Source organism: Vicugna pacos, chromosome 11 (genome assembly GCF_048564905.1).
Source record: "Vicugna pacos chromosome 11, VicPac4, whole genome shotgun sequence".
NCBI lineage: Eukaryota > Metazoa > Chordata > Mammalia > Artiodactyla > Camelidae > Vicugna > Vicugna pacos.
In genome coordinates, this window is record NC_132997.1 from 25,581,509 (window position 1) to 25,869,866 (window position 288,358).

Genomic DNA, 288,358 nt, shown 5'->3' on the forward strand with positions numbered 1-288,358 from the left:
CCCATGGGAGGGACACTGCTACAGTCAGGACATGTCTTTTCATAAATGTGGACAAATTATCTGCCTAACAACCCATTGCATCATTTGCTAAGATGTTTGCACAGCACAGGCCAGCTCGGCTGTGCTTCACGTTGAAACCTCAAAGGCCTGAGTGGGTACAGACATGGAGGAAGATGAGGCCAGGTTACCGCTTTGGTGGCAAGAGTCCACTCAGCCAGGGGACTGGCCTCTGGGCCCAAAGCCAGTCTCACCTCAGTGCCTAAAGGATGGGTGTGTGGCTTGCTTGGACTGGCATCCTGTTTAAGGCAGGTTGAGTTAGTGGGTGGATCAGGGCAGCACATGCTGGAGAGGATGGTTCTCCATCTCAGGCAGGTAGTGCTTCTAGGAGCAAGTGAGACATCCTCCAAAAGCAGGACCTCAGCTGAATTAAGACGCCTGAGAGGGGAGGCTGGTGAGAGCTAGGGCCAGTTATCAAAAGTCTCAGCCTAACAGGTTGCAGGGTTCAGCGAGAATCCATGTGCATCAGAAACCAGGTACACGTGAGCCCTGGGCTCACCTGCTGGGTCCTGGAGACCAGGTCCCAGGCTCAGGGCCTAGACCCACTCAATTCTGATATCCTGGTCAGGTATGGTGAGGAGCGGGGAGGGCTGCCTGGGGCAGAGTTGGGCAGCGCTGAAGCAGAAGTCAGCATTAGAAATGTCAAGTCTAATGGAAGCAACCTAAATGTCCATCAACAGATGATTCTAGCATCTGTTGGTGTGTGTGTGTATAAATATATATATATATATATATACACACACATATACATATGCATATACATATATATACACACAGACATACATACATACACATATACATACAATGCGATACTACTCAGCCATAAAAAATAATAAAATAATGCTATTTGCAGCAACGTGGATGGAACTGGAGATGGTCATACTAAGTGAAGTCAGTCAGAAAGAGAAAGAAAAATACCATATGATATCACTCATATGTGGAATCTAAAAAAAAAGACACAAATGAACTTATTTACAAAACAGAAACAGACTCGCAGACATAGAAAGTAAACTTATGGCTGCCAGTGGAGAAAAGGGACATTGTAGGGATAGGGAGCTTGGGATTTGCAGAAATTAACTACTCTCTATAAAACAGATAAACAGCAAGTTTCTACTGTACAGCACAGGGAACTATATTCAATATCTTGTAGTAGCCTATAATGAAAAAGAATATGAAAAGGAATATATGTATGTATAAATATAATATTTATATATATAAAAAACTGAATCATTATGCTGTACGTCAGAATTCTTTTTTACTTTTTTTATTGAGTAATAGTCATTTTACAATGTTGTGTCAAATTCTAGTGTAGAGCACAATTTTTCAGTTATACATGAACATATACATGTTCATTGTCACATTTTTTTTTGCTATGAGCTACCACAAGATCTTGTACATATTTCCCTGTGCTATACAATACAATCTTGTTTATCTATTCTGCATTTTAAAATCCCAATCTGTCCCTTCCCACCCCCCCACCCCCTTGGCAATGGCAAGTTTGTATTCTATGTCTATGAGTTTGTTTCTGTTTTGTATTTATTTATTTATTTAGATTCCACATATGAGTGATCTCATATGGTATTTTTCTTTCTCTTTCTGGCTTACTTCACTTAGAGTGACATTCTCCAGGAACATCCATGTTGCTGCAAATGGTGTTATGTTGTCAGTTTTTGTGGCTGAATAGTATTCCATCATATAAATATATCACATCTTCTTTATTCAGTCATCTGTTGATGGACATTTAGCCTGTTTCCATGTCTTGGCTATCCTTCTGGATATATGCCAGGAGCAGGATTCCTGGGTCACATGGTAAGTCTATTCCTAGTCTTTTGAGGAATCTCCATACCATTTTCCACAGTGGCTTTCCTTCCTTCCCTCTCCCATTCTTAATGATTTAGATGTCTTCTTTTACAATTTTGTGTTTATTCTTCGTGTAATTCATGGCAGTTTTCTCCTTTCCAGTTATGAGTTTCTCGTTTTTGTAGCATCCTGCTTCTTTTCTATTTAGAGTAGACCTGTCAATATTTGTTTTAGCATGGGTTTAGTGTTGCTAAACTCTTTTAGTTTTTGCTTGTCTGTGAAGTTCTTTATCTCTTCTTCTATGCTAAAGGACAGCCTTGCTGGATAGAGTATCCTAGGCTGCACCTTGTTTTCATTCAGGATTTTGAATCTATCTTGCCACTCCCTTCTGGCCTGTAGTGTTCGTGTAGAGAAATCAGCTGAGAGCCTTATGGGAGTTCCCTTATAACTCATTCTTTGTTTTTCTCTTGCTACCTGTAGGATCATTTCATTATCCTTGACTCTGGCCATCTTGATTATGATATGTCTTGGTGTGGGTCTGTTTGGGTTCTTCCTGTTTGGGACCCTTTGAGCCTCCTGTACTTGGATATCTGATTCCTTTAGGTTTGGGAAGTTTTCAGTCATGATTTCTTCAAATACCTTTTCAGTCCCCTTAGTTCTTTCTTCCCCTTCTGGAACCCCTATTATGCATAGATTGGCATGCTTTATATGATCCCATAGGTCCCTTATATTGTTTTCATTGTTTTTTATTTGTTTTTCTCTCAGCTGTTCTGATTGGGTGCTTTCTGTTGTCCTGTATTCTAGGTCACTTATTCATTCCTCTGCATTATCTAGCCTGCTTTGCACAGCCTTTAGGTCAGATCTCACCTCAGCAAACGAGTTTACTTATTCTACTTGGTTCTTCTTTATAGCTTCTATTTCATTTTTGACATATTTTATATTTCTAAACACTATTTCTTTTAGTTCCTTCAATACTTTGATCACTTCTTTTTTGAAATCTTGATCTAGCAGGCCATCAATGCCTATTTCCTTGATCATGCTTTCAGGGGATTTCTCTTGATCTTTTAATTGGAAGTGGTTCCTCTGCTTCTTCAAATTGCTCATATCTCTCTGGCATTGTGGCTTAAGGAGTATCAGTTATCTAGTTGTCCTGGAGACGGTGTGCTCTTAATGATTTTGTCGAGAGATCTTTCTGTCTTCGTCCTGTTTTGGAAGCTCAGCTTGCTGTTTCCAGAGGCCCTCTGTTGGCACCCTCCCAGTCTATGCTGCTTCCAGTGGCCGTCGGCTAGCAGATCACGCCCCTCCCAGCACTGGGTCAGGTGCTGAGCTCTTACCCAGTGGGCGGGCGGGTCACTCCCCATCCTGATGCTTCAGTCAGATGCTGCGCTCAGGTACAGCAGGTGGGCAGATCGTGCGCCCTCCCAGCACTGTGGTCAGGTGCTGCGTTCCAGCCAGGAAGGCGAGTCGCCACCTGCCCTTTCCCGGCAGCGGTCGCTCCGCTGCTCTGTGCAGCTGCCTGCTCTACCTCGGGTTGGTGCTCCGAAGGCGGGCTCGGGGAAGACCGTGGAACAGCCCTGCCCCTGCTCCGTGCCACATCTCAGCTCCTTGTTTGTCTTGGTGGTGCAAGTTCTCTGAGGTGCCAGGGCAGAAAGATCCTACCTGCCTTGGGCTGTAAACGAGTCTCAGTCCTGCCCAGGAGGTTGTGGAGCCCCCGGGTGCGGATTCAGGGCTCGGCCGCACCCCCGCCCGGGCGCTGCGCATGGTGGGGAGGTGGCGGCTGTGGCCGCACCCCACCTCTCTTCTCGTGAGAAGCACCAGTAATGGTGACGCAGGTCTGAGGAGACAAAGGCTATGGCGCCCCTCCCCCCAGGGCACACCAGCTGTGTTACTTTGCTTTTTTCACAGTTTATGGGGGACCGAGGTTGTTCTGCTCTGTATCCCCTCCCAGCCACGGCACGCAGCCCCGCGGTCTCCCCGGGGCCGCCTCAGTGCAGTCGCCCCCGTCCTCCACCCGGCTCGGGCCGCCTGTCCCGGCCCTCAGCTGCCGGCCTGTGTCTCAGGCTGGGTGCCGCAGGGACCCTTTGTGTCTGTTTAACTCAGTTCTGTCGGTCAAGGGGTGCTCGGGGCAGATGTGAGCCTCGGAGATTCCCCCTCCGTCTCGCTGGCCTCTCCGTTGGAGGGGGGGACCCAGCAAACAAGCGCCAGTTCTCCCTCCCTCCCCCGTGGGATCAGTCCTGCACCGTTTTGCTTTTTCTTCTTTCTTTTTTCCTTTTCTCCTACAAGATTTTTGGCATCTTTGTCTTTTGAAGAGGGTGATGTTCTGTCGGAATTCGGCAGGTGCTCTGGTTGGCTGAGTAGGTCCGTAGATGTGAGTTTTGGTGTATTTGTGGGAGAGGGTGAGCTACGTGCGTCCTTCTACTCCACCATCTTGCTTCTCCTGCTGCACATCAGAAATTAACACAACATTGTAAACCAACTATACTTCAATTAAAAAATAAAATAAATAATAATAATAATAAAAAAAAGAATATCAAGTCTCTCTTCATAATGGCCCCCAACTCTTTACTTGGGAATGAGATGTGCTGCTGACAAGAAGGATATAGATTAAGAGGGAATTGGAGATAGGATTACAATGTGGACCAGAACGCCATCTGTAAATCTTCATGGAAGTTTCCTTCTTTTAGGCGGGCCTGATCTGTTGCAGTGTTTCCCCTTTTGATGTTATCTGGCTTTTAAGATCTTTTTTGTTTCCCTGAAGTTATCTTCAAGACATAACAGAGGTCAGGACCCTGAACAGGAGGGAGATGGGAACCAGTTCCTTAAGGTTTGGAGCGAGTGGGGAGTGGGAATGTCAGAGGAGTTACGTTCAGGGACACAGGCGAGGACCAGCCATAGGAGAAGGGCTCTAGAAGCTTTTTTTCTTTCTTTCTTTAGTATCATCACAATTTCAGACTGGTTATGACAAAAAAGAGAATTTGGGGTCATGATGAAGAGACCTATTTGTAGGAAAACGGTCCAGGGACAAAGAGAAAAGAACAGTTACTGTGATTTATGAATGTATAATGACCTCAATACTAATGGGCCATTACTTTTGCCTAACATTTCTTCAGATTATTATGCTAATTTGCTTCTCAAAAAATAAAAACTCAAATCGGGACGGTACAGCTCAGTGGTAGAGCGTGTGCTTAGCATGCACGAGGTCCTGGGTTCCATCCTCAGTCCCTCCATTAAAAAAAATTAAATTAAAGTCAATAAATAGATAAACCTAATTATCTCCCCCCAATAAATAAATATATAAATAAAAATAAAATCTAAAAAAGTTGTGGTTTTGGGATGGTCAGCCCAATATTTGATTTGAAGAACAAGGTTTTTAAGAATTTGTCCCCCATCTATCAATGTAATATTTTCTATCAATTTGTAGAGATATATGAAAAGAACAATATAAGATAAGGTAATTTCTAGTGGCTTTTCATCATCCTTTGGCTCTGTTACCAGGAAAGGGATGTTACTTTGTTATGCTAATAGAGATCCCAAATTTTAATGCCATTGCAAAAATTAAGGATTGGCAAGAACAGACTTTTTTTAATTGAAGTATAGTGAGTTTACAATGTTTCATCAATTTCTGGTGTACAGTGTAATGTTTCAGTCGTGCATGTACACATATATTCGTTTTCCTATTCTTTTTCATTATAGATTTACTACAAGATATTGAATATAGTTCCCTGTGCTCTACAGAAGAAACTTGTCGTTTACCTATTTTTTATATAATAGTTAGTATCTGCAAGTCTCGAGCTCCCAGTTTATCCCTTCCCACCCCTCTCCCCCTGGTAACTATACATTTGTTTTCTATGTCTGGGAGTCTGTTTCTGAAGAATAGACTTCTGATACCAGGTAATAATCATCTGGGGCATAAAACAGGGCAATGCTCCCCTGCATTTTCTTTTACTTCCTTTTTAATAATAGGAAATCACCCTCAGATGAAATGCACACATACCCTTCACCACAGAGAAATGGAAACCATATTCTCCTATATACTCGGGTTAGCCAAGAGCAATCTCAAAAGACATTAGATTCTGGAAGCTAATCTTGTCCTCAAGATGGCCTGGAACTAACTGTTCTTTCAAAAGATCATTATTCCAGAGAGGTTTTGAGATTTCTCTCTTTTTCTTTTTTTTTAAGTAGAGGGATTGAGGATTGAACCCAGGACCTCATGCATGCTAAGCATACACACTACCACTGAGCTATACCCTCCTCCCAAAAATGCTGTTAGTTTTAATCAGAGAACTTCCTGCTGCTGTTACTGGTTCGGTTACCTGGTAGCACGTTTTGCAGCTAATCCATGCTGATGGATTCACAAGGAAGCTATTCTGCACAGCAGACATTTCACAGAAGCATTTTAAAGATTTTCCCATAGCCCTGGAGGGGACCGATTAGTAAAACCCATTCTGAACATTTTCCAAAGCCATGTCATCTAAGCCCTTGCTGGGCACTGTAGCTCTGCAGAGACACAATCCAGCTCTTGTTCCTTGGCTGAAACAGACCCAAGACTGCTTCCTGAGGATGACTGTGGCCTTACCTTAAGAAAGAAAGGGGGAGATTATTTGTGGCAGAAAACCAGAAGCCTGGAATAGATACTATATACCAGGGTTGCTAAGAAGTTTAGAACACAATTAGAGTTTTGTGATTCGTTTCTTGGAAGAAAAGGTTAGTATCATCTACAAGGCATAACACCTAGAAAATTAGTCACGGGTGGTAATGGAATGGTGGTAGAGGAGATCACCCAGAGCCGGACAGGTTACATAATTTGTGGCATCCAAGGCAAAATGGAAAGGCAGGGGCCCTGGTTCAAAAATTAGGACCTTCAAGATGGCTACAGCAGAGCATCAGTCTTGAGGCAGGGTTCTTCGAAGCACCCGCCTTGGGTAACTGCAGAGGTCTAATGCCCACCAAATGCCTGCAGGAAGGAGACAGAATGAAAACAACCTTGATAATGGAATTCTAGGGAAAACCAACCTTTAAAGGGAAGGTAAAAGAGAAGCCAGCAGACCCTGAGACGGAGAATTCAGGGAGTTAGAAAAAAAAAAAAAAGCCAAGGACAAATAATATCTCAGAAGCCAAGAGATGTCGTATTTTTACACAAAAACCACATGAACCTTCTTACTTGACCTTGTATGACCAGCAGACGGGCGGAGAACACGCCTCCGATTTGCTGCAGGATATAGTCACCTGTCTCGTCTTCCAAAGGCCAAGCCAGATAAGGGCTCAAAGGTACTTTGGGCATTTTGTAGCCAAGAGGCCATCATTGATATGATGAGATCAGTTTCATTAATGAAAGGGCAGCAGGGGGTATAGCTCAGTGGTAGAGCGTGTGCTTAGCATGCACAAGGTCCCGGGTTCAATCCCCAGTACCTCCAATAAAAAAGGTTTTTTTTTTTTTTTAATAAAAGAGAAACAACCAGATGCCAGGTTGTACTGAGGATGGAGACAGAAGTGAGGTCGTGAAAAGAGCTTCAAAGACTGTCTGTCTGATGAGCGTGAGGAGGACGTTTGAAAAGAGGGCTGTTCCTGGAGGGGGATGTTGAGCTGGGAGAGAGGTGGGGGTGGTGTTTTGTCTTGCTTTAAAGATGGGAGAGACTTAAGCAAGTTTGCATGCAGAAGAAAAGGGGTTGGTAGCACAAAGTGAAAAGTTGGAGGAAGAACGGAGAAAGGAAAAGAAGAAAAGGCAGGGGAACTCCAGAGAATGGGGGAGAATACTCCTGCGGGTTTGCAGGGTGCAGGGTCCAGAGCTCTGAGGAAGCTATTTGCTTTGGAAACAAAGGGAGAAGGTGTCTTGAGGAAAAGAAAGTAAGAACAGGGGTGAACGTAGATGCATTTTGAGGAATATGCTTATGTTTGAGGGGAAGAGAGCGGGAGGTGGGAACGGACCGTGCTTTTATCCTTTCTTCATCTTCTGTGTGAAGCAGGAGACCAGGTCATTTGCTGAGGCTAAATACTGAAATTCTTGCCTCATCATAAAAAGCTGACTTTGATTTATATAGTTCCTTTCCTGCAGACGCTTCAAAGTCCCTTAGCAATCGCTACTCTCAAGCCACCTGTTCTGGTGTTTTGATAGACCTTTTCATGGCGGTATTAATTTCTTTTCCAACTAATTATTTCTTTATATCAAAGACAAACTTTGGAGACTTGAGATATTTCAACGAAGACTTAACCAATGTCAGAAATAGATTTTCATTTTACAGCATTTTATAGGGCAATCATTTCAGAGACCATAGAACTGGAATCAGAACATGATGTCTGGAAATAAAAGTCATTTGGGGCAAGCCCCTGGCAATGCTCATTTCTCTGAAAAAGAATATTCTGCTTGAAACATAGCTCTGGGTGGGGATTGTTCTGTTACATTTTCTCCCATAATACAGTGGTTTCAATTTCTTTCTTACGAATAAGTAAAAATCACAACCTGAGAGGGCTAGATACCCTGCCAGGATTTCATATTGAGTTATTATTATTTTTATTATTATTATCTGATTGACGTAGCAGCTTTCACAGGCTCAGAAATATCTGCAATACCAACATATTTAATATTCAGCGACTCAGCACTCCCAGTCCCTTACCTATGCTGTCGATAGACTTACCGCCTTCTCACTTATGTATAGTTTACCTATTGATTATGCTTATTATCTGTCCCTCCCCCTACACACACTAGATTATAAATTCTGTGAGAGCAGTGATTGAGGTCTGTGTCCTCAACCCCTAGAAGGATTTTTGGCTGTAATAGGTGCTCAGTGAATATTCGTTGACTGAATAGATAAAAACACATGTGGAATATTTTCAATTTCAGTGTATCATATTAACTTGCATATAGATGTGCAGGATGATTTTCCATTGTGATCTCATTTTTCTTTGCTGAAATCTGTGACAGCCAGCCTTTTACAAAACATTGTCTGGCCTAAGAGGTAGTTACCTCGACTAATTATTCACCTCCAAATCACCAACAGTAGAGAGGAGGTTCGGCTTGGAAAGGTGCTGTGACATTTGTTAAGTCCGTTTTTTTTTTTTCTCAAAATAACTTTAAAGGTAATTATTATTTCCATCTGATGGAGGTAGAAACAAGCCCTGAGAGTTTAAGTTGCCCAAAATCAGAAAGCTAAAAAGCAAAAAGCCTGATTTTTAAGCACAGACTCATTCCCCGACCAGAGCTCTTCCCAAAACTGTTTTGAGAATTCATCAATGACTCATGTTGTGTTGAGAAAGAAAGAAATAGGACAAATAAGATGTATTTCACCTTTAAAAAAGAAAAGGTGGGAGGAGAAACTTCTGCCTGCAGTTTTCATCAGTAATTCCAACACGGAAAACAAATCCATTTCCAATTTGGCAAAGCATCCAGATCTCTTAGAGAATTGATACCTTGGCTTGGATCTGAGAAGCCGTATAAATACAATTCAGAAATTATGAGCAATTGAGAAATAATTTCTAGATTCAAAAAAGTCTGAGGCAACCTTCCATTTTAACTAAGGATGACAAAGGTCACTCATTTTTGTTCAGGGCAAAGTTCCAAAATGTATGAGCCCTTTCATTCCACCTTCTTGTAATGGTTGGCACGGCCTCATCCCCCACAGACCCCGAGGTGGTGGAGGATATGAAGGAGTAGGTGCATCTTAAGTCTCTGTCCATTCTCTGACCTTTTTTCCTTTTCTTTTTCTTGTTTTCTTTTTGGCTTTTATTTATAAACCACCAAAACATCTGGCCAACTTAATATCCAGATGTTTTGGACTAATTTACTTTGCTACTTTTTTTTTTTTAAACTGACTGTATTGGCTGTTAGGGTAAATATAGAGCCTGAGTAAGAGTGCATGAAGGTTGCCAGCTGATGGGAAATGAAACTGACTGGTAATCAACAAGGAACATCTGCTCCTCATTTTTCTATTGCTTCCTGGCTCAATCAAAAATCATGCGCCTAATCTTTCAGGAAATTCCCAGAGAAGTGAAAAACTCATTTGACAACCTTCGCCTTATCAGTATCACAACCATGAAGGAGCAAGACAAGACGTGGCCAGAGGCAAACCCAGGACCCCGCTCTCAGAAATGCCCTCAGTAGGTGCCCACGTGGCACCCTGAAGATAAAATTAAGATAAGAATTCAGATCCCAAATCCTCAAAACCATTTGTCACACCTTCCCCACCATTCATGTTTCCTTTGCAGCGTATCCCAGCATGTTCACAGTAAACTTCTTTAACTATCTTGGTAAAACACCACCGGGGGAACCGTGGACAAATGCCTCTCCCTTCTCTCGGACTGTGAATTGAAGCACCAAGCCAGCCTTCAGGTGCCATGCTGAAATGAGAGTCTAGTCCCGTGTTCTCTGCTGATGTTAGCCCTTGACCCCGTAGCCTGGCCCATTCAGCCAGTATGGGAGCTGGACTGGTAGTCCAGAGATCTAGACTAAATCACACTTCACGCCCCTCCATACAATTTAAAAATGATAATTAGATTGACATATGCATGACCATTCCTGTGCCTTCAGGGTAATTGATTTCTGGCTAATGGGTCACAAGTCAAAACTCATTTCCTATACATACAATGTCATCACTGTAGTTCACTTCCTAGAATCTTGTTTAATGGCACAAATACGCCACACTGGACCACAGAAAGCCAAAACAAGAAAATAGGCATGTAAGATTTTATAGCTATTTATTAATATCGTAAAGCAAAGAACTTTTATTCTTCTGCTTACATTTTGTAGACTTTGTAAGCACAACATACAAGCAGAAAAGTGCAAAACTCATACATTTGTAGTTCGAATGAGCATAATTTAATACAACTGGCTCACTACCACCCATGTCAAGAGGTAGAATATGACCAGCCCCTCAGAAGGCCCTTCCCCTTGTGCACATGGTTTGTCATTTCACTTGTTCACTTCCCTTTCATTTCTCTCAATAATATTTTGTGGTTTCTGTGTAAATGCCTTGTATATCTATTTATTACTAAGTGTTTGGTGCTTTTTAATGCTAATGTAAGTGACACCATTTTATGCATTTCATTTTCTCCTTATTGTTGGGATAAGAAAAACAATTTCTTACATTGAATTTAAGATCTTTGATAAGTTCATTTATTAATTCCAATACTTTATCCATAGATCCTTTGGATTTTCTGCATAGCAAACTTGTCACCTGTGACTAACGACTTGTCTGTTTTTTCCTCCCCAAATTCTTATGTCTTTTCCCTTCCTTGTTTTATTTCTCAGGCTAGAACCTTCCGGAAAAGTTTAAATGGAAGTGGTGATAGTGGGCATCTTTGTCTCAGGGGGAAAACTTTCAACATTTTACCGTTAAGTCAGATGTTCGCTTAGGGACTTTCCTGCACACTGTCGTGGTTATACGGGTCTCATTAGAAGATGTGGAGATGGTCTCTCTATTCCTGGGGAGGATTTGTATGTAATAGGAATTACTTTTCCTGTTAATATCTGGAAGAATTCACTAGTGAAGTCATCTGGGTGAGCAGTTTTTTGTTTTTGTTTTTGTTTTTGTTTTTGTTTTTGTTTTTGTTTTTTGTGGAGGTTTTTAACTCTGAATTTCTTTTCTTTTCTTTTTGTATCAGTTTTGAGAGGTTGTATTTTTCTAAGAATGTGTTCAATTCGAATTGCCAAGCACGCTAGCATTAGGTTGTTCATTGTGTCCCATTATGACTATTTTAATATCTGTATTATCGGTAGTTGTGTCCTGATACGTGCTAGTTGTGCCTTCTTTATTTTTTTATCTGTCTTTGCCTGGGATTTATTAAATTTTGTTATCCCTTAAAAAAAAAAAACCCAACTTGGGCTTTCTGATTCTTTGTATTGTGTATTTATTTTCTTTTTAAATATTTTAAATATTTTCTTTTAAAATTCTACCCTTATCTTATGTCCTCCCTTAAACTTTCTTTGCATTTTTCTAACTTTCTGAGACAGATGACAAATTACTTGTTTCTGGTCTTTCGTCTTTAATAATATTAAACCATCGGTTTTCCTTGAAGTGTGGTTTTAGTTCAATCCTACAAGTTTTGTCATGTAGTAATTTTTAATCTTTTGGTTGAAAGTATTTTCTAACTTCCAGTGTGATTCCTTATTCTGTCAATGTGCTAGCTAGACATTACTGCTTAATTTTCATATATATATATATATATGAAGATTTTCTGGGTTTTTTAATGAAGATATAGTTAATTTACAATGTTATATTAGTTTCAAGTGTACAGCAAAGTGATTCATATATATATATGTGTGTGTGTATATATTCTTTTTCAGATTCTTCCACTAGAGGTTATTATAAGGCATTGAATATAGTTCCCCATGCTATACAATAGGTCCCCGTTATTTATCTATTTTATATATAGTAATGTAATATGTTAATCCCAAATTCCTAATTTATGCCCCACCCAACAGCTTTCGCCTTTGGTAACCATAATTTGTTTTCTATGCCTATGAGTCTGTGTCTGGTTTGTAAATAAGTTCATTTGTATCATTTTTTTTTAGATTCCACATATAAGTGATATCTTATGATACTTGTCTTTCTCTGTCTGACTTACTTCATTTAATATAATAATATCTAAGTCCATCCATGTTGCTGCAAATGGCATTATTTCATTCTTTTTTATAGCTGAGTAGTATTCCATTGTAATTATACCACATCTTCTTTATCCAATCATCTGTCAGTGGACATTTAGGTTACTTCCATGCCTTGGTTATTGTAAATACTGCTGCTATGAGCATTAGGGTGCATGTTTCTTTTTGAATTAGAGTTTCCTCCAGATATATGCCCAGGAGTGGGATTGCTGGATCATATAGTAACTCTAATTTTAGTGTTTTAAAGAGCCTCTGTACTGTTCTCCATAGTGGCTGCACCAATTTACATTCCCACCAACAGTGAGGGAGAGTTCCTTTTTCTCCACAGCCTCTCCAGCATTTGTGGACTTTTGAATGATGGCCATTCTGACTGGTGTGAGGTGATACCTCGTCGTAGTTTTGATTTGCATTTCTCTGCTAATTAGCATTATTGAGCATGTTTTCATGTGCCTATTGGCCATCTGGATGTCTTCTTTTTTTTTTTCAATCTGGATATCTTCTTTGGAGAAATGTCCATTTAGGTTTTCTGCCCATTTTTTGGTTGAGTTGTTTGTTGGGGTTTTTTTTTTTTTAATGTATATTAAGCATATAAGTTGTTTGTGTATTGGGAAATGAATCCCTTTTCAATTATATAGTTTGCAAATATTTTCTCCCACTCTGTAGGTTGTCTTTTCGTTTGATGTATGATTTCCTTTGCTATGCAAAAGTTTTTAAGTTTAATTAGGTCCCAGTGGTTTATTTTTGCTTTTATGTCCATTATTCTAGGAGCTGGTTGGAAAAAAATATATTGCTGTGATTTATGTCAAAGAGTGTTCTGCCCTTGTTTTCCTCTAGGAATTTTATAGTACCCAGTCTTAGATGTAGGTCTTTAACCCATTATAAGTTTATTCTTGTATATGGTGTTAGGGAATGTTCTAATTTCAGTGTTTTACAGGTAGCTGTCAAGTTTTCCCAGCACTGTTTATTGAAGAGACTGTCTTTTCTCCTTTATATTTTCTTTCCTACTTTGTCATAGATTAATTGACCATAAGTACATGGGTTTTTTTTCTGGGTTTTCTATTCTGTTCCATTAATCTATGTGTCTGTTTTTGTACCAGTACCATGCTATTTTTTTTAACATTTTTTATTGATTTATAATCCCATGCTGTTTTGATTACTGTAGCTTTATAATATAGTCTAATGTGAAGGAGCATGACTCTAGCTTCATTCTTGTTTCTCAAGATTTTTTTGGCTATTCAGGGTCTTTTGTATTTTCATACAAATTTTTAAAAAATCTTTACAGTTCTGTGATAAATGTCATTGTTAATTTGATAGGGATTGCATTGAATCTATAGATTGCTCTGTAATATGGTCATTTTAACAATATTGATTCTTCCAATCCAAGAACATGGATATCTTTCCATCTGTTTGTGTCACCTCAGTTTCCTTCATCAGCATCTTATAGTTTTAGGAGTACAAGTCTTTTCCCTCCTTATGTAGGTTTATTCCTAGGTATTTTCCTAGAAATGTTCTAATTTAGCAACATTCAATGGAGATTAGAGGACAAAATCTGTAGAGAAGATCATTGTAATTTGTTGAGATTGATTTCTGTCTCAACTTACAGTCAATTTTAGTAAATGCTCCATGTAAACTTGAAAAGGAAACACATTTTTCAGCTGTTGGGATCAGTGTTCTACATATGTTATGAGGTCAAGTCCGTTAATCACATCGTTCAGATTTTCTTTATCTTCATAGATTTTTGCATGTGTATTCTACCAGTTATGAGTGTGAAATGTTAAAATCTTTTAAAATCTTCCACTATGATTTCAAATTTTTTATTTCTGTTGATTTTTGCTCTATAGGTTGAGTCTTCTTGTTAGGTAGATATGAATGTAGAACTTTTGTAACTTCTATATATCCTCTTTCTCTTTAGTAATACTTCTTGCCTTAAAGCCTGTTATGTCTGATAATAAAATAGTAAAGTCCACCATTCTTTTGCTTGCTCATAGAGTATGTGTACTTATATCTTTCTCCAACCTTTTACTTTCTTTTTTTTTGGCTTCTTTTTTAAATTTTATTTTTTATTGAATTGTAATTGATTTACAGTGTTAGTTTCAGGTATACAGCAAAGCAACTCAGCTACACGTGTATGTACATGTATACATATATATGTTTTCAGATTCTTTTCCATTGTAGGTTATTACAAGATATTGAATATAGTACCTTGTAGGACCTTGTTGTTTATCTGTTTTACATGTAGTAGTGTGTATCTGTTAACCCCAAGCTTCTAATTTATCCCTCCCTCACACCCTTTTCCCCTTTGGTAACCATAGTGTGTTTTCTGTGTCTGTGGGTCTATTTATTCCATCGTTTTACTTTCAGTCTCTTGGGTCTTTATATTTAAGATGTGTCTCTTGTAAGCAGAATATAATTGCTTTTATCCAGCCTGAGTTTTTGTTTTTCAGTTGAAGCATATGGTCCATTTAAATTTAATGTAATTACTATTTGTCCCAACTTTTTTCTGTTTTCATTTTCTTCTTTCTTATCTACTTTTGGATAAAGTATTTTTATTATATCTATCCCCCATCATCTCATTGTTTTACTACTCTTGGGGTGACTACCTAGAGATTCAAACATCCCTTCTTGGCTCATTAAATTGAATATAAATCAGTACTTTTCCCAATTCCTGGACAATATGAAGGGCTTAGTATTCTTGAATGTCTTTTACCCCATCCCTATTATACACTATAGTTTTCAGATTCTCCATGTATTTTATTTATTCTTTATTTTAAAATTTCTCCATGTATTTTAAAGCATATGCTATTATTGTTGTTTTTATAGCCAATATTCATTTAAATTTACCCATTTATTTACTGTTTACATTCCTCTTCATTATTTCCTGAATCTCTGAGCTTTCCCATGAGATCATTTTCCTCATCCCAGAATCTCTTTCTTTAATACTTATTTTATTATGGACCTACTGATGAATGCCCTCAAATTTTTGTTTCTCTGAAAAGATATTATTAGCTTAATATTTGAAGACTTTTTCACTGGATATCCTCTTCCAGTACTTTGAAAATATAATCATTTCCTTGACCAGACAACAGATTGAATGAAGAAATATTGAATGAATAAATAAATGGGTAAAACAGCTAAGGGATGAGATTATATACGTGACAGGGAGTAATCCCATTTCGCTGGAGTGTAAGGAATTCAGAAGAGGAAAGTGAGGCCACAAAGTATGTGGAGATGTACACACATACACACACAGTACAAGAACGAGGTCACATGTTTAATGCACTCATCAACAAATGTTCATCAATTTATTAAACAAGTCATATTTGTAATTACTATACTAGATTCTGACAATATAAAATGCATAAAATGTTCCTTTAATTGTTCTAGGGGACTTTATAATCTAGTAGCGAAGTATATAGATAATCTTATGCTACTTCTTAAGGACCAACCACACTTTATTAACTTTTAAAAAAGTTATTATATATATTTCTCTAGACCCAATAGCAAATCTACAGACTAAAGCAGAATAAATTTGCACTTAATTATGGAAGGAAAAAGGGAAGTGATTCAGTATTTAGCTTGCATGAGACATTGTGATACTTGGGAAAAACAATAATACATTTTAAAAGCATGAAGGAAATGAAACAATGGAAAGAAATTAAACATGTTTTAGAAATGAAAAATATAATGTGTTTCTATTTAGTTTTAATTTTACTATGCTTTTATTTAGAACAATAGTTTTTACAAATATTTATCTTTGGATAAAGATAAGACTATGGGAAAAGCTAGAGTCTTTGTGCTAAAACGTATCTGTGTTCAATAGCTAACTCACATTTGCTCAGTTAAACTTTGGACAAAAATTTAGGGGATGCGTACTGGGTACGTTAATGTTGAAGGGACGAAGAATGAATATTCAAGGGAGAGGGTATACAGCTCAGTGGTAGAGTGCATGCCTGGCATACTTGAGTTCCTAGGTTCAATCCCCAGTCCTTCCATTAAAATAAATAAATAGGGGGAGGGTATCGCTCAGTGGTAGAGTTCATGCCTAGCGTACACAAGGTCTTGGGTTCAATCCCCAGTACCTCCTCTAAAATAAATAAGTACACCTAATTACCTCCCTCCCCAAAAAAGAAAATAAATAAATACACCTGAAATTACCTCCCCCCATTAAAAAATTTTTTAAAAAGGAAAAAAAAATTATAAATAAATAAAGAAACCTAATTGCCTCTCCCTACCCCCACCAAAAAGAAACTAAAGTGAAATTGAAACTGCTAAAAGGTACTTAATAAAAAGATCAAAGGAAAAAAAGAATGAATATGCAGGCCACATGGAAGAGAGCGAATGAGAGAAGCTCTCTTAGAGGGAATGAACTCAGAGCAGGCCTGTCTAGAACAGAGGCGAGGGGCGTGCCACGGGCCTGCTGGAAGATGACCACCTTCCACGTGAAGTGTTTCCACCCTGTTTCCTTCCCGTGGATGACTTGCCACAAAAGCAGGAATCAGGAATCAGCAGTCCCGAGCATGACACAAGACTGTCCCTCCATTCTCACTTATTTAATTCACAGGTCCTCATCCCGGTTCTGCGTGCATCTCCAGCCCTTGGACCCTGCACTTGAATTCTTCCAAACCAGCCCGGGCCCTGGCTGCTCTGTTTCCCATGCGTGGGCACTGCTTGGGCCCTGGTGTTGGTGTTCTCGCCCTCGGACTCATGTCTGGGGTTTGTTCCCGGGCTCCAGGCACTGAGGCGGCAGCTAAAGATACACTCCTGCTTTCCCTCCTACCCACATATGCCTCACGGGGAGATGGATGGGAAAGTGGGATATGTGCTTACAAAAGACTTTCCTTAACTCTACAGCTTAGTATATATTGGAAAATTAACACTATTTCATCTTATGTTAATTTTTCCCAGTCTATGAAATTAATATCCTTTTCCTGGGTTGTGCTCAAAAAAGCATATATGCTAGACTACTTATAATCCCACTGTCAAGGGTATGAAGACAACCCAATACAAAAGGTTCAGTAAGAAAAAAAGTTCAGTTCGGAGGGGTATAGCTCAGTGGTACAGCATGTGCTTAGCATGCACGAAGACCTGGGTTCAATCCCCAGCACCGTCATCAAATAAATACACAGATAAATAAATACGCCTAATTATCACTTCTCCTCCTCCCAAAAAATAGAAATAAAAAAAATTAAAGGCTTTAGTGGTGGAATTCTGTTTTCTTTATAAGTAAAAATTCATGTGAAGAAGACAGCGTTGTCTTTAAAATTAACCATCATTGGTTTTTTCCTACCCTATATTTAGGCTTTCGTGAGCTCCTTCAGAAATAAAGGACAAAGATCTACAAGCCCTACCTCATGTTGTTTTAACAGCCTGGATTCTTCTGGTTCCTCTTCTCCACGCTTTTATGACTCTCTCCAGGCCCATAAATTACATGGTAGCAATAGAGCGTTCCAGAAGAAAGGGACGAAATGAGATAATTGACATCTCCCCTCATCTTACAGATCGTGGGTTCAATTATTCCTTTCTTTAATGGGCCTTTCCCCCAGTCTCCCTTCCCCTATCATAAATCATATGCTGTATGCATTTCCAATTAGCTGCAGGGCTGTCAGCTTCTGGGAGCAGCTGGAGAGCCAATTCCTAGACTGCCAGTCACAGCAGACCTGATAACCCGCTCCATGTCCACCAACCTCATCCCAGATGCGCTTTCTGTCCCATGCATGTGTTGGGAAGATGCTCCCCACTCCCACCCTGGATAAATAGCCTGGCACCTTTGATACTGGTCCTGGATCATCTGGTCAAGCACCCGTGCAATGGCGCACAACAACGTGAAGGGCTGTTCACGACAAGGAGCTCTAATCAGTTGTGTTGGTATCGCAGCCCAACGATAACCATTTTTCAAGTGGCTTGCTAACGTCTACATAGACTGTTTCAAAGCCCTGGTTTCTCCCCTGGGTGTCTTACACCAAGAGGGAGGGGAATCCATTCTTCTGTTATTATTAACATAAAGTGACTTGGCTTGTGCCTGGGTCTAGGACGGTAAATATCTCTCACCTGAGGTCATTCATTTTTTAGGTGGTTCTGTCTATTATAATGAATTACAGCTGTTGGCTGAGCAGCAGTTTGGCAATTTAGAATACCTTTAAGCTCAATAGTAGCTACAGCACAGAAACCCCTCAGGATACCTGAGGGCAGGCTGAGTTAGGTAGACGATTCCTTTAAAATCCATGATGAATGAGCTCATAAGAATGTGATGGCGCAGGGGGCAGTGGTTTACAGCCTGAGACATCACTGGTGGCTAAACCACCTATGTCCACTGTCTGAGACCTCAGTCTAACATATGTCACCATTAAATACTGGAACTACCCAAAGCAGAGGTCTCAGAGTTACAAAATGGCAGTTAATACTTAAATATTATAAGATTTCAAGGGAGGAAGGGTATAGATAGCTCAGTGGTAGAATGCACGCTTAGCATGCACGAGGTCCTGGGTTCAATCCCCAATACCTCCATTAAAAAATTAATAAATAAATAAACCTAATTACCTCACCCCTCCAAAAAAGGTAGAAATTTTAAAAAATTTTAACTCTAAGATCTCACACAAAAGTCTGCACTGGTAGGTTGTTTCAGAAAATGAGGCGTTCTGGTGGCATTAAGAAACATAGCCTCCACCAAACGAAGGGAAGGAGACGTCACCTCCTTCAGACGGGTCTTGGCCCTCGGGACACGTGGCTGGCTTCCCTGGACACTGAGGCTGTGATTCCTCTAGCTCCCTTCCCAAAGTCCAGTTACTAAGTGTGAACTTGACTGCATAGGATCGGGGTTCCTGAATGTGTATGGGAATGGACAGACAGGCATTACATCCAGGACCAGGAGGACTTGAACTTTGTCTCAAGCTCTACCCATAGGATCTGGCCCATTGTGACTGGTTCCTCTCATGGAATTACAGAATTGTAGAGATCACTTCAATTTCCCCATCCTGTCACCACATGTAACAACCAGCTTTCCCTTATGTCTGATGTCACTCTCTTCTGTCATAAGGCTGGATTCTGTGACACTGCTTCCTTTTTCTCATTACTCATGCATCCTAGCTTTGCCATTTTGAATGTAAATGTAAGTTCATGAGATAAGGGACTGTATCAGACAGTTTCTTTGTAATTCCCATATTGCATAGTACATTTGAAATGTTCACTAGTTATTGAATGGGCTGACTTAAGACAAGTTACTTCACTATTCAATGTCTTGATGTCTTTGCTCACAAAAGAGAACACTCCCTTTCAGCCAACCTGAATGTCATTTAAATCCTCAAACCTATGAGGGACCCAGCGAGAGATTATTTTATAGAAATTGCTGCTTTACTGAGAGCTGCTTCATACCTACAATGCCTTGAATGAAAAATAAAACTCTGGTATAATTTCGGTAAGAATCTCTGGTCTGAATGCCGTCAAAGGTTCCGGTGGTTAGAATGAATCTTAAATATGGGGAGGGGGGTGATTTTTGTGTTCATTTTGAAAAAGAGTCAGTTATCCCAGAGGAAATAAATTGAAATCATATGGAAAAGTGCCTCTCTAGATATGTTGATGACTTTAGTATGAGCTGTAATAAGCTTTGTCAAGGGACAGTATAAATGAGTGGTGTAAAAGGTTTGCCAAAATTTGGTGAAGCAGGCTTTTGTGCGCCTCCCTTTCCAAGTCTCAGCTCCTTCTGGGTCTAGCTGGGATGATGACTATACACTTCAGGGTGTAGATTTAAATTCCTCTTCTGTGTTTCAAAGTGTGAGGTCAAAAACTTAGACCTGAGCGGGACATCTCATGTCCTTTACTAATAATTCTCTTCACAGAAGCTGTGCTGTTACCTCTGCTGTTATTACTGTCAAGTCGACTTGGAAGCCTGCAAAAAGCGTCAGTCACCACCGAGGACAGCTGACTCACTGAACCAGCAGCCAATGTGAAGTGCTCCCCCTGTGTTAAGTAAAGCTGTTTTTCTTCTTTTCATTCAGAGCACGTGGCTTTCACTGAGCTAATAAATCATCAGTTAACAAGTTGTAGTGGTTAGAGGTTGGGGACAAAAGGGAGGCAGGATACATTTCCCGTGTTCGCATCCTAAGGGACTGCAGTTTCAGCCCGTTGCTTGATGGTACCAGTTCTGAGGAGATGCCTATTTCTGCCTAAGTCTTTCACCTTTCTTTTCTGAAAGCAAAGGGTCAACTCAAAGCAAAAGATTCAAAGTCTTTAAGAGTCAGTGTAGAATCTGTTCTACTCAATACACAGTAACAATTTGACTTATATCCCAGAAAAACTCTTTTTGAAATTGCCTTGAAGAAGACAACAGTCCTGGTTAGCCACCAAGCACAAACTTGGTCAAGCTAATCAATAATCAGCCAGAGAGAACCAGGGGAAGCCACGGGTATCTTAGCTTCACGGAGCCGTTACATTCTGGGCTGTGTTCTATACTAAAATAGTTGGACTACATGAGCTAAGTGTCGTAGCTCTTACGTGACCCTACACATGATGAGAAGATCATATACAAAAGTGACATTTTCAGAATAGCAATACCAGCTTAAGATTGCCTAACAACTGTTTTGGTATTGGTTCTAGACTCAGTAGGGCATAACCCCCGGATGCTGGAATGAGACCACCTTTCATTAGTTTTGCAGATAACAGTAAGGCAGACGAGGTGGGGGGCAGAGGCCTTGGAATACAGGAGTTTAACGTGTGCTTGGTAAACGTGCAACATGAACTGAGGAAAGTACAGCAAGGACGGGGGAAAATGCATAAGTCGAAGACAGAACCATTGTATGCATTAGTGGCAGGAAAATATTGAGAGGTTACAATAGATAAAGGGCCGACATTCTGAAGGCTGAGAGAATCATAGGTGGGAATCAGAATGAGAACTGAATTCATACTTGCAGAATTCTGGGACCACGAGAAAATGAGCTAGAGAAATTGGAGGGAGCATGATACGTCCTTACAGGCGTGATCTTAAGAAACAGTTATCATTTTGGGATTCTGTCTCTAAAAGAAATGGTGAAAGTGTGACACTACAGGCTTCTAGAAAACAAAGGCTATTAACTATGTAGCAACTTTTTCATCTTAAATGAGAAGAAAGGAAGAGACTTAAGCTGCGATGTGAAGGATTTGCAGTGTTATCAAGCACTTTCCACTCTTCTTCAAATTTTGTTTAACTCAGTTCATGGAAACTGAGACGTGATTCTGCTGAGAGCTAGAGGAGTGGTAAGATGATTTTCCTCGGTCCTTTTTAGAGCAATATTTGCATATTATTTTCACAAACTTTGGGACCTTTAATCTTCAGGACATCTCCATTACAGAGTCATTATTAATTCCTGGGTACAACTGTGGATACAAAAGTCCCTGATTTGGCCTTGAACCCAAGCTTACTGACTGCAATTCTCATGCATTTTCAACTGTGTCATGTTGCCTACGGTTATGTGAAAATATATGTGTCTCTTTCTCTTTTTATAAGTCCTTGCAAAGAAGAAATAAACTGTGACGTATTTCAAGGAGGAGAACTTCCCCCATTGGTTTCTCCCCTTAAGGCAGGGATTTAGGTAGCACATGCAATTGGATAGGCCTGTGGTTTAGCAGAAGTGCTGGTGGAATGTGCGCTTTAGGGAATATCTTATTTAATTTCTGCTTGTTTGTTTGTTTGTTCTCTAGCACAATCTTTTCCTAGATCAATCATATTTTCTGTTCTTGGAGGATATTCTGGGATGAGATACACAGTGCCTATACCTTCCTGAGGGCTGTCTTCACCTTCTCAATTTGTACTGCATTTTTTAAAAAAATATTTTTCTTCCTGTCTGAAATGTAGTGATCCATGTTCTGGCTAAGCTGTGTGCTGTAGAGATTCTGTCAGGCCCAGCATGTCACCCAACTGAGCAAACATCACCATGTCCTCTTTGTTTACTTGGAATTAATCTGAAGATATTTGAAGAGCTTTTCAAATGATCTCCACCGGTAGTTTATGTAGCACTCAAAGTTTTCTATTGTCTATTCCGGGGGGGAAATCACTTAAAAAGGAGGCGTTCACTTCTGGCAGAAAGAGCAGTACAGCTTGAAAGGCAGTTTCATTACATTTATGGGAAGATTATATGCTGGTCATTTCCCCACCTGCAATGTGGTAGGGGAATTTATTTTCCACTCACAGCTTTCCTTCCTAATACATACTGCAAATATGCTAAATTAACAATAGGCTCCTCTCTTAAAATCCTGCCTCACATTATTCCTATTAATATGGAACCCCTCTGAATGTTTGTATTTTGCTGCTGGCCTGGCTGTCTACTCCCCCTCATTTGTGCCTGGAATGTAGCCACTGTGAATGACAATACAGCCGGCCTTCTTTATCCATATGTTCTGCATCCAGGGATTCAACCAACCATGAATGGAAAATGCCAGGAAAAAAAAAATTCAGGAAGTTCCAAAAAGCAAAACTTGGATTTGCCATATACTGCCAAGTATTTACATAGCATTTATACTGTAATGGGTATTATAAGTAATCTAGAGATAACTTAAAGTATACAGGACATGTGCAAATGCTATGGATTATAAGCAAATGCTATGCCATTTTATATGAGGGACTTGCATACCCTCGGATTTTGGCATTCTCAGGACGAGGGTGGGGCAGGTGTCCTGGAAGCACTCCCTCTAGGATGCTGAGGGACAACTGTGCTTCAGAACACTGACAGCCTCGAGGATGAGTACCCCCAGAAGTGTGCTCTGGCTCCAAGTGCACAGCAGCTTCTCTGCACTAAGCATTTTCTCCCAGGACCATTCTCTGTCCTGGATCTGGGCTTGGCCTCTAGTAAGTACAGAGTTGCCTAGGAACTTACAATTGGTGGTTGACTCATCCCAGTATGATCCCATGTGGTGGCTGAAAGTTTATGGGGGAATAAAAACCAACCAAGGATGAATATGCCTTTTTGGATGTTTTCCAATTTTGTGAATCTACAGTGCTCCATAGAATTTGTTAGGAAGAGAGAGTAGAAATATATGGAATTATCTTTCTCCCATCTTCCTCGGTTTGGGATGAGATAAGAGGCTGCCTTCCTACTTTACCTTTAGGATTTTGTTCCGCGATAACATGCCTGTCTCTTGAGTAATGCCATAGTTCATTTGGTTAGAGGAAGCTGCCTTAATACCGCTGTTAGATACTTAGGTGGTTTTGTGGGGAAGTGAACAAATTAAAGGTCTTTCCTGCCATGTGACTATAGAGATGGGTTTCTTTTCCTGCTTTATTTATTATTTACTAAACACCTCCTTGTGATCAACACTGTCCTCAATCTTGAGCATAATTGAGTGAGAAGGCTGTCCCTGGGCCTAACTCAGGGCAGCGATGTCACTGCGGAACTTTGGATTTTATTGAAATGTGTTTAAAGTTATAGAGGCTATGCCCGTGAAAAACATTTTATCAACCACTGTCATATTTCAAGATAATGTTGAGACACAAATCCAAGGCAGGTCATCTCTTTATATTCTTTGCAAAGGTACCAGATTTAATGAGAAACGTGCAAGCTTTTCTAAAGTCATCATAAAAAAGTGTCCAAGCAGAGAACTGCTAAATGACCGAGTTGGAGCTGAAGTGTATCTCACGCCATTGGACCAACCTTCGCATCAACTACATCCACTGGATTCATTCAGTGGGGATTTTTCCCCAACAAGCATAAGGAGAGAGTCCATCTTCCCCAAATGTTGGAGAAGGAATAGCATGGTGGTGGGCACTGCGTGTGAAGGTTGGAAAGGCTGGAGTCTCATTCCAAACATACAAACTGTGACCCAGCATGAATCAGTAGCTGGGTCCATCAGTGTGGAAAACTAGACAGAGAAATTCAAGAATGGGAAAATTTCCAGAACTGGCTCCATCATTCCCCAAGAGTTAATGGAAGAGTTTCATGGGGGAGAAGAGCCACATGTGACATTAGTGTGAGGTGCCCTGGAGTCTTTCCTGGCCAACCTGGCTTCTCCATGGCTGGGGCACTCCTGGGTGCAGCCCCTTACCTGTGGTCACCCTTTTACCTGCTCTTTGAGGTCAAGGAGGGAGCTTCTGATTGCATCGTTGCTGATGTGATGAAGTCATTCATCATATGGTAGCCTAAAGGTCACTTCCTTTCTGGGACAATGTGTGTAGACATTCCATGAAGGGCTGGAGTTAAAAAAACACAACATATGATCAGACCTCCAAGTCAGAGGTGACTTGTTTAACTTTATTTACACGTTGAATTGGTGATGCAAGGAGGAGGGAAGGAAGGGAGAGGAAGACAGTTGTACAGAGATGGTCTCATCAGTCATTGACGGTCTAAGTTCTGCTGATGCTGAGTTTCTTCTTTTCTGGTGATGGCTTTCCTGGTGACAGGGACATGTCCAGCTTGTCCACACTTCCCCGTGGAGATGAAGCCGCCTTCCTCTGGTGCTATTCACTGGTCCCTGTGAGCATCTCCTGCAGGTTCTCCCAGATGCCTTGGTTGCCATGGTTGCTCCTGAGCACACATGAGATGCTAAAAATAAATTCTCAGTGAACTTTCCAGCTGCCTGGAAAAAGTTTTCTGCTCTCTTTGTACTTACATCCAATTGGTTCACAGTTGATGTGCTCGGGAAACTGGATCTAATACAGAGGGCATGCCCAGAATCAGCAGATGGGCTGGGGGTGGAAAGAAACTTTATGGGTTAAAGACTGCCAGGGAAGCCAAGGCTCCTCGACTTTGCCTAACTGTGTGCCTCTGGGCAAGTCGTGTAATTTCTTAGGATCTCAGTTTCTTTAACTGGAAAAAGCAAAGAGCATCAAAGGAGCATTCTAATTTTAAGAGTGTGCCAACGCTTTCTGATTTTGAGCTTAAAACATTTCTGTGTACTAGACCTAACTCCTACATCAACTGGGTAAGCTTTGGCAGCCGATCTTTGTTGCCTCAAGTGATTATAAAATGGAATTTAAAAAGTATGCTTCTTGTGATTTGATGTTAGGATTCATATGACAAAAATTACACACAGACATTTAGATTCTGGTCTTTGCATCTGTGTTGTTGTTGATTTTCTTTTATTCATTAATTCCTTTCATTTTTTTTTTAAATTGAAGTAGAGTCAGTTTACAATGTTGTGCCAATTTCTGGTGCACAGCATCATGTTTCAGTCATCCATCCACATACATGTATTTGTTTTCAGATTCTTTTTCATTATAGGTTACTACAAGATATTGAATAGAGTTCCCTGTGCTGTACAGTGGAAACTTGTTGTTTTTCATTAACTCCTTTCTTCATTGGACAAACCATGACTGGGTTCTCACTGAGCTTCAGGTCTTTATACAGCTGGCACTGAGTTCAGTGCTAACAGGAAAGGACGAGCTGGAGAGAGAGAGGTATTAGATGAAAAGATCACAGAATTCGGAATGAGAGGAAATTGACAGAATAAGGACAAAATACAAACAGAAAACATTTCGATGTTTTCTGATTATAATAGATGTCTATGTTAACTCTTCACTGGAAAATCTCTGCCATTATTTGATTTTCTGCTGGTAATAGTTTTAACATCATGGCATTTGACTTTTGAGTTATAATAATTAAATTAGCCTGAGCTATCAGAAGAAAGGTTAAAAAAACCCATAAAACAAAACAAAGTATGATGAGACATATGTTCATGAATGAAACAGAAGTATTGCAGAGGCTATGTTATGTAGGTGATTAGTACCAATAATATTTTAATGCACACGGAACGGGAAGGATACAATGATTCAACTAAAATCAACTTTGTAGTCTTTAACAGTACCTCGTAGGGCAGCAGCTACTAGAATTCTCAAGTTACAGAAAAGAAACAGAGGCAGGAAAAGGATAACTAAGATTTTACCGTGATCTGATGCTGTTTTCAGAGAGGTTCATGCTGTCTTTCCAGTTTTACATGCTCTGTATCCTTCTGTGGAGGAGTCACAGACATCTTTATAGAGAGAGTGCAAGGGATGGTTTTCTGTCATTAGGTATATGAAAGGAATTTTAACTTAGTAAGCTGGCAGCCTTCATGTTCCAAAATTAACTCTTCTGGGCTTGGAGACCCTTCCTAAATTCTGAGGATCCAAGACAGGGTAAGAATCTTGACGTGAGGCAGTGTGAGAACACAGACCTAAGATAAGACAGAGCTTCAGGACTGCGTGGACTTGCAAGCGAATTTAGAAATAGAAAATTCCTTAGGAACTTTGAAAAATGTTCAAATGGGAAGTCACAATTTGAAACAGGGCAAAGCTGGAGTCTTCTGCTGGTTGCTGACAGAAGGCAGAGAAAGTGCAGAGAAGAATGAAGGTTGGTATCTCCAGTATCTCAGACCACAAATAAGTGTAAGTTTCCACTTTGCCTAGTTAAAAACCAGAGGGGAATATGCTGAATTCATTTTATAGGTGTGTCCACTTTAAGAAGTGGCCAGTGAATCTGTTTCAGTCATTGAACAGGTCTGGGCCAGCCAAGACCGGAACTCACAAGAGCCTGATGTACAGAGCCCTGCACACAGTAGGCAAAACTACAGTCATCTGGATATGTAGATACCTGCCCTCCAAATTACTCTGTAACTTCTGTCTTGGTATTAGGGCAAGTCCTAGAGGAAGTTCCAAAGATATCATCTAAATATGTGGATGTATGTAGATGTAGTAGTGGGGAAACTTAGAGCACTTGAATGCATGGTGATCATTTTTTAATGTATAAAAATATTGAATCACTATGTGATGCACCTGGAACTAACATAGTGTTGTAGGTCAACTCAGGACTTGTGCTAGTGCATAAAGTGGTAGGTGGCAACATCGCAGACTCCGGACGACAATTAATTAACCGGGTAATCACAGCAAGTGTCTTGTGAGTTAGGACCTGTCTATTTGGGAAATAGCTGATAGATGGAGAGCCTTGAATTCATTTGTTTCAACAAACATTCACCAAGTGCCAAATTTATACGAGGCATGATGATAAAGCTCATAAAGATGAAGCAGTTTATTCCATTGTAAATGATTTAAATAAATGAATAGACCTTCTAAGACATCACATATCTTTTGAACTAGATCTTGTTCAGAGGGCAGGACATGGTTGAAAGAGAGGAAGCAGCTTGTGAAAAGCACTGGCACCCTGCGCTGGAGGTGGGAAGACAGCCTGAGAGTGGGGAGGGTTGGGCGTGGAAGAGCAGAACTTAGCCCATCAAGAAGGGGAGACCTAGAAGAAGAAGGAGATATCATTAAGGATTTGTGAGCAGAGGAGGGGCAGGACCAGAGCTGTCCTCAAACTTGAGCTGGTAAAGTTTTATTTTTTTTTATTGAAGTTAAAAAAAAGTTTCTTTTGTATAGCGCAGGGAACTATGTTCAATATCTTGCAATAATCTTTAATGAAAAAAGAATATGAAAACGAACATATGTATGTATATATATATGTGACTGGGACATTGTGCTGTGCACCAGATATTGACACACTGTAACTGAGATGGTAAAGTTTTATATCAGGCTGAGTTGCTCCAGTTCCTTCAAGTTGGTAAATCTGGAGGGAAGAGGGGTTAAAACTGGTTCTGTGAACTCACAGACTGAAGTAAATGTCAGAGCTCACAGGACACTTCAACTGGTAAATGTGCATCTGATTTAGACTCCCCCCAATAATATGACAGAGAATTTTGAGAAAAGTCACACACAGACTTTCCGTTTTCTGTGTGAAAGATCATGCTATCCGTATGGGTAGCTGTGATAGAAACTCCTTTCTCATGCCCTGGGAAGTTAGGAAGATATGTCAGTGGTAAGGTTACTCTGTCTCTCTAAATCCGTGCTTTTGAGGTATTAAAGCTGAATTGACTATTGCATCCTTAAGACCTGGCCCAAGACCCTTTGGTGAGTAAATGAGGTGTTTATTTACAAAAGTGTAGACATTATTGCTAGGGAAGCCACTCAAAGAGCCCGTATTATCTTCCTAGGAAATTACAAAACTGTATCAAACCATGTAAAAGTCATCACTAATATCCCAGCTGAGGATAGGATGGATTAGAAAGAAGGAAAAAGAGTGGAGGTGAAAAAGGCAACGGATATGTTGCACTAGTTCTAAGGAAAGTTAGTAGGAGCCTAAACTAAGTTGGTGGCAGAGAGAGTGGAGGGGCAGAGATCTCTCATAAAGGTAGAGCAGAGACACTGGGTGAGGGAGAGAGAGCTCAAAAAAAAAAAAAAGCTGGGGAGACAGAAAAATATAAGGGAGACAGATGAGAAGGGGTTTAGCAGGCGGCAAGGTCAGTTAGATGTGCTGGTTTGGACCCAACTTCAGATCGTCCAAATGTGGAACCAGAATTCTGGGAGAGACTGGGCAGCAGAGAGAAACTGGGGAAATAGCTGCAAAGCAACATCTGAAGAACTGGAGGAAAACGCACATTAGTCACATGGAGAGGGGAGTTTACTGGTATTTGAAAATGTTAAATGTATGGCAACGAAATCTAAATTGTATTTTTTCTTGGTTGGTCAAACTGACTTGGCTTCTCATTTATTTTAGTTTTTGTTTCTGTAGTGTGTGTGCTGGGAGCTCTTTGGTGAGTAGAAAGGTTGAAATCTAGCACAAGGGCCACCTCACAAGAGAGAAAAATAATACCCCTTGGTCCCAGAAAGAGCCACGGTTACCATTCAGTAGTTCTCTGTCACCACAATCCCCCTGTGTCCTTTGTCCAGTTATGTCAGAAATATAAAAGGACGCTACACCGGTCAGTAGCCAGCTGGCTCCCAGAGCCATCACTGCCCTTGCCCTGCTCTGCTGTAGCCCATGGGATTACGTTTCCAAGACTCCTCTCAGCAGGGAGCCCTGTAGAAGAGTAGACCGTGAGAGAAAGGATCAGCTAGGACAGCTCCCCCTCCCTCCGTCTGCTTCCTCTGCTGTCTTTGGTGGTATCTGTGTCTCCCTGTGAGGTTGGCAGCTTCTGCCACGGCCCCCAGGACCCCAACCTCCTCACATTCACGCTCCTGTATAATCCCTTGTCCTTGAGTGTGAGCTGGGCACATTCTAGTGACTAGAACGTGGCAAGAATGACAGGACGTCACTTCCAAGACTAGGTGAGAAAAACACTGACTTCTGTCTTTTGATTTTTATTTTTTATTGAAGTGTAGTTGATTCACAATGTTAATTTCAGGTGTACAGCAAATCGATTCAGTTATACATATACATACATGTATTTTTTTCAGATCCCTTTTCATTATAGCTTATTGCAGAAAATTTAATATAGTTCTCTGTGCTATACAGTAGGGCCTTCTTGTTTATCTATTTTATATATAGTAGTGGATATATGTTAATCCCAAACTCCTAATTTATCCCTTCTCTGCACTTTCCCCTTTGGTAACCATAGTTTGTTTTCTGTGTCCGTGAGTCTATTTCTGGTTTGTAAATAAAATTTGTATTTTTTTTTAGATTTCATATATAAGTGATATTATATGATATTTGTCTTTCTCTTTCTGATTTACTTCACTTAGTGTGATCATCTCCAGGTCCAATCATGTTTCTGCAAATGGCATTATTTCATTCTTTTTTATGGCTGAGTAATATTCCAGTGTGCATGCATGCGGGTGTGTTTGTGTGTGTATGCAGGTGTGTATGTGTATATATCTCACATCTTCTTTATCCAGTCATCTGTCAATGGACATTTAGGCTGTTTCCATGTCTTGGCCATTGTAAATAGTGCTGCTATGAACATTGGGGTGCATATCTTTTCAAATTAGAGTTTTCTCAGCATGTATGCCCAGGAATGGGATTGCTGGATCATATGTTAAGTCTATTTTTAGTTTTTTATGGAACTTCTATACTGTCCTCCATAGTGGTTGCACCGATTTACATTCCCACCAACAGTGTAGAAAGTTTCCTTTTTCTCTTTAGCCTCTCTAGAATTTATTTTTTGTAGACTTTTTAATAATGTCCATTCTGACTGGTGTGAGGTGATACCTTATTGTTGTTTTGATTTGCATTTCTCTAATAAATAGTGATATTGAGCATCTTCTCATGTGACTGTTGGCCATCTGGATGTCTTCTTTGGAGAAATGTCTATTTAGGTTTTCTGCCCATTTTTTGATAGTTTGCTTTTTTTTTTTTTAATTAAGCTACAAGAGCTGTTTATATATTTTGGAAATTAGTCCCTTGTTGGTCATGTCATTCAAAAATATTTTCTCCCATTCTGTAGGTTGTCTTTTCATTTTGTTTATGGTTTCCTTAGCTGTGCACAAGCTTTACTGACTTTGGTCTTGGTCACACCTGTTTTCTCTGATGAAGTCAGCTGCTGTGTTGTGAGTTGTCCTATGTGGCAAGATACTGAGGGGGACCTCTGGTGAATGGTCCACAAGGAGCTGAATCCTGCCAACAATCACTTATGTGGGGTCTTCAGATGACGGTAGCCCTGACCACTAACTAGATTTTAGCCTTGAGGGAGCCACAGCCCCATGACACCCCTAGGGACAGACCAGGATTCTTTATCCTCAGAAACTGTGAGAAAATACATTTCATTTTCATCCGTAATGTTTGAGGTGATTTGTTACGCAGCCGTATGTAACTAATACACATGGCTCCAGCTTCCACCAGCAGCTTCTTCCTTTGTTATCTGCAGATCGGACAGGGCCTGGGCTCTGGTGGCTCTGCCTGTGGTCACTCCCGCCCCAGGGACAGAAGTGATGTCTGCTCTTGTTAATTGCTATGCTGCTCCTCTGTTTAGGTGTCCAGGTCTCTTATGTCCTGTATAACATCCCGCCTTGAATAGCTTTTGTTTTTTCAAGGTGAATTCTACCTGAAAAGGTCTTAGCTCACAAATTTGGTGAAATGCCCCTCTTTTGTGTCTGTGAGGCTCCTTCTCTTTCCATAAAAGTCAGAGGCTTGAAGGTGCTGGGCCGGGGTGTGTATTCCAGCAGGAGTAAGTCCTGTGCTGTCCAGCACTGGAAGCAGGGAGTTAGTAGCAGAAAAACAAGGGACCCTTTCATGTCTAATTTTGTATTTGTAATTCTGTAATCTTTTTCTTAAGAGCAGCACTCACATTTATTTCAGCTTCAATTCCCATAAACCTGGGTCTGCCCCTAATTTAAACACATTGCATACCAAACCCATTGAGGGTCTAAAAACAAATCAATTTAATCCAACTAAAAGCAGCACTTTAATTAGAAATAAAAAATTAGAATAAATATTTCTCTTTCATTGGCCATAAGCTTTTGGTCTTTTTTATTTTCCACTTATCTCCAAGGCTTTCAATTTCTATTTTCATTTAAGTTGGTCTTAAAAAGAAACACATAACAACATAAAGGTTGATGAGATTAATTTTTGTTGTAGGTAAACTCACGTAGTTAGTGATTTTCTCTAGATGACCAAACCTTTGCTCAGAGAAGCACGTCTATGAATCTTTTCTTACCTGTCATGTACCAGGTCTGATTTCTAGTTAATGACTCTTCCATCTAGGGAGAGGTTTATAACTAATGAAAGAAGAACGAGTGAGAGTCAGTACTACTCCTTGGAGACAAGTGGACCTCACCATAGAAGAAATTTCCATATGACAATCATTTATTAGTGCTGGACAAGGCTGGTTAGAAACTGTGACCATTTAAGAGTCCATTACTTTGAAAGAGAAGATTCCTGCCCAGGCAGAGGTCAGTGGGAGACAGACACAGATCAACGCTAATGAGAAAATAATGAAAAGACACACAACCACTACATTCAAATTCTTTAAGAAAAAACAGTATTTTCAAGTAGTTTTTAAAAACAACAATAACAGCAAAATAATGACAATAAATGTTCTTGTCTGTCTTGGATTGTTTCCTAGAGACACCAGAAAAACCTTAGTTATTTTCTTCTAGACGTTCAGATTCTGTGATCTAGGACTCTACCGCTCAGAAATGGTTTCCACTCCACTCAGTCAACCTCTAAAATGAAATAAAAACGGTCACATATTTGAGCTGTAACTGCCTTCAATCGCAGACAACAGCAAGTCTCAAGAAGCCAAACTCAACTCTTTGGAACATTTTTAGAAGAAAGGTCCTGCCTTCAATACTCTTTTTGCAGAACAAATGCAGAAGCACAACAGATTGTATCTAGCAAGTGATACTTTGTCAAGTAATCAGAAATACTTCCTTTCTGTAATTGAGCAGCAATCTCTTAGAGTAGTGTGGCTTCTGCTAACCTGGAAGAATTACATACAAGATAAAAGCCAGGAGGGATCCTAGAGGCTGTTAATTCCCACTCCATCATTGGCAGCCAAACAAACTGGGGTGTTTTGTGATGCAGTGAAGTCCCTGAGTCCCATGGCTAGTCTGTGGCAGAGCCAGGCAAGACCTCCCACCCCCTGGCTCCCAGTTCAGTAGGAAGTGACATTTCATTGCCTGCAAATATGGTGGCAAAGTTAACTTAGTGGTTGTATCTTCCCTTAGAGGCAAATCTGGGATTCTACGTGAGAGAATCTCAATTGTCAACGCTGAGTAGTAGGACCTGTCTTACCAGAATGATAGACGTTCTGTCATGAAGAGCAATAATCGTGGGAGTGAAAATGGTCACAAGTCAATCACTGGGTTGCAACAAAGATGAATAATATTGTCATGTTCTCTGTGGTGTCCAAACATTCCCAGGCTGGAAGCCAGATTTGCGGGCTCTTTCTTTGATGGGCTGTGTTGTCTTTTTAATTAGCCTTATCTATTTTCCTCCTTATAAACAGGATAAACTTCATTAACGGCAGTTACAAAAGTGATAGAGTCTCATGCTTTATGTCTTGTTTCATTTAGAAAGAGCCAAAAAGGCTGAGTTAGTCAAATTATGTGTTCTGAAAGAGGGTGGAAAAGCAGGTTAAAGTTCTGTAAGTCCACAACAGTAGAACCTGCCCACAACAGCAGAAAATGAAATCTATGTTCTCTCAGACTGAAATCGAATTTCCCTATAAAGTTCAATAACTCTGTTAGCACAAATGCTGCCTGAAAATTTCAAGAGCAAGAGGTTATGCTAAGGTTATTAGTATTTTACTAAAAACAAAATTAAAAAAAAAAACTCATTCAGATTGAAATCACTAAACAGATCCTAAGGTTTTTAAGAATTTAAGGAGGATTGCAAATTATGGCCATGCCACAAAGATGGGTTTAAACGGTATGCAGAGACTTATCCCTTTGAGCTTCCTCATGTCTGTCAATTAAATTTGATTTCTCTTGCTTACCTTCGCAGTCAGCATGTAAAAATGGGTGGGATGATAAAACAAAGAAAAAAGGTGTAACCTCAGCAAAACAACAATTCCAGATGAAAAGACCAGCTTAAAATCTTTCGTAGTAAATGCCAATTCAGGTTCAGGAGATTTCATCTTAAAAAGAAAAGATTTCTTTTTGCATTATCTCTAAACTGGAAAATATTTCACTGGATTTGGTTCAAAAATAACCTTGGTATATTACAACCTTGAGTGGGGGCCAGTGGCATAGTTAAAACACAGGGAAATATTGCCTTTGTCAGAGTTAGGGAGTGACTAGGAGGTGAATAGGCAAAAATCAGAGAAAAGTGACAGCGAAAAAGGAAGTGGGAAAGGCATCGTAATCCAAAACAGGTTTCTTCCCGCCCTGGTTCCTAGCTGGCATTCTTTGGGGCTGACTTTCACGTCCTATCTCTTCCTGACTGCCGGAGGAAATTTTCTAGAAACTATCATAATTGAAAAAAAATTATTAATCTACTTAATTTCTCCTCCACTAGTGACTGAGATCTATCGAATTTATCTTTGGACACACAGTACCTACCACAATGCTTCGCACGCAAAGAATGTTGGGTGGATGGACGGTTGGGTGGATGAAAGGAAAAAAAAAAAAAGAATGAATAGGCGTTTATCTTGGAGTCTTTTTATATCCTTGTCCTGAGCCCAGTACTCTTTTGGTATTTGACAGCCCCAAACTAGGCACGAACTAATCTCACCTACGAGAGGATCCATAGCATGGCCCGCCTGCCCCCAGGAGGGCGCCCAGTGCACAGTAAGAGCTCAGCACACACAGGCTTGCTCAGTGCCAATGCTAGAGATTCCCTCATCTCCGAATAGCAAGTAAGAAACCAAGCTCACTGATGCTACTTTACAGGAAAGAGGGAAAACAGACAGCTTGGAACAAAGGAGTTCAGTGCGTAAACTATATGTTTACAAGCGATACAGATGCACTTTCCTCTCTGATGTCTTCCCCTGGTGCCCAGTGACACCACCTCCAGCAGATCCGCTTTTTATCACCCTGAACTGGGAACAAAGTGGCAGAAAATTTGATTTTATTGCTCCCCGTGAATACCAGTCAATTTTCCAAGTGGGAATACAAAAGATGATAATTGTATGTTGTCTAATCTTGTCTGGATGGGTCCCCTCTAGTGGTTTCCTGCCGCTGGGAAACCACTGAAAGGATGAAAGGACAGAAGAAGAGCGAATGAAATGTAATGTGGTTTGTTCTCACATTAACATGTGCCTCTCTGTTGGAGGGTATCACTCTGTGTATATAGATGCATGGAGAGGCACAGACAGAGTTGTAATTTTTTTTCCTGTAGGGCAGGCTTTACTCAGGGAGTCAGCTAAGTAATAGTCGATGGAAGAAATGGTAATAAATGATCAGACTGCATATTTGGGGCACTGGACTAATTATCTAGGTCATGGGATGTTGTGTGATGCTTGTGCTGGTCCTGCAAGGCTTCAGTGTTCCCTTCCCGGAGGGGCTCCCAGAGCTGGTCCTTGGTGGGTAATGGCCATCAGAGACCGTCTTGAACAACACACTAACATAAAAAAAAAATCTTGCCTGACATTGCTGCTTTGTGCTTTATTTCATGCAAGTTGCCTTTCGGGAGGAAGCAATCACACTCTCTCATTGATGACTTGTGCTGTTGCATGGAGAAGAGATGTGGCTCACAGGTGACCCTGAAGCAAGGGCTTTTTGTTATTAGAATGGAGTTGGACAGATCACTTTATCCTACTTCCTCTCACGCATGTACCTTCCACACCCACTCTCCGCACCCGTCTCCTCTAATTTCCTCTGGGAAACAGCTGGGTGGATCGTGGAAGGGATGGATATAAAGGAAAAGCGACCATGTCTTCAACATAGGAGACCGTGAAGAAATTGGGGATCTGGCCCTACATACTCAAGAGACAAAAAGCCCATTTACAAACATACCTGATTTTATCACACTTTCCTCTATAGTGCTTTTCAGATATCACGGTGTTTTGTTCTTTTTTTTTTTTACATGTTGAAGGTTTGTGGCAATTCTGCATCAAACAAGTCTATGGGCACCATTTTCCCAAAAGCATTTACTTACTTCGTGTTTTTGTGATTATAACACTTTTTCAAACCTTTTCCTTATTACTCTGGTTGTTGTGCTGACCTGTGATCAGTGGTCTTCGATGTTATCACCACAACTCACTGAAGGCTCAGATGATGGTTAGCATTTTTTGGCGATAGTTATCTTTAATTAAGGTCTGTACCTTGCTTTTATAGGCATAATGCTATTGCACAATTCACAGACACAGTGTAGTGGAAATGTAGTTTTTGTATAATGTAACTAGGAAACAAAAAAATGTGTGTGACTTGCTTTATGGCAATACTTGCTTTATTGCCATGGTCTGGAACAGGATCCACAATATCTCTGAGGCATATCTGTACATTTTCCAGGTTTTACACCCTCAGGGGCAAAAACATATGAGTACTGCTTCTTTCTATATTATAGTCTCAGAATAATACCACACACTCCTAGCATTCTTCAAAGTCCCTTGAAGTGGCCAGGTTGCTCAGATTTATCTCCACCACTTATCAAATGTGGTTAGAGAGACAAGACGAGGTTGGACCTATTACAGTAATAACAGAAAGTTTGAGACAATATCTGTAAAACCAGTGACATGTACAATTTGCACGTGGCCAAGGATTCCCTAGACTGGCTTCAAGTATGGAAAGGGCCACGTTTACAGTAATTATTGGTCTTTTTTTGGTTCTCACTCCCATCTGCTATGCTAGAATACCACCTCTCTACAAAATCATCAGTGAACTGATGGATTTCTGGGCATCTTCAGGGCTGAGTCTCAAGTACACATGGCTGATTCAACTCTGCCTCCCGCTAGGTGCAGCGTGGCTTCTGGACCAGTGCAGCTGGCAAGGGCTGCAGCTTCCTTTTCCGGGTAAAGCCACCCAGAGGAATACCACCACCTCCCTGAGCCTGCCCGTCCTCCTCCTCCTTGCCCCCGTCCCTGCCACATCCCGCAGGGCACAGCGCCCGAGGCGCCTGTGCTGTTTGAAGGTCAGGGCTGAATCTAGGGACACCCTCACTGTGTTGGGTCACACGGTTAACAGAAGAAAACAGGTGCAGCTCGCTTGTGTCCTGCGCCCCCCTGGATTTCAGTGGGTCATTTTAAAGTACAGCCCTCCTTCTCCCTTGAATTCAGCCATGGAGACCGATTCCGGGATACACTGTTATGAGTGATGGACATCATTTGGTCCCAAGAATCCTGCCTCCCCTCCAACTCAGAGGTTGTCTAAGTGGCCCAATGTGTCCTTTTCCCTAGAATGAAGTGGTTCCCAGTGGGCATGTTGAAACCTCTGCAGAGGCAATAAATCCCCCCCTACCCCGGGGGCATCTTCCATTCAGCACAGGCACCAGCAGAGGCCCGTCTGGAGCCCAGGCTGGGATCTTTGGCAACAGCTATTAGGAATTTGGATGTAGATCAGGCTGTGAAAGAGCATTTCAGGGAGGCAGTCAAGGCTGCTAGGCATTTCCTGCCTTCACAGTTTCCAGCCTAGTGGTGAAGACAAAGGCCATACGCCCAAGAATGCAGCGGGAGGTGTGGGGTGGGCCAGCTCAAAAGGGCACCAGAGGACACCGTGGTGACCTGACCCAGTGCAGGGTCCAGGGGGGTCTTCCTGAAAGAGTACTTTCTGAGACCTGAAGCATGAATAGGAGTTAGGTAGATGAGGGCAGGGAGAGAGGGGAGCTGTGGGCAGAGAGAAAGGTCTGCTGGAGGCTCGGTGTGAAGAGTGAGGAGTGAATGGAAAGGTACCTGGAAGGGGGCAGGGCGGGAGGCTGGGGAGGCCAGGGGGCAGATTTGGGAGTTAAGGTTTTAGACTTGTGGGCAACAGGCCACCTCTGAAGGTTCTGAGGCAGGGGAGGGAAGCGGTCTGACTCGTGTGGATGAAAGACTGTGGGGGGCAGATGGGTCGGAGAAGAATGATACAGGAGATGGGAAGAGACGGCTGTTGTCTTGGCAAAATACGATGGAGCAGAAGGATGCGAGACGCAGATGGATGCAAGCGAGACTTAAGACGTAGAGTTGAAGCCCTGGTCCTTGATGGGATGGGTGTGTGAGGCAGCAGGAGTTTAGGAAAAGCCTGAGGTTCCTTTCTTTCTTCCTTTCTTCCTTCCTTCCTTCCTCCCTTCCTCCCTCCCTCTCTTTCTTTCTTTCTTTCTTTCTTTCTTTCTTTCTTTCTTTCTTTCTTTCTTTCTTTCTTTCTTTCTTTCTTTCTTTCTTTCTTTCTTTCTTTCTTTTTCTTTTAATTGAAGCACAGTCAGTTACAATGTGTCAATCTCTGGTGCAGAGCACAATGTCCCAGTAATGCATATACATATATATATTTGTTTTCATATTCTTTTTCATTAAAGATTATTACAAGATAGTGAATACAGTTCCCGGTGCTCTACAGAAGAAGCTTTTTAAAAAATCTATTTTTCGATATAGTGGCCAACATTTGCAAATCTCAAACTCCCAAATTTATCCCTTTCCACCCCCTTTCCCCGGTAACCATAGGATTGTTTACTATGTCTGTAAGTCTGTTTCTGTTTTGTAGATGAGTTCTAGTGTCTTTTTTTTTTTTAGATTCCACATGTGAATGATATCATATGGTGTTTTTCTTTCTCTTTCTGACTTACTTCACTTAGAATGATGATCTCTAGGTCCATCCACGTTGCTGCAAATGGCATTACTTTATTCTTTTTTATGGCAGAGTAGTATTTCATTGTGTAAATATGCCACAACTTCTTTATCCAGTCATCTGTCGATGGACATTTGGGCTGCTTCCATGTCTTGGCTGTTGTAAATAGTGCTACTATGAACGTTGGGGTGCACGTACCCTTTCACATTAGGGTTCCCTCGAGATATCTGCCCAGGAGTGGCATTGCTGGATCATATGGTGAGTCTACTTTTAGTCTTTTGAGGAATCTCCATATTGTTTTCCAGAGTGGCTGCACCGAACTACATTCCCACCAGCAGAGTAGGAGGTTTCTGCCATAAGAAACAAATGTGTGGTGATGGCATTTCTGAACTAGAGATCACAGGAAAAGAAGGCATCTGGGAGGCCATGTGATGGTCTCATTTTGGGATATATTGTGTGTTGGGGCATGCTGAGTGTGAGCTACCTTTGAGGTGTATGAGTAAATATTGCCTGGGAGCTGAGGTTTGGGGTGAACTGCAGAAGGATGGTCATTGTAGACCCTGGAAGGATGAGGTTTCCTAGGGAGAGGGAAGAGTAGGCAGTAATCCTGTGGCCCATTATATGGTGGAGGAGAGGGAGAAGGCGGCAGAAGAGAACACCACGAGCCTCAGAGGAAGTGAGGAGGGGCAAAGAGGTCAGAGAGATTCCAGGAGGAGGAGGCACATGGGGCAAAGGGAAGTGAGTGTTCCAAGAAGGAGAAAATATTGCCAGGAGGTCCAGGAAGCTCATGTCGGAACCAGATTGTGGAAGGTCTACATGTTCGTAAGGGGAGGGGAGTTTAGACATTATCCAGTAGGATTTTGAGCTGGAAATCTGTATACTAAAATTAGTGTGTATCTGGCAATTGGGAAGTTGAGGGGCAGAAAGCAAAGAACTCATTGAGGAGAGTTGTCTAGACTTGAGGCGAAAAGCACCTCAGAGGGGTGGTGACACTGGAAGGGCAGAGGAGGCTGGTGTGAGAGACCTTTGGGGGAAACCAGAGTACTTCCATGTTGGATCATGGAAGGCAGAGAAAGGTGTGGGACCCAAGGAGACCCTACGGTGTCTACTGTTAGCAGAGTGACACCACTGTGACACAGGTGTTAAGGGTAGCAAGAGGAGCCAGCCTTTGGGGAAAACTGATGGATTTGGCTTTAGGTGTGTTGAGATGTGTCTGATGGTCTTCCTTTATGGGACAGCAGGCACGTCCTTAAGGTCAGTCTTATTTACCAGGGTAACCTCAGTGCCTTGTACGAGACTGACGGTCCCTAGGAACCTGACCCCAAGTTGTCGAATGAATGAAGGGATGGTGAAGGGTCTGTCTGCCTTTTTATTTTTTCCCTAGGCTTTCAACTGTTTCTAACTTTTTTTGGGGGGGTTGTAGTTAGGTTTTAATTTATTAATTTTTAATGGAGGTGCTGGGGATTGAACCCAGGATCTTGTGCATGCTAGGCACACACTCTACCAATGAGCTATACCCTCCCCACAACTTTCTCTAACTTTTTAACCTGGGGGTAAGTTGTTCTATCAACAGGACAGAAGGATCTGGAGAGCAGTCAGCAGGTACTATGAAGTGTCTTCACACTGAGGCTGCTTCCAGTTTAATAACTAAAAATGTGGTTACAGGAGACTTAAAATGAGATTTGCCAAACTGTAGGCAGCTCTAAATCCATAACTAATGTTACAAAGAAATCATATTTAAAAGGTAAATATATATTTATGTGTGTGTGTGTGTGTGTGTGTGTGTGTGTGCGTTTTCTGTGTTAATTTTAGAATTATTACCAGCAGAGTAGGCGTGCTGCTTCTTGGCATTATTATTGATAGACGCCACCTAGTGGTGGAGAACAGCAGCTGTTTTTAGATGACTTCAACTTACATGTTATCATTCTGATCATTACTTTGTTATTTCTTAAAACTAAAACCAAAAACACTGCTTAAAGAATACTGTAAGTCCAACTACGAATAAAATTTAGAGGATTAAGATATAAACTTTAAATCTCCTATGGTAGAAAATTGAAAAAAAAAAAAAAAACCAGGACTTTGTCTCAGTGTAATCCATCCACCCGCTCCTTCATTCATTCATCAGGTATGTGTCAGGCCCCTACCGCGTGCGAGGTCCTGTGTGAGGGACTGGAAATAAAATCCCAGGGCCCACCCTGCATGGGAAGAGGAAATGGTAAACACTGGTGATCTGCTGTGTTTTCTGCCCTCACTTTGTGCGAGCCACAATGCTCAGCACTGCAGACCCCAAATCATAAGGAATCATCACGGCAACCTTCTGAGGTCTGATGGCTCCTGTTTTCCAGATAAGGAACATGGAACTTTGAGATATGACTTGTCTATACTCCTGTATCTAAGAAGTTTGCAAACCAGATTCAGATCCAGGGTTGTCTGACATCACAGTGTAAGAGCTCCTAAAGATCTGCTGTTGGGGCTACTGAGCCAAGGGCAAAGGCAGAAGAAGTTTTACAGGTAGTAAACTCTGTGCCTGTCATTAAGCTGTGGGTCTGGCTTAGAGAAGGTAGGGGGTAGACATAAGAACAAGTATGGCCAAGTCTGGATCATCATAAAAAAAATAAGCCATCTTTCTTGGAAGATTCTTGGAGGTACACTGGATTGGGAACCTTACAGGGAAGGACATTGATCACTGGTCTTTGATCACTCTGTCCAGTGGTGCCTTTCCAGCTGTCCATGGTGAGTGTGTGTAAAACATTACATTGCTCATCTCTTGCCTCTGCATTGTTCTCTGCATTATTTCCTGTGTAAAAATCCCAGCTCAGGTCTCTAGTCCTTCTTTAAGGATGGTCTTATTTCTATGTAATAATCTTTCTCTATATCCTGAAGGGCAGAACACGATAGGCCTCCAATTATACTTGCAGAATTGAGAGTTTTTAAAAAAAATTATTAGTTGGGTTTCTTCTTGGCTCCTATGGAGCTCATGTAGCATTTAGCACAATATTAAATAACTCTTACATTATGCTCCCTTCTCTCTTACTTGCCCGGCCAGTCTGATACCCTTGGCGAAACCTTCCCAGCTTGGCCCAAGCTTTGCCTGCAGACAGCTGACTCTCAGACTCTCCCTGGGGACACCAATCATTGGTGGTCCTCAAGCACCCGTTCCCAAGTTCTGTTCCTGCTCACGAAATTCGCAGGCTCTGGTGTACAGCCCTTTGGGTCCTCAGAGTCTAACACAAAGCTCTGAACTAGCAAGCAATCAACACACAGTTGTTGCAAATTATGAATATTCATATGGCAAAAGAAATCCTTGAAATGAGAGAATTGATTGTAGAAAAGGGAAAGAGGACATGAGAGTGGGAGCCTAATCCCTTTTGGCTTAGCCATTCGGGTTTATTACAGGCTGTGCATATCAGCTGGATCTTTCTGTACTGTGTCAAGGAAATAAAACTCCCGTTCTGTTCAGTTCAAAGGTAAATAGTTGCAAGTGCCAGCCAAGGTCAGCGAACAAGCTCAGAATCTTGGAACAGTGTAGACAGCTGGTATGTCTTTGAACTCTGTGCCTCCTTACACCTTTCAGAGAAAGATAGGTAAGATGGATGCTGGAATTATTTCAGAGGGAGTTCATGTGCTGATTCAGAATTTTAAAGAGCATGACTCCCTTGAGTCTGTTTCTTTAGGAACTCCTGGAGCATGGTGAAATTCATAGGAGGAAAAAAAGGCTTGAGAGCCAGAAAGTGATGCTTCGAGAACAAGGAAGTTTTGACCCGAGGGAAGGTGAAGGTGAGGAGATTCAAATGCAAGAGAGTTCACCCTAGGTTTCAGGCAAATACATTTTCACACTTCAGAGTTGATATCCTCCTTTAAAACTTCGGGGAAATATATAGCTTTAATAGAAAAAAAGATTTTTTTTTCCAGTGAGATAGTCTAAGGCTCAAATGATGAACTCTTAACAGGCACTGCAGTTCTACAATGTCTGCCCTAAGTTCTCCTTCCCGGAAAAGGCAAGGACCCAGAGGGCTGCTGGAAAGACCAGCGAGGAGGGACACACGCACTACATCTAATAGGATTTGCAGAAGATGTGAAGTAGGTCCCAGATCGTTCCTGAACTTGGTCTCCTGAAGACCTCACAGCTTGCCAGAAGGCAGATACCTTGTAGGTCTGGCCCTGAGCTGGAAAAACCACCTTCCAGCATGGGCCAGGCAAGGTGGAGGGCCTCAGTCATGCTTGCTGAGGCCCGGAACTTTCAAATGAGGGAAGGCCGCCTGTGACCTGTGGTTCTGGGAATGACAGAAACTCTCAAGGACTGTCATAAGCGCATGCCACCGTTTCCTCCGCACTGCCAATGACCAGCATTTAAAATCTGCTCCCAACTTCGGTAGTGGCCAGAGGGCTTCGGCTTTTCCAATTTTAGTTGCAAAACCCAAGAAGAGGGATGGTAAGGTGGAGAGAGAGGTCACTGTGGCCATCATCGTCCCTGAGAGGGTCTGGCCAGACTTCCTTATTAGGTTGTTATGGACATTAAGGGACACATCAGCGCTTCCTCCTCTACCCGACAGCAGCAGCAGTCACCTTGGTGACAACCCATGGACTCAAGTAGTCACTTGCCTTAGGAGTCCAAACGCTGAGGGAGACGTGATTCTTTTCCTCGCGGTCCTTATAGAATAGTGGGAAAGACAATGCAATGTGCAATTATGTGAAGTGTGAGAAGCACTTTGATGACTGCGTGCTTGGAAGGGAAGTCCGTTCTCCCTCAGCTTCCACAGGAAGTGTCCCTCCCCGGCCACTCCTGTGGGATTTTGTCATACCTGTAGTCCAGTATCTGTCACGGATGGGGGTGGGCACACGTGAGATGGTGAGGAACAGGGCCTATGTCCCATCCATTTTTAAATCCCCAGCACTGAGCACCTTCACAGGGTCACCATACATGTTTGTTGAGTGAATAGACGACCATCTTGGTAAATGCTGTTAATGAGGTGACCTTTGGGAAGCCCATCAAAACCAGGAGAACTTAGGAGCTTTGTCATGTCATAGTATTGCTCTCCGGCGTGTTTTACTGTATACCCATATTATTCCAAGAGATGTAAAAGACTGTCCAAGGTTTGCATGGATTAGATCACAGATAGCATGGGAGGGACCGCCTCTCACTTTTCACAGGGTTATGTTCTAGGGAGTGTTTGTTTGTGATAGGGAAATACGGGCAACATTATCTCTCCAGGAAGAATTCTGCCTCCAGGAAAGAAGGAACTGAAAACTGTGAATCCAGTCTCAGGAACCACAGCCGGAGCAGCTCTCCCACAGTAAAGCCAGCTCTCGAGATCCAACGGTGGGGCTGGAAGGTAAGTTAGAGTCTGCCTAAGCCAGTCTGTTCCTTCAGGAGGTTGTGACTCTCACTGAACCCTTTGGGCAGCGTCAACTCCAGTATAGCTCAATAAAGTCACGTGAGAGCATTTCATCTTTCAGCAACCAATTCAAGTGTCAGGCAATTAACATAAATAGTTTCAGGTAAAGCTTCCTCCTGGGTGATCAACATCTCTTAGGAAAGTTGAAAAGGTAGATATATAAAAAGGTCATTTTCTCCTCGTTAAGATAAAGATTCAAAAGCGTTTGTCCCTTGGGTGGCGGGCTGCCTGGAGGCGGAGTGGGCGGGCCCAGGGGCGCCTGGACTTCTGGCCTCGCCCAGCCTCCTTCGGGACTCCGAAAGGTTTGTTTTCCCCAGCGTTCCTGCACGCTGGCCCCTCCTGACCTCCTCAGCGTTGCTGTCTGCATCCTCCCATCCCAGCGCCTGGGGACAGGGGCACCGCCGGGGCGATCCAGGGCGCCCTCGGGGGCCAACATCCCTTAGGGCTCGCCTCTCGCGCCGTCTTGCAGTGAACACAGCGGGGCAGGGATCCTGCGGCCTCTTGGGGCAAGTCCCTGCGCAGCGCCGGGCGGCTTTGCCGTCCGCCGGCAACGACACTCAGGCTCTGGCCGCGCGGGGACCGAGCGCCGGCGGGCGTGTTTGTCCCCACTCCGGAGAGTGGAGGACGGGCGGGGACGCGGCTGCGCCAGGGGGCGGCGCGGAGCCAGACTCGGGGGTGTGTGTTGTATTTTTTTTTCCTCGCTGCCTCTTTGATCAGGTCTTTATTCAAAGTGAGCTGTCCAAAATGATTTGACCTTCATGGGATAAACACATCTAAGTTTATGCAGCTGGTTCCTTCTCTTCTATAGGGTTTTTTCCCCCCCTGCGGGCTTTCCAGTAGCTGGTTTCTAGGTAGCGGCAGCCTCCCCGCCCGCCCCCGCCCAACCCCGACCCCCGGCTACTTCTGCATTAAGATGCCAACAGCCTTCTCTCCTTTCTTCCCTATCACAGGGTTTTTGCCTGGAAACCCTCTTCCTCTGATCTGGCTTCTACCGTGGCTCCTCCCCTATCTACCAGGAGTTTGTGGAAGACTGGAGGTGCCCAGGCTCCTGGTTTTTGCACGTGGGTTTAGTGAGATTCAGCAGGATTCTAAGGTTCCCCCCCCGCCCCAGTGGATTCTTCTTCAGGACCCTGCGAAGACTCCTCTAGCTTGGTGCTCTGGATTTTTTTTAAGATGCTGCCAAGGTCTGTGTTGAGCATCTTGTGCATGGGAAGGTTGTAGTGCTACCGTTGAAGGAGGCAGTTTTCCTCCAAGAGCCATACAGAGCATCTTTACTTGCAGAAAGCAAATATAAAACACCCCCACCCCCGCCCGACTAGGAGCAAGTTTCAAAACGTTCAGTTTGCGCACATTGAGCAGAGTAATTCTTTTTAAAGGGAAAGGAGAATTAGGGGCCAAGGGGATGTTCCTTAAGGCCTGGATAAGGTCGTCCTCGTTCTAGAGGATGCAGGGCTCCCTGCTGTGCATACACCGAGGTTTCTCACTTCCCCGGTGCCCGTCTCATTCGCTCAGAGGCACAGACCATCTTGTTATTATTTAAGGCCTTAAGTTTCTTAAGAAGCAAAACAGCCCTTTGGTGGTCTTCCAGCCTTCAGCGTTATCGTCAACTACCAAAGGAAGTTCAGGACTTCCTCAACACAATGACCTTTAGAGAGGACCAGCACCGGTAAGGCCGAAGCAGCCCGGGCAGAGCAGATGGTACGTCGCTTCTGTGTTGTGTTCAGTCTGCGGGGCCAACGGCGCCAGGTTTGGTTGGCGCCACATGCGGCCGCCGCGACACATGTATTTCCCCAGTAAAGAATCACATTTCTCAAATTTTAGGAATTAAAAAAAAGATCATGTCTTGCTCAGTAAGAATTTTCGGCAACTGTCGCTGAGAACACAGTAAGACGCAGATTACGACATCACTGCAACAGATTCGGGGTTTTTAACTTATTGGTGCCAGAGGGGCGAAAACGAGTCCCGAGGAGGACGGCGACAGCTTTCCCGGGACTGCGGGCCCAGGTAGGCTGCACCTCCCTGGAGGTCGCCGGCGCCGCGCACCCCGCAGCCCCCTCTGCAGGGAGAGAGCCGAGCCCCTCCGGGACGCGCCGCTCCAGCGCGCCGCGGGGCCTGGGAACCGCGCACCGGCTGCGCCCGGAGCCCCGCGGGGCGGCGGGGCGGCGGGACGGACGGCGCCCGCGCCCAATTGCGGGGCGGGGCCGAGGGGGCCTGCAGGCGGCGGCCAATGGGAGGCGGCGGAGCGGGCGGGGGGCGGTGCCGCCGGGCGGGCGGGCGGCGGCGTCGGGAGCCGGCGCGGCAGTCCCGGAGCCCGGGAGGAGTCGGCGGAGCGGGAGGAGGACGCAGGAGGAGGACGCAGGAGGAGGAGGAGGAGCAGGAGCAGCGCCGCGCCCCCGCCCCGGCCGCCCGCCCGCGCGCAGGCCGACAGCTCCAGCCGCAGCCGGCGGGTCCCGGCCGCCTCCCGCCGGAGCCCGGCGCGGGCAGGGTCGGGGCCGATGGGCAGCCCCGGGCAGCAGCGGGCAGCGAGGCGGCGGCCCCGGTTTGCGCCGCCGCGGGCTCGCGGGCTGTAGCAGGTCCCGGCGGACTGCGTCTCCGAGGTGCGTGTCGGGGCGAGCGACGGGAGGCGAGGCGGGGTGCGCTCGGGAGCCCTCGGTCGTGTCCGAGGACGGCCTGGGCGAGGACCGCCCGGAGGTGAAGGGCGGCCCTTCGGGGGCGCCTGGGGAGCTGGCGGCGGGGCGGGGGCGCGGGGCGGGGGTCCGGCCGGCAGATGCGCCCGCGCTCCGGAGCCCAGGTTGGAAGAAGAGCCGCCGCCGCTCGGTCTCTCAAAGTTATCGATCGGCTGGAAGGTTATTCCCGTCCGGTTGACACGAGCACTAATGAGGACCTCTCTGGGCGCGCAGCAACTCCTCTGTGACTAACCGGAGAGAAGAGATAAAAGGTTGCCCGACGCGCTTCCCCGGCGCGCCGGGCGGGGTCACTTGCTGAACTTAATGCGGGGTTTATTCCCCGGGGAGGCGTGTGCCCCGAGCGCGAGCCCTGGCCGGCGCGCCGCCCCTCTTTGTAGGGTCCCGAGCAGCCGGCGAGCGCCCGTCCTCGGAGCCCGCCGGCTCCCCCGGCTCCCCCGGCGTCCTTGCCTGCATGGTCTTCTGCTCCCGGTCCTGCTCGTCCCCCCGCCCCCCACGATTATTGAAGCTAGTTTGGCCAGGTCCTGGGAGTATCCCCACGAGCACCTACAGATTAATTTTCCACCATGCCGCAAACCCAGAGAATCAATCTCGGCTCGTCATCAGCGAGCGAGGCCCGATGCTTCCCGGGAAGAGAAAACAAGTTGGCATGACCCCTCTGGGAGATATTTGTCATCATTAACCTGCTTCAGTTAAATTAATTCAGCCCAGGATGACTCCAGCGTGAGTCCTGGAAAAATCAAGTGCGTTGGTCACGGAACTGTGGTCACCGAAACCCGATTTTGGTAAAAAATACAGTCGTAGACATTTTAGATTTTGTTTAGATTTAGACCTGGTTTTTGATGAGAACGGACTCTGGCCCCCCTCCCCCACCAAACAAAGAATCTTGGTGATTCTCATAGGTTTGCTCAGTAAGTTCAAAATAGTCACTTAGATTTTTTCTTTTCTTTGCCTCTTTTGTCTGCAGTTTTCATTTCTAAATGTTAACACTAGATGGCTTTCTTATGACAGGCATTTAGTAAACTGCGCTCTTGGAAGTTGCCTGTCTGCAATCCAGGTTGTAATCTTTCCAGTTTCACAATTAGTAATGGGAGGGGGAAAAATCTCCCAAACTGTTGCTTCTTTAAAATATATTACCTTCCCTCTAACACCCGTATTTATGCAGATATCAAGAGGTAGCCTGTGATTTCTGGCATTCCTAAAGATGAATTTCAAGAGACAGCATGGTTTATTGTTTTTAGTCACAAATTTAAGGCTGTTCTTGTGTTTTGACTTGAGAAATTCAAAGTTCTACAGTGAGAGTTGTAATTCTCTTCTTATGACATTTCTACTTACGATGTTTTCTGCTTCATTTAGTACTTCACTGCTTGATTCAGAGAAGTATAAAAGAATATTATTCATAAACAAGTGTAGTCTTTCTGGATGGCCATTTCAGCAGCAGCAGCCCCAGTCTCAATGATGTGTTTTCAGTACTTTTTCTCTAAAGCAAGACCATAACAGCCTGTCCAAATCTTGCCTAGATAGGCAAATTTATTTATAACCTGGAGAAATATCTCGCAGTTCTTTATAGCTGTCATTTATTGTGTGTCTTGCCCAGCTTAAAATAAGGTATGTTAAATTTATTTGTTCTAAATTAGAGCGTATTCACAAATAGCTAAAGGTGTAGGGGGAACACACCTCTCTTGCAAACATCTGGGAGGTAGGAAATGAAACCAGAAACAGCTTTTATCAGTACCCTCATGCTACCTATAGATGGAGTGAAATGAACTTGGATAAGAAGCAGTGTAAGCATTTAGTATGGAAAATAAAGCAAGAGAGAAATTCCAGGTACTGGAGGTGGAGCTTCTGGCTTTAGAGCATGGACTGCAGATTTTCCCGAGGTGTTTTAAGTGTATATTTTTCATCAAATGCTTTAGATGTTTTTAAATATGAGCCTTTCTCAAAGAGCTTTAATTTCAAGGAATGCAATGGGGGAATTGTCAGCATCATGACTTGATTTTCGTGATGCTTTTTGTAGTTAAAGTGTAATAGGGTTTGCAAGTTTTATTTTGTTTGTCTGGAGTTTGGACTGGCGTTTAGAAGCTTTCCTTGATACCTGAGCTTGGTAAACACCTGTCCACCTTGGGGAATCTCTTTACCTGAGGCAAAGAGGGTATTGAGTTACTCATTTTAAAAATCTATCTATTCCTCTAAGTGAGGAGGTAATAGTGAGCTACCCTGAAAGGGCAATTGTTTGGTAATTGAAACTGGTTTAAAAGTATTTGGTCATTAAAACCAGTTTAAAGGGGTTGCATTTACTGCAAACTTTGCAAAGAATTCTGTTTTTCTGTTGATACAGCCCCCTACCCTCCCAGTCATAATTGGTAGATGTAAAGGTTTGGGTTTTTTTTTTCTTTTTTTTTTTTTTTTGAGATTGAGGAAGGCATTGAGTCTTTGAACTTGTGATGTACTTATGGTGATGGTTTAGGATTACAAATCCCTTCAAAGACATGCTGAGTTGGAAGAAAATGTAGAGTGTTATTGTTAACTGAAAAGCAAAGTTTTTTGGGTTTTTTTTTTCAGTTTTGACCTTTAATGAAATATGAAGTACGGTCCAAAAGAATATAGGGAACCGTGTTCTGGATTTTCTACGTCTATTACTGTACCTGGTTCCTTTGTTGGGATAGAAAGACCACTGGGTGGGAGGACAGGAACCTCGAGTTTTCTGCCTCTATTCCCTGTCACAGACGAGTTTGGAAAAGTTTTCTCATGATCCCTTTCAGCGCCAAAGTTTTAGGTTTCTTTAATGTTTAAAAATAAATGCATTAGAGTAAAGAAAATGACTGATTGGGGTAGTCTGTATTTTTTTCACAATGATGTGTTTTCTTTCTTTGGCCTAAGTTTGTAACTGAACATTCATGAGAGTTTTCGCTTCCTTGTTTTCCCTTGAAGTCAGTGATTCAGAAGTAGCTTTGCTGTTCCAGTCACATTTAGCTGTGACCCCTTTTAAAGGAAGGCTCACAGTGTGACAGGAGTTGAAATACTTCATTACTTCAGAGATGACTTATTTTGATCCTTTCTGAACTTGATGCGTAAACTTTGGTTCCAAAGAGTGGTCCAAGGGAGACAGATCTTACCCCCATTAGAGGTTCCGTTTCTTGGGAAGATTTCATATTTAGTGTAACCCAATTCATATATATATATATATATATATATATATATATATATATATATAATTTTTTTTACCCCTGTACAACATTGTATAGCCAACTTGGGTGATGGGAAAGAAGAAGGGATGCAGTAAGTTGAGTCTGGTTGTCATAGCGTCCCTGAACCACAAAGGTCCAGTGGTTATCCCTTCAGATTGTTCCTATACTGTTGGTTTTTATCCACCTGTAGAGTTAAAAATCAGAAACAAAATCGAAATTTTAGGGATGGTCACATTGGTTACTGTTTGAGGCTGTTACATAAGTATATTGAAAATTAACAACAGCAGTTACTACCTACTAGTAATGCCTTTCATCGAGTTACAGTAATACACCAAAAAAAAAAAAACAAAAAATAGGGAAACATACGCATGCTGTCAGACAGACTTAAGGAAAGTTCTTCCTATCTGGAGGGGGCATGTGTTAAAATTATCCCCACAGGCACGTATACCCACCTGTACACAGACCCTCTTTCCTTTTGCACGGACCAGCGAAAACATCACTAAGGACCAGGGTTTGGAAATCCTTGACTAGCTCAACTCATCCTTCCCTGATGCTTGGATCCCTTTATGGACTGTGCAGTGATCTCAGAAGGGGTGGAGAGTTCCACCTTTCTGATGTTTCTACCTACTCGAAGGAGCTTTTTAACTGTAGAACTGCGATTTAATCTAACCTATTTATTTGAATTCTGCTGCCTTGTTCGGCTGCAGAACTAGCCCTTCTGGAGAGATGTTTCAACTACTCACTGAACAATACCTGTCCAGGTGGGGCCCAGAGCCCTAGTCTTCCCAGCTCACCTTGACCTGTGTAGAGTAGAGGCCCTTCCCTCAAGGAGGGGGTGCCCTTCCTTTAACTTGCACGTCTTGCTGGCACTGATAGAGTCCAAGTTTGCTTTTCTTCTCAGACTCAGCAAGTTAGTTTCCTATTCAGTCGAACCCCTGGGTCCTGAACCGCATGCTGTCATTCCTTTCCTGCCCTGATGTCGCTGCCAGACCTACCATCTCTTGTACTTTGTTCTTTATTTTAGCTGCTTCTTCCCCTGGTGCTTTTGGGAGTTTGATGCTAGCACCTTTGCCTGCCCTCCGGAAGAAATGCTGCCTGCACACCAGATCAGACTTCTTTTTAAATGTCTCACCTACATTGCTGACAAAATTGTTAGACTACCTGAACCACCAGTGGAGTTTCGAGAAGCTTCCTTTGAGGTTTACAAGGAGTCACACTCTTGTTGGTTCCGGTGCAGTACAAAAATGCACTTAATTTCTTAGCCCCTGTCTGTCTGCCTTTTCCACACAGATGTCCTGAAAGAATGCATCAGATCTTTGCTGGTTCCACTGACCAAATCAGCCTAAGAACTGAATTCATTTTTAGCCTGTCCCTAGTAACTAGAAGCATGTTCAGCAGGGTTGGAGATTAAGAAATATGTGTTCAGTGAGTGACTGAGAAGCTAGGGCCACCCTGTGGCCTCTGGAGGCCTTAGGCACTAAAAAGATGGTGGAAAAGAAGAGAAGGTGGTTGGACTTTTTTTTTTTTTTTCCAGTCTTAAACTTACTTTGCAGTTTGGTGTTGTCTTAGTTTGAATTATTTTCAGATAGCGGGGAGGAGATCGATCATCTTTCCCCAATTTTCCAGTGTTTTAATTAGTGAGTACTCTTTTCTTCCTGTTTCACAAATAAGCATTCAGCCATCAGGGGGGTGCTGAGTGCCACCAGTTCGATTACTCATGTTTTTCACTTGCATAGTTGCGAAATCTGCCAGAAGCAGCTCCCAGTTAATTGAGCTGTTTAAAAAATCAGAGTAGTCCAAAGTAGGCTATTTATTTAGTTGTGTATTCAGTTACTGTGAAGTTAAAAAAAAAATCTAGGTAAAGAGCCAATGTTAAAACCTGTTACTGTGGAAAGTAAGAACTTGGGTGAGTGCAAAATTAGGTATGCTGAGACGCATTGTTGTGTAGACACTAAATAAATCTCTAACCGCAGTGCTTGGGGCCCCGGAGCTGATGTGGTCTGCGTAGTGATTGCTTTCACTGTCATCAAGGCATGTTTTGATAATCGTCGTGTCCCTGTTGAACAGGAGGAGTAGGTGTGGGATACAGGCCTGTTTGTATTGAAGTCTCTAGTAAGTAATTTTGGGAATTACACACATTTTTTTATTCCTCATGCAGGACAAATGCTGTTGTTCGGAGGGTTTAATGCCTTAATCCAGAGAACAATCGTTTCTTTGTCATAGAGCCTCTAAACTTTTTCCAACATGCATCCCATCTGCATAGAATCACCTGTGTTTAATGCCCACCTGTGCACATACACACGTGTGTCTGTCTGTGTTGGTGCACGTGTGTATATGTATGATTTAGCATATGCATATAACTTTACCACGCTAAGAGATGGACAATACAACATAACTAAATTTTAAGAAAGGTGATAGAAACATAAATAAAAGTTGAAGTATTTTCTTTGGCACCTCAAAGGCTTGCTTGTTACTTTTGCAAATGTGTGGCCCGGGTTAGGAGACGACCACTTCCCGCCCGACCCTCTCTGGTCCGAGTTCGTGGCTCTTTGGAAACAATTTCTGGGGGGCCTTGTAGGGTCTTGTGAGGGAAGCTTAAGACAGGCCCTACCCTTCAGGGGCCCTCTAGTTACTGAATCTGTCCTTTTTCCTGAGGACAGTTTGTGCTTTGGCCAGTTTTCTTCTAATTGCTTATGGGTTGCTTGGTTTGAGGTTCCATTTTTTGGGAGGGTACCATCCTCCTTGCCACGTTTCTTGTTGAACTCAGCTGTATAAGAAGCATCGTACTGTCAACACGCAGCATACCGCAGACCCATTATCAGGATAGAAGGATGTAACTAATCATTTGCTCATCTAGAAACTTCCAAAGAGTAAGACCAACTATGAATGTGCAGGTTAATAGTGCAGTTCACCCTGCGTGCTGTTGGCTGGAACTGCAGCACATGGTCATCTGGTGCGAGGGAGGCTAGGGTCCCAGCCTCTCTGGTGAGCTCGGGGGCGGCACAGGGATGATGGGAGGGGGTGGTGGGCCAGCCGCAGCATCCTCCCCACCCACCCTCCCCCAGATGCTGAGCGGTTTTAATCTACAGCACTTACCACTGCCTGCCATCATATTATCTGCTAATTTTTATGTTTATCTCCTATCTTGCCTCAATAGACTTTAAGCACTGTAGGCCCAAGGGCATTTCTGGTTTATTGCTGTGTTCCCTACACTTCTGTGGTTTTTTTTTTTGCCAGGTAACAGGTTTTCCGCAAACTGGTGTTTGATAAAGGAAGGCTTGAGAGCCCAGGGTTTAAACATGAGAGAACCGTGTCTCTTGGCTTTGGTTGAACTAAATGTTACCTTAACGTTCTGATTATTTCCATTGTAAATGATCTACCTAAACAGCCTTCTGTACCTCATTTTATAGCTTTTCAGGGTCACTTGAAATGACCCGTAATTGAACGCTGATATCAAACAGGTAACGATGGAGAAGTAGTTTCTGGGTCCCAGCGGAGTTCCATCTGGTCTGTCACACCCTGGATGGCCCCGTTCAGAGGGGTGTGGTTTGGGGAGGGTGGGCCCCCGGGGGTGGGAGGGTGTGCTCTACGCCTTTCCCAGGTTTCAGAGTCTGACCCCAGTTGACACCTGCACGGCCTTACTGGGCTCAGATGAAGCCGCAATTCCCTTACAAGCCTGCTCGGACTCCTTAATCAAGGTACCCAAAAAGAAATGATTTCTAGGTGATGCAGTGTCATCTGTGTGGCCTTTTCTTTTATCGCTCAGTCCATCAGTCAGGATCATTTCAAAACCATTTGTAAAAACCCATCAGAAGTTGGTGGCACGCCTTTAGTGAAGTTAGTGCTTTTAATTTGAGGATTGCAGAGTATGTTAGAATTTGACTTATGCCTTAAATACAGTAAGTGCTCCGAAAGCACAGTTTTAATTTTACAGGCAGAAGTCTCCTATCTGAACATCCTGCCATAGCACTGATTGCCCACAATACATAAACTGAGGGGAAAATCACTCTTTTGATAAAGTAATGTGTTAAGGTGTATACTCTTACGGGAGCTACGGGCAAAGCTGAGAGATGAACCTAAATACTAGTCATATCACCTTATTTACCAACAGTTTTGTTTATTTGAGAGACATTGTAAACCATTTGCCTGGAATAATGGATCTGTTTTCCTGTTCAAAAAGTTGTTTTTTTTTTTAAAGCAGAGGGAGGTTTAATGAATTAATTAATTATTTTCAGAGGAGGTGCTGGGGATTGAACCCAGGACCTCATGCATGCTAGGCAGGCGCTCTACCACTTGAGTTATACCCTCCCTCTAAGAAGTTTTAAATGCTGAGAGGAGAGAGGGAGGGAGGCTAATGTGTTTGACTGAGGGACAGACGAAAGGACTGGGGAGAGAGATTCCTCCAGGGAGACTTAAAAGCAGTTATTGTGTTTGAACTTTCATTTATGTCCTCGCACCTGCTGAACCAGAACCTTGCGAGGCTGGTGGGATTATCCCCTGGTACCGATGCAAAAGCTCAGAGCGAAAGCAAGAACATGTGATTTTCCGGATCTTAGTTCTTAGAATTTAAACCCGGCTCTTTGCTCCACCGTGGGGCCCTCGCATCCTTGTGAGGTCCCTTTGGTCTCAATAAATCATAAACGGGGTTTAGGAGAGGAGAGGCAGGGAGGGGGGCGGTAAGGGAGGTGGCTGCAGAGGAGAGAGCCCATTATCCCACCACCGTTCCCCCAGGCATGGGGTGGTGGCTTCGGGGTGGGCTCATGAGCTATGGTTCTAGTCTAAAAAAAAATGCCCTGTTCTATCAGCCAGTGCATCCTCTGTTCTTCCTGAAAAATATTGTACTTTGCGGTCAGGTGGCAGTTGTGTGGATGGAACCAGGTTCTCTCCTTGGCTGGGAGGTGAGAGGGCTCTGCTGTGATCCTGCAGAGGACATTTCTTGAGCTCCGAAGTCTTTGCCAGGATTAAAGGAAGCAGAAGAGGAACACGGTTTTTGTTTTGCATGGATCCTCTGCTGGATTTGCATAATCTTTGTTTAAGTCCATTGGATGTGAATCCCTAAATACATTTCAGGCATTTAAATATTTAAAAGGATTCACCCACCTGTACTTTCCTCACCCAAAGAATAAGTGCTGACAACAAAGAAAAGAACCCCCTTTGCAGATGCAGCCAGACGCCCTCACCTTGTCGCCGAATGATGAAACATTCATGGCAACACTAGAACCGAACAGTCCCTGAAATGCCTCGCTGGCTCGGTTCCAGAATACTGTGTCCTGCTCCAGCAAAGCAGGACAATTTGTCTAAGACTGGCAGCCAGCCAGTCAGAAGCGCTCTGACGCAATTGTGCAGTTACTGCTTCACTCGACTGCTAATTTTAGGGCAGTTAAATCGGGGTGATGTCTGGTGGCTGCTGTGTGTCTGGCTCTGTGAAGCTTTCTAAATCCATCCTCCTGGCCAGGCATCCTAACTAACTCACAGCCCTTTCCCAAACCGTAGAGGCAGGGAGGGGATGTCGGGAGATGCGGGGTGGTGAGGCGGGCCCTGGGAACCTTTCAGGAGGCACTCCTATCTTCTTCCTGTTCTCTTTGTCATTCCATCCACAGACACTCCTCCAGAGGTGCCTCCCTTGCTGGTGGGCTGGTAGGGGTGGAGGAGGGGAAGAGACCCGGCCTCCAGGGAGCAGCCCGGTGACAACTGTCACTTGGGTGCCTTGCTATCCACTGTGAGCTTTCGCGGGTTTAAAACTGAACTTTGACCTCCTCCTTTTCTGGAAAAGATGAAACGAAGAAGATGAACATTTCTCTTCTTTTTCTTTCGATTTTTGTATCTTGTAAGAATTGTATGTGTATCTTTGAAAGGTGAAGATTTTTTAACAGAAGAACTTAGAGCATCAGATGGGAGAGCAGAGTAGAATTTCTTTGCTGATGCTGAGGACGGAGGTGGGGGAGGGCTGGTGGGAGCAGTTTGGTGCCCACGTCTGAATTGCTTTGCTTCCAGGGCAGTGAGTATAAGCTGATTTTAAAAGAGGAATGTGGGGCCACTCAGTCTGGAGGTCTCTTTAAACTCTGTCCCGTTTTAAGATTTCAGGTTCGCAGGGGGTGCTCTGGGGTGTGAGACCCTGAAAGCAGGGACCCAGTCACTTTATTCCAGTCCTCTGGCCCAGGGAAGTGTCTGGCACTGTTAGCAAATTAACCAACTCAGCGTCTTAGGCCTCGGAGGGACCTTAGGTCCCCCATTCTCCTGTAAGCGTCCTGGCCCGGCTCATGGCCACACGTCACGTGTAGTAGAAGATGCGTGTGTAAAGGAGATGCCAGGAGAGATGGGCAGCGCAGCCTCTTCTAGGGGGAAGACCCCGTGGGTGGTGGAGAGCATGGTGGGGGTGCGTGATCGGGAGGACATCGGAGGAGCAGGGAGGCCCGGGGTTAGGCTTCAGAAAAGAGTCGGGGTTTGCATTTTTGTTGAAGGGCTCATCTGCAGGGCCCCTCCTGACTCTGTAGGTGCTGGGCTGCACCTGGAGGCCTGCGAGCCCTGTGCCTGCCTGGCCTCCAGACTGAAGAAAGAGCCTGGAGTCGGCGACAGTGACATCAATGGGTTAACGGATAGGAGATCTGGAGCCTAGGAGCGAGGTCCTGGAGCCACATCCAACCATGAGCAGCAGGACTTGGCAGCGCCTTCCCTGCTGGGGGAGGGGGGTAAGCAGTCACGTGGGACTTGACATCACATGAGCTCATCAATTACCAGGAGAGCCAGCGGAGGGACCCCCCTCACCTCCCCTCTGATGAACTATCACAGTGGAGACGTTCTGATCTAACGATTAGAGCAGTCACTAGCCGGGGCTGTTTCAAGCTTTGCGTTTTGGAACTTTTGGAATGGTTTTTAATACTTTTGATCTGCAGTTGGTTAATCTGCAGGTGTGGGATCTGAAGACACAGAGGGCCAACTATAACTTCTAGTTCAAACAGAAGAATGATTAAGGCTGAAATGTGCTGGCTTTTGGCTATGGAGGAGACTAACCAAATAAGTCGAAAGTACTAGGAGATTTTTCAGTCCCCTGGGCTGAGGGGAGAGTGGCTGGCAAAATAAAATCCTAGTTGACTTAAAATTCTAGACTTAACTAACTGCCCCCTTTGCTATGCCTACTGTTCTGGAGTTTTGAGTTGCTAAACCTCTTCAGTCATGAACAAAACTAATAAAAAAAGTTCTGAGCAGCAGTGCTGGTTTAAGGTGTACACACACAGATACACAGTGTGTTGTCAGCGTGTGATGTTTCCTCAGGGCCCTGTTGGGCCCTGAAAGAGACTTTGAGATGCAGTGTCCAGACCAGAGAGAGACTGACTTCCAGAGAGACTGACTTCCGTCTCGTGTGACAGCCTGAGGTCTGGGGACGCGGGCTCTGTCTGGGCCTGATGCTCAGGGACCCAAGGCCCTTCTGTCTTGTTTTTCCAGCACCTGGCCTTGGCCTCACCACGTGGCGGGAGCCCACAGGGCCTGAGTACACACAGGCTGGCCAAAAACGCAGGGCTCCCAGGAGGTGGGCATCTGAAGACCCCAGAGGGTCTGCATCACTTGTGCCCTCATCCTGCGGAGAACTTAATGACCTGGCCGCAGCTGACTTGGAGGATGCTGGCCCTCCACGCACATCTGTGCCCGTGCCCTGACCCTGGCCTTGCCTGCTCATAGATGGAGTCACACATGTGTCACATACTTCCTGCGTGCTCTGTCGGGCCAGGCGCGGTCCTAGGGCGGGACTCGGGTTTTGAGAGTGAGTAGGCAGAAAGAGGTGTTCCTCTTATGGCACCTGTACATCACCTAATAATATTGTTCTTGGTGGAATTTTCCTTTTTTTTTTTTTTTTCTGATTGGAGGCAGTACTGTCTTCTTAAAAGTGGAGCTTAGTTCTGGGTGGAGGAAGGGAGGGTGAAGTCTCATAATAATGAGATTGCTGCCAGATTCTGTAACTTCGAAAGCAGTGTCCCTGGAGACATGGATTAGGGGATGTAATAAAGGACCTGGCCCCCGGGTTTAAAATTCAGACTCATAATAGAAGGCTTAAGAGACATGTGATGAAATGGAACCACGGTAATCACTTGTTCGGGAGCCAGAGGGTTTCCGGGGAGCAGAGACCTCCCTGGAGACGGCAGGGTGCTCTGGCTTGTGCGTCCTTCAGACGGAAGTTCCGCTGGAGCTCGGGGGCCCTGTCTGCTCAGAGAGGAGCTGTGACAGGGTCACAGGCGAATCCTAAGGAAGCAGTAGTGCGTGTGACGCCCCCCAGGGTAATGAGCTAACTTTACCCTGCTTTCGCCCCAGATCACTTTGAATAGACTGTTTGCCAGCATCTTGGATGGTTCTTGACGTGATAGTCTTGACGTGATCAATGGGAGTGGCTGCCTGGGAGACCAAGTGAAGCCGTGGGAGTCTGTCCGGGCTCGAGGGGACAAGGTCGTGTCCCATGGGTGCCGGGGGGGGGCAGGGGAGTGGCCACCGTGCATGGGCTCTGCGATCTGTGTTCTCCAGTTATCCTGTGGGTTTCCAAGGACGCGTGGCGTGTTCCTGGTGGTACCAAACATAGCTGTTCCTTCCAGGGGGCCACTTTGTGATACCTGTAGTGCTCTGGGACCGTTTCTCTCCAGGTGTTTGAGAGAAAAGTCCCTGCTCACCTGCTCTGGGTTAGGGGACTGCATCCAGCTTTGGATTTATTTAAACATTGGTTTTCCTGGAGGTTGGAGGGGGTCCTGTTCTGGAGCGAAGATTTGCAAGAGAACAAAAACTAAGTCATCGGGTTCCCTGGGTCATTTTCCACTAACCAGTTCAAAGGGGTGGGGAGTGGGGGGCCAGAAAAACTCTTGGTTGAAATCAATGCCACGTAACATTTTTTTTTTAAGGATGGAGAGGCTGGTTGGGCTTTATTTCGGCAGGAGCATCATGGCATTTCCATCATCTGGAAGTTGTCTTCGTTTTGCTTGCTGCTGTCTGCTCAGGATATGGTACAGATGGGTTGTGCTGATTTTGCTAATTTTTGCCAATAATTTAAGCATGGGAGGATTCAGGGACCTCCCGAGCGATAAGAACACAGCTGCCGAGGATAACTTGGAGGGAAGAGGAGCATTTCTGGAGCCTTTCACTCGATTTGGGGGCAGTAGCTGCGGCTAAGCGGCTGCAGATGGTGTTTTCGGCTCACCCGGTGGCAGTTGGGGAGTGTTTTTTTTTTTGCATCTTTTTTGTTTGTAGTGAACAAAAGAGCCGTGTAGAACCCAATCAGCTTGGTCAAGTATATATCCATTCTGAGGACGGTGTCTCTCTCTTAATCTTAAACTTCTGTGTAAGGCAGGGAAGCTGGCTGGGTGATTTATTGGGGTCCCACTAAACCCCGCATTACATGCCTCTAAAATGTGCATGCTCTGACTTTCTGTTAATGGGTAAACATTTACAGTGGCCTTTGCCCTTAAAACTCACCATCCCGTCCACTGAGACCCTTTATCTTTCTCTGCTTTCGCTGTTACACGAGGTATTTGGCAGCCCCTGCAGGGAGCGCGGGCCTGCCTGTCTTTCACACATTATGTTGGTTTAATTTGTTGGGGGAATGGTTTGAAGGAAGCAGGGAATACTTCTGGAGAGGGGGCGGGTTCTCAGGGGTCATGTCTTCATGGGAGGAGGGGGAGGAGACGCCAGAAACTTTGCAGATACATAACCCTCACGGAAGTGGTTTTATACAGCACCTCCCGCTGAGTGGTCCCTGTTATTTTTGGCCTCCGAATAAAGTGCTGAGGACCCTGCCTCTAAGCCCGGGGCGGGGCACGATACTTACATTGTCGGTTCAAAACCTTCTTGGCTTTCTGTGGTTCAGATGATGGCTGTATTCTGGCGACTGACAAGGCACCCAGCTCCTGAAAGATTGTAGTCTGTGCTCCCTCAACTGAGACCCACTAATCTGACCCACACCAAGAATTTTTTTCACCATTGTATCTTTTTTCTTCTTGAATCAGGACTTCATTGGAGGTTTCCAAAAGCCTAATCCTGCTAGTCTTGTGTCTCTGGTGGCATCTCTGTTTTGTTCACAGTTTTTAATCCTTGTTGCGTTCTTCTGAATGTTAGAGATTCCAGACAATTTCCGGAATTGTTGGAAGACGGTTCTGTGTTTGACACCTTTGGAGAATGTGATTAACACCTGGAGATGTTCCCCCTGACTCAGCAGAAGCGGGTCATGGCCAGAGACCACCTACAACTTTGCTTTTTACTTCTGGTCTGGGACTCCGACAGCCTTGACCGTCAGGATACCTTTTTTTTTTTTTAAAGAAAATCTGGTATGAAGGGTCTTATAAAAATAGCAATACTTTCCATAATACCTTTTGGAATAGAGATAGCATGCAATTCATTGAAAAACTGCTGCTTACTGTACCGCTCAGTCTGAAGTTTCCATTGAAGGTCAGAGAGCCCTGACGGCCTTCTGTGTTTTGGGCCCATTGTTAGCACAAACAGATTTTTTTTTTTTATTTAAACTCATTTTAAAATATGAGTCAAAGTTACTGCCTGGACAAGGGTGTTCCCCCTCCCCGCCACCACCATTGTATTGCCTTTACTTACTTCACTTTATACATTCACTTTTTTCTGCTTTTATCAGACACCTGCCCTGGCCTTCTAATGAGTTCAGGCTCGGGGAGACCCGGTATTGAAGTGTCCTTACTTGCCGCTCCCCCCTTGACTGAGGGACACCGAGCGCTGAGCCAGTCCAGGGGCCTGGGGTGCCTTTCAGGTGCCAGGGTTGGTCCTTGTCCAGGTCGCGTGTGGAATTCTATTTGTTTGTAAGACTTGAAGGCAGATGCTAGAGGACATACAATTATTTGATTGTTTATCAAGATCTCTCGGTAGAATTTCTTATATATTTCATAAAAAACAAACTATAGAGATAAGCAAGGTGTTTCCGCCTCACTGTCTTCAGTAGTCAGAAGGGATGAGGGATTGACTTAACCCAGAAAATGACATTCCTGTAAAAGTAACTACAATGAACACAGGAAGAAAGAAAGGCATTTAAGGAATTGTGCAGCTTGTTCACGGAAACTGTACATACAGGCGATCAGAATGAAGAGTCCTGATGATACACGTCACTTTTTGTTGTGACTGTGACCAAAGAAAAGTAATGCTTAAAAGAGGAGCTTCCTGTGTTTAAATACTATTAGTTCATTTCGAACAAATAACAGGCATATGTGTTTAAAGCTTGCAGGCTGATAAGTGAGCTTGCTTGCTTCTTGCTTATTAGTTTATCTAATCATGCTCAGACGGATGACATGCTGTTTGCAGGGGGTAATGTGTACCTGAAGAGTTTCTGTGTTTTGTTTTTAATAACACTGGTTGTAGAGAGACCCTCCCATGGAGCACCTGCGCTGATGGAAATGAAAGAAGAAATTTTAAAGCACTTTCAGTAAGTTCAGTATATTCATTTTGAACTTTTATTCAGAAAGTAAGCAAATGATGTATGTCACAATTTATCTTTGATCTGTCCTTGGTGGCCGGGTCCAACAATTCATTCTGTAAAGTAAGAGGCCGTTTGTCTTTTGGTGAACAAAAGGGAGTCTGGATTTTGTGTACTTTTGTGCTACGGTTGTATGACATTTTACATAAAATACCACAACCCTGATACTCCTAGTGGACGTGATTAGCCGTGTGACTCACCGCACCAGTTTAGCGTCTTCCAAAGGGGTCTGCAGGTCTTTTGATGAGCTAGCTTTCAGAGAAGTGCGGTTAAAATCGTGGGATACAAACCATTAGAAAAGGGGTCACTTTTTTAAACAGCTGTCTCTTCTTTAAATTGGGGGACATGGCGTAGTGTTAGATAAGGTCTAACTTCATGCGGACTGGCCCGGAGCCAGGAGGCAGCTAGTAGGTCAGAAGTCTTTGGAAGAGGTGAAGATGAGGAAGGTCATAGGCCCTCTGGTCCAGGGGCCAGCCTGGCCCTGGGTGGGCGTTTCCTGGCCCGCGTGCCTCTCTGACTTGGACTGCTTCCGTGATGTGATGGTCTCCGGCCACTCTGGTGGGCTGGGTCAAGCTCTGTGCGATTTTAAGCGGAGGAGAAGGTGAATAACTGTATAGGGATTTGGGGTGGGGAATTTGCCCCAAGGAAACAATCACACTTGGTCCAAAAGATTTATATGTAAAGATCCGTATGCAGAGTTAGTTGTAATGTGAGAAACTGGAAAAATATTGGCAGTAAGACACTAAATTATGATTCTCCATATGATCAAGTAATTTAAATCAATTAAACATCTTGTTTTATAAGGCCACTTAATGACATGGGAGAATGTTCACAGCATATTAAATGAACACGTTTTCTTGCCAGGCAGTGTATATAACAGATCCCAGTTTCACAGGAAAATTAAATATGCATAGGCATCAACAGAATAGGATACATTAAAAAATTTACAGCAGTTATCACTTCTAGCAGTATTATGTCTGATTGTCATTTTCTTTTTGCCTTTGTTTTCAGCTTTTCTAAAATGAACATACTAATTTTGTGAAAGGAAAAAACATGACATTAAAATATTTGAATCATATGACTCGTGTACATATCGTTTAGAACTGTTGGTCTTTTTCAGTATAGTTTCTTGGCTCAGTGCATAAATTTGGATCTATTTTATTTTACCATAAAATCTTCCTTGATTTGTATTTTGGGGTTTTATTTAACAGAAGTTTTTAAGGCAAATAATTAGCAAACATTTATTAGGTACTTATGTAGACTAAAATTATTTTTGTACATGTTCTTTACCATAAAATCACTTATAATCTAAGTTTAGTATCATGTAGGTAGATTTCCTTTGAAAATTGTTTGCTGATTTTGTATGTTAGAATTTAAGCATTATATTTTTTTAGGGTTTTCACCACCTTCTTTAATCCAAACTTGTCACATAGGAAAAAATACATATATATGTATACTTTAAAGGCATTAAATTAATTTTAGAGGACTTACTATTAATGACATAATTTACTGGGAAGACACTGAATCACTTGCTTTTATGCACGTTATTTTATTTAATTCTCACAGCTGTCTTTCCTTGGTAGCAGGGACATCTTTCTCAGTTGGTAGTAAGAGTTGAGTTACACACTTTGGCATTTGCTTTAAAAGCACCATGAATACTCTTTACTTTAAAAAAAAATTATTTCATTTCCTATTTATTTATTTAATGGGGGTACTTGGAATTGAACCCAGGGCCTCGTGCATGCTAAGCATGTGCTCTGCCACTGAGCTAGATCCACCCCACTTCTTTGCTTATTTTTGAGAGCAGAGCTACATTGACTCAGATAACATCTGTGTCTTTTTAGCAGTGTAATTGCTGGCCCTTTGATACTGCGCTTTTTGACATTTATATTAAAAATAAAAATTAGCTAATTTATACGTTATAAGGTCTCAAAAAGTAGTTCATTCTGCTTTCACGCCTGTTAGTGCTTCTATTAAAACTCTGAAATGGCTTATTAAATTAAGTGCAGTGTCAAAGGCTAATTGTCTCCCTGTGAATTAGTCTACGTGACTTGTGATAGCATGATGTAAGAATTAGGTTTGAATAGCAATTCTGAAGTCAGCTTTTAGTATCTGTCAAATTGTAATGATTAGAAATGAAACATATTAATAGACCACGGAGTCCATTTTCGTGCTGTTACAAAAGATGCCTCTAAGATACCTTTCGTGTCAGCCCCCTTGGACTTACCTGACTTGTGAGCATCCCTCTTCTGAGGCACCGACGTGTGAGCTGCATGTGCTGTGTCCCACGCGGCCCGGCCCGATGGGTCAGGAAGCAGAGACGTGCCTCACTGTGTCTGGGGCAGCCAGTGTGCGTGTGTAATGTGTGCAGGAAGTGGGTGAGAGTGGACTGGTGGAGAATCAGAAATCCCGTATTTGTTTTTTCTCCTTATTTTTAATCGTAGTTTTCAAAATTAGATTTTGCAGATCAGTGTAATTTTAGAGGCATGGATGTGAGGTTTGGAGCTACCTTTATTCCGCCTGTCTCTTGAATACTTCCCATGGCTGGAGCACTGTGGTCACCCGGGGTTTGAATGCGAGCTGGTGATTCACATCTGACGTCCACGTCTCCAGATGGAGACACAATGCCTGTTGTTGGTGCTGGTGGTGAGATCACTGAGGACGCTCACGGAAGTGCCCTTGCCTGGCACCTGGGTGAGTGCCCGTGGCGCCTCGTCACTGTTCCCCGTTGGGGGCGATTGAGCGCCTAGTGTGTGCTGAGGGAATCGTGCGCCCACACCAGAGCACGGGAGAGGATGCGCTGGCAGGGAGACCAGTACCGATTACAGCTGAAGCATTAAGGAAATTAAGGTTCTTTTGGGGGGGGGTGTAGAAATTTTATTAAAGTAAATTTCTGTTCATTAGTAGCAGAAATTTCATTTTACAAGAGGATCTCTGACACACAGAGCCCTAACGAAGTCAAATGATGTTTTCTTTCTTTTTCTTTTTTTTTTAATAAATGTGTGTAGCACCATTTCTTTTTTAATTGAAGTATATAGTCTGTTCCATTGTGTCAATTTCTGGTGTACAGTATAATGTCCCAGTCATACATATAATATATACATATATATATATACACACATATTTGTTTTCATATTATTTTTCATTAATGGTTATTACAAGATATTGAATATAGTTCCCTATGCTCTACAGTAGGACCTTGTTGTTTATCTATTTTATACAGTGTAGTTAGTATCTACAACTCTCGAACTCCCAGTTTATCCTTTCCCACCCCCTTCACTACGGTAACCGTAAGTTTGTTTTCTACTTGACAGTATAGTTTGAACGAATTTTCTTTCACATTTCGATTTTCACTACCTGGCTGAGAAAGGCCCTTGTAAATAATGAAGTTTATTTGTTATCTGTGGTGTGTCTCTAACGTGGCTTGAACATTTTGGCATTTGGGGAAAAAAACTCCAGGTATATTTAAGAGAATTCGTATCATTAACCTATATTTCTTCTTCCTTTTTTTTTCCCCCTGCCTGAATCCAGAACTTCCCCAAATGGGCCACTTTTACCCCTAACAGAAATATGTTTAAGACACATACAGTCAGGAGTTACGAGTTCAAGGAGCTGTGATTAATCATTAAAGGAGGCTTCCCTGATAGCCATCAGTTTGCATTCCCCTTTTGTTTGGTGCCCCAGAGGTTTCTGAACTTTGGAACAATGCACCAGGGTAAGATTTCAGAGAGAGGGGAGCTGTTGGGAGACAGACATGTCCTGCTTTCAGGGAGAGTGTGTGTGAGAGGTGGGGTTCTAGACATTGACTCCTTAAATTACCCCTCACACTATTCCTTGAACTTTGCACTTGGGCTTCAGGGAGTCTCTGGGGGCTGCGTGCTGTGGTGGGGAGACTGCAGCTCTAGGACAGGGTGGTCTCCATCACCGGTCCCGGTGCCTGGCCGGGGCTGGGCGCCCTGGCCGTGCCCACGTGGCCGAAAGCATAACTGTCTCCTGTTCCAGCTGGCCACAGCGTCCCCTATGGTTCACCGCCTTCCTTCGAGGGGCAGCGGCGGGCCTGCAGCCGAAGCCTTCTGTCTCCCTGTGGATGTGTCTTAGGCTCCGCTGGCCACAGGAAGCAGGTTCCTCGTGCTCTGCCTTGGGGAGGAGTGGAAGGATTTTTGTCATGAAAAACCACCGTGTTTGTAGAGGCCTGCATGATTTTGTTAAGCATCACATAACCAGTTTTACAGGACAGTGATAGTGACGGTGACCGTGTTCCCTCGTGCTGGCTGCAGGGTGGCTCTGTGGCTTCCCTTCCTTCCTGGGAGGTCCACAGGCCTCCTGCTCTGCAACCAGGAGCTCAAGATTTAGCCTCTGCTCACTGCTTGGCTAACTCAGGTGGACCAGGCAGTGTCATCCAGCAGACACTGTTTGACATAGGTTGTCGGGAAGTGGGGCAGCATAGCTCAGGGGTAGAGCGCGAGCTTAGCATGCGTGACATCCTGGGTTCAATCCCAGTACCTTCATCAAAAAAAAAAAAACAACCCAAACAAAAATAAAAACAAAAATGTAGATTGTCATTTCTTTTAGGAAATTGTATAAACAGACACCCCGGGTGAAAAATAAAAGAAAAAAAGAAAAAGCTGGTTTCAGACAGCAATGGCTCGATTCTCAGGCATCCAGTCACCCAGTCCTCTCATCGCATCCCACTGACAGCTGCCACTTCCCCGGGGGTCAGGCATGCACCCAGATGAGGCCGTCTTGCCCTTACAAGCTTGAAGTCACCAGCCTAAGTTAGAAACACTTGATTGGAAATAAAAAGGTGTGTTGACTTTGGCCCTCACTTCTTAGGGAGGGGGATGTTAATTTTATATTTTTTGTTTTCAGAATGTGCTTTCTAATTCTGCTTAATACAGTACAGCACAGATAGGCCAAAAAAAAAAAGTTGGGGTTATTTTTCTGGGGGGTGGCAACGGTCACCCACACTTCTCCTTCATCTGAAAACTCAAAGTGACTGTCGTTTGTGTGGCTCCTTCCAGAGCTGAGCTCTACGTTGTCAAGCATCCCTGGCAAGCACTCGGCAAAGGCCAAACCAGTTCAGGTCAGGGGTGCCCCTCGGGAAGGCAGTGAACTCCAGCCCGGTTCATTGCCTATGGGTCTGGCAAGAGCCCCGGGGTATGCTATGCACGCAGAGCCCAAGTGTTTGCTCTCTCGTGGCTAGTATATTAGTCGCTACGTTTTTCGCCTGATACATCTGAGTATAACACAGCTTCAGGGAGGTGCTTCTTATCGTGGACGGGAGATGCCTCAGGAGAGACGGAAATAATGAATGGTTTGCGGAGCACCTTCAGGCGATGCACTTCTGCAGAGCCTGCTAAGACTGTGCTGTGGCCTCCCTCCAGCCTCGTAGTGTGTGGTGATAGTCATTTTAGTGGGAGGCTCGGGCTATGCACAAAGCCATTTTCCAGGGCGGGCACCGTGGATGGCGGTTTTCCCCAGAACTGGTCACACGTTTGGATCTGCTCGTGTACCGAAGGTGATGCAACTTCCTGCAACAGGTGAAAATTTGCCCTTGGCCAACACCGTTGCTGGCAGAGCTTCGCTGAAAAGCTGTCTGCATTCTGTTGTCCTAAATCCTCCTGCCAAGTGGCACAGTGAGTGGGAGATACAGGGTGTCAGGAAACAGCCATTGGACGAGGTCCACCGTGAGACTCTGAGCTGTTACTGGCTTCGGCAGAATGGGTAGCTTTGCAGCAGCTGCTGTGTTCCAGAGGACCAGCAGCAGCTCTGTGCTTTCTTTCAAAAAAACATGTGTAATCCAAACCCAGGACCCCCTGCCCCACTCTGCTGTGGTCTGGGTATCACCACCTGCGACCAGGAGCTGTTCACCCAGCGGGTGCCCATTATTTGCTAAGGGAAGGGATGTCACTGGACCTAATGGATTTTAGGGCATCAAGGAAGTTGCTCAGTCAGCAATTGTTGAATTAAATTTAAACGAACAGGTTAAAAAACCTGTTTTTTAGGCTTGAAGTATTTTATTTAGGCTGGAAGTATTTTATTTAGAGCTGGGATGTCACCATAACTCAGGGACCAGCTTCTCATCAGAGAATAGACTTGTTTCACGGACGGCGTCTCAGTACTGCTTTCGTCCCACGAGGCCAGGGACAGTTGCAGAGTTGAGATGCTTCTGAGGCCTCTTTATCTTGGTTCACCTCTGAGCTTGACTCACGAGGCTCTGCTCATGCCTTACGGATGAGCCAAAGGACGGTGGGCAGCTTTGAGTTGGGCACAGGCTGTCTCTTAAAGGAATGTTGACCAGACAGAGCAAGTCGGTCCCTGAGAGCCAGATGAGGAAAATGAAGAGCTCCTGGCCAGGCCCGGCTGAGGATGAGGGTGCGCGTATCAGCGAGACATGCCTGTTTCAGGAGCCGGCCGCAGCCCACAGGCAGGTGTGCCTGGCTTTAAGGAAACGGAGATGTAAAGGGGGGCTGGGAGGAGCCCTTGTCCGTCTGCCCAGTCCTTCCACCTTGGGCGTGAAAATATTCCAGAGTCAGCTAATGAAAGATCGAGTCCCGCCCAGGAAGAACTGGAAGGAAGCCCTTCTCACTGCCAGTGGGCTCCTTACAAACTCTGCTTCCCTCTGGTGATGGTTTTAATGTCAGAAATAAGAACAGTAAGCTTACGTTTCTCCAAATAGATAGACTGTGTATCACAGATGATTTGTTGAAATCAAATAGCCAAGCACCCTACCCTCCCTCTGTATGAACGTGGGGGACTTTAGGATATATTCATTGACCCCCCCCCCAAAGATTAAACAAGCTATGTTTTAGTTTATTTTTCCGGAACCAATTCTGAATGTTTCACGTGAGCATAAATAAGTTCAGCGACCAGTGAAGTATGTTAGGGTCCTTCTTGGTTTGTGATTTGGGGCCCAGTTGTTCTGATCTCTCACTTTGTGTCACTTTTAGCAGAATACGAAGCGGTGGCAGTGGAAGTTTGGAATTCATTTCACAGAAAACATGGGGTAGTTTTCCTGCAGCCAGTGAGTGTTGGAGGACTCTTGGGAGTGAGTGTTTTTGTGTTTGCTGCTGTCTCAAGAGGGAAGGCAGATGAGAGAGGGAGGACAGTGAACTCCAAATGTTACGCTGTATTTCGGGGTTTCGTGAATTGAGCATGAGCAGATTCGCCGAGACTCACCTGCTGACTTGTGGAAATCTGGTTGGTTTCAAGGAAGACCTTTCTCGTTTTTCTCCTTACCACCCTCAGCCTCATCCTCAACTTCAGACCTGCTGGTACCTTTTCCTTAGGAAGGTAGTGATGCAGGAAAACAGATGTGGGGCGTGAGAAGGGCTGTGTCCCAGGCTTCGGTGGAGCCCCTGGGATGTGCCCTGCTAAGTGTGGGTCCTTGGCTTCGTGCAGGAAAGAATTCAAGAGCGAGCCACGATTGAGTAGAGGTAGGTTTATTCAGAGAGATACATTGAAAGGCTAGAGAAAGGTCACGAGGTGTGGGGGTTGGTGCTCAGATTAAAAGTAGGTACACATTCTATAGACAGAATGTGGGCCGTCTCCGAAGAGGGAGAAAGGGGCGGCCGTGAGGCGCTGTGTTGCCAGTTTTTATGGGCTTGGTGGCTTCATATGCTCATAAGTGGAAGGACCAGTCTAACTATCCTGGGGAAGGGGCTGGGGTTCCCAGGAAGTTGGCCATTTCCTACTCTTTGAGCTTTTGTGGCTAGCAGTCCCGCCTGTGGGACACCTGTGGCGCCTGTGGGCGTGTTATTCATCATGTTAATATATTACAATGGACGTATAATGAAGCTCAAGGTCTACTAGAAGTCAAATCTCCCACCATCTTGAGCCTCAAGGCCCACTGGGGGTTGAATCTTCCACCATTTTGGTGTTGACTGCGGCATCATTCCTTGAATGGCTGTGCCTGCCCCCTTCCTGTCTCACTACATACACATACATATATTCCTTTTCATGTTCTTTTCTATTACAGTTACTACAAGATATTGAATATAGTTCCCTGTACTCTACAGTATGAACTTGTTTATCTATTTTACATATACCAGTCAGTATCTGCAAATTTCGAGCTCCCAATTTATCCCTTCCCACCCCCTTTCCCCCCTGGTGACCATAAGTTTGTTTTCTATGTCTTAAAGTAGCATTTGAATGAGTTTCCATTTATTCATAATGAAACTAAGATTTTTTTCCTTTGACATTTTTAAAAGAATAAAACTCAAATTTCAAATGTCTCTGAAAGTCAGGTGTTCCTTTTTTGTTTTTTAAAGAGAGCATTTGATTGGGGGAAAAAAAGATCATTGCTGCACAAACTGTAGCCCCCAGGATGGATATCCATGTGAGCCTAGCCTGCCCCGTCCATTGCAAAGTTAACTTGGTTTATGTGAAAGTCAGGATTCTGAAAGCCTGTTGTTGGGGGGTGGGGTGGGGCGCACAATAGATGTCTTTGCAGACCTCAAGCCAGGCTGGAGCTGGAGAGATTAGTTAGTGTGCTGGGGGAAAGGGTCCAGGCCCCCCGCCTCCTCTCCTTTGTCAGGAAGGTGACAGCTGAAAAGAGTCAGGACCCGCCCAGTGGCAGGGGTGACAGTTTAGCACGAAGAGTGGTGTGCTCCCAGCCTCTGACCTCTGCCTGTCCTTGGTCCTTGCTCTCTTCTCCAGAGGTGGGGCCGGGGCATGGGGGGAGGGCGGCGGTATCTTCAGTTCACTTAGGGATCCGACCTTGACATTTTTCTCTTATAGTTTAATTTTCTTAGCCAGTTGATTGAAGTAAGGTCCTTGCCCCAGGCTTTGTGCTCTCTGGGCTGGAGATTAAATGAGGTGGGGATGGAGGGTGTGAATAGAAGGGGATGGTGCCGGGAATGACCCTGAGACCCAGCTCGCCCCATCCTGAGCCAGTCAGCCAGTGATTTCCACCAGCAAGATGGGTTTATACTATAGTGAGAGGGCAGTTGAAAGAGGTGATGTACGTCTGTAAGTATCCAGGTCAGGCTTGGCTGTACGTGAGAATCTTGGGTGGGATGCCCAGGCCCCACCCCAGAGATACTGAGTTACTGGAATCAGGACTCTGACCCTAGACTGGCTGAGGCCTCAGACCTGATGTGGCCCCGAGGGGGGCTGCACCACATCAGGACCACCCGCAGGAGCTCTGAGCGTTGTCCCTCCTCCCTCCTGCCCCAATGTTCTGGGTTATCGCCACCCTTCATGATTTCGGGACTTGAAGTTTTAAATAGTTAAATGTTATAAGGTAATTTCGGGAGAGATGCTGGCTAGATCTAAGAAAGAGCTTATTACATTTAGGAAACTTGGGCCACAGAGGGGTGCCAGACCAGGAGAAACTCTGGTGAGAACATTGGAGCTGTTGATGGTCCTGAAACCTCGAAGGGAAAACAGTTGGCTGGTGTCCCTGGTTCTAAGGATACAGAGGACCAGCGTGGAGGGCCGGCGGAGGGGGACTTGAGCGTCTGTGGATCTTGGTGTCCTGGGAGTGCGGCAGGGTGGGGCTCCTGAAACCAGGCCTTAGAAAGAGGCTGGGGAAGGAGGACTTGGACTCCGCTGCCTTTACCACTGGTCTGAGGCGGTCCTCCTAGGAGGAGGAGGAGGGGGATAGAGCTCCAGACAGGACTGTCGGAATGTGTGACTCGGAGCACAGAGTTGGGTCATGGTCAGAACCCCTGTCCTGGTCCTCGGGGCGATGGCCAGTGTCTCTCCTGGTGCTTAATCCCGGACACCAACCCCTTGGACTCAGTTTTTTGTGTTTTCATTCTCTTCTCTGCACCAGGCGCTCATTTTTATTCACTCAACTTCCCTGCCCAACAGCCTCCTCCACAGGCCTTTGCCACTCTGCAGTTCCAACTAAAATTTCATTTTCTTTCTCCTTTGGTTCATGTTTTATATTCACTTTCTGTGTATTAAGTGGAGGTGGTCAGATGGGGCGATAGAAGTGGGGGGTTGAAAGGGGCTTTGAGAAGTAATGGGGCTGGGACCAGCACCGGAGTGGACAGAGGTTAGTTACAGGGTCAGAGGTCCAGCCCTGGGCAGGTGGTCGGGGAAGCAGCTGAGCGAGGCTGACAGCAGGGCCTGAGCTTGTCCGTGGGGGCTGGCACCCACCATCCAGACGTGCTGGGCCTGCCTGCCAGGCGGAGTCTCTGGCCTTGATGTGTCCACAGAGAATAACCCCCCTTTGCTCAGGTAGTCCGCACACGTGCTTGCTAAACATCACCTTCTCTAAAGAGCATCATCTCAGCTCTGTGAACATTGCTTATTTCACAGGAGGATTTTTTATTTTACTTTATTTTTTAAATAGGATATCTTTGTGTTGCTCTCTGTTTGGCTGAGAATTTCTAGCTTTTCATTTTATTTTGACAACTTGTTGGAAAATCCTTGCCACTCTGCTAACTTTCGAGATGCCTAGCAATGTTTTATAGGCAATTTGAAACGTGTCTCTCTAATCGGTTTCACGGGACCGTAATAAATCATTTTATGAAAAGCACCCTAGAGGCAGTAAATCTTTCCGAAGAGTTATTTCAGGATTCTGGAGTTGACAGAGCTGCCTTTTAAAAAGTGTAATGGAGCCTCTGGCTCAGGCCTCAAAAGGCTCACCCCTAGTTAACGTCCTGCTTACACTCGGGAATGTCTCGGAAACTGGGTTGATGTTTGAGCCACAGGCTGAATGCATGTAGTCTGGGGGGGGGCAGGCTGAGGCTGGCTTCTTTCCTGCAGCCCCCCGGCCCAGGCCACAGCACGACCTCGTGAACTTGACCCTTATGAGTGCTCCTGTTGAAGCAAATGAGCATCTTTTGACTCTCAGACAGGAGTGTGACCAGATAACTCAATGTACCATTTTAAAGACATCTTTGTTAGAGTCGAATATTTGATTTTATTCTTTTAGACAATTATCTCCTTGTTTTTCTTAAAAGTATTGTTTCTGTATTTGTTATAAGTGTGTGACAGGAAATGTGATAATTTATGCAGCCTCTGAGAAGATGTGTCTTCAGAGTCATTTCACAGCTGGTGTCTGAGTTTCCCAAGTAACTTAGATTTACTGTTCAGCCCCAGGCTTCGGTCACTGTTAAAACTGAGACTCTCCGGAGGTTGAGAATGACAAGGAACTGATTTTCTTCATTACTTGCAACTAATTTGACCTCCTTCTATTTTTCTAGTTGAACCACAGGGAAGTCTGAAGTAGAGGATTTGAGGAGAGAAAGACATTTCTGCTTCAGTTTCTTTTTTTTTTTAACATTTTTTATTGATTTATAATCATTTTACAATGTTGTGTCAAATTCCAGTGTTCAGCACAATTTTTCAGTCATTCATGGACATATACACACTCATTGTCACATTTTTTCCTCTGTGATTTATCATAACATTTTGTGTATATTTCCCTGTGCTATACAGTGTAATCTTGTTTATCTATTCTACAATTTTGAAATCCCAGTCTATCCCTTCCCACCCTCTACCCCCCTGGTAACCACAAGTCTGTTTCTGTTTTGTTTTGTTTTGCTTTTTTCTTTTTCTGTGAACGTAGGGAAAGGATAAACTGAGGTTTGAAATACTAGTGCTGATTTTTATTTTATGTAAGAAATTAGTCTTGCTGCTAGTTTCCTAAGGTTTTTCAGTGAATGGTTGGAAAGGTTCTGAAAAACCTGCGTCCTAAAAAACTTACCAGTTGACCGAGTGTTTGGTCAATAAGAAACTTTCCTTTCTCTGATGGTTCAGAACGTTTTCCTAGTCCCCTGATGCCTTCAGGCCAGGTGTATACGGACAGTGTGATAATCAGCATTTGCTTTATTTTCACTTATAAACCAGACATTATTTTAAGACCAGCAGTCTTGGTTTATAATAGAATATAACTTTTTTTTTTTTAAAGATGTGAGCATTTTAGGTGGCCATAATTGTTTTGGAAACAAGTGGCAGGTGGTCGCAGTCAGCTCTACCCAAGTAGATGTGTTTACCTCTGGAGATGGAGTGAAAGTAATTGTATCTGGCAGGGAGCAGAGACAAATTGTCCTCACTGCTAATTATTCAGCAACTTCCATCTATGCAGCCTCCCGTTTTAATCCAGACCGTAAGTGTCTGCAAATGTCTGTGCTAAATATTCTCTTGCTATCAGACAGCCTCTAAGAGCCTGTATGCGCGTGCGTGTGCGTCTGTGTGTCTGAGAATTGATCTTTTTCCTTCTCTTTCTCTGCTGGTTTATTTTCAGTCGTAAGTTAGTGGAAATAGATCATTCAGTCATCTTTTTTTTTTTTCCTGATTCTGGCAGCCCCTTTCCAGCCCTGATCCGTGGGAAAGGGCTCAGTTCCCTGAATCGGGTGGATGGTCTGACCAGAGGCACCCCTGGGAGTGGCCCTTCCTGGCAGGCAGTGCTTAGAGGCCTGGGCTGTTCTCATTTCAGCTGTATTTTTCTATTCTTTTATTTTTTTTACGGTCTTTTTTTTTTTTTAAACTGAAGTACAGTCAATTACAACGTGTCAATTTCTGGTATTTTCTTAAAGAGAGTCTTAGCATATTCTAGTGAATTAAATTCTCCTAAGAAGAGACTTGGGGTCCTCTGGGGTGAAGATAAGTTGGATTGCTTAACTTGACTGCTTGGGCAGCCTGGAGTTTTTGGCACCAAGGCTCTGCAGCACGGGCACCTCTCATTTGTATCAGATGCCACACCCTTTTATGTTTCTTAGACTCTGTCCTGTTGTGGCCTCACTGGGGAGACTAGAAAGCTGAGAGAAAGCCAGGTCGCTGGATAAACTGCACTCAAAGGGCTTAAAGACAAAAACAAGCCAAAAGGCAGAGGTGCTGGACAGTCAGGCAGTTCTGGGTGAACGGTTAAGCCTGTCTCTGCCTGGAGACACAGCTGGAGGCGGTCGCATCCCTGCACCCTGACGGGGTGGGGGGGCAGCTGGCTTGGGAGGACCTTCGCGGAGGGTCCCCATGCTCCCTGCCGTCCTGTCTAGTTCAGCTGGCCCAGCGCCGTCCCTCCCTGGCCCCCACCTGCCCCGCTGGTCCAGTGCACCCAGGGCCGAGCAGAAAGGCACAGGCAGACTCGGGGAGAGGACAGTGACGGGAGGCACAAGACCGGCCAGTCCACCTGCTGCAGGGCTGATTCCAGCCCCTTGCTGACTAATGTGGAAAGTTTCAATACTCTTTTTTTTTTTAACCCCCTCCCTGAAAGGTAAACGGTTGGATTATTTTCCAGTTTGGTCAGGGAAGTAGAAAATCACGTGCCAAGTATTTTTGTAAGAGGCAGAGTAACTCATTTTTGTTCTGCTCAGTCTTTCCATTCAGATACCCTTGGCTGTTCCTTCATCGTTCTCGTCTGGGCGATGCCTTCACGGAGGGTGCTTGGGGGTCGAGTGCACTGTCATTGTCCCCAGAAAACCCTCCCAGTGCTTGAAGTGAACCAGGTTCCGGTCTACCAGCTTTTCCTTTAAGTAGACCTTTGACTTGATCGAGGGTTAAGTACCTTTTGTTTGTTCTAAACTGAGTGGAGGAAACTCTTTACAAAGCACAGCCGTTCCTGTTGGTATTGCTGTGTTTGGAGTTGATGGAGCTCAGTTCCCTCTTTCAGGGGTTACTTCTCTCTCCAGTTGGTTCGTCTAGTGCCCGGTAATGACTTCGCTGCTTGATGTTGTGACGTTAGCCTGCCCTTCGTTGGAAGATCTCAGCCGCTTCCACTGCAAGACCAGTTCTTCTTTTTTCTGGCGGAGCAGGTTCCCGGGGAAGGCGGAGGTGAGCCTGACCTCCAGTGTGACCACTTCTCTGGCCTGGGCCCCAGGCTCCCGGGAGCACCAGCTCCTTTGCAGGAAGGAGGTAGGGCTGGGGTCTGAATTAGCATCTGACATCAAGTCCATTGTGTTTTTTTCTCTCTACCTTCCTCTTTCTAGTGAAGAATGTGCATGCACTCGGAATGTCTCTCTTCCTGCAGCAATTGTGCTCATGCTGATGTTTTCGTACAGTTACATTTCTTTCTTTTCCCCTTTTCTTTCTCCTTCTTCAGTTTTTAAACTTTGGTTTAAATGGTTTACTTTCTCCCACACTCAAGTTGTGCACACAAACTGAGCCATACTGACTCTCACTGCTAAAACTGGTGACAGCCACATTTTAGAGAAATCAAGAAGAGTCATCATGGGTGTTCTGAAGATACGTTCTTGAGGCTCCGAGTAGCCAGCCTGATAGAACTCTGGAGGTAGGGCGGGGTCCTGTTGCATTGTGTGGTCCCGTAAGGGGTCGGGGATCTGGTTTCTCGGTGGGGGAGGGGACTGAGAGATGATGTTCCAGGCCCGGAGGGGACTCGCATCACTGGACTGCAGGTGCCTCTGGGCAGACTGTCAGGGGAGCCTTGGCTTGTTCGGAGTTGAACTGCTGGTTTTGCTTGGGAGTCTTAATCCTAGAGTAGGTGATTTTTGAGCTGCTGTGTGGGAGTGTCCACTGAGCTGTGCAAATATTGCTTCAGGAATTAGAGGCTCTTTTTCCTTCTCTGAGACTCATGCTTGCCAGAGATAATGATTTTATTTTTATTTTATTTTACTTTAATTTATTTGTTTATTTACTAACTTGCTGTTCTTGTACCTCAAATATTCCACTTTTGTGAATGAGAGTGTATCCACGAACGTGCTTATCAGTCTTGGGCTGGGTTCAGTAAAACTGACTTATTTCTAAGATCACATAGTACAGGTGTTGAATTGTCAGAGAACCGAGGGAGGACCTAAGGGAAATGAAGCAGCGTCTAGAATCCAGTGGAAAATAGGTCTTTGCCCAGTTAAGTATCTGTTAGTTATGCCAAGGATATTTTTAAAATTCAGTGTCTATCTCATCCTTAGGTTTCCAATAATTTTGATTCCTCAACAGACAGTGAAGGATACAGGAAAATGAGACTGGGAAAAAGAAAAATAATTTCTGCAGAGATAAGCCCAACTGAATCTTACTATGGTAATTAATTGGCAGAAAATCAATAATTCAGCGAGAAGTCTCTCAGCCAATGGTGGCAGAAGACGATGCGGTGAATGTGAATTTGGGAGAATGTACAAGTGAGCTATTTAGGGGAACTTACACAGGGTGTTACTTAGTGTCACATCGGACTAGACATTTGGGAGATTTACAGGAGATTTATGGAGACCCAAATGTTTTAATACTTTAACCATTTATCTGCCCCAAAAGAGAAACCTCTAAACCAATAAATGTGTATTTGGCTAAATGAGTTAAAATGAAACTGCCTTTTTTTTTTTTGCATTGTCATCTGATGATTCAGAACTGTTAGTTCACCTGCTTTCTTTATTTCTTAAATTTGCTGCCTTGTGGTAATGGCCATCTAAAAGTTCCTTTTAAAATGTTTTAGTCTCAGAGTTTTTTCCACTCTTAAAAATGATTGAGGACTCCAAAGAGCTTTTGTTTATATGACTTATATCTAATGATATTTGTCATATTAGAAATAAAACCCAAAGGGAAGGTATATCTCAGTGGTAGAGCATGTGCTTAGCATGCATGAGGTCCTGGGTTCAATCCCCAGTTCCTCCATTAAAATATAAATAAATCTAATTACAACCCCCCAAACAAATAAAAACATTAAAAAAAAAAGAAAACCCAAGAGATTTAAAAATCATTATTAAATTAAAACCTACTACATATTAACGTAATACCATTTTTATGAAAAGGAACCATTTTCCAAAGCAAAAGAAACCTTATTGAGAGGCGTGATCTTTAGGTCTCTAATATCTGGCTTAATCGATGACAGCTGGGGTGTCATCGTGCGCCTGCGTCCATTCTGGTGTGATCTGTTGTTTCGGTGCCCATGTAGGAAGAAAACCCAGCCCCACACAGAGATGTGGGTGGGCAGGGGGAGTATTTCAATTTGTTTTTAGATAATGTGGACTCTTCTTTTGATACTAACAAGTGGTAGTTTCTCAAAGGTTGGTTGAGATGTAGATTCTGAAATCACATCGATGAACTTTTAAAACTGTTGCTTGTGTGGTTTTGAATATCGCGCATGGTCACTTGGACAGTCTTCCAAATGCTGACACATTTCATTTCACAGTATCAAAAAGATTGTATCACCAATTAGAAAAGTCTTTAAATAGAGGGAAGTTGTCCTCTTCACAGTGCATGTAGACATAACCAGTTTTCAAAAAATCTAATTTTTGTGTAACATCTCAAATCTTATTTTGTCAGTAACTTTCCTCAAAAACACACCCATTTTGTTTCTTTCATATAAAATGTCTTCCAGATAGCCAAGTCTGAATAACCACCATTTGTATATTGCGCTTTTAAGTAAAAGGTGACGTTTCAGGAAAAACGTGCTTTTCCTGGAAACACCGGCCACGTGCTGCGTGGGGCTTTTCTGGTGGGCTCCCCTTTCGTTGCACAGAGTGTTGAAACGTGGGCACTCAGGGACCCAGCTTTGATAAAATTATTTCACTTCTTCATCGGTCTTGAGCGAGACCGTCCTTCTTTTTACCTGTTGGTTCGTTTTAGCTGCGGGGATGCAATACGATTCCTAGCGTACTTTGGTGCCACTGCGTTGCTCTGTGCCAGGTGCCAGCAGTTTTCTATATTGTTACTTCTGTGCGATCGGTACAGTCAAACAGGTTGATAATGACTCAGGGTTATTATGAGAGCAGTTGGACCTCGCAGATCCAGGTGAAGAGCCTCAGGGAGGCCGGGGGTCCGTGGTTCACACTCTTGAGGACCACTGCTTTGAGACATGTGGGAAGGGTGCTCAATGAAGCAGGAGCCAGACCCACTTTGTACGAATCGAGTATCCCAGAGATGAGATGGATCGTGGCTGTCGCTGCGGGTGGCAGGGGGTGTTGGGGGAGGGGCAGGCGAGATGTGCGGGCGTCCTAGTCGCTGGAGAGTGGGACTTTGATGGGGGACATCAGCTCACAGGTCCTGAGTCTGTAAGTCAGTGCTTGGACATGACTCAAGAAATAGAGTCCTTTGAGTCAATAGTCTGAGAGTAATAGGTTTATAAATTCAGTGGGTTTTTTTTAAATCAAATTGATCAAAGTACATTTTTTTCCTTGTATTATTAAAGTAAGAAAAGTTGAGGACCGTGGCGGCACAGCCCCTCCCAGCCCAGGCTGTCCTGTGATACTGTCTTCCTGGCCTTTGTAGTCTGTTTCCTGTTCCATCGAGGTCCCTGTCCCCAGCTGTGCAGAAACACTCTGGAATAATAACTGCAACCTTGGTCGATTTTAGCTTAAAAAGCCAACCTGTGTTCTTCCTGATGGGAGGCGTCCCCTCTCTGTGTAAAGGACAGCGTCAGGCTGGCCATGAAGCTGATTCTGCTGCTCGTGACGAGGCGTCATTCACTCCGGTCTTCCAGTGTTTTTGCTTTGTGGCTGGGCGGTCAGGCAGGTTACCTTGTTTTCTGTGTAAGGTGTCAAAAGAGAAGTTTCCATGCCTAGAAGAATCCCTTGTCGTTTCTAACAGTGCTTTTCTTTGTTCTTCCTTAAAATAAATTTGCCTTATCCAGGTGCCCCCCCCACCCAAATTATCTTGCTGATAGTGTGGAGTAATTTATACCGATGTAGGTTAGCACTGCTACCTTCGGAGGAGATACGTGAACGACTTACACATACATGCGTAGTTCAGGTAGCCAGCTGGTCACTTGTGAGTCCGCATTTTGCTCCATTTTATTTTCCTCTTCAGTTTCCTGGTTTTGTGCGATGGCCTGGGGAGCTCTTCCTGTGAACTTGAAATACTCTCGGGTTGGAGTACGTGTTTTAGGGCCTGTTGAGAGGAGGCTGGGTTTCCTCCAGCTTCTCCTGCCATTAAGAAGCCCCAGTTGTACAAGCATTCCGGGGACGGTGTACCTGTCCAGCTGAAATGAAAATGTCTGATAAAATATTAACAACCACGTGACTGGCGTCTGCTCCTGAAGATGTGGATGAGAGAAACCTAGGCATTCTATCCCATGACTGTCCTTTGAATCGACTTCACTGTGATGAAGACAAGACCCACATGATGGAGAAAAAAAATCAAAGGACAGTGTGGGCACAGCTCTAGCGAAACCCCCGTCCCAGCCCCGTCACTGTTCTGAGCAAACGGACGAGGTTTGCGGCACAAACTGAGTCTTGTCTTGTGATTTTGTGTGGGATTTTTCTGGATCAGCCGATGAAGCCAAGCCAAGTAGATAATCATCTTCTCTTCGTGGTGGCCTTTTGTTTGGAAATACCATTCCAACCCTATTCCCTATGTATTTTTTTCTTTTCATTCCTACTATTATTTCTGCAGATGAGAAGTACGACCTTTTCTAGTCCCACTCCCCGTGGTTTTCTTACTTTGAGCCTGTGAAAGGTTGCACCCAGCTCAGCAGGCCCATGGGGAGTGTTTGGAAGTCGGTAGCTGTGTTATGACCAAACCCTCATCTTTGCTCTTCGCTGCTGGTGTAAGTCCTGTGGTGTGCACGTCGGGGCCAGTATCCTCTTCTCTCCTTCCTTGAGTTAAGAGTAAGGGAGCCTTGTTGTGGAGAATTTGAGTCATCCAGGACTGACTCTCTTCCTCCTGCGTTCTTGCGTTATTTCACGGTTGTGCGTGCTTACTTCTTTATGTGTAGAGTTGTTACAGAAATGGCAGGCCAGCCCAGAAACAAGCACCACTTGGAGGGCTGGAGTACTCAGGTTTATTACTGAAGCTCTGAGCGCCTCCGGGAAGTGTGAGTGAGGGTTTATAGGGTCGCTTACAAGCTTGGGGGTCCATCAACCAATAGGGTGGGTACAGCTAGGCAGTGTCATAAAAGCGGAAGCAAAGTCATTTCCAGTAACCCGAAACCGGTCTGGCAAGGGCGAAACTTAAAATTCATGAGTTAACTTAAAATTCATGAGTTAGCCCAGCCCAGTCTTGGCCCCAGCCCAACCTTTTCCTTCTCAGAGTCTCAGGTCTCAAGCTGTCGGCTCCTTTGGAGTGGGAGGACATTTTGGAGGTGAGAGGGATGGTAAGGATGGGAGCGGAGGAGATGGGGTATCAGAGAAAAAGATGGTTCCTCTCTGATCAGTTTCCATTTATGCAAAATTCTCAGCCTTTGGCCTGACTCTTCCTCCCCCACACCGCCCGCTTCACTTCGACCGGAACTGGACCTCTTCACCTCTGCTTGAATAAAAAGACCTATATTGTTCTGTGTTGATATGATGACCACTTCCATAGATAAGTTTGTAAAACACCTACTTTTATTGGAGACAGTAAGAGACTTAGCTAGACAGTAAGCTTTAGCCTCTGGAAAACTGTACCTTGCTGACAGTATTTATAAAGCTGTCAGCTAGAGGTCTGATAAACTGGGCTGAGAAAACTGATGGAAGTTATGTTTTCTTGAGTACAATGGGTAACCTGAATGGATGGGTAAGTGGTGTTCTCTTTCAGGACATTTCAAGTGGTTTCATTGTATTTTTTCTCCAAATCGTGTATTAGTTATGTGCATTTTGCATTTTCTGTGTTTCTGTATGTAAAATAAAGATCTGTGTCTCAGATGAGTAGATATATAATTGTTTAAAATGGGAACAACCTGAAGTAATGGGGCTTGAATGAAAGGCATCCTTACTACTTGGTGGATGTTTGACAGGTGTCAGCTGCAGTGTTGTCCTCCCCCCCCCGCCCCCCAAACACGACAACGCGGTTATTGTGTACCTTTGCACGCTCAGATTTATTTCTTCTGTTCTAGGTGTGGTTACGCCTGTAGCAGACAAATCTATACCAATTTATTTTCCCTTCCTCATTTGCCTTCTGCTTTGCCCACCTCATTGTGGAGTTCCACCTTGTGTTTTGCGTTAGTCATAATGTAAGTATGATTCAAGAAATTCTTCTGATGACGGGTTCTGTCCCTTTCAGTCCCAGAAAACAGAGACAGCACGACTTTACTTGGTGAAGTTATCATCTGGGGGCATTTTTTACCTTTTATGGACGCCAGTAGTCTTTTGTTTGAATTTAGACTTTCTCAGCTTCTTATGGTTGCTAATAGTGCCTGTTTTTAAAATAGAGAATCTACTTGAATTCACAAATTTGTTTCATTCTTCCCCTTTCTTCGTTGATTTGATGACCACTATTTCAGGGATATAACAGAGGGTCCACCAGTCTTGGATTTGCAGACACACACTACTGTATATAAAATAGATAAACAGCAAGGTCCTACTGTAGAGCACAGGGAACTATATTCAATGCCTTGTAGCAGCCTGTAGTGTAACAGCCTATAACAGCCTCTAGTGGAAAAGAATGTGAAAAAGAATATATACAGATATGTAATTGAATCACTGTGCCGTACATCAGAAACTAACACACTGTAAATCAACTATACTTCAATTTAAAAAAATGGCATCGTAACATCATTACTTGAGAACCGTGTTCCACCTGCGCAGGGGGTGTGGGGAACCACCAGACGGGGAGTGGGCTGCATTCGATCTTGGCTCCGCCAAGGTTGGATCAGGATTCAGTTCTTAAGATAATGAACGTGAACCACCACACTAAGGAACGACATCTTATTTGTAACATTTGCTCGTCTCCATGCAGATGATAATGCAAACTAGCAAATGATGATGGAGGAACATGTCTCAGCTGGGCGTGCCATGTTCAGTGTCCTGTTTTTTTTTTTTTTCCTTCCTGGGTAGGTATGTTCGTGGGGTTGCATATGAATTCATCTTGTACGTCTTTCTGCTGATAAAATTGTTCCCGGTCCCCACAGTATAGTTATATTATTATTTATTGTGTTTCACACCCTGGGTAGAGGAGAGGGGCGTTCAGCACACAGTGCCCTGACTTTTCACTCCTCCACCCTCTCCCTGAGCAATCTGAGAAGCCGCGCTTTGGGTGTGTGAGCCTGGGTGGCAGGAGAGGATCTGGAAGGATGGTTGGGGAGATTGTTGGTGGCCAGGTGGCCTGGTGCCCTTGGCCGAACGTTTGGACGTCACGGTGCCAGTGGAATAGTTAAAGCATTTTAGCTGTAGTTCAGCAGCGGTGTATTGTTTCCCAGGAATCATCCTTATTTATCTTATTTGTGGGAAAAACTGAAAGAGTCCAGAGTATTTATTTCCTCTGCCGCATCAAGACCATCCCAGTAGTCATGGTAATTTAGCTATTTACTCTTAAAAGTTCAGAGGAAAATTAATGTAATGAATTTATGTGGAAAGGATAAAAACTTTGAATTAATTGAGACACCATCGCCAGCAAATGTCAGCTGGCCCGCTTACGATTACTCATTTCACCAGTTCCTTATTGACTCCCTGTTACGCCTAAGGCTTCTGCTCATTAAAAACTCACAGTGGAATTATTTATACATAAATCACATATAGGCCTGACTGCAAAATGTTAGAGCAAAAACACCAGGTTCAAGTAACTGTCTTGGGGAGTAGACACCGTCTGTCTGGAAAGTTTTTCTTTAACACACTTTGTTTTTTTTTTTTTTTCACTCAGAGATGTCTGAGAAAGTTTGGTGAAGATGAAGGCCTTTGACTGAGGCTGTGAAGGCCACTGGGTATTCTGGAAGATGGGAACATCTTGATAAAAGGGACAGAGGCAGGACCTTAGGGCATATTTCTTTGAGAAAGGTCATTTATTGCACGCTTGGACTGTCAGGTCAAAGGTGCTTGGGCTGTCTGCGGAATTGTTTGAAGGCTATTTTGAGATTGAAGTTATGCGTGGTGCAGTTTTGAATAGGTGTAGCCATGTGGACTATCCATTACGAATAATGAAAACCCAACTTAAACCGTTTTATTCAGGAAGGGAAAGGTACTGCTCAGGTTAACAGAGATGTCTAGGAATAGTATGCTTCAGGTCTGGTTGGATCCAGGGGCTCAAACCTTGCCCTGGAGACACTTTATGTCTTATATTTTGACTCTCCTACTCTATTTGGCTGAGTTCCCATCAGCTCTTCCCATGGGATTGGCAGGTTGTTAGCCAGCGGTTCACACCCTCCAAGCTTAGCATCCTCAGTGGAAATCCAACTTCTGCCTCCCAAGATCCCTACACTACCCCAGAGGAGATGTCGAGGGCTCACTTTGGTTCTACACCCTGGGCTAGTCACTGAGGTGAGGGAGGGCTGTACCCTGAGTGACCCGGGGGCTGCAGGGTGTCCCTCCCAGAGCCAGAAGAGGGGGTGCTGGACAGACAGGGCTCAGGCTGCAGAAGAGGGCATGTGAGGGAAGATGGGGCTGTTAAGCCCAGGTTGGGAGCAGGGGTGGAGAGGAGGTTTGTGGGATGGACGTGAACTCTGTTTTCTGTATTTGAGTTAGAGGTGCAGTGGGTTGTTTTTTTGTGGCAGCTGGCTGGTTGGGCACAGAGGGATGGATAAGGCTGTCCTTGTCCCCAAATAAATGATTGATGGTAAAGACAGGCACAGGCTGGGTCAGCCCACCTAGGAGGTGTGGTCACAGCCTTGGATATTGGGCATTGACAGGTGCGCTGGTTTCTAAAATGCATTTCTAGGAGCAGATGGCAGAATGTGACGTTCCTCTCCAGAATCCTCTGTGATTCAGAACCCTCTGCAGGTATGACTGGCTCTTTGAATCCAGCGCTGGTTGCGTATTCATGTGTCTCGTGCTTTCAGAGTGGTTGAGCGCTGGGTTCAGTCTCCTGGGGACCTTCTGGTCCAGATGCCGGGCGGGAGGAGGCAGGACCGCTGTGCCCGTCACCAAAGTTCACCGGTGCGAGGCCAGAAATCAGCGCTTAGGGCTCTGCCTCTCAGAGACATCTCAGTCTTTTGAAAGGAATTTTTATTTTGAAGATGAAAAAAACAAGAACAAACATTGGCCTCTCTCTGGTGCCGGCTGGCCCTGAGTACTAGCAGGCCTGCCCTAACAGTTGATGGAGACATGGAGGTTTTAAGCCGGATAGAGTATTTTTATTCTTCTCCATGGAAAGAAGATGTTTGCCTTCACTTTCCAGAACCCTGTTTTACTGGAGAAACAGCCGAAGAACCCACTGGGCAGGACAAGGGACCAGACCTCCGCGGATCTGGGTTTCTGGAGGGCTTTCTGTGTTGAAGTGCGAGGCGCCTCTCAGAGCGGGGGACGCGGGACCATCGTCCCTCCCCTCTCTGTGACAGCCATGGCCCCAGCTCTAATGCTTGGGAAGAATGCTTTGCAGAAAAGCCCACGTTTTTGTTTTTTCCCACCCCCCGAAGTCTCCAAAAACAAGGCAAGAGACAATAGGCAGTTGCCTCATGTAAACCACCTGCTTGGTAGGAAATGAAGCAGAGCTCCGGAGTCCGCGGTGCCATTGGAGGATTTGTGGTTTCCCTTCCGGTCGGTAAACAAAAGCAGCCCGCTTAAAAGAGCGGGGCATTCATTGTTTACAGGATGTTTGCTGCGTCGGAGGAAGGAAAAGTGCCTTTGACAGAGTCCTGTGCTTTGTGTGGGGGCACTGCCGCGTAGCTTGGAGGGTCTCTGCTGGGGAGGAGAAGTGAGCCACGGCATGCTGAGGCCTGAAACAGACGGCTTGCTCAGTACGACTTTGAAAGACTTCTGTGTAAACTGAAGTTGAGAGCTTGATAGTATAGCAGCAATAAAAAAATGAAGAAAACAGAGAGCCTCTTTAGAGAAAAAAAATGATCCCTAAAACTTTGAAGAATAGTGATGCTTTGAATTTTCTTTCTTCCTTCCTTTCTTTCTTTCTTTCTTTCTTTCTTTCTTTCTTTCTTTCTTTCTTTCATTGGAGGTACTTGGGATTGAACTCAGGCCCTCGTGCATGCTAAGCACACACTCTACCACTGAACTCTACCCTCAGAATTTTCTTTTCTAAAATTGTACAAGTCCATACTTAGTTTGCGAGAAGCGTTTATTATGCGTGGGCTGGGTCGCAGCTCCTGCACAGGCTTCCCCAGGGTGCCTAGCTCTGTGCCTGGCTTCTCTGGTGCCTGTCTCTTTTATCAGCTCTGAGCACAGGAGGTGATAACCAGGAGGCTGTCGGTGAACGTTTGTTGGGGAGATGAATGCTTGGTTGGTTTTAATAAACTTAGTGAAGATTAAAACTATGACGTAAGGTACTCATTAATATATTCTTTCCTAGTTACTTAGTGTTAGGAAATCTTTTTGATAAATACTTTTATGGTTTTCTTTTATTGTGGTAAAATATCCATAACATCTGTTTTAACCATTTACAAGTGTGATGTTCACTGGTGTTAAGTACCTTCACATTGTGGTGCAGCCATCACCACCATCCTTCTCCAGAGCATCTTCCTCTTACCAGACAGAAACCTTGTTCTCACTAAACAGTATCCCATCCCCGCCTCCCCACCCTGTGGCAACCACCATCCTACTTTCTGTGTCTGTGAATCTGGCTCCTCTGTGTACCTCATGTAAGTGGAATCCAGCAGTATTTGTCCTTTTGTGACTGGCTTATTTTGCTAAGCATAATGTCTTCAAGATTTATCCGGGTTCCAGTGTGTGTCGCAATTCTTTTCTTTTTAAAGGCTGAATAATATTCTGTTGTTTTATTGAATGGACATACCACAATGTTGATGGGCACTTGGTTTGTTTTTACCTTTTAGCTGCTGCGAATAAGGCTGCTGTGAATGTGGGGGTACAAATGTCTGTTTGAGTCCCTGCTTTCAGTTCTTTTGGGTATACGTCCAGATGTGGGGATTGTTGGATCATATGATAATTCTAAGTAAAAAACATTAAACAGGTTTTTTTGGGGGGAGGGGGATTCGCCATACCATGCGGTAGATTTTTAAGCTCAGAGTCAGCTGTATTGGCTGCATATGTTTTATCAGTCAGAATTTCTTTCCCCTCCCTCACCCCTGCACATAATCTTAAATTCAGCTATAGCTGAAGGAGTCACACTAATACCGCTTCACCAACTGTTTCAAAGCTGCATAAAAATTGAGACAGATTGAAAAAAAGGTGGGCTTTCTAAAGCCAAGGCCAATTATAGCCTTCTTGATAGGCGACCCTGTAATTTATCAGGGGCGCCGTTAATGCTCTGCAGGGACAGCAGATGTAAACCGGTCAGTTGTGGGGGAGGGTGTCTTTTGTAGGCAGCTGGGGAGCCCTGTCAACAGCATTTCATCCAGCTGTGCCCTGCACAGTGTCGCATTTTAATCCACACAAGGTCAGGCCAAGGAGGAGAGGGGTGGTCCCAGCCGCTTCGCGCCAGTGAAGTTTGCAGAAATTCTCACGATTGCTCTTTTAAAAAGTGATGCAGTGAAAAATCATGGTCTTAGGAGCCAGGATGACTTGCTGATCTGCTTTGGGCAAGTAACCAGTCCTTGAGAGCACCAGGGGGACAGAAAGGCTGGGTTTTTGTTTGTTTTTGTTTGTTTGTTGTTGTTGTTGTTTAGGATGATTGTAAGTTTGGAGATGACATACACAAAGCATTTTGCAGGGCACCTGATATATGGTGCTGTGTACCTGATACCGACCACTGCTGTTGTTAAAAGCAGATGCGGTTAAACAGAAGTCACTACCACAATAGACACCTGATACAGCTCTTCTCACAATGTTGGTCTCAGGCCCCCAGACACTTAAAAATTGCTGAGGTTCTCAAGGAATTTTTTTTTTTTAAGGGAAGTACTGGGGACTGAACCCAGGACCCCGTGCATGCTAAGCACGCGCCCGACCACTGAGCTGTACCTCCCCGTGCCAAGGAATTTCTGATGATGCAGCTTATCTTTACGGATTCTTACCATATTAGAACTAAAATTAGGAAATTTAAAAGTATTGATTAATTCATTTAAAATGTCAGTAAACCCAGTACACCTTTCGATAAATGATGTTTCATGAAAATGGCTATTTTCTGAAACAAAAGAAATTAATGAGGAGAATGGCGTTTTACATTTTTGTGAATCTCTTGGATATCTGGAGTTAGCGGGTATGGGAAGATTCTCCTCTCTCTGCCCCAGGGTGGGCTCCTCGGCCTCTGGGAGACCCCACTGCTCTAACAGGAGGGTCAAGGATGATTGGTGTCCTGATGGAGACTGCTCTGACCTGGGGAGTCCTGGAAGGGTTGGGAACCCCGGGGGGTTCCTTGGAGCACACCCTGAGAACTGCTGAGCAGAAGTTTCTCTGTGAGTCAGAACTGGATCTGTTTTTCTTATAGGATCCTGCTCCCAGCCCTGCGAGCCTGCCACCCTCCCGCCACCACCCCCTGGAGCTGCAGAGCCACCCCGCCTGGCCCCTGCAGCAGGCTTCTATGTCCCATGAATAGGTCTTTTTATTTTTTAAGATTTTTTTTTAATTGAAGTATAGTCAGTTTGCAGTGTTGTGTCAATTTCTGGTGCATGGAGTCATTTTTCAGTCCTACATACACATATATATATGAAGCTGACTGTTTCTGTTCCCCTTGGCTTATGGATTGAGTGTTCTGGTCGGTCACTCCTCCACAGCAGACAGGTGAGCTTCAAGTTAGGAAGCCGGTTTGGACTTTGGAATTGCCTAGATTGGGGGCTTCAGAAGGAGTCATTAGCACGTTCCCATGAGCATCCCTTAATATGTCTAGAAGAATAGGATTTTAGAAATTGGATTGTGAGTCTCTGCGTGGAATGCCCCTTAGATAAAAGGGGCCGTTTGAGTTTCATGGTGGGCAAAGGGCTGCTTTCCTGGTGGCGGGGTGTGACATGGGGGGTCTGCACTGAGAGGATGTTGAGCAGACAGTGATGGAGAGAGAGGTGGGGGACCAGGACATCCCGCACGAGGTCCAGCTGGCTCTGCCTGGGGCTGAGGGGGGGTCCCCTCAATTCTTCCCTCAGACATAGAATAAAGTCAGAGCTGGCTCTCCCCTCCCTGTGTGTGCTCACAAATGTGTTTTCTGTAACAGCAGGAAATAAGGCGCTGTCAGAAGGGAGCACCCGGGCACATCTGGTCTCTGGTGCTGGATTATCCAAAGTGGATCAGCATTCTTCTCTCTCAGTCTCTGTCCACAGATACACACACACGTGCACACACGTTTTCTTCTGCACTGTTTAAGGTTGAGTTACACACATCACGGCTCTTTACCCTCCAAGTACTTGTGTGTATTTCCTAAATACAGAGATATTCACTTACTGAACTACTGTTCAGTGATCAGCTTGGGGTAACTTCTTGTTGATGCATCACTTAAACCTAGTCTGTTATCATTCCAGTGTTGTCATCTGACGTGAAGTGTCCTGTGTAGTGTTCCTGCCCCACACAGGTCCAGTCTAGGGTCAAGTCCTGCATTTAGTTGACATGTGTCTTTTTTTTAAGGTAATTTAATTTTTTTATTGATGTATAGTCAGATTGCAATGTTGTGTTAATTTATGGTGCACGGCACAGGGATTCAGTTACAGTCGTGTGTCTTGGGCATCTGTATTTCCACAGCCTTTGTTGTTGAAGTGTGTTGGTGCATTTTGAGGTCTCTGGCCTGAGAGCCTGCATTTAAAATTTTTTTAAGTGGCTAAGCACTCAAACAGTGGCAAAGTAGTATTGAAGGAGGAGGGAGTAGAAACCCATCACATGTTTTCTTATTCACAAATTGTAAATACATTATATGTGTATATATGCATATATTTATATATATATATGCAAGTATGTTGAATGGTGAGATTGTGAAACCACTGCTAGAAGAGAAGGACTCAAGGAAACAATAGTAGAAAGACTCTCAATCTGAAAGGACTGTTCCCTCTTAAAAGCGACTCAAAAGACTTGGCTGAAGTGCTAATGAGAGCACTGGGACCAGAGTAAATTCTGCCGTGGGAGTAACAAGAAAGGAAGGTCATTTACATTTCAGCACAGGCAGCGGGAAGTGTTAGCTAGATTTATTTTAAGGGAAGACCTGGCTTTGTACAGCTGGCCTTGTCCCTCCTGGCTCCTTGGTCCCTGCTCAGGCCGGTGATGCATTCATCCTGACACTAGCCTCCAGCCTGCGCCGGGGCACCTCGCCCCGCCTGGACACAGCTCTGCTCTTTTTCTGCTCTTCACTGTGCTTTTGGGCACCCTGGGGAGATGGTTGCCCGGAACGAACACCTTCTAGGTTTTCTCTAGTCATTAGTCAGGTGTGTACAGCAGCTGACCTTAGAGTATATGGTCTCCAGATTAATTTCTTTTCTGGTTAATTTTTGAGGAATGATAGTATGGGTTTATCATAGAATCTGCCGCCATATAAACATTTGTGATACATGCTCATCATATAATTTAACAATTTTTTCTGTTTTGTTATTCAGGATGTAATTTTAAGCATGTTTTGTCAACAATTACAAGTTTTAGTTTTAAAATTGGTAGAAATATTCAGTTCAGACAATACAGACTATTTAAAGTAGAGCAGGAATCTCCCCTATCATCTCACTCCTCCCAGGCAATCCCTATTTTCTTTGTTGTTTTTTTTTTTTCAGTTTTCAGTTTTATTAGGTAAAATTGTTATAATTTGACTGCACATATACATTATATTGCATGCAAATATATATATACACAATATATTTAACATATTTTTTTTTTACTTTGCATATATGTACAAGGCAGTCACTATTGACAGACTTTCTTTTAAATCTCCATGCAGACTTTTTAAGGAACTAAAACACAAAACAAAGAAGGGATTAGTCAGTAGGTACTATTTTTCCGGTTGTTTTTGTTAACTTAACAAACATATCAGAGACATCTTTTCATTGTCAGCATTTAGGTAGTTCCTGTTTGTTTTTAATGATGAATTGCTCTTCATTGTGTAAATGGTCTATAATTTATTTAGCTAATCTAGACTATAATTTATTTAACTAATCCCTGTTGAGGACATTTAGGGGCTTGTCGGTATTTGGATATTCCTAATGAAATGTTTGTATATAGACTTGACAACCTCTTCTCCAGGATACATTCCTGGGAATGGAATTTCTGGATGAAGGAGTCCATACACTTACTTAAAGTGTCGATGGCGTTGCCGCATTGCCCTCCAGATAGTTTGTGCCCGCTTTCGGTTCCATCAGTGACCTTCACCAGCAGTGGGGATCTCAGTGTTTCATTTGTTTCTGATTTTAATGAACAAACTATTTTCTTCTTTTAATATTTACGTTCCTTTTAAAAATGAATGCTGAAGTTGGCGAGTAACCATGTAAAAGGCCACTTGTGTTTCATTGGCCCACTTACCTTTTCAATATTACATGTGCTGATTTTTTTAAACTTCTTTATTCTGGATATTAGACCCTTGTCACATAAATCAAACAGGCATTCTGCCAGTTCTTAGTTTTATTCTTTTGTTTTTCTTTTCTTTTCTCTTTTCTTTTTTTCTTGTCCCTTTCTTTCTTTTCTTTCTTTTTTCTTTTCTTTCCTTCTTTCCTTCCCTCCTTCCTTCCTTCCTTCCTCTCTTCCTTTCTCTCTTTCTCCCTTTCTTTCTTTCTTCCTTCCCTTCCTTCCTTCCTTCCCTCCTCCCTTCCTTTCTTCCTTTCTTTCTTTTCAGCTAATAAATCCCAAACTGAAAATCCTTTTAGGGTTATATTGACATGGGTTATAATTATACCCCTAATTATACCCCCATTAAAGGCAACATTACAAATCTGTACAACATTGTCTATTGTTGAAAAAAAAGCCATGAAGTTCATTTGCTTTGGTTCTTTTATTTTCTCTTTTGCAAGGACTTCTATTCTCACATAAATGTATGCGTAATGAGAACGTTGTTTGTAATCTGTAAGTTCTGTAATAGCATCAGAATTGAGGAGATGCTATACTGGTTTAATTCTGACTTGCTCATAATCCTGTGTAGATGATTTTATCATTCGATGCCGTCACTTCCCATTGATGAAGGTAGGACTTACTTAACTAACCACCAGAGGGGCTTAGAAGCATGTTTATCAGGGGATTAGAAGACCTGTTCTGCGGGATAAGTCAACTGTTATCATTAGGGGATTCCTAAGAAAAATTCAGGCTGAGCGCCAAATTCTTATTCTTACAAAGATGAGTACAGTTTCCCAAGACAGCTGGGACCACAGTGTGATAACGGTGTACATTTCAGCCTTCAGATTTCTGGTGGGAATTTGTAACTCCTTAGGCATCTTCTTAGCAGGAAGCTGCTGTTTCGATGCCTGGATTACCTTCTTCCTCCTCTTTGTTTCAGTGCTACCGTCAACCTTCCTCCTTTCTGCAATGAAAAGAAGTAGTGGCAGGTGATGCTGGGTTTTTTCGTGATCCTGTCCATTTTCCTTTTTGGCCAGTTTTGTTAAGGCCAGTAGAATTCTAGGACTAACGGACCGCCCAGGCCGCCCTCATTTATCTCCATTTACTTAAAGTCTTCTCATTGTCCTGCTCAAGTTTCTGAGGGAGCATCGCAGGTCCTAGGTTGGATCTCTACTAGGAGAGCAGCGCTGGGTGGGGGTTGTCATGTCCAGCGTGCCCTGTATTGTCTGGGTCAGGACGTCAAGGACGCGTTGAAGCTGAAGGTGCTCGGACACTGGGAAATGCACTAGCCTATGTGTAAAAGTGTCCTCTTCCGTAAGTTTGTGTTTTTTGCTGCTTAGATTCATGGCATTTAAAGGTGGGTTAACATTTTCCAGATTATGTTTACAAGCATTCCGTTTCAGCCAGATTGAGGAAGGTTTAGCCACGATCTTAGCATCGGAAGACCTCAGAGGAAGGAGACCCTGGGCTCTCCTGTTCCATGTATCCTGGAGGGCGATTTGGTTTAGTAAACTTTTTTTGGGTAATTTCTGTGATTGGAATGCTCTGTTAGGTGCCAGGGGAAACACGATGATTAAAATGCAGCCCTTCCCACCAAGAGTTTATAATCTAACGGGGAAGGAAAAAGTACATCCGAGGACCTCTAATACCAGGTTCCCGTGAGGGAATCATCAGCCTCCAGGGGGATGCTGGTGAGCTGAGGTGGCCGTGGGGCTGTGTGCCCTCTGGGATGCGGGGCATTTTGGAGGTATTGCTACGCACACTGGAATGCATAAGTGAATAAATTGAGACACGTATGTTTTGGTGTTTTTTGTTCATAGCAAAAAAGATGTATTGATAGAGCTAATGTGAGGGATTTCACATGGCCCCAGAGGGTTTGAGAATTCGTGGAGGTCACCAAGAACTCAGGGCAGGTTGTGCAAATTCCATCACGCAAGCCAGCCTTTCTCCTTGCGTGCCAGGGGCGGTCCTGCGGGTTCCTCGGCCTCTTCCTCCCAGTTCTTCTTTCTCTGCTCTCCCTGAACTCATCACTTGAACAAAGGAGGATTTGGTCCTTAATTTGACACGTCCAGTGCTCTGGTTACCCGTGGACTGATTGATGCTAGTCAGACTCAAAAAAGGAAAGAAAAACCTGCTTTGAAATTTGAATTATTCTTAAATGACAAAGTGACATACAGTTTTTTTGATAACTAGGAATTTCTTTTTTTTTTTTTTGGAGGGGGGAAGCAATTAGGTCTTTTAAAAATTTATTTAAATTTTTGTTTTTAATGGAGGTACTGGGGATTGAACCCAGGACCTTGTGCCTGCTAAGCAGGTGCTTTACCACTGAGCTCTGCCCTCCCCAGGAATTTCTTTCTTTGAATTCTAGTTTTCTAATTCCTGTTCTTACCATTAGGTTCTATCTGGTTGAATCCGTAACATTGTGCTTTATCCCCATTAGGTTACAAATAATTTTTTTCCCGAAATGCAGACATGGTCTCATTGGCAATATGTTTGTAGGCCATTTCCTCTTCTTCCTACGAGTTATTATTATACATTATTGCAGCTTTTCTTACTGTTTATCTACATGGCAGATAATATTTTAGTACTTTACTTATCTCATTTAATCTCCCAGCAGTGCCTTGAAGTCAGCATTATCATCTCCCTTTTAGAAATTAAGGGAACTGAGGCCAAGGGAGCTTAAATGATTTGCTCAAGGTCACAGAGCCAGTCAGTCCTGGAGCCTGGGGGACCTGGGCTGGCAAAACTCACTGCGGCCATGCCCCCGGGGCAGGTGATTTCAGAAGGCTGAGTCACTCCTTCCATCTTACCTTACAGAATTGTCAAGGTGTGACCTAGTTTTCTGAAGACAGATATGAGAAGAACCCCAAAGAAGAGTTCGGATAATTATATTGATGTAACCATTTGTAGGTCAGCCATAAAGATAAATGCACTGATACAGTATAACACCAAATGGAATCCCAACAGGAACTTGAAGGGTGTGTCCTATGATATGTGTACTATGATATGAAGGAATTATTCTGTGTTCTGATACTCAGATGAATGCTAAAAGAATGGCCCATCCATGGCCGGAAGACCACTCCAAACACCCTGAGGGTTGTGAACCCCCGGTCTTTGACAACTTTGTTGAATCTTCAGTGGCTTCTTGGCTTAAAGAATAATTCTGCGTGATTTCTGACAGGTGAAAGTGACCAATATGAAAGCTGGTTTATTAGGGATTATCACTACGAAATATTTACCATGCCATGTCAAAACGTTGTGCAAGCCGCCTGCAGTGTTAGTATTTGGAAGACGTTCACAGTTCTGTGCCGTGAAGACATGACTCTGGGTGTTCCCTTACAGAGACACTACTCACACCCATCTTAGCCCATGAACCTGAAAGCCGGAAGGCCTTTCCCGAGAACACAGTGTAGCTTTGTAAGTTTGCTTTCTTTTGTTTGTTTGTTTTGATTAAACGTTTCTCTTTGGAGGCACTACCAGTGGAAGATTTCCTAAAGAAGGCCTTCAGTGAGGAACAATGGGGAACATTATGATTTTGTTGCTGAACTAACATCATTGCTTTTCCTTGATAAAAGCGACTCTCCTTGGTCACAAGCAGAGTGTCTGATAGAAGCTGAGAAAGGAATAAATGTAACTGTCTTGTCTGGAGAGTCATTCCGAGCTCAGCAGGCCTGCCGCACGTCTCTGTGATCTGGGAGGTTGCAGGGTGCCCGTCACACCTGGAGGCCCAGTAAGAGTAAAAACAGGGCAGTCGTCTCTTTTAGAAGGCCGCTGGCTTAGACAGAGGGGCATATAGAGTCTCCACGTGCAGTGAAATGTGCCAAGTCTTTATGTTTAATGACCTACCAACAAATGGGAGCGTTCCTCAGATCAGAGTCTGATTCTCTCTTCCACTCAAAGTGGTGATGGCTGCTGGGAGCACTTTCTGTCCCAGGACTCTCTTTCCTTCACCGGGAACAGCTCCCGGGCTGTCTTCCCCGCTCTGCAGGTGCAGGTGCCCCCCAGGACAGAGCTGCTCCAGGGACCTCAGAAGTAGATTCTGAGCTGCCCTGGGCAGGCTCCCGTGTATTTGCAAAAAAAAAATACGGTAAATGGGCTTGGTGGAAATAGCATGATTTGGTGATCAGAACGCGAAAGAACCTTCCTTGAAGGTTGGACCACAACAGGATTTGCCGTGCAGGCTGTCAGACGATTCACTGAATGTTCCCTTGGGCGGTTTACTTAATCCTGGATGTGCCCCGGTTTTGACATTGGCAAAATGGAGATGCTAATCTCTTGTAAGATTTTTATCTGAGTTCAGTGAGGCCATGCTTGTTACGACTGATCGGGCTAGTCGATTCACTTCCTTTTGCGTTGATCTGATAACTCGACTGAAGCCCCCTTGTCAAACACTGGCATTTATTCTCCCATCTCAGCTTTATCGTCCATAAAAACCCACGGTCAAATCCCTTTTTTAAATAAATACATTGAGAAGGGGAAGGAGAAGCAAGTGTTAAATTAAAATTGGGAAATAAGGAGTATTAAAATTTGGATTTTCGGTTTTCACTTTCTCACAATCTTATCTGACTGTTTTGGTAGCTGCCAGCTGTGACTTGATTTTTTTTTATGCTGTTCAGCGGTGGTTTCTGAAAGAGCAGCACTTGCGGCCTCTCGGTGGCCCATCCTTGGCAGGTTTTGTCCCTGTGCTGACCCCCTCCCTGCTGGTTTTTGTTGTCTGCCTCTCCTCTTGGGCAGTGGACCTGACTTGGCCTAAACCCCTTTGTTGTTATAAGCAGTGGTTCTCAGCCCTTGCTACCTATGTGAATTGCCTGAGAAGTTTTTAAAAATACCAGTGCCTGATATTTAAAGCTGATTATTTATTTAAAAATTGAATTGGAAACTGAATTTCTGACATCTATATTTTTAAATAACTTTTTAAATTGTTGTATAGTCGATTTACAATGTTATATTAATTTCTGGTGTACGGCAGAGTGATTCAGTCATACATATATATGTGTTATATATTCCTTTTCATATTCTTTTCCATTATAGGTTACTACAAAGTATTGAATATAGTTCCCTGTGCTACACAGTAAGATCTTGCTGTTTATCTATTTTATTTATATAGTTAGTATCTGCTAATTTTAAACTCCCAATTTATCCCTCCCCACCTCCTTTACCCCCACTTTGGTAACCATAGGTTTGTTTTCTGTCTGTGAGTCTGTTTCTGTTTTGTAAATAAGTTCATTTGTGTCATTTTTTTTAGATTTCACATATAAAAGATAATCATGTGATATTTGTCTTTGACTTACTTCACTTAGTATGATCATCTCCAGGTCCATCCATGTTGCTGCAAATGGCATTATTTCATTCTTTTTTGTGGCTAAGTAGTATTCCATTGTATAAATATGCCACATCTTCTTTATCCAGTCATCTGTCGATGGACATTTAGGTTGCTTCCATGTCTTAGCTGTTGTAAACAGTGCTGCTGTGAACATGGGGTGCATGTATCTCTTCAAATTAGAGTTTCCTTTGGATATATGCCCAGCAGTGGGACTGCTGGATCATAGGGTAGATCTCTGTTTAGTTGATACACAGCAAAGGCTGTGGTCTCTGCTTCAGTGTAGGGCATAGTCAACAATTACTGTGGTGTGGCCGTCGCTTTCACGTCTGTTTCAGTGGGGGGAAGGACTCCTGAAGGTGGCAGTGAGTACTATAGAAATGTGTGGCTCCGTCTCCCCCCTACCCTAGCTCTGTATAGACTGTTATAAACTGGTTTGCTGTGTGTTCAGACAAGTTGGGGAGCCTGGAGGGCTCCAGGGAGGGAAGCGGCCACAGGGGCTCGTGTGCTGACAGCGAATACTTCTTAGTGTTCTTTTCATTCCTCCGTCTATTGTTTGGAAGTGTAGCGTGTAGGAATTATTCCTCGGTGTGATCTGCCTGCGGAACGTACTATTTTTAGGCACTAACCCACACAATAGGTTTATAAAAAGGCTGTTGAACCTTTTGAGGCTGCTGGATTTTGTCGACAAGGGCTGAGTTACAAGCCGGCTCGCCTGCCTCACAGTTCAGACATGTAGGATTTTTTGTTGTTGTTTCTTCTTTAGAAAGCATCTGAATAGCTTAAAAATACAGTGGTTTGGCCGTCTGACAGGTGATGCCAGGTGTCTGCCTACCTCTGCTCTAGTGTCCCGGCTCTCCAGACACAGCTTGGCAGGTGTTTTGCTGGGTTGCTAATTTTTACTTCTTCCCCTTTCCTTTTTAAAATGTGCTAAAATGTGCATAGTTAGTGCTGGGGGTGAAAAGGGAACGCATGAAGCATTTTCTTGTTCTTGAATCTCTGCCTACTGTCTAACAAGATGCATTTTCCTCCCTTGAGGGGATCCCCTTGTCCGGGTCAGCTTAGCAAGCGGATGGAACAGCCAAAGCCAGTACTGTTGTTAATGTAAATTTGTTTTAAAAGTGGGCCTCATGGGGTTCAAATCCATTGTCAGAAATATGCATCCGTCCATTAGGAGGCAGAAACACGAGTTACTAGCAGTTGTAGCGGAAAAACAATCTCTCACTGTAAAATAATGCGATGTCCTTAATGCGTCCACGTAATGGCTGGGTGTTCTTTATCATTCTTCTCTTTACTGCATCTCCCTCCACTGAAAAGCTGTAACAGGCAGTGTATTAGAGTCACTGCTGGCGAGTTTTGACTTTTTAAAGCACGTATCTTTGTAAAGATCATTCCCAGACTTAATTTTCAGCTGGCATTTAGCAAATGAAGATTCCCTTCTGCAGCACTCCGGGTGGGGGTGACTCTAAGTTATCTGTGACAGCACTCGCGATTGACAGGGACGGCAGTAACTCCTTCTCTCTGTTACTGGGATGAATTGATGGTTCTCCTTGGCACTTGAGCTGCGCTGTTAGGTAGGATCTATGTCACTCTATAAGGGAGGCCTCGCCTGTCCTCGCAGGGAGCATTTTGGTTTTCCCAGCTGCATTTGGACCATTTCCCCCATTTCTCCTCATCATTATTTCCTTAGGGTCTCCTACTCTCCAGACCTCCTTAGGATTTGTTGCTGTTCTAGGCAGCACATCCGTGTTACTGCCGTGGTTACTAAATCAGAGCCTCTGAGAGAAGCTGGAACAGTGGGAGCTCTGTACTGCCTGGCTTTCTGGCCCCCTCGTCATCTCTGTCCCCGAGGGAACTTAGTCATTTCCAAACCTGCATGTCATGGGTCCCCTGAGGTCCTTTAGGAACTACCCACCCCGAGGCCCACTTCATACACTGCCCTGAACCCCTGCTCTCCTGGACTTAAATTCAGAAGGTTGAGACGGAGGCTGGTAAGTAGGATTTTCATCAGGATCATTCTCATGCAGTTGTCTGTGCGGACCTTTGAGTGTTTGGGAGCCACCCTGTGGTTCTAAGCGCCGTTGTATAGATGAGATGTCAGAACCCAGCAATGACCAAGGAGCTCGGGCAGGACCGCACTTAAGAACTGCCCGTCAAAGGTCAAAAGGCTGTCTCTTGCACTTTTGTATGGCGTATGTAGACATTGCAGAAATAACCAGAAAGTCAGCTGGGCTGTTTCTCCTGGATACAGGCGCATTACTGCTTGGCTCATTAGTTCCCATGTCCTCTTCCTGGAGACTGTGTATGGGGGTCCCTGTGACAGAGAGGGACATGAGATGAACACGTGACTTGTGTTCAACCAACCCAGGACCAGACTCGAAGGTGATGAGTGTGAGCCTCTTGTATATTGAACGAATCATTGGTGAGTGTGTCGTGTTTGCCCCCGGTGTGGTTTCATGGTTGTGTCAAGCGGGTGCTCCAGTGAGCTTTGGCATGCTGATAGCTTCACTAGCAAGTTCCATGGAACAAAGCAGGTTCAGAACAGGGGCCAGAGTGTGACAAATAAAAGCCTAGAACGTGGTCCTTATTCTGATCACATGGTGACAAACTCATATCAGCAGATCCACTTAAAATAAGTGAAGGTGACTTGTTGAAATTCACATGAAACCTCTCTTCCCTTTGCCCTGATAGATTATGATATGGAGTTGGGACAAGAATCCAGGAGGATGAGTGATCGTTTCTGTAATTAACCAGAAAGGTCCAACCAACCAGAATGGCCATCATTCAAAAGTCCACAAATGACAAGTGCTGGAGAGGGTGTGGAGAAAAGGGAACCCTATCACACTGCTGGTGGAATGCAGTTTGGTGCAGCCACTGTGGAAAATAGTATGGAGATTTCGCAAAAGACTAGGAATAGACTTACCATATGACCCAGGAATCCTGCTCCTGGGCATATATCCAGAAGGAACCCTAATTCAAAAAGACCCCAGCACCCCAACATTTATAGCAGCACTATTTACAATAGCCAAGACATGGAAACAGCCTAAATGTCCATTGACGGATGACTGGATGAAGAAACTGTGGTATACTTATACAATGGAATACTATTCAGCCATAAAAAGACAACATAATTACATTTGCAGCAACATGGTTGTCCCTGGAGAACGTCATTCTAAGTGAAGTAAGCCAGAAAGAGAAAGAAAAATACCATATGATATCACTCATATGTAGAATCTTTAAAAAATAAAAAAAGAAGACAAATGAACTTAAATATAATACAGAAACAGACTCACAGACATAGAATACAAACTTGTGGTTGCCAGGAGGGAGTAGGGACAGACTGGGAGTTCGAGATTTATAGATACTGACAGGTATATATAGAATAAATGAACAAGTTTATACTGTACAGCACACGGAAATATAGTCAAGATCTTGTAGTAGCTCACAGTGAAGAAGAGTATGAGGGCGAATATATGTATATTCATGTATGACTGAAAACCTGTGCTGTTCACCAGAAATTGACACAATGTCGTAAACTGACTATAATGCCAAAAAAAACCAAAACAAAACCCAGAAAGGTCCAGGAATTCCTGTTATTTGACTTACTTGACCTTAGTGACACGCAGATTGCGGTACACCCCCAGGGCCTGGTCCGTGCAGGGACTGTTGGCTGATGCTTACACCACGTGTGTGAACAAATGTGTGAGACTCACGGGGCATTTGTCCGGCACGTGGCCAGTGCATAATGCATATTTGACGAATGAAAGCTTAAGGCTTTAAAAAAAGGCCCCTTTTGTGTGTATGAAAATTCTAGCTCAGGATGCTGCAGTGTTTTGTTGACTTTTTTTCCTCCTATATATCTGGGCTCTAAAATCTTTTAATGTGTTTAGTGGGATAATTTACATTTCTTTTATCCAAACCTGTGATGTTGGTATTCCTCCAGTAACGGTACCCCTCATGGTTCTGTTCCTTAGGAGAAATCATATCCACTCAGAAGCCTACATTTCTGGCTCATTTTAGAGCTTATCGTCAATGCAGTCCAGGCGCCTGCTAGGAAAGAGGCTTTGCATCAGGGTTTCTGGCCTTTCCCCCTGGCCAGAGCCTCCTGAAGGCTGGCAGCCTCGCCCCGTCTCCTGGGCTGTCCTCCACTTCCTCCTGTCCTGTCATCATGCCCACATTGCCAGATGCACAGGTGGCTGAGAACTGGATGTTCTTAACTGACCTAGTTGACCAAACAGCAGCCGCTTTGTGTCCACGAGGACTAAGCTCTCATTGGAAAACCTTCCTGTAGCTTTATGAGGGAATCTGTGAGTACTCATTAACCCACTCAGAAGGTGCTCCAAAAAAGAAGACTGAGTTAAGTTTTATATTCCCAAGGATTCTGTTAAAGACCAAGCGAGCACATGACTGCCAGGGAGCAGCAGCTTCTATCGAACGTTATTATTTGGGTAAAAAGATTACTAATGACCAGATGACTGATTTCTTATTAACGCCTTGGTGTGGGGTGTGGTTTGGGTTAGGAGGTGGTTAAATGATTCTACCTGATGGGTGGGAGCCCAGAAAGGCTGCTGCCGCTCTGCCACCATCATCATGGCAAGAATTTTTGTTTTCGTTTTTTTTTTTTCAACTCAAACTAAATTTCTTTGCTGACAGTACGGGACTGGCCAAGGGATGATTCTGCACTGAGCTAATTCTTTTGTGGGCCTGAAAGTCCAGCAGTTCTTTGTTTTTGTTTTTTTGGGGGGAGGGGGTAATTAGATTTTATTTATTTATTTATTTATTTATTTATTTATTTATTTATTTATTTATTTATTTTTAAATGGAGGGACGGGGGATTGAACCCAGGACCCTGTGCATGCTCAGCATGCACTCTGCCGCTTGAGCGCTAATCTGCCCCCCAGGTCCAGCAGTTCTTTGTGTAGGAGAGAGAACTGATTAGTCAGGGATAAAAGGTCAAGAAACGAATCAGGGGGTCCAACCAGAGGACATTTGTTTGCAACTGGTTTGCTCGGGTAGGTGGCCTCCCGGAATCGCAGAACTTTCGTTACCCCGATGAACACGTACAGTCCGTTTATCTGTGCATCGAATCAGCCTTTAGGAGAAACATTGTCGTTGACTCAAACGATAGAGCAGTTTCCTGATTTAAAGTGATATGTACAGATGTACTGATGCGCTTTGCTGTGCACCTGAAACTAACATTGTAAATAAAAATTAAGAATTAGAAAAATAAAAACTAACTACGCTTGAATAAAAAATAAAGTAATATATACAGATCTTTATTTACTAATAAATGGAAGGATGTTTATATTTGTATCCAAAGGCCTCTTTGCTTTATAGGGGGATCCCCATTGAAAGTTTGCACCCTCTGTATACAATACTTGGGTAGAGAGAAGGAAATAAAATCACCTCAAGTGCCAAAACCCAACTATAAAAACAGGTGACGTTTTTCAGAATTTTCTTCATTTTTTTTCTGTGAGTAGGTGTGTCTGTGTGTCCCGTGAGGTTGTGTTGCACTGTTAAGACTGTGTTGTGAGCAGGCTATGTGTATATTTTGGCGTGCTTTTATTAAAGCATTCTAACACTGCACACCTCATGGTTTCATGGTCTTTATCAACAGTATTATGCTACCACACTGACTGTGTTTATTTTGCAAGAAGCTGTACCAGTTCTTTCAAGGACACAGGCCTGGGCAAAGAAGGGTGACACGTCCCACAGATACAGTCCCCAGCCTTGACGCCCTTGACTTTGGAGCGCGAGTCTGCTCATGTTGGACCCAGACGAGCTGACTGAGTCTGTGTTGTTATTTACCCATGTTGAAAGCATCCTTCTGTCTGAAGATGGGGAAGAAATGTTTATGAAATGAAACGCCGGTGCCCAGCGATTGTGCTCTGCACAGTGAAATCCCTTCCCCTAGCCGGGCTCATTTCCAGCGTAATCTTCCTTTCCTTTGGGCTGGCAGGAGGGAGCCTGGGCGGCCGATGTCAGGTTGCTTGGGTGAATCCAGACGCTCCCCTCCTTTACGCATTGCAGATCCGCCACCCGCTGGTGGCATGAGGACCCTCGAGTGTGAAATGAACGCATGAGGGGGATTTATATCCTGGTAGCCCTGGGCTGGTTTTTGCGAATCACATTTTGCAGAAATTAGCCTCAGCCCTGCCAAGGTGGTATGAAGTTGGTCCCGGTGAAGCCAAGCGGTTTCCATGGCGTTTCTAGCCTGAGAGGTTGGAAGTTTGGTTTACATGGGGACAGAGAGTCTCGCCAAGTAAGCTGTCGTCTGTTCAGTAAAAACTACTGTCGACCCAAAGCGGCCACCCTTAATAAAACGTGATTCACACAGTATAGAAGGCTGAGGGGAACACGTGTGGATGTGAGGGATGGGGCATTAGCTCGCGGAAACCCCAGCCAGCTCTTCCAGAAGACTTTTGTGGGTAATGTTGTCGGGTGTTCAGGGGAAAAACTTTTTTTCTTTTCAGTGCACCGTGAGTGGGTCCATCTCTCAGACCCATAAGCACATTAACCAAGCTCACTGAGCTGAGTATGTACCAAGGATGCCCCCTTAGAGACGTTTATAAATAAATGTAACCGTCATGGGGCTCTGCATGCCAGCCTCTTCCTGGTCCCTGAGTTCACAGCCTGGTGCCTTTGCAGTGGTTTATTTATTTGTTTGTTTCTTTGATGGAGGGACTGGGGATTGAACCCAGGACCTCATGCATGCTAAGCACACCCTCTACCACTGAGCTATACCTTAACCCCCTGCAGTGGGAACATGGGAGATGGGCCAGTTGAACCATCACTGGGTCCAGGCAAGGACTGCAAGGAAGGACCTGCCCCTTCTTGTGGCTGAGGACGCCAGCATTTGCGATAGGATTCTTTCTCCAGGTCCCCATTCCCTGACCAAAGCTCCCTCTTTAATTACACATTGTCATTAATTAGGCCACCATCAGTCAAATTTTACAGGCCTTGAGGCTTCTTGCTCTTGAAAATCGACATCTTGGGGGCGATGGTTCCCCTGGTTTCTAAGCTCCCTGGGGAAGTTCACTGCATAAGATGAAAGCCGGTGACAGCCAGTTTCCAGGTAGGGCTTTGTTTGAACAGACTCGTTACTTTTTCCAGCAGAGCTGTTTCTTTGTGTTGGCTTACTCTCTGTACCAACGATGTGGATGTAATAATTTATAGAAAAACATTCCGCCTAAATGTTCTCAGTGTGAGATTCATCCGTTGACTCACGTAACAGTTACTGTCATGCTGATAAAATGCAAGGTGTTTGGTCCGCTGATCCTCCAGCCCTGGGCTGCCTGGCAGTATTTCGTTTAGCTGCCTTTCTTTTTTTTTTTTTTTTTTTTGCATTTTCACTATGCCTGGTACCTGATTAGGCAGGGTGAGAGAATACAGAATTGAATCGCTTTTCTCTGCTTCCTAGATTCTGGGTGTAGTGGGGCAGACAGTCATGTAAGTAAGTCATGGTGATGGTAATATTTGCCACAACGCGGAAGGGGGCGAGGGCCACGGCTTCGCAGAGGTGATGCGAACGCTTGCAGGGCTCAGTGGCTGGAAAGGAAATGTTCCCGGGGACTGTTGGGGAGTCCCCAGCGCCTGGGGTTTGGGTTCACCGGGGCAGGGGATGGAACTTCTGGTGGGAGTCGTCATCTGGTAGGGTCTCGCCGCCTCTGGGGTGAGGCAGGTAAATGGCACACGCACGTGGAGAAACACACAAGAAGATTTTTGTAGACCCTGGACTAAAATTAAACACCTGCTGCTGGAGTATGTGGCTTCCACTGCTAAATAGCTCCCGGAACTCTTCGAGCCTCCTGTCTCACGTTTCACAGGGAGACTGACAACTACAACATTGGGTGTGCCCGGACTAGAGGCGGCATCCTGTGCGTTAGGTCTCCTCGTCCCAGATGCCTCCTGATTCTGTTCAACAGACTTTCCCACCAACACCTGCCATGGATCCGACGGGCACTGCCTGGCAGCCTCTCGCCTCCCCTGCCCAGTTGTTTTACTGAGCTGTCCTTAGGGTTTGTGAATTCGTCTGCGGCTGGAGCACAGGTGAAAACTTCCTCCTGTGGGCTGTAGGATTTTCTCTCCATTCTGCTGTCCCAGAAAGTTGTCAGTGCTGGTTTGTGTCTCTCTCTCGACCATTCTGATTTTTTCTGTCCTGTATTCATTGAGATTTTGATATCTGAGTCTAAGAAATGGAAAGGAAATGAACTTAAAAAAAAAGTGTACTTTAACTTTTTCCGCCTAAGTCTTAACCTGCTTTTTTGCAGCCCTAAGCCTGACCCTCACCCCAGTGTTCATTAACTTGGAGCCCTTCAGGGTTCCTTCTCTTTTTTTTTTTCTTTTAAAAACCGTTTGTAGTAGAGAGAATAAGATGCCTACTTTTACGAAACAAAAGTTCTAAGATTCTCAAGTGCGATTAAAAATAGCTCCTGATGACACGTGAATTCTTCAGACTTTATCTGGTTCCTGTCTCTGTGGTTATTTTTCCTGGACCGCAGACGCGCCTATCTGGTTTCCCTGTATCTGAATGAAGTGTCTGTGCCATTCATAGCTGCCTCCTGGGTGGCAGGGGTTCCACGTCCATCAGGGTCTGTGGCGTCAGAGCACGTGTGCAGAACTGATTTTTGCCTGGTGTATTAAAACTACACTGTGGCCCTACCTAGTCGCTGAAGGGAGAGAAGGTTTGGACTTCAGTCTTGTCTTCTAAAAAGTCTATGCCGTTAACCACTTGGGGATCCCCAAGCAATGGCAGCGACACTACTGCCGACAAAAAGTCTGGGGCCCCAACAGGTGAAGTCGATGTGGGGGAAGTGGGAGGGTCTCAGGGCTGCCAGCAGAGCCCTGATGACCGAGGCTTGGTTTAGTTCATTTTCTTCCTCTGTTAGTTTCTAGAACAGGCAGAGGTATCAGCTTGAATAACACGTCTACACATTAAACATCTTCGAGCAGCTCGGTGGGCCCTGCATTCCGGAGGGCAGACATATCAGACTGAAGCCCGTGCTGTCTTCGGCTGTGAAGTCATCTCTCAGGAATCCCGTGTTAGCTGTTCAGGCTGTCACCGAGCTTAGGTGATCCTTGAACTGTTGACAGTCCTCTGGATTGATTTGGGCTTGTCTTTACTTCGAAATGCTGTTCAAGGGCATTGTGACGGCTTCCAGGTTGCCAGGGAAGTAACTTTTTAGTTAATGCCGCTGTGAGTTAGTACCCTTGTGATGGATGGGCCACCCCCACCCCCACCCCTCTATACGTTTCTCTAATGGAGAATTCATGGAATGGCTTTGTTGAGCAATGTTTTTTGTGCTTTCTAGGGCTGAGAATGTAGTCTGCTATCTCCCGCTGTTATATCCTTTTCATCCTTTTCATTTATTTGGAATTTCCAAAGACCTAGTGGGCTAGTCGGTTTTTTTTTTTTTTTTGAATCTGCTGATTTTCTGTGAGGCTGATGTCATGGTCTAGACCTTTTGCCTTACATATGCTAATCGTTCGATTACACTGGCAGCTGGGAGCTTTGGCAGAGGGGGATGAAGAAGGTGGATTCTGTATCGGCTGGCTGCTTTGCCTTGGACTTGGTGACATTTCGGTGAGAGCAGTTTGCAGTCCGGTGATGGGGGGCACTTGGTAGAATCTGTCTTCAGGACGTGTGTGGAGTGTTAACCGTCAGACTCAGAGGGGTCTGTTGCCCCAGTTACTGTCAGATAGTGGAGCGTGTCACCGTGGGTGGGGTTACCTCCAGACTCCGCGAATACCTGCTTTCCCACTTTGGCCTGAATACCACGGAGGCGAGCTGTTGAGTTTGGAATACCTTCCTGTTTAAGTTTGGGTCAGGGGGGCTAACAAAACTGCAAGACAAATATGTTTCGCTGGGTGATCGATCACATTTGTTCCATGTGGATGTTTGCTGTTCCCTCAGCACTGCTGAGATGTGCTTTGTCGTTTAGAGCCTAGAGTTTCTTTTCCAACGTGGGTGTTGTATCTGATTTGAAAGTTTAAGTCTCGATCCCAATTGACTAGTCAACATCCATCCATTTGTAAATGCAACTTCTGATTTAACTTATTTGCTTTTCTTCCATAGGCCATTATTATAAGGACACAAGCTAGATACTTCATGGAAAGATTCAAGGGGACGTTTGATTTTGTTAATTACAAACACACATGTATGGTGTGTAGACCCGCTTACTTAGACATTCATTGTTGGAAATTATTTCTCATTGTAATTTTTTTTTTTTAATTGAAGTATAGTCAGTTACAACGTGTCCATTTCTGGACTACAGCACAATGTCCGGGTCATGCACATACATACATATGTTCATTTTCATATTCTTTTTCATTAAAGTTTATTATGTGATACTGAACATATTCCCCTCATTGTTATTTTAATAAAAATAATCGAACCTTTTTTTAGCCTGGGAGATAATATTGAACTGACAAAGTCTGTGGAATGCCTGGGAACAGCATCCAGCTCGCAGCGACAGCTGCAGGGCCAGGGTGCACCCCAAACACGGCTGGAGGCAGACCACACTTCTAGAAAGAGAACATCCCCATGTGTGCCGTGGAGTCAAGCTGTGTCTGCACCACAGAAATAGCGCGCTCCGGTTAAAATCAGTAATAGTTTCGTTCTTCATCAGACCAGCGTTCTTGCAAAAGCCAACTGAAGGGAGATTTCAGAGGCATTTGGGGAAAGGAGAAAGGAATTGTGGAGAAGGTTTCTTGTTGAAGGCTTTTGTATTTGAGAGGTTGGATTAAAGTAAATTTGGTAAAAGTAGAGCTTTGAGTGTACATGTTTTATTTCATAACCCCTTCTTTTAACACTGCCCCCTGCCGTTTCTTTTCTTGTGTGAGCCAGTCTCCTGTTGGGACATCTTTGTCCCGTTCTTGGCGTTCCAGACAACCTGGCCACTGATGGGCGCGGGATCTTACCTCTGACTTAGAGATCGCTCTTACTTTTCCTTTCTGATTTTCTCTGACAACTGCATTTGCATCATTTTGGTACTTGTTACCTGTATCTCTCAGTGGCACAGACTGGGGATCAGAATTGAGATTTAAAGTGGAATATGTCCATCTTGGTCCTTCCTGGGTATTCTGTTGGAAAGATAAATATTCTGCTAGAGAAGAAGTGAAAAGCAGTGTTGCAGGAAGATTTGAATGTTCCCCCTGCCTCCTTGGGTGGACAGACGATAAGCTTCCCGAAGTCAGAGCTCTCGCCTTTAGTACCGTCTGCCACTTGCCACGGTGCCTTGCCCGTCAGTCAGTGCGCAGTGAGCCCCTGAATGCGAGAATGAAGCCGGGTTAGCGGAAGTTTGATTTCGTTGGTGCCATATGTGTTCTTAACCAGAGAATCTGTGTTGGTCACTCACCAATGGCCCCAGCTCCGTAGTGAATATAAATGTTATTTGTACTCTCTCTCGGAATTCATGGTCTGATAGCAGAGGTGTCAAATATCTACAAACTACAGAAAAGGTCAGTTTTTGGAATGAGCTTTGTAGTAGAAGAGGATTTAGACACACACATACATATTTATAAGGGGAGGAAAACGTTCCCAGATGCCAGAGCGGGGAGGGTGTAAACACAGTAGCTGGCGGGGCGCCTCCTCTGTCTCAGTCCTGGGCCGGCTCCTTCCCCAGGCAGTGTGGCCACCTCCCACCTGTAGCCCGGGACAAGGACTTGCCCTGCAGTGTAGGCTTGAGTGTGTTAATTCCAGGAACCCACGTTACACTCCGCTGGTCCTGTCTCTTCCCTTCTTCCTTCTCCTGGTCTTCCCCTGACAGCGTATTTCTTGGGGTAATCCGTTCATTTATGCATTTTCCTGTTCACCAGATACTTGTTGATGGCTGGTCCTGTGCCAGACACCTGTAAGTCAGAGATAGACACAAGTCTCCAGGTTTCCACTTTACACCTAAAAGAGTCAGGAAAAACATGCGATGCTGTATAAATGGCACGTGTGAGCATATTGTTGCTATTTGACACTGATGAAAGCTCACTTTTTAATCCCTGACTCCTCTTGGTGAAGCATGGGGCTGAATACTTTGTGTAAATTCAACCCTTCTCTGACTTAAAACTTGGTGTTTTCAAGATAAAGTTGAAATTTTTTGGTCTGGCTTTTAACACCCAGCATTTGTGCTAATTAACCGGTCTTTCCAGCTGCAGCTTTCACTGCTCACTTAAAGATGAATCACTGGCCCCAGCCACACCCGTTTACCCATCCTCCTCGGTGAGGCTTTGCGCTGCCCTTTTCTCCCTTTGAAGATAAAGTGAACCGATTCTTTGAGGCTTGCTCACATCCCCCCCCCCCAGGACCCTTTCCTCCCTCCTCCAAATTCCCACAGCTGGTGCCATGAGGGCCGCCCGTCTGCCTGTCCTGGTGCGGGGCCTTCCGCTCTCCTGCCTGCTCAGGTGCTCAGACTCACCCGGGGTGGCGTGGACCAGGAAACACACCAGCACTCACACCTGGAGCTCCTTCCAGTCTTCCGATGTTCCAGTCACTAAGGAACCTTCAGTTATACAGTGCTTCAGATCTAACCTTTCCACGTTGTAGATGGAGAAGAAAATTGGTTCTGGGTCATAAAATTACAGAACTTAATTCAAGGGGAAGATAAGAGAAGGAAGGAACTCGGTATTTTTCTCGAGTACGTACTAGATCCCAAACACACGCACCATCTCATCTCATTTAGTCTTCTGCCGGTCCCACCCGACCCTTTATTGGCCCTTTGTGGATGAAGAAGCCGGCCCACGGATGCATGCTAGTTATCCGAGACCCCTCAGCTAACAGGCGGGGGGAAGAGGAGTCCCTTTTCCTCCGGCTGCCGGTTCTCCCGAGCCCTTGCTGTTTCTGCTCACCTTTGCCCGTCTCCCAGATTGCTGTTCTTGTTTCCTTGTTCCTCAGCTACCCTGGCTACGTGAAGCTGGTACCTGGTGAACTGATTTAACAGTCTCTCTCCCATGTTGTCTTTTTCTCCCCCTCTGTTTTCCTTTTCCTTCCTATTCCCATATCCTTGGGTATTTTAAATAACATTTTGAAAGCAGGTTTTGTTTTTTTTTAAGTATAGTCAGTGTACAAGGTTGTGTCGATTTCTGGCGCACAGCATAGTGATTCAGTGATACGTAAACATACATATATTCCTTTTTGTATTATTTTTCATTATAAGTCACTACAAGATATTGAATATAGTTCCCTGTGCTCTACAGATGAAACTTTTTGTTTATCTTTTTATATATAGTAGTTAGTATCTGCAAACCTCGAACTCCCAATTTATCCCTTTCCATCCCCTTTCCCCCTTGGTAATCATACGATAGTTTTCTATGTCGAAAACAGGTTTTGTTGTTTTTTTTTTTAATTGTTTATCTGTTTTAACCCATACACCCTTGAGTTTCCTTGCTGTCACACTTCCCTTGGTGGAAAAGAGTTTGCCCAGCTCTTTGTCGAGTTGGGAGGACAGTGAGGGTGTGGGATGCCGTGAAATGGGGCTGGCGTAGCTGGGGCCGAAAGTGATCCTGACGGTAGCGGCAGCAACAATGGCCCCAATTATTAACGCTCAGAAAGGCAGAATCAGCGGGGTTTTTTTTTTCCCCCAAATGTTTTTCTGCTTTGTGTAATACTGTTTAACTGCTTTTCTGGTTGAAAATAGTGCTGCTGTCAGGATTATTCCTTGTCTGAGCAAAGGTGCTGCAGACAGACTCCTGCGATTGGCAATCCTGTTTGCTTAAGTGAAAGCTCTCCTTGTACTTGCTTATACTGGTTTGAAAATATAGAAGATAAAAATACCAAAAAAAAAAGGCATAGTAATTAAATCTGACTTGCAGTAGATGGCTGGGTAAGAACGTTCACATTTAAAATACTGAAATGTAAATATTTGACTTGATATAATGTGGCCATACATTCTCCACTAGATGGTGATTTTAAAACCTTCTGTTGAGCTCTTAGACAGATGGTCCTTTGAGTAATGAACACTCCCTGGAATACAGCAAGCTGCCGTTTGGTAAACCGATGAAGTGGCATTATTAACAAATATTTTATGCAACCAAAAATCCAAAGTGAGAGTGGTTAGCTGCGGATTAGAACAATTCTAAACTCCATCTTATGGGGAGCGAGGAATCTTCAGGCATTTCAACAGCTCTTCTCTGTTTCCGCGCGGGAAGGAAGAAAAAGAACCACTGTCTCAGTTACCATCATCAGATTCTGTTTACTGCGAGTCTCTGCCTGTGTGTGGCTGGGCGTCACAGTGATTGACAGTCTTCCTTCTTCCCTGCTGGTTATTATAATCTCGGGCAACAGGATGTCATGAGTTAGGGACGCGGAGAAACAAGATGAAAATGATCAAGAAGAAAGAGAACAGAGACCACTATTTTTGTGTGTTTCACCTTAGAACGTAAGTTGGAGCAGCAGAATTTCAGTTTTGGAAAAAGGTACAGTTTTTCCTCCCACATTTGTGCCTGAGCCCCTTCCCTTAACCCCCCAGAATTGTAAGCACATTCAGGACCTCACTGGTATGTAATCATAAGAAAACAGTGTGCCATGTAAGCAAGTTTGCCAGATAACGGGAAGCTCTCATCAAATACCATTCCCATCTTCATCACTTAGCGTGGATTTTTTTGATGTACATCGCATCTTTGTTACAATTCATGAGTACATTAGAAACTGACGTGGATCTCTTTAATAAGACATCTAGGTTCTCATGGGCAAGATAGAAAGTCCACTTTACTTGAGGTGGTAAAGAAGTCCAAGTAATACCTTAAATGTTGCTATGACAAGTTTCCAACTCATAGGAAACCTGGAAGGATCTCTGACCCTCCCAGACCAAGGGACTCTGCTGTCTTAACAGACTGGCTCACACTCAAGCATCTTGTAGCATTCCTTATAAACGTCAAAGGTCACCCGGCCAACAGAACATTCTGTTACTCTGCTGATTTTTAATTGTGCCCGAACTTAACATTCGTATACAGTCCAGTCTTACCTTCCCCCAAATAGTGTGTTTCTCACCTGACCAACCCTCCCTGCCAAATAAAGCGCCCCAAAGCATTAAGTGTTAACTGCAGAGTTAGGGGAGGTGCCTCTTCTGTCCCCAGGTCGAGTTACTTGGAATCCCGAGCGAATGCTGCTCCACAAGGCAGGTAAGTGCTTTATCCAGTGGTGCAGGGAAACTGGCTAAAGCAAACTTGCCCCTCACTTTGCATCAGCCTCGATCCACGTAGGTGGTGGAGGGATTTTTAACCGTTTCACAGACTTAAACCAGCCATGCGTCTTCAGCCATCCGTTCTCAGTGACCTCTCCTGACTGCCTGTCCTCTGACGCGGTCAGCTCTCATTCTGTGCACTTTTCCACACCCAGGAGGATTTTGCTCTGACATCTCTCCTTTTGGGGAGTAATTAGTAAAAGACATTGGGAGGAACGAGGAGCAGGTTGGAGAGGATGACAGGGTAAGACTACGAATATTTGCAGCGGAACCTTAAGAGAAAGAAAGGGAATGGGGTGGGGGTTCCTCAGGTCAGCGGGAGGGGAGGGAGATGTGACATGCATAAGGTGGGGTGGGAGTGGGGGGCTCTTCTTTCCAGGCTTTGCACCTGCTGCCTCTGCCTGGAGCCAAGCCCTTGCTGTGCACCTGGCCCAGGTGACTTGAGCACCCCCGCCAGGACGTGGCTGGATGCCGCCACCCCTGCTCAGGGAGCTGGGGTCCCGGGGGCGGTGAGCACTCCCATCATCCCCAGACAGGGAGCCCTGTCTGTGTCTCTCTGCTCACGGCGCCCGCAGCGCTGAGCTACTGCCTCACAGGTGCACAGCGAATGTTTCTAGAAATAATAAATGCATGACGTATGTTTATTGAGCTGGTCATTGTTGGGGGTTAATAGAGCAAATGTTTTGTCTTCTGAGAGTCTCAATATTGTGGGAAGGCAAACGCCAGACAACACAGATGATCTGGGTTCCACGCTCGTTATGAATTGAGAAAAGTGTCCATGGGGTAGGAGGCCATGGAGGTGGTGAGTGACGTGGCCCTGAGAATATTCCCTCAGGAGGAGGGTGGCTCTTCAGCTGTGTTTGCTTATCCTACCAAACCTCAGTGTTGCCAGCTTGCCAACAAGGCGGCCGCAGCGCTGCAGGAGGAAGCCAGCCAGTTCTTAAACCTGTGGTTTACAGAACCCCTGGGAACCCTTGTGACCTGGGCTCTGCCGTCAGTGTGTGCGCGATTAGGAATGCTGATGCTCACACTCGTGTTCATTGTCCTTTTGCCTGAGTAACTGCTCTGTAGAAAGGCTTGTCTGTAGAAAGTGGATTATGTAATTACTGCTTTAGAAAATTGACTTTTTACTTACTCTGAGGAGGGTTTGTGGAGAATTGGGGATCACATTTGGGGACCCCCAGTCGTGTGTTAGGCCCTTGCCTGGGCCGTTGTGCGTGGCCTTTGTACTGCACGTGTTACGTTACTGGTTAATCCAGCCCCAGGCAGAGCTGCCTGGGCCTTCGGCTGATCCGCAGTCAGCCACGGCTCTCCAGGTGGGGGATTTCTTCCAGATCTTTGGTATGTTGGAGAAAACTGCATGAAGACTGAGGAGTTTGGGAACAGAGGATGTACCACCAGGTCATCCCTTATCCACAGGAATTACTTCCCTAAACACAGAAAGTCTCGTGACTAAGGTGGGTTTTGGATGATGGAGAAGCTGGGGCTCTCTCCTAGATGGGTCATTTTCAAGGTTTTTATTTTTCATCACTCTGCTCTGCCCTCTCCCCTGCAAAGTGATCCTCGGAACACATTTTGAAAACTGAAAAAAATGAGGTTCTGGACACACGTGACTAGAATGAGAGAGACCTGCGGTTCTGTCCCCAAGGTCACCCAGTGACCCCACCCAATCCAGAAAGGCTTCATTGCCTTATCCCAGGGTCACCTGGACACGACTGGGCGAAGCCAGCCTCGTGCTCACCTGTGGATACTAATCTCCTGTTGTTGTTTCCAGCTGTGGGTCCTGCATATAAACGTCTGTTTTCTCTGGGGGAGGTGAGCTTTGGTCCAGGCTGCTTCCTCTTCTGGTTCCCTTGTCTCTGGTCCCTCCTGTCTCCTTCCCTGCTTCACTCAGCCACACAGTCATCGAGGCGTTCAGAAGACGGTGCAGACCCCTGTGATGGTTAGTTTCCTGTGTCCACCTGGCTAGGCTGTGATGCCCGGGTATCCGGCTGAGTGCACTGGTCCAGCGCTGCTGAGAGGGTGTTTTTCAGATGTGCCTAACTTGTCCAGAGAACTGACTTTACGTAAAGGCAGTTATCTCAGTGGGCCCCATTCAGTCAGTGAGGAGGCTTCACCAGCAGAACCAAGGCGTCCCTGAGGAGGAAGGAGAAATTTTGTCTGTGGGCTGCAGCCTCAGCTCTTCTCTCCGAGTTTCTAGCCAGCCCTAGGGATTTCCAACTTGCCAGCTTTCACAGGTGTGTAAACCGACTCCCCCTTGCCCCACTCCCCTCCCCCTTGTACCTGTACACACAGGCACTGCTGGTTCTCTTGGGTGGAGCCCTGACTAATTCACTGCTGGAGACAGCATTTTATTTATTTATTTATTTATTTATTTACTCATTCATTCATTCATTCAGGTACTGGGGACTGAACCCAGGACCTCGTGCATGCTGAGCATGCGCTCTACCACTGAGCTATACCCTGCTCCCCCCGAGACAGCAATTTAAGAAACTTCCAATCTCACTGTTTTCCTAGCAGATTGTCTCCACTGATGCCCATTGCCTGCAGAAGCGCACAGCACTCACATGAGATAGAGAGTCGTAAACTGCTTCAAACTCCCTTCCCATCCCGGATGGGTCCTCTCTCTCTCGAGAGCCCTGCCTCTCTCCGCTGCAGCCATCGCACAGCCACCGCCCCATTTCCCCGACGCTCCGTCCTGCCGCAGTGTGCCCCCGGGACGCCTCCCTTTCCCTCTCCCGCCACCCGCCCTCCTGCTCGCCCTGTAGGGTCTGACTTGGGTTCATTCCTCAGGAGAAGCTTTCCTGACCAGCCCCACCTGTTTCCTCGCCTCTGTTTTCTCCCTGATGCCTACATGTCGCAATGCCGTTCTCCCTCTCATAGCACCCACCTCAACATTTGTCACTGTTCGCCTGTCTCGTTCTCTACTAGACTCCTTACTGTTTTCGGGAACTGAAATTCTGTCTTCCTTCCTGCCTGCCTCATGCAGTCCCTGACACAGAGGAGCGAACCGTGTCCCTCAGAGCCCGGCCATGCGTCCTTCTGCGGGGCCATCCCGAGCCCCCATGTGGAGCAGGTGGCAGCAGGTCTGTGGTCACACCGGGCACCTCCCTCAGAGCCACGCGCCGTGCTGTCTGCTGCTGTGTGACCAGTCATGTTGCTGGCGGGGCAGACTGCCTGCGAACTCTTTTGCTAGACAGGTTCAGGAAGTGTACTGACTGACCCGGGAGGAGTGTGCCGTGAAAACCCTTGTGTTAGAGTCGATGAAAAATGCTAAGTCCGTGCGGGCAGAAATCTCAGAATAATAGTGGCTTTTTAGAGTTTTCCTTCCCTTCTTTTCTCAGGGCAGTGGGACAGTCTTTTATCAAGAGCTGAGGTTTTTTTTGAGGTGAAAGGGACCTCTTTATATGCAAAAGTTAAGGTTAAGTTATACTTCTGCTGACCTCAGGGAGCCTGGGAGATGGAACCTGTTCCTTTCTCGTCTTCAGATTGTCCACCAGATGCTCTGTGTCCGGATCACTCGAGCCTCAGGATTTAGACAGGGCTTTGGGGCTGCTGGAAGAGAAAGTGGCTTTTTCATTTTGGGATCTGATTTCATTTCACTTCCGTAACTCCTAACAGAGCTACAGTTTTCAGTGTCGTGACAGAATGGTTGCTGGTGGTGCCTCTGTCGATGACATCAGAAGCAGAAGGGAAGAATGGAACTTCTACTCAGTCTGTAAATAATTTACATTCTGATAGGTTACCTAGCAATTTGGCATCGTAACTTAGGTCTTAAAGGAAGCCAACAATGACTTATTAAAAGGAGTCTTGTGGGTATTTACTGATATGGAAAGATGTCATTGATGCAATATGAACGTACCTATAGTGTGGCGTAATTCCATTACTGTGACATTGTAAATGTTTAAATAATTATACGTGATTAGAAAACTGTAAAGATGTGTGTCCACCTCGCTATCTATCTGTATATCTTACAGTAGATAAGAAAACTTTCTCCTGGACAGTTTAAATTAAAAAAAAAATCACCGTGCTTTATCAGAAGAAAAAGCTGTTAGTGACTTTTCAGGTGTTTTGGTCAATCCAAGGACAAGAGGTTAGAAGAAAATAGACAAAAATCAAAAGTCACAGCTTCTGTAAGGGTGGTGATATGTATGGTTACTTATTTTTCTATTTTTTCCCATATGTTTTTTAAGATATGTGGATTACTCATAGTTAAAACAAAGCCAACCATGGCTCTTCTAAGGCGCTTAGTTCCCACACAGGGCGTCTTAGATTTGAGTTAAGTGCTTTAATTTGAAATTTTAAATCACACACCAAGATTGAATAAGAAATGTGTATGAGAAGTTAGAAATCGATTATACACTGTTTGTGGACCAAATTTAAGCCCACGTGAAAGATGCTTGTCAGTGTAATACTGCAGGGAACTTTGTAACAGTTCATGCTTCGTGAATTTTTGAGTTGGTCTGGTCGGAATCTTTGGGCTTGAAAGGGGCTGCAGGCTTCTTGCCATTTTAACACATTCTCACAAATTCTTGTTTTAATTTGTGGTTGGCTGCTTTGGTGCTTCTGTAACCACCTACTGAACTTGGCGAACTTTTTCTCAGGAAGGAAGGTGTGAAAGGGAGCAAACAGTCCTATTGCTGGACCTGCCCTGTTTACAAACGGGTAAGTCCTGATAAGTCCTTTAAAAAGAATTCACGTGTTCCCCCGAGTGCAGTGGGCCCCACGCCCACATACAGGGTGTGTACACACCCAGCTCAGCTGAGAGAAAGGGGGTCTGTTTTTAGGACCTTTTTTTTTAATTGAAGTTTGGTCAGTTACAATGTGTCAATTTCTGGTGTGCAGCACAGTGTCCCAGTCATGCATATACATGCATTTATTTGTTTTCATTCTCTTTTTCATTAGGACCCTTCTGATTGAGATAAGAGCATAATGAGGATGTTTTAGGCACTCCAGTGTTTATGTCTCTTTCCCTTTAAGAAGACCTGGTTCTGTTACTCTGGGCATTAGGTGCCTGTTGATAGTGACATAGGTGACCGAGGGGACAGACTTGTTTATTGTTTTCTTCCATCCCACCATCTTATTTCTTAACTACATTGACCAAATCTGTGTCATGGACTTTAGAGTAGATGTTCTTTCGGAGAGGTTAAGGTCATTCTTGTCACTTAAAGCACCTTTATATTTAGAAAGTATTTTTTTTTGCATTTTTTAAAATTGAAGTATAGTCAGTGTATAATGCTGTGTTAATTTCTGATGTACAGCATAGCAAGATATATATATATATATATTCCTTTTCATAGTCTAGAAAGTCTTTACAACCATGAAATCCTGTAAAACATTCCCTGTATTCTAAGGTGTCCCAGGTCAATGCATCTTCCATGTCTAAGAGGATAAAACTTTAAATTTTTACATCAGAAAGAAGGACAGTTTGTGATGGGGGGTTACATAAATGCATGCGTTTTCTGCCTACCTCTGCGTGTTTGTCCATATATAAAACATTTGTTATGAAAATATTAACAGCAAGGTTGGGAATTTCAATCTTCTGAAGTGTTGATCCTTTTGTATCATGACAAAACATTTCTCTTTTGGGGGAGAAGGAGTTACTTAGGTTTACTTTATTTATAGAGGAGGTACTGGGGATTGAACGCAGGACCTCATGCATGCAAAGTATGCAGTTTACTGTTTGAGCTATACCCTCCCCGCATCATGACAAAACATACCGTTCAGTACATCACTCAAGTTACGTTTGTATGTGATACATTTCCGTCTTCCTAATTAGATAGGCCTCAGGTGACAGTAGAGGAAGGCTGTTATGGCTTTGCTCTGGTCTCTCCAGTCTGACCGCCCAGCAGCCTAAAGCAGAGCCTAACGTTCTGGAAGATGGTGGCGGTCAGCTGGTGCCGGACAGAGGTACGGCGCAGGGATGCTGCAAGTGTAGAGTAGGCCTCCTGGAGGAGCACACGTTTATAAAATTTTCTTAAAATTGCTTCTTGAAGATTCTTAAAAAACTTAGCTGTGTTGCTGTTGCTGAGGGAATTTGGTAGGTGGCAAAGCCTGGTTTTTGTCCCGTGCAGTGGCCACTGTGTACAGACAAGTCTGTTCCACACTCAGCCCCAGGCTGTTTGCCTACACTTAGGGAGGAGTACTTTTTTAAAAAAAAAATTATTGAAGGATAGTCGATTACAATGTCGTGTTCGTTTCTGGTGTACAGCATAGTGATTCAGTTATACGTATATATATATATATATTCTTTTTTTGTAGCCTTTTTCATCATAGGCTATTACAAGCTATTGAATACATAGTTTCCTGTGCTAGATAGTAAAGAAAAAAATATGAAACAGTTCATGAATTTGTGTGTCATCCTTGCGCAGGGGCCGTGCTAATCTTCTCTGTATCGTTCCAGTTTTAGTATATGCGCTGCCCGAACCAGCATGGAAGACTGCTTTTTTTCTTTTTGAAGAAAGAATTTTTTTTTTAATTGATGCACCGTCAGTTACAATGTGTCAGTTTCTGGTGCACAGCACAATGTCCCAGTCATACATATATATATACACATAACTCATTTTCATATTCTTTTTCATTAAAGGTTATTAGAAGACATTGAATATAGTTCCCTGTGGTATACAGAAGAAATTTGTTTATCTATTTTTATATATAGTGGTTCACATTTGCAAATCTCAAACTGCAAAATTTATCCCTTTCCACCCTTTTCCCCCCAGTAACCATAAGATTGTTTATTATGTCTGCGAGTCTGTTTCTGTTTTGTAGATGAGTTCATTAGTGTCTTCTTTATTTTTAGATTCCACATACAAGTAATATATCGTATTTTTCTTTCTTTTTCTGGCTTACTTCACTTAGTATGATAATCTCTAGGTCCATCCATGTTGCTGCAAATGGCATTATTTTATTCTTTTTTATAGCCAAGTAGTAAGTATTCCACTGTATGTGTGTGTGTGTATATATATATCTCACATCTTCTTTATACAGCCATCTGTCGCTGGACATTTAGGTTGTTTCCACTTGGAGGATTACTTTTGAGGTTAAGAAAGGGGCAGTTCCTCTTGGGGTCATGCAGTGGGTGTCCCCAGACTGCTGACACTGGCTTGAGCATTTCCTAGTCACGTGATCTCAGCTAGGTTTCCCCCCCCCCCCATCTGGCTAAAGTCTTTGTTTCTTCATTTGTACAAGCAATGACTGCATTCGATTGTTGGGAGAATTCAGTGAGATCATGTAAATGCAGACACCTGGGCAGGGTCTAGCCCGCAGCAGACCTGACGTACCTGTATTTTTCCCCATCCCTCTGTGGGCTTTGGCCTGAGTTCCTTTCACCTGGGCTCTAGCTCCTGGGACAGTGAGGAATGAGGTAGGTTGGGGTCAGGTTGGAGGGGCCTGATGGCTGGGCTAAGAACTTTGCCTTTAATCTGTGGCAGAGGGAAACTGAAGGTTCTGGAAGGTCCTGATGGACTGGACGTGATCAGGCATGTTCTTCAAGAAGGTTATTCTGGTTCTGTGTTGAAGATCAGAGGTGGCTGCATTTTAGAAGTTTATGACAAAGTGATTATGCACCGTGTATAAGACAGCTTCTTTAAAGGTGCACTTGGCTTACAATGAATCATCAGATGATTAGACCTACTACAAATGAGTCATTCCTGATGGATGAAGTGCCCACATTTTCAAGCGTGGTAGAGATACACCTGCCTGTAGGCAGGAGATTGAATTAGGTAACTGCAATATCTCTATTTATGTTGGGTATCTTTGAAATGGTTTTGTTGCAGACTAACTATGAAATGAAATTTGCCTTTTTCAGGCAGTAGAGAGATTACTAAATAGTTCAGAGAGACTGTCCCAAGAGTATATAAGTAGGTGGTAGTGATTTAGTGCTCTTCCTGTGTGTCATATTATATCCTAACGCAAATGCTAAATGTTCAAAGGGTATCTATCAAGTGCAGTGTGGTTGAAAAAAACAAAAGGAATGACAGTGTTTTGTGTCTTCTGTTACGGGTTTGGGTGGTATTTTTTTAAACAATATACGGAGAAAGAGAGAGCGCTTTAAGGCTCAGCTCAAGATTTCACACCCTCTCCCTGCCCCTCTCTGCTCTTTATTTATCCATAGGGTCAAGGTTGTCCTTGCCTCCAGGTTGCGCAGATGTGCTCTGCTTATATAGAAGATGCTTCTGGAGACGGCTTGTTTGTGAGGGAGTACTGAAAACTGGGTTTCTGCTAGTGTTAATGTGATTTGCTCTCACAGTCTCTTTCTTTTGGTTGGAATACTGTCGGGGAGGAAGAATTTCCCTCTATCCTTCTAGGTTCTGTTGGTTGGTCTCATAATCAAATCGACATAAGATTAACAGGAGAGAAACAAAATGGTTCGTTTCATCCGTACGGAGGTCCCGTAGGTATGGGGCCAAAGAGTGACCGAAGCAAGCTGTTTACATACCTTCTGAAACAAATCAGTGATTGTTTGTGGAAGATTTGACAAAACAAAAGGGTTTGGGCTTGGAGTGGCAGATTAATGAAGAAGTAACAAAGTTGATACCGCTTCCTCTGCCCCGGATTCCCACTCTCCAGTGATAAGGACGCCCTCCATCCTTCCGGGGAAGGGAGGACACCTTCCCGCGGGAGCTTTGTTTCCTGCTTTCAGGGCCACAAAGGAGGGTCAGTGTCCTTGCACTGGCTGTTTCTCAAGTAACTTGAATTCAAAATAATCAGTCTGCCAAAGTGGCCTATTTTGGGAGGGGCCTGCCCTGAACCCCATCAATATCAGTAAAAAGCATCAAAAAAAGCAGATAAAGTTGATGGGGAATCAAGTCTAAATCCAGCTGAACACTTCCATCGTGTTAAGAGTTACGATGCTGTGTTAACTTACTGTCTTAACTCACAGATGCAGGTAACTGCAAGGAGGAGACTGGCTCAGTATCAATAAACTTGAAGTTTTAGGAGGAGGAAAAAAAATCAAGATTTGATTTCATTGGTTAAAGAAAATCTCATGGGCACTTGGACCTTAGAATGTGGGACACTGTTAAGAGTTTTACATCTTCTTTATTTTCAGAGGCATTTTTGTGTCGTGTATCTGGTGGACTCCAGAGCTGTTTTCGTGGAAACACTCGTGTGCGTTGCCCGAGACACCCTGGTGGGCCTTTGTCCTCAAGCTTCTTAACTCACTTTGGTGCCCTCTGCCTGTGGGTTTCTGTCCTTGGGGAGTAAAGCAGACAAGGCAGTGATGAAGGTGGGCAACTGAGGGTGTGCAGAAAGGGTCCAGGGAATTTGGACCCCAGTGTGAAGGTGCCGATTCATTGCCCTCCGCCTCACGTTTGGTGCTGCTGATTTGACCTTGTAACTTACGAAGAGGAAAGAGGCGGACACTGCAGACTGCCCAGCGCCGGCCTTGAGCTGGGGCTTGGCGTGTCTTCCCCCTTTGATGGAGTGCACCCGAGGAGTGTGTGCAGGCATCCAGGTACATCATGGGCCTCTCGGGCCTGTGGGTACCTCCCGTTTGCACAGAAGTAGGAATTAATAACAGAAAATGTTAGAATCAAGCCAGATCTGGGTTGCCAGGTCACTGGGGCCTTCTGATGCACCAGCGCCATCCTCAGGCTCCTGGTGGACAGACCCGGCCCCACGGTGCAGCTTCTGATCTGAACCTGCCAGGCTCTGCTTCCAGAAGGCTGTGGGCAGGGCATGCAGAGCTTGGGAAGAGCTGCCCTCTTCGGTCCTTTCACCTACTCTCGGGCACACAGAACGAGATCGCTCTGCTTGCTGGCCAGCTCGGAGCTGAGCGCCGTGATGCTGTGCACAGAATTTCTAAGGCTGTGGTTCAAGGGCACAGCCACGTGGAGCCGGATTCCCTCCGTGGGTGTGCAGAGCCGACTGAGAAGCTTCTTCCAAGGAGATGCAAAAGGGGAAGTCTCTTCTTAGGTCTTCACTGGTCCTTGGAACAGGGCTTTTCCGGCTCTGTGAGATTAAGGAAACCACTTCATTTCTGTTGGTCTTTTAACTCACACATAAAATGAGGAAGTTAAACTTGAATGATTTTGGATGTTCTGGTCTGACCTTTGACTCGACCCTGAACCTGAGCATCCTCACCCTTGGAAGGACTGGGAAGGGTTGCTTTTTTTTCTTCCTTTTTTTTTTAAATGGCGGTTCAGGGCTTTGAACCCAGGATCTCATGCATGCTAAGCATGTGCTCTACCGCTGAGCTCTATCCTCTCTCAGGCTCCTTTTCTTGAACCCTCAGGGCCTTGCCTAAGGAGTCAGCTGGTCACCCAGAACCTAAGACAAGTTTCAAGGATGGGACCCTAGCCCGAGGGCTTCTGTTGATTTACTTATAGTGATGTTCCGTGATGTCCTTACTTAACATAAGGGTGGAGGGCTGGGCTGCAAACTGAGGATGCGGGTGAGTGGGCTTCCTGTTTGTCCCACTGGGGAGACCAGGAGGAGAGGCGGCTCATTCCGGGTGCATAAATGGGACTGTGCGACTAGTCCCTGCCTCCACCGTCAGGTGGTTTTAGGATGCATTGAAAATCAGGTAGACAAAACTGGTACCTTGGAATACTCGTCAGTAGGTCTGAGTAGGTGGCAAAAATAGGAAAAAGAACACCCTTTTATATACCCTTGCAGGTTTAGATGCCAAGGTCAGATTTTGTTTTCCTCATTACTGGTGAGCCAGACTGCCTGCCCACTGCTGGTTGCTTTCTCGGGGGACCAGTACTGGTCAGGGAAAGTCTGAGCTCACAGCATCAGTACATCTGTATCCCTTCTTATGGCCACAGAGGCCCGGGAATAGTTTCTTCCTGTCTTCTCAGTTATATATGTGTGTGTGTACATGCCTTCTGGGGGTGTGTGCAGGAACAAAACACAGAACATAGGGGATTACAAGATTACACAGAGAAGAAGTCAGCAGAAGGATAGCTCTTAAACTTTCTCTATAGTGGCTCTTCAGAAGCTTGAAACCGGCAAGCTTAGGGACTCCGTTGTAGGTCCTGTTATTTGAGTACCATTTAATGGAAGGTAGTGGCAGGTTTTCTGGAAAAGGGAGCCTATGCTCCTATAAAATGATGCTGTGAAAGAACCAGAAATCGCCGTGACAGCAGGCGTTCTCTGATTGAGTCCTTCTGGAGGTATGACCCCTTACCGAGGTCAGTGACCGCCCTCCGTCTTAGTTGAGAAGGATGTGCTTGTCTGTAGGGTCCCGGGCCACGCTAGTCTAGCTATGTTGGAAACACCCTGCGTTCCCTCCAGGCCCCTTCCTCTCCAGCCTCACACGTGGAGACACGTGAAGCCTGCTGTTCACACCCTGAGCTGAGTCCCGCCTACCTGACCAGTGTCCCACCAGCGTGAGAATGGGGATATTTAGAGCTTTGCACCTCTGCCCTTGAAATTACTGAGTTTTTTTTTTTTTTTTTTGGTTTATAGTCCACAAGTGTTAATGAGAGTTGAACCCAGCTATTCAGGCACTGGCAGGGTTATAGAACTTTCCTGGGAGACCATCACAGATAACTGTAATATTTATTACAAAAAGGGTTGCACCCAGAGTATTTTTGTCATTCCAGATGACTGGAATGCATAAGCAACGGATAAGCTTAAGGTGTCTGCATCAGAGGGAGCGATGCTCCACGCTAGGCGGGTGTAAAGGTCAGGAGGAGACAGTGTGAACTGCTGGACTCGGTGCCGAGGGGGAGCACTGTTCTGAACCCCGCCTGTGTTACCACGTTCAGCGCTCCCAGTGGTCCTGCGAGGCAGGTCCTGTCATCTCCATCTTGCACATGAGAGAGCAGACTCAGGAACGCAGGTTACTTGCATTAAGTCGCACAGTCCGTGAGCGTGGAGCTGTGATTCTCTGTCTGACTGCACATCCATCGTGACACCAAATCTGTCAAACAAGGGTGGTGGGCACAAAAGTAAAGTCTGGGGAATTTTCAAGTTAGGGAAATGGATTTCCTACTTCATAATGTATCCCTTGTGACTTCACGTTTCAGATCTGTGAATTATCGGTATATAATTTGGGAACAGTACAGAAGGATGAAGTGCTCCCTTTGTTCTTTGGAAGCAACTCAAGTGTTTCACTGTTATATTATTGGTTTAATGGTTTTTAAAAAAATTTTTCTTAGTTGACACATAGTTTACAATGTTGTGTCAATTTCTGGTGCACAGCGTAATGTTTCAGTCATACATATAGATGAATTCCTTTTCATTGTATGTTAAGTGGGTGGTACCAAGCAATTTGTAATTTTAGAATGCCCTATTTCTTGGAACAAATCCTATTTTGAATAGAATTAAGAAATAAAAAGTTGTATTTGTAACAAATTTATAAGAAATACAAAGTTGTATTAATTCTATTGGGCACTCCAGCCTTTATATCTGTGACTGAACGTTAAATCTCTTCCATGCAGAGTCTGTCTTCCTGATTTTTTGGACATAATATATATAAAATCAGTAGCCCTGATAAAAATGACTCGCAGAGTTTTAGCTGTTGTTGCTTTTCTGCATTTATAATGCACACACTACGGAGCAACTCCCTAAAAGAATTGTTATGACGATGTGGTACAGAAGTCCTTACTGCTGGGGGTGTATTTGATGTGAATGTAATGACTGGTGTTTAACAGCCTCTGGCCACAGTTCATGGTGCCTGTCTACATTGAAGAGGCAAAGTTAACTGTGGCTACCAGGGAGTAAAGTGGGAGTGGAGAGAGAAATTGGGAGTTTGGGATTTGCAGATACTGACTCCTATATATAAAAACAGATAAACAAGGTCCTGTGTAGTGCAGAAACTATATTCAATACCTTGTAATAGCCTATAATGAAAAAGAATATGAAAAGTGTATACACACACACACAGTTTTACACATATATATGTATAACTGAATCACTATGCTGTACACCAGAAATTAACACAACATTGTAAACTATTATATTTCAATTAAAAAAAAAAGAGGCAAAGTTAAGTGTGATATCGTCACATGGGTGGCAATTACTGTTAATAAAATACCTAGCAGGAGTTTTTGTTTCTTGTAAAGAACCGAGGAGGAAATTTGTAACTGCAGAAAATGTTACAGGGTTTTATTTTTCATTTCGCTTAGACTTTTAGACATTTGGCTTGCAGAAAACTGTAATTTTTGGTTTTGTAGTAAAACCTTTTTGCCAACGAAGAACATTAAAATCCAGGCCTCTGTTTGTGTCATATTTCAGACCAAAGATGTGTTACAGGCAATCCAGGGAAATGTGAAAATAGAGATTTATAATGGAAATGTTGATTCAATTTGAACTGAAGCCAAACATTCAGGAAGGAAAATTAGATTAAACAGGAGATGTTTAGAGAGACTTTAAATTATGACAGCTTTAAGAAAACATATGTTGTGGGTATTTCCCAGGCAGTGAGTGTATTGTCTTTGGCAGACTTGGAACCTAGCTCCTTGAAGTTTCTGCCATTTATTAAGTTCTCTTTTATCTTTCTTTGGGCGCGTGGACCCAAAACTTAAGAGTTTCGAGTCTGACGATGGGGAACTGTGTCTTACCCAGTGGTGCAGGATCAAAACCTGATGTTGACCATGGAAGTAATTCTGTCCTGTCACACCGTATTACATTTATGAGCTTAAATTGCCGTTCTAGGTTGCGAGTATAAAGCTACCAGTTACAGCTGATTTATTCCATTTGTCAAAGCTCAGCAGATACTCTGTGCAGCTAATTTATGTTCATAGACTGTTCAAATAGGAGGGGGAAGTACTTGAAGTCGTGAGAACCTGGAATCTGTGTCCAGGAGCACGTTACGGGAAGATGCGTTGAGTGCCTGGATATAAATGCTGGAACAGAGAGGCTGCCTCCTCAAAGATCCACACCACAGGACGCTGCCTGCCGGACCAGCAGGAGCGCCCTGTGGTGGTGATGCCCAGCCTAGTGCAGGCATCTGCGGTCAGCGGGAAGGGCACGGGCTGTTTGCGTTCCCCCTCATCAGGTGTATGATGTGCAGAAAGCTTCTCCCATTCTGTGGGTTGCCTTTGCCCATCACTCTGTTGATAGGGTCCTTGGATGCCCAAGTTTCCTTTTTTTTTAAATTTTTTCTTTGGTTTTTTGGGTTGATTGATTGGAGGGACTGGGGACTGAACCCAGCACCTCGTGTATGCTGAGCCTGCACTACGACTGAGCTGCACCCTCCCCACCTCCCACAGGAGTTTTTGCTTTCGATGAAGTCCTGCTAATCTGGTTTTGCTTCTGTTGCCTCTGCTTTCAATGTCTTATCCAAGGAACGGCTAAATCCAGGGTTGTAAAGTTTCTGCCCTCTGTTTTCTTATAAAATTCTGTGAATTTCATAATTTTAGCTTATACATTTAAGGCTTTGATCCATTGCGAGTTGATTTTTGTATATGGTGTATGGTCAGGGTCTAACTTCATTTCTTTTATATGGATGTCCATTTGTCCCTGCACCATTTGTCAAGAAGATTGTCCTTATTCATAGACACAGAGTTGCGGTTGCCCAGGGGGCGGTGGGTGGGAAGGGACAGACTGGGACTTCAAAATTTGTAGATGCTGACAGGCATATGCAGAATAGATAAACAAGATTATATTGTATAGCACAGGGAAAATATATACAGGATCTTGTGGTGGCTCACAGTGAAAAAGAAGGTGGCAATGAATATATGTATGCTCATGTATAACTGAAAAATTGTAACACAACATTGTAAAATGACTACAACTCAATACAAAATGTTAAAAAAAAAAAAAAGGAGAAGGAGACTGTCCTTCACCTCTCGGATAGCATTCCTTGTCGAAGATCATTTGACCCCATATATGAGCGTTTATTTCTGGGCTCTGTATTCCAGTCTGTGGGTCCGTGTGTTTGTCTTTATACCAGAACCACACTGTTTTGACTACTGTAGCTTTGTAGTGAGTTTTGAAACCGTATCCTATGAGAAACCTCTACCTTTCTTCTTTTTCAAAATTCTTTTGGCTATTCAAGGTCCCATGAGATTCCATATGAATTTTTAGGACTTTTCTGTTTTCACAAAGCACATCATTGGGGTATCCATAGATCACTCCAGGTGGAATTGACACTCCAGCAATGTTAAGTTTTCCAATCCATGAACATGGCAGTTTTTTCCATTTATCTGAGTCTGATACCTTTAAATATATATTCTTTGTTAGCAGGAGCACAGATTTGGGTGTAACCAGACAGACCTGGTTAGATTCTTGCTCTGCCACTTAACACATTGTTCAACTTAGATGTCTCTAAGTTACTGTTTCCTCTTTTTTTTTTTAATTGAAGTATAGTTGGTTTACAATGTTGTGTTAATTTCTGGTGTACAGCATAGTGTTTCAGTTTTATATATATATATATATATCTTTTCATATTCTTTTTCTCTTTTGTGTGTATATATTTTTATTGAAGTATAGTCAGTTTACAGTGTTGTGTCAATTTCTGTGTACAGCACAGTGCTTCAGTCATACATGAACATACATATATTCGTTTTCATACTCTTTTTCCTTATAGGTTATTACAAGCTATTGAATATAGTTCCTTGTGCTATACAGTAGGACCTTGCTGTTTATCCGTTTTCTATATAGTAGTGTTTATCTGCTGATCTCAAACTCCCATTTTATCTCTCCCCACCCCATCTCCGCTCTAGCAACCATAGTTGGTTTTCTATGTCTGGGAGTCTTATTTCTGTTCTGTAAGTAAGTTCATTTGTGTCCTTTTTTTTTTAGATTCCACATGTAAGCGATATCATATGATACTTGTCTTTGTCTGGCTTAATTCACTTAGTATGACGATCTCCAGTTCCATCCATGTTGCTGCAAATGGCATTATTTTTTATGGCAGGGTAGTATTCCATTATATGTATATGTATAAACACACACACACACACACACACACACACACACACACACACACACAATGCTTCCTCTTCTTTAAGTGGAAGTTGTATGAATGTCACATATTGGGTCTAGCAGAGTGTGACATCTTTTTCTTCCCATTGTGCTTTCTGCCTGCCTTGGACATCTGTCTGTGGGCCAGCTTTGTCCTCTGTGTTCTAACCATTACTTTGCCTGTTCTCTGTCATATTTGAGCCTGAACCTTGACCCCAGGATGCCTAATCTGACTTAAAAACCTGTTTCCATCTTTTCTCAGTTGATGGTCTCAGACTTTGACTCCAGCATTCTGTAGAGATCCTTTCCCTGCCCCGCTCTTTGTTCCGTGTGCCTGGACCGGCCGGGGTCCAGCCTCTGGAGAAGAGTGTACTTGGCTGAACACAGTCCCCACAGGGAAGGGAACTGGGGGTGTCTTTAAGGAGCAGCCACTAACGCTGCTTCGGAATGAATGGTTGCGTTACACCGTGAGCTTGTGTAATGTTTTATATTTTGCAAAGCACTCTCCTGCTTCATGATTCTCCAAGATGAATCAACACGAGAAACACCTGAGAAACTTGTGAAAAACCGTCTGGGGGCCCCACACCCAATCTCATGAGTCAGAATCCCTAGGCGAGTGGTTCAGGAATTAGTTTTTTTAACAAACTCGCTTCAGCCAATTTTCCAGAAACTGGCCTGGCCCTGCTCCACAGACAGGCCTTTGGGAAGCCGTGACCCATCCATTCTTCCAGTTCCGGAATCTTGCATTCAGAATCCGACAGGCTATCCCTGGACACAGCTCACGGCAGAGAGAGCCCTGCCCCTGAAGGCAGGGTTTGCCTGGACCCAGTCTCACCTTCTGCTTTCTACTCCAGGGACCTTACTTCCAAAGTCCTCTCCAGCATCCCCCGCCCCGACGATGAAAGCAGGAAGCTCTGGCCCTGCTCTGCCTCTGAGTTCCTTACACGGACATGGAGTCCGGGTGGTGGTTCAGATTGGATGGGAGAGCAGCTAAGCTTCGGAATCCTTTTTTCAGAATATACATGCCGGTTCCCCAGACATTGCCGTTCATCTTAACACGTGTTACGGAATGTGCTTTATTACCCCTGCAAAGTGTGCGAACCATTTTGGAAGCTGAATTTTCATCCCCCTCACCCCCAGGAAAACGGCACGGAAGTGCAAGGCCGATTACGTGCCCCCGTGGATGGAACGTGTAACTGAGTTATGGTAGGGAGGGAGCAGCGAGCACTCGGGGAGCCGAGGTTCGTCCTGGAACAATGGTGACAGCCACAAAAACAGCTCTCAGTACGTGTCAGGTTCGTACTGTGTTTCAGGCACGAGCTACGAAGCACTTTGCACACGTGACTGCTTGTGGCCCTGAGACCCCCTGCTCTTCTTCGTGAGGGTCGGCTTCATCCTTCCTGTTAATTTGGCCCTGAATCCCAGAGTCATCCTTGACCTCTGTTCCCTCATCCTCCTCAGCGCCTTCATCGCCTGATGCTGCCGGCCCCACCTCCCCGTGCGAATCCAGTCTCCCTTCCAGAGTGTGTCACATCTCACCAGCCAGTTCCAGCTCCCGCACCCCCTCCTGCCTGGGTTGCTGCAGCTGCCAGACCCTCATCCCTCTTCCCACCTTTGCCCACTGTTCTCACTGCAGCAACAGGGTTGTCTTCACTCCTCTGCTCAGAACCTTCTGGAACAAAAGCCCGCCATGATCTGGCCCTGCTTGCTACCTTTGCAGCCCATTTCCCAGGATCCTCGCTCTTCTTAGAATACTCTATGCATGCTCCCAACTCCGGTTTCGTTTCCCCTCACAGGTAGGAGTCCTCTCCCCGCCCTCCTCCTGGCCGCCTGTGTGGTCCAAGCCCTCATCCTTCCCTCCAGCCCTTCCCCGCAGCCGCCTGCCCGTTCTGTTATCACAAAACCCCACCCAGACATCCCAGCCTTCTCATCCTGTCCCCTGATGCCGCTGCCCCTTGACAGGTTATGTTTGTATGTTCCTCGTTGTTATGTGACTTCGTCTGCCAGACTAGAAGTTCTGAGAAAGCAGGGCCTGTTCTGGTCCATTTGTTACTGTGTCCTAGAGCGGTGCCCGGAACGGAGCGGGCTCTCAGGTCTCCGTCGAACATATACAGTGAAACCTCTCTTACAGGTGATGCACCCGAGATCCGGGGGTTTGGAATTTTACCCGGGGGGGAGCACTGTGAGTAAGTGACCAAGCCAGGCTTTGAGCTTGGGTCCAATGTCCACGTCTGAGTTCTGAATAACACATCATGGAACAGGATGGACGTTCTGGGGCGGGAGCTCCGAGAAGAAAGTTACAGAGGCGGGAAGGGGCTGGCTTTTGGGGAGATGTCAGGGAGAGTTTAAAGGTGGTCTTGGTCAAATGGAGCTAACTTGGGGAAGGACCTTAAATGCCATACTGGGGGGCTCAAAAAGTTTGACTTTAAATTGGGGATGGTAGTAATTCCTACCAGGTAGGATTATTGGAGGTAATACGTCACAGGTGCCTAGAAAGTGCCCGGTACTTACCAAGTGCTCAGTCAGTGTTGTGATTAGAGTCTGTCTTGTCAGCAGAGCAAGCCTAGACTGTGGTCACCAGAGTAGAAACTTCTCATGTTTTGGACTCATATAAATGGTTTCTAGAACTTTCTCAATTTCAGATTTCCTTTATTTTCCCTAAAACTTACTAAAAGAACACTGTGAGTAAATAAATCGCCAGGAATTCAGCTGTTACATCTGAGTGAGATATTTTAGTTTTGAGAACGGGGAAGATAAGAGGATTTTTAGAATTACACCTTTAGCTTTCTTTTTCATCTTTTAAAATTGTGTTTAAACCAGTAACTTCTGATCCCAGTTGTGCATGGAAACCACCTTTTATAGCTGCAGATTGCAGGGCTCACCCCAGGCCCTCTGAGCCAGTATCTCCGGGCTCAGCAATCCGGGTATGAAGATCTCTTAGGTAGTTTTGGAAATTGGGAACCCCTGGTCAAAACTACCCCCAGCTTGTTCGTAGTGACAAGGAATATTTACCTTTTTGTTCAGAAATTGGTTCTGAGGTTTTAAGACACCTTCTTAGTTTTACAGCCTCTTTCTGGAGGGACTCAGGCCTGTGTTGAAAGGAAGAAAATCTGTGGCTGAAATACGAAAGGAAGTATGAATGCAAGTAGAATGAATGATGAGAGGTGATGAGCGTTCTGGTCAAACAGGACAGAACACGGGAGAAACCGGCTGGTTCACCTTCAGTGACGAGGGGTCAGAGCAGTTCTGCTTTGATCCTAGTGACACTCATCCGGAAGTCTGGGACCCAGCACTTCTCTCCCACATCACCCAGCCTGGTGGTGATGACATGAGGCTTATGACACACACAAGATGTAAAAGGGACCTCTTAGGGCTTACGCTTGCCTTATGGTGGCCAGAGTTGGCAACACCTTTTTTTTTTCTCCCCATGAGAAAACAGGTGAAGTTGGAAGCTCTTTGCTCCTTGTCACTGAGGAAAGAGAGAAGAGAATTGTGATTTCTTACCTGCTACTCTCCAGGTTTATAGATGTTTGGGTTTTTAATCCTGGTGGCTGGTGTGAGGAGGAGGGGTGCCCAACACTGAACATGACTTTAGATCCTATGAACCAGGAGCAAAAGCAAGAAATCCTCACCGGGCCATTCTTCCTGCTCCTGAGCCTTTTGCTCAGCAGGTTGCTTCATCTGGACGCTTTCGTGGGTCTCCTTGGAGCCGAAAGCCCTGTCCTCCGTCCTGCTGTGCCCAGCATGGCACTTAGTAGGCACTTAGTAGGTGTTTATCCCATGAATGAATAATTACGATGTGGACCACGGTGTAAGGAAGGAACAGAGAGTACTTTCAAGGTCAAGTTTCAGGGTAGCCCAGAGTGAGTTGGAGGGGGAATGAGTCCTAGGTGGTAGCTGTGCGCGTGTTCTAGATTTTCTCACTTCTGATGGAAGGAGAAAGACTTTCCAAGCAAGGGGAATTATACGAGAAAGCATAGAGGTGGGAGGGCCCAGGGGGTGGTTATACAGTGGGTCTCAGCTGTAGTGAGATGCGTGAACCAAAACTGACCATTTCCATTAAAATCCCACTCAGATGAAAAAGGAAAAGGAACAGTGACGAACAACGGATATTCGGGGGCCCCTGTAGGAAATCCATTTTGCTCCTAACAGGTCGGGTGACCTTAGGCAAATCAGTTAACTTCTGGGTTTACAAAGTGAGAGCGTCAGAAGAGATTTTCCATCTCCCTTGAGATCTAAGGTTGTGATTGTGAATCCGAGTGGGTGAGTAATACCAAGAACACCAGACGCTGGTCTTGGGTGTAAAGGAGGAAAGGATGTTTCTTGGAGGCAAAACCAGAAGGACCAACAAAGATGCTGCTGCCAGTGGCCTCGTGGGAGTTCGGATGTGCCTCCTGGGCGGGATTGTGGCTGCATTACGTCGGATCTGCCCTGCCAAGCAAACACTTGAGATTCCCTTGGGATATTCGGGGAACTGGCAGGAGCCACCTGGCTGGACCCACTTGCTTACGAGCTGGGCCCATGCACAGGCCTCTCTGGAAACGCTGGGCTGGAGGACCTGCTGCCTTCCTCTGGCCCACGTCCAGCTGTACCATCCGTCTGGTGCTGGGATGGGCGAAGGGGAGAGCTGCCCACCCCGTGAAGGAGGAGGAGCAGTGGAGAGAGCCCGGAGGGAAATACGTGCCCCACCGGGTTGCCCAAGCTCCCTCCCAGTCAGAGATGCTGCTCGCTGCCGACAGCGACCCTCCGGATACAGGGCAGGCCCTAGATAGAGCATCCTCTCTCATGGTCCCTCCTTCCTCCCTGTGTGCGTGCTCACCTTCTGCTTCCCCCAGCCCTGTCCCTCTCCTTGGGCCTCAGAGGCCCGGGCTCAGTGGAGATTGGTACCTATATTTTACTTTAAGTTAGCCAGTTTGGCTTAGGTTGGCGTCTTTTGGACAAAATCGGTAATTGTGTTTAGTTTTTATTCTTAAGTTTTAAAGGCCATGTGTAAATTTGAGAAATATGTAATTTTTCTTGAGGATTGTTGAAATTGAGTTTATTTTATTACTCACACTTTTTACGTATATTTGAATTCTTTTCCAAAAGGAAGCTTTTATTTTTATAAGTCTTTGATCTAACAAATTCGCTTCTGGGAATTTATTGTCATGAGAATTTTAGATATATTAAGAAAAACTTACACATGAAAGTATTCTCCAGATAACAGTGAAAAATTGGGAACACACTAAGTTTTCATAATAGGACAACAGTGAGTTATATGACACCCCTCCATGGGATTTGTATCATTAAAAACATTTTTTCAGGCCAGGCACCAACCTGGAAAATATGGACTATTAAGCGAAAAACAGGACATTAAATTGTACAACCTACATGATTGAAACTATGCAAAGACGTCTATCTTTAAAAAAAGATTGAACTTTAAAAGTAATCGTATGTATCCAGTCTGACAGCTTCCCAGCTGTAGCAAAAAAAAAAAAAAAAAAAAAAAAAAATGAAGCCACCTGGATTCCAGCTCTGATCGTCTTGATTGACAGTTGTTTGATTGTAGCCCGTTACTGACTTACCTGCCCTAAGATTTTTCTCCTTCTCTGTTAAATGGGAGAGCCGTCTCGGTCTTGGCTCTTCAGAGGTCTTCCTAGGATCAAAGGAACAGAAAAGGGTTTTGGCAATGGTAAATCCCTAAATGCATGGAATGTACCAGGGCAAACGTTTTTATGATAAAGGACGTTGATTAGTCAAACAGACTCCCTGGGGCTACCCATGGTTTTTAGGGAGCCTGTGGTGATACACATGGTTTGCATACTTGCTGACATGAGATCAGTTTTCCTTCACTGATGCTCTGTTTATGCTTCAAAACAGGCTCAGAACTGTAATTTCTGCATCTCTCTCTTGTTCATTAACCTAGAAATTCAAAGGAAGTAGTGATTTCCCACGACCATAATTGTGATAAGGAAATAGGGTTTGTTATTTTAATGAAATACTATGTATCGCACTAGGTAATTATTCTCTTACTTTTTTCCTTCAGGTAAAGATCTCTGGTGTTAGGAACTTTATTGAATAAATAATCAGCCTCAGTTAATTAGCATGCATCTGTAATCAAAGGTGGTTTATACACAGCATTCAGTTCATGCTTTCAAAATTCCAAATAAATCCCGCTGAGGGAGAGCGCCCCCTCCATGGGCCTGAATGTGGGCCCTGATGGGTGAAATGAACACGGAGCCCTGGGAGCAGGTGCCTGATCAAGGAAGTGCATTGTGGGAGGAACTTCCTGAAGGGTTCCTTCTGGCATCACTCCGGAATTTGAATTCACAGGACTCTGTTTTCTAGGGTATGGAGTGAGCCTTCCGACAGCGAGCCAGCGTACCTGGGACACTTCTGGGTAAAACCAGACAGTGCGGAACCCTTCAGTGTCCCTTCTCAGTGTAGCTGACTTCAGTGTCCGTGCCCCACGGTTCCTGTTTTCCCTTAGGACACTTTCATTGCCAGAGAGGGATGGGGGAATTCGGACTGGACACCGTGGCAGCTACAACAGGTGTTTGCAACGTTTTCCCTCACCCAGGAGGTCACTGGTTTATTGTGGCCTGGCCTTCTGGAAAGCCGAGTTGTGTTCTGTCGGGGACAGTCCCCAGTAGGTGGGCCACCTCCCTGACCCTCCCTCTGCGTTTGTCAGCAGGCAGCCTGGGGTTTCCATCTGCTTCCTTGCCTACGCATATTTTGCATTTGTGTGTGTTTGTTTATTTTTAATTTTTAAAAAAAAATGGGGGGGCAATTAGGTATTTATTTGTAACAGAGGTGCTGGGGATTGAACCCACGACTTCGTGCATGCTAAGCGTGTGCTCTACCACTGAGCTATCCTCTCCCCCCAGATTTTTAACATAACGTTTTGTATTTGCCTCCTTTCACATAATATAATATTGCCAATCCCCAATACCATACATTCTTCAGAAACTTGGGGGCCATGTAATACTTCATTGTACCGTATTTACCGCATGTATCGTAGTTACCCCTGGCCACTGGCTGTTAAGCGTCTTGCAGATTTTTCATTCTTGTCCTTCTGGAGTGAATATCTTCCTGTATAAGCTGTCTCCCACACCTCTCATTTCTTAGATTTTTCAGATACAGATATGTATGAGTCAGATGGTTTGCACAGTTGACTTTATTGCTGTTCGGAGTCTGCAGCTCCTGAGGGTACCCCTTCCCTGGACCCTGACCAGCACGGAGAGGGTGCGTGTGTGCACGCCCGCACGTGCATTACTCTTATAATGAGCTAGAGGCAGAAGCGATGTCCGATTCTTTTAGCTTCATTTCTCCTGTTGCTTGTTTTGCTTGTGCCTGTCTTAACCAGCCGAGTTTCTTGAAGATTAGGAAGCTCTGTCATTCATCTTTAGTGCTCCCCCCGCCTCCCCCTGCATCCAGTCCAGCGCCTAATAGAACTGAATACGTTTATTTACTGGAGTCACAAAAGGGTTTTTGTATCAGATAATCAACTTCATAAAGCTGTTCAGCAGAACTCAGTGTCCTGTAATTCAGATAAACACGAGAACATTGTGAAGACGGCTTCGAGACCGTGTGATTAGCGAAGGGAGTTTGTTGTGTGTTTGCTGCTAAAATGACTGTTTTTTAAAAAACCCAATACCAGACTATTGTATAGATTGACAGGGTTTTCTTTTCATGCTCTTTACGCTCAGTTGAAAGGAAGCATCTTCGGATTTGATGGCTTTCTGGTCTACTTGTTGGTTTTAACAAAGAGCACATTGAAGATAGTCCCTTTGTACGTCTAGTTAACAGTTTCCAGGAGTATTGATTGCTTTTCGTTTTGTTCAGCAAGGTGAGACACACCTTTCGCTCTGCAAGAGCTTTTACTGTGGATTCACTGGAAAATACCACACATGAGAAGAAAGTGAAGGCTGCTTCTCCTTTAAAAAAAAATTTTTTTTTAAATGGAGGGATAAGGGACTGAACCCAGGACCTCGCACATGCTAAGCACATGCTCTACCGCTGAGCCGTCCCCTCCCCACCGTGAGGACTGCTTCTCTTGGAGATAAACAGGAAGGGTCCTTCAGAGTATTTTTTTAAGGCTCCAGCCTCCCAGGTTTTTATTATAAAGCACTCAGGTTCCCTTCTTGGTCACCCAGTGTCACTAAACCTTCATTTAAAGAAGAGAACAGATTATTTTCTACGAATGTTAAATGAAAACCACAGAGGTGCGGTCTGAATCAGTTGGCACTAAATAGAAATTCTTTTCCTCTCTTGCTGTGTTTTCCTAAGACACAAATGCCTCAGCTTAAATTATTAATTGGAGTATCTGATTTCCTGCTGGGTCACCCGTAATTCAGGGACCACATGGCTGAAGAAAATGCCGTGACTAATAACCTCCTGAGGGAAGGAGGTGAAGGGCTTACCTCTTTTTATCTCTTTCCGATTTAAAAGATTTAATGGGAAACAGTCAGTACCCACAAGGTGTTGTTCTGTCTCCTTGAAAAAAATTCCAGGATCAAAATATTCTGTTTAACAAAATGGCTCTTTGTTTATCCTCCCTTTGACGGGCACACGGGCGGATGGAGGGCTAGCTGAAGTGGCTCACTACCACGGGCGGGTATCTGCTTTTCATCCACACCCCGGAAGTCAAGGACGCCGGAATCATCTCAGCATAATACAGGGCAGTCCCTAAAGTAATCGGAATAGAAGTTGTAGTTGGGAAGACAGGAGTGCCTGCCTGCAGATTGTCTGGGGCCTCTCCCTCACCTTCTGACAGCTTCCGTTCGCCTCTTGGAGAATCAGCTTAGCTATTGCAAGGCAGTTACTGCTTTGTGTTCCTCTTATTCTTTGAACATCAGTCAACGTGCAGTTACCACGTGAGATCTTTGTAAACATGACTGACTGTGCTCCTGGGGGTTAGTTATGTGCTGTACCCATTTTAATTGCTCAGTTTGAAGTCCGTTATCAATAAATAGTCAAGTTTATCGATAAATATTTGTTCATATTTAAACCAGTTTTTCCAACTATTATCTTTTGAACTTTGGATCTAGGAAACGTGGATACCAGCCTTTGCACCTAGATCTCATTGAATCTTGAGAATAATTCTTTGAAATAGCTATGATTATTCCCATTTTAAAGACAGGAAACTGAGGCTCAGAGAGGGCAAGTAACTTTGCTGTAGTCTCAGCTCATGTGTGGTGGAGCCCGGATACTTGCTGAGTACCTGTGTGCAAAGACGTGCCTACGCCTTCCCAGTCGAGAGGAGGTTAGCGGCGTGTAAACAGGCTGGTGTGCAGTCGTGTGCTGTAATGTCTGCTGAGAGAAATAGCACAGCATGTCAGGGGAGCCCATGTTAAGGTGACTTAGAACCAACGGTGAGTTTGGCAAGGCTTCTGGAGAACCCAGTCTGCAAGCTGAGGTCTGACTACCAACACCCATTAGCAGGGTGGGGGAAGGGGTCCTGGAGCATCTTTGAACAGAGGAGCAGCCTGTGCAGGGCCCCGGCCATGGCAAATGAAGGGCAGCGTGGTGTGTGGGGTTCCGGCGGCAGGGCGGGGGTGGGTGCTGAGTAGCTACTCATGAGTGACCTGCGCCACCTTAAAGCAGTCCGGCTCCGTTCTGGGGGACGTGGGGGACTAGTGAAGGGTTCTCGGGTGATCTACGGAAAATGAGACAGCGGTTCTAACTGTGGTGGTGGCTGTTGAGATAGTGAGGTCTGCGTGGATTTGAGAACGCCTAGAAGGTGGAGCCGGCAGGTCTCGGATTGCACGTGGCCTCTGCGGGGAAGGCAGGGTGAGCCCCAGGTGCTCGGCTTGTGCAGCACGTGGGCGGGAGGAGGAGCAGGTGCAGAGGGGAGGGCAAGGCGATACACAGCGCATCGGAGACTTCTTTGGGCTAGGGATGGATTTCAGCGTCATCGGCATAGAGATGACACATGCATCTGCTAGCGTTGCATGAGAAAGTGTGCGGAATTAGAAGAGAAGGCAGCTTAGAATAAGCCCCAAGGAGCATCGACCCGGAAGGAAGACGAGAGGAGGAGCCGGCAAGGAAACTGCAAAGGGAGAATCAGGAATCATGCGGGTGTCATGGTGACGTGCTGACTCAGCACTTTGGGGTAGTTTGCTTTGCAACCAGTTCAGATGGGGGGATGTAGGCTGGTGATGAGTGCCACCTGAGTGCCAAGCCTGGCTCTCGGGGCTGTGGGAGCGGGCAGTGGACACAGTAGACCAGGTCCCTACGCTGATGGGAAGCAGAGTGCTTCCCTTAGACAGCCACACGGCAGCCCCCCCAGCAGACTTCGGATTTGGCCCCTTTATAATTCAGCGTAACGTCAGGTCATGCTGTGGGGCTCCAGTGGATACTGAGTCTTTCAGGCACTTTTTACTGGGTTTTCTACTTCACTCTGATAATGAAAAATCTTTAAGCACATCAAGGACACCAGCTTTTGGGGGGTATCGCGTATTTGTTTTTCCAAATAGCAGCGTGCAGTGCTTCAGAAAACTGTCTGACACCAACGTGAATATCCCACCCTTCCAAAAAAAATTTTTTCCTTCCCAAATCCTAGGTTACCCCTATGTAATAAAATATCAGGGAGATACATTTTGCGGGGTTTTTGTGTTGTCATGCCCCCAAATATTTATCTTTGGTACCATCTCAATGTTTAATTCAAGATAAATGTCTAAGAACTAATTTTCCCATCCGGAGCTACCAAAAACTTAGCAAAGCATGAATATTGTGGAGCTGTTATAGCCATTAATGACCATCATTACTTACATTATCACTTAATTATAGCCCATTTTGTCAAATTGTCTCAGATCCATGACATCCGTGGTTTACCGTGATAAAAAATTTGAGTTAATGGATTGTTTTATAGCTGTTTAGCCATAAGCTCATTTAACACCAGGCTGATTGTGCCTGAACTTAGTGATTTTACAGTAAGTGCATTTCAGGTGACAGTACCTGGTGCCTGAGCTCACCTGCACTCCGTCACCTTCCTGGCCGCAAAGAGGGCAGGGGTGCGAGGGTATGCCTTTCTGTTTATTCCCTGCTCAGTTATACACATCAGTATTAGAGGTGATGGAATGTGAGTATGAAAAATAAATGTATTTACGGTAGTTATCGTTTTATTATAAATCTGTCATATAATTTTAACCATTTTTTCCTTTAAATGAGGCTCATAATTTGTGCATTTTGTGGTTTTCCATCCATTTCCTCCACCTGCAATCCTGCTGAGTGGCTGAACTGCAACTTATAATATTGTTCTCGAAGACTCACCGATGTCTTCTAGAAAACTTTGAAAACATTCTATCGAAAGACAATTAGGCTTAAATACCACATTTTCTTTCTTTTGGTGCTTTCCTTTGGAAGTCATGACCGAGACTGAGAATGAGAACAGATTCGTCTTTTGGGCTCTGACGTTCTTGCATTTCTCGGAGTTGTGGGTTGCTGTCCCTTCTAGTCCTGCCCCACTCAAGGCAGTCCCACCACCCGGGAGGTCACACCGGTCCATTTATCGAGTTTTAAAGTACCCACGAAGTGCTGGTGACAATTTTTCCCCCTGGGGCACAAGAGCCACAGAATTTGATGAAATGTAAGAATAATTGGAAACTATTGTGGGAGGATGTCCTTGGTATTAAAAATGAACTCAAAGAATGGAAGGACACTGTAGAAACAGGTTAGCGATTCATTTTTTTAACATTTTTTAATGATTTATAATCATTTTACAATGTTGTGTCCAATTCTAATGTAGAGCACAATTTTTCAGTTATACATGAACATATATATATTCATTGTCACATTTTTTTCTCTATGAGCTACCATAAGATCTTGTATATATTTCCCTGTGCAATCTTGTTTATCTATTCTACATTTTGAAATCCCAGTCTATCCCTTCCCACCCCCCACCCCCTTGGCAACCACAAGTTTGTATTCTATGTCTATGGATCGATCTGTTTCTGTTTTGTATTTATGCTTTGTTTGTTTGTTTGTTTTAGATTCCACATATGAGCGATCTCATATGGTCTTTTTCTTTCTCTTTCTGTCTTACTTCACTTAGAATGACATTCTCCAGGAGCATCCATGTTGCTGCAAATGGCGTTATGTTGTTGATTTTTATGGCTGAATAGTATTCCATTATATAAATATACCACACCTTCTTTATCCAGTCATCTGTTGATGGACATTTAGGCTGTTTCCATGTCTTGGCTATTGTAAAGAGTGCTGCTGTGAACATTGGGGTGCAGGTGTCCTTTTGAAGTAGGGTTCCTTCTGGATACAAGCCCAGGAGTGGGATTCCTGGGTCCTATGGTAAGTCTATTCCTAGTCTTGTGAGGAATCTCCATACTATTTTCCACAGTGGCTGTACCTAGCGATTCATTTTAATCAACGAGCCTTCTACGATGAACGCTGCATCCTTCGTCCCAGCAAGTGGTCAGGATCCAGGTTGGGGCAGTTCCCTGGGGAAGAGGCTGTCCTGCCGCTGACTGGGTCTCACTGCAGGTTATCAGCCTGCTCTCTGTTTAAAGTCCTCAGGAAGGGATTCGGTGACTCTGCATTGTCTTTGATGTTTAACTTTGCTTGGTAACCACACCAAGAGAGCAGGGTGAATTCATTTAGCCGTGAAGTTAGGAAAGTAGTTCATTTAGGGTACTCTTAAGTAGAATTTGTATTCCGTTACACACATATGTGTGTGTGTGTGTGTATGCTGCACCTCCATTGTCTGTTCAGCTGTTGATGTGCACTTATGATGCTTCCATATCTTGGCAATCATAAATAATGTTGCTGTTAATAGCAGGGTGTATGTATCTTTTTGAATTAATTCTTATTTTGTGGTTGGCTTTATTCCTTTCATAGCTATGTCAGTTTGAAAAGCTAAAGATCTAAACGTTCTCAGAAACAATGAACAGTACATATATGTAAATTAAAAAATATTATGTGCAGTAAAAAAAAATCTATCAAGCCATGAAAGACATAGAAGAAACTTGAAAGATGTATTACTAAATGAAAGAAGCCAGTCTAAAAGGCTACAAACTGTATGATCCCAACCAAATGACATTCTGGAAAAGGCACAGCTACAGAAACAATAAAAAGATCTTGATTTCCAGGGGTTTGGGGAGAGGGAGGGAGGGAGGGAGGGATGAATAGATGGAGCACAAGGGATTTCTAGGGCAATGAAATTACCCTGTATGATACTATAGTGGTGGCTCCATGTCACTATGCATTTGTCAAAGCCCATAGAATGTACAACATCAAGAGTGAACCCTAACGTAACCTATGGACTTTGGTTGATAATAATGTGCCCATGTGGGTTCATCGATTGCACCAGGTAGGGGAGTATATATGTGTGGGTGGGAAGGGCTATGTGCAAACTCGTTATTTTCTGCTCAGTTCTGTTGTGAACCTGAAACTGCTCTGAAAGAATAAAGTTCTTTTAAAAAAAAGAATTAAGGCAGGAGGGAACAAGTGGTAAGGGAGATAGGTACCCATGCCACGCACATATAGGGGTCCCTTTTATTTTACTCTTTCTTTCTTCCTTCCTTCCTCCCTTCCTTCCTTTTTTACATATATAATTTTTTAAAATTTTGTGGGAATTGGGGTAGTTAGGTTTATTTATTTATTCATTTATGTATTTTAATGAAGGTGCTGGGGATTGAACCCAGGACCTAGTGCATGCTAAGCATGCTCTCTACCACTGAGCTATACCCTCCCCCATCTATTTTGTTTTCTTTTTTTAAATGTTTTTCTGGTGGGGGTAGGTATCTAGGTTTATTTATTCTTAGAGGAGGTCCTGGGGATTGAATTCAGGACTTCACACATACTAAGCATGTGCTCTACCACTGAGCTATACCCTCCACCCTATTTTATGTTTTCTTAATATTTCATGAAATAGCACTTTGGCTTTTGCAGGAAAATGCTATGGCATTTTTGTTTGAGAACTCTGCATTGGCCAGTTGAACACCATCATAACCTGGCAGAATAGCAGAATGGTGTAAAATCACAGAGGAAGGACAGGCGCACACTTAACAGAAGTCCATTAAACAAATGACGTGCGGGGCTCTCAGGTCACATACCTTCATCTCTAACTGAACATGAGGGATGCCCTTCTGACCGGGTCCTCTGACTGTGCGGTTCCCGCTTGCCATCCTGTTTTGGAGTGGCACCACTCGCAGGCATAATGCCAGCTCCCCAGGAAGCTGGCAGCGGGCCACCTGCAGGAAAACGGAGCTCTGCGGTCCATCAGCTGCTCTGCCTGACCCAGGACGGGTCAGAGACCGAGGGTGGGGCGGGCCATGTGGGTCTCATTCTCGTCCTGTTTGGGGCCGGACCTTTAGCCTCTTGGACACACTGCAGAGACAATTAGAAGGTGAAGCATGGCGTTCTTCCTTTCCGTGCAGTTGGAAGACCTGTCTGTCATCACTTCATTATCTGGTACAGAATTAGGGGAGGGAAGCCCTCTTTTCAGAGTGGAGCAGCTGTTGAATTTAGAGTCGAGGCAGCCTGTTGTCAGGATTTGGGTCTAAGTGTCCTGCAAAGAGTTAACAACTCTCTGTGTTTAAGTTATAATTAACTCTATAATTAATGTGTTTCTGGCAAAATTATTAAACTTTTATGATTATACTAGATTTCAGTAGCACAAAAGCCTACCATTTAAATATCAAATATTTTACTTTTTGCTTCTTTATTTACGTTAACTGATGGATAGTTGATGTATAATGTTGTGTTAGTTTCAGGTGTACAGCAAAGTGATTCAGTTACACAGGTAGACATCTATTCTTTTTCATTATAGGTTATTACAAGGTACTGAATATAATTCCCTGTGTTATACTATAGGACCTTGTAGTTTACCTATTTTATGTAAAGTAGTCAGTATCTTCTCATCCCAAACTCCTAATTTATCCCTCCTTCCTCTACTTTTCCCTTTGGTAACCATAAGTTTCTTTTCTATGTCTGTGGGTCTGTTTCTTACTGTTTTGTAAATAAGTTCATTTGTATCATTTTTTAGATTCCACATATAAGTGATAGCATATGATATTAAAAAATTTTTTTTTCTTTGGCCAGGAGAAGGGGAGGTAATTAGGTCTATTTATTTACTTACTTTTGGAGGAGATAACTGGGGGTTGAACCCAGGACCTTGTGCATGCTAAGCATGTGCTCTACCCCTTGAGCTATACCCTCCCCCACATATTAAATACTTTATATTATGATAAAGGTTACTGCCTGTCATATATATTGAGTAATTTGTTGATTTATTGAATAACGTTTATTGAGCATCTCTACCACATCCTGGAAAAGGTGCCAAGCATGGCAGTTGAAGTGGGGAACAGATGCAGCTCGGGGGCCTCACAGAGAGTTACAGGGAGTGAAACTGGAAGTCACTGAAAGATGTGGAAATGGGCTTGTCCACAAGGAGGGAGAGGGTGCCACGGACCCTGTGCGGGGACACTGGGCGGGGATGGGAAGGACGAGGATGAACCGCTGTCCCCTTGGCCGAGGCAAGTGATGGATGCTCCGTTTAGAGGGACATGGACCTGAAGAGGGGGCAGCCTGAAGACTGGGAGACCCTGCAGATGGCTGGGCCCCCATAGGGGAGGAGAGGGGCAAGCCCTGGGAGATGAGGCTTCAGAGCAGGGCAGGTTGGGGAGAGACTCGCAAGCCAGGGTTTAGGTTTTCATCTTGAGAAAGATGGCAAGTCTCAAAGGATTGTCAGCCAAGGTCATATTTTTAGTTAGGGTTTGTTAAGTTTCTACTCTCTTCAGTGGTAATCACTCTAAGTTTTCCATTCTTGGATTAGTTTGGGGAATTTGTATTTTGCCAGGAAATCAGTAGTTTCCTCTCTGTTTCCAAACGTATGGCCACAGATTGCTTGTGGGGTAATTGTTTTACACTTATATTCATCTCAGTATCTCCTTGTGTGTGTGACTGTGTCTCCCGTCTCGTTTCCGCATGGCTGTGATGCTGCTCTTTCTCTCTTTTCCGTTTTCAGGCTCGGGAAGGAGTCTTACCTATTTTCTTCCTCTTTAAAAAAAAAAAAACAACTACCTTTTGGATTTGTCCTTTCTTTTTTTCTTTTAACATTTTTTTATTGAGTTATAGTCAGTTTACAATGTCGTGTCAAATTCCAGTGTAGAGCACAATTTTTCAGTTGTACATGAACATACATATATTCATTGTCACATTTTTTTTGCAGTGAGCTACCGCAAGATCTTGTATATATTTCCCTGTGCTACACAGTATAATCTTGTTTATCTATTCTGCATATGCCTGTCAGTATCTACAAATTTTGAACTCCCAGTCTGTCCCTTCCCACCTCCCTCCCCCTGGCAACCACAAGTTTGTATTCTATGTCTATGAGTCTGTTTCTGTTTTGTATCTTTGTTGTTTTTTTTTTTTTTGGATTCCACATGTGAGTGATCTCAAATGGTATTTTTCTGTCTCTTTCTGGCTTACTTCACTTAGAATGACATTCTCCAGGGACATCCATGTTGCTGCAAATGGCATTATGTTGTTGATTTTTATGGCTGAGTAGTATTCCACTGTATAAATATACCACATCTTCTTTATCCAGTCTATTGATGGGCATCTAGGCTGTTTCCATGTCTTGGCTATTGTAAATAGTGCTGCTGTGAACATTGGGGTGCAGGTATCTTTTTGAAGTAGGGTTCCTTCTGGATGTAAGCCCAGGAGCCGGATTCCTGGGTCATATGGTAAGTCTGTTCCTAGTCTTTTGAGGAATCTCCATACTGTTTTCCACAGTGGCTGCACCAAACTGCATTCCCACCAGCAGTGTAGGAGGGTCCCTTTTCCCCACCCCCACCATTCCATTAATTTCAGCTTTTATCTGTATTCATTTTTTCTTTCCTTTGGTACATTTTGTTGTTTTTTTCCTAATTTGTTAAGATGGTGAGCCCTCAGTTCCTGATTATATTTCTAGAAACGGCACAGTTCAGTGATTGAGACTGAGGTCAGGTAGGGCTTGGTTCTTCCTTCTGTAACAGGATGCCTGCGAGTTAGTGGTCAGTAACGAACATGAGTACCATTTTACAGCCTACTGAGAATCCACACAGCTCTGTGCTAACCATGAGAGGTTATTCTTACTCTTTCAAACTTTGTTGAGGGTTCTGTAAGCAGCAGACTTATCGATTGAATGTATAGATTATGCAGAAGCCTCATCCAGCAAGTCAGATGCCACTTCAGCAGAGAGCTATCAGGGAGAAAGTTGTTTCTTTCGTATCTCAGTTGCCATTTTTTCAGTTTTCATGAAAAGATTTGAGGATAATCTAAGTTATACAGTCTAGAACTATAATTCAGCATCATCTGTGATTCTTTTAAACACATGAATTCTAAGTGAAATAGTTAAGACGGACACGGTCAGCTCTCCTTTCCCTCTGAGAACCCCGGGCAAGTGCTGCTCTGTTTGGTGCACGGAAGCATCTGACTGCTCATTCCTGCTCTGTTTCCCACATCCTAAAATATCATATTTCCTCGATTATGAAGCTGCCCTGGGAACAGACAGCATGTTGTCATGGCCAGGCTGATTTTTTCCCCTCAATGAGGAGGAAAGCGAGCTGCTATCATAAGTAAAGGCCTGCTATTCCAATAGACCACCACATGGTCATTGCAAAGCCAGTAGGAGCCCACTGAAAACAGTTCTTCCACTGTTCAGCTAGTTGGAGTTTTAGCATAATTTCTAACAGGACTGCAGTTATTTTTTCTGCTTTGGTGAAGGCTGAGGGAAGTCAACTATATTATACTTTAATATCATCATTATTTTCAGAAGTAGCGTCATTCTTTTATTGCGCCGCCAGTAAGATTCTCAGCCAGCCATCACTTAGGGAAATATGCAGTACCTGGAATAAGTTGGAAAAAAAATGATTTGTAATTAAAGAGGAGAGTTGATGAGGTCAGGTATCTACCAGCCGCACAGGTGAATTGTGTTTTCCGTCTCTCAGCTTCCATTTCCCCTGCGCATTTGTCAGGGTGCTAGTGGTGTGATGAGCTCGAAAGTTGTGCCTGTTCAGACGTCGCATTCCTGAAGACTCCTTCCCGCTGTAGCTCTGTGAGCTCCTGTTTGCTTGCAAGAGGGCGTTCAGAAAACTCATTGTTAATGCCCGGGATTGCCCCTTTTGCTCCTGGACGTTTTGAGTTTAACTGTTTTGAAAGTTTAATAATACTCAAACAATTACATAATCACTGTGTTACTCTTATAACTAACTGAAATGTGGCTTGATTGCCTGATGCGAGCCGGGCTCCATTAATAGGCCATGTTGATACAGAGATGAAAGGCGTTCCTGACATAAAGGAGCTTGCAGTGAGCTAGCGGAGAAGACTGATGGGTAAACAGCACTGAGAGTGTAAGGGGAACGGCTGTGGTACGTGTGAGTGGAGTGTTATGGAAACACAGAGGAAGCATGCTTTTCTCAGATGTGGGCTGAGGGTGGGAGAGGTCCTGGAAAGTTTCTTAGAGAGGGTACTGCTTGATTGTGCTGTGAATTCTAGGCAGCCAAGTAGAGCAGGAGGGCAGAGCGTTAGGAGAGAAGGAAAGGTATGAACACCAGTGCAGGACCAGGAAACTGCATGACCCTTTCGTGGGGAATTGAAGATGGTCAAGAGGAGGAGCAAAGGACAGAGAAGAAACCATATGGAGAATGTGTTGAACTTGAGCTGTAATCACTGTTAATGGCTGTTTTCTGTTTTTCAGTTCAGGTGAAGGAAATGCGGCCGGATGTCTTAAAGCATGCTTTTGAAAAGGACGGAGGTGCACAAAATTATTACAACAGCTGAGAAGCAAGTGGGTTTCGGAGACACCATACTCTGAAAATGTTGTTTGCTTTTGGTTAAGAAGAGAAACCACAGCTGTAGAAGAAGCCTTGGTGAATAACAATGTCGTTAGACTTACACCCGTCCTCCTCGTGAGACTTGGAGCGTCTCGGCTGGGGAGACATGAGTGACCCCAGGCAGTCACAAGAAGAGAAGCACAAGCTTGGCAGAGCCTCTTCCAAGTTCAAGGATCCTCCCAGGATCATGCAGTCCGATGATTATTTTGCTCGAAAATTTAAAGCCCTTAATGGCAACATGGGACCTGCCGCCTCTCTGAATGCCCCGAGTTCCAGCGAGAGCGGCGGTCCGGCTAATGGTACCCCAGCCGTGCCCAAGATGGGTGTGAGAGCGAGAGTGTCCGAGTGGCCTCCTAAAAAGGACTGCTCCAAGGAGCTGCCCTGCAAGCCCCTGTGGGAGAGCCGGTCTCAGACCAGCTACGAAAGCGTCACATCCATTATGCACAATGGGCAGAATGACCAGAGCGACGGCCAGCCAGAGGCGCAGCTTGACCTAGACTTCGTGGAGGCCAAGTACACAATGGGAGACATCTTCGTTCACTCGCCTCAAAGGGGACTTCACCCCATAAGACAGAGAAGCAATAGTGACGTCACCATCAGTGACATCGACGCCGAAGATGTCTTAGACCAAAACGCGGTGAACCCCAACACCGGGGCGGCCCTCCACCGGGAGTACGGGAGCACGTCTTCCATCGACCGGCAGGGCTTGTCCGGGGAAAACTTCTTCGCTATGCTCAGGGGGTACCGGGTGGAGAACTACGACCACAAGGCGATGGCCCCTTTCGGGTTCCCCGAGTTCTTCCCCTGCGATCCTGCGATCTCTCCCAGCCTCCACGCGGCGGCACAGATCTCGCGAGGAGAGTTCGTCCGCATCTCAGGCTTAGACTATGTGGACAGTGGCCTCCTGATGGGGAGAGACAGGGACAGGCCGTTCAAACGGAGGTTGAAGTCGGAGTCGGTGGAAACGTCCCTCTTCCGAAAGCTGCGGACCGTTAAAAGCGAACACGAGACCTTCAGGTTCACCTCCGACCCGGAGGACGGCCGCCTGGAGAGGGGCGTCCGCCCTTGGCACTGTCAGCGCTGCTTTGCACATTACGACGTCCAGAGCATTTTGTTTAACATCAACGAAGCCATGGCGACGCGGGCCAACGTGGGGAAGAGGAAGAACATCACCACCGGCGCGTCGGCGGCCTCGCAGACCCAGGTGCCGGCGGGCCAGGCGGGCGGCTGCGAGTCCCCGCTGGGGAGCAAGGAGGACCTCAACTGCAAGGAGAACCTGGACGCCGACGAGGGCGACGGCAAGAGCAACGAGCTGGTCCTCAGCTGCCCGTACTTCCGGAACGAGACGGGGGGCGAGGGCGACAGGAGGATCGCCCTCTGCAGGGCCAGCTCGTCCTCCTTCAGCTCCGGGGAGAGCTGCTCCTTCGAGTCGTCGCTCAGCTCCCACTGCACCAACGCGGGGGTGTCGGTCCTGGAGGTGCCCAGGGAGAACCAGCCCATCCACCGGGAGAAGGTGAAGCGCTACATCATAGAGCACATCGACCTGGGCGCCTACTACTACCGCAAGTTCTTCTACGGCAAAGGTAGGCCGGGGCCGGGCCCGGGGCGCTGTCCTCGGGGCGCCCGCGGGGCGCGGCCGTGTGTCCCAGCGCGTCCTTGGGAGCGTCCGAGGCCACTGTGCCCTGCGCTCGGGCCTGTTCCGCATCCCGGACCCTCCGTCGCTGCCAGAGTATCCCCCCCCACCAGAAGCCCCCCGTTTCCTGCCTTCGCAGATTCACAGTCCCTGACGTGGAAGCGCCTCCTTCCTCTCTCTCTCTCTCTCTACCGGCCTGGGGGCATCACACACGTAGACTTCATTTAGATCCACCCCTTCCCTGATTAACACGATCGCCCTTTCATTGCTCGAAATCATCTCTTACACTGTTCACGGTGCATAATTCTGGTCCTTCTCTCCTAGTCTTCTCTGTACTTTTCTCCTCCACCTTCACTTCGTCTTTTGAATCTTACGTCTTTGCAGCTCTGACGGCGTTGTTGTATGCATTGGGGGTGTTAAATAAGTCTTTGTTGAGAATGTATGAGTTAGCCCGAAAGACAAATGTTGTTTTCTTCAAATTCTACAAACAGGCGTAAAGGTTAAGACACAGATAATTCCGTGGTATTGTTATTTTAGAAATTCTTTAATTATATGTAAAATAAATGATGTTAACTTTTATTTATTACTATTTTTTAATGAAGGGACTGGGGATTGAACCCAGGACCTGGTGCATGCTAAGCACATGCTCTACCACTGAGCACTATACCCTCCCCCTCCCTAAATTTTATTTACATGGTAAGGCTTGAAGGATGCATTCCTCGGAAGTCCTGTAGATGAGTCCTCAGCCTTTAAGTAAGTGTCCTCAGTTATTCCAGGGACATGAGAATCACTCTGTTCGAGAGGCTTAAAAGAGAAACGTGTTGAGGCATATGTCAGTAACACAGGGCAAAGGGAGCCCTCGGGGACACTGGCCCTGCCTTCTTGGTGGGTGTGACTTGCTCCTTTCCGCCCCTCCTTCTAGGACAGCATACTTTTCAGGGTCATAGTTTTCTGTTTCCAGCTTTACCTGCGTACCCCTTGCTGTTCCCAGGTGTCACGTCTTGGAACACGAAGGAGGCGGGGGTGGGTCCAGCCAGCCCCGGGGTCTTTCTCTTCGTTCTGTGGCTTCATGAATAAACTCTCCTACCACCGGCGTGGATAATGGTGAACTGATGGTACTTTGAATTTATTTAAAATTGGTTTCTATCTTCAGAATGCTTGCCTCTAGTCTTTGACCCCAGCTGTTTCTTTCTGGGGTAGGTTGGGGTGTCACTTCAGCCTCAGGAGGTCACTCCATCCACCTCAGTACCTGGAACCTTTTTGGTGCCTTTTCCCATGGACAACAAGCCAGATACAGTGCAATTACTATTTTTTAATGTTTTATTTATTTGTTAATTTAATTTTTTCTTTATTTTTTTGAGAGGGGAGGTAATTAGGTTTATTTATTTTTTTAGAGGAGGTACTGGGGATTGAACCCAGGACCTCATGCGTGCTAAGTACGTGCTCTGCCACTTGGGCTATACCCTCCCCACCAAGTGCAGTTATTAACCATTTCCCCACATTTTTGCATTGATCTAGACTGAACCAGTCAGCCAACAACATAGTATTAGGAAATTGTATACATTAGCGGAAAGACTGTGATGTTGATAAGAACGTAGCTAACAAAGCAGGCACGTGCGTTGCGACTGGTCACATAGTTTGTCTTTCTGTTCTCGGTCTTTTGACTTGGTGGGGCTGAAATGATTCTGTCAGCATCTTGGGTCCCCAGCAGTGTCCCTGCACGCCGGTCTCAGTCCTGGCTCCCAGTGTACGTTGGTCTCACCACTGTGATTACAGCCTCCCAGCCAGTGAACTCACAGAATCTCAGGCCTTCTTTTTAGTTCTACTCCAGAAATAACTCCTGGCCCTCACGACTGTACGTGCAGGGGCAGCGCCTTAAAAAACTCTGCTCACAGATGCTTTCTAGGTGGAAGTGAGTTATTTTTGGAAAGGGGGACCATGGAGAAATGGACTAACTATTTCAGATTTTTTTTTTAAATCGATGAAGCCATGACTGTCAGTGCTAGCAATAAAATAGTCTCTTAGAATGATTATGCCCTGAAACCCTCAGGCAATGAGTCATTCTGCTTAGTTTCATAAGTAGTTTGTGATTCACCCTTTAAAATATCAGAACGTAAGAATTCTATGTATGTGTGTATATGTATACATGCGTGTTTAGTACTAGCATCTTATTTTCACTCCTTTGCACATCTCAGTGTCTGAAGTCTATGCAGCATAAATAGAATAAAGAACTGATGTCTTCTGCACCCAGGGTTGCCACCCTTTAATGTTCCTAGGGTCTGTTTTGAGAGATGATTTTGTTAATTCTCCTGACCCCCTTCTGTAGTTTCCCTTGAACTCTTAACTCTCACTTCCTAAGAATTTTAAAGGGTTGTCTGTGGGCGGAGGCACTTTTTCTGCTTTGCTGCTTAGGATTTTCCAGGGCTTTACAAATGACATCATCAAACTTGTTGGGTTGGACTGTGATATAAAACATCAGTAAGCTCCAAGGAAAGATCTGAGTGAGCGTAGATGCCCTGGGGGGGAGTGGAGCGTGGGTGCAGACACGTGGTTTGACAGTTTCGGGGTGCTGGGCTCCCTCTGGGTCTGGGAACGAGCCAGACAGCTTAAGTCTAGCCTCCTCTACGAAGCCTGCAAAGTGAGGGAACGGGCGGCCATCCCTGAGGCCCTCTGTTTTCAATGACCTGCAGTTCTGTGCTGGGGAAGGTGACTGCTGTGCAGCTAATGGGACCTGGGGCCACGATGGAGCAGAGGAGACCGGCTCAGATGGAGCCCCAGTCTGCCCCTCTGCCCTAGCTCCCTGCTGCTGTGAACCATGCCTGCTTTCCCCTATGTGTGTAGCTGTTCCCTGCGGGCCCATCACTTCAGAACGCAATTGGCTACAACAGCAACTGCTGGGCTCTGGCTCGTCTCTCTGCAGAGTCATTAAGGGTTGAAAACGGCAGCGGCAGCCTGGATTCCCTGGGTCAGGTGGCCGAGGCCGCCTGTGTATGGGGATGGAGCCCAGCTTTTCCCCATGGACTACACACTTAAAAGCATTTGTTTACCAGATACAGAGGGCAATGATTAAATTAATAATCCCCCCCCCATTTTACATCCACTCAGATTCACACCAGCTTCAACGAGTGGACTTCAGAGCGGCCAACACCATAGTTTCAGGAACATCGTGGTGTGTGTTTGTTTGTCTGTGTTTAAATGCAGACGCTCTGGGCAGGCTGGCCCAGATTGAGAGGGTGTTTCCACAGGTAGCTTTTCTATTTTCCTTCCCCCGCCCCTTCATTCAAGTTGTTCTCTTTGGAAGCAGGCTCTCAGGGAATCTTTTGAGGCTTTCCAGAATGCCTTTCTGTTTTTCTCCATTCTTCATTGTTCTGTGTGCAGCTTCATTTCCAAAAGGATGAAATGGCCCCTGATCGCTGGGAAAGGTTTAAAGCACTGAGCTTTAATCATGGGGGTGACTCTGTTGGGTTGTTAACGTGAAATGGCTGCCCTTTGCACCTGGGGTGTATTCCTGTGATACATAGTCACCAACGGCTTTTTAGTAACTTTGCAGAGGGATTTATGCAGGGGAGTAGCCTGCCATGGTCGATACACGGTGAAGCAGCATCACTTGTCTGGGCAAATCCATCTGTAGCCTTTAGTGAAACAGCTTTTTAAAAGAGCGTGAGGATTGCAGCAAGCTTAGTGAGTGCTCCGTAATGTTTCGTGACCATGGAGACAGGTGGGTGCTGTGTGCCGGCTGCTCTTTCTCTCACAAAACTTGGAAAACCGCCATTCCCTCCTCTGGGACCTGGGGCCCCTTAGACAGGGATTCCCGCCGGAGACTTGATTTGAAGTCCCTTTAGTTTCCCTTGCAGCACAGCAGACCACCTGGTGCTTAGGGCCACTTAGAGCTTCGGGCCAGCAGCAGGCTGTCACCAGTGTGGCTGAAGCCGGAGCCACTGGGACAGCAGAGAGATGCTGTGGGTTCCTGGGTGTCTGGTACTTTTTAGGAACTTGTACACTTGATAATTATTTGGAAATTCTAAAGCTGCCCTGTGTCTGACATCGGTTCACACAGACAAGGGTGTCTCCAGAAGGCAGAGTAAGTCACTTTGGGGTAAAGAGAGGTCAGACTGTTATCGACCAGAGTTCTTGGTCTCCTTAATCAATAAGAGGCCAGACGAGAAATTCAGGTAAGGCTTTGTTGTGATTCCTGCTATAGCACCAGGGAGCAAAAACAAGTAACCGGTTCCTTGCTCCTTACTTGGGTAGGGGTGAGCTGATCTGTTACATGGGGTGAGGGTGGGGCCAGATCAGTGTGTGGGGCTGGAGTGGTGGCTTAGGTGGTCCACCCACCCCCTTGGTGGTGCTGTGTGCAGGGATCTTACGCAGTCCCCTGCTTCTGCTCCTGGCACTTCAGAAATGGCAGTTGGGTTTTTGTGTCTTGTTCATAATTTGCCCTCACTGCCAGTGCATGCAGTTGTATTTAGCCCCTTATAGTTTCTTTCTGTTCTGTTGCTCGAGGAGACATTTGTCCAGGTGTGAGCCCTGCAGCACAAGGTCCCAGGTCCCGGCCAGTCTCAAAACCAGAGCAAAGGCTGAAGCTAGGTGTCTTTGATGCCTCAGGAGGGAACTGAAAAGTGGCTGAACTGTTCTGAGCCTCTGGGAACATTGTCTTACAAGAACCTTTCCACTGGTACAGGAATATGTGTCCTCTGGATGTAGGGGGAAAAATACCAAGATTGACCATATTTATCTTTTTTTTTTCGGCTTAGAATTTTTAAGCGACATTTAAGTATTATGGAATGATTATGGGGAAATAAGGAAAGGTAGAGAAACAAAAGGAAAAGAAATAAAATCACCCCAACCCACAAGAAGGAATCCCCAAGAACAGTTTCATCTCTATCTTGGTAGGTTTTGTCTGATGCAAATAAACGTGTGTGTTGGAGCCTTCTGTAGCTGTTGCTGTGGAACTTACTTTGGGTAATCACATTTCCATCATCTGAACATTTGTAAATTTTGTACAGAGCTGCATCAGCACTTTAAGGGCCATGATCAATTATTTTGATTTTTTAATTATTTTAATTTTTTAAGTATGAAGTACAGTCAGTTACAATGTATCAGTTTCTGGTGCACAGCACAATGTCCCAGTCATGCATATACATACATATATTCATTTTCATAGTCTTTTTCATTAAAGGTTATTACAGGATATTGAATATAGTTCCCTGTGTGATACAGAAGAAGCTTGCTTTTTGTTTTAAATCTATTTTTGTATGTATCCACCGTGCATGTACAGGGAGATGCCTGGTATTTGCCAACCCCAGTTTGGACAGAGGAGTTAAGGACTGTATTTACTTCAAACAAACAGCTTATCAACTTGATAGAAAGAAAGTGATAAAGAGACGTTTGTTTCTTCCCCTTGAGATCCACCTGCAAAACCACTCCGGTCAAGTATACTCATGAAATGTCCATTGTAACAAACAGATCTTTACTTGAAAAGCAAAGTGATATAAAAAAGTTTAAATTTCATAAAATTTGAAATATCATAGAAATTTATGTCATAGCCTTGCCCTTCGCCACTTGGATGTGGGCTGTGCTTAGTAATTCCCCTTGAAAGGATAAAGCAAGGAAGGAGGGAGTGACTCCCGTGGAGAAGTCTGCCAACCCCTGCCCTAGCCAGGCAATGATGGCAGCATCAGCAGTGGTCAGTCACATGGACAGTGTGTACACTTGACGTGATGAGTGGCATTTCTGTGGTCTTCCTCTCCAAACCCCAAACACTAGATAGGTCCCAACTGAGGCACATTGTACAGGATCCCTGCCCAGTGCTCCTCAAAACTGCCAAGGTCCTCCAGAAAAGGGGAGGGTCTGAGAAACTGTCATAGCCTGGAGGGAGCCTAAAGAGACAGGACCACAGTGTAATGTAGTTTCCTGGATGGGATCCTCAAACTGGAAAAGGACATTAGGTAGACAGTAAGAAAATCTGCGTAAAATGTAGACTTTAGTTAATAAGAATTTATCAGTGTTGGTTCATTAGTTGAACATATGTACCAAAATAATGTAAGCTGTTAACAGCTAGGGAACTGGATGAGGGTCTAGGAGAATCCTACTATCTTAGGAGCTTTTCTATACATCAAAAACAACGTTTAAATTATTTACATACATTTTTAAAATGTGAGTTATAAATTCTTAAAATATAAGTTGTAAATTCTCATGATATGTTTAACATGAGACTCTTTAAGAAGAAAGCAAGATACTTATATGGTTCTTGAAAGTAGCAAACTGACAGGTTTTTGTTCCTTTCTTAAGCTATCAGGATTTCTGTGGGCAGCTGACTCCACTGTGTGTCAAGGAGACTGAAAGTGACCAGACGTCAGTTTCATGGGGTCTTTCCTGGACACTCTTGCCCTTGGCTATCTTTCTCAAACTTACCTTGAGGGGCAGAGGAATTGTTACTTTTCCTGCTGTCCTTGCTGAAATGCACAAAGACATCCCCTGTGAATTTCCCCTGAAATCTGCAGGGTAAGGTGAGGCGGCTGGGGGGAGATGTTTGGGATGTCCTTGGCACTCCGGCTTCCAAATCTTCACTGAGCTCTCTGAAGGAGGCCTCTGTGCCCCACTCATTTTTTTCTTGCAATTTTCTGTAACAAGTACAGCAAAAGAAATACGGATCCTGTAGAAATTCTGTGTAAGGAGCTGAGTATAGGGCAGACTCTGTAGTGCGTATGAAAGAGTCTTCGTTTGCCCAGTTCCCTCCCCTCTGCCTGGCGCTTAGGATTCCTGGTGTTTGTAGTTGCATCATGTGCCCGTGAAGACGACAGAGAACTTCTTTGATGTCTCATTCCCATCTCAGCTTTACAAGACTTCTTAGGGGTGGGCAGATTGGGGTTCTTTTTGAAAAGCTTGGAACTTTCCAGAAAAGAATTTTTAGCTGATTCTGAGTGGGCTGGATGCCAACAAAAGGTGTATCCATACCACAGTGTAAAGGACAAGACTGGTCTTTCCAAGGTCTGTTTCTGCCCCAGGATGCCAGCCCTTCAGCTTTGAAGACCCTTGCTGTGTCCGGCCCCGCCCTGGCTGGCCACCTGCAGGGCCTGAGAGTGAATTCCTCTGCTGAATCTGCAGTATATCTCCAGGCCTTGTTTCCAGGGCCCGTTTTCTGTAAGCATTTTTAAATTCACTAATTTTTTTTAACTGCTCTCACCGAGCTCTATGTAAATTGACCCTTCTCCAATGGTACGCTTGATCATTCGTATTTTAACCGAAGAATGGTATTTGTACATACATATGCCAAATGAACAAATAAAAAGAAAAAGTTCTTCTGGAGTGTGTGTAATAGCCCTCTCCCCACTGTTGATACAAGCTGACGATTTTGTGGCTCGGGAATTTCTGCCATCAGGCAGAGGTAGCCGTCCATTCTCTTTGTAGGTGGAGGCCTGTGCATCCAACTACAAAGGGCGAGGCAGTGCATCTTAAGGGCGTATACCATTCTGGAGTCAGCCTCTTGGGTTTACATCCCAACTCAGTTTTGAACAAGTCTATTAAACTTCTTTGTGACTCAGTTCATCATCTATAAAATGGGGTCATAATAAAAATTGCTCCTAAAAGGGCTTAGAACAGCACCTTTACATGGTGTACTTCTTCCTTCTCCCACTGGTTCTTAAACACGTGTTTGAGACATCTCTTTAAAAATAAACTGTTGTCCCCACCCAAGTATAGCATGTAAAGGGCAGTACTTTATTTTAATGGATAAAAGATGAAGAGGAAAAAAAAGGAGAGAGGACCACGTGGCAGGGTGCACCCTGGGGAAAGGTGTCTGGTTCCAAACACATGCACTTAAGTTTCCCAAATGTAGCAGTTGTGGGCGGAAGCTCATTCATCAAATGAACCCCGTTGCTGAGTGAGGCATGGCCGCATTTGCTTTGAATTTCATGCCTGGTGGCTTCTTTTTTTTGTCCTTCTGGTTTTATACAGTCACTGAAGAAAATTAAGAGGGAGTTGGACACTATTAAATTCATACGGGTGAACTGAGGACCACCGAACAATAGTACTATTCTCAGATGCAAATTCCTCCCTGAGCAGATAAAACCCACTCAGTTCTTAACCTCACTGCCTGGCCGGTGCCTCCAACAAACAGAGCTCCCATTGAGGTCCCCAGCGGGGCTCTTAGCACAGAGGGATCGCCCAGCTGCACAGGAGATCCAGCCTGGGGGCTAGCGTCGCCTGGGTTCTGCGTGGCTGATGGGACCGGGAAACGTGTGCACTGCCCTGGGGAGGTCACGGCTTCCATCCTCAGAGGTCTGGCCTCAGATGTCTTCCCAGTCGCTTACTGAGGAAGAAGAACTCATGCTCTCCTATTTCTCTAGGAAGAGTAATTAATTCTCTATTAATACTATAATATTTCTGCATAATTGCCGATACAGCAGTTAACTGGGCAGACTCCCTTGCATTTTCCTACGGGTACCATAAGCTGGAAGTTCAAGTCTTTGGAACATAAAGCCTCAGAGCACCTAGAAGCTTCATAAAACCCACCTGCCGTGTATTTGTTCAGATCCAAAATTGATTTCACTCTTTGTCCCACTGAAGAAAGCCGGGCAACCTTTCCTATTAGCAACGGCCCAGGTCTCTCGGCTTTTAGGCAGTGAACCGTTTCTTGCTCTGCCAGTGTTTTCTTTTTCCTTCCCATTCTTCTAGCAAATAACACTAAAAATCATGCCTTATCTCAGGAAGCCCATGATAGCTGCCTTACTTCTCTAGACTTTCACTTTTTATTCAAGGTTTTCTTAAAATTGTGCCTCCCAAGAGGCCATCCTGATGTTCAGGACCGATATGATGTCTCATCTTTAAGTTGTGTTCATTTTACTGAGCATAAGTTGACTTCTGTCAGTTAAAGCTTTACAGTAATCTCATCCGCCTTGAGGTGATTTACCTGGGAGTGCTCCAGGGCCGCACGGCCTCGGTTTGCATCCTGTCACCTGGCTTGTGACCTTGAGCACGTCCTTCAGTATTACTGTCTTTAAAATGGGGATACCTGCTCATAGGTAGAGAGGTGACATGAATTACTTTATGTAAGTTATGCTTAATATTCTTCTTTTCACTGTAGTACCTCAGGTTTCTCAGGCTCAGCTAAGGCTTGGGGTAGATTTTGGCCCAAGGAGCCTATGCATAGCGAAAATGCATCATTTTCCCCCATCGTGATAAATTCCGTAATTTAATCCATGAAACATCAGGATGGAGTTTGCGATTCTTTGATGTCTCTGATGACATTATCTGCAAAAGCAGGTCCTGTTGTTTCATTTCATTCAATCATTCATTCATTCATTTATTCGTCATCCCTTGTTGACTTCTTTTTGACTGCTAAAACAGGAGAGGTGATTTAAACTGCAGACAAGCGGCTGTTTGGAGGGGAAGGGTGGCAGGAGATACATCAGAGGAAGGACTTGGACAGCAGCCACCTGCAGGCCTGGGTTTAACCCAGATGGGCAGTGAGCCGACAGCTAAATGATCAACTCGCTATTGAAAGAGCAGAGAACCATTAAACAGAAGCTTCTGTGGTGCGTAACTAACCAAGCGCTGGTCACTTGTGGCTCCGGTGGGCTTGTTCATGACCCCATGGCCCATGGGGTGCTGCCACACTAAGAAGTCACATGCGGCAGAGCCACAGGGCTTGTCTTGTACACGCTGACCTGGGAGGCCTGTCGAGTGGTGGTCCTTACCCATCCAGAACATTAGTGACGAACCCAGTACATCTCCCCTCCTGGATACGACAGGACCTGGAAGCAGGGTCTGGGCTAAGGTTCCATGGAGCTCCCCTCTGCCCCCCCCCCTTTATTTTCTTAAATTCTTCCGAATTAAAATTATTCTTTTCTTTGCTGAACAGCCAAAGTGCACCACGGAGATGCCCTGAATCTCATTTCCTACACTGAAATCTTGTTACCTGAATTTTTTTGTTTGAAATCTGGCTCTGTTGTATTTGCATGATATATAGGTTTTCATTCAGCCTTTCCACAGCCTTTTCACAGCTCCCATTCTGCCAAGGAAGGGTTTTATGCGATTCACCCTTGAAGCAATTTTATGGAAATCATGTGCTCGGATAAGGGTGGGCTGGGGATGGGGAGGGGGTGCTTGCTCATTGTCCTGTTCCCGCAGATGAAAAGGCTCTTCTGGTGCAGGTGAACAGGGCTGAGCTGTCCTGAAGGGGACCAGCCAGGTGTCATGTGAGAGGGTTAACCTGGCTCCCTCCTAGAAACCTCAGGGGTCATCTTCCCTGCTCTTACCTTCCTGGTGTGTGGGACACCCTGTATGAAGGCTTGACAGTGTGTTAACGGTGTGCAGCAGAAAATGGTGCGTTCTTTAGAAACACATCTTGGTAACCTGCAATGTTCCTTGGGGAAATTAGAAGCATGGACAGATCTCTTAGAAAACAGCTCTAGGGCCTCAGAGCAGGCCTGTCCAACGCTTAATGCTTGTAAGCAGCAGAAATGTCATCTCTGCTTACCTTTCAAAAGTGTGTGTCTGTGTGAGATGGAGAGAGAAAAATCACAAATGAGCGTGGGGCATGGCTGAGGGAGGTAGGCATCAGGGACAAAAATGTCTTTCTCTCTAATTTGCCTGCCATCTTTGGTGAAAAGGGTCATACACACATTTTGGGCTCCTCTTTTTTTTTTTTTTTCCAGTCAGTTCCAGATAGAAATAATTCAGTGAAGTATTATATATGCCACAGCTTTCTCTAAAAGATGACCCTGAATGCAACGTAACCTCTGATTACAGATCAGCATTTGAGATTAAAAGTATGAACCTCCTTGGAGTGTGGAGAAAAAGAAACTCTCCTACTCTGTTGGTGGGAAAGTAAATTTGTGCAGCCACAATGGAGGACAGTGTGGGGTGTTCCTTGAAAAACTAAAAATAGACTTACCACGTGATCCAGCAATCCCACTCCTGGATATATATCCAGAGAAAATTGTAATTCAAGAAAACACATGCACCCCAATGTTTATAGCAGCACTATTTACAACAGCCAAGACAAGGACGTAACCTAAATGTCCATCAACAGATGACTAAATAAAGAAGCTGTGGTGTGTGTGTGTGTGTGTGTGTGTGTGTGTGTGTGTGTACACACACACACACACAATGGACTACTACTCAGCCATAAAAAGAATGAAATAATGCCATTTGCAGCAACATGGATGGACCTAGAGATGATCATACTAAGTGAAGTCAGTCAGACAGAGAAAGACAAATATAATATGATATCACTTATATGTGGAATAAAAAAATGACACAAATTCTATTTATAAACCAAAAACAGACTCATGGACATAGAAAACAAACTATGGTTACCAGAGGGGAAAGGGTGGGGGAGGGATAAATTAGGAGTTTGGGATTAACAGATACACATTACTATATTTAAAACAGATAAACAACAAGGTCCTACTGTAGAGCACAGGGGAGTGTATTCAATATCTTGTAATGGCCTACAATCTATTACAAGAAAAGAATCTGAAAAGAAAACAATAGATATGTATGTGTATGTATAACTGGATCGCTTTGCTGTAAACCTGAAACTAACATTGTAAATCACCTATGCATCAATAAAAAATAAAATTTAAAAAAAAAGTATGAACCTCCTTTAGTCACTCTTGAACTGTGTAGGGCTGCTGGCTTCAAAATCAAAATGCCCTATAGTGCTGTTTCTTTTGTGTTCACTCCCTTTTTTGTCTTTCATTTAGTTTTTGGTCAATAATATGCCTGCTTTCAACTATAATACATCTCTCAGGCTAATGATAAATGTATTGTGTGTATTTGAGGGGCAGGTGGAGATGCTGGGGTTAAGAAAGGTCATGCAATTAACCCAAGATTAAGTAGGTGATAAGTAGGAAAGCTCAGATTCAGAAACCAATTATTAGTAGGCTCATTTGAATGATATTTAAGAGTAAGTGAGTTTAGGACTGCCAGTTAAATGTGGCAATTTGATGGCATGTAATCTCTCCCCTTTCCAAACACCACTAAAAAATGAGGGTGTAGGCATTCCCAAAGGGCAGAAAGTCACAAAGGAGCAGAGAACTCCGAAGAGGCTGTGTAAGGCAAGTGGTGCCAAAGCAGAGGGAAGAGCAAGACACGTCCTGCAGGCTGAGGATGCCACCCCCACCCTGCGGTGGCGGGCAGCACGTGGAGGGGACAGGTCATCAGAAGCTAGTCAGCCATGCCCCAGAAGCACTTCTGAAGGTCTGGGGCATAAGAAAAAGGGGACTAGTTCAGTGCTTTGAAAATGCTGGATTCTCCCTCCTGTCCCTCAAGGTCAGTTTCCTATTGTCCCCTCACCCAGGTGGAAAACTGAGGATTGTGCTGGAGACAATGAGCCAGGGTGCTAAACAAAAGATGGGGGATTAAGTGAAAGTGGACACAGTGAGCTGCCCGGCCCTGCTCACTTATTTGGGCTCAGTGCCTCCAGACAGGAGAAGGGAAGAACCTTCTGGGGACATGGACGTGCTCATGCAAAAGGTCCTACCTGTACAGGTAGCTGGTCCGTTGAGTCCCCACCTGATCCGTCTAGTAGGAAGTAGACTTTAAAGGAAGATATGGACCATTATAGCTAAAGATGGACCATTATTTCCTAATGATAAATTCCCTAAACTTGTAGCATCCCAGAACATAGCTTCAAGATATGGAAAGCAAAAACTGATTGAACTAAAAGGAGAGAAAAATCAAATCTACAACCCTGATTATCCATATACAGAAAAACAGGCAAATAGAAATGGAAAAATTTTAAAAGGCATTTATATTATCATAAAACATCAAGGACCTAGGACTAAATCTAAACAAAGATAGGAATGACCACTACGGAAACCTACAAAATGTCACTGAGAGCAAGGAAAACCTCAAATAAATGGAGGAGATGTATCGTAGTCATGGGTGAGAACACTCAGTACGGAAAAGAATTGTTTCGAGGGAACAGAGTCAAGAGTGAGGAAACATGGAACAAGGACTGCTATCTTGTTTAAAACCATGTACCTAGATGCTCTCCCATATTTCTCAATTTCTTACACAGAGCTGACACCTATCCCGTGCTCAATATTTGAGTGAAGGAATGGAAATGAATGAAGTCTGTGTGGTAGGTTGAATACTGGCTCCTGAAAGGTATCCAGGTCCTCATCCCTGGAACATGTGTATGTCACCTTATATGGCAACAGCAGCTTTGCAGGCATGATTAAGTTAAGGATCTTGAGGGTGGGAGATGATGCTGGATTATCTGGGGAAATGCAAATCCAGTCATCACTGTCCATATACAAGATAGAGGGAGATTTGATGTGGAAGAATGCAGTGTGGCCGCTGAAGCAAGTTCAAGGGCTGGCTTTGAAGATAAGAGGAAGGGGCCTCCATGAACCAAGGAATTCAAGGAATGCAGCTCTAGAAGCTGGAAAAGGTAAGGAAACAGATTCTCCCCAGAGCCTCCCAAGGGAGCTTAGCTCTCTCTGCCAGACCCTTGTTTTTTGGTCCATTAAAGCTGAGTTTGGACTTCGAATCCCCAGGGCAGCAGGACAATAAGTAGGTGCTGTGTTCAGCCCCCAGGTTGGTGGTCATGTGTTGTAGTAGTAACGGGAGACTAACAGAGTGTAGTTTCCTGTATTGTTTTGTAAATACTTGCACAAATTTTTCAAGCAACCACATTTCCCTTCTCACTGAGAAGAATTCCTGCTACATTTCTGGGCCCCAAGACCTTTCAAAGTATCTTGTCCACTGCCCATCATGAAATGAGCTACCTCCCTGTTTTTATTTTGATATACCTGGTTGAGGTTAGATATGACTGTTAACATTTGAGCAATACCAGGGGAGTCTACTTTGGTTCAGTAATTTCAGAACAATTTATTAAGCACCAGTTTATTAAGCATCTCTCAGGCTCTGTAATGCTAAACCTTCAGGATATAAAAGTTCAAGGACTGAGATGGATCAAGATGGCGGGGTAGGAGGACATGGAGCTCAATTCCCACCCCACCCGCACAGACACATCAAAAAATACATCTACGTGGGAACAAATCTCACTGAAAATTGACTGGAAGGAAAAGCTGAAAGCCTTTTTCTAAATTCAGGAACAAGACAAGGATGCCCATCCCCACCACTTCTATTCAACATAGATTTGGAAGTCCTATTTAAAAATAAATGAATAAATAAATCTGACACAAATAAACAAAAGAATTGGAAGTCCTAGCCACAGCAATCCAACAAGAAAAGAAATAAGAGATGTCCAAACTGGAAGGGAAGAAACAAAACTGTCACTATTTGCAAAGGACATAGTTTTTGACATGGGACACCCTAAAGTTTCCACCAAAATTATTTGAACTAATAAATGAAATCAGCAAAGTTTCAGCATACAAGATTAATATACAGAAAACTGTTATTTTTCTATACACTAATAATGAATGACCAGAAAGAGAGTGTTAAAAAAAGTATCACATTTAAAGTCGCATCTAAAAGAATAAAATACCCAGGAATAAACTTAATTGAGGAAATGAAAGACCTATACTCTGAAAACTATAAAACATTGATGAAGGAAATTTAAGATGTTGTAAAGAAATGGAAAGATATGCTGTATTTTTGGATTGGAAGAATGCTGTTAAAATGGCCCTACCACCCACAGCAGTCTACAGATCTGATGCAGTCCTTATCAAAATACCCATGGTATTTTTCACAGAACTAGAACAAATAATCTTAAAATTCATATGGATCCACAAAAGCCCCAAATTGCCAAAGCAGGCTTGAGGGAAAAAAGAGCAAAGCTGGAAGCATGACCCTTCCGGACTTCAGGCAATACTACAAAGCTCCAGTAATCAAAACAGCATGGTACTGCCACAAAAATAGACCCATAGGTCAATGGAACAGAATAGAGAGTCCAGAAATAGAACCACACATCTGCAGTCAATTAATCCACGACAGAGGAGGCAGGGATATACAATGGAGAAAAGGTAGTCTCTTCAGTAAACTGGACAGCTACATGTGAAAGAGTGAGATTAGAACATTTCCTCACACCACATGCAAACGTAATCTCAAAATGGACTAAAGGGATTGAGTCTTGAATGGTGAGTAAGAACGTCAAGTGAAAAAATGGAAGGTGGAGGGGGCAAATGCATATGAGTTAGGAGATCCTTGAGAGAAGAGCCTGCAGAGAGCTTGAAATGACAGCATTGAGGAATTTGAAGGAGAAGATGGTTTGATGGATGGAAGGATGGACTTTCAGACAGTTAAGGATGAAGACAGAAGCAGAAGCAGAAAGGACAGCCAGGGGCAGAAAATGAACCTTGGGAAACAGTCCTGTTGTAAGGAGAGGCTGGAGAAGGAGCCACAAAGGAGACCCAGAAGGAAAGTCCTGGAAGCTGCCTCCCCCTGAGAGGAGGTGTCACAGAAATTGAGAAAGTGGAGGGTCTCAGCCCCAAGCGGACAGCCAACCGTGGGAACATGGCGGGTAGGTCTGCCCGGGCAGAGACGGAAAGGTATTCGGTGTTGGATTTGGCAGTGAGATGCCTTGGAGTTCTCGAACAGAGTAGCAGTGCAGAAGACAGTGCGAGGTGGGTTGAGGGTAAAGTAGTAGTAGAGAAAATGGGAGGAGAGAGAGTGCGTACTTGAGGAGGAATAGTCTTCTGCTCGCTGAAGGCAATGGGGATGGAAGTGCTGGGTGAGTGACGTGGTCATGACTTGTGTCTGTGCCAGAGACCCACCCATCTGCCAAGACTGCCAGCTCTTCCTCTCATTGACCTGTGTTTCCTCCCCAGTTGTAAAACACGTACTTCACACACAGTGAAATTCACCGCTTGTAAGTGTCCAGTTCTGAGAGTTTTGACAAACAAATGTGGACTGTGACCACTACCACAGTCACGGTGTAGGAGAGCGCCATCACCCCAGAAAAGTCCCCCATGTCCCCCCGAGTCAGCCCCTGCACCTGCTCCCCTGGTCTGTCATCCGCCCCGAGTGTGGGAGCAGCAGGCACGCAGTAGGATTTTTAGTTGTCAAATATTACAGTTAATGTTTTGATTCGCTTAATACGGGCTGTCAGTTTTATCCTAAAAGGGGATTTTGTTTATTTGTCCACTCTTTCTCCCTAAAATAATGTGCAGTTCTTTTGATTCACCTCTCAGGTTTCATCAGATGCCTGAAAGGGATCTGGGCATTTTTGTGAGTAACTTCTTGAAATAGGTTCTTAGTGCTTAGGATAAAGAGCTCATTGCAGTAAAGTGAAAGTTCTTGTTATGACGTTTGCTGACTTCAACTAAGAAAATTCTGCATTGATTTGGTTTTAGTTATAAAGATGCATTTTCTTTGGGACCTAGTATCATGACATATTGTGTGTGTGTATATACTATATATAGCGTATATATATAATACATGTAGTACATAGTGTATATATAGTATATAGTATATATAGTGTGTATATAGTATAGTATAGTATATAGTGTGTATATAGTATATAGTATATAAGTTATATATAGTATGTAGTGTATATATGTAGTATAGATAGTATACTATATATAATATAGTACATATAGTATATAGTGTATATAGTATGTATAGTATATATATAGTGTATAGTGTGTGTATAGTATATAATATACTATATATAGTATATAGTGTGTATATATGTATAGCTAGTATACTATATGTAATATATAGTATATATAGTGTGTATATAGTATAGATAGTATATAGTGTGTATATAGTATATATAGTATATTATATGTAGTATATAGTATATATAGTACAGATAATATACTGTATGTAGTGTATAGTGTGCATATAGTCTGTAGTGTACTATATATAGTATATAGTGTGTATGTAGTGTATATATATAGTGTGTAGTGTGTATATATGCTATATATAGTACGCTGCAGCTTAGTAGTGTAGTAGCTACCAGTAGCAGACTAAAGAAGTAATGGCAATGTACCTAGTCACCTGAAACAGTTAACTGTTAGTCTCTGTTTTCATTGACTATTTTTAAACTGTTGATTAAAGGCACAAATAACTGTTCCTGGGTCAGCTCTCCTCAACCTCAGCCCTTTTTTTTTTCTTAATCAACGTGTGTTTAATTTCGCTGGAGTCGTGCACGTTTGTCACAGTGAACCAGGCTGTTCTCAGGACATAATTGACAAGGATGAGTTAGCCATGAAAAACAGAGTCTCGTTTCCTGTTTTGTAAATCCGGACTCAGTCAGTAATCACCTTTCAGTCCCTAAAATAGTTGGCTTGCTGCTTCTAACCCTGAACTCGCTCAAAAGGGAAATGATGCCAGCATTAATCTCATATGGTTGCAAGAAGTAAAAAGGAAACGATCTGCCTTCTCAAGACACAGCCAGTGCTCACTAGCGGCTTTGGATGAGGTTTGCTCTGAGTGATGCGAGTGCTGCTTTTCTTTGTTGAGCTTGACCTGTGTACATCTCGGTGGATGGACCTGACAGCAGGTCATGAAGCAAACAAATGAAAAACACCCTGGGGGTTTGCAGGTTCCCCTTGCTCTGCATGGATTATTGGTATGACGGGGCTGTTCAAGTTGAGAAGTGGCGTAAATAAACATTTGGGTGATTGCACCCTCTATTTTTTGTGGATCGGGCTACATCTGAGTATGGTGTTAAGTTTGAGTCCTTTCAGGAGACAACACTTAAAAAATGTGGTTGCAAGGAAGCATTTTTACTTCTTTTAGCAGAGCCCACTCACAAGTCCAGAGGGACTACTCATAAAGTGGTGAGCTTTCTGTCCTTGGCAGCGTTCAGGCTAGAACATATGTTTCATGAACAGGGATGTTGGTGGTGGTGGTGGTTTGGGCAGGGAGGTAATTTGGTTTATTTACGTATTTATTTAATGGAGGTACTGGGGATTGAACCTAGGACCTTGTGCATGCTAAGCACGTGCTCTACCACTGAGCTATACCCTCCTATCCTGAGCAGGGATATTTTTCCTGGATTATGACCCCACTGCTGAAACAGTGCTTGGCACGCAGTTGTTCAGTCAGCTTCATGAGTAGGGGTGTTTTCTGGACTTGTCCGCGCTCCCCAGACAGTACCTGGCACATCCTTGTTGAATGTGTGAATAAGAACTAGTGACCATATCTTAGGAAGAATGTCCTTGGGAATCCCCACGCTGAGTGGACAGGAGGACCTCAGAGTCCATCCCTGCAGTGAGATTGTGTGCACTTTGATCCCTCTGGGACCAGCAACTTTACGGGAAGAAAATGATTTGCTGATAACATAGTCAACTAAGTTAAAGGTTGGGTGGATGCAAGTTGGATTTGGCAGCTGAATGACCTCTCATTCTGTCCGCTGCTCAGTTTTGCTTTAGATTGTTCAGTGCTTTAGTGACGTCATAAAGAAAGGGTGGTCTGTGCCACCTCACTGTTCCCCACGATAAATCTGACTGGTCTGAGTGGCTGATTAGCGCCCCTCTGGTGCCCTTGGTCAGTCAGAAATGGTGACCCTCCCAGCTGGAGAAAAACTGTTCACTGACAGTTCTTTAAGTCACCAGGTTCCCCTTTTCACAGTTTCCAATGTGGCAACACACTCTTTCCAGGGATGCTGTTCCCATGGTACCAGGGATACTGTTCCCGTGGTACCAGGGATGCTGTTCCCATGGTACCAGGGATGCTGTTCCCGTGGTGCCAGGGATGCTGTTCCCGTGGTACCAGGGATGCTACTCCCGTGATACTAGGGATGTTGTTCCCATGATACCAGGGATGCTGTTCCTGTGGTACCAAACTCCCAGCTTTGGGGCCCGTGTTGCCCACGAACTAGTCAAAAACAGAATGAGAGGAGGAAGTAGTAGAAAATGAGATGTGAAAGTGTATCTGATGTGCAGGCAGAAATTTTGATCAGACACATTTGGGGGAATCCTGTGCCAGAGCCGCGAGGTGTATCTCGGGGACGGGACACACGGGCTGAGAGATACCCATCCTGATCTTTGTTCCTTTCTCCTTCCGTCGCAGAGCACCAGAACTACTTTGGGATGGACGAGAACCTCGGCCCTGTGGCAGTCAGCATCCGGAGGGAGAAGGTGGAGGACCCCAAGGAGAAGGAAGGGTCCCAGTTCAACTACCGGGTGGCTTTCAGGACGAGCGAGGTGCGGGTGCTCGGGGGCGTCCGGGGCGGGAGCCTCGGGGTCCCTGCTTAGGTTGTTTGCCACAAGGTATTGCATCTGTCTTTACCGTTGATCATGACAGTGAAGATAATTGAAAGGGTGGACACTATTTTATCCCAAATAAAAAATCTGAAAACCAGTGACTGGTAATAAGAGGCAGGAGTTTTACTGCCACCTGACAAGATGGGAAAGATAAAACCATCAGGAGGTAGGGTTTTTGGGCCTGAGATGGGGAACAAACATGACCGCTATGATTCACGTCAGAATTTAAGGCCGACTTTAAAATCTAATGCAGAAAAACCGACGGCCGCCCATGGGCTGAGTGTTGGCTTGGCGTCTCTGTGGGGACGGCGTCTCTGTAGGGACAGTGCCTCTGTGCACCCACACACTTCATCCTGCCTGGGACCCAGCAGAGTTCCCCGCTGGGCTGGCTTTGAGTGCAAAGCGCCATCGTTCCACAGATGTCACGATGTGTTGGAGCCACGTGGGCGGGGATTGGACTTCCATGAGGAACTAGATCTGGCCTGCACTTGACCGTTTATCCTCTTGACCATTTAAGTTGGAGGGGACTGTGTATTTCAGCTGACTCCTTCCAGATCCGCCTTGCCGGTCCCCTGCACCAGCCCGGCACCCCAGTGCTCCGGGGATCTGGGTCCGGGGGATACGTAGGAACGAAAGCCCACTCTTGAAGTGACATGTTTAAGTTACTGACCTGTGCTGTCCAGTGCGGTAGCCATTAACCACCTGCAGAGATTGAAATTTATGGTAATTAAAAGTACAGTTCCTCTGTCATATTGGTCACAGGTCAAGTGCTCAGCACATCCCAGGATGGCCCCACTTGGCTTCGAGAATTGTCAGCAGTAGAAGTTTCAATAGAAGAAGAAAAGGGGCTGGTGGCTCCCACCTCAGCCAGTGCAGGGAGAGAATGTCCTCGTCACTGCAGAAAGGTCTGTTGGACAGCGGTGCACAGGGCGTTACACAAACATTAGGCACCGTTCGGTGATGGACATTGTTACCACCATCACACAGCTTCTCTGTAACAGCTCTCTTCCCCGGGTCAGAGGAGGTGGGCCTAGAGCCAGGTGTCTTGAGTTGCAGTGCTGGGATTCCCTCTCTCAGCGCATCAGATCTGGGATTAGATGGGATGTGTCTGAATCATGCTTTCATGACATCTCTGGGGACACATCACCAATTGGGAGGCGGAACCTGGTGGTGGTCTTCTCTGCCCCAAATCCCCCAACCGTGGGTGTCCTGAGATGGCCCCACTCAGCATCTGGAATTGTCAGCAGTGGAAAGTCCAGCAGAAGAAGAAGAGAAAGCGTCGAAGAAAAGAAGATGATGTGGGGGAAAGAGGCAGCGGGAAAAAGAGAAAGGAGGCCGGGAGGGGACTGTGGCCAGGCCCAGCCTCACGCCCTCCGGCGGCTCCTGAGTGTCCTTCTGAGAGTTGGTTCTGAGAGTTGTGGGATGTCTTTGTCCCCACGGCCGTGCTGCGCCCCACGCCTCCCCCGCTTCAGGTCCATCCGTCTGTGTCAGCCCCGCCTGTCTGCATCCTAATCCCTGGATCCTTCTGTCACTGATAAAATATTTGTGCGTTGAACTTCCTTTCAAACTGAGAACTTCGTAGTTTCTTTTGCCCCGCTCGAAAAGAGCCTTGACTTTCTTCTTTTTTTCTTTTTTTTTCGCATTTGGTCCTTTTCTTCTTTTCATAGTCATCCTTTTTTTTTTTTAATTGAAATAGTCATTTACAATGTGTCAATTTCTGGTGTGCAGCGTAACATTTCAGTCACCCATATCCATACATAGGTTGTTTTTCATATTCTTCTTCATTACAGGTTACTACAAGGTATTGAATATAGTTCGCTGTGCTCTACAGTATAAACGTGTCGTTTATCTGTTTTATATGTAGTTAATATTGGAAGATCTTGAACTCCTAATGTATCCTTTCCTACCCCCTTCCCCGCCCTCCCTGTAGCTATTAGATTGTCTACTATGTCTGTGAGTCTGTGTCTGTTTTGTAGATGAGTTCATTAAGGTACCTAAAAAGCTACGCTTTAAAGAGGTAAGCCAGGAATAACTATTAACCGAGATGTTATTTCTTGCCCCTGCAGCTAACAACACTGAGAGGAGCAATTTTAGAAGATGCCATCCCTTCTACGGCGAGGCATGGCACCGCACGGGGACTGCCCCTCAAAGAGGTTCTGGAATATGTCATTCCTGAGCTGAGCATCCAGTGCCTGAGACAGGCTTCCAACTCTCCCAAGGTCTCGGAGCAGCTGCTCAAGCTCGATGAACAAGGAGTGAGTAATCGTGTCTGAGACCATACGTGTCGGGGGGTGGGGTGGGACTCTGTGTCCGTGGCTCTCAGTGTTTGCGAGTTTTCCCGTCCAGTTTTCTTTTAAGATAATGTATTTTTAAAAACGATTTTTCAATTTCTTTACTGAAGTATAGTTGGTTTACAGTGTTGTGTCAGTTCCTAGCGTACAGCGTAGTAATGCAGTTATATACATATTCCTTTTCACATTCTTTTTCATTATAGTCTGTGACAAGCTATTGAACAGAGTTCCCTGTGCTGTACAGTAGGACCTTGTTATCTGTTTTATATATAATAGTGTGTATCTGCAAATCCTGAACTCCCAATTTATCCCTCCACCCCCCAACCAAGATCATGTATTTTTAATGCCTTAAAGCATTTTCTCTCTAGTTTTTCCCAAATATGCCTTGTTGCTAGTTAAGAAAAGTGATGCCTTAGAGCATAAGACACCCTCTGCTGAGTGTGACTTCATTGTTTTTACCAAGGTTTGAGGATGGCCCCGCTAACAGGAGCACCTCTGATCCATGATTATTAGAGATTGCTGGCACGTTTTTCCGGAGTTTAAAGACCTCGCGTTGGGCCTTTCCCTGAACTAACATTCATGCTTGTCTGCTATGTGCAAAGCGTCATGCCCACAGATGGGGGGACAGAAGGCCTTAGGCGGCTTGAGGCTGACTCAGACCTGGTCCCTGCCCACGGGGGTGCTGAGACGAAGAGCACAAAGGCCCTTGCAGGATGGAACGTGGTGGTGGATCTTGGAGGTCTGGATGCAGCGAGGGTTCTGGGAAAAGAGGAAATGGCACCTGATGGGGCAAATCTGAAGGCGGTGGCGTTGACACTGGGCCTGTGGACTTGAGCAGCACTCCAACAGGGAGATGTGAGTCTTTTAGGAGCTACGACTAGTTTGTTTTCAAGAAAAGGGCCTCCCACCCAGGGAGGCTGGGAGTTCAAACAACAACAACACAGTCCCTTGAGTCTGGAGCTGTCGTTTAGGAAGATTGCTCTGGTGGAAGGGAACTGGACAGGCTGGTGAAGGTGGAGACTCGGTGGCCTGAAGCTCCACCATGTGAGTGTTGTCATTGTCCAGGAGAGAATTAACGATGGGCAGGATCTAGATGGTGGTCCAGAAGACCGAAAGAGGTCTTTTACCTTCAAATACAAGAGAGTTTGTAGGCGAAACTGGGAGGCAGGTGCCCAAGCATATGCAATTTACTTTAAATGAGTCGATTTGTTTTTAAATACGTGCTTTAAAAAGAAAAGGAGAGTTGTGATGTATACTTGCAGGGTTTCCCAAGGAACATGCTGTTGCCGGTTGTGAAGGTAGAATGAGGTATTTCTTGGCTGACCCAGTGACACTCAGTGCGGTATTTTAGCGGAGTCTGATACTCAGACGGCTGGAATTCTAGAAGAGATGAAGATGTCATTGCTTTAATGAGCTGACACTGTGTTCTCAGCCCGAGGAGTCAGGCATTGTGACATTCAGAGTGGGTAATCCTGAGTTCTGTCTGTCTCAAGAATGAAGGCTGCCATATTTAAAAAAAACAAAAACAAAAAACTAAACCGAGCTGAAACTTGAACCCTGAGAAGTTGGCTTCTCAAGTCACACAGTGCACAGTATAGTTGACCACGATCATCGTGGGGACAGCGCGTGTGGAGTGTTCGGAATGGCCGTGAGGCAGCAGAGGAAGTCCTGTTACCGTGGAGAGATGGCGAGGGTGTTTCCCTGCTGGTCCAGGGACTCTGAGTTCCGACAAGGTTGATGAAAAGAGCAGCATCCATTCCGTGTTGCAGGAGAGCCAGGGAAGAGGAGGTGCCGTCCCGGGGGCTCGTTGTCCCTGAAGTTCCTAGTGTGTGTTGCTTCTCCCTTGAAAACGTGTCCCCGTACCTGCTGTGAAGCAGGTGCCTGGCGGATGAGGGCCCTGTCCCCTCAGGCTGCTGCGGGGCACTCTGTGGGTGGCCTGCTTTCCCCCAGCCTGGACCCCGAGGCCCTCGAGGCCCAGGAGATGCTTCAGCATCCATAGGTGACTCTTCTCTCAGATGAAGCGGGCATGTGGGATGTCTGGCAGATGAGGTCCAGAAGCTACGCCGGTAAGGAGCATTGAAGGTTATAAACGTTGCTGTGCTCAGGAATTTTCCCTAAACTAAACATTGTGGATATTTCTAATGAACACCTGTTTCAGTCTGAGGTCAAGGAGTTAATTTTGAACATTGGGTTCTTCTTTTAAGCAGACAGATGCATTGTATAGCTCTGGTCGTATCTCATGTGTTTCTGCCTTTTTTTTTTTTTTTTGAACTCGGCAATGTGCTTTGTTTAATTTTTTTTTAATTTTGTGGGGGGAAGTAGTTAGGTTTATTTATTTATTTTATTTTTCACATTTTTTAAATTGAGTTATAGTCAGTTTACAATGTTGTGTCAAATTCCAGTGTAGAGCACAATTTTTCAGTTATACATGAACATATATATAATTCATTGCCACATTTTTTTCTCTCTGAGCTACTATAAGATGCTGTATATATTTCCCTGTGCTATATAGTATAATCTTGTTTATCTATTCTACATTTTGAAATCCCAGTCTGTCCCTTCCCACCTCCTGCCCCTTTGGCATCCACAAGTTTATATTCTATGTCTGTGAGTCTGTTTCTGTTTTGTATTTATGTTCTTTTCTTCTTCTTTTTTTTAGATTCCACATATGAGCAGTCTCATATGGTATTTTTCTTTCTCTTTCTGCCTTACTTCACTTAGAATGACATTCTCCAGGAGCATCCATGTTGCTGCAAATGGCGTTATGTTGTTAGTTTTTTATGGCTGGATAGTATTCCATTATATAAATATTACCACAGCTTCTTTATCCAGTCATTTGTTGATGGACATTTAGGCTGTTTCCATGTCTTGGCTATTGTAAATAGTGCTGCTGTGAACACTGGGGTGCAGGTGTCATCCTGCAGTAGGGTTCCTTCTGGATATAAACCCAGGAGCGGGATTCCTGGGTCATATGGTAAGTCTATTCCTAGTCTTTTGAGGAATCTCCACACTGGTTTCCACAGTGGCTGCACCAAACTGCATTCCCACCAGCAGTGTAGGAGGGTCCCTTTTCTCCACAGCCTCTGCAGCATTTGTCATTTGTGGACTTTTGAAGGATGGCCATTCTGGCTGGTGTGAGGTGATACCTCATTATGGTTTTGATTTGCATTTCTCTGTGCTTTGTTTACTTTTTTAAAAATTTTTTAGGGGGGAGGTAATTAGGTTTATTTATTTATTTAACAGCGGTCCTGGGGATTGAACCTAGGACCTCGTGCTCTGTCACTGAGCTATACCTTCCCCTCATTTATTTCTGCTTTTGATATTATATTTGTTTGATATGCTTTCTTAATGGTGTACAATGCGACATTTTAACTCCCTGCAACTCTTGGTGGTATCTAATTCCTGTTTCACGGCAAGAAGAGATACCATGTTTTTTCTGCAAAAGATATTAGACAGCATTTTTAACACCCTAGTTTTTAAAGGATTTGTAAAAGTTGCTGCTAACCTGTTAGGGTGTTTGAGAATTTCTTCCAGGTGGTGCTATTTTTAACCACTTTCCTAATCTGCCTAATCCTGGGAGATTTCCTGAAAATCTGCCCAGGGTGGGGATGGGCCAATTCTCTGTCACTGTCCTTAAGGATGTATAATCTCAAAAGAATTATTAAAGGATATGTTGTCACTTTCCGCTTTCTTGGAGTTTGGAATGCATTCCTGGTTTGACAGTCAGTGAGTTTACCTGCGCTGTGTAAGACGTGTGTCAGCCGTGGGAGATACAGTGGAAGTACTGGGAATGGAGCCCAGGACCTCGTGCGTGCTAAACACACACTCAGCCACGGAGCTTTACCCTCCCCCCCGTTTTTGTTTTTTTTCTTGGCACTGCTAAAGAACATGTTTGGTTCAGTCCTAATACTGGGTATGACACAGTCCTGCCCGGCCCTGCATAGATCCTTGTCTTCAGTGGGTGACTAGGGCTCAGACAAGAGCCCCAGGCCTGTGCACAGTCCCCCAGCCATGGGAGCTGTCACTGTAGACATCCTGGCAGACAGTGAGCAGGGGGTGTTTCCTTTGCATCCTCCCGTCCCGCACAGACCCAGTTCAGGTGGAGGGCGCTCGGGACGTGTGGGCGGTTGGGTGACTGCCCCTCTCTGAGCTCACCCCGCACGCAGCGAGGCTCTCCTGCGGTCTGCGGAGCCTGCCCCAGCAGGCGACTCCCCTCCTTTCGTGGACCACGTCTTGTCCTTGGGCACCGTGGACGGGACGGCGTTCATCACTGCCGCTCCCGGAAGCAAGTGCTGCTTTCTCTTAGTTTACTGACAGAGTCAGCTCTGAATTTTGATTAAAGGCTCTGTTTTACAGCCTGATGATGAGAGCGAACAGTGTTACGGATGGAGGTCTTTGGGGAATAGGTGAGATCTGATAATCTGTCGGTCTCGGAGGCTCAGATTGTTGGTGGTAAGATTAAATGCCCTGATCTGGTGAAGGAGAAGCCACTTCTCTTTGGGGAAAGCAAGAAAGCTGTAGACGTGGGTCTGGCCTCCCCCCAGCCTCACGAGAGAGCATCATTGTGGCTTCCAGCGAGATCTGGGACGGATGGGAAATCAAACTGCAGCTGAAACTCTTCAATGGCTATAAAAATTCTTTGTGGTCTGTGGTACATTTAACCGAGGTTTCCTTTCCAAGATAGTCAAAAATGTAGAGATGACTGGAATTGTACAAAGTTACTTTTATGGAAACAAAATACTATTCTATCTACAAACGTGTAAGACAATTTCCAGTGGGATGTCTTCCCTTATCAGGCATTCATTTCATTTGTTTTTTCATGACAGCCTTTCCTATTTCCACGAATGTTCAAATAACAGCAACAGAAAAGCATTAGGAACCAGAGAGGGCAAACTTTTTAAAGCGGGCAAACTTGTTTTCCTTTCTAACTTGGAAGATAAGTCTCATTGCCACAGGGAGGGTATGTGGTTAAGCATTTCAACAGCTGTGTTTTTGAGTCAGTGCTTGAACCTGTCTGTCCATTACGGAAAGCTGGCGATTTCTACATGGCCGCGGACTGCATTATATTTCTTGGGAGGTCTGATATTTCTCCAGCCTGTTATTTTCGGGTCTCTGGGTTTGTGGTGTATTTGTAGTATTTTGTCCAGTGACAGTGGCTGAATCTTTGGCCTTTAACTAATGGGAATTATTCTGGGCGCACTTCCCTGAGAACAGAACTGTCATTTCAATTTGACCGAAAGTTAGTTTGTCTGATACTTTCTTTTTTCTTTTTGCCAAATAATGACTTGCCTCTCTCCTGCGTTTCAGCTGAGCTTTCAGCACAAGATTGGGGTCCTCTATTGCAAAGCAGGCCAGAGCACAGAGGAGGAGATGTACAACAACGAGACAGCGGGTCCGGCTTTTGAAGAATTCCTTGATCTTCTGGGCCAGAGGGTGCGGCTGAAAGGATTCAGCAAGTACCGAGCGCAGCTAGACAATAAAAGTAAGCCTCGTATCTGTGTGCGTGCGCGAACCTTCAGCCTCCAAAGGGAGGCATCCCACGTCCATCGAAGCAGCAGTCACATGCCCCCGGTTCTTGACCCCAGAATCAGCCTGATGAGTTTATTTGGGAATAGAGTTGAGATTTCCTCCGAGGAGCAGAGGAAGTCCATTTCTTTGGAGGTATGTGTTCCACATAAGCTCCAAAGGTCAGTTCTTTTCTCTTGTAACATCAGCAGAGGCTCCCCAGTGCTTCTAAGACATCCTCGTCTCTTCTTCTGGCCTCTCCATCACATCCCTGTTCCACTACGGCAAGGACGAGCCCGAGCCCTGTATTCCTTCCTAAAAGACTCAACATTACCACATTCACTGACCTTGCTGATTTCTGCTTTCCTGGTGTTACCTGGGGAGCGAAAGCTGTGATTAAAAACCTGATGCATCCTATTTTTCCAAGACCCTCAATCAGGTTCCCTTGAGGGGGACCCTGGTGAGCGCTAAGATGCCAGATTGACTTATGCCTCCCTGCAATGTGTGAATTTGTCTTGTATCTTCATGTTGGCAATCTTACTCCTTACGATCCTCAGAAATTCTAAATATTTTATTTTGGCATTTGCACTGTTACTTAATTGCTATCAGCACCTAAGATACCAAGCAGAGTACTTTGGTGTATTTGGGGAGGTTCTGCTTACTGTCACGCAATTCACTGCTTGCTGTTTTAATGAAGGATGAGCCAATGGCTTCTGAAGCTGGAGGCTCTGGGAGAGCGTGTAGCCCCTCCTGGTAGGAGCGGTGATGTGGGATCCTTTCCCTGTTGCAGCGTTAGCATGAGGCCAAGCCAGGACTGGAACCAAGGCCCTGCGGTCCCCTGCCCCCAGCGCCCACTCACCTGGGGGACACTTGCCTAGCTCAGGGTGGTACTGGTGGTCTCCATGTACCTGGCCTGTCATCAGTTCTGGAGTTTTGATCCGTTTTTGAAAGTTACACTTGGAGGATACATCACAGGACCTTGGAGATGGCGTTCACTCACACGTGGGCCACTGCGTATCTTCCCTGTGCGCCAGGGTTGCAGTTTGACTTAAATTGGATGCCTTTTGCTCATGGCTCAGAAATGCAAGGGTTAGAAAATAATTTGTGACACCCATTGTGAATGTCCACCTACTTTAAGAAAGATCAGTGAGATCTTTTCTGATTTTTCTTCTTTCTTCTTGGCAAACTCCCCTTTACCTGCAGACCACCACACACACCCCAGAGGTGCTAAGCTGCTGCCCGTAGGGATGTCCTTCCTGCAAAGCCGACGTGGGCACATTCCTACGCGTTTCTGCCATCCCTCTGCAGTGGGCTGGGTGGAGGAAACCTCTTAAGAGCTTCTGAGCTGTACTTTCTATAAAACTACAACATAGATAATGCTGATATTTTCCAGTGTATAGAATTGGCATCTGCTTTGAATTTTTAAGACCCAAGACATGTCTTTAATGCGTTGCAGGTGCAGTGCTCAGCACCTTAGCTCAAGGAAATGCTAACACAAGAACAAGCTTTTGACATGAGGATTCTGATCATCAATGAATCTTTTATTTTTAGGAGCAAGGTGTCCTGTGAGATGCAAGGAAATCGTGATCTTCCATTAGTGGAGTGGAGGTTTCTAAGAATTATGTGTCATGCGATGGTGAAATATAAATAATATCTTTTATGCCATGGGCAAAAAGGGAAAAAAATCTTCCTTCTGAAATTCAGGAGAATTGTGTTTCAGTTTTAATTCTGTTTGCCCACAGGATTTTGGTCAAATCTGGGCCTCATTTCTTCATAAGGGAAATTTATTGTTGAGCTAGCTTATCTGAGATGTCCTTTCCAGCCTGAGAATGGTTTGTTCCTCCCTTAAGTTCAAAATTGAATTAGGTAGGAAGAAAGGGGCTGTGAGCCACAGAGGTGCCCTGCTCACCTGTGGTGAATGGACCCCAGGCCACGGGCAGCCTTTCTTTGGTTGGGTGCAGAGAATAGTAAATCCAGAGACCACCACGATGGCCCTCTGTCTCTTTTTGAATAGGAATATTTGTAGCCAGCCCTCGGACACCCTGTTCCCATACTGATGTTTTAAGACGAGAACTTTTTAAAGTACTTCATTTTTGAAATTCATGTGAAGCGCTGCTGGGGATGGACAGATTGTGATCACATTTTTAAAAAGTGTCCCTCCCTCGCCTGTCCAAAATCCGCATTTTTCTTTTTTCACTGCAATTTCCTGAAGCTGAAGCCTGTCGGCTAGACCACTAAACATCTGTCAGCCTTGCTCTTCCTGAATTTCAAGCATAGTAACAGTCATTGCATCTGCGGGGCTAGTTCCCTCCCTGACCTTCAGTATCGTTGTCAGTGAACCAGTTCTTCGTGGAAAGGAACGGTCATCCTTCTCTCATGACCTGGCCTGCTCACTTCCAAAGCCACGTTCACGCTCAAGGTCCTGAGACGAGAGAGTTGAAATGAAATGTTACTCTCTAAGAAGTCCTATGAAAAATAACAAATATGCATTAAATGAATAGCTAGAAGAGAAAAGGTCTTTATTTGGGGATTAGGTGCTCTACAGCTTATTAAGTGAGTATCCTCTCTGAGCAGCTGCAAGTTGATTGATCGATACATATAGATAAACATTTAAAAAAATACTCCCCTTATTCATGAAATTGCCCTCTGTGAGTACCTTTTCATTGCCAAACTGTATATGATATTTTTCCTAGGGGATTTCAGGACTATTTCTGAGTCAGATGTAAGTATTAGAAATAAAAACATGTTGCATGATTTAGAAAGAAAATAATAAAGGCCCATGAAAGTTAAATGTTTTAATGTTTTTACAGTAAAAATTTCAATTTTCAGATGAGGAAAAGGTTAGCCCAAGATGACTACTTGGACTTTCCCCAGCAAACACAGTGGAGTGAAGTTTGTCTTAAGTAATATTGAGCAGGATTGTTCCCTGCTGTTTAAAAAGGTCGAAAAACATATAAAGGTCAAGGATTGAGAAAGGCAGCCCTGAATTCTGTTTACATCTTAATTTCTGTTTATCTTTTTGTCTTTATTTATCTGTATGCAATGTGGTTGAAAACTCCATCCAAAATTATTACCTACGCGTTCTGTAGTCGCCAGGATGATTTGGGTGTCTGAAACTCTCAGTCCGAGGTAATCGATTGATAACACACGTGGGTTTTGAATCTGCACAGAACCCTTCTGCTTTTCAGAAGATGAATAGTTGTATGATGAACGGGATTCAGATGCCATAGGCTTTTAACACGTGTCAGTGCAGAAAACACAGGAAGGGACTGCATTCGCTCTCTACGGTCTTGATCATGTGACTGCATCATCCCGTGGCCAGCTGAAAAGAGAAGAAGATGCCTTTCATCATTCAGAGAAGAGAAGCTTTCACACTTGTTGACCCCATTTCCATATTAAGTCCATCCTGTTTCATTTTTCTGGGACCTGGAGGATCAGGTACCCAAGGATAGCTAGGAATTAACTGTAAACACACACACGTGCACGCACACGACGGGGCAAGGATAACTTCTCGCTGGCTCAGACCCATCCAATAATAACATCCAGGTCTGCACGAGCCTCCATCCATCCTCTGCTCCCCCGCTCTCCCCCTGGCTGACGCACTGCACCCCACGTGGCTCCTCTGGATCAGTCATGCGAAGGCAAGAATGTAGGACGAAAGACAGGCGAAACCAGGCCTATGTGCAGTAGAAAGCAGGCGGAGGAAGCAGACAGGAGAAAACCCAGGGTGCAGGTGTCGGCTGCACAGTGACAGAGACAGCGCCTGAGACAGTGGGACGTCCACCAAGAGGCCGATCATTTAGACTCGGCCAGTTTGCTCTTATCCGTTGAGTTGCCTTTTGTACTAACGACCCCTAAGCGTCATGTGGCTCGTACTGCACTTGCTAACTTCTCCTTGTGATGAATCTTTTTTGCAGCGGATTCTACGGGGACGCACTCCCTCTACACCACATACAAAGATTATGAACTCATGTTCCACGTGTCCACCATGCTCCCCCACATGCCCAACAACAGACAGCAGGTACGTCCTCCCCTCCCTCCTCCCGCGTCAGGTGCCGGCTTGGAACGCAGCCCTCGTATGGTGCTAATGTATTTAGGGTTTGTCAGAAATCGCTTGATTTTTTTTTCTTGAATGGCATTAATAATCTTTGGCTCTTTTATCATTTGGAAGTCTTTGGATTTTAACGGGAGTATCATTGCACAAGCTTTCCTTACACTTTTTTCTTACAAAACTCAGAAACTCTTCCATACTCACCTGTATTGCTTGCCAGGCAACATCTTAAGGGAAACTGCTTTCAATGGTATTAATTACAAAAAAAAAAAAAAAAAAAGTCAACTTTGTTACCCAAACTTCGGTTTCTGCATATGGATCAGGAACTTATTTATATGTAGAAAATATTGTGAGAATAAATCTTGTAATTCATTCATGGCATTCTTTAATTTTAGGCGGTTTGATTGTATTAGGGTTAAATCCAGGGTTCAAACAAAGTTTGCTTTCATGCTTAAAAGCTTAGTCTTCCTGTATCACTTAACCACACTCCTTTGCTCTAACATAACACACCACAGACTTCATGGTGGTTATTGAGTAAATGTTTGTCAAATGAATGAAACTTAATTGTTGCAGAGAACTTTTTCTTGCTTTTTCTCTTTTTTTCTGAATGCTCATGAAATTCAGTGAAGGTAGTCAAAGGATGTATTTTTCCAAAGAGGCCCCTTGCCCCGTCCCCCAGTTGCAAGAACCACCTTGGATCTTAACAGCTGGAAGGAGAAAGAGGCCCCTGGTCCTCAGCCCCAGGTCCTCACACTGGGGACCACAGCTCCTCTATTTATTCGTCTTCTCGTGATAATTGCTAGATGGGTTTTTCTACCTAATCCTTAACCTCAGTCCCTTGCCTTTCCTGCGTTTTCTACAGTTTTTCCTAGTAATCGGAGCTCTGCCCACTACCTTGAAAGGAGCTATCTTTTGATCTCATATCTTCATGTTTTTTATGAGATGGTGTTACAATCACTAGATCACATGGGTGTATCCATAGATGTTATAAAGGAATCTCAGCACTTGAAAAGTGTATCTGAAATAATGCCATAGAGACTGGTTAGATATTAAGAAGCTTCACTGAGATCCCTGCAGCTCTGAATCATCTGGGAATTAAACTCTGTGTGGGTTGTTGCCCAGAAAACCCGTAAGGCTGACTCAGGCCAAGATGACCTGTCAGGACGTTCGTGGAAATACAGCGAGTGCTCCTTGGCCCCCACTCCTCGAGTGTTCAGTGGCCCTTCCAGCTCCCTGGTGCCCTGAGTCACTGGGCTCCAAACTGAATCAGCCCTGCCGCTTCCCCGAGGGGCACCTCAGGAATGTGGAAGTCCGCCTGACGGTGCTATTACTGGAACTCAAAACTGGCTTCCCCCACCCGCCTTCATTAAAGAGTTATTACAATGGTGGTTTTATGAGTTCTCTGTACTTGACTTTTTTTCACCGAACCACCCCTGAAAAGTCCCACATGTAAAAGTGTGGCTGAAAGGATGGGGGACAGAGAGTGGAATGCATGGGGGTTTTCAGCTTCCCAAACGGGAGGTTTTATTTAAAAAAAAAAAACAAAACAAAACCTGTACATTGAGCCTGTACATTACAAACTAAAGCCTTGTTTGGTTCCATTTTTGGTTTTGTTTTTTAACCCGAGTGAGTATTCATAGCATTGAATAAATTATGCTTGATGGATCAGAGGTGAACACTGTAAAAAAAAAACTGTTGATTTTGGCTTTTTAATTGCTCTTACTAGAGTATATGTAATCATGCATGTCTTTGAGAAATCTGTATACTCCATATGGGATGTGGGCAAGTCATCGTAATATATGAAGTGCTGAGTGTTGAGTGGGACAGGAGAGGTTAGACTTGTGTTCTGGCCTTGCAGTCAGTCCCTTGCCTTGACAACTTGGGTGAGTGTCTTTGTTTCTCAAGAAATTGGATATTTGCATAAGGAGAGCACGGTCTAGATGGCCAACAGCGGGTGCCGGGGGCCTGGCCCTGAGAAGGATTTTACACCCGGGCTCAGATGGAGAGAGTGCTGTGTTTCTGAGATACTTTCCTGGGGTTTGGACCCGGGGAGGTGCAACACACATGAGCGTGTGTGGACAAGATGGTACGTGACATCTCCCTCCTAGTGTTAGAATTCTGTGATTCTGGGGCCTTCTTTGAGGCTTCCTTCTTCTAAGTTGGACAAAAAGCTTCAGCAGAAAAATGTAATTGTTAAGAGCAAGAATTCTGGAGCCCCGCTTCCCGGCTAGGAATCCCAGCAAATAGCCTTGCAACCTTGGGCAAATGTTCTGTGCTAGAGTTTCCTTTGCCACTGAGAGCAGAGGCTTTTACTCTTTTCTTCACCGAGATGCCCTCTGCCCGCAGACACATTCCCAGAATGTGGTAAGTAGTCGACTAACGTTTGTGGAATGAGTTAATGAGCCTTTCTTAGGTGATGGTTAGAATCAGATGAGTTCATATCAGTAAAACACTTAAAATAGCGCCTGGCACCGAATGTGCTAGATACATTTTAGGTGTTCTTATCATTTTATCCCTTAGGAGATACGGAGGATGAATGTTGCAGATGACTTAATTGTGTTTCATCTTCCTGTTCCCAGTCCTCAAGATCTATTACGAAAAGCTAAGGTCTGAATAGTTCAGAAAGTAAGCGACTAATTGAGCAATAATGACAGAAAATGATTTTTTACTTTGACATTTAATATTTTGCTAACCACGAGTTGTCAGAATATTCTGTTCATAGATAGACCGTGGCACCGTGCAATCCTGGAACCCCACCCACAGGTTGCGTTAACACCAAGGGCCTAAGTGTCTGCAATGACCATCTGGGCTCATGACTGCCCCGTGAGGCCACGGAACTCAGCAGCGTTAACTGGTCTGTCCGTGAATCGTGCCTCTAACTTCGGCCTCATTAGCACCACGGTGTTTGTGACCATTTAACTGGTCTAGACGCATCCACATCAGATAGGATTGCTTGTGTTTGTTCTGGTAATAAATCAAGCTGAAAGCTGATCCCGAGATGTACTCAAAGTCTTTAGAGAGTTCACCACAGTTGCAAAACGTTCAGTCTTTGGAATGCCTGCTTCTTACAGGGAAAACCTAGCCAGACCCAGGGCGTGATAAGGAAGCTGGTTCTTGCAGTGTTTTCCCTGACGCCCCCAGGTCTCTCTCTGGGCCTGCTGGCAGTCAGTCCACTTTTCCCAGGGCCGTCTCCCCCACGGGCCGATCCTTCCAACAAATCAGAGGTAAGCTCTCAAGCGGTGTTATCAGTGGTAGGAACCCCATCAGTTAGCTTCAGACTTCGCTTTGGCAGAGAAACCTTTTCTTCAAACTGAATATACAAGACCGATAAAGGTAGCATGGTTCTTGGCACGTAGTAAACCTTATTATTATTATTTTTTAATGCACATGTCAAGTTCGAACGGCTCTGCTTGGTTGGGGTGTCCGAGCTCCATGGAGGTCCCTTAGGAATAAGACCAAACCCCTGGCTTTCTGAGATTCCGCCTGCAGAATTCTGGTCCTAGCCTAGGGGTGGGCGTGGCACCTACAGACGTAATGAGGACACAGTTTGTTAAGCTTGAGCTGGGCAGGAACCCCTTCTCCAGATAATTTAGACAGATGGCCAACCCCTGCCTTAAAAGGTGTGTGTACGCACTTCTGCGAGCCCCTAATTGGTACGGCTGCAGAACCACTCACGCTGGCGGAGTCGCCCTCATGAAGTGCTGTCCAAGCAGGTCCCCACTGCTCTTGGGTGAGCCTGTAATTAATAATCCGGAATATTTGGGGAGGATAAAATGCTTATTCAGCTTTCCACAATTAGCTTTATTGCCGGGGCCAGAAATAAGAATGTACACGTATACCAGATAACAAGAATTATTGCTTAGAAAAAGGGCTGGCATTGCCTGGGATCAGAAGAGGAGTACGTGTGTCTTCATAATCCTTTCTTATCTTTACCGTGTTAATAAATCATTAAAAATCCCCATTCTTGGTTCATTTCCGTTTCTCCATTTCTAACACCTTCAGCCTTGCTTTACGGGCTTGTCTGTTTACTTGCTATTGGTAACAAGTTTTATATAATAGCTGTGTGTTGCTTATATAACATGGTAACCTTGAGACGGTGATTAAATTTGATAATATCTTGCTGATCTGGGATGAGAGTGGTGACTGGCAGTCACTTTTTTGTGGGAGCCCAGGGGCGAGGCTCTCTTTTCTCTAAGTTTAGATCTTTTATATTGTAATGTGTATAGCTTTTCCCTCTCCTAATACTCAGACTACTGTTCTATGTTCACTATTTCCGTGTCTTTCCACAGGAAATTCTAGATGTCTCTTAAGAATCAAAGCAAAATTCTCATCACGGGTGCACACCCTTGGGTATAGAGTGTCTGAGGGTCTGTGTTGTGTGAGTTGTGTGTGCATGCGTGCAAAATGAAGAAGGTCTCTGAAGGAGAAGAAGCTAGCCCTTTAAGTAAAGGGGAGAACCTTTCTCAGCGGGGAATTAGCAAACTCAAGGTCCCTCCTGCAAAAGCAAGCAGGTGTGTTCCGGAGCGAGGTGGCGTGTAGAAGGGGAGGGCATGCGCTGACATCAGACTGCGGGAAGGATCAGGCCAAACCCGCCTTTGTCAGCCCTGCTCTACCTGCCGGGACTTTTTAGATCCACTCCGAGGACTGAGATCCAGAACTTAACAACTGTTTTTTTTGTTTGTTTGTTTATTTAAATGGGGATGCATTTTGTTTTTTTGCTCACTTCTGGGCTCATCTTTCTGAATTTCAAAACTTGCAAGGTAATCGTTAAATGATGCAGTTTCCTCTTTGAAATCATGCTGCTTTTCACATACCTGCTTCTTAAGAGAAGAAACTCTCTGGAGAGCTCTAGTTTCAAATTCAGCTTCCTCGTCATTGACTGACTCTTAGAGACCTCTTCTGAGCCACGTCCTGACTGTTTCTCTTTCATATTTCACAGCCTGTTCCCCGCTCTCCTCCAGAATTAGGTGCCAGACATTCCTTTTTCCTATCTTGCTAGGTTTAAAAAAAAAAAAAGAATTGAGCAAATGAACCTACTTGGGTAGAGGCGAGCAGATCTGACCGAGTGGAACTTGGTGGTGTTTTTCACGCGTGTGTGGCTGCCGGAGGGGTGCTGGTTCTCACTTGCCTTGGATGGCTGCTCCGAGTTAAAGCTGGACCTGCAAAACCCTGACGTTTGTTTAAGGCGTGGGAAATACACCCCAAGGTTGCTATTTTGGTCTCATCTGTATGCTTTTTGTCATGGAGTTGGGTGAAGAGTCACATTTTCACTTTCCTTGTCATGACAGGCGCTTAGTCCTGTTTCACAGCGTGGATCAAGTGTTGGGGAATTTGGTAGAGTCAACTGTGAAAATCTAACACAGTATTTACTAACTCATGCTTGTGGTTGGAGACCCTGAGTTGGTTCTCTTGGCGCTGAAAACGTTCTGGGAGCTTCTCCTGTCTGGAAAAGCCTGGAAGATGTCATTCCTTAATTTCCAAAATAGACAGCGTCTTGGCGACCAGGGGCTTGACTCACCTCCCTGTCTTGCTGGGCTGTCCTGATTTGTGGGCTGCCTCGCCCTCTGCCCTTCCGTTTCCGGACTCTAATTATACGGAATGTCATTGACCGATTTGAAAAAGACATAATCCACTGCTAAAGAAAACATTTACCTTTAGATACAAAGTCCAAGAAATACTTAGGTTATGTAATGTCCAGCGATGAATAATGTTTCTGGGACCTTTCCAAATGCCGTATTTCTTTAGTCGCTAGAAAGATTCAGGTATCCCCTTCATGGACAAAGTGTTCATTTTTTCTCTCAGTTGATTCTCTGCAAAGAAATTTAGGTTTTATCTTCTTAATGAATTTCCTTGCTCCCCTTCCACATACTTTATTTTGTCTACAGAGTGCATTTTGTAACCCTGCACTTTGTATTTGAGAAACTTGCGTAGCCAGTTTTACAAAGCGGGGGGGGGGGGGGAGCTAGCCAGCAGGTTGTCAAAGAAACCGGCCTTAAAGTTGCCTTTAACTGCTGCTTTAAATATTCCCGTGGTGAAGTGGAAACCTGCACCCAGCATCTCATTTATTTGTTCCTGAATTTCCCTTGTCCTGTTGCAGGACGTGTGACTCCCGTGTCTCCGTTACTGGGGGGACGAGGGAAGAACATCTTAGCTTCCTTGAGTTTTCAGCGTGTCTGTCGATGCTTGTTTTAGATACATCTCCTTGCCTTGCTCTCTTTACATGAAACGTTTGCTGGAGTGAACATCTGTGTCCACCAGAGTGTGGGTAAATAATAACACCATGCAACTATGACTAGTTTGCTACTGACATAGATCCAAAATGTCACCTTTTACTTAAATATCCAGCAAACATTTTTAAAACTCCAGATGGCTCCTTAAGGTATATTACCATATCTTTCAAAACTGCACTCAGGCAGGAAAATGATTTTGGGGTGTTTATAACTTTAACCATGGGGATTCAAAGAGGAATTTTCCAACATATGAATCAGGGATTTAACTGGTACGTAGTGAACTCTGGAAGGATGGATGTTTCATCCCCCTTTTCCAGGCCTTTTTAATCATGCAAAATCACGAGTCAGGGGCCTGGCAATGAAATCCTCGTTGCATCTGAGTTTAAAAGGTTTTTAAGAGTTGAACTTACTGCTCTTTATAGCGAAGTATGTGGGTGCCAAATAAATGTAAGGGCAAGCTCATTGTCTTTATTACGGCTCGTAAAGAGAGATTTACTGCCTGGGATGATCCCATTCCTGCAGTGACATCACCCGCTCATGTAAGGATTGCAGTATCTAAGCTGACGACCACAGACTTTGTGAGCACAGATGCTAGGGGCTTTACACGCAGAAGTGCTATGTGTGCAGACTTCCCGGTGTTCAGAGATGGTCACGGTTTCATCGCGCGGTATGATGTGGCCGTGATTGTATATTTGTGTCACTTGTTTATTCCTTGAGCAAATGTCTCCTGGGTGTCTGCTGAGTCCTGGGCAGGCCGTTAGAAACTCGGAAACCAAAATCAATCAGACACGTCTCCTGCCCACCTGACGATGAAGATGTGATGCAGGAGAAAGAAACCAACAATTAGAATAGGGTACCACATCTGTTGTCATAGCAACAGGCCTGGGTGTGTGGGTGCAGGGCCCGAGCAGGCTCGCCAGGGGGGTTCCTTCCCGGCCCGGGGATAGCTAATCAGAGACCTGAGTTGTCCAGGAGAGACTTGGGGTGAAGGGGGCATTCTTGGCAGAAGGAACATCAGAAGTAAAGGTGCTAACATGTTGCCGCTCTGGGGTTCCTTCTCTCCGGCCACGTTTGTAATTTATTAGGTTTTCCATCTGTTCATCTGGTGGAATTCTGTGTTTCCGAAATACATGTCAAAGGCTACATTTCAGGTAATTAGTTTGAATCTACTGCCACCAGAATCACAGGCTTCTGTATTTCCCTCGCAGGCACGCACGTGCCTGTGGGGGCACAGACACAATTAAGCCGCCGGACGCACTGGTGTCACTAACTCTCCCTCCCCTTGGGCGCTGTGCTGCCTCCTGCTTTTAAGTTAAAGGGCTTAAACTGCAGAATTCCTTAAAGTGATTTCGGCTCTAACGTGGTATTATTTCCGGGTTAAAAGACAAAGCCGAAAAGGAGCGAGAACACGGGTCGAATTAAGTGAAAGAAATGAACCTGACTACATAGGCTTTTCCCTCCGTGGGTCTTCGGACGCAGCCACGTCGAGGAGGCCTCGCTTCCAAAAAGCAACTCTGGTTTTCTTAAAAAAAAACTCCTCTAAACCGAAAGCTGAGTGAATTGTGTCTCTATTACAGCTCCTACATTCACAGAAGACCTTCTCTGTAACTGTGTACGTTTGCTTTCTTCACCGCAGCTCCTGAGGAAGAGGCACATAGGGAATGACATCGTGACCATCGTCTTCCAGGAGCCCGGAGCACTTCCTTTCACTCCAAAGAGCATCCGGTCCCACTTTCAGCACGTCTTCGTCATCGTCAAGGTGCACAATCCGTGCACCGACAATGTGTGTTACAGGTGAGTCAGCAGCCCCCGGCATCTCACGCTCCCAGAGCTGTTTCAACAGGACGTCTCTTCCCGAAATATCTTTGTTTTCCAATGATTATTTCTAACCCCATAATCATCTTTTTCCTCCACCCCCTCCCTCAGGTACTTTTTGTAAGAAATAATGACCTTCTTCCCATTTTGAAAGAGCGAAATTCCCAGCAGTTCACAATTGTAGGTCACACGTGTCCTCGCTTTTGAAGACGTCATCCAGCCCCTGCCAGAACCGCTGCTTAATGGGCAGCAGCCTCGGAGGCAGGTGAGGCCACTCAGGCCCTCCCAGGTCTTCCCCGAAAGGAGTGTATGCATCATGGTGGTGAGATGTTTCTTCTCAGCCAAGATCTTAGAAACACGCAGGACCCTAGAGCTGCCAAGTTGAAGCATGTACAACTTTGATCTGAGATGCATAGGGTGGCAGCGTGTACCATATACTGTAGCGTGCATGTCCATTCAGATCCCCAGGTTAATAATTTGGGACAAAAGGAATCGCCCCTGTAGCAGATGTCTCTCTCTGCTCACTATGGAGCTCTCCAGCGAGAGCCGTCTTGAACATATTTTGATACAAAGTTTGCGCTGATGCCTTGGCTGAAGTGCGTGCAAGCTGTAGTCAGATAGCAGCTGAGCTCCACAGAGCTAAGCGCAAAAAGTAGCCCCGCAGGGTGTTAAGTGGGGTTTGCCCTCTTCAGCATCCTGTGGGTAGAACACTTCCAGGAATCTGCGCCCATCGCTGGAGGAGAAAACCACACGTGGCACAGGCGATCACTGGAGTTTAGGATGGTGGCCAGCGTGGGGACAGCAGGGTCCAGAGGGCAGAGAGGTCACTCGAGCTGTTGATCTGTCCAGAGGAGAGGCAGCAGGTACGGCTAGCCTAACCACAGTCCAGACAGGGAGCTCAGAGACAACTCTCCAGGAGTTAATAATTCCTGTTCCTGCCCGATCTAGAGCGTTCATCCTAAGGGTGGGAGGAAGGGAAAGACTAGTCCAGTATGATGTCAGCCCCTAAGCCACTTGGACCTCTGCTAGGACCTTCTTGGAAGACATGAATCCTGTCCCCCATGTCTTCCCCGATTTAGTGCCCTAACTACCATACGTGAGTGCACTCGGTCGCCTGTCCCAAAGGGAGGCAGTCCTTCCCTCCCCTTTCACACCAGCTAAGGCCCCACCCAGACTGTCTTCCATCCATTAGCTTGTTTCCCTGGAAGCAGTGAACTCTGCTGGAGAGTGTGCAGGTCACAGTGAAGCTGAGAGGCCCTGGGGACTGCCACCTTTTTAGTCGAACCAGCCACATCCTGGAAAAGGAATTCATGCCTAACAGAACCAATCGGACTGAAAGTTCTCCTTCCTCAAGTCACCTCTTTCTGGATTTTCTACCGTGGCGAAAACGAAGCATCAATTTCTTCCTCTGTTTATTCCAGCACTGAAGATACCCACCTGGGCAGGTGTGGGGTTGGTTCCCATTCTTGGAGCAGAGGCTACTCGGTAACTGGGGAGGAGACACCCGGGGACTCGTTCACTCACTCACTCTAGTCCTTCATTTGTTCGTTCATTCGTTTACTCTTTCCAAAAAGGATGTGAGACAACCAGAGCTGATGTCTGATACAGGCGAGGTGGCTGGTTCTGCCATATTGAGATGCTTGGTATTTGTCACGATACATTTGATCCTTTCAGTCCCTGGAATCTCTTAAAACTTTACATCCATCCAGTCTTCATTTAGTTGTTCAAAATGTGACCAATCAAGTGAGCATTTCCTTAAAAAAGAAAAAAAGTGACACTCAGAAATATTGGCCCCATAAGTGTGATCACTGTGTCCAGGGCCAGTGAGACTGCAGCAGCCAGTGGGGCCAACCTCACTCCTGTTGGGAGTGTCACTCTGTCAGCGGGGACCAGCTGCAGAGTTAGAGCATCAGCCTGGCTTCGGATCCATCAGCCCCTATCTTAGCTCACACGGCCATGACACGTACCACAGACCTGGTCATTTAAGGAACAAACATTTGTCTCTCGCAGTTCTGGAGCCTGGAGTCCAAGATCCAGGTGTTTGCAGGTTGGGTTTTTCCTGAGTGCTCTCTCTCTCTCTCTCTGGCTTGCAGATGGTCGCCTTCCTGCCGTGTCCTTACGTGGTCCCTCCTCTGTGTGTGTGCATCCTTGGTGTCTCTCTGTGTCCAGGTTTCCTCGTGTAAACACACCAGTGGGATTGGATTAGGGGCCACTCTCATGACCTCATTTTGACTTCATCATCCCTTTCAAGTTCTTATCTACAAACACAGTCACATTCCTGGGTACTGGGGTTTAGGGCTTCAACCTACAAACTTCGAGTGGCCACAACTGAGCCCATAAAACCTCCCGTCTACTAAGTTTGAAAAATTTTTCCTAAAAACAAACAAACAAAACCCCTCTGGTATCCAGAAATTAGGTTAACAAGAAGCTACCAAATGGATGACTTCAATTAAACGCACGGGAATATGTCACCTTTCTGAAGGTGACCATCACAGTGTCACAGTTCATCTTGTGTCTCCTTTTCCTTCCTCAGTGTTGGCGTTTCCAGATCAAAAGATGTGCCCCCGTTTGGTCCACCAATTCCCAAAGGCGTTACTTTTCCGAAGTCAGCGGTATTTCGGGACTTCCTCTTAGCCAAAGTCATCAATGCAGAGAACGCAGCCCACAAATCTGAAAAGTTTCGAGCCATGGCCACGCGAACGAGGCAGGAGTACTTGAAAGATCTGGCGGAGAACTTTGTCACCACCGCGACCGTCGATACCTCTGTGAAGTTCAGCTTCATCACCCTGGGGGCCAAGAAAAAGGAGAAGGTCAAGCCCAGGAAGGATGCCCACCTGTTCAGCGTTGGAGCGATCATGTGGCACGTCATAGCGCGGGACTTCGGCCAGTCCGCCGACATCGAATGTCTCCTTGGGATTTCCAATGAGTTCATAATGTTGATCGAGAAGGATTCCAAGAATGTGGTCTTTAACTGCTCCTGCAGGGATGTCATCGGATGGACATCTGGATTAATGAGTATCAAAGTGTTTTACGAACGAGGAGAATGCATCCTCCTGTCCTCGGTGGATAACTGTGCGGAAGACATACGGGAGGTTGTTCAGCGGTTGGGAGTAAGTAAAAGTTTCATTTTTCCCACCATCCTTAAGTCTTCAATCCCAGATTCACGATCGCTTCCACTGTGGAAATTCCTTGCTGGTGATGGCACCCAGGGAATGAATGACTTTCTTATGGATAGAACTGGGTTTTATTTTTAATGTTTTTATTTTTTAAAAATTTTTATTGAAGTGTAGTTGATACGCACTGTTAGTTTCAGGTGTACAGCAAAGTGATTCAGTTATACATGTAGATACATATATACGTTCTTTTCCATTATGGGTTATTACAAGAAATTGAATATAGTTCCCTGTCCTATATACGTAGGTCCTTGTTGTTTATCTATTTTATGTCTAATAATGTGTGTCTGTTAATCCCCAACCCCTAATTTATCCCTCCCCTCCCCTTTCCCCTCTGGTAACCATAGTTTGTTTTCTGTGTCTGGGAGTCTGAACTTAGGTATTAAATGCTGTGTCCTTTCGAGCTGTTGCAGAATCCATGAATGGTGGAGAAGCACCTGTTACAAATTGCCTGGAAAGGAAGAGGGAAGGCATTTTTCAGAAGGGAACATCAGGACATATTTTTATAGGGTTTAAAGAAAAGACAAGAGAATTGACTCAGTATTACGTCTGTCTGCAGAGAGTGACATGATGGTCCCTTCCTAGAGGGAAATTAATAGGCACAGAGTCACTGCTGACCGTACGAACAGTCACACTAAGTCCTCTTTGCAGCCTCCACTCTGTGCATGTTTATACAGTAGGTATTTTTGTTTAGTCTGCCAGATTAAATATGTTATTCATCTTGTAGCTGCAGTTTCTTACAGAGGTTTTATAGAATTATTAAGTTAGAAAGACAAAAAAAAAAGTCGTAAGAGAGATGGTTATTTTCAGTACAGATAACAGTTGTATTTCTACTTCATATTTTAACAAAGGAAGATGTAGACATTAGTCTGAGTATATACAATAGAATTGTAAGAATAAATCAAACGTAAGAGCAAAACATGCTTTGGCAAAAGAATTTTTCATGTGTAAATCTTCCCCCAACGGACTGTATCTTTCATTAATTAGAAAAGATTTAGTCAATTAAAATCATGAGAAAAGGAGAAATTATACCCATTCCCTGCCCGCTTCCCTCCCACCAAATATAAATCTGTCACTCCAGACCGCACGGAGGAGACAATGCGGTCGAGTCGGTGTCAGCCAGCCTTGGAGAAATAATGTCATTATTTGCAGACACTGTTTACAAGAAGAGGCTTCAGCGTATTCAGCAGGATTGTAGGGTGTATGTTCACAAACCTGGATGTGATGATTAAATACATGATTCGTTTGTGTATCTGGAGAATTGAGTTTTCCTTCTGAGTCTCAAGACACATTGTGCTTTCAGTAATGTTGCAAATACTTTTCTTTAAGGAGATTCACTGAGTCATCATAATCTGTGCTCCTGAAACTCCAACACCAGTGAATGCCCCTTCACCAGCCACCAAAATGTGCATCTCAGAGGGAGGGTGTAGCTCAAGTGGTAGAGCGCGTGCTTAGCACGCACAAGGTCCTGGGTTCAATCCACAGTACTTTCCTCTGAGAATAAATAAGTAAGTAAACCTAATTACCTCCCTCACCAAAAAAAAAGAAATAAAGAAAATAAAAGAGAAAAAATGCACGTCTCATAGGTTCTTACACATTCACTGTCCTGTGGGTTCCATTCTACCGTTTTCCTAAAAAAGTGACTGTATTGCTCATGTGACTAAGGTGCCCGATGTCTAGAATTTACTTTATTTTTTAATTAAAAAAAATTCTTTTTGCAGGGGGGCAGGTAATTAGATTTGTTTATTTATTTATTTGATTTTTCAGTGAAGGTGCTGGGGATTAAACCCAGGACCTCAGGCATACTAGGCATGCGCTCTGCCACTGAGCTATACCCTTCCCCCTTGGAATTTATTCAAGGAAAGATATTCTGGGTCTCGGAGGACTTGCAACAGGACATATTAGAAACAAACCAATCCAAAGACATTGAGGGGCTAGAACGTAAGGTTGGTACTGGGCAGTAGCAACAGAAATGGAGAGGAAGAGATTGCTCGAGTCATCGTAAAGATACTGGGACTCGATGCTACTTGCAGATGGTAAACGCTGCGCCTTTTATAGTGGTGGACAGTCAAGTCACAGGTGTCTGTGATGCAAGTAAAGACACATATAGGGAATGAGAGCTCACGCCTAAATGGGCAGGCGGACCGGTCGCTCTCAGAAGAACCCAGGCTTGGTTGAAGGCCCTGCTCTCACCGTCTTGAAATTCTGATTTTTTTAAATAGAAGTACAGTTAATTTGCAATGTTGTGTTAGTTTCTAGTGTACAGCATAGTGATTCAGGCATACAGGTATATATGCGTATTCTTTCTTGTAGTCTTTTTCATTATAGGTTATTACAAGGTACTGAATATAGTTCCCTGTGCTGTGCAGTAGGTCCTTGCTGCTTATCTCTTTTATATATAGTAGTTATTATCTGCAAAACCCAAAGTCCTAATTTATCCCTCCCCCCACCCTGAAATTCTAAATAAATTTTGACCTAGAGGCCCTGCATTTCTGTTTTACACCAGACCCTGCAAATTATGTATCCAGTCTCGGGTACCTGGAGAGGAGGGAACCATATTCATGTGATGGTTGTGTCCATGCAATGACGTGAGCAGCTCCAAGTAAATGGAGAGCATGATCCTTCAACCTTTGCACATGTTAAGCAAGGAACAATGGGAAGGGTTTAGCTCAGTGGTAGAGGGCATGCCTAGCATGCACAAGATCCTTGGTTCAATCCCCAGTCCCTCCATTATATTTAAAAATAAATATATAAATAAATAAATCTAATCACCCCCCCCCAAAAAAGAAGCAAGGGAAGGGATAAAGAAATCCTGAAAAGCCAAAAGTAGAGGATGTGGCAGGTCCTTGGATGAAATAAGGGGAGGAGATAGAACAGACTCAGGGACAGCTGGACCATTCACTCTTCAACTTGATATATAAATGTTAAATTTCAACTGAAAGTCACATTAATGTTTGAAAGAAGGCAGGGCACGTGTCGTACGTGCAGTCTTTGGTAGGAGAGCTTAGTTGAAACAAAGCTGATAATGAAGTGAAGGGAAGATCAGTTCAAGTTGTGTATGTTGCCAGAGTACTTTTTCAGCAGTTTTAAATTAGTTCAGTCCATAATTGGGGAAGCTTCAATTTTTCAGAACTTCACCTCTAAGACCAGCAGTCCCTTTCCCCATTTTTCTAAGCCCCGGACTCTCTCGTGTGTCTGCGAGAAACTGATTGGCAATGTGTGCACCGCGGCGGTAACCATGGAAACGCCAGCCACACGGGTGATACACCAAACCTGCTCCGGTCCCACAGCTGTACTTACAGTCATAGGTCTTATTAAGTAGGAACCCGTGTATTCCGAGCATGTTTCATGGAAACGGAGCGTTTATTAAACTGAAACTTTATGCATTAGCTTTGTGCTTTGCAGGGTGCAGGTTTGATACCTCCCGGCTTTAAATTTCCCACAAATGAGTGATGCCTGGTTATCCAGCGATATTCAGGGAGCCCATGTCTTTCTTTCAGTGCATGTCAGCTAGTCTCAGTAAGCACTTTTGAGGGTGGTGCTAACTAATGATTGGGGTGCTTGCCTTCAGGAGTGAGATGCTGCCTGCTGCCCTTGTCCACAGATGCCAAGGAGGCTGGCTGGCCGACTGGCACGTATTTGATCTGACTGGTCCTTACACCCAGGCAAGCCCGGGCAGCCAGTATCCAGGGAAGAGGTCCTGGAAGATAGAGCAGGCTGTCTCCAGGGCCCGGGCACAGGGAGTGCTTACAGTTACCCTAACATTCTGACCTCCCGCTGCTGCCCACGCAGGGAGCTGGTCCCTCAGGGTGAGCTTGGAAGTGCTTTGGGCCAGGCCATTCTTTAAGTTGAATCAAATTGTCTAATAGGTTTCATTGCTCGATGGGTAAGAGTCTGTGTTTTGTCAGTTGCTGCAGCCCATCTGGAGCAATGGAATTTCCATGTGTAAGAGCCAAGTCAGTTGGCATAGAAAGGAGAGGAGGGATTATCAGAGCTTGTCCTAAGCCCGTGGGCTCTGGGTCGGTGGCCTCTAAGAAAAAGGAGGACACCTGTTACCAGGTTTGCCTTTGAAGATTGAAACCATCCTTTTCCTTTTATTTTCTTTGCACATGATGCCACGGCAAATTGTGGTGAAGTCTGGGTTGAAATGTGTTGCTGTCATGTCACTGCGCGGCCCCGGGGGGGCAGGGCTGTGATCCTGGGGGAGGGGCGAGCACAGTGGCCAGGGTGCCCCCCCCAGCAGCACCTCTGACTGCCTCCTCCCTCCTCAGATCGTGACCCGAGGCTGCGAGACCGTGGAAATGACCCTGAGGAGGAATGGGCTGGGCCAGCTTGGCTTCCACGTGAACTTCGAAGGAATTGTTGCAGATGTGGAACCTTTTGGTTTTGCATGGAAGGCCGGCCTTCGCCAGGGGAGCCGCCTTGTGGAGATCTGCAAAGTGGCTGTGGCCACGCTGACCCACGAGCAGATGATCGACCTTCTCCGGACGTCCGTGACCGTAAAGGTGGTCATCATCCAGCCCCATGACGACGGCTCACCCCGGAGGTAAGCTCGGGAGGCTCCCACCACGGCTCGCCCCTTGGTGGCCACTGTCTCAGGTGCTGGTCTACCTGCTCCTGCCAGGACTGCAGAAAATGTGGTCAAAGGCATCTTCGACCAGAGTTGTCTGGACGTGAACTGTTAGTGCAACTTAACAGAGCTTTGAAGATGTCATTAGTGTGTAACTGATGATAAACTGTCATTTCCTAAGCAATTCACTGGGGCGTGGAAGTCACTGATTAGCGAGTTAAGAGAACAGTACCCATGTGTGTGCAGGATTATTGGGGCATCAGATACACTCTGTTTGGTGACCACTCCCTTCTGGTCCAGCTGGTCCAGCTGGTCCAGGGCATCCTCATAAGCTGTTGTGAGTAACATGGGGAAAGAGGTGCCTGGACTTGGAAAGCTCAGAGGTGGGTAGGTGGGGGGGAGGGGCAAGGATAGATTGGAAAGTGATACCCGTTCCATTGTCAATAGACAGTAATGATGTTCAACATCAAGAAAATACCAGGGGTAGGGTGGGGAGGGCATAGCTCAGTGGTAGAACGCGTGTTTAGAATGCGCGAGGTCCTGGGTTCAATCCCCAGTCCCTCCAGTAAATAAATAAACAAAAAAATAAATAAATAAATCTACTTAACCTCTCCCTCCCAAAAAAAAAACACCAAAAAAATAAAAGGAAAAGAAGTTATTAAAAGAAAAGGAAAGGAAACATTAGGCCAAAAGGAGAAAGAACGCTCACTAAGAACAAGCCATCCACCTTGTACGGCAGTGTCAGGAGTGCCAACTGGACAGCACTCCCTCTGCCCGCATCTCAGATGGAGCGCCTACCAGCTGCCCGAGAGCTCTGGCTTGGGAGGAGGGGTAAAGTTTGCTTGGAATCCAGGCATTAGACATGTGATCATGAGCAGGCCCCCTGCTCTTTCTACACCTCGTTTAATATTCTGCAAGATGGGGGTTGCAGTACTGCCTACCTCATACTGCTTTATCAAGATGAAATAAGATGGTGTACGTAAAACACTTAGCACCCTTTGCCAGAACCATCACCCCACTCATTTTAGTTAAAAAAAAAATAATAAAGTAGAACTTTCAGATACTGATTTGAATTTGGGGCTCTATGGGAAATTCACACTCAGAGATAGCAAGATTACGGTGCCCACGTTCTGACCTTCTTTCTGCAGTCTCCTGAGCTCATTCTTTCTCCTCTCTGCATCTCCTAAACCTGTCCGATGGCGCTTCCTCCATCGATGTGTTCTGTATCTGTACCGTCCAAAACAGGAGCCACCAGCCGCATGTGACTCGCACACACTTGAAATGTGATGAGTGACGCTGAGGAAATGGATATTTCCTTGTAAGGAATGAATGAAGATGTCATCAGCCCCAAGCCGGCTAGTAGCTGCCATATTGGGTGGATCAGTTCTAAACCATGACATTTTTTTTAAAAGACAAACCAGCGACACACCACCCTCCTCTTTGGTTAACGTGTGCGATTTTGCCAGTGTGTTCCTGTTGGTTACCTTTCCATTTGCTCCCGGCTTGACTTTCTATGGTCTTGTTTCCTAATAGCGATTTGCCCAATTAGGTTTTTTGCCCAAGAGGTTTACAAAATAAAGGTCAACGAGCTGATATTCCTCTTGAGAGTAGCAGTCGCATGTCACGGAAATATAAGCCATCTTTTGTTGCCTTGCTGGATTCTATCCCATTAAATCCATTTGCTCCTCAGGAGTCCCATAAATCACCCAGTGGTATGAGGAGGAAGAAATCAGAGACAAAAACTGTTTTATTAAAAATGCGACTTGGAAGTAGCAGAAAGGAAATCGTTCAGCCCTTGAAGCTGAAGTATTTGGACATGAAAGTCTTTTAAAATAAAATTTAAGCCAGCTATTAGAAGTTTTTCCCACATGGGAAGATTTCTGTCTTCATTTGCTAGAGTTACAGATTTGTAAATTTCATGGTGGGCATCGAGGCTTTTCATCTGTCTTAGAGGTTGGTTACTTCTATAGATTTAGACAAAACCGGTACCATGTTCTCCCTTTGGGTTCAAAAACAGCATTTCTCTTCTATTTTTAGTTTCAGTCTACTGTTGCTCAGTAAGACTTTTTTTAAGCATTCAGGAGATCTGGTTAATAAAAATGTTAAAGTTATCATTATATTTGGTATTTAAAACATATGATTTAGAAAAATAGACTTTCCTAAGAAATGCTGAATTGGTTTTCAGCTCAAGTAGATAAACAAACAAAAACTATTATTTCAAAGTTCCGCCTATTGTTTTTTGATCCAAGGACATGTTATCTGCTTTGGTCTACACAACACACTAATTCTTTGTTTTAAAGCAAATTCTCTTATTGAAGCTATTCAACATATTTGGAGATTTTGCCTGTATTTCCTCAGAATCTCATCACTAATATCATTCCCTGAAAAGATCCGGAATTTTCTCCTGATTAATTTGGAATAACTGTCTCCTGGAATTTAACCTTAGCCAAGATGAGAATTAGCTATTTGCCCAGTAGTAACATTCCAAAACTGGCATGCCTACCTGCGACCTTTCTGTAATCCACAAAGGTCCTGAGCCTGTCATTTCAGAGTCTTCCAATTCAGTCTTCCAATTTTCTGTGACTTTGAATTTGTAAATTTGCAAATCCATATTTTTGCTCATTTTGGATTCGTATTACGCCTGTGGCTCTCTGGGCGGCCTGATAAAAGTACTGGCTGTTGTCAGACAGCCTCACGTAACAGGAAGCCATCCTTGCAGGGACAGTCCCTTGCCTTAGTCTGCGATGTTAAGTATGAAACGTCATTTTCCATTTCATTCACGCTGTAGGCAAATTTAGCCTTCTGCATTATTAGGTCCGTTTTTAGAGAAACTGTAGGGGAGGATGTCTAAGAGGAAATGAGTAGCTCTCCACTCATGTTGAAAATTAAAGCACACACCTTCTCAGCAAAGTACCACGACTCCGACAGCAAAATATACAAAGGCGACTCTCAAGGTAAAACTGCAGGTTTGATTTGTGCCCTGGGAAATTACCCATCATTCACAAACTGGCTCTTAACTGCCTGTCATGGAGGGGGCCGAAAGAATCCATTGATTTAAATGGACGTGTGTGTGTAATTTTTTTCTTCGAAGCTGTCTTTAATGTAAGAGTCAAAAAGAATGGCCAGTGAATGAATTGCCAGGTATTCTCAGTCTTCATGACATGGTGAAGAATAGAGCAGAGGATGCATGGATCCTTTTTTGCCATTCATCGGTTTCGAGTTTTGTCCTGCAGGAGATCGAGGAGAAGGCATTGTCCTTGGAGCCCATCTGCACCTGTCCTCAACGGGGGAGGCCTGTAGTGAGAACAGACTCACTCCCGGTTGTCCCCAGGTCGGGGGGTGTTTGCTTATGACCCAGAAGCTGCTGGAGTAAATGCAGTCTTTCGCTGAGAGAGCATTTGTGTCGAATCAGAAGGCACCAGCGTTTTGAAGTCCGGTTCTCTGGCCTCGGGGAGGTGGTAATTCAGCCGTCCCACGGCTTGAAAGGAAGGCAGGGCCGTTTTTTATTTTCCTCTTGGAGTTCCGGAGAACGGAGAACATCACGCCAGGGAGGCTCCCTCTGGGAATGCGCATTAAGTGATCACGTGCTGGGATTGGGTCCAGGAATGGATTTCTGTAGACTGGGGAAGAGTAGCAAGAAGCAGTGAGGGAATAGCACTCTTCAGATGGAAATGAGGTTTGAAAGGGAGCGAGGCTATTTCCCAAGCCAGGTGGTCTCTGTGGCAAAGATGGAGCAGCGTTTAGAAGAGGGTTCATTAAGCATTCCTTGGTTTCGTGCAAGGCGTGGTGTGGCCTCAGTCCCCAGCCTTCAAAGGTCGCTGACATCCTATCAATGTCATTTTTAAAGCACATCAACTTAAAAGGCTAATATAAAGGAAATAACAGCTCATCAGAATTATGCACGAGTTGTTGTACAGTGTGAGTGATTTCGGAAATGCGTCCAGTAAAAATGGAAATGAAATTCCTTACTGTGGTGCATCTGTCTTGTGTGATTTCTCATACTTTGTTGACACACTCTCCAAGACATATTGTTCTATATAATGGAAAACAGTGGAAACGATCTCATGTCGTCATGAATCTAAATCGTTATTCTCTGACCATCCTGTAAAATGGAAGCGATACGTTCTTGCCTTCTGTCTTGCTGCCTGTTGCCTGACCGTCCCTGAAGTATGCAGAGGGGGACGTGCGAATAGAAACGGGAAGGAAAACTCAGTTTTGTCAGATTAGCAGTTGGTGGATGGATGGATGGATCAACAGATGAATAGTGAGTTGAAATCTGGGTTTAAAGTGAGGCTTTAGATTAGGATTCCAATTTATTTGGATGGAAAAGGAAAATTGGTTATATTTGGTATTGTCTCACGGTACCTCCGGTAATGAATTTTTATGTGAACTGTGAAGAAAATACGGAAGTCAGGGTTCTCAGAGTAACCTGACTCCTTTTTGTCTGTGTGGCATTCTGAATGCAGTCCTTCGCAGTTACATTTTTCCTATTTTAAATTTTATTTTATTTTTTGCTTTTTTTGGTGGGAAAAATACTTTTTATTTTTATTTTTATTTAATGGAGATGTTGGAGATTGAACTCAGGACCTTTGTGCACACTAAACGTGCACTCTGCCACTGAGTTCTACCCTTCCCCCCATTTTTGCTATTTAAAAATGGGTTTCTCAAACTAGACCGACAGCTTATTACTTAAAAATAAGCATCCCATCGCTAAAAACACTCTCACCCACTCCAGTGAATAATCCGCACCTTAGTGCCTACGACCCTTTTTTTTTTTTTTGCCACTTGAAATGTGATACATTGACACAGTGACTGAAATACAAAAGGGGACGGTGAAGCCAGAGTTCTCTGTTAGTTAGGCAAGTAGCTGTCTCATGATGGACAGGTTACACCGGGCTGTGACGATAGGCAGCCAGTGGATACTCTGTTTCACGGAAACATGTTCATCAAAGATCAGACATGAGGGGGACGAGAAATAGGTCAGGGGTAGAGCGCATGCTTAACATGCACAGGGCCCTGGGTTCAATCCCCAGTACCTCCATTAACATTACTAAATAAATAAATAAACCTAATTACCTCCCCGCACCAAAAAAAGCACCAGCAACAGAAAAAATCAGGCATCAGATAGCTCTTGAGAATCTTTTGTTCAACTGTGATGTACACAACACAATAGAATGTTATTCCTCAGCTAGCTTCCTGAGGGAAAAGAAAGAAAACGAAGTGCTTGGCTGCATGAGGAACTTTCTCTGCCCTGTTTGAGGTCTCATGCTCTGTTAGGTTAGTGGTCCCTGCATCTGGTCAGAAGGAGAGCAGGGAAGCTGATGAATTATTCAGCACCAGACAGCCTCACCTCCTGTGTCGTATGACGCCTTTCAACCTTTTCGGTCCAGGACCTTTATTCAAAGGGCTTGCTGAAGTAAGTTTATGGTCTGGGTGTGTCTTGCTATCTACAGTCGAGATGTCTCTCCTCTTCTGTCTGTAAATTAAGGAAATCAGTAGAAAAGTTAATTACTATTTCATTTCATGCCTATTTCATGTATGAGGCTGCCCTAACCTTCACAGGAAGTTATCCTCAGTGGTTATCTCCCTGTTGGGAGCTTTTGATTTTTTCTACAACAGAAAGAAAGAGTTGGTGATTCAAGTGAATGAGCATCAATTACCCCTGTCACCTTGTTGGATAATTTGGAAAGAGTCTTTTAGCCATTAGCAGTCTATTAGCATAACAGATGTTAAAATGATTAAAATATCGGTGATTACTTCAATCCCTAGGGCTGTAAAACGGCTCTTTTACAAAGTGCATAATATGAAAGAAGCAGGTAGTTCATTCATTTGAGGGGAAACTATCTGCTTTTGCTTCCAAAGATTCTTTTAGCTCCTGTTGGAAACTGTGACATGATGTGGGCCACATCAGCTGTTCTTTGGTACTTTTCTGAGATCCCGGCCAAGGGTTTTGAGGATTCAGAAAACTGCCGCTTGGCTGGGCTCAAGCAGACTTGGTCCTGATGGTCAGGGTGAACTTGTCCCCGATAAGCAGTCTCACCTTTCCGGCCTCTCTGAGTCTTCTTCTGAAAATCGTTGGAGGTTTCCTTTGTATTGCCTCCAACATTTTTGCGAAATTGAAATGATGTCCTGTCTGTTGAAACCTGTCAAGTGCTGTACCAGGTAAGTGTGGATTAGAAGTAAAGGATAGCGTTGCAATACATCGGAAGGCTTTTCATTAGACTAGTGGGTTCAGTTAAAGGTTCGCTGTGATGCAGCCAAGCCAAGTAAAACCAATAGGCAATTTGAGAGCAAATGCAAGTTATAATTACATGATTAAGCTGTGGCTGCAGGTCCTGCTAATTTGTTCCTTTTTTTTTTTTTTTTTTTTTTGGTAAGAATACATCTCATTCCTTTAAACTTTCTCAGTTCTCTAGGTTTTCTGGGGGGTTTTTGTCTGTTTGTTTGTTTCGGTTTAGTTTTTGTTTTTGATTTGTTTTGACTACTCTTCAACAGTCTTTGTCCCTATTCATTATCCCTGGGGCTTTTCCCCCTTTAAAGTAGCACAAAGTCGTGGGTCCTACTTTGATATAAGATGAAAGAATAAAATAAGAAGATAATGGCGCATTGTTTATAGGTAAATGGACACAGGAAATTTCACAGCCCTGATTGTCTGCAGCTATGATTGTTACTGTTAAACCTTACAGTTCCAGAGTTCTATAAATATGTATTATCTAGAAAGAGCTTTCATGAAAATACATAGGTCTTTTGCTGTTTTATTTTGGTTTCCTCTCTTTTATAGAAGCAAAAAGATTTATTTAAGTAATGTTATCAGTTTGTAACTAATTTCTTTGAAGCTGTCACTTCGGGAAGTTTATATACATTTTGTAGAATTTAATCCAACACAGGCTACACTGTTACTCTTCCACTTGCAGGAGGAGATGCTTGGGTCCAAAGAGATTATCCCATTTCTGAACTACCCATTGGCAGGTCTGGGTCTAGACCCCAGAGTCAGCGCTTCTCCCTTCAGTGGAGAGCAGTGTGATTGCCATAGAGGCTTCGTGCTGGGAGTGAGTAGAGGAAACTGTGCCACTTGGCTGGGCTCAAACAGCCTTGGTCCTGATGGTCAGGCAGCCGAGGTTAAAGTGCTTCTTTAGAACTGAGTCCACAGCCCAGCCAGCAGCGAATTTTACTTTCAAGTGCCCGTTTATTGATGGTCAGTGGAGGGTCTTTCCAGGAAGCTGGAGGCATCACTTGAAAGGAATGGGGCCGTGTGTGGATGCCATCTCTGCGACCTTGCTGGGTGTCTCTGAAGTCACAGGCCCACAGGTGCAGAGCTCGCCCAGAAGCCGGGAAGGGGCAGCAGCTGGAGACTAGACATCTGCTGGTGGGAGACCCTGCTTTAGGCAGCAGGGAAGAATGCTGATGAGTGTGGATGTAAGTTAATGAGTGTCCCTTGTGCAGAAATAAGCCACCCCAGGGAGTCCGCCATGCTGGGTTGGTTTGTATTATTTGTCAGAATAAAACAGTAAAACATAAGATCCTCTGAGGGCTCCAATTAATGGAATGCCTTGTGATTCTGACCATATTGTAGTGTCACTTTTTTTCTTTTTTTTAAATTTTAAAAAAAGGTTGTTTTTTTTAATTTTGGGGAGGTAATTAGGTATTTATTATTTTTTAATATATTCTTTTATTTTGGGAGTGGTAATTAGATTTTACTTATTTTATTTTTAGAGGAGGTACTGTAGACTGAATCCAGGACCTTGTGTATGCTAAGCATGCGCTCTACCACTTGAACTATACCCTCCCTCTCTCATGATTTATTTTTAATGGAGGTGCTGGGAATTGAACCCAGGACCTGGTGCACAATAGACATGCCCTCTACACCTGAGCTATGCACCACCCCCCCTCGTAGTGTCACATTTTCACTTAGCGCATTTTTAACCCTTCTTGGTCTACGGAATGTTTTGCCTTCCAGGATATACAAATGAGAAAGATCAGACTTGGCAAAGTTACTGGCTAGACAGGCAGTGGTGAAAATTATATTTATTTTGAACCCTGAAGCTGGGTGTGTATTGCTCTCTACCTGGAGTGTTCATTAGAAGCATCAGATGACATGTTCATTTGTCACTGAGCGAAGAGGGAGTCGGTATGCCCACGTGTAAGGGATCCTCCATTTAATGTCTTTATATATATATATTCGTTTTTATTTACTTTTTTGTTTTTTGGGGGAGGAGGTAATTACATTTATTTATTTATTTATTTATTTATTTATTTATTTATATTTTTTTTAGAGGAGGGACTCGGGATTGAACCCAGGACCTCAGCCTGCTAAGCATGTGCTCTACTGCTGAGCTGTACCTCCCCCCACCACCTCATCCAGTGTCTTAAGTGCCTCCTTTTGGCAACTACATCATGAAAACAATCCCAGAAGCTACAAATGCAGGTCATATCCACTGACTCAGTTTGGTCTGTTTAAAGGAGACCAAGCATATGTGTCAGTGAGGTCTGAATTTCTGCACTAAGGCAGGAAAGCAAAAGACGGAAGTCTTCAAAAATGTTGCAATTGCGTACACGACGAGCAGCTCACTTTTTGTGGCACGTCTTCGTGTGCTAGGTCTTTTTCGCATTCAGTCAGTTTGGGTTTGATTGGCTTTTACTTACCAGCCAGAGATGTGTGTGGTGTGCCCTTCACAGCAGCCAGGTTGGATGCTCGGATGAGCTGGGGCCACCCCAGGGGGAGAGAGGAGTGTGTGCAGGGGCCGGTATAGCTCCGTTTACCGTAGATGCTGCAATGTGAGGGCCTCTGCAGGCTCATTTTTAATTCTTATTTTATTCCTCTTCCCATTTCCCTAAAAATTGGTTGAATTTCCATATGTATCCTTCAAGGACTTCCTCATACATATGGAGCAGAACTGAGTTTCACTAGGTTTGATGATACGTTACAATTAGCATTATTACAAATAGCAGTTGATGTCTTGGTCATAGAAGTAAAGCAAAAATCTAGTTTGTAAGAGTAGTTGCTATAAAAATGTCACTTAGTAACAGAATTCATTTTGATTCTAAAACAAAGCCATTCTTTAAGTTGATTTTTATGAGGGCAAAAGAATAGCCATGTTTAGTATTAAAAGATCACTCACATATGACCTTGTGCAAGAGACTGGAAATGAAATAATTCGACCCTGATTCCTCAACTTCATGCATTGCACACATTTTTGTCAGCCGTCTCTCAGATATTAGTCATGATTATGCATTTATATAACAGCTTTCTTCCAAGATTGAAGCTAAATTGCAGCATCTTCCTGAGGACTGCAATCTATGAGCATGAATTAAAGACAGCACACTGCTCAGTCACCCGCCTTCCTTTTTCTCCTTCCTTTTGAAACAAATTCAATAAACTTGAAACCCAAGCAAGCACTGGAAATGCAGGTTTCCCTTTGGTCCCTGGGACTCAAGGCTCACGTTCCTTTCATTCAAAACGTAACTCCAGGACCTTTAACTTCCATGAGTCTCCATTCAAGATTACTTGGCTTGTACTGTTCAGGCAACCGCAGCCTTTGAGACACCAAAGCCCGAGGTTCAGGTGAACCTCCAGGGACTTGCAGGGAACAGCGGTTGGGACGGAAGACAAGAGCAGGTGCTCTTGATGTTCTGCTGTAGACGGTAATATCCCACCTTTATGATTTCTAAGTAGGTTGGAAAGAGGTGTAACCTCTTACTTCACCACCTTGAGAATGGCAGCGCGGCACCTTGCCCTTGTAGACTTCGCAGAGGGCGACTGCTAGAGTTTTTCTGTGGACTCTGGAATGTCTAGGGAGAGGCACTGTCTTCGTCAGCGTGGTGGACTGGGGTGACTTACCCCGACACTCAAAAGTGGAACTCACCGTCTTCCTGTGTTCTTGCCAAACTCCACCAGTTGGCTTCACAGGTTGACCTTGCGCATGTCAGCAGTACTGTGTGCACTCTGTAATTAGCGGGGAACTTGACGGGTATCTGACTCAAATGACAGTTTTCAGGATGAAGGGTCTTACGTCCCTGACTGATCACTGGAGCCCACGGGAGAGCACTCAGGAGGTGACCTCGTGGGGAGCCATGGTGCTGGTTTAAAGGAGGGACCGTGGTAACTGAGACCACACGTGACTTGGACAGGGTGGGCCCTCAGGTCTTCCCTTGACTGTGACAGCTTTTCCTTAGTTCGCTTTTTGCTTGTCTCAGACTCAAAAAAAAGTGACACGTGACTATGATTCTTGATGATGTAATCATCTTTTCAAATGCCTGTTCAGGTTATATATGAGGCATTTTTAATCTATTAAAATTCGTTTGTTGCCCATGCTCCGTGCAAGTGATTCCATGTATGCAGACTGGTTAGTGACGTATCTGGGTCTGTCCAAGAAGCTGGCAAGCTACATACAGAGACAGAGCGTATGGGTGTGATACCTGAGTGTGGTATCTGTTGGTTAACCAGAAGCCACACGCATGACTGGACCCTTCTGACCCAGGCTGGGTACTGAATAGACAGGGTCACCAGGGCTGTGCCTCAGGGTAGACGGCTGTGCATCAGGGTCTGTGGGCCGTGATGCTGCCTCGGCGCCGCCTCGGCGCCGAGCATCCCTTCTCACCATCTCCTCTCGGCCCAACAGAGGGTGTTCGGAGCTCTGCCGGATCCCCATGGTGGAGTACAAACTCGACAGCGAGGGCGCTCCCTGCGAGTACAAGACCCCCTTCCGGAGGAACACCACGTGGCACCGGGTGCCCACGCCCGCCCTGCAGCCGCTGCCCAGGGCCTCCCCGGTCCCCGGCACGCCCGACCGGCTGCAGTGCCAGCCGCTGCTCCCGCAGAACCAGGCCGCCATCCCCCGCAGCACCTCCTTCGACCGGAAGCTGCCTGATGGCACGAGGTAACGCTGGTGCCGGTTGCTCAGGGACTGCCCTGGGGAAACTGCAGTGAGAACTTCAGATCGTTGGGGGCACCTTGATGGCCCTCGTCATTTCTTAGTTAGCTTGTTCTGACCAACCTGGCAGGCAGGGCGGCTGGACAGAGACCCCCGATGCTGCGGTGCCTGGGGTCTGCCCCTCTCCTGGCCCAGCGAGGGTGCTGATGGCTGATGGCAGGTCCTCCCCACGGACTCCGCCCCCCAGGGCCGCGGCTGTCCCTCTCCACCGCCACCCTCCTGCCAACTCGCTCTCCAAACCATCATGGGAAAGAGACCCCACAAACCATCCTGCAGGAGTCTCTAGGCAAATGTAAACACTTCTGAGGATAAATCAAACAAAATTGCAAAATCCGTGATTAGCTCCTCACATGCTCCTCTCGGTAGTAAGAGGTCCCAAGAGCATTAGCATTTCTTTGCTTCTCTCTCTGATTTTAAGCAAAGTCAGTTGCCTTTAAAATTAAACAGTTTTCCCCCTGAGAGAATGCACTCAAAGCTCAATCCCCAAAAAATATAATAAAAATAAAACCTAAGTCCACTAGTGTGAGAAGTGGTGGGAATTTGGGGGCTGAGTCATTGGCACAGGTAGTTTTCAGTGAACAGAACAGTAAATTTGTCGCGTTGTTGTTGTTGACTTATACTCCTGCTGTGTTAGCTTTAACGTAACTTACAGGCCGTACAGACACCGTGAGTTTCCTCAGAGTGTCTGGTCAGGCTCTGGTCTAGATCACACGTTGATTGTCAGCAGGTGTCACCTTGTCCTGTTACTAGCCCTCTCTCAGCCTCCAATTTTCTTTTCTTTTTTTTTAATTTTTATTGAAGCAGAGTCAGTTTACAATGTAGCATCAACATCTGGTGTACAGCATCATGTTTCAGTCATATGTGTACATACATGTATTGGTTTTCAGATTCTTTTTCATTACAGGTTCCTTGCAGGACCTTGTCGTTTATCTCTTTTATATATAGTAGTTTGTGTCGGCTAATCTGAAACTCCCTGGCCTCCAGTGTTCTCATCTGAAAAATAAACCTGGCAGTAAAAGAGACCTCCACAGGGCATTTTGAAGGCTGCGTCAATCAACAGGTGTCAACTGCTTAGAACTGTCCTTGCATTATAGGAAGCCTATATAGGTGTTAATAATTAGTTAATGAGATTAAAACATGTAGTCTTCCTCTGCTCCAGTTTATTCTTAGAATGAGCACAGGAGTGGTGTTACTTTAATTTGGCATTAAATCATCTTTATTTTAATTAAGCTTTTTTATTTTGGTGGGGTAATTAGGTTTATTCATTCATTCATTCATTCATCATCCATCCATTCATTTATTTAATGGAGGTACGGAGGATTGGCCCTAGGAGCTCGTGCATGCTAAGCACGCACTCTACCATTTGAGCTACACCCTCCCTGTAATTTGACATTAAAGCATCTTGACTCTGCGTCTCCTTTATCAAAGGTCTGATGAGTTTATCAGCTTCCCATATTCAGAGAAATGCCTACAGTCAGTAGCCCAGGTGATAGGAGTGACATCAGGAAGGAAAGGGGTCCTCAGAACCTCCCTTACAAGTGGAGAATTTAGCAAGTTGTAGCGACGGGTTCTGATGGCAGAAGGGAAACTTGGCAAGCACGTCTGCATCAAGCGAGTTCTCACGAGCGTTCCTTGTGTCTGTGTGTCTGAAATAAGTCGGCTTGCATTCCATAGATGTGTGAAAATAAATGCTTTGCCAAATTTAGAGTTTTCTTTCTGCATCCGTTTTAAATATAGAACCAAAACGTGCCTTGCGTTCAGTTTCACAGAACACGTAGTAGCGATATTCCCATAATTCTGTATTTTGGGAGGGTTCTACTGCTGTTCCTCCTGTTTCACTTGATTCAGCGTCTGCACTTTAAATCTTTAGACGGTGTGGCCTTGCTCCTGCCACGTCTCTTTCGTGTAATAAATCACCAACCATAAACCACCTGAAATCTCATGGCCTCGCCCATCCTTCGTTTATTTGTTCAGGATTTATTCCATTTCACATTGCAGTGTGTGTTTCTCCCTTTCCTTTGTCATTGTGAAAATGAATTCATTTATAAAACAAGCCAGGCCGAGATGCTGACACCCCCCAGATCCCTCAGCGCCCTGTTAATGATTCTGGTCAACATTTCAGAAGTTCGCCCAGCAACCAGTCCTCCTCCAGCGACCCGGGACCCGGCGGGAGCGGACCCTGGAGACCGCAAGTTGGCTATGACGGGTACGGCTCAGTTTTACCCGTCTGGGGCCCCTGGGCAGGGGGGCTTATCTCTGGGGCTCATTCAGAAGCACTTACTGTGCACCTGCTGAACACAAAGCCATGGAGGGGACAGAAACTTGCAGACAGGTCTTTGGTAAACTGCTTGTGCAGGCTGGACAGCTCATCATTTCTAGTGAGCTAGCCCTCATTTGTCTATATTCTGAGCTTGTCTGTTTTCTTTCTCTCTTTTTAATAAAGGAGAGTCTTTCTGAGTATGTGAAAATTAAGGATCTGGGGATCTGGGGGCGGTGGCCCTTGAGAGGTTCCCTTTCATTTAAACTGCTGACAGAGAATAAATTCACAGCCTCCCTTGAAAGCGCTTTTTCTCCAAAACCCAGCTCAGAATCGGAGAAGGCGGGTTTAGCATCGACACGTTTTCTTGGCCTCTTGTTAGAGAAGAGTGGACGCTTGCCCCCCACACTGGGTGGGCCAGTCCGTGTGTGTCCGGGAGCTGGTGCGTCAGGCTGCGCCTGAGGATGCCTGCGAACGGGGGGCGCAGAATTGATGGATATGGTAGCTGAGGGGAAACGCACCTGCGCTCCGGGGAGGAGGGCCCTGGCAGTGGAGTCCTGCTCTCTCCTGGCAGCAGTGTTGGTGTGTCGTTGCAGCTGAGTCTCACGTCTGCCCCTCGAAGGAGCTGGCTGCCCTGATGTAGACGAGGGAAGGGCCAGGTCAGCCGAGGAGGACTTTGCCTGGGACCCTCCTTCCCTCTGGTTTGGGCTAAGAAGTACCCTCCCCCTCCAGACGTGGGGTTCTTAAAAGTTGTACATAAAGACGTTTTTCTCAGTGTCATTGCGTTTTCAAAGTAGAGGGGAGCTTTTTTTATATCCATGGAAAAATCATGTCTGGCTTTTTCTGCCAACCAGGATCTGGAACTGGGATTCTGTAAGTAAGGACCTCTTGGTGATGCGAATAAATCTTCTGCAGTTTCTCAGGGAGGAGTATATTGTCATAGCTGGAGTTTTCACGAAACAAAGTCCACTTGGGTGTAGTCTAGAGCTGATCAATCTGATTTTCTTCCCTTAACAACTTTGATATAAAGATGTATTTAATGGTGCACGTGTTCTCGGCAGAAGAAAACCAGCAACGGCAAGAGCAGGGAGCCCGCCCTCAGCCTGTCAGGGACGAGCCGTCTGACCCCAGACAGCCCTTCCACCTCCTGGCAGCCGCCTTCTTTATCTGTAAATGGCGCCAGCCCAGTGCCTCTGTTGACCCAGGGGTGAGATCAGAGCCCCCAGTTCCAGATGCTCTAAGCCTCTCCGGCAGGGCTGAGCCAACAGACCCACCTCCATCTGCCAGGACACAGCCTCTGATCACAGGTCCTGGGCCTGTCCCTCTGGGGACCGGTGCACACGGGGACACTGGCAGGGCGGGCAAGGCAGGGCTCAGCTCTGTTTCCTTTCCAGGTGCCAGTCTCCCCTGCTGCTCGAGCACCAGGGCTCCGGGCCTCTGGAATGTGAAGGGGCCAGGGAGCGGGAAGACACCCTGGAAGGAAGCAGACACCTGGGTAAGAAGGACCTCGCCCCTCCCTCCTGCCCCACCTCCCATCGCTCATTTACTCCTCCACTCACTCGGCGCGTGTCTGCCGAGCGCCTTTGAGCCACCCACCTGGGTGGGCCCTGGACCTCCCAGCATCACTGGGGACGTGGTCACACTGGCTGTGGTTTCAGTGCCTGGGAATTGGAGTGTTAACTTCATGGTGGTGGTTCTGCCTGCTCTTGGGACATACCTGTTGTTAAGACCAAAAGGTCCTGGAACCACAGTCCTGTTCGCTTTCACCCAACCCTCCTTTGGTTTCCTGCATTTCTTTGCTCTTTTGTTAACACTCAGAGTGAGATACTCAAGTCTCCTCTCTTTGTGTGGCAGAAACCAAGTGGCATGGCCCATCCTCCAAAGTCCTGAGTTCCTATAAAGAAAGAGCCCTGCAGAAAGACGGAGGCTGCAAAGACTCCCCCAATAAGCTTTCTCATGTAAGTCCTTTCACCAAAAACAAATGCTCATTCAGCCGTTCTGACCAGTTTATTAGCGCTGTTGCCAGGGCTTCTCAGGGGTGTGTCATTTAAAGCACAAGGCTCTTGGGTGAAGTAAGAAAAAAAATAACTGAACAAAAAAGTTAAGTATTTTTTTTCTCCTTGATTTGTAAAGAACCTCAAAGAAAGGTCCTACAGTAGATTACTTGGCACAGGCAAGATTGTAGCCTCGGCCTTTGATCCTTGATGTTTTTAATCTGTTAACTATTATCCACCTGTGGACATAACACAGCAGCGGAAACTGAGAAGTGGGGTGTCTGGTCAGAGATACCCCGCCTGGAACTGGCCACTCCATGTGCAGCTGCAGACGATGCCTGATTAGTAACAGCCACGGCTGATACTAACACACAGCAGGATCCACACGACACCCAAGTGGTTTGATTCACATTTTGCGAAAACCCTATAGGGTGAGCCAGCCGTGTGGGTGATGGTAGCTCAGTGAAACTTACTTTCTGGTTAAATGTGAAAACGGGAATTGCAGTTGGCCAGTAAAGCCAACATTATAAAGTAGCTTGTTTTTCAGAATTTGCAGGCGTTTTATAAGCTCCTGACCCGAGTTGTTCCTCTCCTCCTCCGCGTGTGGCCGGCGAGCTTTACAGCTGAGCGTTCCAGGCGAACACGTGTGGCGTCCCTCTCTTCACCGTGTCCCGACCCCGCCGGCCTCATGTCACTAATTGATTCCACTTGCACAGGGAGGCTGGGGGTGGGAGTGAACTTGAGAAGATGGATGTGTGATCCAAAGGGCAGGGGGGCTTGCTTAGGGATCCAGTAAGATGGAAGGAAGGAAGGAAAGGCCAAACCACTGGAAAACAGATCAGGGCTGGACCGGCTCTCACGACGTCACAGCCCTTTACTGATGGTTCAGGTCTTGTTAGTCTCCCCAGGCTGAGCAGAGGGGCCGTGTCTATGCAGGCACATCAGACACGGACTTTTGCCCCGTTCTCTCGGCTCTGTCTCCCAGGGACATCAGAGCCGTCCCGTTTACTCTCAAGAGCGCCCCCTCTCATCAGCCCCGGGGCTGCACTGACTTGGGCTCTTGGAGAGACGGCTCGTGCATACACTGTGCTTTGTGGCTGCAGTGTCCTTCTGTACATAATAGCTCATTGGGTCCACACGTTAATCACTGGGCTCCATGTCATAAGCACAGAGCGGGGCTGAGTGACTGACCAAAGTCCCACCACTGTGATCCCAACCCGAGTCTCTGCCCCAAACCCAGGACTGACACTGTCATTCATCATAGGAGCATTTTCTGGACAAAAGGCTGCCCTCCCTTTTCTGTTAATTTCCCACATGCTTTCCCAGCTTCTGTAACCTCCATTAATTGCTTCCTGGTTGGTGACACCGTGGCAGGAGTTTTGTGCATCACGTACAGAGAGTTGAGCAAAGACTTAAAAAGATACCCCTTTAACTTGAATTGTGGGAGGAATCATGATTCAGGGACTCTTACATAAAACCAAGCTTTTTTTAAATGTGTTCCAAGTTTTTTGTTTTATTTACGTTTTTTTTTTTTTTTTTTTTTTGGTGGAGGAGGTAATTAGGTTTATTCATTTATTCTTGTAGAAGGGACTGGGGATTGAACCCAGGACCTCAGACACGCCAAACATGTGCTCTACCACTTGAGCTATACCCTCCCCCTAAAACCAGGATTTTTTTTTAAGTAAATGCTTGCATTGCCTTACATGGAAGTGTGAGTAGAAAGGGTTTGGGTGAAGTCCTCTGGTTTATAACTTTGTGAGTCTGGGTGACAATCAGCACCTTCATACGGAAGCAAAGTACGGGGTCTGTTTGAAGCCTTCCCGTTTCTCCTTCTCCAGATTGGAGATAAGAGCTGCTCCAGCCACTCCAGCAGCAACACGCTCTCCAGTAACACCTCCAGCAACAGCGATGACAAGCACTTTGGGTCTGGGGACCTGATGGACCCCGAGTTGCTGGGGCTGACCTACATCAAGGGGGCCTCCACGGACAGCGGCATTGACACGGCCCCGTGCGTGCCCGCCGCCGTCCTCGGCCCCCTGCACCTGGCGGGCGGCAGGGCCCTGGTCCACGGCCGGGCAGAGCAGTGGGCTGACGCCACCGGCATCCCGGGGCCCGAGGACGAGCAGGCCAAGATGTACGCGGTCCACGGCTACGCGCCTGTCTCTACCGGCGGTGCTGCCGACGGCAGCATGGGGGACCTCAGCGAGATCTCCTCCCATTCCAGGTAAGGGCCTCCCTGCGCCGCTGGCCAGCACCCGCGTGGGGTACCCGGGCCCCTGGGCGCCACCCGTGCTGGGGTGGGAGCGAATGCCCCTGAGATCACGCCGCCAGCCGCCAGGCCATCTGACTTCAGAGGAGATGCTTGTTTCCAAAGTCTGATCTGAAATTTGCACAGTAAGAAGTCCCTTGTCGGTGATAGCCACTTCCTTTCTCTTTAAATCTGAGAGAACACTCAACAGAGATGCTGATTGCTCCCGTCAGGCCTCTCATCTCTCTCCCAGTCCAGTCTGTCGTCTCAAAGTCTCGAAGTTTTTAGGAGAGGCGGTGGCAACCTAGACGGTGCTCAGGTGACAGTGAATGGTAACACGGGGTGGCCGCTGTGTCGTCTGTGTGACGCCCAGTGATGAAGGCACAGGCCCGAGCCCGGTCCTCCCCTGTTCCACGGGCCCCTTCGAGGACTATGTCTGACAAGGCAGGTGTGTTCAGACGGACAGTCCGTTTTTTAAAAAAAATTAAGTCTAGCTAAATTGAAAGGAATTATGTTCTAATTGTAGATGTTTAACATGTGACATTAAAACACCTTCCCCAGGGCCCAGTCCTCAACCCCAAAGTGGGAGCAACCTCAGTCGCACTCAGGGACACCAGACCCACTGCCAGCAACCACGTGGTTCAGGGGAGGTAGACAGATAAGGTGTTTTGTTTTATTTTGTTGTTTAATTTTTCAAATACAGTGTCTGCAACATGCAAAGACCCAGAGATGAGCTAGTTTACTGTGTTTCCTCGTTTCCTCTGGAATCTGTAAAAAGTCCATTGTTAATATCATTCGTAATTTTAGGCTTTTTTTATTTGCTTCCTCCACTGAATTACTTCCTTTATAATAGGGTTTTCAATCAGGGTACATGCTAATCAGAGATTTCAGAACAAGATTAGATTCCAAGGAGCTTATCGCCCAAGCAACCCTGTCATAAACTCTTTCAGTAGCAACAACTTGTGACTGATTCTTTCATACATCACTTAAAAAAACATTAACTACGTGTGAATAATGCTTAACTTGTATCAGGCCCTGTTCTTAGTGCTTCACGGGTAGTAACTCAGATAACCTTCAGAGCAACCCTCCAGAGGTGGAGAGTGTTACATCCACGTCCACGATGAGAAGACTGAGATTAGTGAACTCGCCCGGGGCCTCCCAGGGCCAAGGGCGGAGCTGGCATCGGGCCAGAGCCCCGGGCCACACCTGCGCGTCGGGCTGGCTGACAGTGCCGCCTACCTGCCTTCCGAAACTCTGCCATTAGACCTGTCATCGAAGTATTTGAAACTTTAAGTACTTGTAAAGTAGTTCCTGGTCTCTATTTTGACTCATTTTTCATAAAACATTGTATTGTTGGTTTTCCCGAATTAAAAAAAAATCTTCAGGTTTTTATATTTCCGGGGATGGTCATACAGCAATTCCGCTCCTAAGCGTACACCCCAGTAAACCCCTGCACAGGCGGGGCTGTAAGTCCTTCCGGTCTTAGCCGAACCACTGACTTTTAAGATTTCTGCTGTTTTTAGGGATTCTGTCTTTTACATGTTATTTTGTGTCACATGGTAATACAACGAGCAGCCGTATGACTGTACTGGATGAAGCACTGTGGTGGCAGAGGCCCCCTGTGTCCTGTCCAATCACAAGCCTTCTCTTCTCCCTCCAGGTGGCCACTGATAACCGTTGGCGTTCGTGATAACCGTCCCCTCCCTTTTCTCTGCAGCTTGCATGCTGATTTATACGTTCCCAAACATACATTTATACTGTTCGTTTTCACCTGTTTATGAACTCTTAGAAAACGCAGTCACGCCTGACGCATCCTGTGTGACTTTGTCCACAGGAGGTTTGTGAAGTTCACCCCAGTTGTCTGTGGCCTCAGCTCATTCATTCCTAGAGTTTCCTTTTTAATTATAATTTTACCGCTTTTATTAATTGGCCATCATTCCACTGCTGATGACTCAGGGTGCCAGCTCCGGAGAGCTGTTAGGATCAGCGCTCCTGTCCGTGTCGCTGTCTGTTTCCAGCTGTCCCCTTGCGGGGGTTTATCTGGGGCGTATGCTTAGGAGTGGAATCGCTGGGTCTTGTGCCGGGCGAGCGCACACCTTTACAGGTCATGCCCAGACGGTTTTCCAAACTGCTGTGCACACTTTCACCCTCAGCAGCAGGAGGAGGACCCATTGCCCCAGATGCTGGCCGTCCAGCGTCACATGCTCCCATCTTGGCCCGTCTGGTGAGCATGCCAGGATAGTGTGCTCTAGTTTGCACTGTCATCTCCCTGGTGACGGCTGAGGTTGAGTTCCCTCTCTTGTGTTTCTTCACCATTTGAGTTTCTTTTCTTTTGTGGCATCAGTTGGAGTCGGATCCCAATTTTCTATTAGATCTCCCCTGGCCATGTTTTTTAACATCCTTCTGGCCACAGGCATACAACTTGCACATGAACACCTTCGGCCTATGGGGAGTGGGGCCTTCTAAGAAGGCTCGCAGCACAAAGATAGCCTCTCGGCCTCTCTCTGCCCGATTTTGCTCACGGAGCGGGCCAGGAGTCCAGCGCCGCAGCTGAGTCGGGCCACCGGCCAACGCGGCTGGGATCTGATTGTCCTGCCTTCAGCTTCTGTCTCTCTTTCTCCCCAGTGGTTCCCACCACTCAGGAAGCCCTTCTGCTCACTGTTCTAAAACTAGCGGCTCTCTGGATACGTCCAAAGTCTACATCGTGTCGCACAGCAGCGGTCAGCAAATCCCTGGGTCCAAGCCCTACCACAGGCAAGGGGCGCTGAACAAGTATGTCATCGGCTGGAAGAAGTCGGAAGGCAGCCCTCCGCCCGACGAGCCGGGAGTGGCCGAGTGTCCCGGGTAAGGCGGCGGCGGGCGGCTCCCCTCGCGGCGGCCCTGGGCATCTGGGGCGCTGGTTCAGCAGATGTATTTTTCCCCCAAGCAGAAATCGATGTTCTCCAAAAGAATACTCTAGAAACAGCTTTGTAAAACTCTTTAAAGATTGGCTTGTATCTTTCTCTTTAAACGTTTTCTCTTTCCTTGATGTTTTCATGTAAGACTGAAAGACATCACTGTTTCTCCTTGTTTTTGTATTTGGAAAGCTGTGTGCAATGGAAAAGTCACAGCAACGTGCTATTGATGGCAGGAGTGTAGATTCTGTAAGTAAATGAGGTCCAGAATAGTCTTAATTCCCACAGAGCCTGTTTGTGTATGTGTGTGTGTGTGTGTGTTTCCTAAAGTTGCTGTGTACGTGACATCATGAAAGAAAAAGTGTTTTACCTAATTTTAACATGACTTGATTTCCCTTTCAGGGGTCAGGTTTTGTGAGGGGCAGGAAGAGGGGAGGAAAAAAGAAAGGGGTGAAAACACTGATAACTTATTCTGTAACGTGCGTTAAAACTCTGCGGACGTCTCTTTGAAGAGACAAGTAAAGATCACATTTCAGGGACGCAGAGCAAGGCTGGGCAGGGCTGTGCAGCTGGGGATTCGCTTACTTTCTGGAAGGACAGCCGTTAAAAAACCCTCACGTGCACTAAAGTAGGAGGTCGTCTGTGTTTTGCTGCAACTGCATGTGTCGATAGCATCGTCAGATGTCGGGGGACACGGGGGCTGCCGGGGCTTTCAGAGAGCTCTTTGAGATTTTAACTTAGCCCGTGAACTAGTATCACTTTTTTCCCTTAAAGAAATGACCCCACTTCTTAAATATGTCTGACAGAACGCTGTCTCCTAAATTAAAAACAATTTTGGTGCTGAAATTGAACATGGAACTTGTCTGTTAAAAAATAAATAAAACCATCTTGCTGATGATTGCAAACGAATCATTGAGAGGAATTTTATTGAGATCACTAGACGTTTTTGATCGTAAACGCGCGTGTTCTCGCAATCACGTTGGTATTTCTGTGTGATCGCGTCTTCTCAGTGCTTCACTACAGGTCCACCCTGAGCCCCTACGTCCATGAGTTATTTGTAGAAGTGCTTCGCACATCAGTGTAAGGCTGTGCTTCGGGTCAGGGCTCCCTCGAAGACCTCGGAAAGGGGGAAGGAGCTCACGTGGATACTTGTCACCAGAGAGCCCCCAGCATTTGTGCATTTTAATGCTGGTTTAGTGACACTGACTTTTGGGGGCGTAATTAGGTTTATTTATTTATTTGTTTATTTTTAATGGAGGGACTGTGGATTGAACCTAAGACCTCATGCATGCTAAGCACGTGCTCTACCACTGAGCTATACCCTCCCCACCTCCCTTCTTCTCTATTTATAATCTTGTTAAACTCTAGTATTTTCAGGCAAACTGCTCAGCACAGCATATGTAATCCTTCCTGATTTGTCCCTTACCTGCTTCCACGCCCTAGCTCACCCACCCCGACCTCTCAACTTCCTTCCAACCAGCTCTGTTTTTACTGCCCCAGTGGGTGGTTCTGTCTCAGGCCTCTGTGCCTGCGTTCATGTGGTTCCCTCTGCCTAAATGCTGTTCCCGGCTGTCTGGGCCAGCATTCTCCCAAGCTGGGCCCTTCTTTACACCTCTGTCCCAACACTTTGCACACAGTGACTTCCCACTCTCTTGTTCATGCTTGCACTTACACATGCATGCACACACACACCCCCCAGACCAGGGTCCTCCGAGAGTACCACATCCTGCTCACCTCTGTACTCCCTCATGACTGGCACAGAGTAGACCCTCAGAGCATCCTTACTGACATTTGGCGATTTTAATAAAATCACTAAGTTAGCAGAAAAGGCTGACAATATTTATTCAAACACATAGGGAACTGGACGAGCACATGTCTTAGCATTTCTAGGTATTATCTTTTTATCCAAGCAGCTACTGATGAGACCTGGGTTTGATTTGGTTTGTTCCCCCCCACACATCTTTCCCAAAGCACGTAGGGCCTGGAACCCTTGAGCCCTCCTAACCCCAGATCTCAGGACCCACAGCAGGCCCTTCCTGACCTTCCTTGTCCCAAAACATCCATGGTTGGTTTTCCCACCTGGCTTTTGCCCAACCCTCCCAACCCCTTCAGGTCTCGGGTTCTTCCTTAGCACCCATTTGCATGTCCTGCCGTCCTACCAGCCACTCAGATCTTCAGTCACGTGTAAACGTTTTCAAAGCTTCCTCCCCAGTTGCTGCGTCCATGTTGCTGGCGTGGCTGGGCTGTGCAGGAGACCTGACCTACGGCAGGAACAAAGCATGAGCCGTAGCGAAGGATAAATCCTTCTCAGTCTGGAGCTTGTCTGTGTGAGTGTCGTGTCCCAATCATTTCCCCATGGGCCGTCTCACTATGACAGAATAGCCTTGCACTTGACATAGGGCCATCTCGGTGACACGGGACAGTCACACACAGGTCATCCTCTGGTCTGCACCCTGGGCCGGGGACTCCTGCAGCATCATGTTTCTGGTTCGTGTGGCAAAGACCGTCCACTTCTGCTGACAGTGCAGCCCCTGGTTCTCCACCCACCGTGTCTTCAGGAATGTTCCGGACCTCGGATTGCACATGCAGACAAAACCATCTGAAAATGACTCCCCAGTTTTCTCCCCTGAAAAGAGCTGAAAAGAATAATTCAGCCAGACGGTCTCTGGTTGTCCATAAATACATTTTTATTTATTGGTAATTAAGGGGTGCAGATGCTTCACTTACCCGCCCGCTTTGCAAGATTGCTGATAATAAAAATGCTTGGTGCGCCCCCGGATCGATTCCTCTTAACCGTCTGGCTCCCTGGGGTCCATCCCTCCGTATTGCTGGGGTGGTGGTGGGGGGCGCGGTGGTCCAGCCGTAAGAGAAAGGCTCTTTTAAGTTCCTGACACACAGCGTTCCTTCAAAGAACACAGGATCCTCTCTGATGAATTATTGAAACTGCGTTTTCTGACACAGATTAGGAAAGGGGAAACGCAGCCTTACTTTTTAAAGTTGGCTGTATTTTTTCTCACCCGGAGCTTGCGGGATCTGATTTTAACTTTGCAGACGAGCTCGTTTCACAAATGTAAAGTGGCCCAGGGGTCTGGAGCAAGCAGAGGAAAAGTACACCATTAAATGCTGAAGAGCCGTGTGTCTGTCTAGGTGGTCGCTGGAACTGGTTACTGGATTTTAATTCTCCAGGCTACAGGCACCTTACTCGTCCCAATTTCCCGTCTGGTTTGTCTCCACAGGCTGTTCGGGGAGCTGGGGCTCCTGTCCCCCGCGGTGCAGCCGCAGGCGGTGGTGGGAGACGCCGTCCCGGAAACCCAGCACGTTCTGTCGAAGGAGGACTTCCTGAAATTGATGCTCCCGGACAGCCCCTTAGCGGAGGAGGGGAGAAGAAAGGTTAGCCACTCTGCCGGGGTTTGCAAGTTGCCGGAAAAGCCTAAAGGGGTGAGAGGGCTTCCGGAATTCTCCCACCTGTGGTATCTCTCCTGATCCTGCCGACGGCTCCGTGCCTGGTTGGCCATTCTCACTGTTACTCCGCCAGGGAGTGAAGTGAGGTCAGAAAGAACAGCTTTCTAGATGGACGGCAAGAGCTCGAGTCAGGCGGGCCTGGCCTCAGTCAACGGCGTGATCTTGTGCACATGACTTAACCTCTTGGCCCAGTGCCATCCTCTGAAAAAAGGAGGCAGTGATACGTGCACTCTGTAGGGTTCTAGCGAAGATAGGAAACAGCCTCGCACAGTACCTGGACTGAACAGGTGACTGGGAACAGCAGCTGCGAAAATTCACACCACCTGACTCTTGCTCCAGAATTCTCCCGAGGATAGCGTTCTGCAAGCCACCCCACTTAGATGTAGTCCCGCTCCAGAAACAGGCTAGAGTTAGAGCCTCTGCTGCCTGCCGGGTGTTGTAGATAGGATGGAACTTGCACCGTGCTGTGTAAATCTGTCCTCACTCACGAGGGAGGTTCCACACACCAGGCGCGCAAACCTCACGGGGTCAGGGTCACACCTTCATCACGACGGTGCCGTCCCTTGCTTCTGGTCGATTACTTACCGTCCTTACTAGTTTTAGTGTTATTATTTATTATTACAGTCTCTTATTTTATTTTTTATTGATGTATACTTGATTTGCAATGTTAGTTTCAGGTGTACAGCAAAGTGATTCAGTTATACATATACACACACACACACACACACATATTTTCAGATTTTTTTTATCAAAGCTTATTATAAGAAACTGCATATAGTTCCCTGGGCTATACAGTAGGTCCTTGTTGTTTATCTATTTTATTTTTATTGCAGTCTCTTAAACCACTTTGTTATGTAACGGAAAGTATGAAGAGGGACTTACAGGTCAGCTAGCCCAGTCTCTCCTCTTTTTGCAAGTAACTAAGGCCCCAAATGGTGAAAGGCGAAGTTCACGTAAATATTTGGTGGCCAGGTCGGCTGTGGAACACAGACGTTCTCCCTGCTAACTCAGCGCCCTCTTGTCCAAACAAAAAGGAAAGAAAAAAGTCAGGTGTTGTCATACTGACTGTGATCGGGGCAAACTCAAGTCTTTGTGCTTGTCTTCCCTGTAGCAAAGCAGTGGACCTGCTATGGACCTGATTGTGTTCTTAGAATAACACTCTGATTAGATGCTACCTCAAAGCTGCTTTAATCTAATGGGCTTGTAATCCTGTTCTGGAGAGCCTGCTGGTCGTGTGTGACGAGGGAATCCCAGAAGAACTCAGTCAGAATGAGCCTTTTTTTTTTTTTCAAACTTGTATCAAATCATGTAGATGGTACTGTGTAAGCCTGGATGCAGACGGTTTTACAAAAAGTTCAAATAGCTTTTCTTTTAATAGGAAGGAACTTCTCCTGGACTTTTTTATTTTTCTTCTAAGACAAATCGCCTTCTTTTCAGAGTGTAAACTTAACTTTGTAGTTTGCACACGCTCTGGGCCCCATTCATCAGTTGGACAGATGACAGAATGGAAGGAACTCATACAATAGACATATTTTTAGCCTTCGGGCTGCATTCGCAGGAGTAAATAGCCATTTCTATATTTGCCTGATGCAAACATTCTGGCTTTTACTATTATTTATGTGAAAGGAATGCAGTTCAGGACTTCTAGAAGAAGGAGTTGGAAATTCAGATTTCATTTAATTTTTCTTGAGTTTTTGACCACTTGCTTCTTCATTGAGGCTTTTCCCTCCCGTCTGGGATTGACCACACAATAATTTTCATGGTTTCTTTAAATCTGGTTAAGATAGATTACTATAACTCAATTTTCAACTGTGATAGGCTTTTGTGAGCGATACTTTGAAGTATGTAGACAGTAAGATTTGGCTGGACTGACCCTGTCTTTCTTGAACCCACTCATACTGCCTAGAAAGCTGCATTGCTCAAAATTATTACTATTATTATTATTATTATTAACTATTACCTCAATTAGCTCAAACCTCACATGTAGTTGATTGGTAGAGAAATTACCTAATATTAAAATGCAGTTATTTCAAATGAGAATCAAGTCCACACTGGGTGTAGTTTTGAATAACTGTTGCCTGAAAGAGCAACCTTTTATATTTCCAGAAGCCGCCACTGCGCCAAGGTTACAGGAGTTCCACTTAACATTTCAGAATTAATAAAGCTGTGCATGTGTAATTCACGGTCACATGTCACGCAGTGCCAGGGGAAGACATTCAAGTCCAGTCAGTGCAGGGAGCCCAAGAAGTGCATTTGCCTGGGTGAGCAGCACGCCTGCTCCGGCTCTCCCGAGCTCAGGCTGCCGCTGCCTGCCTGCCCCGGACCCACCTGCTCTCGGCTTTCTAACGTCTGCTTCCCCCGCTCCCCGTGTACGCCCCTAGTTTTCGTTCTACGGGAACCTGTCGCCCCGGCGCTCGCTGTACCGCACCCTCTCTGACGAAAGCGTCTGCAGCAATCGGAGGGGGTCCTCCTTCGGCAGCTCGCGGAGCTCCATCCTGGACCAGGCCCTGCCCAACGACATCCTGTTCAGCACCACCCCGCCCTACCACAGCACGCTGCCCCCCCGGACCCACCCGGCGCCCAGCATGGGGAGCCTGCGGAGTAAGTACCCCCGGGCTGCACAGCGCCTGCCTCGCCGGCCCTCCGAGGGTCTCCTAGCGGGGCTTGGGGGGGGTGCGTTTATTTGTTAAATGATGTATCATTTGGCGGTCTGTTTTCTTTCTTTCTTTTTCTTTTTTTCATTTTTTTAAGAAATTCTTAAGTGCAGTAAAAGCCCCAAAGTGGATATTTTTTAAGTTAAGCGCTACCAGCAATTTTGCAGAAAATTGAAAAACCCATATTAAACAGTTTTATCCAGTGAAATTGTGACCCTTCTACTGTAGCTCACCTAGTACATCCATAAAGAAAAAAACAGTGTCTAAAACTGGATTTTATAAAGAGAAAATGGTGGCAGGGGTTAGGTTTTCCGGTGGGCAGCGCGAACAAGAAGGGAGGCTGGTTTTCTAGCCTTCTGTGTCTGCTTCTTCTCGACCTTCTACACGTGGTGGTGGGGATTGTGGCAGGTGGGTATCGGACACCTGGTCACCCGCGGGAGCATCACGTCCTCGGGTCGTCATTTGGATTCTCTGTGTCCAGTCCTCTCCAATTTCCTGGCCACGGGCTGACTAGTTAATTTCTAGATTTTCCTTCACATCCTAAAATCTTTCATTTTTACATAGTATTAGTTCTTTATTATCATGTCTGTGTTGAAGGGTGATTTTTTTTCCAATATTAGTTAGCTGTATTTCCTTTGTTCATAGTTAATTTCTATTCTACAGGAAGAATGAGAATTTAATCAGAAATACATTCACTGTCAGGTTTTTTTTTTTTTAATTTCATCTTAGAAAGCATTATCTTTAGAACCAATTTGAACGTCATAATACACATAGAAGTCCCAGGCTAAATGAAATAAAAGTTCTAATAATGTTTCTAATGTTTAACATAATTGGAAATGAACCTAGTCTCATAAAATTCTTAATGTCTTTCTTTACGTAACATAATATGCTGTCTGTTATAAAAAGTCCATTTGCCCAAATTGGAGAAACCTTTATACTCCCTCTTGAAAAAGGTATGAGAGGTCAGACGAGCATATTCTAATACCCCAATATTTCTCCAAATGGTTTTCCTTTTTTGTAAATAGGTAACTTTAATGGCCTCTTAAAAGCTTTCCTGGAACCAGTGAAACTTTATTTTCTTGCCAGTGTTACATCTTTCACTTAAAATGCTTGAGATGTGACTGTGAAATCCATGGCATATACATTTAGTAGAGGTCTTACGTTCTTGCACTAACTTACTTCCATGTGAAACATAGACAGTTGACCCTTGCACAATGCAAGTTTGAACTGCAAGGATCGACTTGTACGTACTGCATGATCCACGGTTGGTGAATCAGGGGGTGTGGAACCTCAGATAGGAGGAGCCTTGGATACAGGGGGGCCAACTGTAAAGTTAAATGCAGCTTTTCACCTGCAGGGGAGGTCAGTTCCCCTAACCCCTGTGTTGTTCAAGGGTCAACTGTATATTCTGTTTTTTAGCTTCACTTTTTTTTCCTTAATAAACATTATTTAGGATCATTTTAGGTTCACACCAGAATTCAGCAGAAAGCACACAGATTTCCCACATGACCCCTGTCCCCACACAGGCACAATCTCCCCCAAGGTCAGCATGCCTCACCACCGTGCTACGTTTCTTAGAGCCACTGACACATCCTTATCACCCAGAGTCCATAGTTTACGTTAGGGGTCACTCTTGGTGCCGTACATTCTCTGGATTTGGACAAATGCATCATAATGTGTGTTTGCCATTGTATCATACAGAATATTTTCATTTCCCTAAAAACCCTCTGTACTTCGCCTGTTCATCCCTCCCTCCCCCTAACCCCTGGTAATCACTGGTCCTTTTACTGTCGGCATAGTTTTGTCTTTTCCAGAATGTCGTATAGTTGCAACATACAATGTAGCCTTTGCAGATTGGCTTCTTAAGTGATTCACTTAGTAAAATGCATTTAATGTTCCTCCATGTCTCTCCATGCTTGACAGTCCATTTCTTTTCAGTGCTGGCTATTATTCCATTGTCTGGATGTACCGATTTATTTGTCCATTTACATATTGAAGGGCTGTATCCCTTGATTCTTAGTATGTTCAAAGTATAAAGGCACAGTTGGAAACAGGCAGGTATACTGTTCACTCTCTGGGTTAAAAACTGTCTTTCTTGCCTTCGTTGTTTGTTTCTCTAGGAAGAGCAGTAAGAATGGTCTTTGCTGTCTGCTCTTCTCCAGTGAAACCTTCTTATTTGGCAGTGTGACTCCTCTAATCTCTAAACTTCACAACCTACTCAGAAAAAAATTCCCTGGATTTGATGGATAACATGACAAAACGGAAATAAGGGATCTGCAAATACTTTGAATTAATGTGTCTCCCCCCTAGACTTTCTGATTCCCTCTGCCCTGCCCCAGGATTTGGTTGTCCATCGGGGACGCACGCCCTGGGACCCCTGACTCCCACACTCGCCTGTGTGGTTATGGCTCCTGTATGTACTCAAGGCAGATTTCAATCATGCTTTGCCTCCTGTGGTTTCTGCTGGTTCAGCAGGGCCCTTGTGAGACGATCCCACTTGCTGAGTCGTGTGAGAGTCTGACATGGAAACAAACCAGAGTTGATCTGTGGGTGCTCGTGCCAAGCAGACATCTGTGAGTGAGAAATGAGGGCTATGTGGGGTCGTCCAGGCATTTCCCTTGGTTTATAGGAGACTTAGCTTCACATTAAAACTTGGAGTGGTTAGTTCTTCCCGAGTGTGCAGCACCGGGCAGTTTAATAGCTTTGTGGGAGGAGCAAGGACACACAGGGGGTCTTCTGAAGTTAAAGCCTCAGTGTTCCTGGCAGACATCTGACCTTCCACTGGTGGAGACTCACTCGGATCTCATTCCTGATTTGGAGCGATGATGGTGCCGGGAAGGGCTGGAAGCCCGTCTTTTCACAGCGAATCTCAGAAGACCACATCACCACACCCTTTCTGCATGGAATTATCCCATCCCAGGTTTCTCATCCAGATGGTTTTCGCTCTTACGTGTCTCAAATTTGCACCTGTCTCAGAATCTTGCCTCTCCTGAGAGCAGGATCTTAATCCAACCTCGGGAGACAGCTACTTAGCAAACACATTTTGCATGTGACTCATGTCATGATCATACATATTTCCTGTGAAGTCCCTCAGTGTGCTGCGTCATGATGTCCTTGACTCAGAGGTACAAAAATACGACTGGCTTGAGCAACTGAAAATAATCGTGAACTATTTCTGCATTGCATTTGAGGCCTTGATTTCCATCATTGGATTCCAGAGTAGAATTTCTGTAGTGGCCCAGATAGGGGGGAAAAAATGGGGCATGGCCATTTTGACCCCCAATTCACAGACCAGAAAACCAGTGATATTGACTAGCATGCTAGCATCCTTCTCCATGACCACGTGGTCACCTGGCTTCATTCAGTGCAGTCCAACCATTGGCAGGTTTATAGCGTGTTTCAAGAGAATCCCTGATTTTTTATGGCATGGAGATCAACACTCTCCAAGGAATGGAGGAAGTCTTACACAGATAGACTAACAAGAGTTCTGAAGTTCTGAAAAATAAAAACAGAGTATTAGGTTGTATGTGTTCACAAATCTATAGTTGTGACCTAGGCTCCCATAAAGGGTGCCCCTGGAAGTTTAAATGTGGGGTGGTGGGGGCTAGAATAAATTTTAAAAATTAGTACTTTCCTTATAATTTAGTACCCACACGAGATGCCACAGACTCCAGTGCAGATGCCGTAGTGTGATGAGCTGTCCGCCCCAGAAGGGTCACCCTGGCTTCAGCTGGCACCGACAGAGGCAGGGTTTTCTCTGACTCGGTGTCACATCTCTTCCTCTTTTTTCCAATATTCTTGGTCTTCCCAGTAATAAACGTCCGCCGGTTTCTGGAGAGTCACTGGGAAACCTCAGCTCTGTGACCACCAGGAAGTGCTGTCAGGAAGGCTCCTGGGCCTTTATAACAACAGCAGGGAAGTCAGATCGATCAGGATGGGCCCCGGGGTTTCATGGTCGGGGTGAACAAACAGGAAGCTGCAAGATGCACATGGGAGCCCAAGAGCGGAGGCCCGGGCAGCAGTGCCTGCATGCGAGCCACCCCTCGGGATCTGTGAGTCCCCTTCTACCCTGGAATGGCCAGAGGAGCCGTGTGGGCGCCTGTAACACTGGCCTGGGAGACCAAACCTTGAAATAACAGGCTCTTATTCCCAAGTCATGCCTCTCTTTCCCCAGCTGGAAAATTCAGAAAACACTCCCCCGGCTGCCAGGGTGCACACCTGCCTGACCCAGGCCCCCAGACCGGCACCGACAGGACTCACCTGCTCCTTGACGGCTTTCAAGGGCAGAGCTTGCGTCTTATTGTTCATTCCGTCCATCCCTAGGTGCTAATACAGTACCTGGTGGTCCCTGGAATACAGAGGATGCTGAGGAAGCAATCGGGGCAATTGCAGGAGTGACACCTCAAAGTAATAGGAAGGATTCTGGGTGGTTTGGAGTCTTAGACCTAACAAAAAAAGGTGGGGGGTGTGATTTTTTCCCAGTTGTATGATTTCTCCAAGCAATAATTCAGAGAGGAATCTCGATGGCTCTTACTTTGTTTAAGGTGACAGTCGTTGACACTAGGCTCCTCCTGCGTACTGAAGGATGATGGATTTGGCCTTCAATCCATGCTTTCGTGGAGCTTTTCTCCCGGATCTGTGCCCTTCCTTAAGCGGCCGCTTCTCCTTTGTGTCCTGGCAACTGTCACCTCCTCGGATTGGCCTTCCCCCAAACCGCCGCCAGCCTCTGCGGGCACGTCTCCCTGTGTGGTTTTCTTTGAGAGACCTGTTTACTCGTTTATTCTCTTTCCCTGTCGTGTGTGATGTCAGCTTTGTGAGAGGAGGGGTCTTGTCCATCTTACCTGCTGCTCAGCCCCATCACAAGCATGCAGTCGGCGTTTAATAAACACACCACTGATGGCTGAGTGGATCTTACTCTAAACGCTCTCCTGAGAAAGGGCATCTTCTCCAGCTTACCTATCGCCCTTGCTGGCTCCACAGCATTAAATAAACACGAAAGTCCCACTGACAACAGGTCATCGTTTGTAAGAAAGAGGAAATATCGCAAACAGCGTCCCTTCTTTGGCTCCCTGGTCCTCCAGGAAAGTTGGAGGAGGTTGGAAGGATGCCCAAGGCCTGCTCCTGGCTGTGACACTCGACTTTCCCAGATCGCAGTCCTCAGTGCCACTTTGAGCTGTGTACAGGGCAGCAGGTGGAGATGCCTGCAGAGTTGTTGGCCTGCCCTGCTATGCGGGTAGCGGGGTCCCCTTTGCTGCCACATCACTGTGCCTGGACAGCAGCTTCCCGGCCACCACGATTCAGATTCGTGCCACAGCTCATGGAACTTCAGGGTGCTTAGAATCATCAAAGCTCCGATCGTTAACCCAAGACGGCCAGATGTCCTTTGTCAATACCCCGCGGGGTGTTTGGGGAAGGTGGCTTTTGGAGCCCACGGCCGGAGGAGGGACAGGAATGAGGAGGGGACAAGGGGCTTGAGCCCAGCCCTCCTTTCGGGCCGCATTTTCCCCTCGTGCCCTGTTAGTTTCCTCTCTGTCTCCTCCCGTTGGAGGCGGTCAGGGTGCTGACCGGCGGTGCTGGGGGAGCAGGCGGACAGAGCGTGTCTCAGGGTTGATTTTAGGCTTTAAGATGCCAGAAGCTCGAGGGAAGGATTATTTGTTCGTAAAGGCAAAGAAAAATCCGCAAGCTGGCGTATCTTAGCAAAACATGACCAAGAGTGCACTTTCTGTATGAACGTCCATTTAGGTGAATTTCCCCCCCACTGTTTTCCTCTCCAGGGAGGGAAGGAGAGGCAGAGGGTGAGGGGCCGGCCTGGGGCACCCATCACGGAGCTGCAACACACTCTCTTCCTGAACAGAAGGGAAGTCAGTGGCAAAAGTAATTGCCACCGAGTCAAATAACGTCTCTACACTTGGCACAGAAAACCTGCATTAAAAAGCAAAGCAGCCGATGTATCTGGGAGACAGGACATGATTGGCACGTGGTTGAGGATCCCTGGGCCTCCTGACCTTTCTGCCCACGGGCTGAACCTTAAACTTGTGGGTCACGGCGGGACCTGGGGAGGTTCGTCCTGTGAAGGATGTCAGGAGGGTGGGTGTCAGTGTCCTTCCAGGCCACGTCACAAGTGCGCTGTGTCCTAGCCCAGACGCCAGCGTCTCGCGGCCACCCCAAAGGATGGGGGAGCAAAAATCACAGGTGCATTTGGTTAATTACGTCCCTTACTTAATTGCGGGCTCAGACAGCCAGGTGGTCATCGCTTTGATTGGTTTAATTAGTCAGATGTGTCCGCAGCAGCTGCACGCCACATTTTGGGCAGGTTCGAAAAAGGCATATTAGAGAAAGTCCAGTTGAAGCCTTCAGAAAATTTGCCCTCAGATGCCGAACGAGTCTTTTAACAACCAGTATTATCAGTGACGTAAACATTTCAGGTCATATACCCAGAGTTTAAAGAGGAGAAGAAAAATGTAAAAGGTTCACTCGTCCAGTCAAAGGATGACTTGCAAACGTTCGGTGTGGGATGGGGAGAAATTTCTGGTTTAGCCAGCGATCAATCCAGCTTATGAAGTCCAAAATGTAATCCAGCCACCATTTTTGTGTATAGCATGGAAAAATACCGTTCCCGTTCACTCCCGTCTGTTAATAAAGAAAGCAAAGAGAGTCTTTCTGCATTTTTGTAATAGACGGATATTCGAGGCACCCAGAATATGCGACACTCAGCTTAGATAACTGTGTTGGTTGGGAAGTTTTTTAAACCACCAGGAGAGAGAGCAAACCAAACCCTTTTTACAGTAGAGGCTTGCGACACTCGTCACATAGTGGGGGTCACCCCGAGGAAAGCAGGGCACGGTCCTGCAGCTGGGTGGACTCGGGCCGTGCCCTGGGGAGAAGCCCACCCCGGGGAGGTGCACCTCTGCTTTTTGGGTACCTGCGAAGGCGCAGTCCTCATCCTCACGCCCGGCCCCGCCTGCCGGCCAGCCTCTGAGTGAACCTGGGGGTCTTGGCCCTTCCATGGAGCTTGTTTCTCTGGCGGTGTGTCTCTGGGTAACTGCGGCGCTGTGTCTCCTTGTTTACTGGGGCAGGAGATCTTTTAGGAGAAGCTCGCTGGGCCCCTCCGGTACCCGTGCTGCGATCTGACTGATGCTCTGGTTTTGTTTCTGTTTAGATGAGTTCTGGTTCTCCGATGGGTCCATATCGGATAAGTCCAAGTGCGCAGATCCTGGCCTGATGCCCCTTCCGGACACGGCCACGGGGTTAGATTGGTCCCACCTCGTGGACGCTGCCCGGGCGTTTGAAGGTAAAGACCCCAGCCTCCTCCAGGGCGGGGGGTGGCAACGCAGGGGTCGTCCTGGTCCTTGGGTGGATGCTCTGCGCGTCTTCCAGGAGGAGGAACACACGGGGCGGCTTGAGCCGAGACTGAAGGCATTTCCATAGGGAGACTCAGGCATTTCTCGAAATAAACAAGGGGCAGAGGATCCCAAACCCGATTCCACGTCAGGCACCAGGTGTGACCTGGCGGGAGCCCCTTCTCCTCTTCCACCTCTGTTTTCTTTCCTGGAATGTGGATCCAGGATGCAGATCCTGTCTTTCCTCCCTGTGTGATGAGGTGAGGGAGGAGGGGAAGGCCCTTCTAAGGTCCTGAGCTGCCCTGCTTGGCAGGACAAGCCCAGGCCGGGGCATCTGGTGGCTGGAGGTCCATGCAGACGCCGCGTGGCCTGCTTGGCCCAGCAGGGCTCCCTGTCCGGACCTCGGCTCCCTCCTCCAGCCGGGCGGTCAGGGGCGGGGCGGGGTCGGCTCACGCCCAGGGCCCTCCTGCTGCCTCCCACCGTGTCTGGCGCTGTGAGTGTTAGAAGGGAGGCTGCTCCATAGGGAAAAGCTTTTCTCCAACTCGCAGACCGAGAGGGCCACCACCAAGAGGATGCTTGCCTCGTGGGCATCCTTGGGACCTAATGTGGGTATAGGGGACCCTGGGGACCTGACTTGTGACCCTCTTGCCATTTGCTGCTACACTCTTCCCACAACTGCAGCCTCTGCTCCTGGGTGACCAGCAGGAACCCCGCGATGGGGGCAGGCTAGATTTAGGGCCCTGTTTGAGAATCTGCCCTGTGTCTGGGTCGGGGCATCCCAGAGGGGCTCTGTGTTCACAGCCGCCCCACAGGGAGGGGCAGGCGCCCCTGAAGTCAGGCTGCTGCAGCAGGTGGAGGGCTGCTGCCCTGACAGCCTCACTAACGGGCCTCCCCGGCTCAGCAGGCCTGCGGTGGGCGTCTCCCGTAAGTTGGTATCGACGCCAGCGGATGAGAGACGTTTGGTTGGAGAATGCCTCGCCTGGTCAGGGAGGCAGCCTTCCTTTCTCCCGCCCAGAAGTTGGTTGTATGTGTTGTAAAAGCCCCGGGCCCATGGCCTGGCTGTTTTCCTGGGCTCCCAGCACTGGCCCCAATGTGACCCAGCCCCAGAGGGTGGGAGCACAGTCTCCCCTATGTCCAGAGCCAGCCAAGTGGGATGGGGCAGCATGTTCCTTGACATGTTCTGTACACACTGTTGTCGCTCTGCCCTCAGAGAGTGTCAGAACATCTCCCCTGCCTTCTCTGTCCCCCCACTGCATACATATTTGCACAGTGCTTACCATGCTCAACTCTACATTATTCACGTCCCTGTCACTTCTTATTAGGTGATGAGTTTCTCAAGGGAAGGCTGCTTTTTAAATGTATCTTTATTTATCAAACATACAGCAAGAGAAAACGAGATGAGTTGGCATAAAGGAGCCAGTGGGTATAAAATACACTGGGTCCTTTGCAGCCTTGAGCTGTCCCAGCTCATGGCATAATTTTTAACCTATGAGGTCCTTTTGCATTTTGTGTTCATTTTTCTGCTTTAAAACAATAGATAATCTCTTTATCTCCACCTTCATTTGTGTCTTGGCTTGTTCCCTTCTACCCCCTTCAGAATAAAATCACTGCTATGAAATCGATCCTTTCCAGGAGCTGGGCTTTGGGTGGGCAGTTGAGAAAGCAAGATGGCGCACGCAGCAGTGACTGAATTGCCCATCCACGTGTTCTGGTCATAATTGCAGCCCTGCTGCTGGGCTCTGGGCCTTAGGACAGGTCACTTGACTCCACACTTTGTTGGGCTTCAGCCGGCTCATCTATAAAATGAAGGCCTTTGCCTGAGAAGGTGGAAGGCTTCCTCCAGCCCTCCACCCTCCAGTTCTGCAGTTCGGTTCATCCTGAGCTGAAGTTGGAAGCCAGGGCGGGAGTTGGCACCTTCAGACCAAGGAGAAAAAGCAGAGGAACCCCAGCTAGCCAGAGCCTCCGGCGCAGTGGTACCTGAGTTAAACAGGAACCACGTGGGATTCTGTTGGTCAGGGGAGAGGACTTCGGTTATCTGACCTTTCTGGACTTTGCAAACAACACTTATGGGAAATACAGAAAGAGTTGATGTCGTATTTAAAATTCTTAGTAATTTCCGGTGCTACTCTGTAGGGTAACACACCTCCTGCAGACAATGGTCAGCTCAGGAAAATTCAAGAATTTGCAACTCCAGACGTTTGGCTAATCAGATTCTTTGTATCAGTATCAGCTGCACTCTTGATGTGAGCCCGCGTGATGTGATCGCTGGCTGTGATCAGTACCCTTAGCACTTTCAAGAAAAATGTCTTCACCGAGACAACCCAGTTGCCCTGCTTGTGGTTTGATCTTTTTGTACCACTTCTCAACGCCATTTCTGAGCTAGACTAAAGATCATGAAGAAAAGATAGTCCCCAGGCCCCCCACTGTGTGCCTGTTTAATTGTTACAAACTAATAAAGGCAGTTCAAGATGCCTTGTTGAGCTCAGGCCGCTCTGGGATAAGGCTGCGTCCATCCTTTGACGTAAGTAGTGCATCTGAAAACAGGCTTTTAAAAATGGGATGTGTCTGCCTGTTGGATTGTGGTCCCATGACCCTCATATAATCCAATAGCATCATTCATTCCCAGTGGACATGCCTCCTCCCCACTGATGCTACATTTAAGTTCCACGCTTTGACAAAAGATGTATTCCCCTTTGTCTAAGAGCTAAAAGGGACGCTGGATGCATGAGTTTAAGAATTTAGTTTGACTGTGCTATTCAAGAGGAGAGCAGAGGCACTGAATCAGTCTGCCCCAAGCACAGCTGCTTAAATATGTTTAAACTCCACGGGTGCACAGGGGATGAGGTCACAGTATTATTGGGGTGGAAGGTCTCCAAGAATCCTGTGTTCCCTTAAAGAGAAGGAACATTTCCACCACACCTCCCAGCACAAGGCACGAAGAGAGAATTAAATCAGGAAAATAAGACCAAACACAAACTAAAAAACCCTAACCATTCAGAACATTCTAATTGTAACTCTAATGATAATTGTGCTAGGGAGATTTAAAGACTATGATAAGAGCATTTTTTTTTCTTTTTTAGTAAGCAAAGATGAAAAAGAGACTGCCTGTTAAAGTACCTGGGCTGCAGCTCAAAGTCCTTAAACAAAAATGTGTTGCTTCCGAAACATTTATTTAAATGGAAAAATTAAAACCAGGAAAATTGACTTAACTGTAGTTTGAAAAAATTCTGCAGAAGTGGTGACAGAAAACAAGAAAATAAATCAAATGATTTTCTTTAAAAACTGGCAATTAAAATTTCAGTAGAATTCATAAAGTCAGTGATCAGTTTTTCTTTAAATATTGGTATACCGATATACATTTGATCAAAAAATGAAAAGTACAAATGAACAAAACTAGAAATGAGACAGGAGATTCGTTTTAACAAATACATGAGAGATTAAAAGAACATTTAGGAATGTCAGTTTACTCCTATATAGAAATAAGTCTGAGGAATAAGATAATTGGATATTTCTTACAAGAAAATGGGGAGAAGGACCGTAAGAAACAGTAGGCGACTGATGCATGGAGGGCGTTGAAAAAGTTGTGCAAGAGTATCTCCAAATCCCAAATATCACTTGAAACTAATACAGTTAATTGTTTTTTAAAGTTGAAGAGAATGATGATGCTTTTGTATAAGTTTTTCTTGAGATGTATTATCACCATTTTTGCATAATAGGATTCTTTCCTGATAACACACAAAAAAGAAAAATTTTTAAATGTCTTAAAAGAAGACCGTCCTAGTCATTAATATTGACATGAGGAGGCTTAGATGAAACTCATTAGTAAATTAAAAACATATCTGTTGTTATTGGCAAGAAGTTAGCTGGTTTAATAAAAGAAAAACTTTTCGTTATAATAAGTTACAGTAAATGAAGTGATTAAATGATACCAATTTCCCAAAAAGGGTGTACGTAATAGAATTAGGACCTGTTTCTAATAGAATTAGGACCTGTTTCTAATAAAAATAACATTTTGAGAGATACTTTCACAGCCTAACAAAGAATATCTACTTTATTCCAAATAGTTACACTTAATGGAAAAACGTTTTCAAGCAGATCCTGTAAGTCCAAAAACTAAACATGGTGTCCTTGGAGACCATGTCCTTTAACTTTGTACTGGAAACTTGGACATTTAAGTAAGCAATACAAAAAAAATGGAGTACATCTTGAATGTAAAGAAATATTTATAAGTATGATTCTATATCTAGAAAATACAAAATTAAGAAAGATTATTAGAAATAATAAAATTAAGTATGTGAGATGTTTTAAAAGTGTATTTCATATTTTATAAGCCTCATTTCAAAGCCTAGTTCATTTTTTCAGTTATCTAGTTCTGGATAACAAGCCACCCCCAAATTTTTGCCTGAAAGCAACTATGGTGTGTGATGGCTCATGATTCCGTGGGGTGGCTGGGCTCAGCTGAGTGGTTCTCCTGCTTCCTTTGGTTTCAGCTGAGGGCACACATGCAGTTGTGTTCAGTGGGAGCTCAGCTGGGACTGGAGCAGGAAGGTGACCTTGCTTACATGTCTGTACCTGGAACAGCTGGGGTCCGGCTGGACCCTGGGCTCCAGCAGGGTAATTGTGCTTCTTCACATGTGGCTGAAGGAATCAGGAAAGCAAAAGCAGGAGTTTTGGGGGGTTTGGGGGTTTTCAAGACCCAGAACATTAGATCCACCACATGCTATTGGACAGAGAAAGTCACAAGGCCAGCCCAGTTCCCAGGGTAGAAGTGGCTCTACTTCCGAGTGTGAGGGGTGGTGTGTGCAAAACAGCCACTTATTATAAATTCTTTGAGAGTTAAGTCATCATTGGAATTATAGTGAGAGAAAGCACCAGACACTTGGATAACTGTTAGACACTTTGATCTAGCACATGGAAGGAAAGGAATGGATAGAAATCACACGTGGAAGATGAGATTCTTCCTGAGTTAATTCACAGGTTTGGTACAATTTCTGTTCAGATATCTAAAGGATATCCACACCCATTTGGAAAACAGATGAACCATGTTCAGCAAAAAAAGTTTATTATAAGCCAGTAATGATAGAAACAGCATGATAATGATTCAAAAAATAGAAATGAACCCTTTTGAAGGAAAAGAAAAACAGAGCCTAGACTGAAATCTGAGTGTATTTACAACTTAAATGGAAATAGGATATAAGTATTCCATTTGGATTAAGGAATTAGAAAAGTCAATTCTAAAAAGAGGAAAGAGTGGGAGGGGATAGCTCAGTGGTAGAGCGCGTGCTTAGCGTACATGAGGTCCTGGATTCAATCCCCAGTACCTCCATTAAATAAATAATCCTAATTACCTCCTCCCACAAAAATAATTTAAATAAAAAGAGGAAAGATGAACGTTTTGGAAGCATGGCAGTGCCTTAATCACAGGGTCATGAGAGAACATACAAAATGTAATATGACCAGATAAAAGTATTTAAATATTTAGATCTTTTATTAACCAGCAAGAGAACATTCAAATAAAAAGGGAAATTGGGGACTCTGGAGAAAGATTTGTAATAAAGGCACTGGATAAAACCAGGGTATCACAAGTGAATGAAGAAACTTGACCAGCAAAAAATTACCAAATGCCTAATAAACATACGATCAAGGCACAGGGATGCTCAGACCAAAGGAAGGCTCGCAAGTCAATAAGGACTTGAAAAATGTTCAACCACACGTGTAACTTTAAATGGTAACCAGCTACCAGCTCACACCTTTTGAGTCTGAAAAACGACACAGCAGCTCTGGGAAGCTATGAAGAACCTACAGCTGGTATCATTATAAAGATTACAACATGATCCATCTTTTTGTTCAAATGCTATGACAATATGTAGCAAGAGCAAAAAAAAAAAAAAAAACCCACCCCTTGACCAGAAATCTAATTCCTGAGAACATGCTTCCTTGGCAGTGGTTCCAGAGAATAGAGAAGCTTCCACTGGAGAAATGCAATGCAGCATTATTAAAAATTAGTTAAGAAGCGAAAGATGGATAACCAAACTTTACCCCGGAAACTGAGGTCTAAACATTGAAAACTCCTTCAGTGGGCTTGTGAGGGAGGTGAATCATATGCAGAGAGCCTTTCTCCCCAGGGTCCAGGCCTCCCGCTCCCCTCTCCTGTGACCATCAGGCTTGAAAACTGGCCAAGCCCCAGTTCCGGCTTCTTTTCGTGTGTGCCAGGTTTTGTCGGGGGCGGTGAAGTGTGACCCTCTGCACTCACGGCAGAACCCCAGCACAACACTTGCATCGGCGTTCTACAGGGAGACGTCATCTGTCACCCTCGCGGTGCTTTCGATTTCCTTTAGGACGTAGAATGAGCAAGGTATGGGGGGCCAAGGAACGGAGAGATTCATCCCCCGAGTGGTCAGGTGAACAAACCCAACTAGGAAAGCTGCCTGTGGGTCCCACCGGGAAGCTGGGGAGGGAGGTAGAGTCTCTTCTTCAAAAGTTATAAGATGTAAAGTAATTCCCAGGGGAGGGTATAGCTCAGTGGTAGAGCATGTGAATAAATCGATCAGTAAACCTCATTACCTCCCCCCAAAATAAATAAACCACAAATTAAAAAATTTGAAAAGGAACAACCCCAGAGCTTTCCTTTGCTCATTACTCAGATTCTAGACCATTACCTTCCTACATTCAGAAATAGGCTGTAAAAAGCCTAAATCAAGATATTTTCTGTGTAACTTTTTTTTTTCCTGGGGGTCCGTTAAGTCAACTTCCTACAGTCTGATGACCACGGTTGTCAGAATCAGAACCTCTGATTTCCTGCAGGTAGCTACGGAGCCCTAGCTTTTCTGTAATTTGTGGTTGTAGCAAAGATGTATATCAGAACAGCTTTGTGGAAACTCGTGTGGTTTCATCCAGCCTCCGGCTCGCATGTCGCATGCAGCAGATACCTGGCCCGCAGCAGACATGGCTAATCGACCCCGGCACTGATCCCTCCCGATGCCGGCCTGGCCTTACGGTTCTGCGATGTGCTCCACGCGGCTTATCCCGGGTCGTGGGGATTATTTGCAGGCCGCTATTGTGCCTGTACCATCTCAGTTCTGTAGTGATGAGAAAGAGCCTGCAGACTGTTCATCCTCTCATTTAGTGCTAAATGCACTAAAAGAAGAAACTGACACTGAAATAAGGTTTTTTAAAGATTACATCAAGGGAAGGATTGCCCTACGTGTAAGCCATGCCTCATGTTCCCCCGCCCCCGAGCCGAATTTGCCTGCACTGGAAAGAACAGAAGAGGAACAAACAAACCTGTAGCTTGTGGGAGACTGGATCTTTGCGGCGCTCACATTTACACGAAATTCATACTCCGAGCCTCCCTTTTCTTACAGTTTTTTCTCTGCCATTCAGTCCAACAGCAGTGATCGCTCAGTTACTATTTATCGTTACAGAAGTCAGCTGTGGAGAAATAAAGCTTCCACTGGAAACTGTCACAAGATTAGCTGTTTTACAAAGTAGTTCAGTGTCTGTACTTAATCAAGTAGCATTCTGTCTGCATTTCAGCCTCCCAGGCCTTTCAGACTCCAAGTGAAATCCTCTTTGTGAAATGACGCTGCTGGCAAAGCGCGCATTTTGGCGTCTTGCCTCCTGACCAGTAGGACCTCGTTTCTCCCCGAGGAATGTTTGACTGGCTGCCAGTAGCAAGTTCTGTGTCTTCAAATATACGGATATTTTATCAATTACAGTAAAAGATGAAGCGAGCTGTTTTCGTGGAGATACTGAGACTGAACCATCAGAATCAAATAGATAAAGAAAGATAGAAACTAACCGAATTATCACTGGGTTGTATAAAATATGGATGAATCTGTGGATCTCCCTGAAAAGGTGATTTAAGTTTGTTTGTTTGTTTTTTTTTTGACACTCCTTTTTGGCAGTCCTTAAATTTACCGTGGAATGAAAATGCATCTTCTGTTCACCTTTTTAAGGGCAAGGTGTTCCCTGGTTTGGGGTCATTGCAGAGCAGCCCAGACCCTCCCAGCCCTCCCCAGAGCTGCCTCCCCCGGACCAGTGCACCCCCTCCTTCCTGCCCCACCTCCACCAGTCACATCCTGTTGGAGGTGAAAGTCGGCAATCCCCAAATCATGCTGTAAATTTAAATTCACAAATTATTTCGTCACAGGCAAAAACCCTGCTAGTCAACCACGTTGGGAGCACGACATCTCTCGGAAATGGAGTCACAGAACTTCTGTTGTCCTGTAGAGGGTACAAAGCATGGAGAGGGACCCCCAAAAGCTTTATAGGAATGTTGATTGAAGAACACCTGGGTACCTGTCGTGGCTGTCGAGGTGTCATGATGTAGGACAGGGACGTGGGGTGGGGGCCCTGCTGTGTGACTGATCTTGTGGGGCGCTCAGCACAGCTGCAGGAGGGCCGGGTCTCTGTCGGTGCCTCCAGCTCGGAGCCCGTGGCACTGCAGCCCGGGGTCCTTCCAGGGCTCCTGGCCCCTCCACCATCCTCTCTAATTAACGGGAAGCGCATGACCCTCCATAAACCTGACAGGCAGGTAGCCTCATTAGGAGCCTAGTCCGGCAGCCAGAGGGAGACAGAGTGGGATAAATTAAGAACAGAACCCCCCTGACACGGACCCAAGTGCAGTTTCTCAGCCATTAATCAAATCGTGTGAAAAGACGCTGCAGCAGGAATGCACCTGCTGTATCCCTCGGACTCTGACTGTGGATGAGCACCTGTGCTCCGGCACCGGGAGATGGGGAGGGGGCGGGTGATTAGACGCGTCCCTGGTTCTCACCTCTCCTCGCTCAAAAGCAGGACTTTTTCTGCATGCCATTCAGCACCTCTGGGCCAGTGTCCTTGTGTCAGTGTTCAGTGCCCAGAGCTGGGCCAGTCTGGTGCCCGTTCCAAAGAACATTCTATTCCCTTTCCTGCCTGGCTCTGGAAAACGCTGGATGTGAAGTCACTGGTGCCAAGAACAGAAATGGCCCTGTGCTCAGGTGGGGTGGTCCTGCCGATCATTGCTGCTACTGCTGTAAACCCTGTGCCCCTCAGATCGTCCTCACAGGGTTTTAGGGAGAACATGTAGCTAATCTCCCTCACCACTACCATCTTTACGTTCAGGGAGCGGGTCATTTAAGCAAATCCAAAATGGTCACATGTCCTTACAGTCGGGCTTGCATGCCACACATATCTCTGTTGTGCACAAAGCCAGAACCGTTACACATGGACCAGGTGATCTAACCACCTCATTTGGCACTGCATAATGCGTCTCTCAGGGGCAGTTCTTGGTTTAGCACAACACGTACGCACGCAGACATGTACGCACGTGTCCACACGTGCAGTGTGCACACGCAGCTGTGTTGCATAGGATCCCATCACTTGAGGCTCATGTGAGCCCCAGAGACGCTCAAGTGAGCAGAGATGTTCCTGTTCATAGGAAAATTCTAAATCTTATTTCAGGTCTTGACTCAGATGAAGAGTTCGGGCTGCCCTGTCACCACCCGTCCTATCTAGGTGATCGTCTGGAGCTGATCGTGGGCTCTTAGTGCTCCATAACCTTTTCTTCATATTTCATATGTCTGCACGTCTGCATGGTTATGGAAGCGCGGAGGGTTGGGGACGCCTAAGGGAGATGTGTCCGGGCCATCATGTCTCAAGGATGAGGTCCTCTCCTTGGTTCTGACAATCCGCCAAGTCATCACTCAGCACCGTGATTTCATGCACAGCTGGCAGCTTTGGCCTTTCTTGGGGTTGTGGGCAGGAGGAAGCAGATTGGCTCTGGCAAAACCAGCGTCTGCCAGTTGTCCCCTTGGCCGCGATGTGCGTATGCCGTGCAGCCCAGAGGACAGCCAATCGTCGTGCTTTCTGACTGTCAGCGGCTTGCCTGAGTTTGTTTTTCTTTGTTTCGTTTGATGACTGACGGGAGGGAGGAGGGGGAGGTTTTGTTTAGTAACTATTCGTTTCCACAAAGAAGCAGTGCTTTGTGGCTGTTACCAAGCCTTCTCTCTGTGTGTGTCCCCCCACCCCCAGACCAGAGAGTGGCATCCTTCTGTACCCTGACAGACATGCGACAGGGACAGGACCTGGAAGGGGCCCCAGAGCTGCCTTTATGTGTCGATCCAGGCAGTGGCAAAGACTTCATGGACACAACTGGGTACGTGAGCCCCCGTGGACTGCCTCCCTCCCACTGTCCCAGGCTCCAGTGATGAACAGGGATTCGGCTCACCCTAGGCCAACAAGGCTACCATTTCCACCTGCCTTTCCTTAGTCCTTCAGGATCCAGAAAAGGGACTGAGCTTGCCTGACTTAGCTCCCTGCCCTGCTGGGGTGGACGGAGCTTGGCAGCGTAACTGCTCTGCTCCCTGGAGAGCATGGTGGTAGATCCAGGGGGACAGACAGGTGCCCATGCCTTTGGTGGGGAGGCTCATTGACCAAGTGGGAAGGTGTGGCCCCAGGTCAGTGTCTGCCACCTCATCACTGCAGCACTGGACAGGGACACCTGGCCCATCAGCCTTCCACCTGTTGAGGGCTCACGTCCTCCAGTGCCCTGGTCCTCCACCCAGCCTCGTGCCTCCCGCCGAGGTGTGTCAAGAACCAGCCCTCTCTGTCCCTGTGTTCTTGATTCCCAAGGTATGTGTGTTCTCTACTAGTGTCATCGATTCCGAATTCCAGCTTTTCTATCAGCATGAGTTACCAATAACTTGCACGTTCATCTTGGTAATGAGACTCTTGCTAATTCCTGGGCAGAGAAAGGCAAATTGGAGAAATTGCATCTATATCTGGTTCCCAGGACTTTGTGCTGGTCTATCTAATCCCAGCTGCCTAAATGCGTTTAGATCACCTATCTTTCGTTTTCTTACCCCTGTATATGTCTGTAGACATTCTGAATCCCTTTTTAAATCAACAGAGACCCAGGAGGAATTTTCCGCTAAAGCAGCAATGTGTTCACTTTCAAAATCTGACATAATACTATTTATTTTCTTGCTGGGCTCTGAGCACATGACACAGTTTCTTACACGAAAATGTCACCAATGAAAATTCTGGATGAAATGTCTTGATTTCAGCATTCCCGAGTCTCTAAGCCTTTCGTTCCTTGCTAGGGAGCAGTCTCCATCCACACTGACGGGTAAAGTCAACCAGCTGGAGCTGATTCTTCGGCAGCTGCAGACCGACCTTCGCAAGGTACTGCAATCTATTAAAAGTCCAAGATCAGAACTCTTTCTGTTGTGGGGAGGGTGTAGCTCAGTGGTAGAGTGTGTTCTTAGCTTGCTTGAGGTCCTGGGTTCAATCCCCAGTACCTCCATTTAAAAAAAAAAATTCTTTCTCTTGCACAATCAACCCCTTTTAACCACTAGCAATAAAAATGAAGAACTCAAAAATAACCGCCCTAATCACAACCCAACAATAAAGGAGGTCTGATTCCATCTTCTTGCCCACAACTACTGTATTTCATCAGAGGGGACACAAGGTCACTGTAGCTCTGACTGAATAGGGATGAGCCCTTGGATGGCCAGTCTTCAGAATGAGGTAGAAACGCAGCAGGCTGGCAGTTTTCAGTTTAGTGAGTTATCACTTGCACCAACGAATTATGAGCGGACCTAAGAGGAGCTCCTTGCTGCCAGAAAGCCTGATCTCCCCAAGCAGCTGTCCTCACACTGAGCACCACACCCCTTGGAACTTCTGGTCTACCCATCAGCCTCTGCATGGTTGGTCCTCGAAAGATGTTCAGTAACTCATTCCACAGTTGTTGGCCAAGCTCTTGTTGGATCATCAGCGCTGTGCTAGGTAGCCGCTCTGTCATCCAGGGAAATGAGACAGGGTACAGTAACTGGAGGGTGACGGTGGGAGCGGGGAGTGCTGTGGGAAGGCCTTTGTTTGTAGAGGAAGGGAGAAATCCAGCGGGCACAGAAGCTGGTGGAAATGATCCAGTTGGGAAGGAAATAATGCTGAGGGGTGGTGGAGAGTTGGGCCCCTGAGCGGAGCAGGGACGTGGGAGCATCTGGGCCAGGCTGGGAGTGAGTGTCCCAGTGCCTCCTGGGAGTGAACCGGAGCTTGGGTTCCTGGTAGTGACTGAGGAGAGACAGGACCTGGGTGGGCCGAGTCAGTGGTCAGTTCTAATGCCAGCCTCTGGGGACCCGTGTCTTTGGTGGAGAGATGAGGCAGGTGGTGTTGGGGACAGCCTGAGGACAGATGAGATAGAAGCAAATTCCGAGGGCAGAGCCGGACGTGCCGAGGGGCCCAGTCTCCTGAAGAGGCCTGGCTTGCCCTGCACATGGGCTGCAGGTGCGTCTGCCCGTCTTAGCTATCCAGTCACCTCCCTTAAAAAATACCACATGTGGCACTGTGACAATGACTTCTGTCTCTTTCTGGGGCAAGACAACCCTTTTGGCAAGCTTGCATGGTTACATATTTTTGTTACCTTCTATTGGAAACTCCAGATGTGAATCTTCTGAAAAATCTTGATTATTTTTACATAGTTTTTCATGGCAGACTTTGAAGGTCATTGTGGAAATACACTGTACCGGGAAAGCTTTACAACCTCCCTACTTAGGTTATTATAAACATCCCAGGGTCACAGCTAAGCCGATGCTGACTTGTCTAGTAAGGAGGGTCTCCCGGAAAGCTTTGCACTCCCATCCAAGGCTGTCACTTTAACTTCTCATCAGCCCCCCTTTTCTGGATAGAGGATAATATGGACCATGATGTGTAGCCTTGCGTAGAACCACTGTGTCCATTCCATTGGGAGCAAAGTTGGAGGAAAGGAAAAAGTGTGTGCCCCCCCACCCCGCAGCCCCCCCCAATTTTTGGTAGAAAACAGGAGCAGGCAAGTCACTGGTGAGGAAGTCAGCTCTCCTCTCCCCTCAAGGAATACGTAAGCAAGTCAGTAACAAGGCAGGGTAAGGGCTCTCGCGCGCAGCTGGGGGGGACCCTGTGTCCGTCATCAGGCCCCTGACCGGCTGTCCCCGCCCCGCAGGAGAAGCAGGACAAGGCGGTGCTGCAGGCAGAGGTGCAGCACCTGCGACAGGACAACCTGCGGCTGCAGGAGGAGTCGCAGACGGCCACGGCCCAGCTACGCAAGTTCACCGACTGGTTCTTCAACACCATCGACAAGAAGCCCTAGCCGGGCCACCGCCCCGCCAGGGAGCCCCCCCGGGGGGGGGGGGCCCTGGTGTCCCCTCGCAGTCGCCAACATGCGGTTTCCAGCTGTGCTTCCAGCCAATCGTAGCTCTTTGTGCTGTTCCCCTCTGTCTCGCAGCATCACCCAGCCGGGTCGGGAGCGCGGAGAGCGGCGCCCTGCGGAGATGAATGTAAGGCCGATGTCAAGGTGAATGTCATCGCCGGGGCCGGTGTGGACCTTGCCCTTTGAGACGCTGCTGAACGGAGGTCTGGCGTGGGCTTACCTCACGAAGGAAGACAATTGGGTTCTATTTCCTGTGTATCAGGTGACCCGGGAGAGATGTTAACCAACTGACCACAGTCTGGGCTTTAGAATTGTAAAATAAACGTGAGAACAAATAATCAGACATATACTTTAATGTTAAAGGTGCTCTATTTTTTTGGATGTACAGTAGTTTTATTTCCACAGCCACATTATCATAGCAATAAGAAAGGGGCAGAATGAATAGTCAGAAAAGCCGTGTCGGGTTGGGGTGGGGGGGTGCAGAGAAGCAGCACTGATGTGTTTAACACGAGTTCGAATGCAGTTACTTTAGAGAATTATTTATTTGCAGGAGCAAACGGTGCCTGAAAATTAATAACAGTGTTCTGATTCAAAAAAAAAAAGTACATATGCCTTGTAAATGGCTCACTGGGTAGTCACTTCAACCTTTAGTTCACTTTTGTATAGTTAACGCTCTGCTGAGAAAGAGTCAGTCTGCCTGCAGGCTAGAGCTCCCCCGTCATGCCGTGACCCAGCGGAACCACCTGTACGATGCCAAGTTTGTTTATCTTTGTACAGAAGCTTTGATGAAGCATCTTGTATTTGACACCCTTATTTAAGCTTATTTAACCTTAAATTGTTAATTTTATAAACTTGGGTTTCACCTGCACTACGATGGAGGGCAGTGTGGGTGGCAGCGAGCTCAGGGAAGACCGAGCTCGCCGGAGGGAAGAGAGGAGCGGGGCGGGACCGTCTGACAACTGGATGCTGCTAGTAACAAGTTGTTTGTATTGCTTTATCATTTTTATCTGTTCGATCTGAGATGAACAGACATTCTGCTTTTTTAAATAAATGTCTAAAAGAGTCCACATAAGTAACAGTGTTGTCAGGTGAATGTAGATTTTGATGCTCTCATGGGTCTGAGTGTCTGAGAATTTATTTTGGGTCTTCGAGGATCTTAATCCGTACTGAATACGACGTAGCCTTCCTGCAGAATCGCAACCTGATTAAAGTGAAGAGTAACTGGTATTGACGATTGCCTGCTGCATGCCAGACAGTCTTCTCTGCACTTTTCATCCGTCTCATTGAATCCCAGTGGTACCCTTACCAGGTGCTGGGATTCCCATCGTACAGCTCGGTAAACTGAGGGTAGAGTCAAGTGATTCACAAAGGTTGCCCTTTTTTAAGTTTTCATCTTATTCCACAAAGAGTTTTGTCTTGCTTACAAGAAAATAAACATGATAAAGTAGTAGGAATATGAAAAATGATCAGGAAGGGGTCAACCATACATTTGAATCAAATGTATGCCAGAAAGAAGACACAGCACATGGGTCAAAGTGGGAAGGGAACCACAGTAATTACAGGACAAAGTTCTCCACCTTCTGAGAACAGAAACCGTATCGAGAATTGGGAGGAAGCAGAGTGATTCCTAGAATTCACCCTCCAAGGGATTTCTGCCCTGGGTTTCATTCACATCAGCCTTGCATTGAAAAATACCCTTAACGTCCCTGCATCGGATGTAGCAGTCGACTTCACAAGGCTGTCTCCTGAAGCCGCCCCCTCCAGGAGGTACAGGTGCAGCTCTAGGCTGCAGCCAGTGAATGCGAATTCTCGGAGAGCCGAGCACCCGGGACCAGGTAGATGCCTGCCTCCCTCCTCCCGGCTTCCCACTGCTCAGTATGTGCCAGACACCGGCCGCGGGCCGAGGAGCCAGCCGAGACCAAGACCAGCCCCGCCTTGTCATCACGGGCCGTGTGATCTATGTGTCTGTATCAGAATCCAAAGGGACACCTACTCCAGCAGGTCCCTCTTTACAGGCGAGAGTGGAGGTGTGGGCTGTGCGACTGGGGAGACCTCCGTGGGTGGGGGACTTCGGAAGGTGGAGAAAGAGCAGGCCAGGGGACACTGGGGGGAAACTTCGAGTTCAAAGGCCCCGATGCTGTAGAAAGTCAGGCTCTAGAGGAGAAAGGTAGTGACGGGAAAGTGGGAGGAGACAGAAGAGACAGGTGAAAGCCAGGTCGCTAATGAACTCCAGGCCGTGGTGGAGTGTGGACTTTCTTCGAAGTCCAAAGGGAGCTGTTGAAACAGGAGAGCGGCCGGCACGATACATCCTATATTTTAAAGAATTCTGACGTCTAAAGGAGGAGGACTCGCTTGGGACAGGCGTCTGCAGGCTTTCTGTGTGAGGCCTGCTGTAACTATTTCAGGCTGTGGAAGTCACAAACTGCTGTCTATTAAAGTCTGGGGAGGAGGGTATAGCTCGGTGGTAGAGTGCATGCTTAGCATGCACAAGGCCCTGGGTTCAATCCTCCCTACCTCTGTTAGAAGATAAATAAATAAATCCGCCCCCCTACAAAAGAAAACTGATTTCCTGCCCTTTAAAGATGGAAGAGCCCTTCTCAGCGCTCAGGTCACCACTAGCATCACTGACCACCATCCCCCAGGATGCAGGAGAGAGCAGAGAAGGAAGACCCACGTAGGTGAGAGATGCTGCTGGCGGAGAAGATGGAGGAGGCAGTCCCCCCATCACATTTGAAAACGTCTTTGCGGGGAAACCCACAGATCTGCCTTTGGGTGGGAGACAGCAGGAAAAGGTTTGACTCAGGGATAAGCCCTTCAGGGGAACGGCTGAGCTGCATGTTGACCAGTTTTCCGTAAACATGTCATGCCTTTAGAGAAAGCTTCACAGCAGTTGTGTCTCCTGGCCTGGCCAGCTCTCTGCGTCACTGGGCACGGATGGACTCTGCTGCTTTAGGGGGCAACCAAGCTGATGCAAGGGTTGACGTTGCTTAGAGAACACAAAGTGCCCTGACCCAAACCTAGCTGAACGGAGAGCCATGCCCCCTTCCTGAGGCGCACCCATCGATGAAACTGGAAGATATTTTTTGAAGAAATACGTCTCAGTCTTTACTAGCAAAGAATGACTCATCACTCACATCTGCCTCCAAAGGGCTGTGCCAGAGAACATGGCCAAATGACTTTTGGCCTGTTCAACTTTTTTTGAATGGGTATTTTCAGTCCAAGACCAAGCTGTGGAAAAATCCTGTCCTGCTCCTGTTGTGCCTGTGGTTTTGAGCAACTTGGCATCCTGGTGGGCACTGTGACTTCCAAAATACACCCCTTGGCAGCTAAACATGTTGACTCTCTGTAAGCACTCACTGGGTACAAACTAATGAAATATTAGAATATATCCACTAAAAATCATTTTGATTTTAGAAAAAGTAATAAAGTGCTTTTTTTTTTGCAATTGGTCTTTATTAGGGTTGGAATCATAGATTCTCTACTCTAGAGAGAATTGTTTTTTTAATCGAAGTACCGTCAGTTACAGTGTAACTGTAACTCGTGTCAATTTCTGGTGTGCAGCACAGTGTCTCGGTCATGCATTAACATACGTATATTCGTTTTAATATTCTCAGTGCTTTTTTCTAACCACATACAGTGATCTGTTACGTATGAAGACCATTCTCACAGGTGGCAAAGTTAATTTGTATTTTAGAGGCTTTATGCTGCTATTCGCAGCATCAGGGAGCAGGTTTATCATTAAAAATACGAGTTACAGTGGGCAGGGCAGAGGGACATGGCCATACAGTCCTGCCTTTGCTGATACTACATTTATGCTAGGAGTCTGCTGTCCTGCTAACCCACTACAATGCAGAATTTGATTACATGTCATCAACTGGGAGTTTCCATCAAACTCAGGAAGCCATAAACCATAGCTTTTTGTCTGCAGAGCCAAAGATCAAAGAGATACCTATAAAAAAAATATAGGAATCATGCTCTTCATAGGTGTCTCCACGAAGGACTGGAACCATGGTCACTAGTGGAATACTTGGATATTAACATCACTTGCTCTTTGGGTAAAATATGGGCCTGAGAAACCTGGACTGCAGTTTAAAGAGAGAACACAGACATGGAAGTTAGACTGACCAACTGAAGAGCCCGCCGGCTGTGGAGAAGCTATGGATGTGACCTCTTGAGGAGTTGACCCTACCCTGTCTCCAACAAGGAAGGTGAACAAGTCATCATCTGTGGCAAAGCCACCTTCTCCCATGGTCACTGTCAACGACACACATGCCAATCTTTGTAAGGGGCAAAGGCCCACCACTTTTAGTCCCAGCCTCTGGAGATTATTAAATAACCACCCCAGGGTTTGCGCTTCAGAATTTCCAAGTTGGGGGCTGGGGGGTTTGCAGGAAGAGGTGATAAGGGTTTTTACAGACGCTCTGCTCTTTCGGAGGACTCGTAAGTAAGATATGGTAAGTTCCAGTTCACTTGAGTGTTTGTGGATTTGGTGCTTGCAAATTTAAAGCCATTTCCTGAGTTCTGGTGGAGACAGTTCAGACAAACTACCCACTAGTAAGAAAATAAAGTAGATGGAATGGACTGGGTTTAATTCAACACCTGGTCCGAGGCGGGTGAGAGGGAAATGTATTGGTTTATGCTCCTCAGGAAAGAAAGTAGTAAGAAACCTGCCAAAATCCAAGGAATGCATTGGGTTTCTGCCCTATGACCTCCAAATTAACCCAAAGACCCAGCTTTCTGACTTTCAATAATAGGAATTAGGCAGAAACTTAAGCACAAAGAAAGATTCCTCATGAAATTTATAAAGGGTTTAAATGAGCATCACTTCCAAAGGTGACATTCTTGCATTTTTAACATATAAGATGTGGGGGCTTTTAAATTACTTTTTAAAAAAATTCTCTAAGCCCCCTCTGGTTCATCTCAATATCAGAAAATTCACTGCCCCCTTAGATCCTTACAACCAAAACGTTGATTCAACTATTAGCATCTGCAGACTCTGACACAGACCACCCTCTGTTTTCCATCCCTAATATCAGAGACCTGCCTAACATGTGCAGAGCAGCTTGGTTTTTGAGACGAGCAAATGAAAAAGAATCAGCCCCTTTGACATGCAAATACCCTTTGGCCGCCAAGGCTATGTTATTAAAGAACTCGATGAAGGGTTAGTCTACCAAAGTCCGGGCCATCAGTACCCATCACTCGGCTCGGAGAACGGCTGTAAATACACATCTGCAGACAGAGATGTCAGCCCCCGGCAGAGCTCCTCTATGGCTGTGCAGAACACTCCCATGGCCTGGGCATCTGGGTCCCCACCCCTCTTCCCCGTGACCAGCATCACTGATTGCTGACCAAGCAGGATCCAGCTGAATGCGCCATTGAGCTGGAATAATTAAACCCGGCAGTCATGTGCTCTTCTAGGATCTGATTAAACACCTTGGAGGAGTCATTACTGAACCCCATCTGGGCTGAGAGCTTGCCAAACAGCAGGCTAAAACCCCCAATGCCCACTTCCAGGAAGGGAGAATTCCAAGTCTGGGTGCTCCGTGTCCCGGGAAATCCAGCACTTGAGAACTCAAGCAGCGTGTTCATGGGAGGAAGCAACCCTTTCCGACAGCCGAGCTCGGAAGGCAGTGGGCTGAACCCTCAACTCCTGCTTCGTTCTTTTTGTTGCTGCTCTTGAACTATCTGAAGGCTATTGTTCAGCCAACATCATCCTAAAACCATTTCATTTCTGAGAACCTGTGGGGAGGGGAGTGAGCAGAAGGTGGCACAGCACTGACCTAGTTAGAGTCTAGCCTGTGGGAGCCACATGGCTTGTATAATTCCACCCTTGACGTGAGCTCTGAAATCAAGTGTCTCTTTATAATTTAAAGAGTTCCTGTTCTATTCTTTCAAAGCCAGAGCCTCTTAAATGCTTTGCCCTGAAGTGTAAAATTGAACTGAACTTGACTACCCTCATCGTCTACTGTCTCCTTGTTTGTATGAGGATTATACTTGCCAGTGACACTGATGTCCAAATGTGAGATAGTGTTTAAACATTATCTGACAATGCAGCCGTATAGAACCCTACCTTCACCGATTCAAAGAAGACTTTGAGTGAACGAACTTAGTTCTGCTACGTGAGTACATGATATTAATGGATGTGCACGTCTAATGTAGAGAGGCGCATTTCATTTATAAAAATATTTGCCTCTATATATGACCATTTTCAATATATTGCTTGGAAAATTTGACACGGTGAGCCCTCCTGCGTTAACCGTTGACTCTTGGAGAAAACGTATCACCTTTATTCTTCTCTGAGACTTCGTTGTACATGGCCTTGTCCCCTCCTGAATTATGCCTTGAGATAAATTGTCTCATAAATGGAAAGAGTAGGGACTGGAGAAGTGTTGGTGAGGACGTGAAGTTGGAACTCGTATGCAGAGTTGATGGGAATGCAAAACGGTGCAGCTGCTATGGAAGACTGTGTGGTGGTTTCTCAGAAAACTAAATATAGAATGGCCATGTGACCCGGCAATTCTACTTCTAGTTATTACCCCCCAAAATTGAAAGTGGGGGTCTCAGATATTTACATACCCATCCGTGTTCACAGCAGCATGATTCACAGTAACAGCAAGGTGGAAGCAACCCAAGTGTCCACTGATGGATGAATGGATAAACAGTGTGGTTTCTATATACTATGGGATTTTATTCAGCCTAAATTAGGAATGAAATTCTGGCACAAGGCACAGTGTGGATAAACCCGAGGACGTTCCACTGAGTGAAATAAGCCAGTTAAAAAAGGACTGTATGATTCTACTTAGTGGACATACCTAGAGGAGTCAGATTCATAGACACAAAGTAGAATGGTGGTTGCCAGGGGCTGGGGGAATGGGGCGAGGGGTGGGGAGGAGAGAGCTGTAATTTATGGGCGTGAAGTATCATTTGGGGAAGGTGGAAACAGCTCTGTGTGGCTGGATGATGGTAGTGGCTGTACAAAATCTGAATGTACTTAACGCCACTGCACTCAACACTTAAATATGGTGGCCATGGACTTAAACATGGTGGCCATGGCCAATTTTATGTTTTTTTTGCCATGACTAAAGATAAATAAATTTGTTTAAAAAGTTAGGGATTGGGACCTAAATGAGTGAGCTTGTGGGAACTTGAGATGGATAAGCACAGAGAAAATGGAAAACTCAATCTCACAATAAAACAAAGACTTGCTGGAGCAAATGCAGGAAAATATAAAACACCACTGACGCGCTCCTTGGATGTTAGAGAGTTGCCAGACTTTGATCGATTGCCATGTGTTCAGACAGACGTCATTCCAAGACGCTGTGCTCTGAGGCCCGCAGGCGAAGCACTGGGGAGAAAAGACCGCTCTCCGAAGAGTGATTAATTTGGTAATTAATGCAGAGGAGAGGAAGAATGATTCTGAAATGTTTGCTCCAGGCCTTCAATTTTAACAGTTAACTCTGCAGTTGGAGTGTCTGTTAGGACAGTGAGGTTGGATGAGCGAAGGTGAGAGATCAGACACCAGGACAGCAGGGGAAAGGGTCAAAGATGAATAGTTTGGGGGCAGGGGAAGGGTGGCACTGGAGGATTTGGAAGCCTGAAAACCATGAGCCAGAAGAGGCTTTGAAGGAAGCAAAAACAAAAGCCATTATGAGAAGGTCCTGGTACAGACCGGAAGGATGAAGTGCCCCGGAGCTGGAAGGGACCAGCTCCTTCACTGGGTCACTTAGAGCCGAGCTGGTAACAAGGGAGCCTGGGCCGTGGAGGAGGCACAGGGGCGCTCTAGATGTCTGGCCATCCCTCCCCCTACAAATAACCCCGGGCATGAGTGGAGACCCGGCTCCCATCTCTGGACTCCTGCTAACTGCACCTGGGCAGAGAGGGCCAGAGCATCCTGAGACCTGAACAGAGCTACAAAAAGACCTCACAATGCATCTTCGCAGCCAGGCACCAACTCATTTTAAGGGATGCACGTCCATCTCCCTTGCCAAAGTCAATGCCTGCCATGAAAGCATTTCCATCCTCGTCCCCTCCAACCAAGTTTAAAATTTTTAAACCTAAAGCATCTGGGAGCTGTGCCTGGCTCCCGCAGGTGGCCAGAACCGGTTTTCCCCGGCTCCCACGTTCCTCCAGAGACCCAGGAACAACCTGCAGGCTGTTTCCTGTTTGTGCTGCTCCCTGCAAGGCGGATGGATCAACTCCACCCTGCACGGGGCTTGAGCCAACCAGGTCAGCCCCACTTTCCGCGCTGTAGCTCAGCCAGCTCTTCCGCAGGAAGTTTCCAACTTCTCCCGTGGAATGGCTCCTGCTAGAAATTGCCAGTGTGTGATGAACCACGCTCCGGGGAGTAGCGGAAGGGGTATTAGGGTCCTGGGGGAGCTGAGACGGAGTCCCCTTCCTGGGGCTGGGCTCCAGGCTTCTCTCCTCCAGGCGGGACCTAACACGCACTTGGCTTTGAGGTTGGGTCTCCAGACTTTGGAAGGAGAGCGGGAGAAGTGGTCTGGAGCGGGTAGAGCCTTGACCAGGGCTCGTTGCTTGTAGAGCCAGCAGTGACCCTTCCGGAAGACATGCTGTGGGGCCAAGGGAAAAGCCACCTGTGGTTCAAGGGAGCAGAGTGAGCTCCGTTCTGTGCGGATGGGAACCAGCCCACCTGGACCACTTTCCTCTCATCCTGGCACTGAGCACCACATCTCCATCCATCCTCGGGAGACTGGACACCTGGCCCCGGAACCTCCGCCATGAATAGCCCCTCAGAGGGGCTGACACTTCACACTAAGTGCTCAGGGAGTACCTGCAAAATCCTCAGGGGCCCCCCTTCCTACCCATTCATTTTCAAACTCAAAGGAAAATAATGTTTTTCCTGCTTGTGTGAAGAGTGGGAAGGGGGTCTGAGGAGAGATGGGGACAGGAGAGTGTCGGGGGGGGTGTCGGGGGGGTGGGAGGAAGGTGTGGGGAGTTTGGCGTCAGGTGGGCACATGGAGGATGCTCTTTACCTCCATCTCCTGTGGGGTTCATCTCCCCACGGCGGCCAGCCACCCACTGCCAAGGTCATGCCGGATGTGCCTTCTTGCCCCTTGAAACCGTATGCGCTGATGCCCCAACTCTGACCGCGCCGCCCAGCCTTTGCCTCCCGTCTCTCTGTTGTCCTACACCTGCTTTACCAGCTCTCTGGCCCCAACCACCCTCCTCCTCCCATCACGGAAGGTGAGCAGTCCCTCCTCCCCACCAAGGCCAAAGCCTTTCCCAGGCTCTCCACCTCCGCCTCCATCACCTCCCTTAAGGACACGCACCATCCCCGCCTCCCCTCTTTTCCCCCACAGTCTCCTTCAGTTCACCTTGTTAACATGGCTTGCCTTTTCTCAGCTTGAAAAACTCCTTAGCTAACGACCACCCTTTTTCTTCCCTTTTCTGATCTCCATTTCATGATGAGGTCGTCTCCCTGGCTGGCTGCCTGCCCCACCGCAGTGCCCTGGAATCACCCTCCATTTCCACCTTTGCCCTCGACCTGGATGGCTCTCGTGATGGCCACCAGTGGCCTACCAGCTACCAAAATAGGCAGACATTTCATTTTGCTAAGAATAGTCACTTTTTAACATAGACACATTGCTATACGTAAAATAGACAAACAACAAGGTCCTACTGTATAGCACAGAGAACTATATTCAATATCATGTAATTAACCATAATGGAAAAGAATGTGAAAAAGAAAATAAACATATATATAATTGAAGCACTTTGCTGTACACCTGAAACTAACACATTGTAAATAACTACACTTCAGTTTTCAAAAAGGAAGGGAGAGTGTATAGCTCAGTAGTAGAGTGTGTGCCTAGCACGTATGAGGTCCTGGGTTCAATTCCCAGTACCTCCATTAAAAAACAAGACAAGTCACTTTTTCATTATAGATTTTCTCCGTGCCAGCTGCTGGCCGGGGCAGTTTGTGGGCCTTCCAGACCCCACCCAGGACACCTGGCCGTGCTGTTTCTCTGACCGCTGCTCCCCTGTGACGTGCGCTGCAGGCTCCTCTGGCCAGTCCTCCGGGAGCCGCCCCCTCTAGCCTGCTCCTGCAGCCCCGGTGGTGTGGAAGCCACTTACACAAGCCACCCTGTGCAGTCGATGCTTCTGTGGCTCCTGCCACCTGTAGCTGAGCCTGTCTTCTTGCAACTTCATCTCGATTTCAGTTCCCTCTTCCAGCTCGAGGCTCCCGAACCAGAAGCCTGCTCCTCTGTGTCAATTAGGATGCGTTCAATTGTAATTAACAGAAACCCAGTTCAAACAGACCTGAACCCTCAGGGAACGTTTGGCTCCCAGAGCAGGGAATCAAGGTCAGCCGGGCCGGGCTTCCGGAGAGCTTTCATATGGTGGCGCTGCACACATTCTCTCCTACAGGAAGTCAGGGACCCTCACTTGGGGTGGGGGGACGCATCCCAGGGACTCGTCTGAGACCTGGGACACGGCCATCCTCTCATGCCCCTCATTTTTCCTGCATCGTTAGTACCATTATATACCCATTCTAGATGGGAAACTCCCGCCCCATCCCGTGTAAAGCTGGGTCCCAGCACCTGATGTCAAAGCCCTGCCAGGCACATGCCAGGTGCTCAGCAAATGCACGGGGACAAAGCACTGCCTTGGCCACCATGCTTCTCAGATTATATTTTCATATGTCGATCTCTTCAAACTGCATGTGAGTTTCTGATTCAAACGTTTGCCTTTTCCTTAGCATACTGTCACCAGCTATTAGGTGCTGGTTGGATGTTTGTGGGAAGGAGGGAGGAAGCAAGACTGTCAGTATCCGACTCAGAAAGGCCACGGGAAGGGCACGGCGTCCCAAGAAGGGCCGTCTGAGGCCGCTGGAGTTCAGTGAGCATCAGTTATGCAATGATTCTTTGCCAGGCCTCCTTGTTGGGGCTAAATCGAACCTGACGGAATGCAGAGTCTGGTGATGCTGTAGACAGGCAGGTCCCAGTGGCTGTGTCCTCAAAAGTCAGGAGGATGAGGGATGGAGAGTGACGATCCAGCCGGTGCCAGGGATGGAGCAGCCCTCGAGGGCTCCCAGCTAATGGTGTCCCTGCATGTGTGAGTGGGGAGTGGACAGGCAGGCATGGCACCCCTGGGCCTCACATCAAATGCTCAACCCATCAAAGGACAAAGACCTGGTTACAAATGAAGCTTCAGATAAAAGGTAATCCTGTCTGGGAATTCTCAGCTTGCAGAGGGATGCTGTTGGATCGTCTAATTGCCAGATCCCAGGCCATAACGGCTCATCAGTCTAGCGGATTATCTGGGTCCCAGCCCCTCTTCCTGTTGGTTTCTGGATGCTCACACCCACTTTTTCTATCCGTGTATAAAGCTGCAGAATTGTAGAAAGCCAATCCAGTATGTCAAACCATTAACATTTTAAAAACTCCACGTTCATAAAATACCTCCCTATAACAGGGAAAGCTAGAAAATAGGTTTAAAACTATAGAAAATTCTAAAGCCAGAATGAAGTGTTAAGTGGTTATCTTTGTAACCTTGATTGAGAAAAGCTCTCTCAAACAAAATACAGAAAGGACAGGCCAGCAGAGGACATTCGTTTTGATTTCACTCATTTGAAAGTCAAGATTTCTGTTCCACAACTGGCATCTGAAAGTTACCAGATGGGTGAAAGTATTGCCTGGGATAAGTTATACCCACTTCCCATAACTGATAAGTGTTGGTATTGTGAATATGTGAAGAACTCTGGCAAATGAGCCAGGAGAAAATCTAAATAGAACAGAAAGTTAGGTAATGTGTCCGATTAGACCTGTTGAAACAGTGATGGGGTTGGGGGGCCCCCTAGTCTAATGAGTGTGTGATGAGGTTCTCAGCCTCACCAGCAATCAGAGCAATACAAATGAAAATCACGGAGAAATCCAGATCACCGTCACCAATTGGCCAGAACTCAGAAGTCAGGTACTAGCAATTGGTGATGAGGATGGGGGAGGAACGGAAGTCCTCACACGGCGGGCTGGCTGGCTGGAGTGGGGCCGGGCACAATCTGGAAAGCAGCCAGGCAGAGAGTGGCTAGAGAAACTGGGGAGGGAAATACCATCCTACACACTTACGTATGTGCTTACCGAAAGAAACGTGTACGTTCGCGGACAGGGGATGTGTCTGAGGCTAGTCGTCCTGCTGCTGCCTGTGAGAGTCAAGTGCGGGGCAGCCTCTGTGTCCAGCACTTGCAGAAGGGAGGGTCAGACAGGATGCTGTTCACATGAGAGATGCCCTGCAGCAACCGGAGGCACAAACTAGGTGTGCAGAGCCAACGGTCAGCCTCCAACGAACAATGTGGCGGCAGAATTAAGACAAAGGGAGAGCATTATGTCACCGTACCACTTGGATAAAATTTGAAACAAACACAAGTCAAGCAAGTATATTTTCCATAAACATAAATATGCTTCCGTTAACAGGGGCAGAAGAAATTGAGTGGCCCTCTCTGAGCCTTGTGAATGTAGATGCTACGTGCAGGAGTGGGGACTGAGATAAATGCAGATAAAAAGGCAAAAGAGGGACTCTTACGTGGCTCGAAGTTTGCCTCTAAATTAGGAGTGCGGTCACTCAATTCTGTGCACCTGATGCCCCGTAAGAAGGAAGGAAAGATGCTCAGCCTCGTGACTTCTGCTTTCCTCTCTGCTCAGGGCCCAGGCAGTGCTCCCCAGGGCCAGCGATGGGATTGGCAGGCCGGGCAGAAAGTGGAAATGCAGATGTGCTTGTTCGAACAGCAGGGAGCTGGGGCTGTTAAAGATGCTAACATTCAAAACTGTCCTTTTTTCCTCTCCTCTCCCCTCTCTCGCTGTCTACCACATGCTGTTTTGTATTTGCTATTTAGTGTCACCCCCTTGGACGCAGGGATAGCCGCTGGGTGAGTGCAGACCCTCACAGGCTGCTGGGGTCCCTGCCCTGGGGCTCAGCAGGGCCCCCTCTCTGCCAGCATCCACAACAAAGGACCTTGCCCCAGCCCACGGCAACCCCCAAGGAGTTGCAGCCTCTGGGTCAAGACACACTCAGTGCCTGGATCGGGGCAAGCAAGAGGTTCTCGCCTCCCCCAGTGCCCGTGCTCAGGTCCCCACTGGGAGGGAAGATGGCAGTGGTTGCTGAGGGAGCACAGAGGGGCAGGCTCGCTGGGATCTGCGGCACCAGGAGCTGGGGAGCCAGCATCTGAGGACCCGTCCCGGGGGCGCAGCAGAAGGACCACCTGGAACCGAGGAAGCCACACAGGGTACCTGCTTCCTTGTCCCCCTAGACTTCTCTTACAGAATGTGAATTCAAAATGTAAGTCACTGAGAATTTCAAGACAAAGACCATAGAGAATTGACTCCCATGCCACTCCCAGTCGCACGCGGGGGAGCTGACCCTGATGCTCAAAGTGACACATCGCATCCTCCTCAGTCTGGTGAACTCAGAATCTCACCGCGATGCCCGGGAGCTGCCTTTCCTCCTCCAAGCCAGCTGATGCACTTGTGGGATTTTGCATCTTGATTGCAATGCCATCGGGAGCTTGAGATGCGCGGTAGGGCGCATGTCCACATCACGCTACCAATCAGGGCTTTGCTTTTCCAGGAACGCAGCTTTGCCAGCACAGCCAGAGTGTCCCCACTAATTTTCTCCTCTCCGTACAACCATCCTAAGTGAACACAGAGCAATGGGCTTAGAAGGACTTCAGCTTAAGATACAGCCCCATGTCCCGCTTTGAGCCCAGGAGAAGAGGCACTTGAGAGCCACCACCGATGGTGGGAGGAGCCTGAAGCCGCGGGAGGGCCGTGGGGTTCTGGCTTGAATTTGTCCAGACCGAGGTGTCCCCTTGCCCTGAGTCCTTCATTTTACAGACCGGGAAGTTGGTGCAGATAAATGAGTGACCCGTCTGGGTGACCCCCAGTGAGCACCAGAATTCAGCCGCCCTGGCTTCTACCCTACGTCACTTGCTCGTCCCAGGCCACCCCTCGCCTTTCCTCTCCGTAGGCTGGTCAGAGTCACAGCTTAGAGACATGTAAAGACAAGTCAAGTAGCTTATTTGGGGGGATAATTTGGTTTGTTTATTTTTCTTTTTTTTTTTTGATTGGTGGTACTGGGGACTGAGCCCAGGACCTCGTGCATGCTAAGCACATGCCCCACCACTGAGCTGTCCCCTCCTCCCATCAAATAGCTTATTAATCAGGTTTATTTTGATATCCTGGTGAAATGATAATATTGTGGCTATATTCAGTTAATAGAATATATTATTAAAATAAATATCTACCTGTTCCTTTTACTTCTTTAATGTGTGTACTAGGAAATTTAAAGCTGTGTAGTTGGCTTGTGTCCTATTTCTATTGGGGAGTACTGGTCTACCGCTTACAGACCCCTACACCCAATGTGGCCTGTCTGTGTTTACGTCTGCGAGCACATGTGCGTGTGCGGGGCGGGGTTATGAAGAGCAGGAGTTGGACAGGCAGATTCCCACGTGCCCTCCTGGATGAGAACAGCCCTCCTGCATCCTCCGATGTCCCTGAAAATCTCATCACTAGCTCCACACTTAGTGACTCCCCCTCCCACCCCGGGAAGCTGATGGTGCCCACAGGCTTCACTCTCCCGAAGTCTGCTGTGGGTCCTTCCCCTCACCTCTGTGTGCGTCTTTCTGCATCCACTTCCTCTTCCAACCCCCTCCCCAAATCACATCACCATTTCCTCCAACATCTTCCCTCATTCAAGGACAGTTAACAAGGGGGTCAGTTTTGCAGCCTGGACACCTGTCTGCTGGTCAAAGGCAATCCTGCCCCAGTCAAAACCAAGTATTTCTCCTTCCCTCCAAAGTAGTTCCCTGTCAAGGTCTTGTTGATCAGCTGGAAGACACAGAAGCTCATATCTAGCCCCTGGGGCAGACTCAGGTGGCCACGTCTGAGCAAGGGAACAATCTCTCAAAAGCAGGGCTGCCAAGCCTCCACCCCCTGCCCCCACCCCCGCCCCGCAGGAGCACAGCTGTGCCCGGGCCTCAGACTGGCCCCCACCCTCTGGACAGACACCCTCTGCCACCAGCCCCTCCTGGAGCTCATTCCCAGGCTGAGGGACCAGCTCCCAGCAGTCAAGGTCTCCATGGAGCTCCAGGGGTCATGAGAACACAGCGTAGAGAGGGCGTCTGGAGGGGAAGGCAAGCTCCCTGTGCGACCACATAGCAACTGGAGGCTCAGCTCCATGAAACTGCTTGACAACAGACCATCGGCTCCTTCTTCCTGTAGCTCTGTGAGTTAGCATCCTGGCTCTGATCTGCTTCCCTGCTGGCAGCTCCACTTCACAAACCAGCCCAGTTGCTGTTTGTTCTGTAAAGCAAGTCCCTGGGTAAAGTGTGGAGTGATGGGAAATGTCTATGAGAGCAGATCCTCAAACAGGGTCACCAGGTAACCAGGCCCCAGCAGCGGGTGCAGGGCGGGGGTGGGGGAGGAGGACGGAGCATGGGTACCATCTCCCCTGCACCACCCAGCTCTGCCCAGAGCTGGTCCCCATGCAGCACCGAGGCAACCGTGCACACAGCCCAGCAAGCCGGCTCGTTCCAGCCCAGCTGCGGTCTGCAGGACCCAGCACGGGCCGTGCCCTTGGAGAGGCACAGACCCGCCATCCTGACCCTGGCGGGGCTGGGGGACGTCTGCCGTTTGTAATCAGGGGCTGTGAACCTTTAGTGAAAGGAGAACTTCCAGAGGCCATCAGACTTGATCTCTAGGACATTAGTCCCTCATCTTCTCTGTCTCCTGGCTTTCCTAATAATGCCATTATTCTTTGCCCCAAGGAAAGAAAGCAGCCTCCTCTGGTGGACCCACACCTGCTTCCAAGGCTGCTGCTGGCCTCTGGGGCATCTTTGTAAGAATTAGGGAAGGTGTTCTTCTAAGAAGGTCCCCTTCTTTGGACCAGGCCCACAGCTCAGCCAGCAGCACCCAGACTGGATTTCAGGCCCCATTCACCCTGGTCCCAAACTGCATTACCAGGCACAGTGGGTGGGCCCGTCCGCCTCCCAGCTGAACTGATCAGCTCTGTCCCAAGGCGGGTGACCTGAGGGCCCAGCATCAGCCTTCCCCCGTGGTCCTAGCATTCCTCCTCATGTGACCATTCCCAACTCAGCCCTTGACCTCTAGGTTTGGGCTCTGACCTTGACTGTTGGTTCTGACATTGCCATGTGTGCGCCTCTGCAAGCCCTGGCCTGGCCGTTACTCTTTCTCCTGAGTCTGCCTCCTCGTCTGGCTTCTCTGAGGTGGTAGAAAGAATCAGTTCTTCTGTGTTGTAACTTGAGTGGCCTTGAGGAACTGAGGGCATCCCTCTGATCCGAGGTGCCGGTCTGTAAAGAGGGTGCCCAGCGCACCAGGCTGATGTCGGCTTTGATCGGCGACAACACCAGCACAAGGGCTCTGCCAGTGTGGGAGCGGCGTTCCCTTCCCCGCTCTGCCTCCCGCGTCTCCACTGCAGCCCCATTTCCTGTGCACTGCGGTCAGCTCGGACCTCTGCCATCTGCCCCCGAAGCAACACGTTCTGAATTTGGCAGGTGCTGCAGCTGGTGGCGGCCTCTTCTCGGCCCAGGACTAGAACAGTGTAATTGAAACCACCAACGGCAGACACTAAGAGAAAGCGGGGCTGACGGGGCACCTCGTGAGCTAATGAGAGCAAAATTGCAGCAAGGAGACCTGAAGGAAAGCAGAGTCTCCACTCAGCCCTGCCCGGGCAGGAGGACAAGCTCTGTCCCCAGGGTTAACAAGGAGACGTGTGCATTCTACCAGGAGAAGCTCGCACACCTGCGGCCAGGGGCCAGGGCTGCCCCAGGTCCTGCACAGACTGGCCCCACGACATTGTCAGACCTTTGCTGGTCTCAGGACAAAAAAAAAGATGAAATTTGCAGCATTTAGATCCCAACTCCGCCATTCACTGGTGTGTTCTCTGGAGCTCAGTTTCCACATCACTAAACGGGGATGATAATCGCCTAATTCACAGCAGCACTAGGAGAATTAGGAGAGAATGTGCTTTAAATGCTCAGCCTGGTACTCGGCGCAGACAGTAGTGATGATGATTATTCCCATGGCTGCAGCCAGTGACGTTCCCACAAGGGCTTGTCATCACACGTCCTCCGGGGCAGAGATTGCCCGGGGCTGGGTCAACCCTCTTCCTCTTCCTCCTTAGTAGATGAACTCCACGTGCATGAGGATGGGAACGCGCCTGGCTACAAGATTCTTTCTCAATTTTTCCTGGAGTCAGTGGTGGCCACGTGACTACATTTTGGCCAATGAGATGTAAGTGGAAGGAGAGGACAGCCTGGGAGAAGATGCCTTTCTCCCCGCCCCGAGCAGGTGCCCGGACGGAAGAGCAAATTACTGGAAGGAATCTGGTGCTGGTGGACTTGGTGGAGCCCCACTGGCTGCCCTGTGAGCACCAGGATTGTTTTTTCACAAGAGAGTTGTTTAAGCTTATTTAGGTCTATCCTGCAGATCCCAGAATCACCCCAACTGGTTCGATAACTGATATTCAAGCAGGGAGAGGGGAGGCCAGGATGGGAGAACTTGGGTGCTGACAGGGGAGGCGGAAGGATGAAGGCAAGACTTGTTTACTTGTGCAAAAGTTGACCCACAAAAGACACCCCACTTTTACATCCTTACAAGTCAATTTTGCGCCTCGTGGCCAGTTTCGACCTCTCCTTGCACTGTGGATGGAGCCCACCTTGCCACGGTCCTGGGTGTCTCTGCTGACGGCCTCACTTGCCTGGCTGCCATGTTCTGCACTGGTGAGTTCATCTTTCAGATGATTGTGCAATCCTTGCAAAAGCCACTCACTGCCAGAGCTGGGTCTTCTTGGCAAAGGGAAGCAGGTTTTGGGAAACAGGCATGTAGCCTGACTTCTACTGTTCCTGCTGAAAATTGTGTTTTGAGTTGTGAAATACTGGCCTGAAAATCACATTGTAGAACTGGACCCAATTGTGAGATACAAATTGCTACAACAGTGCGTGTTTCACTCTGCTTCCCGCCGACCTCCTTTTTAGGGTTTTGGGACTGTGTACGTTTCTGCCAGACTTCCTTGAAGACATACGGCTGTTCCGGAGTGTTCTGAGTCCACAGGCTCTGAAGCGGGAGGTTTTATTTCAACCTTTCTCTCCTCTCCCGAGAGCCACCCTTGGGGAGTATGATGAGGGCTAATTCCTAGGACTGTGGGAATTGTTATGATCCGGGGACATCTGGGCCTAAGAAATCACGTATTACAACCAGTCCCCTGGGTTTTCATCCTTGGAATGTGGGAGGTCAGCCTGAAGATGATTCTTGGAAAAATGCCCTTCAAATCACGAAATCGGCCCAGAACTGAGCTACATAAAGTCGCCCACGAGAACTTGAAGAGCTACCAGGCCAGAGAGGGTGGTCTCTGACCCAGTTAGATGTAAACAAGGACCATGTCCTTCAGAACATGGTTGGGACAGGCACAGAAAAGCAGAAAAAAAGGGAAGTCATAGAGACAAACGTTGGCAGGGCCCATCTGAGCACTGTCAAAAGAGCCGTTCCACGAGCCAGGCGCAAGTCTCAGCCAGGAGGCTGTGTCCTTGCTTTGGACACAGACTTCCTGGGCTTTTGGAGACTCATGCTGAATCATGAGCTCCAATAGGGGTAATATATGCGATGTGTTCATAGTAGGCATCTAACTAATGTTGAGGGAATATGTTGATTGACTCTTTTGAACATTCAGATCATTCACACACACACAAATGCAATTTATATAGTGCAGTAATCGTGTCTTTGTCTTTTGTATTCTTAGCTTGGACATCTTGGGGCCTTGGTCACCCTGGAGGGACTGCCCCTCCCAGGTTAACCAGTTCCTAAGGAAGCCGGACAAACATCTCACTGGCAAGTGTGCCTTTCAAAGACAAACCAACCAGTCCACAGCCAACACTCCAACCACCTCCCCTATCAGGCGCTCACCTCCAGGGCCACCATCCATCTGCCCTAATCACCCAGGGCTGGGTCCCAGACAGCTAGGGACAGCCCCGAGGCCCCAGAACCTGCTGAAATTCTCCCAACCAGCCAGTCCTAAGCCTGCTGCCCCTGCCTCACTGGTTCCTTCCCATGGAAACCGCAAGTAAGGCTCCACCCACAGTTTCCTTCACTCCCTCTGCCTCCTGACCAACTCTGGTCCTTCCCTTGTGGTCCTGTGTGCTGTGCCTCCTGTTTCTAGGGAGCCGTGAGCTTTTCTGCTCATAGTCTTTATAACTTCTTCCTTCATCACAGGCATTTCTACATCTGTGTGTCCTATCATACTTGTTTAAAGCAAATCTTGAGTGCCATCAAATATATACACACACACACACACACATATATATCTACGTGCATTCTGCTCAGCTCTATTCTCACCAAACATCATTTTCATATTTCACTTCCCATGTAACTTGCCCACAGGGAGAGAATGTGCTAGCAGTCAGGCCAGTGCGAACATCTGGTCCACCTGACAGTTCAATTTCTCATTCTGAATTTAAAACCTGACATCCTGGTTGCTGCTCCATTTCCTAGGGAGCTTTGTTAGGGAGAGCCCACATCCCCAGTCCAAATGGTGCCTGGACCCCTGGGAGGCAGCAAGATGGGGGGCCAGACTGGGAGTGGTGGTCAATTCACCAAACCCAATGTCTCTTTGGGGAGACAAATCTACATGGCCACCTGCCTTCCCAGACAGCGTCCGTTCTGTCTGGATGTGGCCTTTCCCCTGCGCCCTGTTCTGAGCGGATTGATGCATAAAAGTCAGCACCATTCCCGCTGACCCCACCACGCATCCAGAAATCCGTGTCCTTCGTAAGAGGCCAGCCTGTGACCAGCCTCGCGGACCTGCTAATTGTTCTGGGCATCGTTTCCGGACGAAAGAAAGTCTGACTAGTGGGGAAAACCTCAGACATGCAGATGTCATCTGAGTGATGGTTCCAGAGAAGAGCAGAGAGAGAACCAGGAAGCCTAGGGGACAGGCGGGAACCGCCGTTCTTCCTTGTCCCCGTCTCAGCATCTCAGCACCTGGCCCCCTGTCTTCGGCAAGGGTGTCAAGGCCAAGCTGAGGGCCAGAGGCAAACATGTTAGGCACGTTCAGCCGACCTGAAGCCTCAAAGCAGAAGTGACTTTGTCCCCGGGATGTCGATGTCACTGGGGTGCAGGAGAGGAGCCACCACCAAGTAGCGTCTCAGAGCATCAGAGGACAGGCGGCCCTCGAGGGAAGGGGGTGGGGGGCAGGGAGCCCTCTACCCTGTAAGAACTGGCCCCAAGCCGCCACCGCTTGTGGGCGCACTGCTTCCCTCGCCCTTCCCTTTGCTGGCGGGTGGCCTTGGGAGCCGCCTCCTGAGCCACGTGGGCCCTCGGGAAACTGAGCTGCACCACAGGCCCCACACCAAGGGTCATAATCAGATGGTGTCGTAATGAAGACACAGCCACCGAGCAGCTGCCGTCCCTCAGTGGGGCCAGCCAGGGCCTGCCTGGATGAAGACGAGCAGAGGTTCCTTTGGGCCAGGGACCTTCGAGGCAAATCAGTTAACTGGTGAGTGGGGGCCGGAGGAGCAGTGGAACGGGAGAGGATGTGACAACACATCTTGTAGCCTTGGCAACCAGTCCCCCCAGCATCACGAGGAAGACATCGAGATGCCGAAGGCAAGCCCGTGAGTCCGGGTCCCCTGCACTGGGATCCCCTTAATCCCTGCAAATGCAAAACTCCCAGCTGCACCCCAGGGGGGTCTGCAGCAGCTCCCGGCAGCTCTAAAACCCTCGAGATGGGCTGCAGTCAGCCTCCCTCCCTGGTGGGCTTGGATGGGATGAGAGGAGGGGCAGTGTTGTATGACGAAAAGGGTCTAGAATTCAGAGGCCGGACCCTGTCCCTTCTGTTTCCCACTGCGAGTGTCCCCTCTGCCCTGACTTGGAGGGCTTCTGGCTCCACCCACAGGCATGTGGCTTTGAGGAACACCCCTCGTCCTGGGCTGCAGCTCTGAGCAGATGGGTTTTGATCAGCTATTTTTGAAGGTGTCACTATTAATTATCAGAGCAATGCTTGCGTGCATCCTGATTCCTAGACTTGGTCCTAATTAGAAATCTGTCCTGCTGACACTGCCGCAGAACCACCACCTCCTCCCCCAGGAGCCCCGAGAGCCCGTCAGCTCATTCACAAGGACAGACCACAGCAAGCCAAGGGGCGAGAGACGAGAAAAGTGTCACAAACTTGTACTGTCATGGTCACATGATGGCTGAGTTGCGAAACCGTCTCAGTTTCCAAAAATGCCAAAGATAAACATGTTTTTGCAAGATGCTTTATTCACAAAGCAGTTGTTTGCATTTCGAGGGTCATGGTTTCAGGTTTTCTAAAGAATGATGCGATCAATGAAAATCATTGATCATTGTAGAATTATTACAGTTCGACTGCACATACACATTATATTGCATGTAAATACATATAGACAGTATACTGTACATTTTTAATTTACATATGTGTACTGATTATTGTTTCTAAGAACAGATTAGATCTTTAGGTTTTTAAACTTACATAGTTATCAAAGGAATAAAGCCAACTACAAAATAAGAATCAACTGAATGCGGTAACCCAGTCATAAAGGATAGTCAGATGCGCTCACACATATTCAAGAAATCAAAATAACAATTAGTTCATTTGTGTCATTATTATTGTTATGATTTTTTAGATTCCTCATGTAAATGATGTCATGTGGCATTTTTCTTTCTCTTTCCAGCCCACTTTACTCAGAATGACAATCTTCAGGTCCATCCATGTTGCTGCAAATGGCATTATTTTATTCTCTTTTATGGCTGAGTAGTGTCCTGTTGTATATATGCACCACATATTCTTTATCCAATATCTGTTTGAATGTTTCCCAAACATCCCACACTAAACTGATGACAGACCTGTGCTGTGATTGTTCTGGTAAATTATTTCACTGCCCGCAGTACCAGCTTGCCCTGTCCCATGGCATCCTCTGCATAGCAGCCAGAGCGAGCTTGGAGTCTGTAAGTGGCTCCCCCTGTCTCTCTGGCTGCACCCTCTGCACTCTGGTGGCGAGCTCCTCTCTCGGCCCCTCCCGGGCACTCCCGAACCTCCAGCCTCCCTTTGCACGGTGACTTAGCCCTTCTGCTGCTGATCTCAGGGCACTTCCTACAAAAAGATGTTCTGATCCCCTGGGCTGGGCTGGTCTCCCTCTTCTTCCAGCTCATCCCTCCCTATGTTTCTCTGACAACACTTTCATCCTGTGAAAGATGCGTGCAATTATCTCTCTCACCTTTCTCCCCATTAAACCACAAGCGCCATGAAGGCAGAGATGTGTCACACCGTGTGCCCGGTGCCTTGCCGCATGGTAGACACGTGGTAAATATCTGTTGAAAGAAAGAATGAATGTGTGAGTTAATCAGTTCAAACTCAGCAACTAAACCACCGGTTCACCAAGTGACACAGAGAGTGAGGATACAGAGGTAGAACTACCTGGACAGAAGGGATGTCCTTCTTAGCTGATTTCTCACTGATGTGTGGAAATACAGCTTTTAGGGATATGCCTCTACCGAGTCTTGTAAAGGACTGAGCACGGGAAACAGAGCACAGGGTTAGAACTAAAGGAACAGATCTAATACGGAGTCAGATATGTTCTTCCTTATTGCACGTGTACCTGCAGGTCCAGAGGCCCTGCATCCCACCCAGGCTTCTGGCCACATCACCCGAGAGCCTCCCTTAGACACAGCTGCTGCTCTCAGTCAGGAAGGCTGCTCTGCTGTCTCTTGCTAATCCATCTGTCCTCCTGAGCAGCAAAGGGCCCGTGGACAGCTGGGGAGGGCCACCGAGCACCCCATTGCCCCCACCCATGGTTTCCTCTTTGACAGGTCCACGCAGGGTCTGGTTTTCACAGCCGGTCTACCTAGGGAAAGCCGAAGCCAGCACTCCCCTCAGCCTCCGGGCACCCCTCGGTGCGCCGTCTCCTGACTGATGCCATCAAACAGCTTGATTTTGATACCAAGCTAAGCTTACTGCCTCACAATCTGACCTACAACTGGATAAGTTTACTCTGGAAGGCACGGGTGAAAGCACGGGACTGAAACACCTGAGTGTGGTATCAGTTTGGGTGTGGCCTCAAGTCAGAAAGTCTGGAGCTGGCAGGTCCTCTGATCCACCTCTGCAGGGATGCAGGCGGAGCGGGGCAGCAACCGCCGTCCATGCTTACGTGAAGTCATAGCGGGCAGAGCTGGAAAGAAGCTAAGAATTGATCTCACCCACGCCCCTCATTATTTTAAGTGTCAATTAAAATGAATTAGATGATACATAAGTATGTATTCATCGAAAACAAGTGGAGTAAGACCCTTTCCCTGGTGTCATAAGCCCCGTGATGATCGTGTTAGCATGACTGATCATTTTCTTTATTTACAGATCCATTTTATATAAATGGGATCTTTCCATGCTTATTTGTTTTGACACTTGCTTTTAATTCCTTAAGAATATATCTTGGAGGTCTTCCCATTGGTCGTATATTCCTTAAACAACTGCATAATGTTCCATGGTCGGAAGCACCCTAGTGCAGGCAGCAATCTCCTGGCAATAGTCCCTTTGGTTGGTTTCCAATTTTTTATTGTCACGGACAGTGTTGTTACCCTTGCTTATTGTGGGCACCTGCACAGGTGTTTTTATCGTTAAGGCTAGATTCCTAAATTGGAACTACAAAGGTGGCAGAAATACAGAATCATATAGACATGGCCCAGTTTTGGTCCTCCAAAGGCATACCAATTTATCGCCTATGCACATCGCATCAGAGCGAATATCTTTTTTCCACCAATATTGGGTATTTTCAGTCTTTGGAAGTTTTGCCAATCATGTAGGTGAAAAAATAAAAACAACATTTTGTTGTTTATTCTGAATTTCCATGAGTATATTTTCAAGAGTTTATTGGACATATGAATTTCTTTGTTAATTAATGTGATCCTATCTTTTTAAAATTTAATTGTTTGTCTTTTACTTATTGACTTGTAAGAACTCCTTCTACATCCTGTTCATTAAACACATTTCTGTTGCAATATTTCTATGTCTCACTTATTTTTAAATTTTTGTCATTTTTGTCACAAATTGTGATTTTCAGGTAATCAGAATTGCCTGCTTTCTTCTTTAGAACACTTCTAAAGGAAGTCCTGTTTCTTCTTGAGAAAGGCCTCCTACATTGCAAGATTATTTGCCTTTTTTTTTAAATATTTATATGTTATTTTGTTTATTTACCTCTTAGCGCACTTAGAATTTGTTTTTATATATACTGGGAGCATAGGGTCTAAATTTATTCTTCTTTTACAGATGATTAGCCAACTTCTTTGTCATAATTTATTGAACTATTTAATGAAATAATTTCCCCCAGAGCGCCCCAGTCCCCAGTCATTAACTATTCTGCTTTCTGTCCCTCTGGATTTGCCTAATCTGGGCATTTCATATAAATGGAATCATACAATATGTGGTCTTTTTCGCCTAGCTTCTTTCACTTAGTATTATAATGTTTTCAAGGTTCATGCGCACCATACCCGGCATGTATCAATGCTTCATTTCTGTTTCTTTTTTTTTTAAACTTCATTTCACTTTATCACCAAATAATATCACATCACATGAATACACCACATTTTATTTACCCATTCATCAGTTGATGGACCTTTGGGGTTACTTCCAGGTTTGGCTATTATGAAGAATGCTGCTATGGAAATTTGTGTCCAAGTGGGTGTGCATTTTCCATATTTGTGAGTCAATTACTAAGAGTGAAATGGTTGGGTCATGGGGTAAGGCTGTATTTAACTTCTGTGAGGCTGTACGGGACTATTTCTCACAGCACTGCACCATTTTACCACTCCACCAGCAGTGTATAAAGGTCCCAGTTTCTCCCCACCTGGCCAACATTCGCCGTTGTCTTTTTTATCGCAGCCACTCTAGTGGTTGGGAATTGGTGTTTCACTGTGATCTTGACTTGATTATCCAGCAAGAAGGGCATCACTCACGTCAGAATCTTTTTTTTTTTTTGCACTTTTTCCACATCCTCTCACGAGATCATTGCATTATCAGTCCAGCAAACCTCAGATGAGTGGTTTCATAGACTTGAAACTATCTTTTGAAGACAGCACTGAAAATAAAGGAGGTGGCGGTCTCTGAAATGTAGTTCCGGGTATGCTTCTACACCATGCATTCACGTTAACTGTGCTTCAGCCAAAGGCTTTTGTGTCTCTTCTTTTCCATTAAAATACAATTTACAGCCATCGGAGGATAGCTGCTGAGTGTTCCTTCCCCTTCATCTTTTCCAAGTTCTCTTAAACAGACACTCTGCACCCAGGGCAAGGAGCTTCTACCTCATTCTGAAAGTGCTGAGTGCTGAAGGCTTGGGGCGCATGCAGGCGGGTCTCTCCCCACGACTATAATGAAGGGTCTTTCTTTTCCTGCCGGAGGAGAGTCCCCATCCTCGTTGGTACCGAGGCATCTTGTGAACACAATGATGGATTTCTACTGCCTCAAATTGCTGAGTTTGGCAAATCTCTCCAACGCAGTAACAGTTGCTAAGCTTCTTGCCCAGCTGTGGCCCTTTTTTGCTACTGAAGCAATACAGTGGACATTACTCATCCCTTAGAAAAAAGCTATTAAAACATCCCACAAGACAGTAAATTACACGAAGCAGGTGTCTGCAAGAGGAGACTAAACATTCCACAGCCAAACATGATGATATGGTAGTAACTCTGTTTCCTGAAAGACTAATTTATTTCTCGTCTCAATTAAAGTGGGGTTTAAGGCAAAAAAAAAAAAAAAAAAAGACGATATTGGAGTGGCTGGGCTTAATGTCCCAATGCAGAAGATATTAGTCTCACTTTATCCACTGAGTTTGGTTGGGACAATTTTACTAGTTAACAATCGAATTCTTCTCAAAGTCTTAAGTATTGCATAACTTTTTAGTATTTTGCATCTTAGATTTAGCATCACAGAGATGAAGAGATGCTAGGAGGAATGCTAAGATCATGGAGCTGAATGGCTGGCTCAGGACAGTCAGCTGGAGTCAGGCATCTCTGCCTGGTTGAGCCTGAAATGCTCCCTGTTTATCAGATTTGTCTTCCAGACAGGATGATACTCCCTGGGAGGCCTGTCTGCCCTTTGTGCCCCTGGCAGACATTGCTAATCCGTCACAGATTTCTCTCCTGTCATAGACTCCTTCTCACCATTAGGCTCAGACAGCCACAGTGAGTTGCTCAAAGTTATCATGCTCTGTGAAACTAATATGCTTTGAGGGGCCTAAGTTTTTCTTGATGAAAGCATTCTGGGTGTAAAAAGAAAAGTGTAAAACCACCGATCTACTAAAATTCTCTCATTTTGGAGATAAAATGAAGGCTCAGTCCAAGAACATACCACAAGTTTATGGCAAAAATCAGAATTAAGTCATTGTCTCTTACACTCCCAGAAGAGCAGGGTATTTTCTCTTTCCTCTTGTCTGTAGCCTCACTACATCTTTACAGCTGTCTGCAAACAACTGTCCCTTTGGAATGATCTGATCCATACAGCAAATGCTTTCCTTCCATGTGCAATTGTCCCTTCACACCCACAGCCTCCACATCTGTGGATCCAGCCAAACATAGAGATCAAAAAAATATATTTTTTTTAATTCCAGAAAGTTTCCAAGAGCAAAACTTGAATTTACAGCATGCTGGTAACTATTGACATAGCATTGGCATTGTGTTTACAACTATTTACATAGCTTTTATGTTATATTAGATATTATAAGTAATCCAGAGACGATTTAAAGAATACAGGAGGATGTACACAGGTAATATGCAAATACTGCGCCATCTTATATAAAGGACTTGAGCATCTGCAGATTTTGATATCTGTGGAACCAACCCCCTGCCCAGTTCAGGATACACATTTGTTAGCACAGACCTTGCACGCATCTGCCAAGAGGAAGACGGAATAGGGGAGTGAAGGGGGAGAGGGAACCACCTTGCTGAACATGGTATGCCAAGTACTTTACATGTGTTGTCTCATCAAACTCTGAAATAATGCTGACATAAACCCTGGATAAACCCACAAGGGCGATCTATATCCCATTACAACATCCCTAGATTCTTCCCCATGCAAGTTTTCAAGTTCTTTGTCATCCAAGAAATACAGGAACTTTTTAAGGGTTACCAGCCATGCTGCTCTGATCAGAAGCAGAAAGTGTTTCACCCCCTCAGAACAACTGATGCTTCGACGTCAAAGGAAAAGATGCAAGAGGCAGGGAAGTAGGCACTCAGTTATCTGGGAGCCAGCATCATCATTGCCTCTTCTCCAGTGCTCAGCTCTCCTGGTTCACATGTCTTGTATCAAAGTGCACTTGCATCCGGAAAACAGCTGGAGAGCATCGGGAATTGTTTTCAGGAACAAACAGTTTATTGATGAAAGGGAAGGGCAAAGTTGGAGAACATGCTAGGCAGACAATATAGAGCTGAAATCAACAAGGTGGAAATGAAACCTTCGAGAACATCATTTCAATCAGATCAAGCCAATCACTGAGCTAGCAGGTCACAACGTAGAAAGATCCCCAGGAAATCTAATAGTACAGTTAGTGTATCATGAGATGTGATCCAGTAAGCTAATATTTTCCCCCAAGGCTAAGGCCAAACGACTTGCTTTTATCAGTCAGGATGGAAGGACATTGCTTTTCTTGACTTCCTTTATGAGTCTGTGCCTCTTTGCCTCCACTGCCTGCCCTACCAAGACTGGTGTTAAAAATTCAGGAATGATGCCAGCTACCAAGGTAGACAGGTCTGGAGTATATGACAAATAAAGCAATCTAGCACTATTATTAACTGCAGGCATTTGGCTTCAAGGCTATTTTATGGCTCATTTTCAAAGCACCATCCTTATTCAAAAAAGGGGAAATATATTTCTCGTGTCTCAGGCAGCTACAATGGGCTGCAATGAATGGGGTTCCTGTGACAAAGCAATCAACTTTTCCACGGTTGGCAGGTGAGTCAACTGGGTTTTACTAGGAGTTATTAAATATGGTTTTGGGGGCTGATTTACTACCTGCCGGGTTTCTGTGGAAGTTGAGCATATAAATACACCAAGCCAGCTGCATTCATCTTTTGTTCTTAATTCACTGCTGTTTCCAAAGTGCGGACAGACAGGGAGTGGCTGTGCTGGGGACACAGGGAAGCAGAGTGCCCAGGCTGCTCCTACAACCCTGACGGGAGCATCCGTAGGTGGCAGGTGAAGCCTCAGCTCTCACAGAAGTGATACAGCTGGTCCGGTCTTCTTCCTGTCACGATGCACAGTGGTCTGGGGGCTCCCTAAACAGGGGCATCCTGGGATCTTCCGGCCGCTCCCAGCCCAGGTGGTCCCCACTCTGGTCTGTGCTGACCGTGGAGCACCACTTGTCCTGATAAGATGGTCCCATCCCTGCATGGGATGTTCCCTCTGCTCCTCCTGCTCCTGGTGAGGCCACCACACTCCCTTCCTCTCTGCAGCTCTCTCGTCTCCAATTTCTCTTCTTCGCCTCTGCAGAAAGACCAGTGCCAAGGAGGAGGATCAAGTTAGAGCTGATTTTCCATTCGCTCTTAAGGACCATGGTGATAATCCCAGCTAGCCGTTTGCCACAGTTGCTCTAAGAAACCTGAGCTTTCCTGGTCACCTTCAGGATCAGTGTCCCACCATGGCGGGGTCATCCCTCAGTCTAACTCAGGCTCGCAGGGCTTCTGATACCCAAACCCTCTGGAAATCACAGCCAACCATCAGCTTCCTGCTGGGCATCCCCCCATCTCCTAGTTAAAGCAGACCTGGTCCTCTCCAGAGGACCACAGGTGTCAGCGTGTCTCTCTGTCTTTCCCCCACTGGCACTCCTGTTGCCAGTCCTGGTGATTTCAATGTCCCACAAACCCTTCATCCGATGTCCTTGTCTCTGCCAATGACCTTGTCCACACTCCAGCCCGCCTCAGCCACCCACCCCACTGCCATCCAAAGGGACTCCAAAATGCCGATTTCAAGCATTCAGATTTCTGACCCCCACTGCCCATCTCTGTAGTTCACTCCATCTCGTATCCAGACGCCAACAATTCTCTGTCCCTCGGGGACTGTCATTCTATTACTGCCACCACCTTGAAAGCCTTTCATATTTTCACTTTTATTTTTTTCTCAGCTTAAAGTCCATCTCTTTGATCACTCCCATACATATATCCTCACCAGTCTTGTAGAATCCTTAACAAAAATTGGTTATACACAGGTATAGGCTGTGTCTGTCTGTACCTGAGCAGTTGACTGTGGCCAGTGTGATAGAACAACTTGGTTCACTGCACATCAACTTAAAGTGTATGGCCAGATGTCTCTAAGAGCTTCTCAACTCTTCTCAGTCAATTCACGATCTCACTACCTGAGGCAGCAATTTCATAATCCAAGGTGCCATCTCAAACCTCCAATACCCTTCTCCGTCTTTACTTTTTTTTTTATTGAAGTACAGTCAGTTACAATGTGTCAATTTCTGGTGCACAGCACAGTGTCCCAGTCATGTATATACATACATATATTCGTTTTCATATTCTTTTTCATTAAAGGTTATTATAAGATATTGAGCCTAGTTCTCTGTGCCATACAGAAGAAACTTTTTTAAAATCTATTTTTATATATAGTTGCTAACATTTGTAACTCTCAAATTTATCCCTTCCCACCCCCTTTCCCCAGTAACCATAAGACTATTTACTAAGTCTGTGAGTTTGTTTCTGTTCTATAGATGAGATCATACTGTCCTTTATTCTCTCTGTTTTTTTAAGATTCCACATATAAGTGATATCATATGGTATTTTTCTTTCTCTTCTGGCTTACTTCACTTAGAATGACATTCTCCAGGGACATCCATGTTGCTGCAAATGGCATTCTTTCATTCTTTTTTGTAGCTGAGTAGTATTCCATTGTATAAATAAACCGCATCTTCTTTATCCAGTCATCTGTTGATGGACATTTAGACATTAGGCTTCCATGTCTTGGCTATTGTAAATAGTGCTGCAGGGAACATTGGGGTGCAGGTGTCTTTTGGACTTAGAGTTCCCTTCTCCATCTTTATACTCAGCCAGTGACCGATATCACTTCCCATATCGCTGAGAAAGTAGACGCAGTGGGAAGCCAGTGGCGACACCGTGCAGCCTCACCTGCCCACTGACTGCCCTGGCCGCACCTCTGCCTTGTGTGCTGCTGTTCCAGGGTATGAAAAGCGTCTGCCCCTCTTGAAAGCCAGAGCCTGGACACGTGCACTGGACCCTGTCCCCTCTCCCCTAGTCCTCGTGAAGTCAACTCTCCTCTCTCCCACGTCAATGAGTTCCCCGGTCTAACATGTCATCCTCTTCAGCATACAAATGCTATCATTTCTCCTGTCTTTAAAACACCCTCCCTTCCAACTACTGCCCCCTTGAATTGCCTTAGGAAAGTCTACGTTCACGGTCCCTGTTTTTCTCTCCTTCTGTTCTCTTTGGAGCCCAATCTTACAGGTTTTGTCCTGACCTGTGCTCTGGAATGATGGTCAACGTCACTTCCAAGCATCACGCGGTCACATTCGGTGGTCACGACTCAGTCCTCATCTTACTCAATCAGTCACATGGGACCAATTGCTCACCCCTTCTCTCTGAAATGTTATCTTCCCTAGGTTTCTGGAACATTCCACCATCTTGTTTTTCCTCCTGCCTCACTGACTGTCCCTTCCAGGATTGTTTTCCTGGATTCCTCTCCCTCTTCTGACCTGAGTGTTGGCGGCCCCTTCTCCACTCACACGTCATCTTTCATCAGGACCGTGATTCCCACGTGCACGGCTCACCTCTCCATGAATGACTAACATATACTGGAGCCATGTCTAGGAAGCATCTGAGTCTTTACCTTCATATTTAATCTTTCTAAAAACAAAGTGGTCACCGCTATCACCCCCCTTTTACAGACAAGGACATGAAAGCACAGACAGGCTGAAGACTTGCCCAGGGTCCCATGTCAGGTGAGTGGCAGAGCGGTTTTGGATCCCAGGTGCGCTAACTCCAGAGGCCAAGAGCTGTAAGGGTCATCCATTTAACATTCCACGGATTTCCGCACAGGGGGGCACTGGTAGCTTCTTGGCAGTGGTGACCTCATTTCTGTGGTTTCTGTCTTCTCCGTGAAATGGAACTTCGTGACAGCAGGGACTTTACTGGATGTTTGTTGACTATATGACTACATACTTCAGACCCTCCCTCCCCAGTCACCACGATGCTGTTTGACACCTGCAGATACAGCTTCTCCCTGACCCTGGGCCAAAAAAGCTGGGCCAGGGCCCTGCAGGACTTCAGCCGTGACCTCCCCAGGGCCTCGGAGCACTGACCAGCCGGTGGGGCCTCCGATCCAGGCAACTGAGAGGAATTGTGGACTCATCTGGGCCATGTGCTGGGTCACTGGTTTGAGTGCTCATCTTCCACCCACATCCTCAGTGCCTGGTCCCCTCTCACAACCACCCTGGGAATAGAGCACCCACATCTGCACGCCGCTCGGTCAGCCCAGTGGTCTCATTTCCACACTCAGATCCAGTACCTCCTTTTCTGGAAGGCCAAATCCTTTTCCTCCCGGGAAGTCCCATCTGTGACCACAGAACTCACCCCGGATCGGGCTTGAGCTGTTATTACTGTTGTTATAATGGCAACTAATTTTGTGAAGCACTTGACATATAGTATCTTAAAATTTTTTCACAATTACCCTGTGAGACAGGCCCCACTATGAACCTCATTTTATTGTGGAGAAATCTGGGGCTTGGGGGTTTAAGGAAAATACCCCAGGTCAGCCAGGGGGCATGTAGCAGTGGTAGGATTCAAACCCAGGCAACCTGGCTCCAAAAGCCGCCACTACCCTTTTCTCAAATGCTCTTTCTTAGATGCCAGAGCAAGGGGCCCCTACTAGGAAAGGCTCACTCACCCTGGAAGCCCCAACGCGTTCTCCAGAAGCCTCGCCCCACCCCAACCCAAACTTAGGTTGTGTTTGTGTCCATCTTTTTGGGGTGGGGAGCCTCCAATTGCCCTGGATCCAAGGCAGATCCAAGACTGTCTGTCCTCCATCGCTGGGTGGGCTCCTCGGCCCGGGGCCAGTTGGTGACTCACCGTTGCTTCCTCCATCGTACCTGAAACATGGTAGGTGCGGGAGAAATTCTGTTGAATGAGTTGTCGTTAGTTCTTTAAGCGCACACCATTGAGGGGAAAGTTATTTATTATCAAACAAACTTTGGAAAGGCTGAAAGGAAGACTAAGTACTAGCAGCCAGAAAAACTATTTCAGAGATGTGAGGAAAAGTTGGAAGAATATCGGAAGAAGGGGAGAAGCATAAAGAAGCCCCATAAATCACGCAGCATTATTTTTACCAGCATTGTCCTTCTTTATTTTATGTCCCTGGCACCAAACAATTCATCATCCCCGTTGCATGCTAAGTGCTACCAAAATAGCACTCAGCCCAAAATTTGAATGGGAGAGAGTTTAGAAAGAATAGCAAAATGTTGAACCATCTGAATCCCTGATTGTCTGGAGTGTTCCTCCGCCTCCTCCCCAACACACACACCTCGTGCCATTGCCCTGCACTGGCACCAAAAAGAGCAAGAGTAACAGAGGAGGAGGGGAGGGGCATCTTTTCTGATATTTAGTGGGAAAATTGGGTGTGAGTATCTGTTCACATTCCTCTGTTTCTGCCCTGCACAAGGCACTGTAGCCGGAAAACCCAGGTCAGCTTCCCCCTCTGTTGTCGTGTGTGTGTGTGTGTGTGTGTGTGTGTGTGTGTGTTGAGGGGGCAGTGGGTAGGTGGCGGGTACCCGGTGTCAGTAAGCAGCCCGGAGCTGAGCTGTAACACATCCATCATCTCTGGGCTGAGTGGGCGGGGCGGGGGTGGGGAGGGGCTGATCTAGACAAGACACTGAGAAGCAAAATACTTTCAGAAGAGAGCTTTTGTGAGCAATGAATGCAGTATAGCACCCCCACCCCATTTCCCAGTCTTTTCAGAAATGTGTTGAACGATTATAGAGTCTTAGCTTTTTATTTGGAAATGAGTACTTGGAAACCATTCTCCAAAGTAAAGGCTTTAAAATCTACTCTCTCTCCTGAGAACCTTATTTATACTGTTAATTTGCACTAAATTAGAGAAAAGATTGGTTTTTCTTTGAAAAGTAAACTTCCCTATCAATAAGTGGTTATGGCCAGCACATCCCTAGTGGATGAGACTTGGGAAGCCCAGTGTCACTGTCCCCTCTGCTTGTGCCTGTCCAGCAGGGGCTCAGCCAATGGACGCCTGCCCTGGCCACGCCCTCCCCACCCCCATCCCCAATGCAGTCACACTCAGCATCAGTTTTCCAGTATTAACTTGTCCAGAGACTGGTCTAAGAGATTTGCATTCAGAACTCCACTCAAAGCTCAAAGCAACCCTAGGTTAACTTTTACTTTCCCCATTTTAAAAAAAAAAAAAACAACTTTATTATGGTATAATTTCTGTAAACTACATATTTCAGATGTACAATCTGATGAATTTTGATAGATGTATACAGCAATGAAACCACCACCATGATCAAGATAGCTAACATTTCCATCACTCCCCAAGAGAAGCAAATTTCAAACACCCAATTTATACCTTCCCACCCCATTTCTCCACTGGTAACCATGAATCTGTTCTCTATGTCTGTGAGTCTGTTTCTGTTTTGTAAATAAGTTCATTTGTGTCTTTTTTTTTTTTTAATTCCACATATCTTTCCCATTTTTAAGGATAAGGAAATTTAGGTTAAGTGGCTGGGTGGGAACTCAAACTCAGGTTAGTATGACACTCAATTCCATCACATTAGCATTTAGAAGCTCAGTGGAAGACCTGTCAGGAAGACAAATGGGGCGTCAAACACACCGAGGAACGGGCCACACAACCCATTGGTTTGGAGCCTTTCCAGGCTCTTCTTCTTGGCCATGGAGCAGATCAAAGTCCTATGACAGCCCTCCAGCCCCTCTCCCTGTGGCCAGCAAGGCGGATGCAAAAGTGACCAGAACCAGAGTGAAAGCACTGAGGGGTCCCCTCTCCTGGGGGCAAGCTGGGCTCTGTCTTTAAGAGGAAGGGCTGCCCTCTCCTCCAGGGCTCTGGGGCGGGCGCATTTCTTACGACTCAGGAGGCAATGTTCAAGTTTGCAGTGACACCGTCCCCTCCATCCTCACAGTTTACATAAGCAGGGAGAGAAGGGTAACTCGGACAGGATACAGCAGCTCTAATCTCTTCCCTCCCTAAGTGTTCTGCTCAGAGTAAAGGTCTGTGACGGCTTCTGCTCCAGCAGCGTGGGTGGTGCTGATGGGAAGCACCTCGCCTCTGACCCCAGTCTCATTCCTTCGGGCAGTTCCTATCTCACCCAGGGGAACTGACTACCCACCTGGGCTTTAATCAGGTGGTAGGTGGGACCTCTGTGAAAGCAAGAGAGAGTCAGAAAGGAGGAAGAGGGAGCTAGGACCAGTTAGAGGCAAACGCCACACCTTTTAGTTTAAGTAGAAACTTGTAAATATTCTGCCGTGTGGTATATGGCCCTCTCTCTGTTCCCAGCCCTACACTATTGACAGTGGATCTTGCTACTGAGAAGCAGAATGAACTGCGAAGTTCTTAAGTGATGGGGGTTCGTCATGTGGCCCAGAGAGGTCGAGGAAGTGTGTGAGAGCCACAGAGCACTCACAAGGCAAAAGCAGGACTCACCCTGGTCTGGACGTTTCAGGCCCAGGGTCTGTCCCCTTACTTCCCCCTGTGTCCTGAGAAGACCCCTGACGGCAGCTTGCGGCGCGCTGCCCTCGGCCCTCCAGCTGCCGGCAGCCTGCCGGCTTGGACGCGAGTGGCTCTGCGAGCCGTGCGGTTTCACGGGGAGGGTCTATTCCCTTAGCGGGCTGCCCCTTCAGCCTCATCTGCAGCGTGCTCTCCAGCTCCTGCCACTGTCACTTAGCTTCTAATTCATCAGCTCGACTGCAGATGGTGTCCTCCGCCGGGATTTCCCTGGTTATTAACTGTCTCCAGTATTCTCACCTGGGAGCGTGCTCCAGCTGACTTGGACTTGGGGTGAATTTTACACACCCACCCAGTACCGCCTCCCTGGGGCCAGATCCTTCCCCAGACCCCAAGGATGCCGGCCCTTTCCTGTGCTCACATATCCTGGCCTGATGTTCCTAACTCAGCCGGAAGTTCTCAGTGTTGTCTTCAATTCCAAAGTCACTGCAGGGTTTGTCAGAGGAGATCGGCTCCTGTAGCGGTCTGGGCTCCAGCTGCCTGCCCAGGCCCCTCCCATCTGTCATGGCTCCTCCCACTCGCCCATGCTCCTCCCATCTTCCCTGACCCCTCCTACCTGTCCCAGCTCCTCCTATCTTTCCTGGCCCCTCCCACCTGCCCTGGCCCCTCCCACCTGCCTTGACCTCTCCCACCCTCCAAGGAGCAGCAATGACGTCTGAAAAACACAGCTTTTTCCTTATTGCAGCCCATCAGTAACTGAGGAGAAACACCTTTGGACCGGTGTCTTTGAGGGATGAAGGCTAAACAAGGCCATCACAAAGCCTGGCCTGTCCCTGTTCTTTCCAGCTGGGCATCTGGCTGAGACCCAGGCAGGGACGAGCCAGCCTCGCGATTTCTAGCCCTTTAGAGCCAGCAGTTAGGACCGGTTTGACTCAGCCCAGGAGACTGAAAATCAGGAGTTTTTACGGATACATTTTCTCTCTTGCTAAACTCTATGTTGAGGGAAACAAGAATTCACCACAAAATTTCAAGCAAAGATGATTAAAAAAAAAAATCCCATATAGCCACACCTCTTCAGTTCTACTTCCTCCACCGAGCTCTTGGTCCTGGTCCTCCCTTGACCCTCTCTCTACACATCACCTTGGGGAAGCAGTCTGACCTCAGTTTTCCTGGCATGTCCTCCGGGACTGAGAGAGGTCCAGAGCAAGTCTGCAGTGAAGGCAAAGAAGCCATGTCCCTCAGTCAAGGACTCCTGTCCATATGTAGACGTGTCTGGCAGCCTTCACAGACAACATACAAAACACTCTGATAAATGACTCAGACCTGAGATTCCACCCCCCACCCCGTGGGGGTTAATTACGCCCAGGCCATGTGTCAGGGCCAACAAGATCATTGTCCTTGTTCTGAACATACTCTCAAAGTTTTCCTCATCGTCATGTAGTTAAATGTGCCTGAACAAATTATAACTGTTCCTCGGAGAGCTGAGCCTTACTGTCTACCCCTAAGGGATGGAATGGCCAGCTGGTGGCAAAATACAGCTTAAAGTGACAAAGCCTCCAGACAGGATGTCCTGAAGACAGGACACTGTATTTCATGGTGACATTTGGAGAAAGGAGACCTTTCAGAACCCTGTGACCTACAGGAAGTCCAAGCACCAAAGGCCCATGTTCTTAAACTCAGCAAACAGGGAACAGTCGCTGTTTTGAGATGACTCAGAGGTTCCACTGAGCTCCCCTTTCATAGCTCTTCGAGCTCTTGGTCTTCAAAATGCCCATCTTTTATGCATTCCTGGAAGAATGATCTGACCCAAATTTCTAATATTTGCACGTCCTTCACTTAGATGGTGTGTAGTCAAACCTCAGTTACATGGAGATATGAAGAAGAGCAATTAGGCAGGGTTAAGTAAGTGGTTTGTTACCAGAAGACTATCAGAAGTCAGAAACAGCAATAAAAATACTAGTTAAATTTACTGAGAACTCACTTTCTGCCATGCCCTCTCTTGGGTGAATTACTTTACATGCAGAATTTCTGTAATCCGCTCTGCAACTCTGTAAAGGAAGCACTGTTATCATTTACATACTGAAGATGAGGAACTAGGTGAGGGATTTGAAATGGGATTTGTTCTGTAGAAAAGGAAATTCTCAAAGTTGAGTTTCAGGTAAGTGTGGGAAGCAATGGCAGTGGGCATTAAAAAATTTTCATAATCAAGTGAATTTCTGAGTCAAGATTAGATACCCTGGGAGTTTCAAAGAAGAAGCAGAAAGGAGCTCCTTTGTACAGAGCAGAATTGTACAACTCTGTGGACTAACTGCACATGTAGATAGTTTTTCTAGAAACATCTTGTAGATGGTTTTCAGTAACTTTCATTAACTTAAAAAGAATTCACATAGATACTTATCCAGGGTCTGCTCAGTGCCCCTTTTCAGTTATAGATGTTAAAATGGTCACAAAATGAGTCAAAGTCTTCAAGACAGACCATAATTCAGTGCTGGAATGAGTGCTACAGGGCACAGGTGTGCACAGAGATCAGAGCTGCATGTGTAAGACCAGAGAAGCCTTGAAGGGGAGGTAAGAGAAGGGTGGACTGGCTTCAGACCCTGAAAAATGGACAAGAGGTGAGGACCAGATGTGCTAGAAGACAGGGAGCCAGAATTTCACATGAAGATGCTGGGAGGCGGGAGGGGAAATGACCAGAGCAAGGAGAGGATGGGGGCTGAGCTGGACGTGGGCTGGTCAGGGAGGCTGGAACTCAGGAGGGACTGACTCTGTTTTATTCCCCACAGTCCAAATTCCATGGTCCTCTAGAAATAGAGAGCTGGTCCCTTAAAGAGACAGGTTGGAAGTCTCTCGGTTCTTGGAAAGAGACTTGGTTGAAAGGTGTATTTGAAAGAGAGTGGGAGAATCTAGAATAACAAACCAACCCAAACAATCAACACATACATAACAGTTTCAAACATGAAAATACTCTTAACTAAAACTTAGTCAAAATGTTTCTTAGACATTTTGACTTTTTTTAACTGTTTTTTTTTAATGGAGGTACTGGGGATTGAACTCAGGACTTCACGCATGCTAAGCACACACTCTGCTGCTGAGCTGTTACCCTCACACATGCCACATTGATTTTGGTGACACCTTCTTCTGCCCACACCAGCTGCCTTGCTGACGCTTGGTGTCTGGTACGTCCTTCCTACATCGAATCTGCTGCAGACTTGCTGGCATCATGCAGGCCTTGATCTGGAACTCAGGAGGGGGGGGACAGCCTTACGTGTGAGAATGGCCTGAATCTCACAGGTCATCTCTCTGACACTTCAGTGCTGTACCTGCCACCACCATGTGCTGATGGGAGTGCTCGAGACATCTCCAGACAGAAGCTGCTTCTCTTATGGTGAGTCACACCCCAGGGGGGACAGGGCTGCAGAAGAACTCAGGGTGTCCTGGGCAGTCAGGTGGCTGGGGGCAGGGATGGGAGGTGGAGGGGGCAAACGCCAAGTGGGATGGCTGTGTGAATTCCACTGGAGAAAGAAAGGTGCCCCCTGGCATCAGGGGGAGGCCAGGAGGAGAGGGAGTCGAAGCACGCTGACTCCATCTGTACTAAGGAAGAACAAGTCTGACTTCATACTGGATCATTTCTTTCACTTTAACCTTTGTCTTCTATTGCTCATTAATTACTAAAGGGATATTGCCTGTAAGTTTAAATTATACATAATGGCCCAACTTTGGGAGCCCTGCCTCCCAGGTAATGAACTGAAATATCTCTGTTTAGCTCACAGGAAACATCCTGACCAGGCCCACCTGTGAATGACAGGAAGGAAGGAAGAAATTAACACATCCCCTCCGGAGTCTTGCCGGAACCAGGAAATGTCTGACTTTCGTCCCTCTCCGTTTAGTATAAAGGAAGCCTGAATGCTAGCTCGGGTGGGATGGTTCTTTGGGACACTAGTCCGCCACCTTCTCAGTCTACTGGCTTTCTGAATAGAGTCACTACTCTTTGTTCCAACAACTCGTCCCTCGATTTCTCGGCCTGTCATGTGGCCAGCAGTATGACCTTGGACTTGGTGCCACATCTGCAAATGACCAAAGTGGTACCCTGAGCGTTGCCCTCAAATCCTGGAACTCCTGGGGCACAGTTATCAGGGGGACAGTGGACAGCCCTGGAGACAGCTTCTTATTATAATCCCCACAAAGAGACTCTGAAGTCTGGATAGACCGAAGGCAGGTACACAGGAAATGAATCAATTCTCATTTTGTGGAGAATTTCATATCCTGGGACTACTGTCAATAAATACATGTATTTCTTTTGGGGAGAAATTTGTAGAAATGTCTCATAGGATGATTGACAACCTATGTCAGAGAAATCTGCACCAAGCTCGTATTTTGAGTCACATTTTAGAAATTAGAGATCTTGAGGGTTAAAGAATTTAAGAGGAAATTTGTGACAAATCGAGAAGCCCAGCCCATGCCGTCGGTCTCTGTGTATAATGCGATTGTCAAGATGAGTTTTTATAATGCATGTTTTAAATCTTACAGACGTTCTCTTTCATATAAAAATGTGTGCATATATATGCATGCATAAAATCAGAGCCTTGCACACACACATACTTCTGGGGTTTTCCTGAGAGTGACATCTTTTGTTAGAGGCTCACCCTTTCCTGCACGGGTACAATTTCGCCGTGAAGAATGTTGGGGAAGAAAGGAGAGTGTGTGGGAAGCCCTCGTTTCAAGTATAACTGTCTTCTTACAGGCTGTGTGTAGCCCAGCTTTTGTCAATTTCATCCTTTTGTCAATTGACTTGTAGATTTACCTACTTAGGGTTTCCTGAAATATACATTACTGCTTAATTACCAGGCGGGTAAGCTCTTACTTCTGTCTGTTGGAATAATCGAAAAATGAGGTCATGGCATCCACTGAGCTGAGTCTGATGACTCTCCACGCCCGTCCCCCAACTCTTCGCAGCCTCTCGGCACCCCCTCCCCACCCCACCCCAGCCCCATCCCCACCCTGGGGGCACCTCCACATCCCCAGGAAAAGGAATAAACAAGCATGGGCACCAGAAGGCTGATGCCTGGTGTGAACTCTTCCTGCTGGTGAGCTGGTTCTCAAATGAACATCTGTCAAGTGGCTGCCGACTTGGAGCTGCGGAGCCAGTTTCACCAATCTTCCCTCCCCTGTGACAAACAACGCAATGGAAGAGCGGATGCGCTGATCTCACCGAGTGACGCCTCGCCTCACACCCTCGGCCCCGCCAACACCGCTTCCTCCTGCTGTGCGGGCAGCGTGAAGCCCTGGGGCCAGCTCAGCACAAGGGCCCCTGCAGGGGCAGCTGTTCCCAAGCCTTCTCTCTGTGTGACACTGGCTGAAAAGATTTGTTCCCTTGGAGGACGAGAAAAAGAACCCTGGGGATAAGTTTCTACTTTAAATTCCTTCCCAGATCAATATCGTGGACAACCTTCTCCATAACGCCTCTTAAATTTTTTTAATTGAAATGTATCTAAGTCTTGCCTCTTTCCAAACAGGGCTTGAGATGAACATTCCTAGGCTTAGTATCTTAAAACACATCATGATAAAATACAAATCTTGCTTGGGGAGCCTGACCCAGGACCCAGGTGACAGCTGCCTTCTCCTCCAAGCATCTTGGATGCAGAGATGCTTTCAGTGACTTGCTCTAAAGGCTGGAAGCACTGGGTACCAAGTCTCTTGTCTGCAAACTCCTCCCTGGGTAGTTAAAACTGACCTGCTGACCTCACTTGTCCTAGGGGCACCCCCTTTGTCAAGAGATCAGTGAAAAGCTCTTCTCTGAGAAGTCCCAGAAGGAAGGAGGGGAGAAGAGGTGGGGGGCAGAGGGCGGGAAGCACCTCGCCCTGCTCTCCAGCACCCTGTATCCTTGCCCCAGCGACGCCCTGACAAGAGGAGCTTACAGCCCCACCCAGCACCCACCCACCAGGAGGAGCGGCTCGGCAGAGGCTGGCGTCTTGGCCATGGTCACAGCCTCGGCCAAGGTGGCGATCAGGTCCTCGCTGACCCTCACTGGCCCTCTGGCACCATGACGAGCCTTCCCACTCAAGGCCCCTGCCTCAGGCTGCTCCTCGCCCACCCAGAGACAGACCAGCACTGGGAGATGCTTTCAGCAACCAGCTGGCAAGATTTCTGGCGCTGTCGTCAGCGGAGGCGGCCAGGCAAGAGCTGGCCTGTCTTTTCCGTCCACGAGCAGGTGGGCAGAGCAGGGCAGGGTTTCAGCTGCCCTCTTGTCAGACGAGTCGAGCGTGTTAGAAGTGAAGGGCTTCTCCCTAGAGAAGCTTGGCTCAGAGTCAAGGGGAAACACTCACCCTTCCTTAAGGCCCATCCTCAGAACATGTTGGATTCTCACCCTTCCCAGGGTGGGCGGGTTTCAGAAACGCTGGCTTCAGCCCAGGGGGCAAATGTGTGTGTGTGTGTGGTGTGTGTGTCTGTAGCACGGAGGATAGGGCTAGGGGGGCGGGCTGCTGGCCAGAGGGGAAGGGGAGGGGCAGATGGGGGGAGGGGCAGATGAAGGGAGGGGGAGGAGAGAGAGGAGGGGAAAGGGAAGCGGGTAAGGGGGCGGGGGACAGGATCCAGAGCAGGAAGCGGAGGAAAGGCGAGGGAGGCAGGAGCAGGGACCTGGCTGGAGTGCCAGAAGCTCAAGGTGCAGGGGTAGGGGTGACACCTCCAGGAGAACACATCTGGACCTGCCTGGCCCCTGTCTTGACATCATCACTCTTTATCCCCTTTGTCACTTGTAATTCTGTTCCAAGGAAACACACACACCGTGTTAGGAGCAGACTGGGTGACACCAACTCTCCAACGGGAGGAGATGAGCTGGTCAAACCTCAGGTTAACTTCCGGTGGAAACCCCACCATCTGTTCCCATGTTGGCCTTGCCCTGCTGAGCCCGTGGCTTTGCTAAGAGTGCCCATCAATCAGCGATTAGGTTTTAAAAAGCTTGTTGTAAAGGTTGTTCTTTCACCCTGACCAGCAAAGTGTGAGTCCAAACAAACCTGCCTAACATCTCTCTCCTTTCCTCTGCCCTCCCCGTTTCCATCCATCCGAGCAACCCCAGGAGAATGGTGGTTCTTTCCCAGAACTGCGCCCTGCCGCCCCAGCCCCACACATACATTTAAATGTGCTGTGTTTCCTCTATCATTTGCATCTTAATGTTCCAAACGAACAATCAAGAAGCCTTGTGTGAAAATATAAAGAAGGAGTTAGAGAGACTTGGGCTAATTCTAAACCTTGATGAATTATACCTAACTATGGAAGCTTCATGATGAGGCTTTAAAAAAAGATGCTGAAATCAATTTACCAGCAAGAAAGGTGCCAGATGGGGACTGAACCAAACAGAACTGACATTTTCTTTAGCCACAGTTTAGAAATTATAGGGGGAAGGAAACCCTGCCTTATATGGGAGCCTGTGTTTCAGCTCAGGTTTGGGTTGGATTTTTATGCTTGTCCTGTGAGTGTCACCAGTCTTGCATTCATTCATCCACTGAACACCCACTGTGAGTGAGTCCTGGAGCACCCTCTGGAGTGTTTGGCTCCTGGGCGCCAAGTCCAGTCCCGCCAGGTGTCACCTTTGCTCTCAAGGGGACCCACTAGGCAGCCCAGGTCTTCCCAGCCGCTTCCCAAGCCCTACTGGCACCGCCATGTCTGATGATGGCTATTGTCACCCACCCTGGGAGCCACAACCCCTCCACTGGGAACAGGATGCTCTCTGGGCTGCCCTGTCTCTGTTGGGCTCCTCAGCTCCTGCCAGCCCCAGCCAACCCCCAGCCTGCAGCCAGGAGCACCTTGGAACCCTCAGGATGCCACACCTGCCAGGGTGGGGGTGGCATCAGTCCTGGTGACGTCAGGGAGACCACCTGCCCCCTCTGATTTGCTCTCTCTAAGAAGGGTCCTGAGGGTGTACTTGTGCCCAATGGTGTTTTGAGCAGGGGTGGGGGGTGGAGAGCACATGTGTGTTTGTTCACACCGTATTACTATCATTAACTGCCCAGCACTCAGACTTCAGCCCAGAGGTGACGCCCAGGTGGTCCCCCTGCTGCTCTTAGAGCTGCTCCTCATCTCGCCTCCTGGAAGGAAGGGTTCCCTGCTGGTCCATGCTCTACCAGTCTGCTTTCTTCTCCCCTTAAAATGAGATTTTTTTTTTCCCCTCCGGATAGACATTGCCAGGCCTGTCCCACTGTTCACCAGTTCAGTAATCTCAAGTTTTGTGGGGTATCCAGAACTTCTTTGAAAGCCCCCTCCTCCACCCCCTCTTCCCTCTGCTGGTTTTAGAGACAGGGAGGGCTCCTTGGCCGGAGTCTCATGTGATCGGGCACTACGCTAGAATCACCGTGGACTCGTTTTGGCCACCTTCCCTCCCCAGATGGGTCCCTCTGGCTTTACACCTTGTATTGAATGGATGATCTGATTTGAACTGCTTTGAAAACAAATCCTGGACATGTCTACGTCCATGGCCACCTGCGTGACTCTGCTGCATTGCTCAGATGAATGAGTGGAGCACAGCCTTGTTACATGATGCTGGCGAGGACCAAGGGCAGCCGACTGGCGGGGCAGGCAAGACTCCCAGACACTTACTGTAGGCCGCCTTCCAAGCAGACTGCCAGATTTCACAAAAAGAAAATACAGGACGCCCATTAAATTGAAATTTCAGATAAATGAATAATTTTGCGTAAGTATAGTTACGAAGTCCAAACTCTTCCTGCTCACTGCACGACAGGCCAATAAATCGAGGGATGAGTTGTTGGGAAAAGGAATAGCGACTTTATTTGGAAAACCAGCAGGCCGAGAAGATGGCAGACTAGTGTCCCAAAGATCCATCTCGCCTGAGTTAGAATTCAGGCTTCTTTCATACTAAAAGAGGAGGGAGGAAAGTCAAACACTTCCTGGTTCCGGCCAGACTCCAGAGGGCGTGTGCTGACTTCCTTCTTCCCGCAGTCACTTACAGGTGGCCCTGGTCAGGGTGTTTCCTGTGAGCTAAACAGAGGTATTTTAGCTCAATGCTCATTACCTGGGAGGCAGGGTTCCCAGCGATGGGCCATTACGTATAATTTAAGCTTCTAGGCAACATCCCGTTAGTGATGAACTTGTAGCAAAAGCAACAGAAGACAAAGGTTAAAGTGAAAGAAACAAATCCAATATGGAGTTCAGATTTGTTCTACCCTCTGACAGTATGTCCCAAATTTTGCATGGCATGTGCTTATTCTAATACTAAAAATGTTATTTGCTGTTTATCTGAAATTCGATTTTAACTGAGCATCTGGAATTTCATGTGGGCTACCCTCCTGCCAAGGGTAAGCCTTACTCTGCCCTCTCTTAATAAAATCACTGTTTTTCCCATTGAGTTTTACTTCTGCATGTTATAAAACCAGGGAAATTTAGGGAAATGATACGGCCCTTTAAAACTGAAGAAAGACAAACCACATGGTTTTCATACTGATGTGCTAAATTTTCTCTTTGACATTTTTTTTACCCCTGAGTGTATGTTTTGGCCTCTTTCCCCCTCCTTCCCCCACTCTCCTTGGTTTAGCAATAGAACCAGTTTCCAGTGGGAAACCACTGGGGAACTGGGTTCGTCTCTACCCGGAGGTTTTCAAAGAGAGGAAACATTTACTTTAGCAAGAACTAATCTTCGCTGTCAGAAGGAAGCCAGATCAACACCTTCAGCTCTGTTTAAGTCCACTGGTTTGACACATCATGGGGGAGTTTTATCCAGCACGTGCGGCTTTGGCTTGGGAACAGACTGGATTGTTATTTTCTGGTCAAGCTTCCCTAGAGCCAGACTTGCTAATGAGAGCCTGCCATTGACTAGAACAGGACTCCAGGGAATAGAGATGTGACTGACCTGGGAAATGTTGCAGCTGGCAGTGACCGGGGGCACACCTGGGTGTGGGGAGCTGCCCACACAAAGCGGGGCCAAGCTCGCTTCTCTCTGACCCAATGGGGGCTGGCTGGTTTTCTGGAAACAAGAACTCCACAGCAAGATGCAACCCAGACACCGCTAACACGCACGTGCATCCACTGCCAACCTGGGTGTTCACTTTCTAGAGCAGCGTACAGAAGACAGCATTGTCTTTGCATCTTCTTGTCATCAGAGGAGTGGTGTGAGCCAGGCCACCAGACACTTTGGCCACCAGCATCACTCCATCTGTCCTTCTCACCTAGGGTTCCCTGAGAATGAAGCCCTGGGGCCCTAAGGGGCCAGCGTGCTGACTTCTCCCCCGGGTCTGGAGCGATCCTAACACTGTGCTGTTCCAGAGGGAACAGAGCGAATTCTTCTTCGATTAGTTTACTGTAGGAGCTTTGCTCCCTGCCGGAACCCTGCTTGGAGGGGAGGACGGCTAAGAGGCTGCTTGGCCCTGACACAGGGGTCCTGCCTGTTCCCATGCGGCACCTGGTGACGGCCCTGAACTCCCAGGAAGACGGCGGACAGAGGGCATCAGACAGACTCCTCAGCCCCGGGCAGGGGCAGTCACCGCAGGGGAGACCCTACACTCAGGCTGCTCCTCCACCTGCACTCAGGCTTCCACCAGGAGATTACTTCCTGTTTCAGTGTCTCTTAAGCATCCACTATCTGCTTTTAGTGCTATTGGGGATGACCTGGACCTTTGCCACAAACGGCTACAGACAGACCGTTTTAGGAACGCCGCCGCGGGCCAGATGATGCTGCAGAAGTCTTGGGGCGGTTGCTTGGTGCTACGCTTAGTCCACCCCAGGCTCGATGCCGCCTCGGACCTAATAAGGTCAACAGCCTTGTGTCTATTTGTGACCACAGGGACGAACGGAGAGGAGGTCGCGTCCCCCAGGACCAGGGAAGAGCGCGCTCCCAGGCCTCGTGGGCGGAGTCTGCCCGTGAGAGGCCAGCTAACCCCGCCCCAGCCTGGCTTCTCGGTCTGGAGCTGTTTTCTGCCTTTGAGTGACTTGGCTGACATTTACAAGCCCAAAGTGAGCCTTTAAGCCTTCTTTCACTTGGTACCTTATGACCGAAAAGCCCCAGCTGTAAGCTCTGGGGGTGTATTTGCAGAAGTGATTGTAATGATGACAAAAAAGGGGACGGACGCCCTCCCGTAAGCCCGACTTACTGAGCCGCGGGGCCGGGGCGTGTCGCCTACAGGAGGGCTGCCTCAGGGGCGACGTTTAGGCTGCCTGAACCACCTTCCGCAGGTGGCCCAAGAGACGCAGCCGCAGCTGAGATACACACGCCTCTCAGGAGATGCGGGACTTGCCGGGGGCTCACGTTAGACCCCAGGCTGGCCTGGCTGTGGGCAGGAAAGCAGCTTACTGCTCAGGAGAGCATCTCTGGGATGTGACAATGAGGTGCCTGCAACATCTTCTAGGTTGTAGGACAGTCAGCTCTGGGGCAGGGAGGGGACCTGGTTAGACGCCCTTGGTACCTGCTTCAGAGGCCATTGTACCTGCCTGGAGCCCCAGGTTGGACCCCCCCCCCCCCACCGTGGTAAGGATCCTGAGCTGGACCATTCCTGAAGGGTCCAGGCCTTAACAATATGCCGACATCCAGAGAGCAGGTGTGACTGGAGCAGCCAATCTCAAGCATCTTTATTTCTGTATTGTTTTGTTTGCATTGCGTATTACTGAAGCTCCTGGGATCTCTGACCCAGAAAGCAGTGAGTCTGGCACTGTGAATGGGGCCGGCATGGCCAGCATTAGAGCCAGGTGCGGAGCAGGTGTTTGGGGACCTGTGGGGAGGGAGGAGGTGGTGGGGAAAGCACACATTATCTGTGTCTTATTTTCTTTCTCGAAGATAAATTCATACCTTTTAGATTGTCCAAAGAAAGCCAAGCCCAAACAGATCTATGATTTATTGTTCACAGCTCACACAGTTGACTTCATGTACTTTGAGGAGTTCTGTCCGCTTTCAGACAGCTCCAAGGGTTCTCCCCTTGGAAATGTGGGAGTGTGACCTGCTATGCTGATTCCAGAGGCGTCGTTTTGTAAACATACAATTATTTCAAGGCTACATTTCATAGCCCTGTAAACAGAGCATAACTAAAGTGTGCACAATCAGAGGAGGCATCTTCTCTTCAGAGGGTTAGGGACTGAGTGGACGTTGACAGCAATTTGCCCCTGTCTTTACCCCCCAGTGATGGCTGGGGGTCCTCACACCTCCTACCAACCTTTCCTGGACCACCAGGAGGAGAGAAGATGAATTAGAGCAGTAACAGAGAGAATTCCCTCACTAAGTGAGCCACACACAAGTAAAGGTGTGCCAAGGGGGATGGAGGATACCTTCTCAGGCTGCTTACCTTTCTGGATTTCCTTCTACCTCACACAAAATCCAGTTGACTGTGTCCTTCTGATGTCTAGTTGGCTCTGTACTCATGTCTCCTCCCAAACTGAGAGTCCACTCAGCAAAGCAGCAGGATGCCCGGAGCACAGGAAAGGACTACGACTCAGAAATCATCTCTCCCTGGGAACTATATTCAATATCTTGTAATAATCTTTAATGAAAAAGACTATGAAAATGAATATATGCATGACTGGGATGTTATGCTGTGTATCACACATTGACACATTGTAACTGACTGCACTTCAATAAAAAATAAATTAATTTAATAAAATATGAAAAGAATATATATGTATGCATAACTGAGTCACTATGCTGTGCACCAGAAACCAACACAACATTGTAAATCAACTATACTTCAATTAAAAGAAAAAGGCTTTCCCTTATATTCACGCATAGAGTTACTGAGTGTTCGGGCTGCCAGAGAACTTAAAGACCCTCTCTTCCACTCTTAGTAGTGGAACGAATACCGCCCGCACCTGCCCTTGCCTACAGTCTCCTACTCTCTCCTTAAAGACTCCTGTCTATGGGGGACTTACTACTTTACAAGTGTTATTAACTGTTTACGCTTTTTTTGGTTAGAACGTTTGTATTTTGGGGGGAAAGAAATCTGCACCGAGTTTTGTGCTTCAGAACCATGAAAATAAGAAAACCCCCGCTCACTTTGATGGCTCTCAGTCTGTTGGACACGGCTTCTGCGTCTCGTCCAGTCCCATCTTCTCCAGCGAAAACATCTCTGGTATTTTCGATCGTTCCTTCTTTGTTAGGATCAG

At 45.9% G+C, this 288,358-nt stretch overlaps 1 protein-coding gene, 1 long non-coding RNA gene, 3 other non-coding genes and 1 pseudogene across 10 annotated transcripts; 3 read left to right on the forward strand and 3 right to left on the reverse strand.

The window, feature by feature from the left end:
- The first annotated feature begins 7,199 nt into the window (after nucleotides 1-7,199).
- Nucleotides 7,200-7,271, forward strand: TRNAA-AGC (transfer RNA alanine (anticodon AGC)). Its single transcript has one exon. It is a non-coding gene; the product is annotated as a tRNA-Ala (tRNA).
- A 37,172-nt stretch (nucleotides 7,272-44,443) lies between these two features.
- LOC102541328 (large ribosomal subunit protein uL4 pseudogene) lies at nucleotides 44,444-45,469 on the reverse strand (annotated as a pseudogene).
- A 502-nt stretch (nucleotides 45,470-45,971) lies between these two features.
- Nucleotides 45,972-240,905, forward strand: SIPA1L2 (signal induced proliferation associated 1 like 2). Of its 5 annotated transcripts, none has more exons than XM_072970955.1 (22): nucleotides 45,972-46,284; nucleotides 145,075-146,793; nucleotides 165,783-165,916; nucleotides 168,043-168,231; nucleotides 173,575-173,749; nucleotides 177,690-177,793; nucleotides 185,690-185,847; nucleotides 188,402-188,978; nucleotides 193,313-193,587; nucleotides 204,231-204,488; nucleotides 206,665-206,748; nucleotides 208,194-208,294; nucleotides 208,654-208,757; nucleotides 210,632-211,017; nucleotides 213,715-213,885; nucleotides 217,172-217,325; nucleotides 219,779-219,998; nucleotides 227,211-227,342; nucleotides 236,836-236,889; nucleotides 237,406-237,529; nucleotides 238,476-238,557; nucleotides 240,350-240,905. In XM_072970955.1, exons 2-22 carry the CDS (start codon nucleotides 145,317-145,319, stop codon nucleotides 240,494-240,496), a joined length of 5,106 nt encoding a protein of 1,701 aa, XP_072827056.1. In that variant the 5' UTR covers nucleotides 45,972-46,284; nucleotides 145,075-145,316; the 3' UTR covers nucleotides 240,497-240,905. The 5 variants fall into 5 exon arrangements, with proteins under 5 accessions (XP_072827056.1, XP_072827054.1, XP_072827055.1 ...); XM_072970953.1 differs by having other exon boundaries at nucleotides 45,973-46,284; nucleotides 213,667-213,885; XM_072970954.1 differs by having other exon boundaries at nucleotides 45,973-46,284; nucleotides 145,080-146,793; nucleotides 213,667-213,885.
- LOC140699713 (uncharacterized) lies at nucleotides 106,160-114,220 on the reverse strand. Of its 2 annotated transcripts, XR_012077956.1 has the most exons (7): nucleotides 113,984-114,220; nucleotides 112,282-112,676; nucleotides 107,778-107,924; nucleotides 107,039-107,220; nucleotides 106,728-106,819; nucleotides 106,576-106,636; nucleotides 106,160-106,452 (listed from the first exon to the last, which is right to left on the reverse strand). It is a non-coding gene; the product is annotated as an uncharacterized lncRNA (long non-coding RNA). The 2 variants fall into 2 exon arrangements; XR_012077955.1 differs by having other exon boundaries at nucleotides 106,160-106,636.
- LOC116282182 (U6 spliceosomal RNA) lies at nucleotides 116,867-116,972 on the reverse strand. The gene has a single exon (XR_004191633.1). It is a non-coding gene; the product is annotated as a U6 spliceosomal RNA (small nuclear RNA).
- TRNAS-AGA (transfer RNA serine (anticodon AGA)) lies at nucleotides 194,104-194,176 on the forward strand. The gene has a single exon. It is a non-coding gene; the product is annotated as a tRNA-Ser (tRNA).
- Nucleotides 240,906-288,358: the final 47,453 nt, after the last annotated feature.

Coding starts and splice junctions, on each gene's coding strand:
- SIPA1L2 (XM_072970953.1), top strand. CDS start 145,317: ATGAGTGACCCCAGGCAGTCACAAGAAGAGAAGCACAAGCTTGGCAGA. Junction 227,343..236,835: donor CGCTGCCCGGGCGTTTGAAG/GTAAAGACCCCA, acceptor ATCTTATTTCAG/GTCTTGACTCAGATGAAGAG. Junction 237,530..238,475: donor GACTTCATGGACACAACTGG/GTACGTGAGCCC, acceptor GTTCCTTGCTAG/GGAGCAGTCTCCATCCACAC.